The sequence below is a fragment of the Lactuca virosa genome, chromosome 8 (genome assembly GCF_052849685.1).
Source record: "Lactuca virosa cultivar CGN04683 chromosome 8, Lactuca_virosa_CGN04683_v6, whole genome shotgun sequence".
In the NCBI taxonomy this organism is placed as follows: domain Eukaryota; kingdom Viridiplantae; phylum Streptophyta; class Magnoliopsida; order Asterales; family Asteraceae; genus Lactuca; species Lactuca virosa.
The window spans coordinates 30,827,925-31,116,282 of NC_136433.1; the positions used below are offsets into that span (position 1 = coordinate 30,827,925).

Genomic DNA, 288,358 nt, shown 5'->3' on the forward strand with positions numbered 1-288,358 from the left:
CCCAATAGGAACGGTAAAACGGATGTATCTTACATTCTGGAAAAAATGATGAAATAGAAGAAATGAGGGAGCTTGTTGCTAAACATAAACAACAAAACGAAGAGCTTAAAGAAATGATGAACGTCCAACAAGAAGAAAACAACGCAAGGGTCGAGCATCTTGAAAAACAACTTCAAACGGCATTGGATCTTATTAATGTCTTCACAAAACAACAACAGTAGTAGCTTGATATATGTTTATTGTAGAATATTTATTTTAGATTAACAACTTTCCTTTTTCCATGTAATAAATAATTATTGTATTATTTTATGATATAATGGTTTTGAATTTTTTTTATTTTTGTTTTTCATATATTACTACAAAATAATTTGGATATAATTTATAAATCAATTATCCATCGGTCCATATGGAATCTGGTATATAATATATACCACGAAAATTGCTAGGGATTCATGACCGCGAAACTTGCTAGTAAGTCATCAAACGAAATTTGCTAGGGATTCAACACGACAGAATTTGCTACGGAATCACCACCACGGAATTTGCCACGGAATAACCACCACAAAATTTACTAGGAATTCACCGCCTCAGAATTTGCTAGGGAATGACCACCACGGAATTTGCTAGGGAATGACCACCACGAAATTTGTTAGGGAATCACCACCACAGAATTTACTAAGGAATGACCACCACAGAATTTACTAGAGATTCACCACCACAGAAGTTGTTAGGGAATCACCACCATGAAATTTTTGATGAAATAACTACCACTGATTGTGTGACGGAATCCTACTATGGAATACACGACGGAATATCATCTACCACAGATTTCATTTCGTTGTCACATTTGTGACAGAAGTATCGTTTCTGTTGCAAACCCTCGCTACGATGTTTTTAGGGACGAAAATGGACCGTTGAAAATTCCATAGCACATCATCTTTTGCAACGGAATTTCAGCTTTTCGCAACGGATTCCTTCCGTAGCAAAATCGTGTTTTTTTTGTAGTGTTCGCGAGCTAGTTAGGGGGAGATAGCAGGGACTTCCTATGCAGTTGATGGCGGAGAGTGGATTGGTGATTACCCTAGGGCAAGCCTAGGATGAGATTAGCATGTGAAGCAGTAGTAGTAGAAGGGACTTGATGGAGTCTAGGCAGTTATTGAGGAAAGTACGGATAAATGTGGAAGGTAGTATGGTCCCGTACTACTGAAAGCAGAGGATCTGTACTTGGTTTAAGGAAGGATGAGATGAATCCAAGGAACTTGTAGTATATGTGATCCCTCGAGATATGATTAGTATTCTGATGTTGTTATGATGTTGTTTTTCATAATGGTGACACTATGCACTAGACCAGTCGGCAATTCAGGCGCCGGTGAGGGATCAGGCTCACGCTCAGGAGCCGGGCAGCTAGATGACCAGACTAGGGAGTTTATCTCCTATGAGATCATTCGCAGTATCCTGGATCAGACTTCTGTGATCTTCGGCACGAACAAGGAGGGTATTCTAGAGCTTTTGGACAAGAGGTTGAGTGCTTCCCGCACCGAGGTGGCAGCCATGATGGGGTCGCACACACTGACGTTCAGGGAGTTTAGAGCTTGTGGAGCTCCCGACTACCATGGGGCTCGGGACCCCATTGCGAGCACTAGATGGTTGGCGGATGTCGCCAATGCATTCCATAGTAGCAGGTGTCCGGAGGGGGACAAGGTTTGACTTACGTCCCGTCTTCTGAAGGACATGGCACGTGACTGGTGGGAGGAGGTCGGGCGGGCCATTGGAGATGACACAGTTCTAGATGCGAGGACTTGGAGTGATTTTTCGGCCAGGTTCAGGGCCGATTTTGCACCTGTTATTGAGGTGCAACAACTTGCTACGGAGTTCCAGGATCTCCAGCTGACGACTGAGATGGTGATTGAGATTACCGCGATGTTCAGGGAGAGGGCCCTTCTCATTACGCAGTACGTGGCGGAAGAGGAGATGAAAAAGCCCCGATATCATGAGATGTTGCGGAGTGATATCCGCCAGTTTGTGAGCCGCTCCAGCTGCAAGACGCTGGAGGACATGATTGCTAGGGCGAGAGAGAGAGAGAGAGAGAGTTGGATTTAGAGATGGAAATGAATAGGAAACCTGAGGGGGTTTAGACAGGGAGTGCGGGTAAGAAGCCCAAGGTATCAGATCACCGACCTAGGAGCCAGCAGGGCCGCAACCGTTGTGGCAAATGCGGCAAGATGCACGATGGGACGTGCAAGGAAGGGAGTTCAGGCTGCTTCAACTGCAGCCGAGCTGGACATGTGAGCAGTGATTGTACAGCTACTACCACCACCACGACAGTATCAGATCTGATTTGCTTTCAGTGGAATCAGAGGGGACACAAGCGGTCCCCGTGCCTGAGTTTAGCAGCAGTGGGGCAAGTGGCAGCACCCGCCCCTACTACATTGAGGATTACAGATGGCCTTCAGGGCCAGGGTGAGACGCCTGTGGCGAAGAACATGGCCTTTTAGTTGACAGCAGAGGAGGCACGAGCAGCTCCCGACGTGGTGACGGGTATGTATCTTTCCCTGATCTCTTTATTGATATTGATTATTGCTTATGTTTATGTGTTTTGTTATAGGATCGTTCTTAGTGAACGGTATATCAGCTATGGTACTATTTGATTCGGGTGCCGCCCGATCTTTTATGTCGCTCGCGCTCAACAAGCGATTCACAGGGGATCCTGGGGAGTTGGATTGCCCGCTTGGTGTAGAGATAGCAGATGATAGGACCGCCAGGGTTGCAAGGGTTCACCGAGGATGTACACTGTAGTTGTTCCATGAGCAGTTTTCTGTGGATCTAGTCCCTATTCCCCTGCGAGGGAATAAGGTTATAGTTGGTATGGACTGGTTGAGCCCCAATGGGGCAGTGATCGACTGCGAGCAACAGTTAGTGAGGGTTCAGAGTCCTAGTGGGGAGGGTTAGTGATTCAGGGCGAGAGGCCGCAGGGTGGACTGACCCTATGTTCAGCAGCGAGGGCGAGACACTATCTTCAGCAGGGTTGCGCGTGTTATGTCGCATATGTTATGGATACCCGGGACAAGGGTAAGACGACAGTGGATGATGTACCGGTAGTGCGAGAGTACCCGGACGTATTTCCAGAGGATTTGCCTGGGATACCTCCGGAGAGACAAGTCGAGTTTAGGATTGACCTAGTCCCTGGTGCTGCTTCGATAGCCAAGGCACCATATCAGTTGGCTCCTCCTGAGATGCAGGAGTTGTCTACGCAGCTGCAAGAGCTGCTAGACAAGGGATTTATTAGGCCGAGTAGTTCTCCATAGGGAGCCCCGATCATGTTTGTGAAGAAGAAGGACGGGACACATCGCATGTGTATAGACTACCGAGAGTTGAATAAGGTAACGGTGAAGAACCGTTACCCCCTCCCGAGGATTGATGATTTGTTTGACCAACTTCAGGGAGCATTTTGGTTCTCCAAGATTGATCTACGATCGGGTTATCACCAGATGCGTGTCAGGGACGAGGATATGCAGAAGACAACTTTTCAGACTCGCTATGGTCATTATGAGTTTGTGGTGATGCCGTTTGGGCTCACCAATGCTCCAGCCGCGTTCATGGACCTCATGAGCCGCGTATGTAGACCGATGCAGGATCGGTCTGTAATAGTCTTCATTGATGACATCTTGGTTTACTCCAACACTCAGGAGCAACATGAGGAACAGCTGAGCGAGGTGCTGGAGACATTGAGGAGGGAGAGACTTTTCGCAATGTTCTCCAAGTGTGAGTTCTGGTTGCACGAGGTGCAGTTTCTGGGGCACCTTGTCAACCAGAAGGGTATTCTGGTCAATCCGGCCAAGATAGAGGTTGTGATGCAGTGGGAGGTTTCAAGGTCTCCAACTGAAATTTAGAGTTTTCTTGGTTTAGCGGGTTATTACTGGAGATTCATCCAGGATTTCTCCAAGATCGTCGTTCCCCTGACCCGACTGGCCAAGAAGTCGGTGACATTCCGCTGGGGGCCTGAGCAGCAGGCAGCCTTCGAGACCCTCAGACAACGGTTATGCAAGGCACCGGTTTTGACTTTGCCAGAGGGAGTTGATGACTTCGTAGTGTACTATGACGCTTCGATCACAAGCATGGGAGTAGTATTGATGCAGCGGGGTCACGTGATAGCTTACGCTTCGAGGTAGTTGAAGCCTCACGATGCTAACTATCCGACACATGATTTGGAGCTGGGGGTTGTGGTGTTCGCCCTCAAGATCTGGCGGCATTACCTCTATGGGTTTCGTTGTACCATATATACGGACCACAAGAGTTTGAGGTACCTCATGGATCAGCCGAATCTGAACATGAGGCAGCGTCGGTGGTTAGATGTGGTGAAGGAATACGACTGTCAGATCCTTTACCACCCGGGCAAGGCCAACGTGGTGGCCGACACCCTGAGCCACAAGGCGGTAGCGGCCCCAACTCGAGACATCTGTCTGAGGATGACAATGATTACTCCATTGTTGGAGTAGATCAGAGAGGCGCAGGTTGAGGGCCGGAAGGAAGAGCGCCAGAAGTGCGAGTGAATCGTGGGTCGAGTGGCCTCATTTGATTATGATAGTCGTGGGTTGCTGACTCTGCATGGGAGGATCTGGGTTCCGTACTGGTGCGGAGTACGACATATTCTGATGGATGAGGCCCATAAGTCGAGGTTCTCCATCCATCTTCGGGCGACGAAGATGTACAAAGATCTTCACCCTGATTATTGGTGGCCCTGCATGAAGCGGGATGTAGCCTGGTATGTTGAGAGATGCTTGACCTGCAGGAAGGTCAAGGCAGAGCACCAGAGGCCCCACGACAAGATGCAGCCGTTAGACATTCCCGTATGGAAATGAGAAGATATCACTATGGATTTCATCACTAAGCTTCCCAGGACTTCACGTGGGGTTGATTCGAAATGGGTCATCGTGGATTGGTTGACCAAGAGTGCTCATTTTATCCCGATCCAAGAGAGCATATCGGCTGAGAAGCTGGCCGAGATTTATGTGTGTGAAATAGTGGCACGACATGGAGTGCCTGTCTCGGTGGTGTCAGACCGAGATGTCCGTTTCACTTCCAGATTCTGGAAGCGGTTTCATGACGAGATGGGTACTCGTCTCCACTTCAGCACCGCTTTCCACCCTTAGACGGATGGACAGAGCGAGATGACGATACAGACTCCCGAGGACATGCTACGTGCATGTGTAGTGGATTTCGGTGGCAGTTGGGATACGTATCTTCCGTTAACGAAATTTTCGTATAACAACAGTTACTATGCCAACATAGACCGACCTACCTTAGAGATGCTCCACGGGAGGAAGTGTAGGACCCCAATCTGGTAGAGAGAGGTTGGTCAGAGGGTCATGGGGAGTACCGAAGTGGTACTCAAGATGACGGAGAGGATACAACAGGTCATGAGCAGGGTTCAGACTGCTCAGAGTCGGCAAAAGAGCTACGCTGACAGACGCCGACCGGACCTGGATTTCCAGGTCGGGGATATGCTCCTCCTGAAAAGGTGACATCCGGTTCCAAAAGCGGGGAAAGCTGGGCCCCAGGTATATCGGTCATTTCAAGGTTATAGCCTGGGAGGGCAAGGTGGCAAACCTATTGGATCTTCCAGCAGAGCTCAGCCAGATCCACAAAACTTTCCATGTTTCTCAGCTACGGAAGTGCTTAGTGGATGATTCAGTGGTTGTGCCTTTAGAGGATATTCAGGTTGATGATAGCCTGAACTACATCGAGATACCGGTAGCTATTCTCGACAGGAAGACGAAGGAGCTGAGGAACAAGAGGGTTGAGCTAGTGAAGGTGCAGTGGCAGCACCGCAAGGGCTTGGAATGGACCTGGGATCCTGAGGAGGAGATGAGGGAGCACTGCCCGGAGTTGTTCCCGGATGCAACGGACTTCGAGGGCGAAGTCTGATTCAAGTGAGGGAGAATTGTAAAATCCGTCACTTGAGGTATTATTTATTTTAAATATTTATTATTTGTTGTTGGGCTATGAATTGGATAAGTGGATTTTTGAGTTGGACTTTAGCAAGTAGACCATATAGTTGGGCCGCCCATAAGACGTACGCGGGGCGTAAGCTTGGGGTACGCAGGGCGTAGAGGAGCTTTGGATTCGGGAGGCGCATGCACGTACGCGCAGTGTACCAAGGAGTACGCGCAGCGTACGTGAGTAGATTCCAAACCCTAATTTTTAGGTTTTAAGCCATATAAATACAATATTATGACTCAAACCCTAGCCTCCTTACCAGCCTCTCAGTCTCATAAAACCATAGAAACCCTTTCATACTTCATCCTTGTGTAGTGTTGGCCTTGTGAAGCTTACTTTGGTGATTTGGAGCTTGGAAGAAGAGAAGAGAAGTTGGAGAAGAATAACTTGAGTATCTTGAGCTCAAGGATCTGAGATTACTTCACCATTTGGCACTCATTGGAGGTATAAAGTTTTCAACTTTCCTTATGTATGCTTAGATCTAGTGTAGAGATGTTTTGGGATCTTTTTAGCCCCAAGAATGGATCTTTATGACTCAAACTCGTTTCTAGGTCTAGGGTTGCCACCCTTAGTGACATATGAGTCCCATAAGCAGTAAAGTTTTAATCTTTAAGGTCCATTTGTGACCATGCATGAGATCTAGCCATTTCCAAGGAAGTTAGTTGTTATATTCCAAGTTTGGGTTCATTTGGTGGGTTGCAAGCCACCAAGTAGTCGACTTTATGTGTTAAGACATGCTAAGGGACTCAGATCTATAAAATGGGCTTAAAGACTTAATGGAATAAGCACTTTTGAGGTTGATGGCTTAATAGGGTAGTACGCTGGGCGTAAAAGCAAATACGTGCAGTGTACAAGCCATGCAGCAATACGCTTAGCATACAGAGGAGTACGCCCATCGTACTCTAAGGTTTTGGGTTTTGTGACATTTGGGCCTCGGTTTGGGCCAATCTTTGGGCTTAGCAGGTGTTGGACTGTAATGGTTCATCAGAAGTCAGATAATAGACTAAGGACAGGTTTGGGATTGAGGGAAAGCCCATTTGAGGAGATGCGCCCAATTTAGAAAATTGGGCCATTAGTGGGCCTTTAGTGGGCCATTAGTGAGTTTAGAAAGGTTAGAAGGATTTGGGTCTTGGTCATGGTCCCAATTAGATCAGGGGGCGGGGGGTAAAATTGTCATTTTACCCTTAGAAGGATGCTTAGTTTTTGACTAAGTGTTTATTGTGATAATGATAGCCGGGGAGTCGTTGGAGCAGCCATCAAAGATTCTCTCACACGAGTTTTTCAGCAGCCAATTTGAGAGGTGAGTCCTCTTCCAGTAGGAATGGGTCTACGGCACCAAGGCCGACCCGTTTTTGTATGTTAGCATTGTCGGGGTTAGCCCGATGTAGTTATATGTTTCCGGACTTCGGTCCGATGCCGGGGTAAGCCCGATGAATGTTTGTATGCTTGATGTCTTCATGATTCTTGCATGTGTTTGTTTATGTGTTCCGGACTTCAATGTCGGGGCAAGCTCGAGGAAGGTCTAGCTTATATGTTATGTGTTATGTGTTCTGGACTCCAGTCCGATGTCGGGGCAAGCCCGAGGAATGTTTATATGTTTATGCTATATGTTTATGTGTTATATGCCTGTTGTTATGTTATATGTATACCAGACTTCGGTCCGAAGCCGGGCGGGGCTAGATGTCGGACTTCGGTCAGATGCCGGGCGGGCCCCGATGCCGGACTTCGTTCTGATGCCGGGAGGGGCCCGATGTAGCGGGCAAGGCCAATTATATGTTATTATGTGATTATGTGTATGGTATGTGGTAGTTTGGAGAGACTCACTAAGCTTCGTGCTTACACTTTTCTGTTTTGGTTTCAGGTACTTCCACTAGAATGGAGAAGAGCTCAGGATGACTGCATGGCACACACCACAACTTTTAGCCTGAGATGTTTAGACTCTAATATTTGGCACATGATTTTGATACAATATTTTATTATGATGATTTTTGATATATTACTTATGTTTTTGTGATATGATAAATGGTATCTATGTTTTTTATAATAAATCAAAACGAAATTTTGGACCATATTTTTGGGATGTTTCAAAGTTTGACCTAAAGCCAATCCTTGTCAAAAGTCAAAAAAGTCAACACTCAGGTCAAAGGCTCCCCATCACCCCTTTCTGGGCACACCGCACCCACTAAAAGACAAATTAGTCGGGTTGCTCGATCAAGCGCACACAAAACAATATTTTTCAAAAAGTATGGTGTGTCTGTAACACCCGGTTACGAGTCGTTTCACTATTCGGGGCCTTGATCCGAAGATCAAGTATCATAAGGCTTAAGGCTTTGAGGAAGAGAGTTTTAGGCCCATTTAGATGGGGGTAATTTAGATATGTGATCCAATAATTCGGTTTGTGCTTTGGAGTCAAAGGGTAAAATGGGAAAGTAGTGTTTTCAGACTTCTTTTGTGATTTATGGATTTTATTTCGATCTTTTTTAAGTCAAAAGTAATTAGATAGGGTTGTAAATCTCCTCAATACCTTTCTGTAGATATAAAGATCAAGGAAATCGGAGTTTAAACGAAAAAGTTATGATCGTTTGAAGTTTGGACGGTTTTGGGTTAAGCTGAATACATTGGGCGTACAGGGGGAGTATGTTGGGCGTACTAGGGCATCCTAAGTACGATGGGCGTACCAAGAGTATGTTGGGCATATGCAATCAGTGCCCAAACCTTATTTTCGTGGTTTGAGCCCTATTTAAGCTCCTTAACTCCCCCAAAACCATTTCATTCTCTGTCTCCATCTCTCCAACACCCTCACATGAAACCCTAACCCTAGTTTGAGCCTTGTGAGCTAAAATAAGGTGTTTTTAGTGCTTTAGAGTCTGCATGGTGCGCCTTGGAGAAGAAGGAACTCTTTGGAGAAGTGTTGGTTGCATTGGAGCTTGTACGTCCGAACTTTGTTCACCTTGATCTCTCTTCTAGAGGTATAAAGTTTGAAACTTGATGATGCATTTGTTAGATCTAGCTAGTTTTGGATGTTATGAGCGTTTGTTCATTTTAGTGCATAAAGTTTAGATCTTAAAAGTTTGTGACCTTTTTATGGATAAAGTCGGAAACGTTATCCATCTAAACATCATTGTGATTCAGATCCGAAGGTTGGAGACTTGGACTTAATGGATTAAGTTGTAAAAGATGCACTTTTGGTCCCTTTGATACTTATAGGCTAGATATTGGTGGTTTGAACCATTCTAATGGATAAAGTTTGAAACTTTATCCATTATAGAGCTTTTAGGATCCATAAAAATGCGATCTTGATCGTTCTATTCATTCTGTGAAAGTGTCATGATGTCTTAATGGATTAATGGATTAATAAGTTAAGTTTTTGGTTTTTGGACCTTTTCTGGACATGGAAAGTCATAAAGGTGGAAACCTTATGACTTATAATGATGTTATGGACTAGATCTAAGTGTTGGATGGAAGGGCTTAAAAGATTAAGTACTTAATGGAAAAGTGCCTTTTGGCGGAGTACATTGGGCGTACCTTTGGGCACGCTGCGCGTACTCGTGAGGAGTCTCGTCCCTAGATGGTGAGTACGCCATGCGTACGAGCTATGTATGCTGGGCGTACTCAGTCTGAAGTTTGACTTGTTGACTTTGACTTTTGTTGGCCGTTGACTTTTTGACCAAGTTTGACCTTGGGTCAAACTTAAAGGTTTTGGGGTATTAATTAAGATTTTATATGGTTATGGTATTAGTGCATTTGTGGGTTCAGAGAAGGGATCGTTTCGTAGTGTTTCAGGGTTCTTCGATTCAGGTGAGTCTCCTCTTTGTGCTTGTGAGTCAAAGGAACCAATGCCGAATCACTAAATTGTGTACGTAGGATGCTAGCTGTCTTTGTGACTCTTGCATGTTTGTATGAGCATGTGTGGTAATATATAGATATGTCTAATGACCAACTGGATCTTGGTTGTTTTTACTGTGATATGTGATATTGTGTACTGAGACTGTTGATACTCTCTAAGGTTGCTGATAATCCATTGGGCATGTTGTTTGCCCACTGAGACTACTGAAAGTCTCTAGGGTTGTTGATAACCCACCGGGCGTGTTGTTTCCCCACCAAGACTGCTGGTAGTCCCTAGGGTTGCTGATAACCCATAGTTGTTTATTTATGATGTGTTGTGTGTGGTATTTGTAACACCGTAAATTTTCAAACAAATTTTTATTGTTTTATAAATCACTTAATTCTCATAAACACATTTCACCAAATCCCAAATGTCAAATTATTAAAACACAACTCCATATATGTTTGATTAAAAATCCAAGATCCTCAGAACATAAATCTTTCTCTCGTGTGTACAATCGAGCCGGCGCCTTCCCGATATCCTGAAAAGTACCTGAAACACATATCACATAACACGGTAAGCACGAAGCTTAGTGAGTTCCCCAAAATACCACACACATCACATTAGCCACTCGAGGCTAACTCAATACGACCCTCCGGTCAATGTGTCTCAGTGGGACCCTCCGGTCCCACAACTCGGGTGGACCCTCTGGTCCTAACTCAGTAAGCTCAGGATAATACACATCATAAATCACAAAGACATAATGCAAGATATCATAATACTCAATGTAAGCACATAAGACCCTCCCGTCACACAAAGGTTACCACTCTAGGTAAGTATAGTGAGAAGACTCACCTCAAAAGCAAGCAAGCAAATAATCTCGTACACAAATCTCCAAATTAGCCTCCGCCTAACACATAGGATAATTATCTCTAATTAATACTCTGTTTACAACTCTAATAAACCAAAGGTTATTCTCTCTCTCTTTCTCTATAAGTCTTGGAATGGTTAAAAGACCATTTTACCCCTCCATGGTCCCCATAATCCCTGCCTTGACCAAACCCTAAAGTCAACAAAAGTCAACAATCGAGTCAACAGTCCATGTTGACCCGACTCGCCGAGTGCATCTATGTGAATCGGCGAGTCCCTTTGGTCCCCCAGAATCCTCATGAAGTCCAACTCAACTCGCCGAGTTGACCCGTCAACTCGCCGAGTTATCGCGTGTTCAGTCTCATCGTGAAAACCCTAATCGACTCGTCGAGTCAGCTCATTGACTCGTCGAGTCCCTGAAGTCAAATTCTCATTCATACGCTTTAAGGCAGAACCCATGCCCCATACTCCAGATTTGACTTCCTAAGGATCGATTATGACGTAAAGCTTCGATCTTTACGTTCATGCATGACATATTTGCTCCATAATGCCAATTCAAGCTCCAACAAGGGTTAGATGCACAAGATCTTATCTCTAGCACAATAAAGTTCGGGTCTTTGGACTCACAAGACCTCCTACACTACAAATCTGAGGTTTCAACCTCAAATCATGATCAAAGGACTCAAATGACACAAAAGGGATGGGAGAAAACCCTAGAAACTCCCTAAACCAAGATCTCATAAGGAAATGATCAAGTTAGCATCTTTTTACCTCCAACTGAAGCAAAACTCTGATGAACCTCTAGATCCAAAGCCTCCTCTTGATCCAAGCTTTGATACTCTCCTCTTCTCCTTCAATGATTCACCAAAACACTCAAATATTAACTCTATCACTCTCTCTTAGCTCCAATGGCTGATTAGGTTTTCACACAGGGGAGTTGGGTAGCTGGTGAGGCGGAAATGAGGACATAAGTTCCTTTAAATAGGTCCTAACCCCAGAGATTTAGTGTTTCATCTCACAGCGCCAACTCGGCGAGTCGGCTCTCTGACTCGTCGAGTCAGTCTTTAAACCCACGTGCTTAATCCAACTCTACTCGACTCGTCGAACACCTAACTCGTCGAGACACTCATTAAATAATTAAATAAATAAATGAAGTACCTGGGAGTCGGGATGTCACAATTCTCCCCCACTAGAATCAAACTTCGCCCTCGAAGTCACGCTCCGGAAATAACTCGGGATACTGCTCTCGTATCTCGGACTCCGGCTCCCAAGTCCACTCGGACTCCTTCCGATGTTGCCACTGGACCTGAACCAGGGGCACCTCTTTGTTCCTCAGAACCTTCACTTTCCGATCCAAGATCGCAGTCGTCCTCTCAATATAATACATGCTATCATCAGTCTGAATATCCTCCAATGGCACCACTGCCGTCTCATGTCATACAAAAATCTCTTTCCAAAGACACCCAACCCACACAGGAACTCCCTATCCCGCCATATGACGATTCCCCCTCCCGTTGCGGTTCCAGTTCTGACTCTTCAGAACCTGGAACTCTAGCAGTCTGACTCCCTGCACGACCGCCCATGCAGGATATCATCATGTCATTCGCTCATCGAATGACCGATCTCAAAATCATACCTCCAGCTCTAATTATCTTGATGCGACTGATGAAATCAGATCATTGACCATAACAACTGTCGAACACTCATACCTAACATATCAGTCGATCCAGATCATACTCCAAAGGAGCGAAAGGGTCACATCTCACCAGAGACCCATCAACTGCACTGTAAGAACAAGATCGATGCGCAGGGACAAGGTTTGAGAACTCAAACCTTGAGTGAATGCTTAAGATCAATGTCTGCTTGCTAATGATAGATCAAGTCAAGCCTGGAAAGACCAGTCAAGTCTTAGATAGAATATTCAACAAATGATCAAGTCATTAAATGAAGAATGAGATAGTAAACGATCAAGGTAAAGTTAATAAATGAAGAACAAGAAGGATGTTTGAATGAAATTAGTAAAGATGCCAAAAGTGAGCGAAAGATCCGTTGTTGACTTGTATTGAATGCTCCTTTATATATGAGTAAAGGTTACAACGAATTAACTACATTGTTTACATAGGACCGGACAAAAGAAATATTTCTGACATTCTGATTGTCCAAATAAGATAAAAGACTTTGTCCTATGAAACATTACATTAAAACAAGTACAAGTACAATAAATACTTTAATACAAAATAAGGTTCTTCCGGATCAGCATTCATTCCGGAAGTGAGAGTCACTCCGGAATTGCAAAATTTGACATTCATGGGAGAGGTTCTGAACATCAAACATTCGGAAACCCCTGTTTCTCCCTTGTCACCTCTTCCGGAGACTACATACCATTTTGAGTCCCTAATTCCTGAGTTCAAACCAATTGTTGTCAAATGTCCTGATTCCACGCAAATTCCGCCTATGACAAACCTGGACCTGAATCGGACCACGGAATTTCATTATAGTCTCCCAAATTGCGTAGACTATGTTCCTAGAAGCAATCACACAAACAACTGTGTAGTTGAAGAAATTCCTACCCTGACAACTAAAACTGATACCTCTGAGTTTGTATGGGCATCCTTAGATGATAAAGTTGGAAAATCAAGCAGTGTCTCCTCTGATTCATGCGAATCGGATTCCTTAGTTGTCTCAAAAACTAAGTTGGTTCCCATTACTCCTAAGTTTGATAACCCATCCGCAGGACAAACCTATAAGTCCTTATTCCGAAGTTCTTGCATTCCGGAATAAGTATTCCGAAGTCAATAATGGAGAAGTGGTCCGGAACCTGTCCGGACCAGGAAAGAAGGTGAAGAGAAGAATGAAGACATTCCAGAGTGACTCTCACTTCTGGAATGAATGCTGATCCGGAAGAACCTTATTTTGTCTTAAAGTATTTATTGTACTTGTACTTGTTTTGATGTAACGTTTCATAGGACTTAGTCTTTTATCTTATTTGGACAATCAGAATGTCAGAAATATTTCTTTTGTCCGGTCCTATGTAAACATTGTAGTTAATTCGTTGTAACATTTACTCCAATATAAAGGAGCATTCAATACAAGTCAACAACGGATATTTCGCTCACTTTTGGCATCTAGACAAAATTCCAGGTTCATTGCTAACTCCAAACCAAGTGTATCCAGGAATTCTCATGCATCAACTCATAGTCAAAACTCCTTTGCTCCCACTAAGATCCTCAAAAGACCTTTCTGTATCTCATAGTCGTGTAGAACCAAAGAAAGTAGAGAATTCTACTCAGCCTAAAGCTCGTGTGAATGTCACAACAGCCCAAAACATCCCTTCTCGGACTAATTCATCTGTTTTTATTGCGAAACCTGATGGCACAACTTTTAAACCAAATCTTTCAAAACCCAATGTGTCATTAAGCAAATCCACAAATGAAAAGAAAACCTCTTCTTCAAAATCTTCAAAGAAAAATTTTGTGTGGAAAGTCAAAACTCCCTTTAATGGAAAATCAATTCCGGATGTAACAAATGTTACCCACACTGCAGAAGTCAAAAGTCTGAAGCAGACCATTCTGAAACTCCAAGTCATTGAATATGACTACTGGATAGATGAAAAGACATTAGCCTTCTGTCTGTTTCAAAAGAATTCAAAGAATTCCACTCAGAAACACAAAGTTGTTCCAAAATCACAATCAAAGTCCAAAGCCCGTGCCTATATCCCAAAGTCTAATTCGGAGCCTAAAAACTCCATTACTCACTAATTTTGCAGGTACTTTGTGCTTCGGAGCAAGAAACAATATGGTATATTGATAGTGCTTGCTCCATGCACATGACGGGGCAGAAAGATTTTCTGCGAGACTTAAAGCTTACTCCAAATGCTGGTTACGTGACATATGGAAACAACTCAAACTCTCAAATTCGTGGTTATAGAATCCTCACCAATGGAAACTTCTCTATCTCAAATGTGGCGTATGTAGCTGATCTGAAACACAATTTGATAAGTGTTGCTCAGCTCACTGATTCAAATCGTCGTGTGGAATTTTGAAAAAAGTACAGCTACGTAATGTCCGAAGATCGGAAAAAGTGCTTAATCAAGTCGCTTCGCAAAGAGATCATGTACCCGCTCGACATCAACATGATTATTGGCAAACCGCAACTCTGCCTTCTCTCCAAAGCTGTTCCTGACGTCAGTTGGTTATGACACCGAAGGCTCGCTCGTCTAAATTTTCGGTACATGAACGATCTTGTATCTGGCAAAATGGTAAGAGGTTTACCTCTACTCAAATTCGAAAATGATCATTTGTGTGCTGCTTGTGAGTGTGGTAAGCAATCGAAGAAGGGTCATCATGTGATCATCGAAAAATCCATTTCGGAACCATTGGAGCTTCTAATCATTGATCTTTGTGGACCATCCACTGTAGAAAGTCTTCATCATAAGAAATACATTCTTGTGATTGTTGATGATTTTACACGGTTCACTTGGGTCTTCTTCCTTCGGCTGAAATCCGAAACAGCCTCAGAGCTCATCAATTTTATCAAGTGAATAGAAGTTCTTATTAAACTCCCAGTTAGGAGAATCCAAAGTGACAATGGCTCGGAATTCACCAATTCCATCATTGAAAAGTTTCTCACAGAAAAAGGAACTGACCACAACTTCTCAGCTCCTTATACCCCACAACAAAACGGGGTTGTCGAAAGATGAAATAGAACTCTTGTTGAAGCTGCTCGATCCATGCTGAACTTCGCAAACCTACCATTCTACCTCTGGGCTGAAGCAGTATCTACTGCCTGCTTCACTCAAAATCGGAGTATCATCAATCGACGCCTCAACATGACACCGTACGAAGCAATGAATGGTCGGAAGCCAACAATCTCGTTTCTGCATGTCTTCGGATGCGGGTGCTTCATCAAGAAAAACCGAGATCATCTTACCAAGTTTCAACCTAAAGCTGATGAAGCCATCTTCCTTGGGTACTCCTCAAAATCGAAAGCTTACAGAGTTCTTAACCAAAGAACTCGTGTTCTGGAAGAAAGCTTTGATGTTACTTTCGATGACAACTTCGTCCGGAATTCTGGCCCAACTCACATCACCACTCACATTATGGAGTCCGATGCTCCTCCGCCATGATGTTCGAACTCTCAAACAATCCAAGAAGTTGATTTTGAAACACTTTTTGGTCCTTCCGAAACAGCTCTTGTTTCGGAATCTCGATCAAGACCAAACCTCATTCCAATCCCTACTTCGGAAGTTCCTGTCTCACAAAATGTCTCCGGTCCGATCCCAAGCCTCCCTCCATTTGATTCTGAACCATTTCAACTATCTCATGTTGAGGGGGAGAATGCTCATCCCTCTCTTGAATCAAATGTGGATGGCTTCCAAGATGCAGCTGCTGAGTTCGATGATTCTAATCCTCTCAACAATTATGAAAATGAAAACTTCTTTGAGTTTCCTTCTGATGATGATGTCAATCTCTCTGGTTCAGAAGTTCAGGGGGAGCATCATCCCAACATTCAAACCATTCAGGGGGAGAAAATCAATTCCACTGTTGATATAGGATCAACGGCTGCACAAGAACTACCATGATTACATGTTTGGACCAAGGATCATCCTCCGAACCAAGTAATCGGTAACCCCAATACTGGTGTACAGACTCGTTCTGCTACAAGTGTCCAAAATGAATGCCATTTTTTAGCATTTATATCCATGATTGAACCCAAATCCATCAAGGAAGCATTGGAGCATGCTGACTGGATTACAGCCATGCAAGAAGAACTGGCTGAATTTGACCGAAATGAAGTTTGGACTCTCGTGCCTCCTCCTCAGAATCATCCCATTGTCGGTACAAGATGGGTATTTCGCAACAAGCTAGATGACGCAGGAGTTATTATTCGAAATAAAGCAAGATCGCTGGCAAAAGGATTTACTCAGATCGAAGGGCTCGACTACGATGAGACCTTTGCTCCGGTTGCACGTCTTGAAGCTATCGAAATCTTTCTTGCTTATGCTGCTCATAAAGGCTTCAAAGTTTACCAAATGGATGTTAAGAGTGCATTTCTTAACGGTGAACTTGACACTGAAGTGTACCTTCAACAACCCCCCAGATTTATTAATCTCTCCGATGGGAACAGTTCTATCTCCGATGGTGGTGGTCTCCAATGTACCATCTTCAAGTCTGATACCGGTAAAGGCCCGATGAAGATGATGAAGTGGTAGTGGAGGTTCAGGGATTTTGGTGAGGGGAATGGAGATAGGGTGATTTGCAATGAACTCAATCATTACCCTGATTGATTCATCGTAGTCTAGAGGATTTAGGGAGAACAATTGGGTAGTGTCTCTGAGAAAGGGTTCTTGATCGGCAGATAAGGATGAATCCTTCGATCCCTTGGATGATTTCTTCCTTGCGATCGATTTCTTTGGAGTTGATGCAGTTTGAGTGGGATTCTGTGAAGACGTCATTGTTGAAGGAAGATGAATGCTTGAACAACACCAAGAACACAGAGAGAAATAAGGGTTTGCAGGTATTGAGCGCGTAAAGTAATGAAAGGGGGGTTTGAAAGGTATTTATAGGTGAGGGAGTGGGTCGGGTCGGAATGCGTAATGATGAGGATCCGAACATGAAATGGGTCGCATTTAATGAAGGAGAGGTTGATTGGACTTGGGGGGTGAAAAGTTGGGGTTTGTGTGGTTAGAAATGGAAAACGGAACCGGCGATTCGATGGCTACTTTTACGGGGGCGTGCAATCGTGTCACGAAAATCGAGGTGAATAGGATAGGATCATCAGAAAAAGTAATTGTTGAGACTGAAAACGTTTCACCTTATTATCCTTTGGTATTCCGGATGAGCTGTTCCAGACATAGTATGATCCGGAGGACAAGAGATTGTGTTCCGGAACATGCTGATTTTAAAGGAGGTCCGAAAAGCGAAAATAATCCGGAGCGAATTTTGATTTTGGAGCAAAGATTCAGTTTGTTTTTGGAAATTCTGGAACAGAAACTTGGTTTAATTTTGGAAATTCCGGAATGGGTTTTAAGAGAATTCCGAGCAAGATTTGTAAAACATTCCGGGTTAAAATTTGAGAAACCTTCCAGAGTGATTGTGAAATTCCGGAGCACATTTTGAAAATTCCGGAGCACATTTGAAAATTCCGGAGCACATTGAAAATTCTGGAGTGCTGAATGTAATACCTTTTCCGGAGTGTAATTCTGGGATGCCATTATGAAGTATATTCTGAGATGACAATCGAATATGGTGACAATGTGGACTTAGAATAGTAAACAATCTGGATGAACTGTACAGCTTAAAAACTCAAGTGACGGTCAGAAATAAAGACAAGTAAAATGATCCTATGTATTCGGAGAGAAAGTAGTTCCGAGATGAAAAGATTTTGAGATCGGAACTAGGTTTCTTTCAAGTACTTCTATCAAAGAGAACATGTCTCTTGAAAGAACTGAGGATCCGGAATCATCATACCCATCTTGTTCAGAAAACCATTGAATTTGGTTTCGTCTAATGCCTTGGTAAAGACATCAGCAATCTCATCGTCAGATGGAACAAAATGAGTTAAATGTTACCATTAAATACATGATACTTTATGAAATGGTATCGTATATCAATGTGCTTGGTCATTGAGTGCTGAATTGGATTGTGAGAAATCGCAATTGCACTTTGAGAATCACAATAGATAGGAATACGTTGAAACCGGTAACCATAATCTAAGAGTTGAGATTTCATCCATAGAACTTGAGATGTATAGCTGGCAGCAACAATGTATTCCGCTTCGGCTGTAGAGAGTGCAATGCAGTTCTGTTTCTTGGATGACCAGCTGACCAAACGACCACCTAAGAATTGACAGCCACCCGAAGTGCTTTTTTTATCAAGTTGAAGACCACCATAGTTCGAATATGAATAGGCTTGGAGTAGGAAGCTCTCATTTGCTGGATACCAGATTCCGAGACTCTTGGTACCTTTAAGGTATCGGAAAATTTGTTTCACATCCAAAAGATGAGACATCTTTGGGTTGACTTGAAATATGGAACATAGGCATGTTGAAAACATTATATTCGGACGACTTGCTGTGAGATAGAGTAGAGATCCAATCATTCCATGGTACTTCTTTTCATCAACAGGAGCACCGGAAGGGTCGACAAAGATCTTGTGTCTGAAGCCCATTGGTACCTTGGCAGAGGCACAGGTGTCCATTGAGTATTTCTTGAGGAGTTCTGAAATGTACTTCTCTTGGTGAATGAAAATTCCTCTGTTAGTTTGTTTGACTTGAAGTCCAAGAAAGAAGCTTAACTCCCAATTCATGCTCATTTGGAATCGATTGACCATGAGTTTAGCAAAGTCAGCAACCATAGATGGATCCGTAGATCCAAAAATAATATCGTCCACATAAATTTGTACCAACATAAGATGCATACTGTTTGATCTTCGAAATAGAGTGGGGTCTAGGATACCTCTTTGAAAATCGGAGCGTTTGAGAAAATCAGTGAGGGTCTCGTACCATGCCCGAGGAGCTTGCTTGAGTCCGTAGACAGCCTTCCGGAGTTTGTAACAGTGGTTCGGAAAGGAGAGATTAATAAATCTGGGGGGTTGTTGAAGGTACACTTCAGTGTCAAGTTCACCGTTAAGAAATGCACTCTTAACATCCATTTGGTAAACTTTGAAGCCTTTATGAGCAGCATAAGCAAGAAAGATTTCGATAGCTTCAAGACGTGCAACCGGAGCAAAGGTCTCATCATAGTCGAGCCCTTCGATCTGAGTAAATCCTTTTGCCAGCGATCTTGCTTTATTTCGAATAATAACTCCTGCGTCATCTAGCTTGTTGCGAAATACCCATCTTGTACCGACAATGGGATGATTCTGAGGAGGAGGCACGAGAGTCCAAACTTCATTTCGGTCAAATTCAGCCAGTTCTTCTTGCATGGCTGTAATCCAGTCAGCATGCTCCAATGCTTCCTTGATGGATTTGGGTTCAATCATAGATATAAATGCTGAAAAATGGCATTCATTTTGGACACTTGTAGCAGAACGAGTCTGTACACCAGTATTGGGGTTACCGATTACTTGGTTCGGAGGATGATCCTTGGTCCAAACATGTAATCATGGTAGTTCTTGTGCAGCCGTTGATCCTATATCAACAGTGGAATTGATTTTCTCCCCCTGAATGGTTTGAATGTTGGGATGATGCTCCCCCTGAACTTCTGAACCAGAGAGATTGACATCATCATCAGAAGGAAACTCAAAGAAGTTTTCATTTTCATAATTGTTGAGAGGATTAGAATCATCGAACTCAGCAGCTGCATCTTGGAAGCCATCCACATTTGATTCAAGAGAGGGATGAGCATTCTCCCCCTCAACTTGAGATAGTTGAAATGGTTCAGAATCAAATGGAGGGAGGCTTGGGATCGGACCGGAGACATTTTGTGAGACAGGAACTTCCGAAATAGGGATTGGAATGAGGTTTGGTCTTGATCGAGATTCCGAAACAAGAGCTGTTTCGGAAGGACCAAAAAGTGTTTCAAAATCAACTTCTTGGATTGTTTGAGAGTTCGAACATCCTGGCGGAGGAGCATCGGACTCCATAATGTGAGTGGTGATGTGAGTTGGGCCAGAATTCTGGACGAAGTTGTCATCGAAAGTAACATCAAAGCTTTCTTCCAGAACACGAGTTCTTTGGTTAAGAACTCTGTAGATGGCTTCATCAGCTTTAGGTTGAAACTTGGTAAGATGATCTCGGTTTTTCTTGATGAAGCACCCGCATCCGAAGACATGCAGAAACGAGATTGTTGGCTTCCGACCATTCATTGCTTCGTACGGTGTCATGTTGAGGCGTCGATTGATGATACTCTGATTTTGAGTGAACCAGGCAGTAGATACTGCTTCAGCCCAGAGGTAGAATGGTAGGTTTGCGAAGTTCAGCATGGATCGAGCAGCTTCAACAAGAGTTCTATTTCATCTTTCGACAACCCCGTTTTGTTGTGGGGTATAAGGAGCTGAGAAGTTGTGGTCAGTTCCTTTTTCTGTGAGAAACTTTTCAATGATGGAATTGGTGAATTCTGAGCCATTGTCACTTTGGATTCTCCTAACTGGGAGTTTAATAAGAACTTTCTATTCACTTGATAAAATTGATGAGCTCTGAGGCTGTTTCGGATTTCAGCCGAAGGAAGAAGACCCAAGTGAACCGTGTAAAATCATCAACAATCACAAGAATGTATTTCTTATGATGAAGACTTTCTACAGTGGATGGTCCACAAAGATCAATGAGTAGAAGCTCCAATGGTTCCGAAATGGATTTTTCGATGATAACATGATGACCCTTCTTCGATTGCTTACCACACTCACAAGCAGCACACAAATGATCATTTTCGAATTTGAGTAGAGGTAAACCTCTTACCATTTTGCCAGATACAAGATCGTTCATGTACCGAAAATTTAGATGAGCGAGCCTTCGGTGTCATAACCAACTGACGTCAGGAACAGCTTTGGAGAGAAGGCAGAGTTGCGGTTTGCCAATAATCATGTTGATGTCGAGCGGGTACATGATCTTTTTGCGAAGCGACTTGATTAAGCACTTTTTCCGGTCTTCGAACATTACATAGCTGTACTTTTTGCAAAATTCCACACGACGATTTGAATCAGTGAGCTGAGCAACACTTATCAAATTGTGTTTCAGATCAGCTACATACGCCACATTTGAGATAGAGAAGTTTCCATTGGTAAGGATTCTATAACCACGAATTTGAGAGTTTGAGTTGTTTCCATATGTCATGTAACCAGCATTTGGAGTAAGCTTTAAGTCTCGCAGAATATCTTTCTGCCCCGTCATGTGCATGGAGCAAGCACTATCAATATACCATATTTTTTCTTGCTCCGAAGCACAAAATACCTGCAAAATTAGTGAGTAATGGAGTTTTTAGGCTCCGAATTAGACTTTGGGATATAGGCACGGGCTTTGGACTTTGATTGTGATTTTGGAACAGCTTTGTGTTTCTGAGTGGAATTCTTTGAATTCTTTTGAAACAGACAGAAGGCTAATGTCTTTTCATCTATCCAGTAGTCATATTCAATGACTTGGAGTTTCAGAATGGTCTGCTTCAGACTTTTGACTTCCGCAGTGTGGGTAACATTTGTTACCTTCGGAATTGATTTTCCATTAAAGGGAGTTTTGACTTTCCACACAAAATTTTTCTTTGAAGATTTTGAAGAAGAGGTTTTCTTTTCATTTGTGGATTTGCTTGATGACACATTGGGTTTTGAAAGATTTGGTTTAAAAATTGTGCCATCAGGTTTCGCAATAAAAACAGATGAATTAGTCCGAGAAGGGATGTTTTGGGCTGTTGTGACATTCACACGAGCTTTAGGCTGAGTAGAATTCTCTACTTTCTTTGGTTTTACACGACTATGAGATACGGAAAGGTCTTTTGAGGATCTCAGTGGGAGCAAAGGAGTTTTGACTATGAGTTGATGCATGAGAATTCCTGGATACACTTGGTTTGGAGTTAGCAATGAACCTGAAATTTTGTCTAGATGCCAAAAGTGAGCGAAATATCCGTTGTTGACTTGTATTGAATGCTCCTTTATATAGGAGTAAATGTTACAACGAATTAACTACAATGTTTACATAGGACCGGACAAAAGAAATATTTCTGACATTCTGATTGTCCAAATAAGATAAAAGACTAAGTCCTATGAAACGTTACATCAAAACAAGTACAAGTACAATAAATACTTTAAGACAAAATAAGGTTCTTCCGGATCAGCATTCATTCCAGAAGTGAGAGTCACTCTGGAATGTCTTCATTCTTCTCTTCACCTTCTTTCCTGGTCCGGACAGGTTCCGGACCACTTCTCCATTATTGACTTCGGAATACTTATTCCGGAATGCAAGAACTTCGAAATAAGGACTTATAGGTGTGTCCTGCGGATGGGTTATCAAACTTAGGAGTAATGGGAACCAACTTAGTTTTTGAGACAACTAAGGAATCTGATTCGCATGAATCAGAGGAGACACTGCTTGATTTTCCAACTTTATCATCTAAGGATGCCCATACAAACTCAGAGGTATCAGTTTTAGTTGTCAGGGTAGGAATTTCTTCAACTACACAGTTGTTTGTGTGATTGCTTCTAGGAACATAGTCTACGTAATTTGGGAGACTATAATGAAATTCCGTGGTCCGATTCAGGTCCAGGTTTGTCAGAGGCGGAATTTGCGTGGAATCAGGACATTTGACAACAATTGGTTTGAACTTATGAATTAGGGACTCAAAATGGTATGTAGTCTCCGGAAGAGGTGACAAGGGAGAAACAGGGGTTTCCGAATGTTTGATGTTCAGAACCTCTCCCATGAATGTCAAATTTTGCAATTCCGGAGTGACTCTCACTTCCGGAATGAATGCTGATCCGGAAGAACCTTATTTTGTATTAAAGTATTTATTGTACTTGTACTTGTTTTAATGTAACGTTTCATAGGACAAAGTCTTTTATCTTATTTGGACAATCAGAATGTCAGAAATATTTCTTTTGTCCGGTCCTATGTAAACAATGTAGTTAATTCGTTGTAACCTTTACTCATATATAAAGGAGCATTCAATACAAGTCAACAACAGATCTTTCGCTCACTTTTGGCATCTTTACTAATTTCATTCAAACATCCTTCTTGTTCTTCATTTATTAACTTTACCTTGATCGTTTACTATCTCATTCTTCATTTAATGACTTGATCATTTGTTGAATATTCTATCTAAGACTTGACTGGTCTTTCCAGGCTTGACTTGATCTATCATTAGCAAGCAGACATTGATCTTAAGCATTCACTCAAGGTTTGAGTTCTCAAATCTTGTCCCTGCGCATCGATCTTGTTCTCACATACACTGCTATCAGAACCCATCTGAACAAAACGAACCCCACTACTCTGTTCTCAACACAAGAAAATGATCGTGCCCGCTCAGAAGTATCCTCAGACCTCTATGGGCATAATCCCCAACTCCCTCTCACATATCCTTTCCAACACTGAGCACCAGGTCGGCTCCCGACCTAGCAGTCGAAAACCCAAAGGTTACCCATTGCAATCCCAATAAAACGACCTTACAGGCTTCCTTCTCACAATAACTATATCGGCCCATCGTTACACACAAGTCACGAAGTTTGATTTACCTCAAGCGAATACTATAACCCCATCTGAAGTCGTCTTTGAAGGGTTTTGAGCATCCTAACAACCTTAAGGTGTACATACAACCCTAAATGATTTGGATCTATGTTTTCTCTAATTATACATGCAAAATGATTTTCCAAAGCATTGGCCTATCTAGCATACATACATGGGTACTTGTATAACAAAAACTAGTTAGAACACATAACTTTTCTTGTAGCTTGATTCCTTGGACCTTTAAGAGCCTAGCACCCCAAGTGTGATGCCTCAAATGTTTCACACAACACCACCAAAAATGAAGGACTTGAGAGAGGACTTCTTGCTTCACAAAAATTGGCTAGCACTCTTCTAAGCTCGCTTAGGTGCCAATTTTGGTAGCCTTAGGGTCTCTTATATAGTGTGGCAAAACTAGGGTTACACCATGTAAACCCTAATGTGCATGACCTTCCATATTCCTTTTGCTCCATGGGTTTAAACCTCAATGGATCATCCATGAGTTGTCACATGGGTTTAGCCCAACATAAGGAATCATGGATCATTGGCCCACACCATAAGAATGAATGATTTACCAAATCAACCCCTTATATTTAATTAGTCTATTTTGATCACAAAATTAATTCCAAATTAATTCTTGATCAATACTAATTAAATAATATGATTTCGTATTAATATATTAGAACTTATAATATATTAATAAATCATGAATATCCTCTTCTCAAAAGTCCATCCTTACAAATTGTTCCGGTGCCATGCAACCCAAATGGACCATGCTACTCTCGGGTCAAGTACATACCAATTATAGTTATGGGCTAAGACACTAAATCCAACAGTCTTACCTTCGACCTCTGTCGTCTACTACTCCCTAGTTCCATGCGTCTCGCGGTCCTTTCCATACCAACGAACTGACCCACTCAGGTCTAAGACATAAGATGGAAATCAATACCCCTCAAAATGAATCCCATCTATGAATCCGGAACCTCATCCTGCTTACTCAATACTCAAATTGCCCCAAACTCAAACTCGAGAGTCTGATTTAACAGCAGAACTGGAACCACTCATTTCCAATCTGATACTCAACCCATGACTCGAGATTTGCGAATTCATGCACACACCATCTCTCTAATTCATTCCTATTGCAATAACCCCTCCTCAAATCGGGATATAGCGATTCCCAACCGTCACGGAGACCCCAGTCTCGCCCCTGGTCTGACTACCAGGTTCCCGAAGACTCAAGTGGTAAGGCTACCCAAGCCTAAGAACTCCTCTGCGTCATGCTCTGACTAGTGAATACTGCAGCTCCCGTTAGTGACAATATTCTCTTATTGACTACTGAGTGCTACGGTTCCCCTGTAGTATTTAGACACTCCTTCATTGACTCATAAATGCTACGGCTCGCCGCAGACTTACGACACCCTCTCAGGGTCGGACGAAAGTAGTCTTGCAGACTACCGAGAAAATTCAGCAGATTAGACAGCGACTGCAGACCGCTCAGAGTCGGCAGAAGATTTATGCCGACAGACGCCGATCTGAACTAGAATTTCAGGTAGGTGATATGGTTCTTGTTAGGTGCATTTCATGCATCCATTTTGTAGTTTTAATCCATAAAGGTGCATTGCATTTAGGTTTAAACTCACGCATTTTGCATATTTTTCGGGATTTTTCATGATGCAATTCCATTCAGACACTTTTATGATATTTCAGGGACTTTTGGAGGTTGGATCTTGCTTTAGGAGGTTAAAAAGAGTTGAGGGCAAAATTTCGGGACTTGCGGATCATTGAGGAGAGAGATAAGAGTAAAATGAAGATTTTAGCTGTTCAGAGATTTACACGGCCGTGTAAATGTAAGCCTATAGTTTACACGGGCCGTGTAAACGCATACTCGTGAGCAATGTACTTCGAAGACCTGGCAGATTTGAGCATTTTACTTTTAGATTTTACACGGCCGTGTAAATGGTCAGTGTTAGTTTACACGTGCCGTGTAAACGTGTCGCCAGTTTTAAAACAGTTTTATCATTTGTAAAATGGGGACAGCCAGTTCCAGAAAGGGGGTCGTATTTTGGAGTTCTAGGAGGCGATTTTGGGAGCTTTAAGAAGACGATTGTTGCTTGAAAACACTTGGATTTCATTTTGATTTCAATTTGTAAGATTTAACTCTTAATTTCTAGGTTTGTGTTTGTTCTAGTCATGAGTGGCTAGAAACTTAATTCTCCAACTTTATGTCTTGACATTTGGATGTGATTTCAATCATATGACTTGATGTTTGCTTTCAATTTTCTATCTAGTCAATTTGATTTTGTCTCAATCGAATGTTTGATTCTAATTGTGATTCTTATTGGCCATTTGAATTAGGGTTAGATCATTCAAGTTATCTAATTGCAAAATCCATAATTGTTTTGTAAATTGGACTAGGTAACAATCACTAATCTGATTTCTATTGAATGAAATTAGTGTAAATCTTTTCACACATTCTTACGCTCCCGAGCTTGTGAGGAGTATTGAGTGTTGTTGGGAACATTCACATAAAGTTTAAAGCAACCTTTTAATCTAATTCTAAGAGCTTGTTTAGATTAGGTTAGTAAGGTTAGGATTAATCAAAGAGCTTATTTTGGTTAATTATTGTGGTGAATGGGAAGTGTTAGAGCTTGTTAACACTTTCAAGTACCAACTTAGATAGAATTAAACAAATATCTTGTCATCCATGGAATCACATTGTTAATTTGTCTTGCATAAAGTTGGAGTACTTACAAATCTTGAAGTTATTTCACTTAATCATTTACTTACTTATTAGTCTAATTCTTTATTTGAATCATTGCATTCAAGACCACCCCCTTAATCTTTTGTGACTACTGTACCCTGTGCAAAGAGGTATAGACTAATTATTTTGTGTCTCTGTGGATCGACCCCACTTGCCTTGTACTACCTTTTAGTGCAACATAGTGGTGTTCTTTTGGAGTATATCGTACCCCTTTATTTGTTGGGTTTGACACGCCTAACAGTTCTCCTGAAGGTTTCACCCTGGAAGGGTGTGATCCGCTTCAGGAAGAGGGGGGAATTGGGTTCCCGTTACATTGGGCCGTTCATGATCATTGCCAAGGTTGGCAGGGTGGCTTATAGGTTAGAGCTACCGGAGGAGCTTAGTCGGATCCACAACACTTTCCACGTTTAGCAGTTGCAAAAGTGCATTATGGATCATGAGGCAGTGGTGTCGCTGGATGATATTCAGGTCGACGAGCGCCTGAATTACGTGGAAAGACCTGTGGCCATACTGGAGAGGAGAATGAAAGTTCTGCGGAACAAGGAGATACCTTTGGTAAAGGTACAATGGGAGCATCAGAGGGGATCTGAGTGGACGTGGGAGCCGGAGGCAGAGATGCGGGAGCTCTACCCGGGGTTGTTCACCGCGGCAGACTTCGAGGACGAAGTCTAGTTCAAGTGGGGGAGAATTGTAACGCCCCGATTCTCAGCTTGGAGGAGGAGTTTTGAGGAGTTTTGGAGGAGGAAACACTTGGGGAAAAGCAAGCAAGCAGAAGCAAGAACTTGTGGGATTCAAGATCTACATCAGTGGACACTCTCTTGAAGGTGAAGGAGTTCGTGTTGGTGATCCGAGAGTTGAGCTTATCACTTCAGTGCGACATTCGAGAGGTGAGTTATCCACACTATACTAAGGGGTCTAAGGCACCAAGGCCGGACCATTGGATATGTTATCCTAGCAGTGTTAGATGTTGAGTATGAGTTAGTGTTGCATGCTAGTGGTTATGCCAGTTAGGTAGACCTGTAGGACTACCTGTGATGTTATATGATTATTGTATGCTCAGTGGTTAGGTTATATGTTATATGTTATGTGGGATGGGTTGAGGTTGTACTGCTCCGTGCGGTAGCCAACAAACCCTAGGATCATTCCAGTTACGGGCTAAGGGAGACTCGTACTGTGGGCTCGGTGGCAATCCAGATGTGAGCTGTGGGCCCGGTAGGCAATCCAGACTCACACTGTGGGCCCAGGGGTAATCCAGTCTGTAAAACTATGGACCCATTATATGCTGTTCAGTCTGTTATGTTCTGATGTTGCTGACATGGTTATGTGGATTGTATGTGTATCGGTATTTTGGGGGTAACTCACTAAGCTTTCGGGCTTACAGTTTCAGTTTATTGTTTCAGGTACATCAGGGGATCGTGGCAAGGCAAAGGCGTGATCGTACAGCTCCTCACTTTTTATGACTTTGTTTCTGGGATACTCTGATATGATACATTTTGAAAACAAGTTTTGTAACAATTAATGGATTGTAATGTTTTTTTTTAAAAAAAAAGTTTAAATTGGCTTGAATTTTTGGGTGTTACACTCGCACAACTCGTAACCTCGTAATACTCCAACCCATGATTTGAAACACGGAGGAGTCGTGAATGACTAAGAATACGCTGAAGACAATCCGAAACCCATCCTCTACTGCTCAAAACTCATGCGAGAATACTCATACCGATTCTAAAGTTGGTTGTCAAAACAACTGCTGCCCTTCTTGGAGTGCATAAAACAACCCATACATCGAACTAGAAATTTTCAACAGTCGAAAATGGACTCCAACAAGCCAAACGCCTCGAACTCAACCACTACAAACTTGAAGAACCCCTAACCGCAATAAGGTCGCTGACCAACAGCTACTCGTTCTTGATACACTCATCCTTTCCTGAACACGTACAACATGCATCATCTCGCTCTGCACCTCGCCTCATCCACCAATAACACAAGTCTCATGTGTCCGCACCGCATATCTCCATAACCAGTTCTCTAATCGAACTTGAACAGATCACTGATCCTCTCAATAGAATACCCAGTTCTCCCCCACTCAGGGTTCGAACCATCACTAATTGGTATACCAACAATCTACTCCATAGACTGTTTCACCAGGTACATCACACTTGACTCTTGGAATCGTACCACACAACACTCAATGATCTTCCCGATAAAGACCAAGCAACTCTAAATATCCCGAATCTCAGATGAAATCCTCGGAATCCTCCCCACACGACTGCCTCTAGTCATCCCGAAATCTCATACCGACACACCGCCAGATATCCCAACTGTCCCGAATTAGCCATGACTCTCAATTTGGAAGTAATTTACTATCACACACTGTGTCTCCGGTCCCTCAACGAACATTCCATCACGTGGATCATCATAGAAGCAAGAGACCTCACTCTCACAGTCGATACACAACGTAGGCAACGAGGGCCGCCGCCCCAGTATACTCCTCTTGATCGCCTAAATCTCCTGCTTAAAAGTACGCCTTACTCAACTAAGGCAACTCCTTGTCCTCATCCATCTCAGTCCCAATTACTCCGGTGAAAACATCTCAACTATATGAATCTCCTTGTCCTCATTCACGGTATAAGAAATACCTCGCAGCAACATATCCCAATTACTCCGGTGAAAACATCTCAACTATATGATACCCCACGGAATTTCCTCCGAACTCTGGAACCGGAAGCTCGTTATCTCGTTCGCTCCATACAAGAAGCGGAAATAGTGTAATCTTCGTCACATGATGTGACATCTCAACCATCGGTCGATCACTCAACCCAAACCGCAATCCTCCTCCGCGTATCATCTCCACTTTTCCTCAAGTCCTATGACTCCAACTGGCATCCCACCAGTCAACTCCTCGGGATCTAAACTCAATCCCCTCACAAGGTACACTCTATCGAAGCTCAACCGACATGGCCCTCTGGCCCCACAGTTTACCATATCCATTCCCGGTCTGAACACCCATCGTCGGATAACTGGTAAAATGGCAACACACTCTTCTACGAATCATGATACCCGAACCATGTTATCTCCCTACTACCTGGTATTTAGAACCTCTGGAATCCTCCCTGTTTCGAGTATGGGTCCTCTGCTTTCAGTAGTACGGGCTCATACTACCTGCCACATCTACCCATACTTTCCACACGGATCGTCCCAGATTTCCTAAATAGCTGCTCAACCTCCTCGATCACCAATCCCATTGCACATGGTCGCTCACCAGCGAATACTTTCCTCTATCAGCGTACTCATCTGACTAAGGTACCTCCCTAGGCTCTTCCTAGGTTCTCGCACTTCTCTGTCATCCGCTGCTGAAGAACTCCTCATGATGCCAACCATCTACCTCCTGAATATCGTCACATTCACTCGGTAGCTGACTCCCATCATCAAGAGTTCCACAAAGCACAAAGAAAGTAGCATTTGGGCATCGAATAACCTCCACCAGCACGTAAAACCACTCTGGCATATAACTCCTCTCGCTCTATCCACAACTCAAAAGGCATCGCTGACTTAGGCAACCCCACCCCTTGTGGCATCTAACTACCCTCTCAGTAGATTCCTCCAAAAGCACATCTAGGTATCTCTCCTAGATTACTCCACTACTCAAAGCTCTCTCTAAAAGATTCTTGCTAGATACTCCTACTCAGCACATACTCAAGGCACATAACACATAGCAACAACTCCTAGGCTAAGGCATCACAAATCAGGCAACTCTAGCCCTAAAATATGAAATACCTAGCATATCCTCTAGCATTCATCACTAATATCTCGTAAATATATCATATCACAATTAAGTAAGGGTATTTTGGGAAATCACCGTTCGGGCTCTGGCTGATTGTACACACTGCTCCAACTCGTTTTCTTTTAAAACTCTTTCTCATTTTAGAAAAATCATTTCTTTGGAAAAAAATTCTCAAATCCTCAGTTTGAGTTCAGACACACCCAAAGGTACATCCGAATTCATTAAGCCAAGGATCTGATACCAACTCGTAACACCGTAAATTTTCAAACATTTTTTTTTCGTATTATAAATCACTTAATTATCATAAACACATTTCACCAAATCCCAAATGTCAAATTATCAAAACACAACTCCATAATTGTTTGATTAAAAATCCAGGATCCTCAGAACATAACTCTTTCTCTCGTGTGTACAATCGAGTCGGTGCCTTCCCGATATCCTGAAAAGTACCTGAAACACATATCACATAACACGGTAAGCACGAAGCTTAATGAGTTCCCCAAAATACCACACACATCACATTAGCCACTCGAGGCTAACTCAATACGACCATCCGGTCAATGTGTCTCAGTGGGACCCTCCGGTCCTACAACTCGGGTGGACCCTTTGGTCCTAACTCAGTAAGCTCATGATAATACACAACATAAATCACAAAGACATAATGCAAGATATCACAATACTCAATATAAGCACATAAGACCCTCCCGTCACACAAAGGTTACTACTCTAGGTAAGTATAGTGATAAGACTCACCTCGAAAGCAAGCAAGCAAATAATCTCGTACACAAATCTCCGAATTAGCCTCCGCCTAACACATAGTATAATTATCTCTAATTAATACTTTGTTCACAACTCTAATAAACCAAAGGTTATTCTCTCTCTCTCTCTATATAACTCTTGGAATGGTTAAAAGACCATTTTACCCCTCTATGGTCCCCATAATCCATGCCTTGACCAAACCCTAAAGTCAAAAAAAGTCAACACTCGAGTCAACAGTCCATGTTGACCCGACTCGCCGAGTTCATCTATGTGAATCGGCGAGTCCCTTTGGTCCCCCAGAACCCTCATGAAGTCCAACTCAACTCGTCGAGTTGACCCGTCAACTCGCCGAGTTATCGTGTGTTCAGTCTCATCGTGAAAACCCTACCCGACTCATCGAGTCAGCTCATTGACTCGTCGAGTCCCTTAAGTCAAATTCTCATTCAGACGCTTTAAGGCAGAACCCATACCCCATACTCCATATCTGACTTCCTAAGGCTTGATTATGACGTAAAGCTTCGATCTTTACGTTCATGCATGGCATATTTGCTCCATAATGCCAATTCAAGCTCCAACAAGAGTTAGATGCACAATATCTTATCTCTAGCTCAATAAAGTTCGGGTCTTTGGACTCACAAGACCTCCTACACTCCAGATCTGAGGTTTCAACCTCAAATCATGATCAAAGGACTCAAATGACACAAAATGGATGGGGGAAAACCCTAGAAACTCCCTAAACCAAGATATCATAAGGAAATGATCAAGTTAGCATCTTGTTACCTCCAACCGAAGCAAAACTCTGATGAACCTCTAGATCCAAAGCCTCCTCTTGATCCAAGCTTTGATACCCTCCTCTTCTCCTTTAATGATTCACCAAAACACTCAAATATTAACTATATCACTCTTTCTTAGCTCCAATGGCCGATTAGGGTTTCACACAAGGGGAGTTAGGTAGCTGGTGAGGCAGAAATGAGGACATAAGTTCCTTGAAATAGGTCCCAACCCTAAAGATTTAGGGTTTCATCTCACAGCGCCAACTCGGCGAGTCGGTCTTTAAACCCACGTGCTCAATCCAACTCTACTCGACGAGTCGAACACCCAACTCGTCGAGTCATTCATTAAATAATTAAACAAATAAATGAAGTACCTGGGAGTCGGGATGTTATAGTATTTTGGGGAACTCACTAAACTTTGTGCTTACAATTTATGGTTTAAATGTTTCAAGTTTTCTTTTAATAAAAGGAGGGGTACGGCTCAATTGCATCACATTAACAGGACTTGTGTACATGATAACTTTAAATGATACTCTGGTAAATGTTTTAAGATATTGTAGTTGTGATTTGAATAAACACTTAAACTTTTAACTGAAAATTTTGTGTTGAAATTTGGGGCATTACAAGTTTTTATCGTAGCCTTGGTTTGAGGGATTCAGGCATACTCTCGGGTGTGCTTGAACTCAAATGGAGGATTTGGTAAAATTTCTAAAATAAATTGATTTTCTAAGACAGTTTTTAAAATAAAAAGGGGTGCGATGCGTGCAACCAGTCGAGCTCAAGTATGTATTTCCCAAAATACCCATGCATGTTATATGATTGATGTTTGATGTGAGTATATGAGAATTGCAAGCCAGATTAGGGCTAAGGATCTGCTCACTGTTGCATGGTAGGATGCCTGATTAGGAGAGATGCCTTTATACCTATTGTGTGAGCTGGTAGTGATGCATGATAGTGATTAGAGATCTTCAGGAACTTCTGAGGTAGGATTGCCTGTTTATGTGATGCTTTTAGTGCTAGATGCTCGAATGTTTCTTGCTTTATTCTTTGTAGGACTCATATTGATGTAAGTTAGCTATCGCATGAATATGCCAAGTTACATGCAGTGATGGTTAAATAATCTTAGAGTGGTTAACTTGGCCTTAATTCGTAACTCTCATTTGAGTCTAACCGTTTTAGGGTTGAGTCTTTTAGTCGAAGGATTATCTAAGCTTTGTTGCATGTAATTGTATTCGTGAAGTAGTTAACTGACATTATGTGACATCCCCAATTTCACGGCCAGAAAAGACCGATTTGTTTATGCTTTATTTGAAAATCAGAGTATTCTTTTGAAGAAATATGTTGCTGAATTTGTTCCAAAAAATATGATAAGTAAATTATCAAAGCATTTCTGAAGAAATATGTTTTCATTATATTAAAAATGTTGGGATGTCACTGTCAATACAGTACATAAGCATAAACATAAATAGTACAGACCTTACAACATCTATTATTCTAATGACCAATAATACATTGATCTCTCATCAGATCATCACTCATGTGCTACCACCGATGAGCACATAGGGTTTTCAACCCACAATAATTAAGTTCATTAATTTCATCAAATCATTCAACCCGAATACCCGTTCCTGTTATCCTCACTTTCTGTCCCTAAAGCATCTAATTTAAGGGACCTAGCCTAAGGATTATCATCGGGATGGACAACATTGCTTTGGAGATTCCTCAGCAATATACGTCAAAAAGGCAACCATGAGGGGGATGGAGTACACCTGATGAACACGAAGTTCAAAAACACCAACAGGTTGTGAGCCTGTTAGCATCCCACTGGGCTGTCTAGAATAGCCCGTGGTCGTCATCTATAATGTGCTAGATGACTGAATCAGCTTAAACATTGAGGCCTCTCATCATTTATTTCATCATCTATATCATCTACCCATCTTTACCCATCATAATAATAGGTATAAAATACATATACACTTTAATTCGAACAAAACATGTATATTTTGTTCATCCAACATAAATATCAAGAACACAAATAATATGCACACATAGCACGTAATTTATATTAAATACTTCATATCTATGTCTAAGACGAAAGTAACAATGCACTCACTTGTTAAAGTGATTATTTGAAATTCGGGCAGCGCTTCGCTTCTAACAATTTTCTTTTCCTTCGATGAAACCTAGTATTATCATTTCATGATTTTAGTCTAATATTTATTGCGACTAATTATTAGTCTAGATTTATCATTAACTCAAAGTCTACTTTCATGATCTATCAAGTAAGGAACAACCAGGTAGGATCATATAAGAGGTAGGTTCCGTTTGGTATACGTAATATACTGTTTGGAAAGCCCACTTTAAACACCTCACTAAATCACAACCTAAACATCATCCCCGTAAGTAGATCAATCAGTATAACGACTTTGAATCACTGATAAATCTTGTTTATAGGTTCATAATAACGATAATGAACTTAAACATAAGTTATACTTAAAGTACGGTAAGCATAATTCATTTACAAGGGAGTTTAGCGAGGAACCGGGTTCTGCTCGGGCAGAACTTCTGATCCGCAAGCTCTTCTTCTCAGAGCCTTCTCGCGCTTCGGTACTCGCTTCTAACACTTAGGAAGTGCTAGGGAATGGAAGAGAGGGTTAAGGGGTATTGGGAGAGATTGGTAAGAAAAGGTGTGAAGAAAATGGAAGATTTGCGCCTCTATTTATAGGATGAGGAATTACATTACGCGTGGCATAACTTCGGAGACCGCGCGACATACCAAGCCCTATGCTGGGTGTACGCAGGCCACGTGTCGAGATCCAGTGTGAAGCCGTGGAGATAAAGGTAGGGTTGGGATTGCGCCATGTGTCAACATCGCATCTTAACCCATAATTTAATTAACTTCTAAATTCCGTAACTTTCGCATACGAGCACCGTTTTTGACGTTCTTTCTATCCACACGTAGGTAACGATGTGATCTACAACTTTCGTTTAGACTCCGTTGGCAAATTTTGACTTTATTTTTAAAGTTATATTTTAACAGGCTTAGACAGTTAAAGTCCGTTAAAAATTCATAACTTTGTCATCCGACGTCCGTTTTCGTCTGTCTTTATATCGTTGAGATCTTATTAATGAGATCTTCGATTCTCATTTAGATTGTGTCATCTAAAAGTTGATTGATCTAAAATTTGATTTTCAGACTGCATACTGCTATGCCAAATCTTAGAAAAATAATAACTTCCTCTAACAAAGTCAGATTTAGACATTCTCTATATGCACGCTCTCGGTTTAACGTATTCTATGACTTTCGTTTAGATCGCTAAGGCTAAAAAATATTTTATCGCAAACTCAATTTTTACGAAACATAGTGTTGTGCCGGTTTTGTCGCAAAACTTCGACGGGTCATAACTTCTTCGTTATAAGTCGGATTTCAGCGTTCTTTATATCTCCGGAATCCTTGTCACGACCACTTCAACTTTCTTCATAGATTGGTTATATCTATTATTTTATTTTTTACGTATATTTTTACTATTATTTTATTACATCGTTATAAGCATGTATATTGCACATAAATCACATAAATCATATAATACTCAAATAATTCCTCTTCATTACTTCAAAATAAGTTACAATTGTCGACCCTAACTATTACATCATAATATTAATGCTTAGCCAGAAACGCGAGCGTTACACATTAGTAGAGGTCCTTCAGCAGCTGATGGAAGGGTGATGTGGTAATCCTAGGAGAGCCTAGGAAGCGCTTTAGTGAGAGTGATGCGTTGTTTAGCATATTTTCGAGGGTATCATTATGAGGAAGTGACTTAGAGGATTCAAGATGATTCTGAAGAAAGTACAGATGGGTGTGGAAGGTAGTATTGGGCCCGTACTACTGGAAGCACAAGATCTGTACTCGAATCAAGGAAAGTCCCAAAAATTCTAAGGAGTTGTTTGAGGGTAGGAACATGGTTTGGAACCATGAATCGGTTGCATCATTATGGGTATTATCAACTTTTCGGTTATGGTTGTCCGGGATGAGTAGTTGATTTCGAGGTCTTGGGGGCCCTACTTGAGGTAGTGTCAGTCTGAGTCGTGGAACTCAATAAGGGAGCGGTTGGGATAAGCAGCTTGAGGATTGCAGTCTTGAGATTGAGTGATTGGTCGGTGGCTTATGATGTCATTTTCTATGACGAGGATTATGTTCTTCAAAATTTTCATGTGTGGAAAGAGAGTCATTTTTGTGGAGAGTGTACAAGATAAGGACCAGGGGTATGCTTCCCTTGAGTTCAGTTAGAGCATGTTCTGGCAAGTTGTTTCATATGATCAAGAAAAGTGAATTGGGAACAACTTTAGTAGTGTCTCGACTGTGAGGATGATGCCTCATGTTTCATGATTGCGTCTCGCGATGGAGTGAAGGTCAGGGAATCAGAGGCGAAGTTTGTGGTAGTCCAATTGTTCTTAGATAGAGAATCGATGCTATGAATGTGCTATTAGAGTTATTGCTTGTGCATTTGCATGTGATTCTTGATGATAGAGGTGGTTAGGTCAGGAAGTTTCTGAGGTCTCCATCTAAGATTTGGAATGTCTTTACGTTGCTGGATCTTTATCTATGAGATTATCATGCGTTGTGTTATACATTCCAAGAGTCAGGGATGATATGTATTTGGCTGAGTTGGTTTGAGTGGGGTTTGTCTGCAACGTCAGTTAGTGATAGTTCGAACCCAAGTGGGGGAGAACTGGGCATGCTACTTGAAAGATCATCGATCTGTTTGAGTTTGCGGTTTCATAAGAATGGGTTATAGGGATTTGCGGTCCGGATATGTGAGGCTTTGGTTCAAGATATGGTAAAGACGGGGTGTATATCAAGTTAACCTTTGTTGTAAGAGCTCAGGAATACACGAGTCATTTTAGAACCAGGAAGTTGTTGGTCAGGGAGCTCATTATAGTCAGTGGTTCTTTCGGGTTCGTTGATGTTTAGTTCATGAGCCGTTTGGGTTGCTCGGGTTGAATATCGGTGTTTGAAGGATTCGTCAGCAAGGTATAGATTGCTACCTATAGTATGAGATAAGCAGTGGTCGATATGTCAATCAACTTCAGGGTTGGGTATATGTAGTTCTGCATGAGTTTAGTTCAGTGGAAAAATTCGGATTATCGGGTTGTTGTCAGTGCATTCTCGATCGTTGGTTACTTTCATTCATCTTCAATAGGTGGGGATGCTTCAAAGGTTTTGAGCTGTATAATTTGAGCTCAATGATCGTGATAACCAATTTTGTTATGGTATATCATGGCTTCTGGGTACGTTGCCCTAAATTGCTGGATTATGGAATTATGGTCTATAGCAGACTCGGGTTTGTTTTGGTAGTAGGAAGAACATTGAAGTGATTATCTATTTGTTCTAATTTTTGGTGTTTTGGGTTCCTTGTCATCAGTTGGGATAGTAGATGGATGCGGAATTGTATCAAGGGAAGGTACTTTGGATACGAGAATCTTTGTCAAGAGTAGTAAAGTGCTTCATCTGGTTTGGGGTATGAGCACCCGATATCGTTTGATCATGGGATCTTAGTCCCGTAAGCTCAATGTGGTGGTTATTGGGTAGGAAGATTGTCGGATGGTTAGGTAATCCAGTGATTATGAAGTTATCAGAATGTAGATGAATCCAAGTGAGGGATGGTCACTTGGGGCTGGCGGGGATAGTTCCAAGTGCGAGCCACTTTAGAACTTGTGCCCATGATTAGAGTTTTGGATCGGTATACCTGGGTGGAGCGTCAGGGTTCCTTGAGGCTGGGAAGAATCCAATATAGGTTGGGATTATGAGTGTGGAGCAAACTACCGTTTGACCGGCGGGGCCTTGAACGTCTAATCGGGTGGTACAGATAAGATATTGTTTGATTAAGGATTAACTGGGAAGGCCAGTCAACATGGTATCATCCTAAGTCAACTAGAGAGCCAGTTCTGGTTGCGAGAGGGTTCAGGGTTAAGCAAGGAATAATGTTCTTTGGTTAGTGACGAGCATCAGAGCAAATGATATGGATTCATGGCCAAGTTCAGGTCGACGGTTGTGTTAGGACCTCTCCGCCTGTTCTTGTCTGATAAAGGATTTGGGATCTGAAGCTCGATCCGAACACCTGACAGAGTCCGGTAGAATGGGGTTTTGACTCCCAGAGTTTTCGGTTAGTGTGCAGTTGGCGGGGGTGATGTAAGACTATGGAGCAGCCATAGCATTCCCTAAGTTAGTGTGCAGTTGCGGGGGGGGGGGGGGGGGGGGGGTTGGGGGTGATGTAATACTATGAAGCAGCCGTAGCATTCTCCAAGTTAGTGTGTAGTTGCGGGGGTGATGTAAGACTGCAGAGCAGCCGTAACATTTCTCAAGTTAGTGTGCGGTTGTGGGAGTGATGTAAGATTGCGGAGCAGCCGTAACATTTACTAGGTTAGCGTGCGGTAGTTGGAGTGATGTAAGACTGCAGAGCAGCCGTAACATTCTCTAGGATGATTTAGATCATCATGGGGTTGGGTAAAGGGCTGTGAGTGGGCCTCAATAGTTGTAATACTTGGGAAATCGTACGCTGGGTTGGGGCTAAATGTGATGTGAGTACTCGGTTCGGTTTGTAGCGATCACTGGGATTAAGCGGACTTGGTGATCTTTAGAGCATTGGTTAGTTGAGTTGTCCTTCATTAGGAGTGAATGATTGATGGAGTCATGTTGGCGGATAGACCAGGACCACCTGTACCTGTTAGGTTTTTGAATGTGGAGCTGATTTTGTTTTTGATGAGGATTTTTCGGTACCGATAAGTGGTTGGGGCGTATATGTATCGGATATCCGTAAATTGTCCAAGATGAATAATTTTGTGTGGTTCGGGTTGTGAAGTCAAGTCTTTGTGGAACGATTTGAAATGGTTATATCTTTCTGGGAGTCAGACATCGATCAACGTTTCCAGTTTCAGGAGTAACGGTTGGACACTCGTGGGCTTAGAGCAAAGTTGAGGTTCATTTTTCGTGGTTTGAGCCCTATTTAAGCTCCTTAACTCCCCCAAAACCATTACATGCTCAGCCTCCACCTCTCCAACACCCTCCTTTGAAACCCTAACCATAGTTTGAGCCTTGTGAGCTAACAGAAGGTGTTTTTGAGTGCTTTGGAGTGTGCATGGTGTAACTTAGAAAAGAAGGAACTCTTTGGAGAAGTGTTGGTTGCATTGGAGCTTGTAGATCCGGACTTTGTTCACCTTGATCTCTCTTCTAGAGGTATAAAGTTTGAATCTTGATGATGCATTTGTTAGATCTAGCTAGTTTTGGATGTTATGAGCTTTTGGTCATTTTAGTGCATAAAGTTTAGATCTTGAAATTTTGTGACATTTTTATGGATAAAGTCGGAAACTTTATCCATCTAAACATCATTGTGATTCAGATATGAAGGTTGGAGACTTAGACTTAAGTTGAAAAAGACGCAATTTTGGTCCATTTGATACTTAAAGGCTAGATCTTGGTGGTTTGAACCATTATATTGGATAAAGTTGGAAACTTTATCCATTATGGAGCTTTTAGGATCCATAAAAATGTGATCTTGATCCTTCCATTCCTTCCATGAAAGTGTGATGATGTCTTAATGGATTAATAAGTTAAGGTTTTGGCTTTTGGACCTTTTCTAGACATGGAAAGTCATAAAAGGGGGAAACTTTATGACTTAGAATGATGTTGTGGGACTAGATCTAAGTGTTGGATGAAAGGGCTTATGAGATTAAGCACTTAATGGAAAGGTGCCTTTTGACCGAGTACGTTGGGCATACCTTTGGGTACGCTGCGTGTACTCGTGACGAGTCCCGTCCCTGGATGGTGAGTATGTTATGCGTACGAGCTGAGTATGTTGGGCGTACTCAGCCTAAAGTTTGACTTGTTGACTTTTACTTTCGTTGACCGTTGAGTTTTTGACTAAGTTTGACATAGGGTCAAACTTAAGGGTTTTGGGTTATTAATTAAGATTTTATCTGGTTTTGGTATTAGTGGATTTGCGGGTGCAAGTAGTGCAGAGAAGGGATTATGTCGTAGTGTTTCAGGGTTCTTCGATTCGGGTGAGTCTCCTCCCTATGCTTGTGTAACATCCCGAAATTCAGGTAAAGCTATTTAACCCTTCCATTTTGTCAAGTTGTCAAGATTGGTCCCTTGAGATAGTTCTTGTAGCAAATGAGTACGCTGGGCGTACTGGGGAGTACGCTGCGCGTACTCATGCGCTTAATTTGGATGCGGACTCGCCTGGGTACGCTGGGCGTACCCAGGGTTACGCTGGGCGTAACGGGTCCAGATGCAAACCCTAAATGTTTGGCTTGTGCACTATTTAAAGGATGCTAAGGCTCATTTCTCAGCCTCCATATCAGAGACTGAAACCCTAAGAGAGAGCCTTCCATCGTCCTTAACTTGAGTGTGTGTGTTTTGGAGCTAAAAGTGTCTTGGTGTGTTAGTGAAGAAGAAGGAGAAGAGCTTGTGGAGGCTAGGGCTTGAAGTGCAAGTTTGGATCTGAGATCTTCAGAGAAAGGAGCTTCATCTAGAGGTATAAAGTTCAAAACTTTCCTCTTTATTTGGTTTGATGTTGCATGGACCATTTCTAGGGTTATAAGTCCCAAAGGTGGAGACTTTATGAGTGTAATGTACTCCATGGACCTAGATCTGTCCCATTTCAGTGATAATTGTGTTATAGATCCATAAAAATTCCATCTTGGTCGTTGTTATGAGGTCATGCTTGAATTATGAGCTTTCTAGAGTTGGGAAATGGAATGTTATGGGTGTTAGTGACTTGTCCAGCCATGCAAAGGCTTAAAGTCACCAACTTTATGGATTAAGAGGCTTAGAAATGGTCAGATCTAGAAGTTAGACGTGGGTCTTAACTGTTTAAGACCTCAAGAGCTTAGAGTCTGAAACTGGGAGTTACGCGGGGCGTAATCCCAGTACGCGCGGCGTAAGGGGTCGCGCACCCCGTTTCTGTAAGGATGTCGGGTACGCCCAGCGTACATGTTTGGTACGCGCAGCGTAACCCGGAGAGTTGACTTTTGTTGACTTTTAGGGTTTGGTCAACTTTAGGGTCCTTGAGCCATGAGAGGGGTAAAATGGTCTTTTACCCTTCTGAGAGTACTAAGAGAGGGAATAGTCTAGCCTTGAGAGATGTATTGATTTAGAGTGTTTATTTCATATGATTAGGCGGAGGCTAGACCAGATTTTACAGGGTTCGAGATTACCGAGTTACCCGAGGTGAGTCTTCTCACTATACTTTACCTAGAGTGGTAATTAGAGTTATATGACAGAGTATCTTGTATGCTATTTATGTGATTGTGATGCACTGCATTATTTCTATGTGATTTATGTTGTGTATGTTCCAGAGTTTACAGAGTTGGAACCGGAAGGTTCACAGAGTTAGGACCAGAGGGTCCACAGAGTTAGGACCGGAGGGTCCACAAAGTTATAGCCTCGAGTGGCTTATATGTGTTATATGTGGTATTTTGGGGAACTCACTAAGCTTCGTGCTTACCGTGTTATGTGTTATGTGTTTCAGGTTTTCTCAGTATCTCGGGACGACACCAGCTTGATTGTACACACCAGTGAAAGAATCATGTTTTGAGGATCCTGGATTATTAAGTAATTAAAAAGGGATTGTGTTTTGTAAACTAAACAAATGATGTTTTATGAAATGTGTATTGAGAATCATATGTTTTTCAAAAGAAAATTTGTTTTGAAAATTTACAGTGTTACAGCTTGTTAGTCAAAGACACCAATTTCGGCTCACTAAATTATGTATGTAGGATGGTAGTTGTCTTTGTGACTCTTACATGTTTGTATGAGCATGTGTGGTAATATATAGATATGTGTGATGATCAGCTGGGCCTTAGTTGTTTTTACTGTGATATGTGATATTGTGTACTAAGACTGCTGATAGTCTCCAAGGTTGCTAATAATCCACCGGGTGTGCTGTTTGCCCATTCAGACTACTGATAGTCTCCAGGGTTGCTGATAACCCACCGGGCATGTTGTTTGCCCACTAGGACTGCTGACAGTCCCCAAGATTGATGATAACCCATAATTGTTTATTTGTGTTTTGTTATATGTGATATTTTGGGGAACTCACTAAGCTCTATGCTTACGATTTATGGTTTAAATGTTTCAGGTTTTCTTATAATAAATGAGGGGCACGGCTCGATTGCATCGCATCAATAGGGACTTCTGTACATGATAACTTTTAAATGATACTCTGATAAGTGTTTTTAGATATTGTAGTTGTGATTTGAATAAACACTTAAAGATTTAATTGAAAATTTTATGTTGAAATTCGGGGCGTTATAGTGTCTCTAAAACGTGCCCCACGTCTTTTGCCCAAACAGTTCTAATATCAACTTAATCTATTAAATCAAAAGTTCCAACCTTCATATCCGATTCCCCTTGATGTCTTAACAGATAAAGTTTCAAACTTTATCCATTAGTAATGTCCAAAACAAACAAAATCTAAAACCCTGAGCCCCAAAAGTGCACAAAATGCACTTATTTCATGCAAAGGGGCAAGAAGAGCTCTTGCATGCACTCATTTCCCCATCAAGTGACCAGATATGGACCAAAATAATACTCCAAGGCTCTGGAGTTCTTTCATCTATTTGGAACAAATCTCAAGAAGCTCAAAACATACAAAATGGACCAAATACACCACTAACTTCTAAATCTATGGATGGAAGCACATAAACTCAGATCTTTGAAACTTACAAAGGTCTAAAGATGATATGAAGGCTGAAAACTCCAGAAGAAATACTTACAAGATCAATCTTTCTTCTTTTCTTCACTCAAAAGCATCAAAACAACACCAAAAATGGGTTTAGGAGAGAGGATGAGCTCCCATGCTTCAAGAGACTCTAGGGTTTCATTAGAGGTGCTCAAGGAGGTGATGGGGGATACAAATGACGAAATTCTAGGTTAAATGCCCTTAAATAGGCCCACATCCTGAGAAAATGACATCAACCTATGGGCATGGGCGCCTGACCTCCAATACGACAAATAGTTGTCTCTGATTAAAAAACAGAGGCGCCCAACAACTCCTCATGGGCGCCCTACTTCTTCATGCTTATTTCTTGAAAATTTGTGATTAATTCCCTTGTTCAATCTGCTTCGTTCCTCGCTTCAACCCTTCCTTGGACTTTACAACCATAAATCAAAAAAATGGAAAAACACATTAAGAACCTGGTTGTTACAGTGGTGGTGGTAGTTGTACCTTGGATATCACACATATACTCATAATAGATATCAAACCATTGGATTATCTGAAAAATAAACGGATTGAATTATACAGAAAGAGAGCACGTGGATTGAGAACATAAGCAACAAGGGAGACATGAAAAGTAAGAGGGGAAAACATCGTTGTCTTCTTTTTCCACAACATTTACTGCGACACCAATAGGGGCAATATAGGCATTAGGGGCGACATGACAATCAATATGACAACACAAGCATTAGGGGTGACATCACACACATCCAGTTAGATGTCGCCCCTAAATTCTGTATCGCCCCTATTTGTGCCGCCTTTATTTGTCCATATGTTTTGTTTTACTAATTAATAAAGCAATTATGACGGATTACATATGGCCTACTGAAGACATATAACATGTGGAAAAGTCATGGAAACAACTATGTGGATAATTCGTGGGTAATTCTATATGTAAATGTTATGTGGTAAATTTATGGGTATTATATATGTAGGTAATTCCAGGGAAAAGGTTACCCACGAGCATTTACCCACAAATTTGATGTCGTGGAAAAACCGTGGGTAAAGACCATTACTCATGTATAGGGAGGGGAGTGGGTGAATATTTCGTTTGTTGTAGTCTTATAATTCTTTTGTTGGAGTGTTATAAGTTAGGTGTGATGTACGAAATGTAGTTTTCCAAGTTAAAAATAATTCTCATTTTTTTTTTGAACGGCATTACATATTCATTTTTAAACATTAAAACTAATAGTGAGAGAAGGAATTAGGAACATAATATTCTATTAAACATGAGAGTAATCTAGGATATTTCATAACATTACACCATGAAATACCAACCTGATAAAAATCCCACGAAAAAACATAAGAAAATTATACCAATGACCAATTAGCTAAAAAGTAGTCCAATAAAATGCAGAGTAACTAATTATGGGTTAAATTTTCAGCCATTTGCTTGAGTGACTGCAAGTTACATCGTACAATGGTATCGACGAACACACACGTCTCTTCCTTGGTGTTTTCCGGCGGCACGTCCACAACGTACGACTCCACGACGATGGTGTTTCCGCCACACGTCGGTAAAGAATGGAGCGTGGTGACAGACCGGTAGTTTTTCAGGCGATGGTCTCCACCGACGACGCTGAAGCTCATGACATGGTGTTCATCATCAAGGATCTCAAGCCGCTCCATGCTGGATCCGGCCGGCAACCCCGACACCACTTGGACCTCCCTTACGGATCCCACGTCACCGTCTCCGACGATGACGTGACAGCTCTTAAGAAAGTGTTTATACGCCTGTGGGTTGTCGAAGCGACGGACGACCGACCAGACAGTTTCCATGGGGGCGGAGATCGACAAGGTTATTGTGGAAGAACACTGGTTTTGACCCACCGCGTGAGTGTGGTGGTGGTGGAGGTATTCGGGGAGGTAAATAGACGGTGTAACTCTCCATATGGTAGTGGTGGTAGAGGAATGATTGCGGTGGTTCACGGTGGTTTTGAGGTTGTTGTTTTCTTGAATTCTTTGGACTTGAACCGAGGAAAGCATTGCTTGAATCTTTAAATGAACCGACACTGTGGTACGTACCGTATATATATATATATATATATATATATATATATATATATATATATATATATATATATATATATATATATATATATATATATATATATATAATGTATGTATATGTGAGGATTGGGAATGCGATTGCAAGTTGCATGCAATTAGTTTGAATTTGGTTGGGGGGAGCATGCAAGTAGAAGGAGCAACTTGCATATAAACTTTTACTTTTAGATCCCTTCGGCCATTATCATTAATCATTACTTTATGATATACTTTCTCAGACTTCTAGAAAATTAGAAATTTAATCTAAATAATTTACAATATGAATAAGTAGTTATTTTGGAGAAATAAGTTAATCATTTGGATATATGGCATGCGATAATTTGTGCTGTTGTTGTTTTAACCTATCGATTGATGGTTTTAACTCTTAAGCAAGAATTTTTAAAAGGTGAATCAATTATATTTGAGAACTACAGAGAGTATTGATGAACACTTTGAAGATTAGAATCGACCTAATTGTTCTTATTTCAAAGCTCGGTTTCATTTTAATTGTAACTCAACGGGGTACAATCAATGCAAACCTTGATCGATATTAGTAAAGCCAGGTAATTAAATGACATGTTAGTGAATAGTGAACATGTAATATTTTTATTTTGGTACGAGACTCTTACATGCATTGATGTTAGCATTAATAAAATAATACCATTTACTTAACTCCTAAGATTAAATAATACCTTTTCTAGAAGGCATGGTAAAAAAAAAATAGCGTCATGGTCTCCCACAAGGAATATGTTAAGTCAAAGGCTAGTAATTCAACTACTAATACACGACTATATTGTAGTATAACCAGACAAACTATACAAATGCCGAAACTAATTAAGACCAAAACTGAAAAGTTAAGATTATTCGTTGTCAATTAGTCTAAAAATTATCCTTATAATCTCTTACTTTTAACCTAGTTGCATTTTTCAATTGTTCTGCATATATGCCTTTTTCTTTATGAGTGATTGCTTTGGAAACTTAACTTAAATTTCGTCAACAACTACTCTAATACATATAGTCGAATAATTAACAATAAAGTACCATATGCTATACCTAACAGCTACCATAGCTAATCAACTTGCGGTTTCTTTTATGTTTCAAACCTCAACTTCTTCACATGCTAGTTTTCTACAAGAACACACCAATCGGCAGTTGGCCACCATTCCAGTCATCTATATTCTAGTGGACTTCTCCCAAAAAAAAAACCATTAGTAGCATTCGTATTTCTAATGATACTTTTAAACTTGATTGTGAATTATCATTTTTAAGTTTTAATAAAGAGCGATATATATATAAAACCAATTAACACTACAAAAAAGGAGTTCAGACATCACCAATTCATGAAACAGATCATAAAATTATCTTGTGAGTATACGTTGGTTGCTAATTTTTGAGTAGGGGTGAGCATATTAACCGAAAAACCGAACCATAACCAAATTAACCAATATAACTGAACCATTACTAAAAGATATGGTGTGGTTTCTAATTTTGATTAACCGAATATATATGGTTCGATTATGGTTTTTATCAAAAACCGAACCACTATTAACCGAACCGAACCAATAATATTAATAAATATTTTTAATATAATATAATATTAAATACTCCCCTATCTCATATTTATTATCTATTTTTGACTTTTGACGTATTTATTCTTCAACATTGACCTTAAATATTTTTGTTTTTGATATATAATACTTGAGGCAGAATATATGAATTCATTGTGTTTTAAATGTCTTTTCATTGTTATAAGTTTTATCATGTAATTTATAACACAAATAAAAATATTTACCGTCAAAGTTAATTAATAAATACTTTAAAAGTCAAAAGTGGACAATAAATATTAAATATAGGACAGATAAAGTATAATGTATGTAATATGAGAATTGAAATTTTTTAGGGAAATTACTTGGAACTAGATATGATAAGTAATCTTCTACCAATATAGTTATATATACACAATCATTCATTTTTTTATAACAATGGATTTATGTTTTTTAATTTTTACAGAAAAATATTTTTATATTTATGTCATTTTGGACCATTATGGTTAACCAATATCAACCGTTAGCCATAACCATTAACCGACTAAAACCGTTATCCAAAACCAATATTAACCGTTACCCAATAGTTATTGAAATACATTAACCAGTTGTAATGGTTATGGTTTGGTTTTGACCAATAACCGAACCAAATCGCTGCCCAATATACACCCCTATTTTTTAGCGAGAAGATTAGTAATTATGGAACACCACAATTTAACGATGAATCATCGTTGATTTGACACTTTACACGCATTAAACAACCACAAACCGACAAATTAACGGCAAACATATTTAGCCACAAATTAGCGATTCGTTTTAGTTATAAAATCTTTCATGGTTTATCGATATTAACTGTTTTTAATTTATAAAATTAAATATCACCACAATAAACATACTTACATACACACAAACGTAAATATAGTAAAATCAAATACAATATTTTTTTTTATAGATATGAGGATGGGCCGACGTCGGGTGGAGGGGTAAATGGGTTGATTCATGGGGATGAATCCCAATCAAAAGATCAATAATAATTGGGAGGAAAAGACCCTAAATCTACTCCTCAGGTTCTTTTGTTGGAGTTCTTTCATTTCCTTCTATTCCGGTTTAATACATATTTTACGAATTTTTATGCGTTACTCATCTATTATAATAAATAAAAATATTTTATCATATGTCATATTCTCGTTGTTTTGTCATATGTTATTTTGTTGTTATTTTAAAATAATTTTTGTCCAAATGTCATTTTATGATTTTGTCCATTTCATTGAATTCCACGTAATATTTAGATATAATAATTGCAATAAATATAATAATATATGAATATCAATTTCATTAATGAACTTATATTTTAATTTCAAATTTTCTATATTAAAATCTTATTAATTTAACTTTTTTATTTATCTAAATTATTTATTTAAATTTAAAAGAAAAAAAAACACTTCAATTTTAATAGTTCAATATTTTTCTCATCTTTCTTATAATTTCAAACTTTTCAAATATTTAGACATTTATATTTAATTTTTTTAAAATAAACTCATGTAATACATAAGTCTTACAAATAAAAATCTATTTTGTCACATTTTAGTCCCTCATAAGTTTTGATATTTGTTATTTTCTGGTATTTTTGAAATAAATATTATCCACTTATTAATTTATGATTTGTTTCAATTTTTAAAATTAAAAAATCATATACTTATGTAAAGTATTAAATATGATATTAGATTGCAATTAATACGGTTCTTCCTTCTTTATTTTAAAGTTTTACTTTAAAAAACATTTATTGTTTACACTTTAATATTTAATTCTTTTTTTTAATCAACCCGTGTAATACACATGTCTCACACCTAGTAGTTAGAATTAAAGGTTTAAAGTATTTTTGGTCACTTAACTTTTGGTTTTGTGTTTATTTGGTCACTTAACTCTTTTTAAGTTTTAAAATGTCATTAAACTTTTGGTTTTGTGCTCATTTAGTCACTTAACTTTTGGATTTGTGCTCATTTAATCACCTAACTTTTAAAATTGTTCTTATTTACTCATTGAACTTTTAAAAAAATTTAAAAGTTTAGTGACTAAATGAGCACAAAACCAAAAGTTTGATGACATTTTAAAACTTAAAAAGTGTTAAGTAACAAAATGAACACAAAACCAAAAGTTAAGTGACCAAAATGACCTAAACCCTAAAATTAATAATGAAAATTATATACAAAGTAAAATAGTGTCGGGCGTTTGATTTGTAGGTTTTTGTAAGATTTGATATTAATTGGAATTTATTTCTAGTAATAAAAACTAGACTTTTTTTTTCTTTTTCAAAAGATAGACAAGCCTCATACCTATTTATTTTATTTTTTAAATTTTTTTTTTTTTTGAAATCGAACATAAGTCTTATCATTAAAATATGACAACAACAAACGTTTTAAACTATATTAGATCTTTTATTAATCTTCTTAGTTTATAAATAAGAAGATTGTGATATTTGTGAATTATGAACATTCAAATTTCTTTCTTTTGTTTTGTTTTTTTATTATAATTTGTGTGTGTTACATTTTGGTCATTATAAACATAAATATGAGAGTTGACTTTAAAATTCTTAATTAGTTATAGAAGACATGTAATAGTGAGTATCATTTTATTTTGCATTTATCACACAACCAATTTAGAACAAAAGTAATTAGAAAAGTTGCTAATGGTTCATTTAACACTAATGGTTTTTTTACCATAAAATTTCGATTTTCACACCGAGTTTCGATTTTGACAAATTTTAGTGTTAAATGAACAATGTTACGATCATTGCTAAAAACACTTGAAAAATCATAAAAGTTTCAAATGAATATAATGTAATTAAAATGACATCCCTGGGATTACTATCTCCTCAATTGTAAATCAATCTCCAATTCCATTCTCATGCCGCCCTTTCCTTATCCATCCAAAATTTTAATTTTAAAATCACAAATTAATGTTGATTTATAGAATTTGTATTTTACTAAAAAATACTATTTCGATATTAATGTTGGTTTTTTAGAAAATTAAAATTTATAAATCAATTTCCTATATAATAAAGATATATTAATATATGAGTTTTAAAGGGTAACTAATATAAAAAAGGGTAACCCACATTACGTATAAAGTAAAAAATGGATTAGTTTTTTAAATATTTTTTTTTCCACGAGACCCTCGAAAAATAGATAGGATCAATGTTTTAAAAACCGGTTTGAACCGATCGGTCAAACCGGTTGGATCAGAAATCGGGGGAGGGAGCGGTTCAATTATCACCGGTTTTACACTGATTTCTGAACCGGATTGAACCGGCCGGGTTTTAGAAAAACCCGGTTGAACCGGTTAAACCGAATAAAAACACATGAAGAAAAACCATTTAGATAATAAACTTTGATGATTTTTTTTTTCAAATCTATTTAGTTTTCTCTAAATAAAAACATATGATAAATGTTATAAAGTTTTTGATGTGTTTGTATTTATCTAAAACTATATTTTGTTTCGGTATTATACTTTTTTTTTACGTATATGGATTGATGTAAAACACTAAAACTTATGGTAATGTGTTATTTTAATGTATTTTGGATTCATTTACAACTTTTTTTTATGTGTATTTTTAATGTTTGAACTTGTAAACATCAAATTTATAATTTAAATATGTATGTATGTGTAGGAAAATAGAAAAAAACATGAAAAATATAGAAACCGGTTCACCCGACGATCGAACTGGTTAAACCGGGAACCAGTCACCATACCGTTTCAACTAAAAAAATGGTTTTTAAAACATTGGATAGGATTATTATTTTAGATCCAAAACACGGTTCACCAAGGAGGCCATTATGATCAACAAGAATTTAATTTTTATACTAATTGATTTGGATTTTCAAATTTAAAGAAATGATTTTTAAAATGGTATCAATGGTTGTTAAAATCGCGATCTTGATCGTAGGATTGTACGATCCTACGATCCTAGGTATGAAAAACGATCCGGATCGTCAAAAGATCGTATTTGGGGTAGGATCGCGGGTAGGATCGTAAGATCGTAAGTAGGATTGTAGGATCGAGATCCGATCCGATCCTACCTCCCTTGATTTTATTTTATTTTTTTATTTTTTTTTTTGCAAATGAGTTTTTTTACCACTTTATGTCTTTTACCCTTACCAATTTAGCATTTATCATTTTGTGTTGCGACTTATGACTAATATTTTGAAGTTTTTATAACTTTTAAACGAAAAATTGAATGTTTGAACTATTTTTCAAGATTAAAAATTATAAATTAAAATTATATTTTATTTTGTGGGATCTTAGGATCCCGATCCCGATCCCAATCTTACGATCTCGATCTTGCAAACTCAAAAACGATCCTACGTAGGATCCTGATCTTGACAACCTTGATGCTATCAACATACATTTTAATATTTTTATTAACCAAACGATATCAATATATTTATAAATATTAAATATCCGGCTGTTCTTTTGTCAGCAAGTAACAGATTAATCATTAATGAATACAGGTACCAAAAAGATGGATAGAGACAAAACTTGACATGAGCATTGAAATTTAACAAAGTTGAAGCATGGCGACAGCCTGTATATGGCCAACCTAAACTCAAACCCAAACCCAATACTTATGACTTATAACTTATCCATCCCAAACACCTACTTGTATTGTTTCAAGGAAAAGCTTTGCTCATTCAATTTTGGTTGTATGTGTAAAAGATGAAAACAAGTTGTTGCGGGCTCCGTACATACAATTGACTATCAATGTGTAATGTACGTGTTTGTCTACTCTTATAGGTAAACCTACAAGACGGTTTACATTAACTCTATATATCTTTGTGTGGGCCCTTATACGTATATGTACGACGAAAGCACGTTTTCATGACAATCGTAAACACGCAAATATTTTTCTTGTTTTTTTTCCCTTTTGCTGACACATGCCTTATGGGTAGGAATGTTCGTTTGAATGGGTAGGTTTAATCCATCTAGTAAATCTATATTGATTTCAGTTTTTAAATTATGAACCTGAATAGTTTGAATTTAAGTATATATCCCATACGCACCAACTCATTCATAATTCAGTTGAAACGGTTTTTAAGAACATTACAACAAAATATATAAATTACATACTAACAAGCCCGAATTGCTTAATTCAAATAGACAAAAACTAAAATGGGCCAATTTGTAAAAATAAAAAGTTAATAAATAATAACTAGTTATAAAAATATATATTAAAAATATAAATATAAATAAATAAATAAGAAATCGGTTTTGTTTAATTATCCTATTCTCACTTTAGTAACCAAAATAAATATAATATTCAAAATAATAATTTGGTTTTAGTCGAAACCAATATACAAATTCGAATATCCAAACTATATAGTTCAATTCAAAATGTCCAGTTGGCAGTTCGCACTCCGGTTATATTCAAATAGTAAACAACCGTTTTTATAGGTTTTTTGGAAGGTTTCATGAGTTTTTTAATATTCATCTTAAACAATAAAATTTTATAAGAGAACATGATTACAAAACAAATTTAGCATTTCTAACACTTTATTTTCTACATATTCACATGAACAAAATGTAAACCATCTAATAATTTCAAACCCAAAATAGGGATATACGCCACACATGAGTTGTTTGATATTCATCTTCAACAATAAAGTGTATACATTTCGTCTCAAACGGGACTTTTAACCCTCACCTTTTGGTTAATGGCACATACCCGTCAACTCTTGATACCGGTAAGCTAAAGACCCTTAGGTCAACATTTGTCACATTGACTTGATTTCTTCTTTTATTTGTTTTTTTTGTTTTTTTTTTTTTTTTTGTTTTTTTCACATCATTCTGACATGTTTGATTTAGAATTTGGAGGATTCTTGGTCAGTTCTAAAAGGCAATGTATCAAGTTCCCAACTCTTGCTACTAGAGATGCTTCTACAAGGTTGAACAAATTTGTACCTTTTATATTAAACATTTTAGGGTGGCGAATTAACTTAAATCGATTATCTACAAAAACTCAATTCAACGATAGAGGTTTGGATAATTCTCTCATGCATTTGCTCACTTTGTGATGAAACTGTTGAATCTATTGAACATCTTTTTGCTACTTGTTTGTTAGCATAAAGTATAGTAGTATAAAACATGTTTAGATATCTTTAGTGATTTGTCTATGTAAAAGACCAATTGAAGTAAACACTTGCCAAGTTGCAAGTAATTGACAATTTCCCACAAAAACTCAATGAATTATTCAATAAAAATTCCAAATTCAAAAGGTCAACAAAATGAAACTTAAAAATCTTTCAAGTTGAACTAATTAAACATGATTTATAGATTTTCTTTAGAAAAAGGCCAACCTAAGATGTGGTGTTTGACTCTGGTACACCTTTCACGTAAATTGGGTGAAGTGCATGGCCTTCTTTGGGTTCAACATGGATCCACTTGCGTCCACTAAGCTTATGGCGTTCAAATTTCACACATCCTTCTTTCAAAGCATAAAGTGTATGATCTTTTTCCATTCCTACATAATCTCCTGGGTGGAAACGAGTGCCTCTTTGTCTCACAATGATATTACCAGGTACCACTCTCTGTATTTCAAATTTTTAAATAAATACAAAAGAAAAAAAATGGGATTTAAATATTTAATATGAATTTAGAAATTAAGTTGAACCTCGCCACCGAACTTCTTGACACCAAGCATCTTGGGTTTTGAGTCGCGTCCGTTTTTGTTGAACCAGCTGTTTTTTTGGTGGCCCAACGTCTGAATATCATGCTTAATCCATCTCCAGTTACATCTATCATTCAGTTAAAAATAATAAAAAATGTTACCACAATTAAAAGAAGATAATGGAAAGACAAAAAAATAAATAAAAAAATAAAGTAAAGGGTTATAAGAGGTGTACCTCTTGCAGAACTGTAGACAGGAATTTTTGTAACCAGGTTGCTAACAGTTAATCTTCTACACAAAGAAGCTGCAAAATTCATCCTCCTCTTTTATGTAACTAAAACCTGTAAAAAAAGGAATTAAAAATAATGAGAACAAGTTACTGAAGGCACCTATATAACCTAATTGAGCAATTGTCAAAGCTTCTATTGAAAAGGAGCATATAGAAGAAGAGGGAGACTATGATTAGAGATTACAGGTCTCTAGTGAAGGAAATGAGAAAATTACAAACTTTTTAGAATTTTTGTTCATGTAAGACTTTTTATATTCATGACATACACTATGACAGTAAAAAGCTCCCTTTACAAATACAGGAAATACTAAATCTAATGAGCCACAATTCTATATTCATTCTCATTCAGGCATTTTAATAAATACCTAGAATGCTTTAAACCAATTTGTTAAAGCAGATCAAAAGATCACAAAACCTTATTGTTCAAACTTCAAAGCATTATTTGTGGAATAAACCACCTGAAGCATTATCTCAATAAGCTCATGTAAGTAAATTATTTACACTTACCCTGTTCAGAGATTAATGATGTCAGGACGAAAAACAATGATTCAAAACTTAGCCCTCTTGATTACGAATTTTGTGCTATTAAATCGGTTTTTAACAGTTAAGCAGCGCAATGTTCTATGTAACAATTCAACAGTATGTGGGTCCGGGTTCGGGTTCTCGAATGCACAATAATGAACGAATCTAAAACAAAATATGAAACATTAGTATATAACACTTTAACTATAGGCAGTAAAGTAGTTGCAAATGAGTTACTTGGTTGATGAAGTTCTAGTACCGATTAATGAACTAATGAAGTTAAGAAATTTCATTGATGAAGTTCCAACATTCAATAAGGCAGTAACCAACTATTGAAATCGAATCAAAATGTCAAAGTCAATGTAGCAATCACAATTCAAACTATCAAAGTCAAAATAAAAGTGCAAATAAAGAACTTGAGTCACAATTCAAATAAGTCAAAATCAAATAACCAAAGTCAGATAAAGAACCCAACTCCAGAAGTCAAATAGTTACCGTCAAAGTCGAAATAAAGAACTCTAAGCTAATCAAGTAATCACTACTCAGTACACTGTAGCAATCGTGGATAATTACATAAGTAGAGAACCAGAAGTCAAAAATCATTGAAGGAAAAAGATGTTACTTATCAGGTCGGAGGTCAAGAGCCAGAATCTGCCTTGGTCGCTTAATTTATTGGTGGAGATTTGCCGATCAGGCAAGAACAGGAGGGAAGTCGCAAGAAGAAAAAAAACGTTGGATCGGTGATTGATGAGACGGAGGTAAAAGAAAAAACATCCCTCATATTTTGGGCTAAAAAGTAGCCGATGGGCTGGCCCAGAAGAAATATACTTTTTAAATAGACCCACGATGAAGTTGTGAAAAAGCGGTGGGAAAACGCAAAAGTAGCGGTCCCATAAATTGTGTCAAAATCGTTGATCAATGAAACAATCTAGATACTATAATGTACCTTCTTCTGTTATTGCATCATGAAGTTCTCTACGATACCATAAAAAGCATCATTTAGCTTTATTCGCATAAACATGAATGTTGTAAATAAATATACATTTTACTAACGTCTCGTTTGATAGTTGCGGACTGAGAAAATGTTAAATGGGAAAGGTATGTCTGGGTAAGAAATCCTGACTGAGTAAGAAATTTTGTTGTTTGATTGTACATCTGACTCAATGTGCTGAGTGATGAAAAATGACCATTTTACCCTACTGTTATATATAGTGATGGATGAAGTTGCTGAATAATTATAAAAACATACATATTGTCATACAAAATGTAAATTACACACAAATAAAAAATGTCATACAAAATGTAAATTAAACATAAATAATTTAATATCCAAATAAAAACATAATGAAATTTAAAATAACATAATAATTTAATGTAAAGTAGCTGAAAGTAGTTGATTTGCAATCTGATTACGCAAAACACGCATATATTCAACAAGTCAGGAGTAACCATAGTGTCCTCCTCAAAATTTGTAAACAAGTCATCTTCTATATTGTATTTCCTTATAAAATTATGGACTGCGACACAAGCAATGACTATGTCTCTTTGCACTGTAAAAGGATAAGGAGCCATTTGTTTTAAGATTGGGAATCTCGCCTTCAATACACCATAAGCACGCTCAATAACATTTCTAAGTTGTGCATGAGCATAATTGAACCTTTCTTCTCTAGTTAAAGGTCTGCCTCTTCGAAAATCGGCTAACCAATACCTAGTATTGCGGTATGGAGCCATAAACCCGCGAGTGTTTGTATATGCGGCATCACAAAGGTAATATTTACCTACAAATGAGTATGACACATATTATATAAAGAAGATTGATAATAAAAATTATATAAAGATTACAAACCCGGTGGAGGAAATGGAAATCCAGAAGTCGAATTGAATGCAACTTCTTTCAAAACTCTTGAATCATGTGTTATACCCTACCATCCAGCCCAAACAAATCATCTGCTCTCGCAACTGCAACTCCATCTCTAACTCCTGCCGCCTGGCGGCCTCTTGCAACTCTAACAAGGTATCACATCTCTGCGTGGACACAAACTGTCGGATATCCCTCTTGAGCATACTCAGATATCGGGACATCTGAGCCTGCTCCGAAGCAAACTCCGGGCAAAACATCGCCTCTCAGTAAACATCCTGGTGATCTCCGTCACCGACTCCGAATCCTGCTTCAGCTCCAGGAACTCCTGAGCCAACCTCTCCCTCTCAACCTGCGGAACAATAACGAGTACTTAACATCTCCCGGAACTGATCCCAAGTAACCGCAGCCCGCTGCTCATCAGAATAAGATCCCGTAGTCAACCTCCACCAATCCTTCGCTCCGAGCCTCAAAAGGTTCGGAGCACACCTCACCCTCTGATCCGCAGGGCATGAACACGTGAAGAAAGAACCCTCCACGTCTGACAACCATCTCATAGCAATGATAGGATCCTGAACTCCATCAAAGGTAGGGGCTTCGTATTATCGAAGTCCCGATACTGAAAACCCCGACCGGTTCCTCCCCCTGCCGCTGCTACAGCCGTTGTAGCTGCCGCGGCAGCTGTCTCTGCAAGAGCTGCATAGCGCTCATCAAAGTACTCAACCATGGCGGTCTTGATCGACCCAAACATCTTTGGCAACTCAGCCCTAAACATGGCCGCAACCTCATCATGCAGGATTTCACGAATCCTGGCATCCAACTCATCCGTACTCATCTGACCAATGACCTCAGATGGCACTGCTCCATCCTGACCACCCTCTCCTGATCCCGATCCCGAACCGGATCCTGCCCCGAAACGTCTCGTAATCGCCATACTGAAACGAACCATAAGAACCTCAGATACCTCGCATAACCTCCGATAACTAACCTCTAACAAACAACTTAGGGGTTGTGACTTCCTTGACACGCGTATGGGTCCTGTGCTTTCAGTAGTACGGGCCCATACTACCTTCCACACCTACCCATATTTGTCTCAAGTATCACCACAACGCCCTAAGCACAAACATACATAACAAGCACTCCATCCTCACCCCTAGAGGAAAGCTGAATATCTCATATAAGGAAGACCCTAGGCTAGCAGGCATCATATAATCAGGCAATTCTATCATGCAATTCCATAAGATCCCTAGCCTAGTACTAGCATGTTGTTTTAACATATCACATAATCAAATAACTTGCATGGTATTTTGGGGTCTACTTACTGGCTCTGGCTGATCGTACCCTCTGCATCCTCCTTTACTTATTTCGAAAACCTTTTGAAAACCATTTTGAAAATCTCTCCTTGATTTGAGACTGGATTCACACGAATGTTCCTCCAATTCACTCAAACCAAGGCTCTGATACCAACTTGTAACACCCATAAAAATTGACCCAAATTAAAAAATTTTAATTCATTCAAAAACCATTAAGTTCATACATCTCGTTTTCAAAATAGTTTAAACATCAGAGTATCCCCCGGAACCATATCACATAAATCATAAAACATGAGGAGCGGTACGATCACGCCTTCGCCTTGTCACGATCTCCTGAAGTACCTGAAACAATACACTGAAACTGTAAGCTCGAAATCTTAGTGAGTTACCCCCAAAATACCAACCACGCATAAGCATACTCATAACATATCACAATATAGAACAGCTGTAACGCCCGTAAATCCGGGCTAGTCAATTTAGAGATAATAGGGGTCGAAAAAGACTTTTCGACAAAAGATTATTTAGAATAAATAATCTTAACCAAGTTGTATAATACGTCTCAAGGGTTCCGTACATATAAAGAACGCCGAAATCCGAGTTATAACGAAGAAGTTATGGTCCGTCGAAGTTTTACGGCAAAACCGACACGACACCGGGAGACGTAAATAGTGAATTTACGATGGAGGAATTTTTGGCCTTAGTAATCTAAACCAAAGTTGTAGTATACGTTAAACCGAGAGATTCCATAAAAAGAACGCCCAAATCTGACTTCGTATGAGGAAGTTATGAATTTTCTAGGATTTGGCTTAGTAGTGCACAGCCCGAAACTCGAATTTTAGATCGAGCGGTTTTTGGCCTACGCGACCTAAATGAGAATTGAAGATCTCATTAATAGGAACTCAACGGTAAAAAGACAGACAAAAACAGAGTCCGTATGTAGAAGTTATGAATTTTACGCGGACATTTAACAGTATAATCTCCTCGTACTGTTAAATTTAAGATCGGTCGAGAATTAGCCGACGGAGTCAAAATGAAAGTTGTAGATCTTATTTTTACCTACGCGTGGATATAAAGAACGTAAAAAATGGAGCGCGTATGTGAAAGTTACGGATTTTAGAAGTCGGAAGTGTGCTGTGCGAAAATGGGTGATGTGGCACAATCTTGGCCATTGCTTTCTCCCCAAGTCTTGCCACTAGATGGTGACATGTGGCACCAAGTTCAGCCATTTTTCACCCTATAAATAAAACCTCTCCCACCCTCATTTTCTTCACACATTTCTCATTCTTTCTTTCTCTCACTAGTTTCTCTCTCTAGCCCCGAAACCCCCCGAAAAGCCTAGGGAACCTCCCTAGCACGAGGCGGAAGCCCCGGAGTGCTCGACGGCTCCGATAAGAAGAGCTTTTGAGCTCGGGAACGCTGCTCCAAGCAAAGCCCGATTTTCTATAAAACCCGCTGTAAGTGAGCTACGCCTACGCTATTTTTAATATAGCTTTTATTTAATTATAGTAACGTTATTAGGAACTTATAATAAGTACTTGGGCTATTATTATGGGTTATATAAGTATTGTTTAACGCTTATATAATAGTAATAATAGCTAGACTATTAATTAGTCTCGGCGAATAATAGACTAAACTCTAGTGGTAATAATACTAGGTTTCGTCGAAGGAAATTATTTTTAAGAAGCGAAGCGTTGTCTGAGTTCGGATTCACCACCTTTTTCAAGTGAGTGCATGGTCTCTTTCATCTTACACATAGATATGAAGTATTTTATATAAATTACGTGCTATGTGTGCATATTATCTGAATACTTGCTGTCTATGATGGATGAATGATTTTATACATGTTTTAAATGATTTAAATATATATTTATTTTATATCTACAAATATGTTGGGATAAAACATGGGTAGATGAAATAGTTGGTGTGTGATGAAATAAAATGATGAGAGATAGGTGATGATAGGAAGGTGATGATAATTAGGTGATGGATAGGTGATGATGAATCGGTGATGTAGGATGAAAGATACTATAACCGTGTCCGGCAATTTGGAGATGTAGTCATCTACTAGAGTATAGATGGCGACCACGGACTATTCTAGACAACCCATGGAAACACCAGCAGACTTATAACCTGTAGGTGATGAATTACGAGTCCAGGTGATGGTGTGACTGTATATTCATGTGATGATACTCTAACCCTTACTATGAATTACGAGTTCAGGCGACGTTGTAACTACGTATTCATGCCTTAGGAACGAGCATATAAGGAAATGTGAGGTAAAAAGATGAGAGGTAAAAATGATATACGAGATGACCCTTAAGATAATTATTTAAGGAATATTAAAGAAGATAACGGGGATGGGTAATCGGGTTGATTGTTTGATGTTTAAATATAATAATTATATTATTGTGGGTTGAAAACCCTATGTACTCACCAGGTTTCCCAACCTGACCCACTCCAACTTATTTGTATCACAGGTGTCGATACGAAGCTACTTTGCACTGAGAGATTTAAAAGAGATGTAGATCACTAGTGTAAATGAATGTAAGTTCTGTTTATGCTTATGTTTCTGCATTGACGATGACATCCCAAATGTTTTAAATGAATAAAAATACATTTCTTCGGAAATGCTTTGATATTTATCATGTTTTTCTGAGAACAAATTCCGCAACATTTTTATTAAAAGAAGTACTCTGATTTTTATAAAGCATAAACAAAATCGGTCTTTTCTGGCCGTGAAAATGGGGATGTCACAACAGCCATGCGCATCGGGTCTACTGTGTGACAGGTCCGCCCGCACCGGGCCTTCAGTCCACTTGGTCCACCCTCCGAGTCTAGCCATGTACATCGAGTCTACAGTGTGATTGGTCCGCCCGCACCGGGCCTTCAATCCACCTGGTCCACTCTCTGAGTCTACAGTATGACTGGTCCGCCCACACCTGGCCTTCAGTCGGCCTGGTCCACTCTCCGAGCCTCGGCACGTCTAGTCCGCCCTCTTGGGGCCTTCAGTCTATCCGGACCGCTCGCTGGGCCTTCGGAATATCCGGTCCGCCCTGGGTATGTTGGCCTACAGCACAAAGCAGGACCCACCTCAACCCAACCCCCGTCAAACAACCATGTGCACATAAAACAATCAATCACATAACAAATCCTTAACCAGACAAACAGTCTAACAGATCACATAGCATATCAACATCCTAACCAGGATTCCGACCTAACCGGTCACTAGCATAACATTACCCTATATACCGGGTACCGACCTTAACCAGGTCACTAACATAACACCATCCTAAATACCAGGATGCAGATCTACCAAGCAATAACATAACAAACAATACCCGGATTTCCATCCGATAAAGGGCCGGCCTTGGTGCCGTAGACCTTGTCGATATAGTGAGGATAACTCACCTCGCAATTGCCGACTGAAAGGATAAGATCAGCTGCTCCGACCACCGACACGAACTCCACCACCGAACACTACCAAAGAACCAATTCCATAAATACCAAAATTACCAAAATACCCTTGGAGGTCAAACTGGTCAACTCTTGGTCAAAGTCAAAGTCCTCAGTCAAAGTCAACTTCCTGACTGACCCTACTCGCCGAGTCAACCCGTTGACTCGTCGAGTCCTTCTACTCTGAAAACTCTTAGAACACGACTCAACTCGCCGAGTCACCCCAAGACTCGTCGAGTCCAACGATCTCCGAGTCCCATCCTGTCCAACTCACTGAGTCACCCATCGACTCACTGATCTACGTCTTAACCAGAAGAGGTTAGGGGTTCTGCGACCTGACTCACCGAGTCCAAGGCAATCTTCAACAGACTCGCCGAGTTGTTTTTCAACTCGCCGAGTCCATGCACATGTTCATACAACTCGTCGAGTACACCCATGTGACTCGCCGAGTCCCTTCAGTTCTCAATCCATACATAGGCTTTTCGAGCCATGCAGAGGCTCCAATCCATAGATCCACTCTTCTACAGCCTAACCCTCACATAAAGTTGCAAACTTTACGTGAAACTAAGGAGATATAAGCCCAAAACGCACTAGGGCTAGGGCTAAGGACTAGGGGGGCTTCACCAACAACTCTTAAACAGAAGCTTTATGACATTTTGGACCATCACAAGCCTAGATCTGGAGTAGCAACCTCAGATCTAAGCCTCTAACTCGAAATAGCTCTTAATCATACCAAAAATGTCCCAAATCTCAAAGGATAATAGATCTAGATACAAAAGAGCCCAAGCAACATATTAATACCTCCAATATATGTTCCAAATGAAGTAGATCCCGGATCTATACCACTCCTTTGCAGCAAGTCTCTTGATCTTCAAGCCCCTTTCCAAGATTTCCTCTTCCAAAGCTCTATTCTCTCTATTAATGGAGGCACACTCGATTTTAGGGTTTCTGGATCTCAAAAGGGTAGCAAAGAGGCTGAGGGTGGGTTATAATGTGCTTTATATAGGGCACAACCCCCGGGATTAGGGTTTTCTCCCTTCAGCTCCAACTCGTCGAGTCCAAGCCGTCGACTCGACGAGTTGGCCACTTAAACCCCGATGGAATCCCACTCCGACTCGGCGAGTAAGCGAACCTACTCGTCGAGTCCCTTTCCTAATTTACACTTTTGGCCCGTCATTGAACAATTGAAATTTGGGGTGTCACACACAATCACAAATTCCTATTACATTTTGAAAACATTCTCCTTTTCCTCTTCCCCTATAACAATTTTTGTTAATCAACGGGTACAACCGCATGTACAAGAGTTCCATCTAATGCACCTATTGCTCCGGAAAAAATATTTTTTAACCGTCTATGTCGTTCCGAGTTATGTCTATTGGGCTATTCTCAATGTTTTTGGTTTAGCCCACGTTTTTTAGGTTGTGTTTTTTAAATAAGGCCCAAAGCCAAGAGTCGGTATGATTTAGGAATTCAAAATACCAGGTCGTTCCCTTTATCCTTTGTGTTGAACAAGAATTAGGGATATCTTTTAATTTGTTATGTTTTGAGTCTTTTTCGTTCTTTCTGTTTTGTAATGGCTATAAAAGCCCTTTTGCTCTTGAATAAAAGTATCAGAGATTGTGAGTCGAATCAATTGTTATCACTTGTTTTCTACAAGTGGTATCAGAGCGCAATTCCATTCACGAGAGTTCCTGAGAAGTGCTAAAAGCAAAAATCATCGTCAGTCATGGGGGAGGAAACAGGACAGTTTCATGGCCCTAGCGTACCCAAATTCGATGGAGACTACGATCATTGGAGTATGGTAATGGAGAATCTTCTCCGATCGAAAGAGTACTGGCGAGTGGTAGATGATGGGTACACTGTGATCAGACAAGGAGAACAGGAAATGACGACACAACAAAAGAACTATGATGAGAACAAGCTTAAGGATTTGAAAGCTTGTAATTATCTGTTCCAATCGATAGACAAATCGATTTTAAAGCAAATCCAACAAAAGGAAACGACAAAACAGATTTGGGATGCCATGAAGCTGAAATTTTGAGGAAATGCCAGAGTGAAGCGAGCCCAATTGCAGAGACTTCGAGACTCTAGAGATGAAAGCTGGGGAGACAGTGACTGATTATCTTGGACGCGTCATGGAGGTTTCAAACGATATGCGGAATGCAGGAGAAGACATGACTGATGTGAAGATTGTGGAAAAGGTACTAAGAACCATGACAGAAAGTTTTAACTTTGTGGTTTGTACCATAGAAGAATCAAAAGACATAGACTCCGTGACAGTAGATGAGCTTCAAAGCTCATTACTAATTCATGAACAGAAGATCAGAAGGAAGGTGAATGATGAACAAGTTCTAAAGGTCAAAAGTGATCAGAGTGTTGGACGAGGTAGAGGTCGAGGTAGAGGAAATTCACACAGGGGAAGAGGACGTGGCAGAGGAAGATCACAAAGCGAGAACAAGCCACAATTTGACAAGTCTCGGATTGAATGTTATAGATGTCATCAGCTTGGACACTTTCAGTATGAATGTCCAAATGAAGCCAAACAAGTAAATTACACATAATTTGAAGAGAATGAAAAATTTTTGTTGATGGCATATGTTGACATTGAAGGATATGAAAGAGAAACCAAAAGACTAATGATGGCTGTGAAAGAAGATAAGCATGATAAGAAGGCGTTTTGGTTTCTGGACTCAGCTTGCTCAAATCACATGACAGGCACCAAAGAATGGTTCATGTACTTAGATGAAACATACCAACATAAAGTCAGACAAGGGAATGATCACAAGCTTGAAGTTAAAGGAAAGGGTGATATTCGTATCAGTGAGAATGGCATGAAACAGGTAATTACAAATGTGTACTATGTGCCATCTCTAACATCAAACCTCTTGAGTGTTGGACAGCTTCAAGAAAAATCCTTGACTTTTGTCGTTCAAGGAAATTTTTGTAGGGTCTTTCATCCTCAAGAGGGTTTGATCATTTCATCCAACATGACAAAGAATAGGATGTTCTCGGTGTATGTTTTATCTCAAGCTCAACAACTAGAGTGTTTACAAGTAAGTGGTGGTTCCAACACTGAATTATGGAACAAGAGGTTTGGACACGTCAATCATAAGGCCATTAGAACCATGTTGTACAAAGGAATGGTGGTAGGACTACCTACTGTAGCCGAGAAACATGGTGTATGCGAGACCTGTGCCATTGGGAAACAACAAAGAGAAACAATACCCAAGAAAAGCAACTGGCATGCTACAGAGAAACTACAATTGATACATACAGACCTGTGTGGGCCTATCACTCCTGCTTCTAACAGTGGAAAAAGGTACATACTAGTCTTCATCGATGACTATACTAAAAAGTGTTGGGTTTATTTCCTGTCACAGAAAGGTGAAAGCTTTGAACTATTCAAGAGATTTAAAAGATTTGTGGAAGTAGAAACCGGAATGAACATCAAGTGTTTGAGAAGTGACAGGGGGGAGTTCAATTCGACCGCATTCAATGAATATTGTAAAGATCAGGGCATTAAGAGACAACTTACAGCTGCTTATACCCCACAGCAAAATGGGGTTGCAGAACGTAGGAACCAGACTCTATTGAATATGGTTAGATGTCTCCTAACTGAAAAATCTATGCCCAATTATTTTTGGTCAGAAGCAGCAAGGTGGGCATGTCATGTGTTAAATAGGTGTATGAGCAGAAGTCTTGATGAAAAGGTACCTGAAGAACTATGGACTGGGTCAAAACCAAGTGTTGAGCATTTCAGGGTGTTTGGTTGTATAGGGCATGTTCATATACCTTCTCAACTACGAACGAAACTAGATCCAAGAAGTCATAAGTGTGTGTTTCTTGGTGTTAGCCAAGAGTCTAAAGCTTATCGATTATATGACCCATCCAGCAAGAAAATTATGATCAGCAGGGACGTAATCTTTGATGAAGATGCAGTCTGGAATTGGTCTAAAGAGAAACAGGAAACTCAAGAACTGATTGTAGAGGATGATGAACGAGTTCAGGAAAATCCACAAGAAGGGGATGAACGAGAAGATGAAAATACAGAGGGTCCACAAATTTCGTCAAACTCAAACCCATCTGAAGAAGAAGCTGACTCTCCAGTTCAAGGTACATCTCAACCTGAAAATTCATGTGAAAATTCTGACAGCCCAGTTTCGCCTGCCTCAGAAAATTCACAGAATCAAAACACACCACCTAGTCGCATTCGACGAACACCTGCATGGATGAATGACTACCACATGACAAAGGACATGTTCAATGAAGATGAAGCTGGTTTTGCAATGTATAGTGCCATGGATGATCCTTTAACATACGAAGAAGCATGTAAAGAAGACAAGTGGATACAAGCAATGAATGCTGAAATGACCGCCATAGAAAGAAACAATACCTGGAAATTGGTTGATCCTCCACCTGGAATCAAGCCTATATGGGTAAAATGGGTATTCACGACAAAAATAAATGAACTTGGAAAGGTTGAAAAATACAAAGCAAGGTTAGTAGTAAAGGGATATGCTCAGTGGGAAGGAATAGATTACAATGAAGTGTTTGCCCCAGTAGCCTGTTGGGACACAATCAGAACCCTAATAGCAATGGCGGCTCAAAGAAAGTGGATAGTGTACCAACTAGATGTTAAAAGCGCTTTATTGAATGGCGAGCTCAAGGAGGTGGTACATGTCACTCAACCAAAGGGCTTCATAAAGAAAGGAGAAGAAACAAAGGTGTACAGGCTGAATCGTGCACTGTATGGATTAAAACAAGCGCCTCGAGCTTGGTTTAATCGAATTGAAGGTTATTTTTTGCGGGAAGGTTTCAAGAAAAGCAGCTATGATCATACTCTATTTGTGAAGAAGGAACAGGATAAAATCATCTTTGTTACCTTATATGTTGATGATTTAATATATGCTGGAAATGATCATGCCTTGTGCGAAGCATTCAAAAATTCTATGCAACAAGAATTTGAGATGATAGATTTAGGGCAGATGAAGTACTTTCTTGGAGTAGAAGTGAATCAGAATTCAGAAGGTATTACTTTGTGTCAATCGCAATATGCAAAGGAAGTCTTAAAAAGATTCAAGATGAGTGAAGCAAATGGTGTGAAGAATCCAATTATCCCAGGTACCAAACTTATGAAACTAGCAGCAGGGAAGGATGTTGACAGCACCAAATATATGAGTCTTATAGGCAGTCTCATGTATTTGACTGTGACACGTCCAAATTTGATGTATGTAGTCAGCTTGCTAGCAAGATTTATGGCAAAGCCCAAGGAGGAACACATGGCAGTGGCAAAACGAGTCTTGAGGTATATAAAGGGTACTATGAATTATGGGCTACACTATGGGAAGGATCAAAGTCATAAATTAAAAGTGTTTACTGACAGCAATTATGCACGTGATCTAGAGGACCGGAAAAGCACCTCTGGATATGTATGTTTATTTGGTGGAGCTGCAATATGTTGGATTTCTAGAAAACAAGAAGTTGTCACTTTATCATCAACAGAAGCAGAATGCGTTGCAGCTACAACATGCGCATGTCATTGTGTATGGTTGAAAGGTCTCCTTGAAGAACTTGAAGAAAAGGCAGGTACTGTGGAGGTTATGTGTGACAACTGTTCAACTATAAAGCTATCAAAGAATCCAGTAATGCATAGAAGAACAAAGGATATAGATGTTCATTTTCACTATATCCGGGAATTAGTGAACAAAGACATTATACGACTAAAGTTTTGTGGCACCAAGGAGCAGCTAGCAGACATGATGACCAAGCCATTGACTTTAGCTGCGTTTGAATTCATCAGAGAAGAAATTGGAGTGAAAGATGTTAAACAAGAAGCTCAACGCTTACCTGTTTAATGGAAGGAATTTATTGGGCTATTCTCAATGTTTTTGGTTTAGCCCACGTTTTTTAGTTTGTGTTTTTGAAATAAGGCCCAAAGCCAAGAGTCGGTATGATTTAGGAATTCAAAATACCAGGTCGTTCCCTTTATCCTTTGTGTTGAACAAGAATAGGGATATCTTTTAATTTGTTATGTTTTGAGTCTTTTTCGTTCTTTCTGTTTTGTAATGGCTATAAAAGCCCTTTTGCTCTTGAATAAAAGTATCAGAGATTGTGAGTCGAATCAATTGTTATCACTTGTTTTCTACAATGTCTTGTTGGATTAGGAGTTTTTTGGTACTATAATTTCTTTTGCAAAACACATCATTGCAGTTAGGACCTCGTGAAAACATTGATGAATCGTTTGTGTGGAGTGATGAAATCTTCCCTTAATCGTGTGAAAACGCTCATTATGTCCTATAACATGTAAGAACATAACCATCTTCTCTTCAATGCTTATTGTCCTACTAGCTTGCAACCAATTTTTTTTGGGTAAAATGGTTGCATAATAATGCAAATGCCTCTTGTGTAAGACGCATCATATCGAAACATTGTGTAGGGTCTCCGTACATCAAATCTTGTGTATACGCATACCCGCTTGAATTGTTATCTCCAATTCTATGAATTCTGATTAGTCTGTGCCGGTTTGACCTCAACCAATAAAACACAAATAAAAGAAAAGCTACAACTTCACCATCAGAAACCATACTTGACCTGTTACAAACAATTAGGTAACATGTTAAAGTAAAAAAAAAAATCATGCACCAAAAAAATTACTAAACATCATCTAAAGTAACAAAAGTAATATAACAAACGTCATATAACAAAAAAACTAGTAAATAACAAAAGTCATAAACACAAGATTTCAGATTTTAAAGCTTAAAGGTCACGAGAAGAAGTAGAAATTAGGGGGTAGGATTCAAATTTCATAACAATAGCACATCTAATCATAGCTTATATATATTTCATAACAATACAATAAAAAAGGATACAAATTTCATAACAATAGAGCAAAAACAATTCTGATTTTAGAGCTTATAAACAAAGAACTTCTAATTTTAAAGGTTATATAGTGATTGGGAGGATGAAGATCTTACCTGCCGGAGAAGATGAAGATTCAACTGAAGGAAGGAGGAGGAGATCCGAAGGGAGATGCAGCGATTGGGAGGGAGCTGTTCGATGGAGGCGATGGAGGAGGCGTCTGGACGCTGTCTCTTTTAGGTCACAAGAAGAATTATTGAGGGCAGGAGTGTCTTTTGGGCGATTCAACAACTTCTTCACATCTGACCGAGACATACATTTGGGCCAGACAATCTGATCGAGACAGCTCGTATCAAACACAAATTTCTGACCGAGTAAGCTGAAAGATCTGACCCAAATCGAGTCAGATGGGTATCAAACAGGCCCTAACTTGGTCTAAAGAAGCTTACGAAGATCTGCAATTATGTATGAATCAATTTCTGGTCGTGTTTGAGTTCGCCTACATATCATAAACACAAAGAGATTAAACTTGTAAAGAGATTAAACCGGAAATCAGAGAGGTGAGATTAAACCTGTGAAAAGATTAAACCTGTAAAAAAATAAAAAATAAATCGAGTGTTAAGCTGTTAAAGAAATCAGAAAATGAAGTGGGATCGAACCCGTAAAGAGATTAAACCGGAAAGAAACGGAGTTGGAAGCGGAGCTTAGCTATGTTTGGAAGTTGGAACGATAAGCTGACGTCGAGTTTGTTGCTGATGTCGAGTTCGGAGTTGGAACCGATAAGCTGTCGGAGCTGGACTCTGAAGAACAACCACAGTTGAGACGTGACTTTGCTTCGCGATTTAGAGTATTTGCGAGTAGGTTTAGGGCAAGTGGCAAGTGGAAACGAATCAAAGTATCAAACGATTGCTTGAGTTGGAGAAGTGGACTTTGTTGGGCTTCATAAATTTACACTAGAGTCTACATATGAGCTAATTAAATGTGTTTTTAAATTTTATTATTTGTATATAAAAATTAATATATAATAAGATAAAATACAATTATATATAAAAAAATTAAATAATATATATATATATATATATATATATATATATATATATATATATATATATATATATATATATATATATATATATAAATATTATGGCCCGGTTCGGTTTTTATATAGCTTGAAATCCTAAAATCGTAAACTGTTCACTATGGCTTCTGGACCCCATTCTATGTCATGTATGTTTTCTCTATCAATTCCCCCACCTTGAACGTCAGGAGTAACCATAGTGTCCTCCTCAAAATTTGAAAACAAGTGATCTTCTATATTGTATTTCCTTATAAAATTATGGACCGCGACACAAGTAATGACTATGTCTCTTTGCACTGTATTTCCTTATATATATATATATATATATATATATATATATATATATATATATATATATATATATATATATATATATATATATATATATATATATAGGGTTAGATTCATGTGAGACGGCCTAATTTTGTGAGACCGTGAGACGCAATCCTAGTCACTCATTTAGTAGATAAAACAAAAACATTTTTAAAATGCAAAATAATTGAAAATTTTCGAATTTTTTTTCCAATATTATTTTCGAAATATATATTATCCAAAAAAAAATAAAAAAATACCAAAAAAAATAAAAAAGAAATAAATAAAATACATTTTTTTACATATTCTAGTAGAATATTAGAATATTCTACATGTCTGACAAATCTAGTAGAATATTCTAACATTCTAAAAATCACATTAGAATATGTACAGTGTAATATTCTATTAGAATATGTCACGTATTTAAAAAAACGGCAATTTTATTTTATTTTATTTTATTTTATTTTATTTTAATTTTTTTTAGGTAAATAAAGTTCCGAAAATAATAATTAAAAAAAGAATTTTTGGATTTTTCCTTTTATTTTGCATTTTAAAATTATTTTTAGATTTGGTCACACGGTCTCACAAAATTAGCATGGTTTCAAATGAACCTGAACCTATATATATATATATATATATATATATATATATATACACACACACACACACACACACACACACACACACACACACACACACACACACACACACACACACACACACACACGTAAAGATATCTATTATCAAAATTTTATCAAGAAAATTGCAGGAACATTATTCATACTAATCAATTATGATGAGAAGACAAACGATTTTGGAAGATATTTGATCATTAAAAAACGACATATTATCAGAAGGAAGATTATTGTTGATTGCAAACGACAAAAAAACTCTTCAAAAGGTGATTCAAAGAGTGACAAGAGATGATTAATTCCACTATCAGCTATCTCTACAATGATATATTGTTGTTGATTGCAAACGGCAAAAAAACTTTTCAAAAGGTGATTCAAAGAGTGACAAGAGATGATTAATTCAACTATCGGCCATTTCTAGAATGATTCAATTCTATTATTCTCAAAGCCGGTAAAATTCCGGTTTTAGGTTTCAAGACTTCAAGACTACTATAAATAGATGTAATGTTTATAGTTATAGTTATTCGAAAAATATTCAATCGTTCAAATGTTTAGTTTATGTCTAAAAAAACACCAAAGGTCTCCTTATCAACCACTAGATGTTCAAAATCTTTAGATTTTCAAATAATTCTTTCTCATGATGTATGTCTTGATTGTTCTACGAGCTTAATCAAAGAAGATATTTGAAAGAACTTTATATTGTTATTAAATTTATTTTCTATGATAATTACATTTCGGATTATTTTAACCATCAATTCTACTAGACTTGAAATTTTTGTAAAAATAGTGTTCACTTTTAATAACCAAGCTAACCAAATTCATGGTTAAATTATTTAATTATGTCTAATAAAATCTTGATGAATTGTATTTCTAATAGATATATTTTATTAAGAATACAATAAATTTAGAATCTATTAAAAATTCTCAGCAAAATTTTAAAAATTCTTACAAACCTACTAATCTAGGTACAATTTTAAATAATAATCATCTTTGATGGCTCATAAGAGCAAATATTCATAATCGTTATAAACAAATACGATATCTAAAAACAAAACTTTTTGTATTCTAAAATAAGTGCTATTATGAAAAGAAGTGCAATATATATATATATATATATATATATATATATATATATATATATATATATATATATATATATTAGTTGATTTCTTAAAAACTAACATTTTATTATTTTATTGTTTTATAGCTTTATGGTTATAAAAAAAACATAAAACAAAAATATAAACAAAAAATATTACTAGCTAAAAAATCACTTCAACAACCAGTAAAACTCAAAATTTAGTAAGATTAAACCTAAAACCAGTGTGACAGTGAAGAACAAAATAATAGAATATCCAAAGAAACAATCATTTATTACCATTTAAATTGACAAAGAGCTAAATGCTTGATGGAACTTACACAGATAGGGATGTCTTTAAAGAACATAAGTTAGCTCATACACTCAACTATATAGGCGATGATGCCGAAGGAGCATCATAATCCGGCGAACTAGCGCACAAACGACAGAGCACAGGAATCGATGATTAAACAGATAACCATTGCGTTGGAGGAAAAACAAAATTGCAGGGAAATTTATGCAACATTTTTATCGTTTTTATCAGTGAATCTCGAGGTTTGAGCGCATTGTTGACTCTTTCTGGCTCACAGTTGCATGAAACACACAAGTTCAATGACCAATACTAGGTTAAACAAAGTATAATGATTAAAATAAAACACTCAGAAAAGTTCAGTGACTAAAAATGACTTAAACTCTTTAAAAAACAAAGGGACCATTTTGGTAACTGTGCAATTGGATAGCTCTTTCAAAAAAAAAGCTGTGCAATTGGATAGGGTCATTTGTCTATAGTTTTGTATAAAATAGAAGGAATTATTCTGTGATTTTCCTATCAATATAAGGACCATTTCTGTAAATTATCGGGAGCATTTTGTAAACATAATTTCAAAGCGAGGATTGCTTATGTAAATATCAGGACAAGGACCATTTCTGTAATTTTTCTATAAACACAGCGACCAATTCTGTAAATTACTTATAAAGATCATTTTTGTATATTATAGGGACCATTCCTGTAGACATAACTGCAAAGCAGGGATTGCTTATGTAATATCCCAACAGGGACCAATTCTATAAAAAATTATGAACATAGGGACCAAGTGTGTGAATTATTGGGACCATTTTTGTAAAAAAAAAAAAAGTTTAAAACAACTACTGCCTATGTAAATATCCCAGCACATATAATGTAAGGGATATATAATATTCAAAACAATTATTTGGTTTTGGTCAAATCAATATATAAACTACATAGTTCAATTCAAAATGTCCATCCAATAATATATAAACTACATAGTTCAATTCAAAATGTCCATCCAATCTACAGTTCCGTTCAGTTGTAGGATTTTATGGAAGGTTACATGAGTTGTTTAATATTAGTATATATTAACAATAAAATCTTACAAAAAATAACATGATTCCAAAACAAAATTTAGAGGGTGTTTGGCTTAGCTTTTGAAAGCAAAAAGTCTTTTTGTAAAAGATGGAAAAGTCAGGATTCCGTGACTTTTCAAAAAGATGTCATTTCCTCTATTCAAAAAGATGTCATTTCCTCTATTGGAAAAGTTGGAAAAGTCAGGATTACCAAACATCTTTTTGACTTTTAGAAAAAGATAAAAGTCACTTTAAAAGTTATCCCAAACATCCTCTTAGTATATCTAACACTTTATTTTCATCTTTTACATTAAACATTTTAGTGTTAAATTGAATACCTACAATAACTCAAATTAACAATAGAGGCTTGGATTTGCTCACTTTCGTGTGATGAAATTGTTGAACATCTTTTTGCTACTTGTTTGTTAGCATGGTGTCAAGAAGCTCGCATAAAGTATAGTTAAGTAGTATAAATATCTTTAGTAATTTGTATATGTAAAACACCAATTGAAGTAAGTAAAACCCTTGCCAAGTTGCAAGTAATTGACAACTTCCCACAAAAAAACTCAATAAATTATTGGATAAAAGTTCCAAAAACAATCAAAATGAAACTTAGAAAATCTTTCAAGTCTGAACTAATCAAACATGATTTATAGAAGAAAAGAAAAAAAGCAAAAGCTGACCTAAGAACTAAGATGTGGTGTTTGACTCTGGTGCATCTTTTAAGTAAATTGGGTGAAGTACATGGCCTTCTTTGGGCTCAACATGGATCCACTTGCGTCCACTAAGCTTATGGCGTTCAAATTTCACACATCCTTCTTTCAAAGCATAAAGTGTATGATCTTTTCCCATTCCAACATAATCTCCTGGGTGGAAACGAGTGCCTCTTTGTCTCACAATGATATTCCCAGGTACCACTCTCTGTATTTTACAATTTTAAATGAATACAAAAGAAAAAATAATGTGATTTAAATATTTAATATGAATTTAGAAATTTAGTTGAACCTCGCCACCAAACTTCTTGACACCAAGCATCTTGGGTTTTGAGTCGCGTCCGTTTTTTGTTGACCCTGCTGTTTTTTTGGTGGCCCAACGTCTGAATATCATGCTCAATCCATCTCCAGTTACATCTATCATTCAGTTACAAAAAAATGTTACCACAATTAAAAGAATATAATGGAAGGACAAAAACAAAAGATTTTAAGAGGTGTACCTCTTGCAGAACTGTAGACAGGAATTTTTGTAACCAGGTTGCTAACAGTTAATCTTCTGCACAAAGAAGCTGCAAAATTCATCCTCCTCTTTTATGTAACTCAAACCTGTAGGCAATTTAAATAAAAAAAAAAGGATTTATAAATAATGAGAACAAGTTACTGAAGGCGCCTATATAACCTAATTGAGCAATTGTCAGAGCTTCTATTGAAAGAGGAGCATATAGAAGAAGGGGGAAGAGACTATGAGTAGAGATTGCAGGTCTCTAGTGAAAGGAAATCAGAAATTACAAACTTTTTAGAATTTTTTGTTTATGTAAAACCTTTTTTTCTTGGTACTTTATCATTATAAGGTATTTCCCTATCAAGATTTAAGGCATTTAAGACATCTATTTTTTTATTTTTTCAGAGGGACAATGCCATTAAACAGTAACCAGGTTTTAGATTTGTTCCAATCTAACTCAAGTTTCATTTTTATGAAACTTAATACATTTTTGTTCTGCTGCTATGTGATTTGAAAACCAAGTTTACCTTCCATCTGTTCTTCAGGTAAGCCCTAGTATTAAACAAAATGTGAGCTAAAGTTAAGTAGGCAACATCACAAGATGTATATAGCTTCATCTTTTGATGTAATATCATGGAAAGTAATGGCAGTATAGCACTAGCAAGTGCAAGTCCTTGCATAATCACAAGTACCAAAGATTTAGGAGCTCAAATGTCAAAAGATATATGATGCAAGCATCGTGTTAGTTGAATGTATCATTATTGCATCGCTATGAAGGATCGACGATTGAGAAGGAGTTGAAATTAGATTAGTCTGAAATATCCAACCATAATCAACCGACAGATGCAACTTCAGTCACTGGGAAACATCATAAATCCTTTACACCCTAATTCCAATGGAGAACATAACCCATTGAAAGAACATAAATTGAACTCTATACATAGAATGGATACATAAAGCTAACAAACAAGCACAAGGGTAATTGGTTTACGGTGTCTAAGTTAAATGTAAGACCTCAAATTCCTAGTTAAAAACCCAATTAAAGAATCAAACGAGGCAACTTGAATAATAACAACGTATACGGAACATGTTTTGATGTTAAACGAGGCAACTTGAATGATAAATAGATAACATCGTTCGATGCATCAGTACACCAAAAACATATAGAACAAAAACGAGAGGATCTGAAATCGACCAAAAAACAAGAAGCATTAGCACAGACGACAATGTGAAAACGATTTGCAACAAAAGAATTCATGATAAACAGTCATCCAGAAAATAAACCCTAGGTTAATTTCAAAGAAACACAAAAAGAGGATATATGAAGAGAAACCTAGAGAATTGAACACCTTGATGAAGCTGAACCTTAAAAGATTCGTCGAAGATCAACGTCGACGGAGTGAGTAGCCGCCGGCAGCCCGATCGCTATATACGAAATGAGCCGATGTTGACGAAGCGGGGAGAATCGGTTTTTCACTTTCAAGAACCTCTGTATACGTATTTACATATTACTCCTGAACTTCTTTGTTTTTACGGGTTTGTCTTTCAATCAATTTAGTATTTACAAAAATAGCCATATTCATTAATAAATTCGCAAAAAATAGCTAAAAATTAATATATATTTTTTTCGAAAACAGTCTTGCAAATCGGAAGTGATTAGGCTCATATGTGACTTCATGATCTAATGTACATGGGCTGCTAAATGGGCTCATTTAGACCCATAGAACCCATGAACCAATAATATATAAATCTAAATTTTTTGAAATAATTTTTAATTCTTACAAGAAATTCTTTCAATTCCCTATAACAACTCAAAAGAATAATATTCACTTGAAACTTAACAAGTAATCTATTTAGTTCATGTTATAATCGCGGTCTTATTAGTTATTATACATTTAAGATAAGTTTATAAGTGTTTATTAGTCAAAATTCAAAAATCTCGGTTGTAGTAGAGGAAATCACAACTATATGGCATGAAATCTTAGGTGGAAAATTGTTTTTTTTTGGAACGGCAATAGGTGGAAAATTGTTAGATGAGAATGAACAAGTCACTAATGCATACATCGTGCATCAGTGACTTGTACAATCACGTATCATCTTTCACTAACTGAAAAATGTACAAGTCTTTGATACGTGCATTATACATTAGTGACTTATACATTCGTAGGTCACACCAGAAGAAATCGCAAATGGTTTTTAGCCATCTGCAATTATTTAAAAAAAATAATAAGACATTTTATGTCTACACAATATTAGGGTGGTCATGACCCGAAAATATGTCAAATCGCAGCCCATGAAGGTGATATCGTAGCTGGGAGTCATGAAATCACAGATGAGTCTAACCACTTACGATTCGTGTGATTATTTTCTGAAAACAAATCAAAATTATTTATTATTTATTTATATTTTTTATTTTCAATATATTTTTTTCATTTATTAGTTTACTAGACTATTTAAATACATTCAAAAAGTTTCACTCAATAAAAACCCTTAATATGTTTTTTTCTAAAAAAACTATCTATAAAATATTAAACTATAATATATTTTTTGTTTATAAAATTTAATTCTCAACTAAATAATTTGTTTTTGTTTTTTATAAAGTTGATAAATATTCAAATTAGTTATATATTTAAAATATTTTAAACACAAATTAAATTAGTGTCGACACGCGACACATATAAACACGTGACACACGACATGTATAAAAACAAATTAAATTTGTATTTTTATGTAACACAGTTAAAAACGTGTTTAATCGAGGCTTGTCACAGGTCACATGGATTAATTACGTGTCGTGTTTGATACACAAAACACGTTTAACAATTCATGTCGTGTTTGTTTTTGCCAAATTCTTGTCGTATAAATTTGTGTTCGACAGGTATCACAGATTGTCCGGTCTAATTAAAACTTTTGGCTATGGCCTATGGGATGGGTTGGCAGGGAAGCTCGAGGATATGATTATAGTATTATACTATACTCTTGACATTATTGAATTGTTGAACGAGTTTAAGATCATATATTTTTCCTGTTTAGCAAATGATAATACTAAGAACAATATATGATGATACTACAACCTAATTCAAGGTGTTCAAAAAATGTTTTAGCACTAACATCCATAATCTGAAGAATCATTGTTTCTTCTCCCTGGACCAATCCCCACTCTTCCCTCCAGTTTTATGTTCCAATCGTACATCTGTAATCTGAATATGTTTTGATGCAGCCTTACACATATCATAAACAGTTAACCCAGCAAGAGTAACTGCTGTCAATGCTTCCATCTCAACCCCGGTTTTACCTGTTGAAGCAGCTTCCCCTCGTATTTCAACACAATAATCACAAGGGTTTAATCGTAAATCAACACCAACATGAGTTAAGTTGATATTGTGGCATAGTGGGATAAGATTACTAGTCTGTTTTGCTCCTGTTATTCCAGCTATCTTTGCTACACTAAGAACATCTCCCTTTGCAACCTGGTTGGCAGAAACTAAGTCGTATACTTTCTTCCCCAAAATAACTTTGCAGCTTGCAATTGCAACTCTCTTGCTAATATCCTTGTGAGACACATCCACCATTTGAGCTTCACCTTTCACACTAATATGGCTCAGTTTTGATTCATTTTCCATTTCCATTTTTATTTTTTCAACAGGTGTAATCTCCGAGTCTTGGGATATAGGTTGACTTTCACTGGAACCAGTAAGACTTGTAGGTGGAGCTTCACCAAAAACAAATTCCATCTCCTGAAAATTTTCAAACATTTTATAATTAATTCCCGTTTCTATAATGTCAAACTTCATCAATCATTAGTGTCCCATATAATATAAGTAGATTGAACATGGTCTAAATTTTTTTATGAGGTCTATTAATGCATCAATACATGCAATTCTTCTATGACATCTTCCCATTCTGGTGCAGATATAAGGAAAAAAAACAGATTTAATTCTTGAAGTTACAGAAATAATTAAAAGTGCACCTTATTAAGCTCATCAATGGTGCTGGCAATATCATGGCTGGTGCTGCTACTAAACAGCCTTCTTGATTTATGTAACATCAATGATGCCCGACGAAGATACATGACAGTAAAAAGCTCCCTTTATAAATACAGGAAGTACTGAATTAGGAGCAAATCTAATGAACCACATTTCTATATTCAGTCTCATTCATGCATTTTAACGAATACCTACAATGCTTTAAACCAATTTGTTAACGCAGATCAAAAGATCACAAAACCTTATTGTTCAAACTTCAAAGCATTATCTCAATAAGCTCATGTAAGTAAATTATTTACACTTACCATTGTTCGGAGATTAATGATGTCAGGACGAAAAACAATGATTCAAAACTTAGTCCTCTTGATTACAAATTTTGTGCTGTTAAATCGGTTTTTTACAGTTGAGCAGTGCAATGTTCTATGTAACACTTCAATGGTATGTGGGTCCGGGTCCGAGTTCGAATGCAAAATAATGAATCAATCTACAACAAAATATGAAATATAACTATATAACACTTGAACTATAGGCAGTAAATAAGTTGCAAAAATGAGTTATTTAGTTGATGAAGTTCTAGTAATGATTAATGAACTAATGAAGTTAAGAAATTTCACTAATGAAGTTCCAACATCCAATAAGGCAGTAACCAGCTATTGAAATCGAATCAAAATGTCAAAGCCAATGTAGCAATCACAATTCAAACTATCAAAGTCAAAATAAAAGTGAAAATAAACAACTTGAGTCACAATTCAAATAAGTCAAAATCAAAGAACCAAGGTCAGATAAAGAACCCAACTCCAGAAGTCAAATAATTACCATCAAAGTCGAAATAAAGAACTCTAAATGAAGTAAGATCCCATAATCTGTCAACATTGAACTTATGGTCAAGTAGAATAAGCAAAGGAAAAATGCAGAAATTACACAGCAACATTGAACTTATCTCTTAACATTAAACTTATCAGATTCAGCAACATCTCTCATAAATTACACAGCAACATCACAGATTTTATTGATAAAATAGTGACAATACACTGAGAAATAGATTACACAGCAACATCACATATTTTATTGACAAAACAGTGAGAAATAGAGCTTAAATCATCATATATCGGTAAACAAACACTGAGCCAACAGTGACTGTCGAGGGTAAATCAAGCAATCGGTAAATCAAACTCGTATCAGAGAGTAAAATAGAGGGTAGATTACCACTTAGCAGGGGATGTGAAGTCACGGACTCACGGTCGAGATATACGAACTTGAAGACACAGTACACAGTCGACTGTCGAGTCTGTTGTCGACAAAGATCGTGATCCGTGAAGACCGGTGAAAGGCGTCGGCGGCCGGTGACTGTCGTCGACAAAGCTGGTGACAGGAAAGGTCAAAGGCGTTGGGTCGCCGGTCACGTCTTGGGTGGGAGTGGGAGAAGTCGGCCGTATCTCGTAGTGGGATGTGATTGTGAAGTGAAGACCGAAGAAGCCTAACTCTATTTTCCATATGTATTTAAAATGATTTATTTAAAAAAAAAAAATGATTAATAATTATAAAATTTTATTATAAAAGTTTAATTAATTTTATTATAAACTAAAATATATATATATATATATATATATATATATATATATATATATATATATATATATATATATATACTAGATGTATATATATATATATATATATATATATATATATATATATATATATATATATATATATATATATATATATATATATATATATATATATATATATATATATATATATATATATATATATATATATATATATATATATATACTAGATGTAACCTCGCACGTTGCGCAAAAATGCATTTAAATGGTTAAAATAATTATGGAAAAAAATAGAAATATGTTGAAATTTACGTTTTTAGTCATGATTTGGGCATTAACCGAATTATCAATTAACATATATATATATATATATATATATATATATATATATATATATATATATATATATATATATATATATATATATATATATATATATATATATATATATATATACTAGATGTAACCTCGCGCGTTACGCAAAAATGCATTTAAATGGTTAAAATAATTATGAAAAAAATAGAAATATGTTGAAATTTACGTTTTTAGTCATGATTTGGGCATTAACCGAATTATCAAATAACATAAAAATTCATCAACTTATATTTTAATACTATCTAATATGGTCCATACCTTATAAACTTTACTTTTACTTTTAGTGAAGTCCTTGCATACCAAAGATTTAGGAGCTCAAAATGTCAAAAGATATATGATGCAAGCATCGTGTTAGTTGAATGTATCATTATTGCATCACTATGAAGGATCGGCGATTGAGAAGGAGTTGAAATTAGATTAGTCTGAAATATCCAACCATAATCAACCAACAAATGCAACTTCAGTCACTGGAAAACATCATAAATCCTTTACACCCTAATTCCAATGGAGAACATAATCCATTGAAAGAACATAAATTGAACTCTATACATAGAATGGATACATAAAGCTAACAAACAAGCGCAAGGGTAATTGGTTTACGGTGTCCAAGTTCAAATGTAAGACCTCAAATTCCTAGTTAAAAACCCAACTAAAGAATCAAACGAGGCAACTTGAACAATAACAACGTATACGGAACATGTTTTGATGTTAAACGAGGCAACTTGAATGATAAATTGATAACATCGTTCGATGCATCAGTACACCAAAAACATATAGAACAAAAAAACTTGAGGATCTGAAATCGACCAAAAAACGAGAAGCATTAGCACAGCCGACAATGTAAAAACGATTTGCAACAAAAGAATTCATGATAAACAGTCATCCAGAAAATAAACCTTAGGTTGATTTCAATGAAACACAAAAAAGGATATATGAAGAGAAACCTAGAGAATTGAACACCTTGATGAAGCTGCACCTTAAAAGATTCGTCGAAGATCAACGTCGACGGAGTAAGTAGCCGCTGGCAGCCCGATCGCTATATACGAAATGAGCCGATGTTGACGAAGCGGGGAGAATCGGTTTTTCACTTTCAAAAACCTCTGTATACGTATTTACATATTACTCGTGACCTTCTTTGTTTTTACGGGTTTGTCTTTCAATCAATTTTGTATTTACAAAAATAGCCATATTCATTAATAAATTCGCAAAAAACAGCTAAAAATTAATATATATTTTTTTCGAAAACAGTCTTGCAAATTGGAAGTGATTAGGCTCATATGTGATTTCATGATCTAATGTACATGGGCTGCTTTATGTTGTAATATATAAATCTAAAATTTTTGAAATAATTTTTATTTTTACATGAAATTCTTTCAATTCCCTATAACAACTCAAGAATAATATTCACTTGAAACTTAACAAGTAATCTATTTGGTTCATGTTGTAATCGCGTCTTATTAGTTATTATACATTTAAGATAAGTTTATAGGTGTTTATTAGTCAAAATTCAAAAATCTTGGTTGTAGTAGAGGAAATCACAACTATATGACATGAAATCTTAGGTGGAAAATTGTTAGATAAGAATGAACAAGTCACTAATCCATATATCGTGCATCAGTGACTTGTACAATCACGTGTCATCTTTCACTAACTGAAAATGTATAAGTCTTTGATACGTGCATTATACATTAGTGACTTATACATTCGTAGGTCACACCAGAGGAAATCGCAAATGGTTTTTAGCCATTTGCAATTATTTAAAAAATAATCATAATAAGTCATCTTATGCCTACATAATATTATGATGGTCATGGGCCGAAAATATGTCAACTTGCGGCCCATGAAGATGATATTGTAGCTGAGAGTCATGAAATCACAGATGAGTCTAACCACCTGCGATTCGTGTAGTTATTTTCTGAAAACAAATAATAATTATTTATTATTTAGCTATATTTTTAATTTTCAATATATTTCTTTCATTTATTAGTTTACTAAACTGTTTTTTAAATAAATTCAAAAAGTTTCACTCAATAAAAAACCATAATATGTTTTTTTTTCTAAAAAAAATTATCTATAATATTTTAAACTATAATATATTTTTTGTTTATAAATTTTAATTCTCAACTAAATAATTTGTTTTTGTTTTTTATAAAGTTGACTAATATTCAAATTATTTATATATTTAAAATATTCTAAACACAAATTAAATTCGTGTTGACATGCGACCAAGGTTGTAAAAATCGTTCGGCGGTAGCTCGGCGGTCGACTGACGATAAGCGATTAATCGGACTAGGCGGGGATTAATCGGAGATTAATCGGGGACCCTTAATTATTAATAAAATTATTTAAAAATTTTATATTCCCTAAAAAACTAAGTATTTAAAAATTTAAAATTTTAAAAATTTGAAAATTTGAAAATTTTAGTTTAATATTTTAAAATTTGAAAGCTTAAAATTTTGAAATTTTAAAATTTTGGTGTAATATTTGAAAATTAAAATTTTTTGAATTTTTTAAAAAATTCCCGCCTATGACCGCCGAGACCGCCAAGGGCCGCCAAGGACCGCCAATGCCGACTTTGACCGATTTTGACCAATTTCCGCCAAGCACCCTAATCGTAATCGGTTTATGGCCGTCAAGCGATTAATCGCCGATTAATCGGCCGCACGTATAAACACGTGACACACGACATGTATAAACACAAATTAAATTCATATTTTTATGTGACACAGTTAAAAACATGTTTAATCGTGGCTTGTCACAAGTCACATGGATTAATTACGTGTCGTGTGTGTGTTTGATACACAAAACACATTTAACATTTTGTGTCGTGTTTGTGTTTGTCATATTCTTGTCATATAAATTTGTGTCTGACAGGTATCACAGATTGCCTCGGTCTAATTAAAACTTTCGGCTATGGCCTATGGATGGGTTAGCAGGGACGCTCGAGGATATGATTATAGTATTATACTATACTCTTGACATTATCGAATTTTTGTATTGTTGAATGAGTTTAAGATCATATATTTTTCTTGTTTAGCAATAAGATGAAATTTTCTAAGGGTTTGGTATTTCTTTTAGATTTAGCAAATGATAATACTAAGGGGTCGTTTGATAGTTACCAATTGAGTTAGAACTGACTGGGTTAGAAGCTGATTGGGTTGAAAGTTCTGACTGAGTCAACTTCCTACTGAAATTTGTTGTTTGATTTTTCATATTACTGACTGACCAAAATGACTATATTACCCTCAAACAACATTTTTTAAAATAAAAACATTCAACTTACAGTAAAAAAAATAAAGAAATTAAAGATTTATAACCTTTGTTTGGAAAAAAAAAAAACCACTCAAACAACATTTTTTATGAAAACATTGCACTCTATTTGTTTCTCCAAAGGTTAAACATATCTTTTAAAACATAACAAAGCATACAAACATATATACATACAAACCATTCATCTGTTTTCATGTGGAAATATCAAATATTTTTTTTTTGTTTTTACACAAATATACACACGTTTTTCGCATAAACACAAATATATAGCCTAATTCAATGAAATTCTTCTTCATTATCACCAATCCAAGCTGGAATTTCACCTATTATCCAACAATCAGCAAAGAACAAAAATAAAAAAAACAACCACACAAATAATGGTTAAATAAAAATCAAAATTTTCAGCAAGAATCTATTGTGAGTCAGAATCGTTTTGCAGAGATAGATGAGATCAGAACCTAACAACAACCTAACAACAGGGAAGGGGGCGACGCATGAAAAAAAGGACAACAGCAATAACAGTAAAAAATCGGGGAAAAAAAAGCAAATAACATCACATTAAGCACAAATCGAGCAAAGCAAATGCACATCAACAACAAAAGGAACAAAAGAAGGACAGCGAAGTAGGAAATCACAGAAAAAAATTCAGCAAGAATCAAGCAACAAAAAATGAGAAAAAGGCAAGGAAAACTAACTTGGTCAGCAGACGTCTCCAGTTGAGTGGTCGGAGGAAGAAAGCAGTCGGTGAGCAGCGGGGTTGGGAGGAACCAACTTGCTGCTTTTTCTGTGGAGATTGTCACAAAGTGTAGGGCGAAATCGGAAAGGCAAGGCAACGAACGTTTTTGTCCCAGTCCATCAATTGAAAGTGAAGGACCGAATCAATCCTTTTTCTTGGACCGAGTCCACAACATGGACCGGGTCCTTGATTTTAAAACGAAATCAAACATCCTGATTGATCTTTTTTGGACCGGGTCCTCTCTTGGACCCGGTTAGAAGCAATATCAAACGAGCCCTAAGAACAATATCTGATGATACTACAACCTAATCCAATGTGTTGAAAAAATGTTTTAGCACTAACATGGATCCACTTGCGTCCACTAAGCTTATGGCGTTCAAATTTCACACGTCCTTCTTTTAAAGCATAAAAAGTGTATGATCTTTTCCCATTCCTACATAATCTCCTGGGTGGAAACGAGTGCCTCTTTGTCTTACAATGATATTCCTAGGTACCACTCTCTATATTTCCCAAATATAAATATAAATAAATAAACAAAACATATGATTTAAATATTTAATAGTATGAATTTAGACATTAAGTTGAACCTCGCAACCAAACTTGAAACATCACAAATATACGGTCCAAAAATTTCGTTTTAATTTATAAATTAAACCATAGTAATCCAAATTATCTCAAAAAAACATAAGTGTGACATCCTCATTTTCACGGCCAGAAAAGACCGATTTAATTTATGCTTTTAAAATAAAATCAGAGTAATCATTTGATTAAAAGAGTTGCAGAATTTGTTCCCAAAACAAAATATGATAAAATAAAATTTATCAAAGCATTTATTAAAGAAATGTATTTTCATATATAACAAAATTCGGGATGTCATGTTCCGATACAGACCAAAAGCATAAACGACACATTATAAGCCTTACAACAGTTATATACAACTACATGCCTATAAACAAAATAGCTTGATGATTCATCCAACTTATGCTCTCACGCCACTACCTGTAATACAAATAAAACTGAGTGGGTCAGACTTGGGAGCCTGGTGAGCATATAGGGTTTTCAACCCACAATAAATAATTATATTAATTTCAATCATCAAACAATCAACCCAATTACCCACCCCCATTATCTCCTTTTATTTCTTAGAGATTTACCCTAAGAATCAGCTATTCCTCGTTCATTTATTCCTAAGGATTATCCTAAGGAATCGGCACGAAATCCATCGTTGCCAGGGTTTTCTCAACAGACATTAAATCCATAGTTACCAAGGTTTTCTCAACAGGCACTAAATCCATAATTACCAAGGTTCATCTACACAGTACTAAATCCATAGCTACCATCGTATTTATATAAGGCACTAAATCTATAGCTGCCAGGGTTTTTAGAGTACACCGGTGAACATCAAGTCCACAAAACCTACAAGTTGCGAGCCTGCTAGTGTTCCACTGGACTGTCTAGAATCGTCCGTGGTTGTCATCCCTACTCTGCTGAATGACGGGGCGATCGTTTGGGTAAAGGTTTCACTCATTTTTCACCTGTCACCCTCATCTCATGATCTATATCATCTTTCATCTCATCCTCAAACTCATATTTCCTCACACACCAACTATTTCATCTACCCATGTTCTACCCAACATATTTGTAGATATAAATTACATATATAGTTTAAATCATTTAAAAACCTGTATAAAACATTCATTCAACATCCATCTCAAGTAAACAAACAATATATATATATACACACACACACACACACATAACACGTATTTTATAACAAATACTTCATATCTATGTGTAAGGTGAAAGTAACTACACACTCACTTGATAAGACGATTATCGGACAGCACTACGGCTCTTCAAGTAGTATTCTTTGATGAAACTGGGATATCTTCACAAACCGCGCTTCTCGCGGGCAGAGTTTCGGTTTAAAACTCTTTTCTTCTCGGGATCTTCGGGGTTTCGGGACTCGCTTCGGGTGTCGGGATGATACCGGGGCTTCGGGGGTACTTCAAGAAGCTAGAGAGGGTATCGGGAGTGAGAGAGTGAAGGAATTAGCAACCATGGCCGGCTGCCCTTCGGTTTCTATTTATAGGGCCATTTTTCTGGATTCACGTCGTGAATCCCAAAATTCACGTCGTGAGTTCAGTCAGGCATAGGTCATTGTGTTCGTCATAAGTCCACTTGCTCTGGAAGGCGTCACTTCTGAGTTCACATCGTGAACACTGTGTTCATGTCGTGAATTCTGACACAGTGTCGGGGTTTGTGCCCCGAACTTCAGAAATTTATATCTTTCGCATACGAGCTCCGTTTTCGACGTTCTTTATATGCACGCGTAGGTGAGATTATGTTGTACAACTCTCGTTTAGACTCCATCGGCTAATTGTGACTTTAACTTTTATTATATTATTTTTAGTAGGCCGGGACAGGAAAACTCCGTTAGGAATTCACAACTCCTTCATCTGACGTCTGTTTTCGTCTGTCTTTTTACCGTTGGACTACTATCGACGAGATCTTCGATTCTCGTTTAGATTGTTTCGTCTAGAAACCACTCTATCTCATATTTGAACTTTGGGCTGCATACCGCTAAGTCGAAACTCCAAAAAATCATAACTTCCTCATACGAAGTCAGATTTAGACGTTCTTTTTATGCACGCTCTCGGTTTAACGTATTCTACGACTTTCGTTTAGATCACTAAGGCTAAATATCGCTCTATCGTAAATTCACTATTTACGTCACGCAGTTTTATACCGGTTCTGTCACGAAACTTCGACAGGTCATAACTTCTTCGTTATAACTCGGATTTCGACATTCTTTATATATCCAGAATCCTTGTCACGACCACTACAACTTAGTTAAGATTATTCATTCTAAATAATCTTTTATCAAAAAGTCACTTTTGATGTTTATCGTCTCTAAATTGACTAGCCCGGATCTACGGGCGTTACACATAAGTGATAATATCTCAAAAGATCATATCAAAACATTGTATCAAAATCACATGTCCAAATATCAGAGTAAATCATCTCAGGCTAAACGCTGTGGTGTGTGCGATGCAGTCATCCCCAACTCTTCCCCTTGCTAGCGGAAATACCTGAAACCAAAACTGAAAACTGTAAACACGAAGCTTAGTGAGTCTCCCCAAACTACCACATACCATACACATAATCACATAATAACATACATTTGGCCTTGCCTGCTACATCGGGCCCCGCCCGGCATCGGACGAATCCGGCATCAGGCCCCGCCCGGCATCGGACTGAAGTCCGGCATCGGTCCCCGCCCGGCATCGGACCGAGGTCCGGTATACATATAACATATCAACAAACATATAACATAAACACATAACATAAACATATAATGTTCCTCGGGCTTGCCCCGGCATCGGACCGAAATCCGGTAACATATAATATAACATATAAGTTAAACATTCCTCGGGATTGCCCCGACATCGGACCGAAGCCCGAAACATATAAACATACACATGCAAGAATCACAAAGACATCAAGCATACAAACATTCCTCGGGCTTTCCCCGACATCAGACCGAATTTCGGAATCATATAACCTATATCGGGCAAACCCCGGCATCGGACCTAAGTCCGGCATACGTGAACATACATAAATGGGCCGGCATTGGTGCCTTCGACTCGTTCCTACTGGAGGAAAACTCACCTCAAATTTTGAGTGAAGTAGTTGAACGTCTCTGCTCCTACAACCGGCTCTACTCACGCCCTAGAGATGCATCATCTCCAATGGCATGTCCGACCTCCTCCCACCAGTCACATGTTCTGTCCTTCAGAAGACAGGAAGCAAGTCGGACCTTGTCCCCCTCGGGACAACGGCTCATACGAAAAGCGTTGGAGACATCGGCCAACCATCTGCTGCTAGCAATGGTGTCCCGAGCCCCATGATAGTCTGGAGCTCTGCTGTAACGCCCCATTTCCGGTATGTAATTTAAATAAAGTAAGTTTCATTTCTTGAGGGGTACTCGACGAGTCTGTAGCCCGACTCGTCGAGTAGAGACGAGATTTGCACGCGATTTAAGTCGGCTACTCGGCGAGTCCATAAGTTGGGACTCGGCGAGTCCGCCTGTCTGGATGAAGCCCTAATTTCAAGGGTTTGTACCCTATATAAACGTCATTATAGCCCCAAAACCAGCCTCCTTCACTCCCTAGAGACTTATTCCCGAAACCCTAGCCCCCTTGTGTGTGTGTGAGTGATCTTTACCTCATAAAGTAACTTTTGGTGCATTTTGGAGCAAGGAAAAGAAGGAAAAGGTAGAAGAAACTCAAGGAAGAAGAAGTAGATCCAGAATACACTCCTCTTTGATCATCCTTTCTGGTAATAAAGCTCTCATCTTGGTTACTATTCTAATAGATCTAGTTTGTCCCTAAATTGATGGTTTTAAGCACAAAAACCCCAAATCCTATGTGATAAGCCTTGTGATCGGGTCATACTTTAGATCTAGTCTCTCTTGAGCTCCAGAAGCTCAAGGAGACCACCTTTTGGCAGCCATGGCTTCGTCTTAGTCAAGTAACCCTCCTAAAGAGCAAAGTTTGAGTGTTATTGCTTCATTTCATCTTGGTTACACGTAAAGTTAGCAACTTTACGTGTTCAGATTGTCCCAGGAGCTTGGATCTACGAATTGGATGCACTAAAGTTGACTAGAATCGACTGTATAGATTCTGCATGCAAGGGACTCGGCGAGTTGTTCATCAGACTCGACGAGTCGGGTCGCGAGTCCCCGATTTTCCCCTTTGAGTTATTACGAGTGGAATCAGTGAGTAGGAGGTGGACTCAGTGAGTTGGGTTACGGACTCAGTAATGGGGGACTCGGCGAGTCAACGCCCTGACTCGGCGAGTCCAAGGAAATCTTCTTGCCTCAAGAACAAACTCGACGAGTTGTTCATACGACTCGGCGAGTCGTTGACTGGACATGTTCATAGAATGAAGGAGGACTCGACGAGTTGTTCATACAACTCGGCGAGTCAGATGAAGACGGACTTAGTGTTAGTGTCGAGAAAGAACTCGTCGAGTCGGTGCTAAAGCTCGGCGAGTAGAGATGTATAGAGATTTGAGGAAAGGATAGGGACTCGGCGAGTTGGCGAGCCAACTCGACGAGTCGAGTCAACTGGAAGTTGACTTTGACCAGGAAGTTGACTTTGACCAGGGGTAAAATAGTCATTTCACCCTTAGTTTAGTTATCAGTATTTGATCGAAAGTATTTATGGGAATTGTAGCCGGGGAGATACCGGAGCAGCAGCAGACAGTTCCCGAGTAGCTTTTTCAGCATCTAGCTTACGAGGTGAGTTTCCTTTCAGTAGGAACGGGTCTACGGCCACAATGCCGACCCGTCTAGTTAGCAGTAGTTCCGGGCTTCGGTCCGATGCCGAGAGGGTCCCGAGAAGTAGATATGTATGCTTGTTGTCTTCGTGATTCTTGCATGATATGTTCAGTTATGTTATGTGCTATAGTTCCGAGCTTCGGTTCGATGTCGGGCGGGGACCGATGTAGTGGGCGGGGCCCAAACTATTTCCGGACTTCGGTCTGATGCCGGGCGGGGCCCGATGTAGTGGGCGGGGCCCAAACCAATTCCGGACTTCGGTCTGATGTCGGGCGGGGCCCGATGTAGTGGGCAGGGCCCAACCCAGTTCCGGACTTCGGTCTGATGCCGGGCGGGGCCCGATGTAGTGGGCGGGGCCCAAGTTTGTTCCGGACTTCGGTCCGATGCCAGGCGGGGCCCGATGCAGTGGGCGGGGCCCAGTAATTGCTTACATGTCGTTGTATGGTATGTGGTAGTTTGGGGAACTCACTAAGCTTTGTGCTTACAGTTTCAGTTTTGGTTTCAGGTACTTCCGCTAGCAAGGGGAAGAGCTTGGGATGATGGCATGGCACACACCACAGCTTCAGTTTAGTCTGGGAGTTCACTCTGATAGTTTGATATGATTTGTCACTTTTTTTTCTAATTTGATACATGGTTTATAACTTTTGAGATACATGCTCCATGGTTTTTATGATATGACATAGATATTGTGATTTTTAGTAACGTTGAAACAAAAATTTTTGGGTCGTGTTTTTGGGTCGTTACAAGTTGGTATCAGAGCCTTGGTTTGAGGGATTCAGGCACACTTTCGGGTATGACTGGACTCAAACTAAGGAAACGGTAAAAGATTTTTCAAAAGAAAAATGTTTTCGAAAGAAATTTTTGAAAAAGAAACTTAAAAAGAAAAAGGGTGTGGTGCATGCGATCAGCCGAGCTCAAGTAAGTACTCCCAAATTACCCATACAAGTTTATGTTATGTATATCAGTTCCAGTTTCAGTAGAACAGCATGCTAGAATAGGACTAAGGATCTAGGAGGATGCCTTATGTGCCTGCTATATGTGTTTCAGCTTTATGAGAATTGCATGCTGGTATTGAGTAGACAGCAGTAGGATAGCCTATTTAGGTTATGCCTGATAGTATGAGCTTAGCATTGTATGCTAGCATAGTTCCTTGTTATGAGGATAGAATTTCTTGAGTAGTCTCCTGTGTCTGAATGCTGCTTGCTTCGTGCTTTGTGGGACTCGGAGTGATGGGAATTAGCTATTAGGTGAATACGTCACGTCACATGTGAACAGGGTTGAATAATCTCAGAGTGCTAGATTTGGCCCTATTGCGCAGCTCTTGTTTGAGTCTAACCGTTGTAGGGACGAGTCTTTTACTCGAAGGATTATCTGAGCCTCGCCACATGTGATGGTATTCAGGTGATGGCTAATTGGCATTACAAGGAGGCCTTCAGCAGCTGAGGACTGGATTGAGTAGAGTCAGAGATTTCCCTAGGGCAAGCCTAGGATGAGAGTAGCGGAGATCAGTAGCAGTAGAAGTGACTTGGTGGAGTCGAGGCAGTACTTGAGGAAAGTACGGATAGATGTGGAAGGTAGTATGGGCCCGTACTACTGAAAGCAGAGGATCCGTACTTGAACCAAGGAAAGCTGAGATAAGACCATGAAACTGGTAGTAGTAACGATCCCTCGAGATATATCAGTGTTTCTGACGTTTGTCATGATGTGTTTTCAGAATGGTGGTTTTACGCCCTAGACCAGCAGTCGGCAGTTTAGGTGCCGGAGAAGGATCAGGATCAGGCCCGGAGGCCGGGCAGTTGGACGAGCAGACTAGGGAGTTTCTCTCTTCAGAGATTACTCGCACCATACTTGAGCAGACTCCTGTGATCTTCGGTTCGATCAAGGAGGGTATCTTAGAGTTGATGGACGAGAGGTTGAGCACCTTCCGTGCTGAGGTGGCGGCTATGATGGGGTCGCGCACACTCACCTTCAGGGAGTTCCGGGCTTGTGGAGCTCCAGAATACCATGGGGCACGGGATCCCATTGCGAGTACCAGGTGGTTGGCGGATGTCGCCAATGCGTTCCGCACCAGCAGATGTCCTGAGGGGGGACAAGGTCAGACTAGCATCCTGTCTTCTGAAGGACAGGGCACGAGATTGGTGGGAAGAGGTCGGACATGTCATCGGGGATGACGCAGCGCTTGATGCCATGACTTGGGCTGATTTTTCTACCAGGTTCAGAGCTGAGTTTGCACCGGTTATTGAGGTGCAGCAGTTAGCCAGGGAGTTTCAGGATCTCACTCAGACTTCAGAGACAGTGGCGGAGATTACCGCCAAGTTCAGGGAGAGTGCTCTTCTTGTTCCTCAGTACGCGGCTGATGAGGAAATGAAGAAGGCCCGTTATCATGAAATGTTGCGGAGTGATATCCGCCAGTTTGTGAGCCGTTCCAGCTGTAAGACGCTGGATGATATGATTGTGAGGGCTCGGGAGAGGGAGATAGATCTGGAGATGGAGAGGAAGAGGAAGCCAGAGGTGGCTTCTGGTACAGGGAGTTCGGGCAAAAACCCCAAGGTATCAGATCACAGACCTAGAGGACAGCAGAGCCACAGTCGGTGTGGCAAGTGTGGGAGAGTGCACGATGGGGTGTGCAAGGCAGGGAGTCCCGGTTGCTTTAAGTGCGTCCGGACTGGGCATATGAGCAGAGACTGTACAGCTACTACCACCACCACAGCATCAGATCTGATTTGCTTTCATTGCAATCAGAGGGGACATAAAAAGTCCCAGTGCCCGAGTTTAGCAGCAGCAGGGAAGGTGGTAGTACCTGCCCCTGCTACTTTGAGGATTACAGACGGCCGTCAGGGCCGGGGTGAGGCGCCAGTGGCGAAGAGTAGAGCTTTTCAGATGACAGCAGAGGAGGCGCGAGCGACTCCTGATGTGGTGACGGGTATGTATTTTCCTCTTAACTCGTTATTGATATTGATTGTTTCTCATTATTATATGTCTTCGTATAGGGTCGTTCTTAGTGAACGACATTTCGGCTACAATATTGTTTGACTCGGGGGATACCCGATCATTTGTGTCTCTTGCGCTTAACAAGAGGTTTAGCAGAGCTCTGGGGGAGCTGGATTGCCCACTAGAGGTTGAGATAGCCGATGACAGGACCGTCAGGGTCGCAAGAGTTCATAGGGCGTGTTCGCTGCAGTTATTCGATGAGCAGTTTTCAGTGGACTTGGTTCCCATTCCCCTGCGAGGGAATAAGGTTATAATGGGTATGGATTGGCTAAGCCCCAATGGGGCAGTGATTGATTGTGAGCTGCAGTTAGTGAGGGTTCGCACTCCCAGTGGGGGAGAGTTAGTGATTCAGGGCGAAAGGCCACAACACGGACCGATATTGTGTTCAGCAGCGAGAGCGAGGCGCTACGTTCAGCAGGGTTGCAGGGTACGTCGCCTATGTCGTAGATGCCCGGGAGAAGGGTAAGGCGACAATTGACGATGTGCCAGTAGTACGAGAGTACCCAGACGTATTCCCAGAGGATTTGCCTGGAATACCTCCGGAGAGACATGTTGAGTTTCGGATTGACCTGGTTCCGGGTGCGGCTCCGATAGCCAAAGCACTATATCGGTTGGCTCCTCCAGAGATGCAGGAGTTGTCTTCGCAGCTGCAGGAGCTGCTAGACAAGGGTTTCATCAGGCCGAGTAGTTCACCATGGGGAGCCCCGATCCTTTTCGTGAGGAAGAAGGATGGGTCGCACCGTATCTGCATAGATTACCGGGAGTTGAACAAGGTAACGGTGAAGAACCGTTACCCACTTCCGAGGATAGACGACTTGTTTGACCAGCTTTAGGGAGCATCTTGGTTCTCCAAGATTGATTTACGGTCAGGATATCACCAGATGCGGGTCAGGGATGAGGATGTGCAGAAGACCGCTTTTAGGACCCGCTATGGTCATTATGAGTTTGTGGTGATGCCGTTCGGGCTCACCAACGCTCCAGCCGCGTTCATGGATCTCATGAACCGTGTATGCAGACCGATGTTGGATCGGTCTGTGATAGTGTTCATTGATGATATCTTGGTTTATTCCAAGACTCAGGAGCAGCATGAGGAGCACCTGAGGGAGGTGCTAGAGACTTTGAGGAGGGATAGACTTTTTGCGAAGTTCTCCAAGTGCGAGTTCTGGTTGCGCGAGGTGCAGTTCCTTGGTCACCTCGTCAACCAGAAGGGTATTCTAGTAGATCTGGCCAAGATAGAGGCCGTTATGCAGTGGGAGGTCCCAAGGTCTCCAACAGAGATTCAGAGCTTCCTAGGACTGGCAGGGTACTACAGGAGATTCATCCAGGATTTCTCCAAGATAGCAGTACCGCTCACCCGACTGACCAAGAAGTCGGTGGTGTTCCGCTGGGGGCCTGAGCAGCAGGCGGCATTTGAGACCCTCAGACAGTGATTGTGCGAGGCACCGATTCTTACCCTGCCAGAGGGAGTGGATGACTTTGTGGTCTATTGTGATGCTTCGATCACATGGATGGGAGCAGTGTTGATGCAGCGAGGGCATGTGATAGCTTACGCTTCTAGACAGTTGAAGCCTCACGAGGGTAACTATCCGACACATGACTTAGAGTTGGGGACAGTAGTGTTTTCCCTCAAGATTTGGAGACATTACCTCTATGGGGTCCGCTGTATCATTTACACGGATCATAAGAGTTTGAGGTACCTCATGGATCAGCCGAATCTGAACATGAGGCAGCGCCGATGGTTAGATGTGGTGAAGGACTACGATTGTGAGATCCTTTATCATCAAGGAAAGGCCAACATAGTGGCCGAAGCCCTGAGCCGCAAGGCGGTAGCCGCCCCGATCAAGGATATTTGTCTGAGGATGACGGTGATTACTCCATTATTGGAGCAGATCAGAGAGGCACAGGTTGAGGGCCTGAAGGAGGAGAGACAGAAGTGTGAGAGGATTGTGGGCCGAGTAGCTTCCTTTGACTATGACAGTCGGGGATTGTTGACCCTTCATGGGAGAGTTTGGGTACCGTACTGGGGAGGAGTACGGCAGGTGTTGATGGATGAGGCCCACAAGTCTCGGTTTTCCATCCACCCAGGGGCGACGAAGATGTACAGAGATCTTCGACCCGACTATTGGTGGCCCTGCATGAAGCGGGACGTAGCTTGGTACGTGGAGAGATGCCTGACCTGCAGGAAGGTCAAGGCGGAGCATCAGAGACCCCACGGCAAGATGCAGCCGTTAGACATTCCCGTGTGGAAATGGGAGGATATCACCATGGATTTCATTACTAAGCTTCGCAGGACCGCACGTGGAGTTGATTCGATATGGGTCATAGTGGATCGGCTGACCAAGAGCGCGCATTTCATACCGATTCAGGAGAGTATATCGGCCGAGAAGCTAGATGATATTTATGTGCGCGAGGTAGTGGCACAACATGGAGTGCCTATCTCGGTAGTGTCAGACCGAGATGTCCGGTTTACTTCCAGATTTTGGAAGCGGTTTCATGACGAGATGGGTACTCGTCTCCATTTCAGCACCGCTTTCCACCCTCAGACGGACGGGCAGAGCGAGAGGACGATTCAGACCCTTGAGGACATGCTGCGGGCATGTGTTCTAGATTTTGGTGGCAGTTGGGATACGTATCTTCCATTAGCGGAATTTTCGTATAACAACAGTTATCACGCCAGTATTGATCGCCCTCCCTTCGAGATGCTTTACGGGAGGAAATGTAGGACCCCGATTTGTTGGGGTGAGGTCGGTCAGAGGGTCATCGGAAGCACTGAGGTGGTGCTCAAGACCACATAGTTGATCCAGCAGGTCCGTAGTGATGGGTTTTGAGCATTCTAACACTTCCTAAGTGTACATGCAACCCTAATAACCTTGGATCTATGTTTGTCTAATAATCATTCAAAGTTGAATTCCAAGGTTATATTCCTATCTAGCATACACGGGGAACATTTTTAACTTGAATGAAAGATAGAATAACTTACCTTGTTGTTGATTATGATCCTTGAAACCTTTTGAGCCTAGCACCCCAAGTGTGATGCCTCAAATGCTTCACACAACACCAAATGCAAAGGAGTAAACTTTGAGAGAATCTTACACTTGCAAAATCGGCTCTAGCCCTCTTGTTTCTTATGTGTCGCCGATTTTGGTGGAGAACATGTTGCTTATATAGTGTGTCACATCTAGGGTTACACCATGTAAACCCTAATGTGGCATGACTCTTCATTTCCATGACCCATGGGTTTGTAACTCCCATGGAGCCTCCATGGAGCATCCTATGGGTGGAACCCAACTTGATAATCCATGGAGCCTCTTAGCCCACTATATAAGATATGGAAGATTTACATAATCTACCCATATATTTAATTAGTTATCTTTTGATCACTTAATTAATTCTAAATTAATTCTTGATCAAACTAATTAAATAATATTATTAATATATTAGAACTTATAATATATTAATAAACCATAAGTGTTATTTCTCTCATTTTAGTTTATCCAATTGCATGGTGCCATGCAACCCAAATGGACCATGCCGGGTCGGGTCAAGTACATACCAGAAATAGTTATGGACTTATACACCTTATCCATCAGTCTCCCACTTGGATAAGTCTAATAACTATAACTGCAATACTTTAGGAACCGATCGGCAATCGTAGCTCTTTCAAGGTCTCTCGGAACTGAGAAGATGATGATACGCCATTTAAGATAAGTGATCATATAATCCTCTGTTCTAGATATCATCCGGACAAATACATGAAACAATGTCTTACTTATTGTCTAGCAGTTTGTTTCCCGATTTCCGATTTGTTTGACAAAGAACTTAATTAAACACATCAACTTAGTTCTGACCGGGCCCGGTACATAGGTCAAAACAAAATCATCGAGGGGCCCAGATATCAACTTCTAATCCAAGAAGGAACAGATAAACTTCGACTCATATGTTTGTTCTACCACTAATTGAATTATACACAAAAGCACGTTTTATAACATCGAGTTACCAATGCGTTAACGTACAATCAATGCATAACCAACTCATAAGTAACAAATCATATCTCTAGGTTTGAAGACTTATATGATATTACCGTCTCACGATCACTCGAGATAAATTCCATGAAGTGATTCCAGTGAGCGTGGGTTGAGTCCAATGCTCAGAACTTATGAGCACTCATGAGTGTTGTAGCCATGTCCAACAACTTAGACCTCTGCAACCAATCATGACAGTCTTGATTCATACCTACTTCCGACATATGACCGACTATGGAGGTTCGAATAATATGATATACCAAACATAATTATTCTGGAAGTCAAAACATGCAAAAGAAATATAGTAAACGATCGACAAGAGATAGCAACACTTTACTCATAAATAAAACACCTTTTATTCATCATCTAATGTCAATTACACTTTACAAATTTCAAGGTTATCTAACTACTAAATCTAATATCATCCTTCAGCCCTATGCTCCGAGCATGCTGGAGATGCTTAACCCGAGTCAGTCCCTTCGTGAGGGGATCTGCTGGATTCTCATTCGATGATACCCTCTTTGCCACGAGGAGTCCTTCTTCTATTCGATGTCTGATGAAATGGTATTTTCTGTCGATGTGTCTGGATCTCCCGTGATCCCTTGGTTCCTTGGCTAAGGCAACTGCACTTTCACTATCACAGAAAATTTCCATTGGCTCTTTAATAGCTGGTACAACTCCAAGGTCTCCAATGAAGTTCTTCATCCATATCGCCTCCTTTGCTGCCTCGCTAGCTGCTATATACTCTGATTCGCAAGTTGAATCAGCCACTGTCTCTTGCTTGGAACTCTTCCAAGAAATTGCTCCTCCATTTAAGGTAAAGACCCAGCCTGACTGAGAGCGGAAATTATCCCTATCAGTCTGAAAGCTAGCATCACTATACCCTACAACTCTCAAGTCTTCACTCCCACCGAGGGTAAGGACCCAGTCCTTAGTCCTCCGTAGGTACTTGAGGATATTCTTTACCGCAGTCCAGTGTGCCTTGCCAGGGTTCCCCTGATACCTGCTAACCATGCTCAAAGAAAAGGCTACATCAGGTCGAGTACACGTTATAGCATACATGATCGATCCTACAGCCGAAGCATAAGGTATTCGACTCATTTCTGCTATCTCAGCCTCAGTACTAGGGCTTTGTGTCTTACTCAATCGGGCGTTACTCTGGATGGGTAACTCTCCTTTCTTGGAGTCCTGCATGCCGAATCTCTTCAGCACCTTATCCAAGTAAGTACTCTGACTAAGTCCAATTAGTCTTTTACTCCGGTCTCTCAAGATCCTTATCCCTAGAATATAGGCAGCTTCTCCTAGGTCCTTCATAGAGAAACACTTCCCAAGCCAGGACTTAACTTCCTGCAGAGTTGGGATGTCATTTCCTATGAGTAGTATGTCATCCACATACAATACCAAAAAGCTAACTATACTCCCACTAGCCTTGACATATACACAAGATTCATCTTCACTCCTAGAAAAGCCAAATTCCTTGACTTTCTCATCAAAGCAAAGATTCCATCTGCGAGGTGCTTGCTTTAACCCATAAATGGATTTCTCAAGCTTACACACTCTATTAGGGTACTCTCTGTTGACAAAACCCTCTGGCTGACTCATGTAAACATCCTCAGCCAACTTTCCATTAAGGAAAGCGGTTTTGACATCCATTTGCCATATTTCATAGTCATGAAATGCGGCTATGGCTAACAGAACCCTAATAGACTTAATCTTGGCCACTGGAGAAAAGGTCTCATCATAATCAACTCCCGGAGTTTGTGAGAAACCCTTTGCAACCAGTCGTGCCTTATAAGTGTGTACATTACCATCCATGTAGGTCTTCTTCTTGAAGATCCATTTGCACCCTACAGTCTTACGACCTGGTACATTCTCAACCAAGTTCCAAACTTGATTGTCATACATGGATTGTATCTCGCTGTCCATTGCCTCTTTCCACTTGGTTGACTCAGGGCCTGCCATGGCTTCCGCGTAACTGTTAGGTTCATCCAGACCTATCAGTGTCTCATCACTGATAAGTGTATCACCTTCCGCAGTAATATGGAATCCATAGTAATGCTCAGGTGCATTCCTAACCCTTGTGGAACGCCTCAGAGGTACAGACTTGTCAATTGGCTCAACAGAAGTTTCTTCCTCAAGTTGAGTGCTAGGGTTTGAAGTTCCTTCACCACTTGACTCTTGAATTTCTTCAAGGTCAACTTGCCTCCCACTGTCTCCTTGGCTTATGAACTCCCTCTCTCGAAAGAACGCCCTCCTAGATACAAAGACCACATTCTCACTAGGTCTGTAGAAGAGGTAACCAAAGGATTTCTGTGGGTAGCCGATGAAAATACACCTCTCACTTCGAGGTTCGAGCTTATCATGAGTCTCGCGTCTCACGAAAGCCTCGCAACCCCAAATCTTAATGTGGTCTAGTTTGGGTACTTTACCAGTCCACATCTCATGAGGAGTTTTGGCAACTTTCTTTGTGGGAACTAGATTAAGGATATGGGCGGCAGTCTCTAAGGCATACCCCCAAAATGAGATTGGTAGCGAAACTCGACTCATCATGGAACAAACCATATCCAACAAGGTTCGATTACGCCTCTCAGCTACACCATTCAATTGCGGTGTCCTGGGAGGTGTCAATTGTGAGACAATCCCACATTCCCTAAGATAGTCGAGGAACTCTGAACTAAGATACTCACCACCTCGATCGGATCGAAGCATCTTAATGTTCCTGCCCAATTGATTCTCGACTTCCTGTTTAAACTCTTTAAACCTCTCAAAAGTCTCTGACTTATGCTTGATTAAGTAGACATATCCATATCTACTGTAATCATCAGTAAAAGTCAAATAATAACGATTAGCATCCCTTGTGGCATGTTTGAAGGGCCCACACACATCCGTGTGTATAAGATCCAACAAACCTTCACCCCTCTCACAAGAACCTGTGAAGGGTGACTTTGTCATTTTTCCAAGTAAGCATGATTCGCAACTATCATCTGACTTTAGGTCAAATGACTCCAATACTCCATCCTTTTGGAGTTGGCCTATGCGTTTCTTGCTTATATGTCCAAGACGACAATGCCATAATGATGCTTTATCCAAGTTATTATCATTAACAGAATCAATACACAATACATTATTTCCTAAGTTATCAACCACAGATACAGTTTCATACACACCATCACAAGGTAACGCTTTAAAATAAAGAACATTATTAAAGAAAGCATTAATCGAACCAACTTCATTATCAAATGAAAAGGTGAAACCTTGTTTATACAATGCATGAAAGGAAATAATATTTCTTGCCATTTCTGGCGAATAACAACATTTATTCAAATCTAAACTAAACCCACTACTTAGCGATAAAGTATAAACTTCAATCTTGGTGACAGGTAAAGCTTTCCTATTCCCCATGATTAAGTTTATTCTTCCATGCTCCACATTCTCACTTCTTCTTAGTCCCTGCAAATCAGAACAGATATGAATACCACAACCGGTATCAAGGACCCAAGAGTTAGAATGGGGTGAGTTATTAGATAAGATAGTGTAAATACCTGCATGGTTGGGTTTAACTTTCCCATCCCTCACATCTTGCTGGTACTTTGGGTAGTTCCGCTTCCAATGTGACTTTTCATGGCAATAGAAGCATTCAGCCTCTTTAGGGTCAGAAGAAGGAGTGACAAAACCTTTCTTGGTTCCACTTGAAGAAGAGCCATCAAGGGTCCTAGCCTTGGTACCCTTCGAAGAGCTCTTCCTCTTCTTCCCTCTACCTTTCCCGATTGCCAAAACCGGGGCGGAGTTTGGAGTAGGAGTGTTAACAACCGACTTACCCTTAAGACCTGTTTCTGCGGTCTTGAGGAGTCCCTGAAGTTTGCTGAGTGTGACCTCTTCCTTATTCATGTGATATGTCATGCGGAATTGATCATAGCACGATGGTAAGGAGTGAAAAATGATATCTATTGCAAGCTCCTCAGGGAAGTTCACATTAAGCTTCAGCAACCGATCCACATACCTTTGCATTTTCTGCATGTGGCTCGTGACGGATTCCCCGTCCTTCATCATGGTTGTTATGATAGAGCATATGATTTCATACCTCTCTTGTCGTGCACTTTGATGGTATCTTTCCATCAGATCTTGGTGCATTTTAAAAGGGTAGAAGTCCTCATAGGACTTTTGGAGTTCCGCTGTCATGGTGGCCAACATGATGCATGCCACTTTTGTAGCATCCCTTTCATGTGCCCGGAAGTCAGCGATCTCCTGGGGAGTTGCAGTGGTCTCATCAATCTCCTTAAGCTCCTTGTCAAGGACATATTCTTTGTCCTCGTAGCGGGTAATCATCCTGATGTTTCTGATCCATTCATTGAAGTTGGATCCATCAAAAGTGACTTTCCCACACAAGTTCATAAGGGTAAAGGAGCCATTAGGATTAGAGCCAGAAGCAGCATTGTTTGAAGACATCTGAAAGAAGAGGACAAGATTAGTTTAGATATTAAGAGAGTCCTGAATAAAACACCCAAATGTAATATTAAGGCTAGGATCCAATCACAATATATTATAACTTAGAAGAGGTATGCCGTAATCCAAGCTATAACATATTTGAAAGGTAGGTGAATGACGATTTACCAATTTCCACCATGAAAAACGAAATATAAATATTAGGTTTTTAATTGGTTCTTAGAAATTCCTAGATTCTTTTGAGATTCAATGAACTTTTCAAAGGCATGTTTCAATCTCGAGTGTGCCCTCCAAGTTTTGTGACTGGGATACCGAGGATCACAAAACGAGGTGTGAAGTAACCATGCAAATCACTTGGTACCCTCAAGGTTTATCACTCAATCGATGTGCCGGTAAACCACACACGCTCCACCGATGCTATGGTAAACCTTAAGTCACCCTTTACCTACCTTGTTAAGTCGAAGTTAGTGTGCCGGTTAACCACACACGTTCCACCAACGACTTAAACAAAGTGTAAAGTGTAATTTCATGGATTAGCACCTTATTCACATTTTCCTAAAGTAACTAAGATTGGGAATTTAATAAAAGCATTTAGTTACTTTATAATATTCATCATACTTTTAATGAGAATTTATAAGTCCTTGTCTTACCCGTTCGGCTAACGACCCTCCACCGATCAAGGAAGCGGTGGGTGAGAGTGGACACCCATTAAGTTGTCATTTTATAGGCAACAACCTTATACCTCCCTTATAGACCGACTTCGTGAATGAGGCATACTAGCGGTAAGACGACTTGACGTTATACATATATATATTAGTAACTTATAATATTATAAAGTATAAGGGTTGAATTTTAACTTTTAAAATTCTAAGGGTTGGAACTAAAGTTTTAATCAAGACTTTACATGTTCCAAAACTTGAGGGCAAGTTTTGTAAACTTCCAAAACTTTTCATTTCTTATAACTTATGAATTAATTGAGTAATAAAAATGAAGACTCTTCATTTTTATAACTCTTGTGTTCTTTTAATGGCTTTAATAAAAGTGAGACTTTTGGTTTTCCATAACTTGAGGACAAGTTATGGACTCCATTAAAACACATTATGATCATGAATTAAACTACCATGAAGGTTACAAACAATTCCTATGATCATCTAATCTTCATAAGTTCAAGAACATGAATATGAACACTTTCAAGAATCAAAAATTACACTTAAAAAAAAAACTTGTAATTTTAATAATTGCCATTGTAAATGGATTAGCATAAACATTACACCATCTAAAACAAGCTTTAAAACATCAAAACAGCTTAGGGTAATGTTTCTAGTCCATTTCCAGCAACAAATGTGCAAACTTTCATACGAGCAGAAAACAGAAAAACGATTTTTTTTTCAAGCTGTTTGCACACAAAAAAAAAAAACAACAAACGAACCTGGCTCTGATACCACTGATGGGTTTTGAGCATTCTAACACTTCCTAAGTGTACATGCAACCCTAATAACCTTGGATCTATGTTTGTCTAATAATCATGCAAAGTTGAATTCCAAGGTTATATTCCTATCTAGCATACATGGGGAACATTTTTAACTTGAATGAAAGATAGAATAACTTACCTTGTTGTTGATTATGATCCTTGAAACCTTGTGAGCCTAGCACCCCAAGTGTGATGCCTCAAATGCTTCACACAACACCAAATGCAAAGGAGTAAACTTTGAGAGAATCTTACACTTGCAAAATCGGCTCTAGCCCTCTTGTTTCTTATGTGTCGCCGATTTTGGTGGAGAACATGTTGCTTATATAGTGTGTCACATCTAGGGTTACACCATGTAAACCCTAATGTGGCATGACTCTTCATTTCCATGACCCATGGGTTTGTAACTCCCATGGAGCCTCCATGGAGCATCCTATGGGTGGAACCCAACTTGATAATCCATGGAGCCTCTTAGCCCACTATATAAGATATGGAAGATTTACATAATCTACCCATATATTTAATTAGTTATCTTTTGATCACTTAATTAATTCTAAATTAATTCTTGATCAAACTAATTAAATAATATTATTAATATATTAGAACTTATAATATATTAATAAACCATAAGTGTTATTTCTCTCATTTTAGTTTATCCAATTGCATGGTGCCATGCAACCCAAATGGACCATGCCGGGTCGGGTCAAGTACATACCAGAAATAGTTATGGACTTATACACCTTATCCAACACGTAGTAGACTGCAGACTGCGCAGAGTCGGCAGAAGAGTTACACCGACAGGAGGCGTTCAGATTTGGAGTTTCAGGTGGGCGATATGGTCCTCCTGAAGGTATCGCCCTGGAAGGGTGTTATCAGGTTCCGGAAGAGGGGCAAGCTGGGCCCCATGTTCATCGGTCTTTTTAGGGTTTTGGCCCGGGTGGGTCGGGTCGCCTATCGGTTAGATCTTCCAGCAGAGCTTAGCCAGATCCACAACACTTTCCATGTTTCTCAGTTGAGGAAGTGTTTGGTCGACGAGTCAGCGGTGGTAACCTTGGAGGATATTCAGGTTGATAGCAACCCGAATTATATCGAGAGACCAGTTGCGATCTTGGATCGGAAGACGAAAACCTTGAGGAACAAGGTGGTTCAGTTAGTGAAGGTGCAGTGGCAGCACCGAAAGGGTTCAGAGTGGACGTGGGAGACCGAGGAGGAAATGAGGGAGCATTATCCAGAGTTGTTTACAGGATCAGCAGCAGCAGACTTCGAGGACGAAGTCTAAGATAAGTGGGGGAGAATTGTAACGCCCCATTTCTGGTATGTAATTTAAATAAAGTAAGTTTCATTTCTTGACGGGTACTCGATGAGTCTGTAGCCCGACTCGTCGAGTAGAGACGGGATTTGCACGCGATTTAAGTCGGCTACTCGGCGAGTCCATAAGTTGGGACTCGGCGAGTCCGCCTGTCTGGATGAAGCCCTAATTTCAAGGGTTTGTACCCTATATAAACGTCATTATAGCCCCAAAACCAGCCTCCTTCACTCCCTAGAGACTTATTCCCGAAACCCTAGCCCCCTTGTGTGTGTGTGAGTGATCTTTACCTCATAAAGTAACTTTTGGTGCATTTTGGAGCAAGGAAAAGAAGGAAAAGGTAGAAGAAACTCAAGGAAGAAGAAGTAGATCCATAATACACTCCTCTTTGATCATCCTTTCTGGTAATAAAGCTCTCATCTTGGTTACTATTCTAATAGATCTAGTTTGTCCCTAAATTGATGGTTTTAAGCTCAAAAACCCCCAAATCCTTTGTGATAAGCCTTGTGATCGGGTCATACTTTAGATCTAGTCTCTCTTGAGCTCCAGAAACTCAAGGAGACCACCTTTTGGCAGCCATGTCTTCGTCTTAGTCAAGTAACCCTCCTAAAGAGCAAAGTTTGAGTGTTATTGCTTCATTTCATCTTGGTTACACGTAAAGTTAGCAACTTTACGTGTTCAGATTGTCCCAGGAGCTTGGATCTATGAATTGGATGCACTAAAGTTGACTAGAATCGACTGTATAGATTCTCCATGCAAGGGACTCGGCGAGTTGTTCATCAGACTCGACGAGTCGGGTCGCGAGTCCCCGATTTTCCCCTTTGAGTTATTACGAGTGGAATCAGTGAGTAGGAGGTGGACTCAGTGAGTTGGGTTACAGACTCAGTAATGGGGGGACTCGGCGAGTCAACGCCCTGACTCGGCGAGTCCAAGGCAATCTTCTTGCCTCAAGAACAGACTCGACGAGTTGTTCATACGACTCGGCGAGTCGTAGACTGGACATGTTCATAGAATGAAGGAGGACTCGACGAGTTGTTTATACAACTCGGCGAGTCAGATGAAGACGGACTTAGTGTTAGTGTCGAGAAAGAACTCGTCGAGTCGGTGCTAAAGCTCGGCGAGTAGAGACGTATAGAGATTTGAGGAAAGGATAGGGACTCGGCGAGTTGGCGAGCCAACTCGACGAGTCGAGTCAACTGGAAGTTGAATTTGACCAGGAAGTTGACTTTGACCAGGAAGTTGACTTTGACCAGGGGTGAAATAGTCATTTCACCCTCAGTTTAGTTATCAATATTTGATCGAAAGTATTTATGGGAATTGTAGCCGGGGAGATACCGGAGCAGCAGCAGACAGTTCCCGAGTAGCTTTTTCAGCATCCAGCTTACGAGGTGAGTTTCCTTTCAGTAGGAACGGGTCTACGGCCACAATGCCGACCCGTCTAGTTAGAAGTAGTTCCGGGCTTCGGTCCGATGCCGGGAGGGTCCCGAGAAGTAGATATGTATGCTTGTTGTCTTCATGATTCTTGCATGATATGTGCTATAGTTCCGGGCTTCGGTCCGATGCCGGGCGGGGCCCGATGTAGTGGGCGGGGCCCAAACTAGTTCCGGACTTCGGTCTGATGCCGGGCGGGGCCCAAACCAGTTCCGGACTTCGGTCTGATGCCGGGCGGGGCCCGATGTAGTGGGCGGGGCCCAACCCAGTTCCGAACTTCGGTCTGATGTCGGGCGGGGCCCGATGTAGTGGGCGGGGCCCAAATTTGTTCTGGACTTCGGTCCGATGCCGGGCGGGGTCCGATGCAGTGGGCGGGGCCCAGTAATTGCTTACATGTCGTTGTATGGTATGTGGTAGTTTGGGGGAACTCACTAAGCTTTGTGCTTACAGTTTCAGTTTTGGTTTCAGGTACTTCCGCTAGCAAGGGGAAGAGCTTGGGATGATGGCATGGCACACACCACAGCTTCAGTTTAGCCTGGGAGTTCACTCTGATAGTTTGATATGATTTGTCACTTTTTTTTCTGATTTGATACATGGTTTATAACTTTTGAGATACATGCTCCATGGTTTTTATGATATGACATTGATGTTGTGATTTTTAGTAACGTTGAAACAAAAATTTTTGGGTCGTGTTTTTGGGTCGTTACATCTGCAAGCTCGGAACTCCCTGAACGTCAGCGGGCACGACCCCATCATCGATGCCACCTCAATGCGGAATGCACTCAGCCTCTCATCCAAAAGCTCCAAGATGCCCTCCTTGATCGTACTGAAGATCACAAGGGTCTGGTCTAAAATGTTGTGCATGATCTCAGATGAGATGAACTTCCTCATCTGGTCATCTAGCTGCCCGACTCCAGAGCCCGAGCCTGATCCCTCACCGGCGCCTGAACTGCCGACTGGTCTAGTGCGTAACGTCACCATACTGAAAATACACCATAACAAATATCAGAATACTTATCATATCTTGATGGATCACATATACTACAAGTTCCTTGGATTCATCTCAGCCTTCCTTGATTCGAGTACGGATCCTCTACTTTCAGTAGTACGGGCCCATACTACCTTCCACATCTATCCTTACTTTCCTTAAGAACTGCCTTGACTCCACCAATTCCCTTCTACTGTTAGTCTGTTACTGTTGTTCTCACACTAATCTCATCCTAGGCTTGCCCTAGGGTAATCACCAATACACTCTCCGCCATCAGCTGTAGAAGAAGTCCCTGCTATCTCCCCCTAACTAGCTCGTGAATACCATTACATATCACTAAGACCAGATAATTCTTCGAATGAGAGGTCCTACCCTACAACGGTTAGACTCAAACGAGAGCTGGGAAATAGAGCTAAACCTAACCTTCTGAAATTATTTAGTCCTTGAAATATGTAACTTAACATATTAGTTTACTAGTTAGTTAGAGATAACTAGAAGTCCTAAAAGCACAAAGCAAACAACATTCGAGCATTGAGTACACATAATCAAGCATATCCTAATCAGACCATCATATCACTGACTAATCTGTACTAACATGCAGTTCATAAAGCTGATACACATATAACAGGCACATAAGACATCCTTCCTAGATCCTTAACCCTAATCTAGCATGCAGTTATCATAAACATATCATAACATAAACTTGTATGGGTAATTTGGGAGTACTTACTTGAGCTCGGTTGATTGCATGCACCACACCCTTTTCTCTTTTCAAAATTCTTTTCTCTTTTCGAAATTCTTTTCTATTTTCAAAGTTCTTTCTATAAAAATGATTTTCTTTTGAAAATTTTCATACCAAGTCCTCAGTTTGAGTTCATACACACCCGAGAGTGTGCCTGAATCCCTCAAACCAAGGCTCTGATACCAACTTGAAACATCCCAAAAATATGGTCCAAAAATTTCGTTTTAATTTATAAATAAAACCATAGTAATCCAAATTATCTCAAAAAAGCATAAGTGATAATATCTCAAAATATCATATCAAAACACTATATCAAAATCACATGTCCAAATATGTGAGTAAATCATCTCAGGCTAAACGTTGTGGTGTGTGCGATGCAGTCATCTCGAGCTCTTCCCCTTACTAGCGGAAGTACCTGAAACCAAAACTGAAAAATGTAAGCACGAAGCTTAGTGAGTCTCCCCCAAACTACCACATACTATACACATAATCACATAATCACATAATAACATACATTGGGCCTTGCCCGCTACATCGGGCCCCGCCCGGCATCGGACCGAGGTCCGGTATACATATAACATATCAACAAGCATATAACATAAACACATAACATAAACATATAACGTTCCTCGGGCTTTCCCCGGCATCAGACCGAAATCCGGTAACATATTACATAACATATAAGCTAAATATTCCTCGGGATTGCCCCGACATCGGACCGAAGCCCAGAACATATAAACATACACATGCAAGAATCACGAAGACATCAAGCATACAGACATTCCTCGGGCTTTCCCCGACATCGGACTGAATTCCGGAATCATATAACCTACATCGCGCTAACATTGGCATCGGACCTAAGTCTGGCATATGCTAACATACATAAACGGGCCGACATTGGTGCCTTCGACCCATTCCTACTGGAGGAAAACTCACCTCAAATTTCGAGTGAAGTAGGTGAACGTCTCTGCTCTTGCAACCGGCTCTACTCATGCCCTATACAAAACAACCCCTTAGATACCATTCCTTACATCAAGACCCCTTCACGGGTCAACCTTGGTCAAAGTCAAGGTCCAAGTCAAAGTCAACGCTCAGTCAAAGTCAAAGTCAACACTCCGAGTTGACTCAACTCGTCGAGTCATCCCTCTGACTCGCCGAGTTCCCTTGCTACTCATAGTCGTGATAGAACGAGTCAACGCGTCGAGTCCCTTCACAAACTCGTCGAGTTCTACCTTTTACATAATCGAACAAATCGACACAACTCGTCGAGTCCCTCTCTGGACTCGTTGAGTTCCTTAGTTTGTTACTACATCTTAAAGGATTAAGCCCCTACTCTTCAGATCTAAGCTTCATACTTCTCATATACACTGAAAATGTCCTTTTAAGGGTAATGTTTCAAACTTTACCCGTTAATACCTTTACTTAATGGGTTTAGCTCAAACCCTAACTCCTTAGGACCTAGATCTTGGTCCACAAGCCATCCATACTCCAAACTAAAGTTTACAAACAGAGATCTAGACCCTAAACACTACATGAACACATAAAGCTTCCACCTTTCTCTACATGCATGGCCTTTTGGAGCTCAAAAGGCCAAAATGACACCTTAAGGCTTGCATGGGGCTTCAATGGCCATAATGTTTGCACCTTTATGCCATGAAAGTCCTCCATGATTCCAAATCTGAAGGTTTACTCACTTGGGACGTCCATATCCTAAAGATCAAGCTTCTTGGACCAAAAACCCAATAAAGTGATAATAAAGAGATCTAAGAAGCTACTAAGCAAGTTTGAGACTTGATTACCAGAAAATGATGAGAATGAAATGGAGTCTCTGGATCTACTAGCTTCTTCTTGAATCCCCAATCTTCTCCTTCCTTCACAAGCTTCCAAACACACTGAGATTCACTCAAAAATGGCTCACAAGCTCACCACTACTAGAAAATAGCCTTTTACGATGCGCAATCCATGACACTCAGTGATTTATGTTACGCAAAAGGGAGTGACCTTAAAATGGTGTCCTCTCTTCAAAAAATTTAAGCATTTAGGCCACACATTATTGTGTGCCCTTAGATTAGTGTCTTAAAGAAAAAAAATCAAAAACACGGAGGGCACTTTACATTAAACGTGCGTCCTCTATAACCGTCGCCTTTTAATTTTAATGAGACGCACTCTTGTTTCAAAAATCGACGTATCTGCTAAAATATCTAGGGATTTTCAACAAAGATCAAAACACTCACTGATCATCACTCAATACACTCTCTACAATCGATCGTCGACTCGCCTTGCAGACAACGTCCCCTCCGACGACGTTAGGTTCCTTTTCTTCCGGCTGACTTCGCATCGCCGACGAGCTTGGGCTCTCCTGCCATCATTGGAGACTATTCAATTTTACATGCCCTGTGTCCGATTAAGGTATTGGGGAAGTCACTTGAGCTTGGTGTTCCTGCTGAAACTTCCCCGGTTGGCCAGAGAACTAACTTTCATCTCTATTTGCTAGAACCAAGTGACAGAAGAGCAAGAGCAGAATGAGGGGAAGAAGCACCTAGTATCCATGAAATCGATGATAAATTGAACACATTCAAGGGTTTCTCACCTTCTGAAGCTTCTCAAGTTGAACACAAGGTAACATTTCAAGAAAACCGATGCTCTTAGTTGGGTTTTCTCCTCATGTATATGCTTGCACTTAGTTGGGTTTTCTTCTCCGATTGTCGATTATAGCTGCTCTTTTCATGGTTTCGTGTTGTGTAAACTTCCATTTTGCAAGAAAAATGAAAAATAAAACTAACTTTAGTGTTTCTCCACCAAAAATAGCTGCTAAAAACAAGCCATCAGGTTTCAATGCCAACCTACTATGTCATACATATAGAGCAAGTAGCCAATTATCAGTACATTAGTTCCTGTAGGCTGCTATTGAAAAGGGCATAATCGTCTTTTCTCATAAGTATCATTACCTGTATCATTGCACCAGGAAGATCATTTGTCCAGTGCAGTCCCAAGCAACTTATCACTAAATCAACATAACTTTAACACCACAAATAACAATCCAAGTAAAAGTTGTAAAACTAAAACTTATGATATATATATATATATATATATATATATATATATATATATATATATATATATCTAACATTTTTATAAAAAGTGAGGGAAACTCTCCACCCATACTAATCAAATAGAAAGTAAACCTTTATTTGTTAAGAATCACTAGCAGTCCAATTGCTCCAATATTTGGCCTCTCTTGTATAATTAATTTGTTTAGGAACTTGTATTGCATTTTATTAATGGCTAATAAACAATGAGTATGAAAAGTATCATATCTTCATTAGATACTTCAAACTTGGTAAGTATGAAAAGTATGCTTCTAATCACCCTTCCACTTCTCCCACGACCCTCCCTTTGTTTTGGAGCACCAAAACCATGGGAATTTTTCACAGATGACAAACCACTGCTTATCTGAAAATGGTAGTTATTACTTAATTACTTATTACTATTATTTTTTTTAATTAATAAAAGAGTTAGCCATTCAAAACTTACAAGGGGTATTTCCTTTTCTTTTCCCTTCAACACCAGAATCTTCTTTTTCCCAATATCAGGAGTTCCAGAAGAACCTTCACAAATTTATAAATATGTTAACAAATTAATTTTGGAGAAAAAAAGAGTGATGAGTAATAATATATAATATACCCCGTCCTTCCTCCAGTACAACACTTCCAAAAACAGGCTGTTGATCATCACGTTTATGGACCTGAACATATGTTGACTTTTCTTTACCACTTCTACCCTTCCCACTAGTATCCCTTGGGACATACTGTTTTAATAACATTAATACCCATTAAAACATGTTAAAATTTTAATATTTATTATGTAAAAAGATTCAGATACCATGATGATGATGATGCACCACTAGCCCTTTTCATTTACTTCCCATTAGGCAATGACCTCTGGAATTTATTAAAATATAAATTAAGAATATATATTTTATTCTGAAGGAGTATAAATATAATATATCCTACCCGAGATCCACCCTTGGCTGCTTTTTTCTGGCGAATAAAATCCATTAAAGGAGTAACGATAGGCGCCTCCTTAGCATTACCTTGAAAACCAAAGTTTAACTCAAATTAAATGTTAATTTAGATCTTATTATTGTTATTATAATTATTATTTCAAGATTTAAAACTAACCAGCTCGTTCGGCTTCCTTTCTTTCCAATTGTATCTCTGCACTAGGAAGATTCTACGAATACCAGTAGTTTCAGCTTTAGAGCTCTCGGAGCCAGCTAGATCTATGAGGTTTTGCAAAACGAATCAAAATGACGATAATACCCTTGGAAATATGTCTAAAATGAGGTTTAGGGGCATACCAGTTGCGACTAGTTGACAGCCTCACCTGGAAATATGTCTAAAATGAGGTTCAGGGGCATAACAATCAAAATGATGATAATACCCTCTTTTTGGAAGATATGCAAGCTGCTCATTTATCAGATCATTCAAGGTCCTAGTGCAACTCCAGAAAACAAAAAACATATTTATAAATAAACATCAGGAACAATACACCAATCATGTCTACAACCATGGTTGTATTGTCCTTTTGTCCACTCCCACCCAAAAAGATTGAACACAGTGGGATTTCAAATGTGCAAAAGATGTAAACGCCCTCATTAAGCACGTTTTGAATTCTGTTAGTTTAGGACGCCTTGACTATAAATAGGTCAATAGAATTAAAGATTAGAGAGGCAATAACTAAGTTTAGGCACTATCTTATATTTTTCATTTTTTCTTTTCGTTTAGTGATTTTAAAATAAGAGTCTAGTTTCCGTCTCATATTGTCTTTGAGATGAGTTGAATATCTTCATGTATTTTTATAAATATTTTTTATCAACAATTTTATAAAAATATGAGATTTTCGTTGTCATTTGGTGATTTATTTTGTTTAAAATAAATGGTGAAAAAAAAATCATTTCCAAACACACCCAACAAGGGGTGTTTGACACTCATGCTAACTATCACTTTAATAATAATAATAATAATAATAATAATAATAATAATAATAATAAGAGTAATAACAATAAATTTTTTAGCATGGATAAAAAGGGGGGAGAGAGAGATACTTGCAACTGGCTCTGAATAACATCTAGCTTCAATTCCTGAAACAGATTACAACAATAAACATAATCATGTACAAAATTGTAATAATCACAATGAGTTTTTTAATTTTAACATTCTACTTTACAAATTTTAGGTTGTAGGTTTTAGGTTTTCAGTTTTGAATTTTGATATGAGGTGCGCTACTGTTGTAATAACCTTTGATTTTTTTTAACTTAATAGTCTCTTCTGTAAATACAAGTCTTATTTACCAAATGTAAGTAAGTTGTTCAACATATGATAGGTTATAAATCAACATTAAGTTTTTAGGAGCATGTAATTAATATGCAATCATACTTGATCCTGGAGTGCTTGTTTAAGCTGGGAAATCAATGAGGTTCTGGTCCTTTCAGCAGTTTCAAGTTGGGCCACACATTCTTCAAGTACATTTTCTTGCTCCTGTATCTCTTCTACCAATGAAGCTCCTAGTGCAACTCCTGAAAACAAAAAACATATTTATAAATAAACATCAGGAACAATACACCAATCATGTCTACAACCATGGTTGTACTGTCCTTTTTGTCCACTCCCACCCAAAAAGATTGAACACAATGGGATTTCAAATGTGCAAAAGATGTAAACGCCCTCATCAAGCACTGTTTTAAATTCTATAGCAAATTATCTAGGTATTACCTTGAGTTTCAATATCTCTCTCCAAATTTCCAAAACGGCAGCTTCACAGTTGTTTAAGGCCGTATCTTCCATGCCACTCTCATCATGTACCACATGCATAACAGTCATTATCTTTTCTGGGATATCCCCCACTGCCAATATATATATATATATATATATATATATATATATATATATATATATATATATATATATATAAGAAAGGAAGCGAAATCTGGTACTCACAAGTCTCAATGATTTGGCATCCCTTTTCACTATCTTGATGGGGTTAGGAGGACTTTTACCAAGCATTTCATCTTTCAGATTCTGACCACGGGATCCAAAAACCTTCCTTTCATCCCATATGCCAACCTTTTAAAGTAAATTGTAATGGTATGGAACCAACATCATTCAAATGTTGAACCAACATACAAGGTCAAGAAATAGAACTAATGTTAGGCTTTTTACAAGGAAGCTAAAGCCAAGTAAAATGGTTAAAAGTATCTCTCACTCTAAATATTATGGACATGAAACCTCAAACATACATATATGCCTTCACAAGATCATGAGTCGATAGTATAAAAGATGACAAACAAGTAGCATAATTATGTTCTTGAAAGATTTATAGTACTTATACAACAAGAGCAGATAGGATTTCATCAGTTTCATTGAATGAGTCAATCCTTGAGACTACCTATCATACAGAAAAACTCCTTTGTCAATCCCTACTACTTCAAAGAAATGAACAACCCCTAAGCTTCTTGAAACTCACAGATTACCCCTAACCTTAATGAATTTGATAATTTATCCAAACAAAGTTCATGAAAAATGCATATTCCAGCAGGATTTCAGGTGTTTGGTTTGCCGGATTCTATGGGATTTGACCGGAATTAGAATTCAACTCCATTCCAATCCTGCATTTGGTTGCAAATGAGTGCGGAATTGAATTCCAACCTCCTTCACCCATCAGTTTCAACATTTCATCTTAAAAACCATGGCATGTATATTTCTACTCGTGTTGATGTGGAAGAACCATAACTTAAAGATTGCCAATTTGGTAGAAAAATGTCTCCTGGTGAAATAATGACTTATTTTTCTACAATTATATTGATTATTTCTAACTTTCAAATTTTACTTCAAGTACTGTTTGGCTTTAATGTACAGTGCTCTATTTTTTAATTTTCCTTTACTAACATCTGTTAATATATATTTCTGTAAAAGTTCATAAAATTTTAAAACAAACACATAAAAATATTCAAACAAGCTCAGATTCAAAATTTTAATAGTATAAACAAAAGACTAAACTACCCCTAATAACATGCTGAAAAAGTAATATGAACAACATGCAATCCTGAACTACAATAAAAAGAAAACAATGATTTATACTAATAACATGCTGAAAAAGTAATTTACTAAATAAATAAATAAATAAAAATACCTGGATGCTGAAAAAGTAATTGATGGGCAATACAACCATAAAAAACATTCTAAAAACACTACTAAATATTGATGTTATTTAATTATTATAACATAGTTACAAAAGGACAAAAAATTTCATTTACTCGTTTTTGTCTCTGTTTTCAAAACCCTGTCTCTGAATTTCATAGTTTTTGCATCAGCCTGCACATGTACAACAAATACAAATATAAATTTTTGTAGAGGATTGGCCCCTAAACATGTATTTGACATCTGATTGGCCCCTGAATAGTTTTTTTTTGTCAAGATTGGCCCCCGTACAGTTTTTTTTGTCCCTGTACAGTTTTGACCCCTGTACAGTTTTTTTGTCCCTGTGCATTTTTGGCCACTGTACAGTTTTGTTTTTGCACAGTTTTGTCCCTAAACATGTGTAATCATTGTTGCTTTAAATGGTAAATAATTACGTAGGTTGGAAACAAATGTTTAGTGGATAAATCATGGATTTCCTCTAGTAGATTATCAAATGCATATGATGAAGGTGTGAATGCTTTTCTAGAGTTTGCACAAAGTAATAATCCAAAGTTAGATGTTATTCCATGCCCTTGTGTAAATTGCATCAATTTGTGTCACCACTCAATTGACAATGTCCATTATCATTTGTTTGCCCACGGCTTCGATGAGAATTATAAGATTTGGTCTTTCCATGGAGAAAAACAACCCAAGAGTGATTCTAGATGCCTTAACAATTCCATTACTCCTGATGCTATTTATACAAAGGATATGCTACATGATGCCTTCAAATATGTAGACGAAGAACCTGATTCGTTGAAATCACTTCTTGAAGAATGTGATGAGCCACTTTATGTAGGGTTAAAGTATAATGCACTTAGTGGATTATTGAAATTCCAACATTTGAAGGGTCAGTTTGGATGGTCTGATGCTAGTTTTGATGCTTTGTTGTCTGTCCTAAAAGATATCTTACAATCAAACAATACCATCCCTTGCTCGATATATGATTCCAAGAAGTTGCTAAAAGGAGTAGTTCTACAATATGAGAAGATTCATGCATGTGAAAATGATTGTGTTCTATTCTGGAAAGAACATAAAGATGCTTCTTAATGTCCAACTTGTGGCACTTCTCGTTGGAAGAAGAATACCAAAAACGTACCTTCAAAAGTTTTGTGGTATTTTCCTATCATCCCTAGATTAAGAAGAATGTTTTCAATACCACAAATTGCACATGACTTAACTTGGCATGCACAAGGTCGGGTCAATAATGGGAAGCTTACTCATCCTCGCGATACCCCTTCTTGGAAGCTTGTTGATAACACGTGGAAAGAATTCGGACAAGAAAAACGAAATCTTAGATTAGCCTTGTCTGCTGATGGTATCAATCCTCACAAGTCATTAAGTTCCAAGCATAGTTGTTGGCCGGTTATCCTAATAACATTGTGTATGTCAAGAAAATTCATGATGTTGACTCTGTTGATATTCGGTCCAAACCAACCCGGTAACAATATTGATGTCTACTTGGCACCATTGATAGAAGATCTAAAGCTCTTGTGGGAAACTGGCGTTGAGACTTTTTATTCTTATAAGAAAGAATACTTCAATCTAAGAGCAATATTACTTTGAACTATAAGTGACTTTCCCGCATATGGTAATCTTTCGGGGTGTGTTACCAAAGGTTATTATGCTTGTCCAATATGTTCAAAGAATACTTGTTCACAATGGTTGCCAAAAGTCCAAAAAAGCATGCTTCCTTGGCCATAGAAGATTCCTACCACTTGAACATCCTTTTCGTAAAAGAAAAAACATTTCAACAATCAACAGGAGCACGATTTTATGCCACAACCATCATCAGGTGAAGATATTTATGACTATCTGGAGGGATTTGAGACTACATGGGGTAAGAAGATAAGTCAAAGAAGGTAGGATCAAAGAAGATAAAGTTAAAGAAGATAAAGTCAAATAAGGGAGCGTCAAAGAAGGAAACACCAAAGAAAGAAAAGTCAAAAAAGAAAAAAGAAAGTATCGACAAGAGATCTACATTTTGGCATAAAAAGTCGAATTTTTTTGAACTTGAATATTGGAAGAAGTTGTATGTTCGCCATCAGTTAGATCTCATGCACATAGAAAAAAATGTGACCGAGAGTCTATATGGGACAGTGTTGAATTTGCCTCACAAGACAAAGGATGGATTAAAAGCACGACACGATCTTGAAGCGTTGGGCATTAAGACTAAATTACGACCTCAACCAAAAGGGGATCGACATTGGCTTCCGCTTGCCAAGTACACATTGAATTCCGTAGAGAAACATCTATTTTATGATACCCTGTCTAACATAAAAGTTCCTCATGGGTATTGCTCTAATTTCAAGAATCTCGTGTCGGATGATGTTTCAAAGATGAATGGTTTGAAGTCTAATGATTGTCATGTACTAATGTAACAACTTCTCCCTTTTTCAATCAAAGGGGTGTTAGATGTGAAGGTACGGAGAACAATCCTAAGCATGTGTCATTTTTTCAATGAGTTGTGTAGTAAAGTTGTTGATGTTAGTAAGCTAGGCAAGTTACAAAGTGACATCGTATTAACATTATGTTTGTTAGAGAAGTACTTTCCTCCTTCATTTTTCGATGTCATGACTCACTTGATGGTGCATTTAGTTAGAGAGGTGAGGTTGTGTGGCCCGGTTCATTTAGGTGGATGTATGCATTTGAGAGATACATGAAAACACTTAAAGGGTATGTAAGAAATCATCATCGACCCGAGGGTTGCATTGCAGAGTGTTATGTGGCGGAGGAGGCCTTAGAATTTTTTTCAGACTACTTAAAAAACATGAAATCAATTGGCAATCCTCATGAACGTGTTGATGAAAGAATCCGCAGCAGCTAGCCTTTATCAAAGGCTACAATAGATGTTGTAGATGCTCAGTTACTTGATCAAGCTCATCTTTATGTATTATGAAACACTGCTGTTGTGGAGCCGTATATAGAGTAAGAATTACATGAAACTGTATACTCTTATACCATTATCTATCATATAAAACGTTCTTCTAACTTGTAATACACTTCAGGCAACATATGTTGGAATTAAAGGATCTCAACCCCCGTCACGCTCGCAAGAGTACATGGTTGCAGAGCCAACATTGTCGGACATTTATTAGTTGGTTTAAGAAAGAGGTTTATTTTTAAAATAAGATTGTTAGAATTACAATATTTTTAATTATTTTGTTTGAATTACATTAATTAGATATTTTTCTAATAGGTTGGAAAACGCTTGGCTAACGGGGAAGATATTTGTGATGATGTTCGTTGGTTGGCCAAAGGGCCTAATTTTGCTGTTAGTAAATATAGCGGTTTTGCCATAAATGAGTATCATTTTCATACAACATCTCGAGATGAGTCTAGAACAACTCAATGCAGTGGAGTATCTTTGATTGCACATACTATGCAGATTGCTAGTGCAAAAGACTCCAATCATGTGTATGGTGTTGTTACTTACTTCGGTCATATAAAGGAGATATGGGATCTTGATTATCGCATGTTTACTATTCCTCTATTCATGTGTGATTGGGTTGATAGTCGTGGAGTAAAAAAGGATGATTTAGGATTCACGGTAGTTAACTTTGATACGCTTGGTCAGAAGTCTGAACCCTTCGTATTAGCTAGTCAAGTCAAACAGGTTTTTTATGTTCAAGATCAACAATATGAGAATTTGCATGTTGTTAGATTCACACCACATAGGATGTACAAGTATGGATCAAATGGTGAAATTGATGATATGTTGGAATTTGATGCTACTTTTGATTTAACACAAGACTTTGCTTTATTATACCTTGATGATGATTTTTTATGTACGCGCCCGAATGGCGAGGGCATATTAGTTTAAATATTTTTTTACAGAATAATAAAGTTTTTGGTACGTTTTTATTTCAGATTTTGAATGTGATTAATTTTTTTCCAACTGCGACAAATAACAATGTACTTAATTTTATTTGAATCTTGTTGAAACAGGTTGTGTTTTTGTGACATGGAATCGGATTCAGCTTCTGATCACGATGAGGACTCCAAACAAAGAGGTTCAACAACAAAGGCAAAAGCTAATAAAGTGAAACTTGTAGTAACTTACAATAAAAAGGTGTCTCGGTTGGAAAGGAAGCCACAAAACTGTCTACTTTTGAGGGTTTGGTTGCAAGAACAATGGTTCCCATAACCTATGAGTCTTGGTTAGAAGTTAGCGATGAAGTAAGGGAAGGGTTATGGCAATATGTTTTGGTAAGTCTCTGTTTCTTCCTGTTATTACCTTTCTTCAGATCTGTTTTTGTCCCTGTTTTTGTCTGTTTTTGTCCCTGTTCAGATCTGTTTTTGTCCCTGTTCAGATCTGTTTTTGTCCCTGGTTATGGACTAACCCTTTTTTTATGTTTCAGGAAAAGTTTGTAGTTGACCCAAAGAGCCGGAAGCAAACACTCCAATCGATCGGGAAGAAGTGGAGAAACTTCAAACATTATCTGTATGCCAAGTTCATTAAGAACTGAAGTAAAGATCCCAAGGAAAATCTATTCAAACCTCCGAAAGATTATCCGTTTATAAAGAAAGAAGACTGGAAACTTTTTGTATCCCATAGAGTTACAAAAAAGTGGGAAGTTTGTTAAACTTTTCTTATATGCATTTGTATCCCATAGAATTACAAAAAAGTGGAAAGTTAAAAGTTTGTAGTTACAATTTTAATGTTTCTAATGCAGGAGAAAAGTACGAAAGCTAAAAATACACGTGCACATCATAAATACAATTATCGTTTGAGCAGAAAAGGATATGCCGGACTCATTAATGACATTGTATGATTCCCACTAAATATTGATTATTTTATTTGTATATATCTATGTTAATTGACTTTGTTATTCTTGATAATTTAGATGCAAGAAACCGGCAAGATGGAAGAGGAGATTGATAGGACACTGTTTTGGAAAAAAGCAAGAGAGTTGAAGACAGGAGGATACAAATCATATGTGAAGATGATTGTTGATAAAATTGCAAATTTCATTGATTGCCAAATATATATAAAAAAAATAACATTTGTCCCATTTTTTTTTCTAACATTTGTCCAAATTTTTTTACAGGATGAGCTGCAGAAATCGGGAAGCTTTGAAGAGGTTATATGTGGAACACATGATGTGCTTACAGAGGCCTTGGGTACTCAGGAACAACGTGGGCGTGTACGAGGGATGGGTAAATTTATAACGCCACAACAATACTTTTATTTACCCAAGAATGTTAAGTATTACTTGGAGATTGAGAACGAGAGGGTGGATAAACGAATCAACAAACTTGAAGATGACTTGGAGAAACTAAAAAAGGTGTACTTAATGTTTCTGAAGCCGCAAGTTGCCAAGTAGGGGGCGTCATTGAAGATGTTGAAAAAGAACCACGTGATGAATCACTTGTAAGTCCTTGAAGACAATTATGAAAAATATATTTAAAGTATTTTCTTTTTCTACAAACTAACATACTATATTTTGGTAGGGTAATTCATGTCTTCTTGCGGTTGAATTTGTTGTAAATGTAGTCGCTAAAGGAACCATAACGAAGTATAGTGCATCGGATATTTTGAAAAATATTTGCATTATTACTATTTATATATTTTCATTTTTTAGAATATTGGATCTTAATTATTTTTTACGTTTATGTAACAGATGAAAACATTGAAGTTATGATGGAAACAATTTTACAAGGAGAAGCTTTAATACCCATTCCACTTGAAGAGGAGTTCATTGTGAAGGTCAAAGATGCACTGGGACACATACTAAGTTGGCCAAGACACTTAGTTATCCGATGCTCTGACCTGGTAATACTATTTGCACACAAAGTTTTCACATATTTGCCCTTGGTTTTCTTAATTTTTCTGGTATTTGAGTGAGTTCTTTTTCAGCTTCAGTAAATGATTCATGTTTCATTCTGTATTTTTGATAATTTTTGTAGGGAAAAGTGGTGGCGAAACCTGTGAAAAAACATGCAACACCAGTGAAGAAAGATGCAACACCAGTGAAGGAAGATGCAACACCTTTAAAAGAAGAAATATGAAGTAATAAGAAAGAAAAGGGGACAGGAAAAATGGGTGATGGAAAAAAAGAATCATGTGATGTGGAAGAAGGGAATAATATGGAAGAAGGGAATGGAATAGAAAAGAAGATTAAAAGGAGAAACAAAATGTGACCTTGCAAAAAAGGTGGACCAGAGCACAGATGAAGACAAGGATAAGGATTGAGAAGAGTAGTATTTTGAAAATGACTGCAATGATGGCTAATGGACAAGTTACAAAGGTTGATTCTATAAAAGTGCAGAGTAAGAACGATCGTTTTGGGTACGATAGTTACACGTACTTAACTTGGGATGGTTTTGAAGCAGTTCTTACAATGGATGAGCTGACTGGTGCTGTCATTGTGTCTTATATGATGTAAGTGCAAGAAATTTAATTTAAATAACATTGTGTCTTAAAACAAAATTTGTTTAATGAATTTAGTGTTTGTATGATAACAGGGTGTTGTTTAACAAAATGAAGTATGCCCCCCCCCCCCAAAGAAAGAGATCATGGAATTTGCTTTGTAAACCCGACATTAATCTCGCCAAGTACGCGTAAAGGGAAATCTAAAAATATTGACGATGCAAGAAGAGGTTTAGCACATCGGTTGTCTAATAGAAAGCGCAATGACATCATCTTTATGCCCTACAATCCCGGGTTTGATTTTGACATTTTATTTTGAAAATGACTGCAATTATGTTATTTGACTTAATTTTGTTTGTGGTTTTTGTAGAAGACATTGGGTATTAGGTGTACTAGACATGAAATCAGATACTTGCTATTATCTTGATTCCTTGAGTTCTGGCAATTTCAATATGCAGTTGAAGCAAATTGTTGATTCGTAAGTAATATAAATTATCAAAACATTTGATGTGAATACAATAAACACCTATTTGTTAATGTTTTTTATAGGGCAATGGTTCTGTACGCTACACAAAGTGGATCCAACAAAAGGGTTAAACTAAATTGGGTTAATGTTACGGTCAGCACTTAATTCCTTATTGAAATTGCAGTTTTAACTTTATTTTTTGGATCAATTGCAATGATCATTTTATATGTAATTGTGTAGTGTCCAGTTCTTCTCGGATCTACCGAATGTGGTTACTACATGCTAAGGTTCATGAAGGAGATAGTGGAAGAAGGAATTGAAGTGTTGGTCAAAGACAATGTAAGGATATAGTATTCTACTTTCATTACTATAATTTAATAGGAAAGGAATTCAAAAAGGATCATTTTATGACATCCTACTCTCACAATTATAATTGAAATATTAGGTTACATGCAAAAATAACAATGTTCTTTCATTCATTTGAAAGTACAATGCTCTATTAAGAAAGAATAATTTACATTTTATGCTTATTTGTTAAATATAGCAACTTACTGTTATAGAATATGTTAATATGCTCTTTTTTATTAATAAAAACAATATGCAAATTTTTTCACAGATCGGGGATGGCAAAGTTGAGTACACAACTGATGATATCGATGAGATACTTGAAGAATGGTCAGAGTTTGTTACTGGCTTCATTTATCGATGATATGTATGGTCTTTTGACAATGTATTCGCAAAACAATGTTATGGTTAACAGTGAAATGCTAGGTATGGTCTTTTGACATGTGGTGTAATGTTAGGTAGTCTTTTGACACCAATGTGTACATGTTTTTGTTAACTTTTAGTAATGTTACTTAGGTAACTTGACATGTAGTGTAACTTAGGTGCTTCGACATATATGTAATGTTTTTAGGTAACTTGTTTGACGTTTAGATGAAAATGAATGTTTTGGTATATATATTTGTTTTTTTATTATGTGTATTCACGTTGTAAATGTGTGTCGTAAATTCACGTCGTAAAGGTGTACAGTCACTAGCAGCTGGAATTTATGACATGCAAATGCGTGTCATCTTCGTTTATGGCAGTAGATTTAATGATACGCATTGCGAGTCGTAAAGGCGCGTTGTAATGTTACGACATGCAATTACATGTCGTCATCCTTTATGACATGGGCTTCCTTGATTCGCTTTGCGTGTCATAAACACGGGCGCCGTAAGGTTACGACACGCAAATGTGTGTCGTCTTCATTTATGACAAGGCTTTCCTTGATACGCATTGCGTGTCATAACTGCTCGTCGTAAATGCGTGTCGTAAATGCGCGTCGTCTATAGACGACGCGCAAAAGCGTGTCGTCTCTTGTTATGACAAGGCCTTCCTTGACGCGCATTTGCGCTAGCGTGTCGTCTCTTGTTATGACAAGGCCTTCCTTGACGCGCATTTGCGCTTCGTCTGAGCGTTTTACGACACGCGTTGCGCGTCGTAAAAGGCTATTTTTCTAGTAGTGCACAAATGCATTAGGGTTTCTGAATCTAGGGTTTGGGACTTGGAGGCTGGAAATGAGGCCAACAAGTGGGGATTAGGATGCTTAAATAGGGTGCAAAACCCCGAAATTAGGGTTTCATCCTGGCAGCCCTACTCGTCGAGTTGAGGCTCTCAACTCGTCGAGTAGGTGACTTAAAATCCCGCATAAATTCTGGTTTCTACTCAACGAGTTTGGGGCTCCCAGCTCGTCGATTTGCTCTACAAAAGTGAATAAATTATAATTAAATGTGTACCAGGAACCAGACGTTACAAAACTTCTTGACACCAAGCATTTTGGGTTTTGATTCACGTTCGTTTTTTTTGAGCCTACTGCTTTTTTGGTGGCCCAACGTCTGAATATCATGCTCAATCCACCTCCATTTACATCTATCATTCAGTTAAAAATAATTATAAAAAAATGTTACCACAATTAAAAGAATATAATGGAAGGACAAAAACAAAAGATTTTAAAGGGTTATAAGAGGCGTACCTCTTGCAGAACTGTAGACAGGAATTTTAGTAACCAAGTTGCTAACAGTTAATCTTCTACACAAAGATGCTGCAAAATTCATCCTTCTCTTTTATGTAGCTAAAATCTGTAAAAAAAAGGATTTAAAAATAATGAGAACAAGTTACTGAAGGTGCCTATATAACGTAATTGAGCAATTGTCAAAGCTTCTATTGAAAGAGGAGCATATAGAAGAAGAAGGAGACTATGATGATTAGAGATTACAGGTCTCTAGTGAAAGAAATGAGAAAATTACAAACTTTTTAGAATTTTTTATTCATGTAAGACTTTATTTTCTTGGTACTTTATCATTATAAGGTATTTCCCTATCAAGATTTAAGGCATCTATGTTTTTTTTTTCTTTCTCAGAGTGACAATGTCATTAAATAGTAACCAAGTTTTAGATATGTTCCAACCTAATTAATAGGTTTTACGACTCAAGATTCATTTTTTTTCCAATTTTATAAACTTTATACATTTTTGTTATGCTGTTATGCCATTTGAAAACCAAGTTTGCCTTCTACATGTTATTCAGGTAAACCATAATATTAGACACATGTATGCTTCAAGTAATGATAAATTTAAGTAGCCAGCATGACAAGATGTATATAGCTTCATCTTGTGATGTAATATTATGGAAAGTAATAGCAATATTGCAATAGCAATTCCTTGCCACTTACAAACTAGCATGCCCAAAAGTACCAAAGATTTAGGAGCTCAAATATCAAAAGAACAATGGTGTTATATATATATATATATATATATATATATATATATATATATATATATATGTGTGTGTGTGTGTGTGTGTGTGTGTGTGATGCAAACATCGTGTTAGTTGAACTTATTATTGTTGCATCATTATGAAGGATCAACTAGCTCAACATACACAACAGGTACCCATGCTAGGTTTGTAACGGCTGGTTCCTAGTATGTATTTAATTTATTAATTATTCAATTTATAAGAGCAACTCGATGAGTTGGAAGCCCCAATCTCGTCGAGTAGAGACCATAAGGGTCGCATAATTTAAGTAACCTACTCGACGAGTTGGGAGGCCTCAACTCGACGAGTAGGCCGGCAGGGATGAAACCCTAATTTCTGGGGATTGCACCCTATTTAAACACCTTAAACCTTTCATGTTGGCCTCATTTCCAGCCTCCAAGTCCCAAACCCTAAATCTCGAAACCCTAATGCTATTGTGAGTGTTTGTGAGCCATTCTAAGTGTTTTAGTGTGTACATTGAAGCCATTGGAAAAAGGAAAAGCTTGAGGACACAAGAAGGAGTTTGTAGATCCAGAACTCTTGCCTCATCCACGACATTTTGCTGGTATAAATCTTGAACCTTGCTTTATAGTTGTTGATGGGTTTTGAGCATTACAACATTCTTATGGTGTACATGCAACCCTAATGATTTGGATTTAGGTTTTTCTCAAGTTATACATGCAAATAATCATCCAAATCATAAACCCTAATAACTAGCATACCAATTTCGAAATTCATATGTAAAATAGGGTTTGGAACATTACCTCACTTGTTATGTAGCAATAACAAGAACTCATTGACCTTTGAAAGCTTAGTGCCCCAAATGTTGCACCTCTAATGGAATCACAAACACCAAGTAGCAATGGAGAATTGTGAGAGAGAGGTTAGGGACTCCTAAAATTGGCTAGGGTTCTCTATGAGTTCATCGGTCCCGATTTTGGGAGCTAATGGGTTCCTTTTATAGTTTAGGATCTTAGGGTTTACAACTTGGAAACCCTAATTCCCTTGCTTAGGCCCTAAGCAACATATGGACTCCTCTTTGGCAAGCCTTGGACGAAATCTTTATGGACTCATCCAGATTTCGTCTACCCTATGCCAATGGGGTCCATGAGCCCAAACTACAACTATTACTGATTTACATAATCAATCCCCATTTATTTAATCAGTCTATTTTGATCACTAAATTAATTCCAAATTAATTCTTGATCAATACTAATTAAGTAATATGATTTATCAATTAATATATTATTCTTATAATATATTAATAAATCACAATTAACCTCTTTCTCCATAATTCATCCTATTAAATTGCTATGGTGAAGGCAACCCAAAAGGACCATGCTCATATCGGGTCAAGTACATACCAATTATAGTTATGGGCTTAGACACCTAATCCAAGAGTCTCCCACTTGGATAAGTCCAATAACTATAACTGCAAGTACGACTTCAAAATCCGATTAGCAATCGTAGCTCTCAAAAGCTGCTGTCAAAATCGGATCTTATCAGTAACGCGACCTTTAGATAAGGGATTATATATTCCTCCATTCTAGATATCGTATGAACTGAGACATGTATTATAATCATTCTCTCCGTTCATGTGTTGTTTCCCGATTTCCGATTTATGACGACTGACAACAGACTACAATTGAACACATCAACTTAGTCCAGACTTAGCCAAACGCTTAGGTGTCATCACTAAATCATTGAGGGGCCCACAGATATCGCTTTTATTCCTCTTAGGGTAAAAGGAACGGATAAACTTCGACTCATATGCTTGTACTATTAACTCATCAAATCACACACAATAATACGTTTTATAACATCAAGTTACTGATGCGTTTACGTATTATCAATGCGCAACCGACTTGTAAACAACAACTATATGTCTCTGTTTCAAGAATATAAGATATTATCATCTCACAATTACTCGTGATAAATTCCATGAAGTGATTCACGTGAGCATGGGTTTAATCCAATACTCAAATCTTATTTCATGAGCACTCATGAACACTGCAGCAGACTTTTGCTATGTCTAAACGCTTTAGACAATCTACAGTCGAATTCATGACAGTCTTACCTCATTACCTACTTCCAAAGTATGATTGACTGTGGATGTTTGAATAACCTAGCTATTCTGGAAGTCAACATGCGAAGTGAAACACAAGAATAATCGAATCTAATATGGCCTCAAAACTTTTGAGTATAAATAAAATACTTATTATTTAATCACCATATTGATTACACGCTATTCATTGTATAATGTTTCATATAATCAACTTAATACTTGAATTATAACATTAGTTATCCCATGCTCCAAGCATGGACACTATGTTTACCTATGGTCCTTACTTTGTTAAAAAGATCAATTGAACACATTTCCAATGACACTCATTTCACATTTCCCAATCCTTATTAAAAGTGTAAGAATACCAAATTCTTCCCACGATTAGAATATGTTAGATTCTAACATTTTATGCAATTACACTTTTTGTAATTTCATAGCACCAAGGTCACAAAGACTTTGCCAATTATATTACAAAGTGATCTATTGGAGATTGTTACAAGACAACTCCATATACATGAAGTCTCACACTCAAAGTACATTCCTTTGAACATCCTTCTTGAATAAAAGTTTCTAATCTACATAGATTCTTAATATCCAATCCCCATTATGGAAACATTTCCATATTTACCATATGACAACTCATTCCTAATATAATCCTATCTATTGATAATAATGTCAATATGATCCATCCATTACTATACTTCCAACTGCCCATAAGCGACCAATCCTTAGCGAACCTTAGATTGCCCTTGACAATTGTTTAACTACTTTAGTCATATTCGGTTCTAGTCATTTTTCCCTCTTAATGCCCTAGGCATTTGAAAAATTAGAACACATGAATATTATAGCATATGCAATCGATCCTATACCCGAAGCATATGGGATACGATTCATAATGTCTTACATAAATACATGATACTTTACCAGTCTTTTGCTATAACATTTCCATATATAGAATTCACATGTTGAAACATTCCAATATGGTAATCATATATATCCATGACTAAGTCTAATTAATATTTCAATCTAAGCTTTTAGATTCGAAATAAAGTATAAGTGTCATCTCCCTTACTATAGCGAAACAACTTTTCAAACTCTACAACTTCGCAAATCAAAACTTTGTTTCCTAAAATATAAAATTACTACCTTGCAACACTTAATGTAATAATTGAGCTCCCACTAGCATAATAATTACATTCCAACTAGTATAACACTTATACTCCCATTAGCTTCGACACGTACTCAGAAATCAGTTGGACTTCTAGAAAGCTCATATGTGTTTCTAAACTATTTATGAACTTACAGCAGTAAGTACCGAATGTTCAGACTAATTTCCATTTCTCATAATTCGAACTATGAAGAGGGATGCCGTAATCATAATCAAATTTGAGAATGCAATTTACACAACTACTATCTCATTAAAATCTACTTAGTGAAAGCGTTTCCTCACAATCATTTTCATGAAGTGGAGAAAAACCTTACCACTTAGATTTTATAGTGTACGTGTTCTTATCCATGTGAATCTGTCATTTCCAACCATTATCACAAGACAAGGTCTATGAAAAATTCAAATTCATATGGACTGAACCTATTCAATCTTAATTTCTTGCCACTTGGCAGCACAAGGGCCTACCATGTCTTCCAAGTTGTTGAGCAACTCACCCATACTAATCAATGAACTTTCACTAATCAAGGTGCTTTGCCTTATGCAATCAAATGAGAACTTATAGAACTCACATGCATAGTCAACTGGAATGAGCAACAAAATAAGAATGTGTCAACATGATAGGTTACAAACCTCAAGTCGTGTGCTAGTAATAAACAATAGGTTTATTCTTGAAACTTTTCAAGATATTTAAGTGAAAGACCCCTTTTCATACTTAACATTATTACTCCAAACATGCTACATGCATATTCATAAACATATTTTACATATATGGTTTTGTTACAAAAGACTGGATACAAACCGACTAACGAGGTTTTTACAAAGTTTTATATATTACATAATTTCCCAGGAATTTATACACTAAATACAAAAGCTAAAATATTATATATTCTACATCTTCTAATAGTACATAACTATTCTGGATGCTTATCACTTGCAACAATTAAACACTGAGAGGGATAAGCGGGTGACGCTTAGTGAGTTCAATAACAGTTACAATATAACGTTATGCCATATATATATATATATATATATATATATATATATATATATATATATATATATATATATATATATATATATATATATATATATATATATGACAGAAGCAAAGAGGGACAAAGATCAACAAAGGCAAATGAGTATCATATGACATGCTTTCCATATCAACGAATAATCTGATTCAAAGATTTACAATCAATGAGATACAACAATTTCAACATGATATACATCAATAAGACTTTAGCCCTAGTGGCATAAAAAATATAATTTCGAATTATCATTTGGCTAGCAATTTATGGGCATTCAGCCCTACCTAGCCTTCTGCCAATGCCAAAGTGATGCTTAATCATTCACTTCATGGTCAAAGGCTACATACCAATACCCAAGTGATGCTTAGTCATTCACTTCGTGGTCAAAGGTATAGCTCATTATCATAATAACAAGGGAAAGCACATTGCACATATAACACATAACATACAATTGTCCATATATTGAACTCATCGTGAAATAACCGATTGATAAAATGATAATTTGGGCAGCACTTCGCCTCTAAAAACGACTTTCTTTGACGAAACCGGAGATTTTATTTGAAAACCGGGCCTTGCGCGGGCAGAGTTTTAACTTGAAAAGATTATTTCTCGGGTCTTCGGTCTATCAGGACTTGCTTCGGGTGTCGGGGATGTTTCCTAGGCTTCGGGGGGTGTTAGGGTAATTTGACAGAGAGTAGGGGGTGAAAGAGAGTCAAAATTATAAAAAAAAATTGGTGAACCTCGCTTTCTATTTATAGTACCCGATGGTTTGCATTACGTTGGGCGTAAATCTCCGGTACACGGGGCATATTGCCTCGCAGACTTCTTCGCTGGGCGTAACTTCGTACGTTGGACGTACGAAGTGGATCAGCTCGGACGCGTCAAGCCTACGACACATGGCCCTCATGCGAAAGAATAGGGAGGGTGACGGACTCCGGAGCACTTACACGAGTACGCTTGGCGTACACCTTCGGACCAGCCTCGAAGTTTGTGCCCAAAACTTCAAAAATTCGTATCTTTCGCATACGAAATCCGTTTTTGACGTTCTTTATATGCACGCGTAGGTGAAATTATGTTCTACAACTTTCGTTTAGACTTTGTCAGCTAATTTTGAATTCATTTTTAAAGTTATATTTTTAACAGGCCGTGATAGGAAAAGTCTGTTAAAAATTCATAACTTCTTCATCCGACGTCCGTTTTCGTCTGTCTTTTTACCGTTGTACTACTATTGACGAGATCTTCGATTCTCGTTTAGGTTGTGTCAGCTAAAAATCACTCGATCTTTATTTTGAGTTTCGGGTTGTGTACTGTTATGCCGATTCTTAGAAAAATCATAACTTCCTCATACGAAGTCAGACTTGGACGTTCTTTTTATGAAAATTCTCGGTTTAACGAATACTACGATTTTCATTTAGATCACTAAGGCTAAAAAGTAGTTTATCGCAAACTCACTTTTTACGGTAAATGGCGTCGTGCCGGTTCTGTCGCAAAACTTTAATAAGTTATAACTTCTTCGTTATAATTCGGATTTCGATGAGGTTTTCGCCTAAATGTTTCTAACGAGATAATATAAAACTTTCAATAGCATCATTTTTAATTATTTCGAACTTTATATTTTCGTTAATTTTAGTATTTGACTTTTGATTGGAATTTTATAAGACTTCCAATACTTCCCGAATGATTCTAAACATAGTTTTACTTCAAATATCATAAAACTATCTTGTTAGAACTCAATGCTCAAAACCATATATTATTTAATAATATTCATTTTTAAACAAAACACGATAACTGAACGTGTATGTTACAAATACCTCCTCATTTTGAGAATTTCGTCCCCGAAATTACAACGAGTTAAACAAATGGGGATATTTCGCTCTTATCTCATTCTTATTTTCCCAAGTATAATTTGGGCCTCGATGGTGTTTCCACTTGACAAGCACTAACTCCACTTCTTTATTACGCAATTCAGTCGTTCTTTCGTTTACGGTCTCTTCTCGTTCTTCTACATATCTTAATTTGTTATCCAGTTTCACCTCGGATAACGGAACTGTTTCATTAAATATGCTCAAACATTTACGCAGATAACTCACATGAAACACATCATGAATACTTGCCAAATCTCAGGCAATTCCAATCGGTATGCTTGCTTACCAATTCTCTGGATGATTTTGAAAGGACCAACAAATCTAGGACTCAATTTTCATTTATTCCCAAATCGCATAATGCCTTTCCATGGGGACACCTTTAGCATTACGAAATCACACACCTGGAATTCTATGGGTCGTCTCCTCTTTTCTGCATAGGACTTCTGTCGATCCTGGGCCGCTTTCATTCTTTCTCGTACAATTTGAATCTTTTCAGTGGTGTCTTGAATCATTTCAGGGCCTACAAGGATTTTCTGTCCTACATCACACCAACATAATGGAGTACGACATTTACGTCCATATAGTGCTTCATATGGTGGCATTTTGATTGAAGTGTGGTAACTGTTATTATATGAAAATTCGACAAGAGGTAAGTACTTATCCTAGTTACCACCGAACTCCAAGACGCATGCACGAAGCATATCTTCTACTGTTTGGATTGTTCTCTCCGTCTGACCTTCTGTCTGGGGATGATAAGTTGTTCTGAGAGCGATCCGAGATCCTAATTCACGTTGCTTACTAGCCCAAAAATGAGAAGTGAATCGAGTATCACGATCATAAATAATCTTTAGTGGCACACCATGTCTTGCAATAATTTCATCCAAGTATACTTGTGCATATTTCTCCATTGGAGCTGTTTCACGCATGGCAAGAAAATGTGCACTCTTAGTTAGTCGGTCGACAATTACCCAAATGCTATCATTCTGTCTCGCAGTCTTCGGCAATTTGGTAATAAAATCCATGGACAACTCCTCCCATTTCCACATAGGGACATTAATACCTTTTGGGCTACCATATGGATTTTGGTGTTCCGTTTTGGCTTGTAAGCATACTAAGCATTTGCACGTATCTTCCAATTTCTCTCTTCAATCCAGGCCACGATTAATCGGCTCGTACATCATAGTACATTTTACTTGTACCAAGATGTATTGACAGCTTAGACTTATGAGCTTCATCTAAAATCTTCTGTCTTAATCCACCAATCTTTGGAATCCATAGCCGATTCTTAAATACTTTCAGTCCACGTGGATCATCAAGTAAAATGTCAGCATAATGCACCATCCCTTCCTTCTTTACATTTTCTGGCTTTAAGGCCTCTACTTGCCGTTTTTCTAGTTCATCAAGAATAGTGAACTTTACGGTAGTATAGGTAATAACATAACACACACTATTATGATAAACCTTTCTGCTAAGTGCATTGGCAACTACATTGGCCTTTCCAGGATGATACAGAATTTCACAATCATAGTCTTTGATCAGCTCCATGGCTTGCTGTTGTCTCATATTCAAAGTTTGCTGATTGAATATATACTTGAGACTTTTGTGATCAGTAAACAATTGGCATTTTGTACCAAAAAGATAATGCCTCCAAAGTTTTAGGGCAAATACTACTGCAGCGAGTTCGAGGTCATGGGCGGGATAATTCTTTTCATACTCTTTCAGTTGTCTTGAGGCATAGGCTATTACTTTACCACGCTGCATCAATACACAACCGAGTCCCAACCTTGAAGCATCGCTATACACGGAAAAATCATTATCACCTTATGGGAGTGATAAGATCGGAGCATGAGTCAAAAGATCTTTTAGAGTTGAGAAAGCTTTTTCTTGGGCTTCACCCCATTCGAACTTTACTTCCTTTCATGTAAGACTTGTGAGAGGTACAACTATACGTGAAAAATCTTTAATGAATCTCCAGTAATATCCCGCGAGACCCAAGAAACTACGAATTTTAGAAGCATTACGAGGCGCTTCCCAATTTTGAATGGCTTCAATTTTTATAGGATCTACTCATATACCGTCACCAGAAATCACATGGCCGAGAAATTGAATTTGGCGAAGCCAAAAGTCACATTTTGAGAATTTAGCATATAATTTCTCCTTTCGAAGAAGTTCTAATACTTCACGAATATGAATGGCATGATCAGCTTCAGAATTGGAATAGATTAGAATATCATCAATGAATACGATGAAAGATTTATCGAGCATCGGACGACATACGCGATTCATCATATCCATGAATACAGCAGGAGCATTTGTCAGACCGAACGGCATGACAAGGAATTCATAATGCTCATATCGAGTACGAAAAGCAGTCTTCGGTACATCCTGCTCGTGTACTTTCAACTGATGATAGCCAAATCTCAAATCAATCTTTGAGAAATAGCTAACACCCTGAAGTTGATCAAACAAATCGTCAATGCGGGGTAGTGGGTACTTGTGTAACGCCCGCAGATTCGGGCTAGTCAATTTAGAGACAATAAGCATCAAAAATGAGTTTTTGATGGAATATTATTTAGAAGGAGTAATCTTAACCAAGTTGTAGATTATGTCACAAAGGTTCCGTACATATAAAGAACGCCGAAATCCGAGTTATAACGAAGAAGTTATGACCCGTCGAAGTTTTGCAACAAAACCGACACAACGTTGGGTGAGGTAAATAGTGAATTTATGATAGAGGACTTTTTGGCCTTAGTAATCTATACAAAAGTTGTAGTATACGTTAAACCAAGAGCGTGCATAAAAAGAACGCCCAAATCTGACTTCGTATGAGGAAGTTATGATTTTTCTAAGTTTCGTGTCAGCAGTACACAGCCCGAAGTTCGAATATTAGATCGGTCGATTTTTGGCCGACACAACCTAAACGAGAATTGAAGATCTCATTAATAGTAGTGCAATGGTAAAAAGACAGACGAAAACAGACGTCGGATGAAGAAGTTATGAATTTTTAACGGACTAATCCTGTCCCAGACAGTTAAAAATATAACTTTAAAAATAAAGTCAAAATTAGCCGACAGAGTCTAAACCAAAGTTGTAGAGTACGGTCCCGCCTACGCGTGGATATAAAGAACGTCAAAAACGGATTTTGTATGCGAAAGTTACGAATTTTAGAAGTCGAGTATGCGATTTGCGAAGCTGTTGCGAGATTGATGATGTGGCACGATCTCAGCCGTCGCTTGCTGACCAAGGTCCCGCACAGGATGATGACACGTCACACTTCGGACGCCCAGCATAAGCTTCGGACGCCCCGCGTAACGTGTACGCCCCGCGTTGGAAGAGGTTACGCCTAGTGAACTCGTTTCCTAGGTCCGCATTAAGCCACGTCGCCCCAGCAGCCGGTTGACGCGTGTTGTACAATGCGAGCACTACACCCAGCGTAGGTCCGAGGTACGCCCAACGTACCGAGGCCTCGCAGGCTATAAAAGGAGGCCGAGGGCAACCTCATTTCTCACTCATTTCTCACTTACTTCACTCACTACTTTCTCTCTCTAGCCCCCTAAACCCCCCTAAAAGCCTAGGAAAACCCCCTAGCACCCGAAGGAAGCCCCGAAGTTCCTGAAGGCTCTGAGAAAAAGAGATTTTCAGCTCGGAAACGGTGCTCCAGTGAAGCCCGGTTTATAATAAAAACCCGCTGTAAGTGAGATACTGTGACATCCCCATTTTCACGGCCAGAAAAGATCGATTTTGTTTATGCTTGTTTGAAAATCAGAGTAACATTTTAAATAAAAGTGTTGCGGAATTTGTCCCAAAAAAATATATGATAAAGATTTATCAAAAGCATTTCCAAAGAAATGTATTTCATTAAAAGACTCGGGATGTCATGTTCGATACAGATCAAAAGCATAAACTAGTACAACATAAGCCTTACTACATTATTTCGTATTTAGAGGGCTATAATCCCTTATCTCTCATCCAAACATCTATGCTCATGCGCCACTACCTGTAATACAAGAAACTGAGTGTGTCTGGCTTGGGAGCCTGGTGAGCACATAGGGTTTTCAAACCACAATAAATAAGTTTATTAGCTTTATCAAACCAAACAACCCGATTACCCGTTCCCGTTATCCTCACTTTACGTCCCTAAAACATCTAACACAAGGGACCTAGTCTAAGGACTTTAATCGGGGTGACAACACATGCTTCGGGGATTCCTCGGCAATTCATGTCAAATAAGGCAACCATGTGGGGGATGGAGTACTGCTGGTAAACACACAGTTCAAATAAACACCTACAGGTTGCGAGCCTGCTAGCGTTCCACTAGACTGTCTAGAATAGTCCGTGGTCGTCATCTATACTTCGCTAGATGACTGGATCATCAATAACATCTATAACGAGGCCTCTCATTATTTTATTTTGTCACACAACAACTATTACATCTACCCATGTTTTACCCAACACATTTTGTTGATATAAAATACATATACAGTTTAAATCATTTAAAACATGTATAAAATCATTCATCCAGCATATAGCAAGTATACAGATAATATGCACACACAACACGTAATTTATATAAAATACTTCATATCTATGTGTAAGCTGAAAGTAACTATGCACTCACCTAGCTAGTTAGTGGAAACTAACTACTATCGTGACTTGTTTGCCAACTTATTATCTTGCCGAAACCTTATCTCGTTCTGCAAGCGTAATTTTGTAATCGGCGTCATTATGCGCTTCTTTTATGTACGAGTCACCGCTCGAACGTTTGGAATTTCCGTCGGAGAAATATAACGCTATAGACTATTTATATTTGGTTGTAATATGCGTCAACATACCGACCAATATGATTTCTAAATCTTAAAAGAAAAAAGAACTCCTATAATCTCAACTTTCTTTATTTTCACTCTAATTTCTTGATACTAAATTTATAAGAAGATTTTCATTCTTTTCTTTTTTTATGAAAAACGTTTAACCCAACATCCCTATTTATACTAAATTTTAGATAACTATTCATACCTTATGTTCTATCCATAAACACGTGTCATCTCTTTATGTGGACACGTATCATTCCTAGTTAACACGTCCACTCTTTTAATGTTTGATTAACACATTTTCAAATTCCCATAGCTTCAAGCCTCCATATTATAACATGTATTTGATTAGTTTCTTTTGTTGACAATATTAGTCAAATTTTCATTGCTACGTGCCTTTCAAAACTTAGCAACTTCTTACGTCTTTATTTATATTTTATATGTATTAAGCATGGTTGTCAAATTGAATCAAAACACCCAAAATTCTATTTTAATTTGTCTCATCATTATTGGTATGGTCATATATATACGTTTTCCTTTTAACATAAAAACCATATCTAGCTTTAATATCATATATATTTATAAATTAATGAATTTTTAATCGGTATTAGCTATGAATACGAAATATTATCAAGATATATAATAGATATAATTTTATTTCACCGATCTAAATTTAATAATTGATAACTAATGTCGTAAAATATAACTAATAATTATCGTCGAAAAACGAGTATAACATAAAAATTACCATTTCGCTATTTGAGTTCACCCTTTAATGTATTTATGCCAAATACATCTTATATAGTTTGAGATTTATGGTCGTCATAATTTTCGTTAAAATTATTTATCATAAATAATATTACTTTATCGTTTTCCGATAATTTTATAAAAAGATTTATATAAATATTATATACCCATAATATTTGTCTACATAACACATATATAATAAATAGGTATTTATATAACGCAAAACGCATACGAAGAACAATTATCCGATTCGAGGATTTTAATTGCTCGATATTTAGTATTATTATCCCTTTAACATCTAGCCCTAACTCACTGGCGTTACAGATACGCCTACCGTACTTTAAATATAACTTATATTTAAATATAATATCGTTATTATGAACCTATAAATAAGATTTATCAGTGATTCAAAGTCGTTATACTGATCGATCTACTTACGGGAATGATGTCTAGGCTGTGATTTAGTGAGGTGTTTAAAGTGGGATTTCCAAACAGTATATTTCGTATACCAAACGGACCCTACCTCCGATATGATCCTACCTGGTTGTTCCTTACTTGATAGATCATGAAGTAGACTTTGAGTTAATGATGAATCTAGGCTAATAATTAGTCGCAATGAATATTAGACTAAAATCTAGTGGTAATAATACTAGGTTTCGTCGAAGGAAATCATATTGTTAAGAAGCGAAGCGCTGCTCGAATTTCGAGCCGTCACTTTAACAAGTGAGTGCATAGTTACTTTCATCTTACCCATAGATATGAAGTATTTTATATAAATTACGTGCTACGTGTGCATATTATCTGTATACTTGCTATCTATGTTGGATAAACGATTTTATACATGTTTTAAATGATTTAAACTGTATATGTATTTTATATCTACAAAATATGTTGGGTAAAACATGGGTAGATCAGAGATGAGATAAATGATGAGCGATGAAAGATGAGATGAATGATGAGCGATGATATATGAGTGGTAAATTATGGTGAGAAGCGATGACCTAAGCGATGACCTAAGCGATGACCCAAGCGATGGCCCCATCATCTAGCAGAGTATGGATGACCCAAGCGATGACCCAACCTGTAGGTGTTGTGAACGATGTGTTCACTCGGTGTACTCTAAAAACCCATTGACATGTATTGCGAGTGGACTCTCGAAAACGATACTGTCAATAAACGAGATAAACCATGGCGACCATGCAGACTTAGTGCCTAAACCCTGGTGACGATGGACTTTGTGCCTATTCCTTAGGATAATCCTTAGGAATGAATGGACGAGGAATAGCTGATTCTTAGGGTAGATCCTTAAGAATAGAGAAGATAATGAGGATGGGTAATTGGGTTGATTGTTTGATGTTTAAACATAATATTTGTATTATTGTGGGTTGAAAACCCTATGTACTCACCAAGTTTCCCAACCTGACTCACTCAGTTTATTTGTATCACAGGTGTCGATATGAAGTTACATTACACTGAGAGATTAAGGAGATGTAAATCACTAGTGATAATGAATGTAAGTTCTGTTTCGATATTGACAATGACATCCAAAAGTTTTAAAATGAATAAAATACATTTCTTCAGAAATGCTTTGATAACGTATTTATCATGTTTTTCTCGGAACAAATTTCGTAACATTTTTCTTTAAAAGGATACTCTGATTTTCAAAACAAAGCATAAACAAATCGGTCTTTTCTGGCCGTGAAAATGGGGATGTCACAACTTGTTCTTGATAGTTACCTCATTTAGCTCATGATAATCAATACACATTCGCATCGAACCGTCCTTCTTCTTGACAAACAATACTGGAGCACCCCAAGGAGAGCTACTCGGTCGAATAAAGCCCTTGTCAAGTAATTTCTGCAGTTGGATCATCATTTCCTTCACCTCAGCTGGCGCAAGACGATAAGGAGTCTTTGCAATTGGAGCAGCACCAGGTACAAGATCAATTCGGAATTCTACTTGCCTATCCGGAGGAAGTCCATGCAAATCATCAGGGAAAACATCAAGATATTCATTAATAACGGGAACATCATTTAAATTTTTCTTCCCCTCTTTTGAGATATCAACTGTATAGGCCAGATAAGTAGAACACCCCTTCGATATAAACTTACGAGCTTTTAATAAAGAGATTATTTTTAAGATTTTAAGTCTTTGTTCACCGTAGACATAAATAAGATTATCTCCTTCAATAGGAATGTGTACTATCTTTTCATAGCACAAGAGTTCTGCACGGTTCTTCGACAACCAATCCATGCCGAGAATAATATCAAAGTTGGGCAAGGAGATAGGAATCAGGTTAGCAAGAAAATTATAACCTTCAATTTCTATGACACAATCTCTATAGACTTTATCAACAAGTAATGATATACTTCTCGCAGTATCTACATGAAATGGTTGCGCGAGTGCATAGCAAGCAATTTGAAAGGAATGCGCGAATTCATTAGACACAAAAGAATCTGAGGCACCAAAATCAAATAAGATATGAGCAGGTCTAGAGTTGTCTAGAAATGTACCAGTCACAACATTCGGGTCTTCACGTGCCTCCTCCATGGTAATTTGGAATGCACATACTTCAGCTTTTGGCACCTCCTCCTTTTTAGTTGGAGTACTCTTTGGTTGTTGGACGGAAGCTTGACTCCCCGCCATTTGACTAGTAAGAGTAGGGCAGAAACGCTTCCTATGGCCAGCAACACCACAAGAAAAGCATGTAACATTCTTCATCGGGAAAACGGACTTCATGTGGCCTAATTCTCCACATCCATAACAGGACACTGATCCTTTTTCTAATCTGCATTCGCCCGGATGATTCTTTCCACAATTTCGACACGATGGCGATTGAAGAGAAAAAGATTGTGACGTACCGCTGCCGCGAGGGGTATTATGAGATTGCACTTGTTTACCAGGATCAGTTCGAATAGATTGAGCTGGTGGAATAGAGGAAACAAGAACAGTTCGATCAATACGTGGATGCTTCGGAACAGAAAGAGTGGCACCACGTATTTCTAAGTCATGCTCACGCTTTCGAGCATACTCAACAGCTTTATCAAATGACAGAACATCCCGATTAGCCATGGAATCACGGATTTCATACCGTAGTCCATCCATAAATAACTGAATTTTATCGTCTTCAGTTGGAATATACTTTGCAGCAAACCGTGCTTTTTGATTGAATTGAGTTTCATAATCATTCAAAGTCATTCCTCCCTGTTTAAGCTCAAGGAATTCTTTATCCAATCTTCTCCTCATGTCTAGAGGACAATACTTTCCTAGAAAACGACTTTTGAACATTTCCCAGGATAAATTATCTTGGTCATACTCGTTGAGAGCTTCAAATGTTGCTTCCCACCAGACTAAGGCTTCTCCGATGAGCATTGCAGAAGCATAATTAGCCTTGTCTTCATTAACCGCATGAGAAATACGGAATACTTTTTCTGTGTTCTGGATCCAGGTAAGAACAACAATGGGATTAAGAACACCTAAAAACTCTGTAGCACCATTACTTTTGAAAGTTTTGAATGAGGGACGTTTCGCCTCCCCTTTTGAAGATTCTCCGATGGCTTTCTCTTTTCCTTTATCACTATTCTTTTTATGTTCTTCGAGAGTCTGCCGAATAACACCAGTAAGTTTATCCACAAGTCGCTCCTCACGAGGGGATACTGGAGTATTTACTTCATCAGGTTAAGGATCTCCACCCACATATGGTGTATGGCTACTCACCTGTTCAGCCATTGTTCTGAAAATTTGGAGTAATATAGTATTTTAGAATATTAGGATTTATCATTACCTAATATTTTACTTAAGTCTTTCCTATGGTTTGTATCCATATACTTACAATGAATCCGTTCATATATTGAACTTCTGACGGTTTAAGTCTAAATACCAATCCGTGGTATTTAGTTCACTTAAACTACTGCTCTGATACCATGACTGAAAGACCCATTTTCATACTTAACATTATTACTCCAAACATGCTACATGCATATTCATAAACATATTTTACATATATGGTTTTGTTACAAAATACTGGATACAAACCGACTAACGAGGTTTTTACAAAGTTTTATATATTACATAATTTCCCAGGAATTCATACACTAAATACAAAAGCTAAAATATTTTCTATTCTACATCTTCTAACAATACATAACTATTCTGGATGCTTATCACCTGCAATAATTAAACACTGAGAGGGATAAGCAGGTGACGCTTAGTGAGTTCAATAACAGTTACAATATAACGTTATGCCATATATATATATATATATATATATATATATATATATATATATATATATATCAATATGACAGAAGCAAAGAGGGACAAAGATCAACAAAGGCAAATGAGTATCATATGACAGGCTTTCCATATCAACGAATAATCTGATTCAAAGATTTACAATCAATGAGATACAACAATTTCAACATGATATACATCAATAAGACTTTATCCCAAGTGGCATAGAAAATACAATTTTGAATTATCATTTGGCTAGCAATTTATAGGCTTTCAGCCCTGCCTAGCCTTCTGCCAATGCCAAAGTGATGCTTAATCATTCATTTCATGGTCAAAGGCTACATACCAATACCCAAGTGATGCTTAGGCATTCACTTCGTGGTCAAAGGTATAGCTCATTATCATAATAACACGGGAAAGCACATTGCACATGTAACACATAACATACAATTGTCCCTATATTGAACTCACCATGAAATAATCGATTGATAAAATGATAATTTGGGCAGCACTTCGCCTCTAAAAGCGACTTTCTTTGACGAAACCGGGGATTTTAGTTGAAAACCGGGCCTTGCGAGGGCAGAGTTTCAACTTGAAAAGATTATTTTCTCGGGTCTTCGGTGCGTCGGGACTTGCTTCGGGTGTCGGGGATGTTTCATAGGCTTCGGGGGGTGTTAGGGTAATTTGAGAGAGAGTAGTGGGTGAAAGAGAGTCAAAATTCTAAAAAAAAATTCGGTGAACCTCGCTTTCTATTTATAGTACCCGAGGGTTCGCATTACGCTGGGCGTAAATCTCCGATACGTGGGACGTACTGCCTCGCAAACTTCTTCGTTGGGCGTACGAAGTGGATCAGCTCGGACGCGTCAAGCCTACGACACTTGGCACTCATGCGAAGGAATAGGGAGGGTGAAGGCCTCCGGAGCACTTACACGAGTACGCTGGGCGTACACTTTCAGACCAACCTCGAAGTTTGTGCCCAAAACTTCAAAAATTCGTATCTTTCGCATACAAACTCCGTTTTTGACGTTCTTTATATGCACGCGTAGGTGAAATTATGTTCTACAACTTTTGTTTAGACTCCGTCAGCTAATTTTGACTTTATTTTTAAAGTTATATTCTTAACAGGCTGGGACATGAAAAGTCTGTTAAAAATTCATAACTTCTTCATCCGACGTCCGTTTTTATCTGTCTTTTTACCGTTGTACGACTATGGACGAGATCTTCGATTCTCGTTTAGGCTGTGTCAGCTAAAAATCATTCGATCTTTATTTCGAGTTTTGGGTTGTGTACTGCTATGCCGATTCTTAGAAAAATCATAACTTCCTCATACGAAGTCACATTTGGACGTTCTTTTTATTAAAATTCTCGGTTTAACGAATAGTACGACTTTCATTTAGATCACTAAGGCTAAAAAGTAGTTTATCGCAAACTTACTTTTTACGTCAAATGGCGTCGTGCTGGTTCTGTCGTGAAACTTTAATAAGTCATAACTTCTTCGTTATAACTCGGATTTCGATGAGGTTTTCGCCTAAATGTTTCTAACGAGATAATCTACAACTTTCAATAACATCATTTTTTATTTAATTCCAACTTTATATTTTCGTTAATTTCAATATTTGACTTTTGATTGGAATCTCATAAGACTTCCAATACTTCCCGAATGATTCTAAACATAGTTTTACTTCAAATCTCATAAAACTATCTTGTTTGAACTCAATGCTCAAAACCATATATTATTTAATAATATTCATTTTTAAACAAAACACGATAACTGAACGTGTATGTTACATTAAGACTCCCACTGACCTCTTGACATATGAGATTCTCTTGTCAAGAAACATTTATTGACAAACAAATATTCAAGAGTTAGTACGGGTTCTTATCAAGACAAACACTTCACACAATTTGTCTTAGTTGGTCTTTGTCTTATCCAAGACATCACAACTTACTAATTTCAAATGTGCAAGAGTAAGAAACATTTCTACTCCACATTTGATGAGTGTTATAAACCTACTAAAGATGTGTCACTCAAGGCACAATCTTGGAGTATGACTCTAAGACTTGATTTTGGAACGAAGTATGATTCACCTTTTGATTTAACCATTTCAACAATTTCCCGATACCTCTTCTTGGTCATATAAATGCACCAAGGTGTCCTTAGAGGATCAATTGTGACTCGGTTTCATAATCACTAAGACGATCATAAAACAAGATACTTAAGTACTCTCATTTCTTTTCAGATTGGAGAAAATTTTATCTTTCTGCCTAAATGATTCTTCTTATTCGTTCTGCCATACATTGAAACTTCTCAAATCATTCAGAATTATACTTAATCTTGTAAGTATAACCATGTTTACTAAACTTTTAGTAAATCATGACAAATAGTCTTATCGTTCTTTGTGGTGGACCCGACCAGTGCACAACAATGTGTACTAGATCTTCCAGTCCTTCACTTGACTTACATCTATATGTGAACAAGGAATTAGTCCTAATTTCCCAAAGATGAAGGTTCTCATTCATCACACAATACAAGTCGTATGATTCCAATTTTTTGTCCAATTGAAACTTGGGTGATGAGAATCATTCCTTATTTGGTAAATTTTTGATACTACCACAAATAACATAACTAAGAATCACATCCTTTTCAATATTGCTAATAATAGGAACATACAAACATCGACTTTCACAAATGCCATTGCAAGGAAATACAAAATAAGATAAATCAAAATGTTTTCTTTATTCATAAAAGTGCGGAAAAACTTGTCCTTACAATGCATTCACAAATGAAAACTATGTCACTAAATATTCCTATGCAATCTATCATAATTCCTAAGTAGCAGCTCAAAAATCCGATCATCGAACCATGCGATTGAAATCCATTTCCTCGCGATCAGACTTAGCCTACTTCTTCCTTTAAGTTTCCTTTCTTTTCTTCGATCCTCCAAAAAATCAAAATGCAATCTTATCACATCATGTATTAAGAATCTACAAATAGGAACTTAATAGAGTTAGATAATGGACTTACCTGAAGCATAGTCATACATCTTGACTTTCCCATCCTTGCGATCTTTCAGGTAAGTATGGCAGCTTCGCAACCAATGCCCCTTCTCTTGTCAGTAGAAGTAAACAGACTCTTTTGGAATAGCACATGGGACAATCTCAGATTCAACATTTCTCTTTACCATCCGGCCAAACGATTTGACCTTGGCCAAACCCTTTGCATTGGGAAGAGAAAACTTTTCTGAACTTCCAATGTTGCCATTATCAATGTCCATGGAAGTTTGGGAGGTTGATCTACCAGTTAAAGTTGCTTTACCAGTGTGCCAAATCATTGCTGATTCAACAACAATAAGCAAATAGGCAATATCAATGAGGGTCACGTCGTGGTCCATCATATAGTAATCTTTAATGAACTCACTATATGATTCAGGAAGTGATTGAAGAACCAAGTCAACAACCAACTTCCTTGAGACATCGACACCCAACATTCCCAACCTGTCAATATGTAACTTCATCTCCAAGACGTGAGCACATATAGACTTTCCATCTTCATGTTTGCTTGCCAATAGGGCTTGAGTGACCTTGAACTTTTCAAGTCGACGAACACGTGGGTCAGGGAGAATTATTGGAGGAGGTGGAGGAAGTGAAGAACGATTTATGTTTCCATGATCCAATCGTGGAACATCATCTTCATGTGGAAAGCTTTTTCCAAAGGATTCGAGAATACCATAGTTGTTAGAATTTGACATCTACAAAAGGGAGAATTTCAAGTTAGTTGATCAAATCCTTAATATATCACCCAAATGAAATATCAAGACTAGGACCCAACACAATAATTTACAATTCGGAAGAGGGATGCCGTAATCCAATTGCAAACTATTTGTTAGTAGGTAAATGACGATTTACCAATTCCACCACGAAAAACGAAATTTTAAACGAATTAGGTTTTAAATGAAACTCCTAGATGTTTTGAGATTCATTGAAGTTTTCAATGGCATGTTTAATCTCGATTATGCCCTTCAAATTTGTGACTGGGATACTGAGGATCACAAACAAGGTGTGAATAACCATGCAAATTAGCTTGGTACTCCCGAAGACGTTTATCACCTAATCAATGTGCCGGTTAACCACCCACGCTCCATTGATCTATGATAATCTACGAGCTACCCATTGCCATCCTTCATTAGTCTCATATTAGTGTGTCAGTTAACCACACACACTCTACAAACGACCAATAAGGTGCAATGTGCAATTCCATGGGTTAGCATCAAATTCACATTTTTCCTAAAGTAACTAAGATTTGGGAATTTATAAAAGCATTTAGTTACTTCATATTTCATTATACTTATAATGGAAGTTTGTATCCTATCCTACCCGTTCGGCTAACGACCCTCCACTAGTCAAGGGTACGGTGGGTAAGAGTGGATACCCAATGGCGGTCATTTTACAGGCCGCTTCCTTAAACACCCCTTATAGACCAGCTTCGCCCACCACCTCGTGGTGACTTTTACCACCTCATGGTGATCAGGCATAAAGCCAAAACGAAAATTTTCCAGCTTTGAGTAATTCACATTAGCATCACATATAATAGAAAAACGACCTAGGCTCTGATACCACTAATGGGTTTTGAGCATTACAACATTCCTATGGTGTACATGCAACCCTAATGCTTTGGATTTAGGTTTTTCTCAACTTATACATGCAAATAATCATCCAAAGCATAAACCCTAATAACTAGCATACCAATTTCGAAATTCATATGTAAAATAGGGTTCGGAACATTACCTTACTTGTTATGTAGCAATAACAATAACTCCTTGACCTTTGAAAGCTTAGTGCCCCAAATGTTGCACCTCTAATGGAGTCACAAACACCAAGTAGAAATGGAGAACTGTGAGAGAGAGGTTAGGGACTCCTTGATGGGTTTTGAGCATTCTAACACTCCTATGGTGTACATGCAACCCTATAAACCTTGGATCTATGTTTTCTCTATTATACATGCAAATATTTGATATTCCAAGGTTTCATCCTAACTAGCATAATAAGAAGTAACTATACTACAAGAATCTAGTAGAATGACATACCTTTTGATGTAGTAGCTTGATTCCATGGAGCTTAAGAGCCTAGTGCCTCAAGTGTGACACCTCAAATGGTTCACACAACACCAAGAACCCTTGGAATAACTAGAGAATAAGAATACATGCACCAAATCGGTTTTGCCCTCTTGTGTATACACAGTAGTGCACATTTCATGAATTAGGAACCTCTTTATATAGTGTGGAGGATTAGGGTTACATTCATGTAAACCCTAATACCCATGACCTTTAATTTCCATAGGATCCATGGGTTAAACTGTTGGATTAGTGTCTAAGTCCATAACTATTTTGGTATGTACTTGACCCGATTGTGAGCATGGTCCTTCTGGGTTGCCTTCACCAAAGCAACTTGATAGGATGATTTGTGGAGAAAAATATTAATTATGATTTATTAATATATTATATGAATAATATATTAAAAGAGAAATCATATTGTTTAATTAATATTAGTCAATAATTAATAAGAATTAATTTTGTGGCTAAAAGACATTAATTAAATAAATGGGGCTAGAACTGTCAATTGTGTGATAGTTGGATATTGGGATAATGGACTCCATAGAGGTTGGAGTGGACGAAATCTATGGGGAAACCCATGAGAATTCGTCCAAGGCCTCTAAGGAGGGAGTCCATGGGCTGCTTAGGGACTAAGCAGTCAGATTAGGGGTTCCTAGTTCAAAACCCTAATAGCCTCACTATATAAAGACCCTTAGGGCACCCAAAAACGTGGCTAGGCATTCCTTGGAGTTTCTTGGATGTTTTTGGTGCCTCCTTCTCCTCTCCTAAGTCATCTTCTTGCTCTTGGTGTTTGTGAGCCATTAGAGGTGTGACACTTGTGACACTAAGCTTTCAGAAGCCAATTACAAGAAGGAATAGATTGTTATTGCTACATAACAATCAAAGGTAAGATCTAAACCCTACATTATGATAATATCGATTGTTGTATGCTAGATCTAGGGTTTATGGCTTTGGATGATTATTGTATGTTCATTAGACAAACTAGATCCAAATCTTTAGGGTTTGCATGTACACCATAGGAATGATGTAGTGCTCAAAATCCATCAGTGGTATCAGAGCCTAGGTTGTTTGTATAATGTATTTGATGTATTTCATAATCATTCAAGCTTAAAATCGCAAAATTCTGCTTTCTGGGGGCTGGACTTGCCGAGTCCATGACTGAACTCGCCGAGTCCACTGGGAACTCGACGAGTCCAGTGCTGACTCGACGAGTCAGAGTCGCAGATGGCTGATTTTGCGGGATTTTGACCTATTTTGCTGTAGGATAATTACCAAAAATGTTTTTCATTAATAAAATCCGAATTTTATCAATATTTGGTGATTATCCTTACCAAAATAGAAGCTAATTGTCAAAATTAAGATAATTACTTGTTTTATAAGATAAATATTAATTATTTGTAATTTTGTTTTGAATTATCTAGTAAGAAATTGAATTATGTCAAATTTAGATAATTACTAATTATTTGATTAATTTTAATTATTTGTAATTTGATCTAGATAGTTTTGAAAAGTTTCAAAACTTGCCCTCAAGTTTTGGAATTTAAATTTTTGATTAAAAGTTTAATTTTGAAATATTTAAATTCTAAACCCTAATGTTTTGAAATGTTTCAAAACTTGCCCTCAAGTTTTGGAATTTAAATTTTTTGATTAAAAGTTTAATTTTTGAAATTTTAAATTCTAAAACCCTAGTTTTGAAAAGTTCAAATTACAGCCTTATGGTTTTATTAAGTTAATTAAAAGTATAACTAAAAGAGAGTTAATAAAACCATAATGATATGATTTATATTTAATTAAATTAAAAGTGTAATTTATAAAATTAAACCACCTAGTATTTTAAAAGTTTAAAATACACCCTTATACTATATATAACATTAAAAGTCTAATATATATGTATAACTTAAACTGCTAGTCTTACTGGTTAGTAGGCCTCATTCACGAAGCCGATCTATAAGGGGGGGGGGATAAGGTTATGGCCTATAAAATGACCATTTAATGGGTGTCCACTCTCACCCACCGCTTCCTTGATTGGTGGAGGGTCGTTAGCCGAACGGGTAGGATAGGGCAAACCCTCTCCTCATTAAAAGTATAATGAATGTTAAAGTAACTAAATGTTTTACAAAAAAAATTCCCAATCTTAGTTACTTTAGGCAAAAGTGAATTGATGCAATTCCATGAAATTACACTTTGTACCCTTGCTAAGACGTTAGTGGAATGTGTGTGGTTAACCGGCACACTAATTGGGTTCTAAGCAAAGGTGGCGAAGGGTGACTCGATGTTTGTCATAGTTCGGTGGAGCGTGTGTGGTTAAAAATTTCCTACTGAATGGCCACCACGACATGGTAAAGGCTACCACCTCGTGTTGTCGCAGAAAGGCAAACAGAAAAGAAAGATGAAAAAAAACGAGAAAATACTGAGCTCACGTCGTGAGTCTAGTACTGTAAAAAAAACTAAGCTGTAAAAAGTAACTTTTTGCAGGTTTTACCCCACAAAAAGGATCGATTTATCTAGAGAAAATAAATAACTATCAAATAAGTCGTTCCCTGGAAACGGCGCCAAAAACTTGATGTGCACAAAAGTACCCACTAATTTTATAATTTATAACCTAACTAACTTAACTAACTAAAATGCACCTAGGCAGTGTACCTAGTCGAATTATAGAATAGTTTGGGTAAGTCGGGTGTCGATCACAGGGAACGGTGTTGACTAATTAATTTACTTACTACCAAATTAACCTAATTATTAACAGCTTAAAAGGGTTTTATCTGATTTTACAAGATCAGACGAACTTTACTCAAATTCAATCAATTACTAAAAAACACTCCTGTTTAGTTCGAATCCACTTCTTCCTTATGGTTAGTTAACAATTATGGATTATCAATTTGGTCACCAAATATTATATTATTAGCAATTTAAGTCCAAATTTACTAATATTTGACTAATTCATGTAAAACTATGCATGGTCACACATAATCAAACACAGAACCAGTTATAGATTATGGGTATGCTATGTAAGATTTATTATGTAAACACAACTATGGTCATAATTTATGTTCTCTAGCACAGCTAAATTTATTTACTTTAATTACTATCTAAGATTTTGGTTGATCCTAGCTCTAGCAATTTAGTGTTCACTAAATCACTAGGTTAACAAGTTCATGCAGTTTAATGTTCACTAACTACACAGAACATGAATTTAAGCAACTAAAGAAACAATTATTAACATGCTAGGTAGTAACAAATCGAACACAAGCAATTTACCAACTAAGCAAATCCATTATCAATAAGCTAAACCATAAGTTAGCAGCTTCATCTAGCTAAACAAGAGTAGCTAGATTCAGCTGCTCATAGCAACAAATAAACAAACACAAATCAAAGTATAAGACATGTTCAAGTATTAACAATTAAACTAATTATGAACCTCTACTCTTTTGGTGTTGAAAACCTTTTTCCAAGACTTTTCTTCTGCTAAAATTCGTCTTCTGAAACCCTTTTCTCCAGCCAAAAGTTCTTCAAGTCGTAATGAGCAAGAGAATTTATAATATCTGATTTTACCGAGTTGACGTCGTGAACCATAAGGCTTCACGTCGTGAATGCGAGTTTTACGTATTCGACAAGGACTCTTTCACCCGGATGCATATCTTCTGCAACACTCCACTCACGTCGTGAACATCAAATTACTCACGTCGTGAGCACGTTTTTTGCTGTGTTTTTCATCCTTCTTCCCTTCAAGCCTCCAAAGTTCCAAGTATTGTCAGTTCTGGTCCCTCTCTTCGAAAATGCTTTACTTTGGCTGCAAATAACAATTTATCCTTATAAGTACCATTATTCTATGCAAATAACCAAAATATCAATAAAAATGTAAATAAATATTGCCTAAAAATATGTATAAATATGACAATATCAAAATACCCCACACTTATTCTTTGCTTGCCCTCAAGCAAATCTGATTATTTTTAAATTAAACCTTTATCACCAACATCACATAGAACGATCCAACTCAAACTCAGCTATTATGCCAAGACCTCAACGCGTGCATTTGTGTCTAAAATGTTTCCTAAGTAACCCCCCTCGATTCTAAATACTCACAATCCTCATAAACACGCGCCCACTTCTTTTGAACAATGCTTATTTTATGCATCCCTCCGAATCCATCCGCAGAAAACTTTCTAACCTCATGGTATTTTTGTAAAGCTACCCAAGCATACATAAACTATAGAATTACAACTTTTAAGATACCACACTATGGAGCTCTTGAATTCTTCACTTCTTCGATATTTGATCTTCAATTTCTTTGAATTCACCATCTTTTTGTGTAATTTTGATATCTTCAACTTTTGAAACTTCAGAATTTTCGATCTTTGATCTTCATACTTTGATACTTTTATGCGCCAAAAATTCTTCAATTCTTCACTTTTTGGTAATTTCTCTCTCTTTTTTTACATGTACTCACTTTTTATATCACTCAAAAACCTACATGCTTAAGAACGGGCGTTTTACTTCAACCCTTATTAGTTAAGATATTAGTCTATGTGCAATGGCTACATAAGCTTTCCTGGATACATTTCAGGTTTAGGCTGCTAAACATATTGCATCCCTCAAACTAAGCGAGGTTGTGTTTTTGTCCTATGATTTCACTAGAAAAAAGGAGGCCACAAATGCACTATAACGTGTTTTGGCTTAACTAAACATTTGAGCTCTAATCAGATCATCCCAATGCAACACTAGCAACTTAAGTTCAAATTATTATTACTAGAACTAATATTAGATTATTATTTCAAACATATGAAAATTTTTAAATTTCCTAAGATTTCTAGCAATTTACTTTTTTACTTTTTCGGCCCCCTACCCCACACTTATTACATACAATGCCCTCATTGTATGCATAAACTAAATTAAAAGCAATAAAAGGGAGAAAAAGGAACAGACTCCCCTGGGATAGTGGCGTGATCGAACTCCATAAGTGTGGACAAAATGCGTATCTCGAATGTGGAACTTCTTCGAAATATGAACTTGAATCTTGATCATTGCGAGAGATAATAAGCGTCAATAAGAAATCGAGACTTCAAACTTCAACAAAGGTGGTGTAAATCTCCAAGCAAGAAGAATAATGTGGGAAAGCATACGCCACATTAAATGGTAAAGAAACCGAGTCGAAGTAATCTTCATAACAATCCCAAGAAGAAAAGTGGTGACCCATGTAGTAAAATGCATCAATGGGCTTCATCTTTGTGGAACAACATGGTTCATGTCGTGAATTATAAGAAGGACCACGACGTGAAATCGAGAAAACATGGAAAGTAGAAACCCGTGAAAACTTAACTCACGACGTGAATTTTAGGAAGTCACGACGTGAGTACTGGACATACAAAAAACTGTTTTGTCTTCACCTATTAACTTCAAACAAATGTCTTAATTGATTAAGACGTTGATTTTATGACTCTTCTCTACACTTATCCTCTCTCTTGACTCACCCCACACTTATTTAAAATTGTGGGTCTTGACTTGCGACTCTAAACTCTAACGATGCTCGATACGCTCTCATCTAAATTGACCTCTCCTGAAACTCCATAAGCAAATCTGGAAAATTCCCACCACAGAAAATAAAGAAGTAACATAATAACTTAAATTGTCTTAAAAAACAAATCAAGTTTAAAACTAAACAAATCCAAACCAAACGAAATTAAAAATAAAAACTAAATAAGAAATCAATCATGCAAATTGGGTAATGATACCCAAGGTGGGGAGGTTTCTCCACTTGTACTGGCTCCACCTCCCCCTTGATTTCTATACTCAGTCCACCTCGGGCAAATTGGGTAATGATACCCAAGGTGAGGAGGTTTCTCCACATGCAAATGTTGTACCAAGTTATCCACAGTCCCACCAATCTAATTGACACTAAGTGAAAGCTTATCAAAATACCCGGCCATATCATCCCCAAAATATGGTCCTCCCATGGGTGCGGATTGATGCACCGGCTGCCCTCTCTTTCCTCTACCTCTCACATTCCTCCTCTGAGACCTTGGCTGTGGTTGCTGCTCAGTCTGTCCACCAGGGTGCTCACCACCATCACCCTCCTCATCAGTATGCACAATTCCCCAATGAGATCCAAAATTCTGGACAACCCGCATTGTCTCCAAGTATCCCATGGTAAACTCGTTCTCCTCCTTGCAAGTCAAAGAACGGATAATGCCGGGAACAATTAAGCCATAAGAACGGGCCAGTCGAGTGATGAAATGGCCCCCACAGATAGGGCTCCCTGGGCGGGAACTTGTAGCCGAATCCGCTAAATAGCATGCCAGAAAATAAGGAATGTTGCAACACACTCCCGGCTGCAAAATACACCACAAAAAGAATAAATTTTGCTTCGTGACCTTATCCCCATGGCGCTTATGATTGATGGAAAAAGTGATAAGGCGGTGGAGTAGGCGGTGTATTGGTGACTTAATGCTGCTCTCTGGTGATGCCCCGGAGTTAAACACTCCGGAAGCAATGTTGCTCCAAAAACCAACCCCCGAAACTCCATTTTCATACCCTCGGGCAGCCTCCCTCAGAAACATCTCCAACTCAGGAATCATGGCCTCATGTGCCTGATACAACCCCATGCGCCAAGAGAACTCCACCAAACTACATTCTCAGTATTCACCCCCGAGACGGAAAACCAATGCTTGCTGAAAGGTAGGATCTTGGACATTTTCATGAAATGTCACCGTTGCAAAGAACTCCACACAAATTTCCTTATACACCCTTTCTTGAATTCTAAACAAGTTGTGCCACCCTTTACACGTAAATGAAAATCCATTTCCAAAAAATATTTTCGTGAGATACTGGGACATTTGATCAACAAGCCCAACCTCCCTTAACCTTGCCCAATTAATTGTAGGCGCAACAGCAATCTCCCGGTTGTAAAGCCACCCCAACCGGTTGTTACACCGTGTCAAAATATCCCGAGGCAAAGTTGTTGGGAAGACGTAAAATGGGTGCAAACTCGACACCCTTGTCGGAATTTCTCTCCTGGGAGCCATTGCTGCAAAAATAAACAGAAAACAAGACCAACAAAAACATCCCAACAGATTAATATTAAACAGAAAATGAAACTGTAATTGACCAGGATTCACGTCGTGAATCCCTAAGAATTCACGTCGTGAATTCGTAAGTAGAGTGTAGAATCGGTCAAGGCAGAAATCAAATCGGGCCAACAATGTCAATGGGGTTTACTCCTAGGGTGATTTCAAACTCATTACAAACACATGCAGCAAGAAGTTCACATATTTAGGGTATCGATTTTTATAATCAAGTGGAATGCAAACCCTAACCCCTAAATCTAGTAAATAAATTAACAATAAACAATGTAAAGATGATCAAATTACCTAGAATGGTGAATCATGTAAGCACAAGAAGAAAATGGGAGGAATGCCGGCCGCAATTGCGAAGATGGGGACCAGAGGGAACATGTTCACTTCGTGGGAGATAAAGAAATGAACTAGGTCAAATGGGTTCTGTCTTTAAGCTGTGGTCCCGTGTTGTTCAAAATTCACGTCGTGAATTGCTACCTGTTCACGTCGTGAGGCCGATCTAGGCTATACAAATGGGCCATTCAATTTAAAGATTAAGTGGGTTGGACTACTATCAGGCTAATGAATTAGGTAATATATCGGCCTAAAAAGGAATCTGTAAGTCATACTGGACTCACGTCGTGAACCATAATGATTCACGCCGTGAGTTTGTCTGTTTCTTAAAAATTAAAATTGTAATTAATTATTACCACTTAATTAAACTGACCCCACTCTAAATGTTTCATTATGCACAAAGTGAATTGGATGATATGATCGATTTCCCTAAAACTAAAAATGCAAAAACTAAAAAGAAAAAGAAAGAAAACGCAAATCAAACTCGGGTTGCCTCCCGAGAAGCGCTTCTTTTTGATGGAGTCGTGATTCGGACTTCGTGCCTCCTACGTTGAATCTTCAGATGAGTTCATCACCAGCTGGACCTTTTTCTCCTTGAAACGTCTCTTGTAAGCTTGAACTCGACGAATATACGCCTTTTTAGAATTCTCCTTTTTAGCCTTGACTTCGTCTCCATCGAGCTTGCGTTTTATCCCTTTAGTCTCTAATTTGTCTTCACACTTAAGCTCCATAGTATCCTTCTCTTCCTTCACCGCTGGACTAGTCACCTTTGATGTAACTGCTTCTTCATCACTCGACATTTCATCATTTTCCTTGCTCACCCAAGATGTTGGTGTTTTGTAAGCAAACACCTCGAACACAAGTGGAACAAAAGCTCTTGGCTTAGTGCGCTTGCCTTGCTGAATTGTTATGATTTCTTCTTCCATCAATTTCTCTAATTCTGCAAGCTCATCATCATCTTCTATATTGAACACTTCACCTTGAACGTTATTTCCTTGGAAACCATCTTGTATTCCAAAAGTCTCTTCTTCATCACCAACCCTTAATGTGAGCTTGGATTCACGAATATCAACAAGAGCTCTAGCAGTATTCAGTAGAGGGCGACAAAGAATAATGGGGACATTAGCATCCTCTTTCATATCCATAATGACAAAGTCAACTGGGAAAACAAATTTCCCAATTTTAACCAGGATGTCCTCTACAATCCCTCTTGGGTGAGTCACTGAGCGATTTGCCATGTGAATTGTCATCTTCGTAGCCTTCATCTTCTGGATATTTAACATTTGGTAGAACGAAAAAGGCATCAAATTTATGCTAGCCCCAGAATCGGCTAAAGCATAAGTCTTCAAATTATTTCCAAACTCACATGGAAGAGTGAGGCGTCCAGGATCTCCCATCTTCTTAGGTATCTCTCCCAATACATCCCTTGAACTTTGCTCACTAAGAATCACTTTAGAATTCTTCTTCAATTCATATCGAGTGTCTATTAGATCTTGTAGGAACTTCGCGTATTCTGGAATTTTTGAAAGTGAATCAATAAAAGGAGTATTAATAGGAATACCCTTTATTTGTTGAATAAACTGCAGATGTTCCCTTTCCAGTGGACTAAGATGTGCTCGAGACGGGAATGGCAAAGGCGGTTTATAAGCTGGAACAGATACGAAAATTTTCTATTCAAACCGGGCCGACGACGTGAGAATAGCGGACTCACGTCGTGAACTTGGCATTTCAGCAACATTTTCGTTTTCAAGCTTTGTTTTCTTTGGCTTTGGTCCGGATGGCTTTGGCTCCACTTCTAGGGCTTCTAAAACCACAGAGATTGCCTCTTCTTCAGTATCAATTGCCATAACATGGGATTGAGTCTTCTTTTCAGGAATTTGAGGAATTAGTTTCTCATTCACCAAAGTTGTAAGTTGGCCAAGTTGAGCTTTAAGGTTATTGATGGAGGCTTGCTGATTTCTCAGTGAGTTTTGCTGGTCAACCATCATGGCTTGATGATTTTTCATCAAGGTCTGCTGTTCCATCATCATTTTTCTTTGATCCTTTAATGCTGCATCAGTATCATCATGTCTCTTCTCTGAAGCTTCCATGAAACGAACCAACATAGACTCCAAATCAGCTTTCTTCTCAGCTGGTGGTTGCTCTTTTTGGTAAAAACCCCGGCCCATCTGTCTGAATTTCTCCTCCTTCTGTTTCTTGTACTCATCATAAGCCAGCCACTCCTTTTTTGGCTTTCTCCAATCATCATCGTATTTATCTCCACTTGAATAGCAAACTTGAGCCCTTTTGTTCCCATACTTATCCAAGTTGCAATCTTTAGTCAAGTGTGGACCATTACATCGTTCACAACCAACTCTAATTGCATGAATTGATTGGTCCATTTGGGTCAGCCTTCGGTCCATATTATTTAGCATTGCCATCATAGCAGCCATCTCATCAGAATGTGCACCCCCACTGCCTTTTGCTCCATCTTTCTTGGGTTATGGTACTCACGAGAGTGTCTTGCGAATTCTTCAACTAACTCCTTGACCTCCCTTGGATTTTTCTTTGTCAATGGGCATTGAGAATCAAGGAGTTGTCTTGTCATTACATTGACCCCATCATAGAAAATAGACATCTCTTGTTGAACATTGAGATCATGTTGAGGACAATTCCTCAACAACCCCTTGTAGCGCTCCCAAGCTTCGTATAGTGACTCCCCCGGCTGTTGCTCAAAGTTGGCTATTGCCTTCTTGAGTTTAGCTATCTTGGAAGGTGGGCAAAACTGATCTAGAAATTGCTCACGCATTTGAGCCCAAGTAGTGATTGTACCAGGAGGAAGTGCTTTCAACCAATCTTTTGCAGCTCCCTTGAAAGTCACTGGTAGCATCCTTAGTAAGATGGTGTCTCTGTTAACATCCGGGACATTGAAATAGTCAGCAATGTCATTAACTTCATCTAGATGCTTAAATGCATCCTCATGATCCTTTCCATAAAATGGGATATCCTTTAGTGCAGTGAGGATATGTCCCTTCAGCTCGAATGTGGCAGTGACAGGTATTGCTGGTTGTACTAAACCCGGACCAACATCTTCACGAATTCGCTTCTTGTAAGCTCCCATTGACATTTCTTCAATGTTTTCCATCTTTTTTCTTGGCTCGTTCTCGGGTTCACTCGTATAAAGTCCAAACTCAGTCTCGGAGTCGTACTCGGATTCGGTTGGGAAAGGTATTTGATCTAAGTTTTCAACCTTGCCCTTGTTCTTTGAAGATGAACTCGACTCTCCCGTTTTCTTCCCCGACTTCTTTGAGAACACTGACTTGAGTTCTTGTAAGGGTGTCTTCTTTGGTGTTTGATCTTCTTTCACGTTCTTATCTTTCTTTTTGTGAAGGGCAGACTCTGGATCTTCAAGAGGTGGTACCAATGGTGTGTTAGAGCCTCTGGTCATGAACTCCTACAAAATAAACAAAATAAAAACGTAAAACTGAACAAAAACTAATTAAAAATTTCCTACTGACTGGCCACCACGACGTGGTAAAGGCTACCACCTCGTGTTGTCGTAGAAAGGCAAACAGAAAAGAAAGACGAAAAAACGAGAAAATACTGAGCTCACGTCGTGAGTCTAGTACTGTAAAAAAAACTAAGCTGTAAAAAGTAACTTTTTGCAGGTTTTACCCCACAAAAAGGATCGATATATTTAGAGCAAATAAATAACTATCAAATAAGCCGTTCCCCGGCAACGGCGCCAAAAAGTTGATGTGCACAAAAGTACCCACTAATTTTATAATTTATAACCTAACTAGCTTAACTAACTAAAATGCACCTAGGCAGTGTACCTAGTCGAATTATAAAATAGTTTGGGTAAGTCGAGTGTCGATCACAGGGAACGGTGTTGACTAATTAATTTACTTACTACCAAATTAACCTAATTATTAACAGCTTAAAAGGGTTTTATCTGATTTTACAAGATCAGACGAACTTTACTCAAATTCAATCAATTACTAAAAAACACTCCTGTTTAGTTCGAATCCACTTCTTCCTTATGGTTAGTTAACAATTATGGATTATCAATTTGGTCACCAAATATTATATTATTAGCAATTTAAGTCAAAATTTACTAATATTTGACTAATTCATGTAAAACTATGCATGGTCACACATAATCAAACACAGAACCAGTTATAGATTATGGGTATGCTATGTAAGATTTATTATGTAAACACAACTATGGTCATAATTTATGTTCTCTAGCACAGCTAAATTTATTTACTTTAATTACTATATAAGATTTTGGTCGATCCTAGCTCTAGCAATTTAGTGTTCACTAAATCACTAGGTTAACAAGTTCATGCAGTTTAATGTTCACTAACTACACAGAACATGAATTTAAGCAACTAAAGAAACAATTATTAACATGCTAGGTAGTAACAAATCGAACACAAGCAATTTACCAACTAAGCAAATCCATTATCAATAAGCTAAACCATAAGTTAGCAGCTTCATCTAGCTAAACAAGAGTAGCTAGATTCAGCTGCTCATACCAACAAATAAACAAACACAAATCAAAGTATAAGACATGTTCAAGTATCAACAATTAAACTAATTATGAACCTCTATTCTTTTGGTGTTGAAAACCTTTTTCCAAGACTTTTCTTCTGCTAAAATTCGTCTTCTGAAACCCTTTTCTCCAGCCAAAAGTTCTTCAAGTCGTAATGAGCAAGAAAATTTATAATATCTGATTTTACCGAGTTGACGTCGTGAACCATAAGGCTTCACGTCGTGAATGCGAGTTTTACGTATTCGACAAGGACTCTTTCACCCGGATGCATATCTTCTGCAACACTCCACTCACGTCGTGAACATCAAATTACTCACGTCGTGAGCACGTTTTTTGCTGTGTTTTTCATCCTTCTTCCCTTCAAGCCTCCAAAGTTCCAAGTATTGTCAGTTCTGGTCCTTCTCTTCGAAAATGCTTTATTTTGGCTGCAAATAACAATTTATCCTTATAAGTACCAATATTATATGCAAATAACCAAAATATCAATAAAAATGTAAATAAATATTTCCTAAAATATGTATAAATATGCCAATATCAGTTATTTATGGTAATGTCGTAATTTTCGAAGTAAGGAAAGATTCTCATCGCCAAAGTTTCAATTAGACAGAAGCTTGGAATCTTATGATTTGAATCATGTGATGTATGGAAATCTTGGTACTTAGAAATTTTAAGGCTAATTCCTTGACAAAGAGTCAAGTGAACGAATAGGAGATCGAGTTCACAATGTTGTGCACTGGTCAAGTCCACCATAAATAACAATAACATTATTCATCATGATTTACTAAAAGTCTAGTAAATGTGGTTATACTTACAAGATTAAGTGTAATTCTGAATCGTTGAAAAGTTTCAATGAATGGCAGAACGAATAAGTAGAATCAATAAAGGCAGAAAGATAAAAAGTTTCTCCAATCTAAGAAGAAGGGAGAGTACTTTTGTATCGTGTTGATAATCGTAGGAACCGTATTACAATTCATCCTCTAAGGACACCTTAGTGCACTAGTTTGGCTAAGAAGATGAATCGAGAATTGTAGTAGTGGTTAAGTCAATAAGATGTATTGTACTTCGTTCCAAAATCAAGTCTTAGAGTCATACTCCAAGATTGTGACTTGAGTGACATAATATTAAATAGGAATGTTCTTACACTTGCACACTTTGGTAAGTTGTGATGTCTTGAATAAGACAAAGACCCACTAGTACCAAATTACGTGTAGGTTTTGTCTTGATATAGACACACACTAACTCTTGAATATATTTTTTTGTCAAGAAATGTTTCTTGATAAGAGAATCTAATATGTCAAGAGGTCAGTGGGAGTCTAAAGATCTTGAAAAGTTTCAAGAACTAATCGAGAGTAAACCTTATGTTAATTACTAGCACACGAATTGAGGTTTCTAACCTATCGTGTTGACATATTCTTGTTTCTGTGCCATTCCAGTTTGGTCAACTATGCATGTGAGTTCTATGAGTTCTCAATAGGTTGAATAGGGGCAAGACACCTTAATCAATGGAAAGTACATTGAAAGGTAGGGGTGAGCTGCTCAATAACTTGGAAGCAATGGTAGGACCCTTGATGGCAAGAAATTAAGAATGGACAAGTTCGATCCATAATAGTTTGGATTTGTCACAATTATTGTCTTATGATTATGGTTATGACAAATTCACATGGATAGGAACACATACACCACAAAATCTAAGTGTCATAAGGTTTCTCTCCTTCATGAAAATGATTGTGAGGAAACACTTTCACTAAGAGATATTTTGAAGATAGCATTATGTAATTTGCATTTCTCAAATTTGATTATGATTACGGCATACCTCTTGATAGTTCGAATTGTGGGAAATGGCAAATGGGTCTGAACATTTTAGACTTATTGTTATAAGTTCTATAAATGTTTAAACACACATATAGGTTATCTAAGGAAAGGTGTATGAGTTCGAGAAGCTTAGATAAAGGCTTATCGAAGCGTCTCGGTTTCAAAAATCTGAACTTTTGTAAATAAAGTCAATAAGTATTGGTTTCTAGAAGTCCAACTAATTTCTGAATACGTGTCAAAGCTAGTGGGAGCATAAGTGTTATGCTTGGAAAAGATATAATCATCATGTGAGTGGGAGCATGATAATTATGGTAAGTATTGCGAGATAGCAATATTAATTATAGAAAACAAAAGGTTCAATTCGTAAAGTTGCAAGGGTTGAAAAGTTGTTTTGCTATAATTAAGGGAGAGAATTTTATACTTCATTTCAGTTCTAAAAGCTTGGATTGATTTTTTTTATCTAATTTAGTCATATAAAATTAAGATTGTGTTCTCAAATTCGATTATAATTACGGCATCCCTCTTCATAGTTCGAATTGTGAGAACATGGCAAATAGAGATATTGTAGCAAAAGACTCGTCAAGTATCACATCTTTATGTAAGACATTATGAATCGTATCCCATATGCTTCGGGCATAGGATCGATTGCATATGCTATAATATTCGCATGTTCTAAAATTTTCCAAATGCCTAGGGCATTAAGAGGGAAAAAGGATTGGAACCAGATATGACTAAAGGTGATTAATCAACTGTCAAGAGGATAATATAAGGTTCGCTAAGGATTGGTCGCTTATGAGCAGTTGGAAGTATAGTAATGGAAGGACCATACTGACATTATTATTATTAGATATGATTCTATTAATAATGAGTTGTCATATGGTAAATATGGAATTGTTTCCATATTGGGAGTTGGACTTTAAGAATCTCTATGTAGATTAGAAATTTTTATGCAAGAAGGATGTTCAAAGGAATGTACTTTGAATGTGAGACTTCATGTCTATGGAATTGTCTTGCAACAATCTCCAATAGATGACTTCATAATTTCATTGGCAAAGTCTTTGTGACTTTGGCGCTATGACATTATGAAAGAATCGATGCATAAAATGCTAAAATCTAACATATTCTATAAGTGGCAAGAATTTGGTATTCTCACACTTGTGGTAAGGATTGGGAATTGTGAAAATGAGTGTGATTGAAAATGTTATTCAATTATACTATTTCACAAAGTAAGGACCATAGGTAAACATAGTGTGCATGCTAAGAGCATGGGACAATTGTTGTTATAATTCAAGTAATAAGTTGATTACCCGAAACATTATACAATGAATAATGTGTAATCAATATGGTGATTAAATAAAAGGAGTTTTATTTATACTCAAAAGTTTGGGGCCATATTGGGTTCGATTATTCTTGTGTTTCACTTTGCATGTTTTGATTTCCTGAATAATAAGATTATTTGAACGTTCCACAATCGCTCATACTTTGGGAGTAGGTATGAAAGAAGATTGTCATGAATTGGTTTGTAGATTGCCTAAAGTGTATTAGACATAGCAAATGTTTGTTGCAACGTTCATGAGTGCTTATGAATATGATTTGAGCATTGGATTAAACCCACGCTCACTTGGATCGCTTCATGGATTTTATCACGAGTGATTGGTGAGACGATAATATCTTATATTCTTGAAACCGAGATGTGTGAGTTGTATCTTGCGAGTCGGTTACACATTGATAATATGTAAACGCACCAGTAACTTGGTGTTATAAAACGTATTGTTGTGTGTGATTCGGTGAGTGAGTACAAGCGAGCATTGAGTTGAAGTTTATCCGTTCCTTTTACCCAAAATGGGAAAAGAACAATATATGTGGGCCCCTCGATGATTTAGTGATGACACCTAAGTGCTTGGCCAAGCCGGGACTAATTTGATGTGTTCAATTGTAGTCTGTTGTCAGTCGTCATAAATCGGAAATCGGGAAACAACATATGAACAGAGAGTATGATTTAAATCCATGTCTCAGTTCATACGATATCTAGAATGGAGGAATATATGATCCCTTATCTAAAGGACACGCTTCTGATAAGATCAGAGTTGACAGCGGCTTTTGAAAGCTACGATTGCTGATCAGGGTTGAAGTCATACACATAATAGTTGTTAGACTTATCCAAGTGGGAGACTGTTGGATTAGTGTCTAAGTCCATAACTATTTTGGTATGTACTTGACCCGATTGTGAGCATGGTCCTTCTGGGTTGCCTTCACCAAAGCAACTTGATAGGATGATTTGTGGAGAAAGAGATTAATTATGATTTATTAATATATTATATGAACAATATATTAAAAGAGAAATCATATTGTTTAATTAATATTAGTCAAGAATTAATAAGAATTAATTTTGTGGCTAAAAGACATTAATTAAATAAAGGGGGCTAGAACTGTCAATTGTGTGATAGTTGGATATTGGGCTAATGGACTCCGTAGAGGTTGGAATGGACGAAATCTATGGGGAAACCCATGAGAATTCGTCCAAGGCCTCTAAGGAGGGAGTCCATGGGCTGCTTAGGGCCTAAGCAGTCAGATTAGGGTTTCCTAGTTCAAAACCCTAATAGCCTCACTATATAAAGACCCTTAGGGCACCCAAAAACGTGGCTAGGCATTCCTTGGAGTTTCTTGGACATTTTTGGTGCCTCCTTCTCCTCTCCTAAGTCATCTTCTTGCTCTTGGTGTTTGTGAGCCATTAGAGGTGTGACACTTGTGACACTAAGCTTTCAGAAGCCAATTACAAGAAGGAATAGATTGTTATTGCTACATAACAATCAAAGGTAAGATCTAAACCCTACATTATGATAATATCGATTGTTGTATGATAGATCTAGGGTTTATGGCTTTGGATGATTATTGCATGTTCATTAGACAAACTAGATCCAAATCTTTAGGGTTTGCATGTACACCATAGGAATGATGTAGTGCTCAAAATCCATCATAAACACTCCATGGACTATCCATGAAAGCTTAGCCCAACCTAAATGAACTTGGCCCACCGCATATATAAGAGTCGATATTTAATTAGTTCCTTTTGATCACTAGATTAATTCTAAATTAATTCTTGATCAATACTAATTAAATAATATGATTTCATATTAATATATTAGAACTTATAATATATTAATATAAATCACTAGTATCATTTTTTCTCATTTTGTCTATCCAATTGTTCCGATGCCATGCAACCCAAATGGACCATGCCAAATCGGGTCAAGTACATACCAATTATAGTTATGGGCTTAGACACTAATCCAACAGTCTCCCACTTGGATAAGTCTAAAACTATTATTGCGTATGACTCCAAAACTGTTGGGATTTGAGCATTCTAACACTCCTATGGTGTACATGCAACCCTAAATACCTTGGATCTATGTTTTCTCTATTATACATGCAAATATCAATTTCCAAGGTATTTATCCTAACTAGCATATTATGAAGTACAAGTAATATAGAAACTAGTAGAAATACATACCTCTTTGTTGGTGCTTGATTCCATGGAGCTCAAGAGCCTAGTGCCCCAAATGTGACACCTCAAATGGTTCACACAACATCAAATGCACTTGGAATAACTTAGAGAGAAATGAACACTTCATGAAATCGCCTAGCCCTCTTCATGCATACATGGTGGCCGATTTTGCAAGAATAAGATGCTTATATAGTTTGTCACAATTAGGGTAAACCCTAATTGTCATGGCTTTCCATTTCCTTGGATCCATGGGTTCAAATACACCATGGAGTATCCTATGGGTTTTGGCCCAACTTGATAATCCATGGAGCATTAGCCCACTATATAAGTATGGATGATTTACACAATCAACCCATATATTTAATTAGTCTTCTTTTGATCACTTAATTAATTCTAAATTAATTCTTGATCAATACTAATTAAATAATCTTATTAATATATTAGAACTTATAATATATTAATAAACCTTAAGTGTTATTTCTCTCATTTTAGTCTATCCAAATGCACGATGCCATGCAACCCAAATGGACCATGCCGGGTCGGGTCAAGTATATACCAATTATAGTTATGGACTTAGACACTAATCCAACAGTCTCCCACTTGGATAAGTCTAATAACTATTATTGCAAGTATGCCTTCACAACCCGACCAGCAATCGTAGCTCTTAAAAGCTGCTGCCGAACTCTGAACAAATCAATAACGCATCCATTAGATAAGTGATCATATATTCCTCCATTCTAGATATCATATGGACTGAGACATGGATTATAATCATTCTCTCTGTCCATTTGTTGTTTCCCGATTTTCGATTTATGACGACTGACTAATTGAACAAATCAAATCAGTCCAGGCCCGGCCGAGCACTTACGTTTTGTCATCACTAAATTATCGAGGGGCCCACAGATATCGCTTTTATCCCGAAGGTAAAAGGAATGGATAAACTTCGACTCATATGCTTGTACTGACAACTTGTTGAATCATACACAAAGGCACGTTTTATAACATCTAGTTACCAATGCGTTTACGTGCAATCAATGTATAACCAACTAATAGTCAACAACTCATATCTCTAGGTTTGAAGAATATAAGATATTATCGTCTCATGATTCACTCGTGATAAAATCCATGAAGTGATTCAAATGAGCGTGGGTTGAATCCAATACTCAGAACTTATGAGCACTCATGAATGTTGTAGCAACCATTGCTATGTCTAATGCACATTAGACAAATCATACAAGCCAAATTAATGACAGTCTTGATTCATATCTACTTCCAACATATGACCGACTGTGGATGGTTTGAATAACTTAGTCATTCGGAAGAATGACCTAGTTATTCTGGAAGTCAAAACATGCAAAGTGAAACACAAAAATAATACTAATCCTGTATGGCCCCAACACTTTGAGTGTAAATAAAAACCCTTTTATCTAACCACCATATTGATTACTCATTATTCATGTTTCGATTAATCAACTTAATACTTGAATTGAAACAACAGTGATGCCATACTCTAAGCATGCACACTATGTTCGTCCAAACAATAGCTATGCCATACTCCAAGTATGCACACTATGCTTACATGTGGTCCTCTCTTTGTGAAACAGATCAATTGACAATATTTCAATGATGCTCATTTCACAATCCCAAATCCTTTATAATAAATGTAAGAACACCAAATTCTTGTCATTTACCGTAATCTTGTTAGATTCTAAACTTATATGCAATGATCCTCTTGTAATGAATATGCACACAAGTCACAAAGACTTGGCAACAGACATTACAAAGCATTCCAATGGAGATCAATTCCATGGAAACGAAGTCTCAAATTCAAAGTACATTCCTTTGAACATCCTTCTTGCATTAAGTTCTCTAATCTTACACAGATTCAAAGAATAACTTCCACCTATGGAAACAATTCCACATTCCCATTTTGACCATCACTTTTGAACAAGAGTTGCCTCTTTTCAAAATATGTCAATATGGTCCTTACTCTATACTTCCAATTGTCCATGAGTAACCAATCTTTGGCAAACCTCAAATTGTTCTCGACAATTGCTTAATCATTTTAGTCATATCCAGTTCTAATCCCTTTTCCCTTCTTAATGCCCTAAGCATTAGGAAAATTTAGAAAGGTTAACTATTATAGCTCATGTAATCGATCCTATACCCGAAGCATATTGGACATGATTCATGCTATAATTTTTTTTATTTGCCATATTCTCACAATTCGAACTATGAAGAGGTATGCCGTAATCATAATCAAAATTTTGAGAACGCAACATATACATAATTTCCTTATGTTGAACCATTCCAACATAACATTCATATATATCCTTGACTAAAGTTGATTAAAATCTCAATCTAAGCTGGTAGAATTGGAACGAAGTATAAAATCCTCTCCCTTAATTATAGGGAAACAACTTTTCAAAGCGAATTAAAACTTTTGTTTTCTATAATTAACATTGCTAACTTGCAACATAATCATCATGCTCCCACTAGCATAATGATTATTATCTTACTAGCATAACACTTATGCTCCCACTAGCTTTGACATGTACTCAGAAATCAGCTGGACTTCTAGAAAAACAATACTTTATTGACTTTCTTACCAAAGTTCAGATTTCTGATACGAGATGTTTTGATAAGACTTTATCAAAATCATACACCTTTCCTTAGATAGCTCACTTGTGTGTCTAAACAATTATGAAGAGGGATGCCGTAATCATAATGTTTAGACCTTTTGTCATTCTCACAATTGCTATCTACTTAAAATCTACTTAGTGAAAGAGTTTCCTGACCATCATTTTCATGAATCGGAGAGAAACCTTATGACACTTAGATTTTTATGGTGTAAGTGTTCCTATCCATGTGAATTTGTCATAACCATAATCACAAGACAAGGTTAGTGGCAAATCCAAACAAATATGGACTGAACTTGTTCAATCTTAATTTCTTGCCACCCAGCAGCACAAGGGCCTACCATTGCTTCCAAGTTGTTATGCAAACAATTGAGAACTCATATAACTCACAAGCATAGTCAACTTTTAATTGGAATAGACACATAAATAAGAATATGTCAACACGATAGGTTACAAACCTCAAGTCGTGGGCTAGTGATTAACAAAACTCTTGATTAGTTCTTGAAACTATTTCAGGATCTTTTAAACTCCCATTATCCTCTTGACATATAAGACTCTCTTGTACAATATTCAAGAGATAGTACAGATTCTTTTACAAACACTTCACATAATTGGCCTTAGTTGGTCTTTGTTTTATCCAAAACATCACAACTTACCAATTTCAAATGTAGAAGAGTAAGAAAACATTATACTCTATATTTGACAAGTGTTTTAAACCTTTCTTAATATTATGTCACTCAAGGCTCAATCTTGGAGTATGACTCTAAGATTTTATTTTGGAACGAAATATGATTTATCCTTTGATTTAACCATTTCCACAATTCACGATTCCTCTCCTTAGCCACCAAATGCACTAAGGTGTCCTTAGAGGATCAATTGTGATATGGTTCCATAATCACTAAGATAATCATAAAACAAGATACACAAGTACTCTCCCATCTCTTCAGATTGGAGAAACTTTTATCTTTCTGCCTTATTTGATTTCTTCTTATTCAACCTTTGTGGTGGACCTGACTAGTACACAACCTAATGTACCCGATCCTTTAGTCCTTCGCTTGACTCACATGCGAATGTGAACAAGGAATTAGTCTTAATTTACCAAAGATGAAAAATCTCATTCATCACACAATACAACTTGCATGATTCCAAGTTTCTATCCAACTGAAACTTGGGTGATGAGAATCTTTCCTTATTTGATAAATTATGACACTACCACAAACGAAAGAATCAAATTCATTTTCCAATATTGCTTATCAATGGAAACATATAAACAACAATTTTTCATAAATGCCTTTGTAAGGATACTTAAAATAAATAAAATCAAAAATTTTCTTTTATTTTAAAAACTTGCGGAAAAAATTATCCTTACAATGCAAATTCATATGAAAACTTTGTTGTTATCTATTCCTAAACAATATCTCATAACTCTTATGCAGTGGCTCAAAATTCTGGTCATCGAACCATGCGATCAGAATCAGCACACCTTTTCTTTAAGCTTCCTTTGATTCTTCAAAAACATCAAAATGTAATTACATTACATCATGCATTAAGAATCTCCAAAAGAGACTTAATAGAGTTAGATAACGGACTTTACCTGAAGTAGAGTCAAACTTTTGACTTTACCATCCTTAAGAGGTTTCAGGTAAATTCGGCAGCTTTGCAACCAATGCCCCTTTCCTTTGGCAATAGGCACATATAGACTCTTTGGGAATGGTACATGGGACTATCTCAGACTTAGCCTTTCTCTTTACCATTTGGTCAACCGAGTTGACTATGGCCGATCCCTTTCCATTGGGGAGAGAAAGTTTTTCTGGATTTCCAGTGTTACCATTGTCAATGTCCATGAAGTTTTGGGAAGTCGATCTTCTAATTAAATTTGCTTTACCAGTGTTCCAAATCATTGCTGATTTAGCAGCACCAAGCAAATAGATAAGATCATTAAAGGGTCATGTCGCGATCTGTCATCAGGGAGTGACTGAAGAACCAAGTCAACAGCCAGCTACCTCGAGACTTCGACACCCGACTCTCTCGGCTTGTCAATATGTGACTTAATCTCCAAGACCTAAGCACATATAGACTTTGTTTTCCAATAGGGATTGAGTGACTTAGAACTTATCAAGTCTTGAAACTTGTGGGATAGGGAGATTTATTGGAGGAGGTGGAGGAAGTGAAGTATGATTTTCAGTCCCACTAATGCTCAATAAAGGGATTGATCTTTCACCTTGATTGCCATTTGGGATATCATCTTCATTAGGATAGCTTGTTCCTAAAGATTTGGGAAGACAATAGTTGTCCGAAGGAGATATCTATAAGGGAGAAATTCAAGTTAGTTGATTTAAAGTCCTTAATATAACACCCAATATGAAATATTAAGGCTAGGATCCAACAACCTATTTATAATTGGAAGAGGGATGCCGTAATCCAAATTATAAAATAGTTGAAGGTAGGTAAATGACGATTTACCAATTTCCACCATAAAAAACGAAATATAATTAAGTTTTAATTGGATTTGAAACTCCTAGATCTTTTGAGATACATTGAACTTTCAATGGCATGTTTGAATCTCGATTGTGCCCTCTCAAGTTTGTGACTGGGATGCCGAGGATCACAAACAAGGTGTGAATAACCATGCAAATTGACTTGGTACCCTTAATTTTATCACCTAATCGATGTGCCGGTTAACCACACACGCTCCACCGATCTATAATAAAGTCAAGTTACCCTTTGCCACTCTTACTAGTCCTTATTAGTGTGTCGGTTAACCACACACGCTCCACTAACGACTTGGTAAGGTACAAAGTGTAATTTCATGGGTTAGCACCTATTTCACATTTTCCTAAGTAACTAAGATTGGGAATTTATAAGTGTTTAGTTAATTAGTATTTATCATTATACTTTTAATGAAGGGAGAATTATAGTCCTTTCCTACCCGTTCGGCTAACGACCGTCCACCAGTCAAGGAAGCGGTGGGTGAGAGTGGACACCCATTAAACTGCCATTTTATAGGCAGTAACCTTATACCCCCCTTATAGACCGACTTCGTGAATGAGACCTACTAATGGTAAGATTGACTTTATCTTATACATATCTATATAATTAAAATTATAATAATAGTATAAGGGTGTATTTTAAACATTTAAAATACTTGGTGGTTTAATCTATTAATTAAACTATACGCTTAATTTAATTAAACTTAAACCATGTCTTTATGGAATTATTAACTCTTTTACTTAAACACTTTAATTAATTTAATGAAGTCCATAAAGTTTGAATTTTAGCTTTTAAAATTCTAAGGGTTCAATTTGGAATTAAAGTATACATGAAGAGTAACTTTACAAATTCCAAAACTTGAGGGCAAGTTTTGAAACTATTCAAGACGTTTCATTTCATAACTTATGAGTTTAATGGCTCATTAAAATGAAGACTCTTCATTTTTATGTAACCTCTTATTCTTTAATAACACTTTTAAAGAAGTGACTCTTAAACATCCATAACTTGAGGACAAGTTATGGAGTCATAAAACAATTTAATGAAAAAGACTCTTCATTTTTTGTGTAACCTATGGCACTTTTATGAGTTTTAAGATTCATAAATATGACTTTTCATGTGACTTGAAGACAAGTTACAAAAACATATTTTATGAACTCCTTTTAGATTAATTTGGATCAAAAACAACTAAAACACAATTTTTTTTTCATTAATCTAAACTAACTCATAAATCAAGGAAACATAAAAAACTTTTGGTAATCCATAATTTGAGGACATGTTATGGACTCCTTACAATTTCATTGAGATCAAGAATTATAATAACAAACAATTTGCACATAATTCCTATGATCTACCAAAACTCATAAGCATGAACATTCACAATCAACAATTTTCAAGAATTACATAAACATATATAAACTTGAAACTTTGATTATAGCATTGAAATGCTGTTTGGGGGTCCAACTCGTCGAGTGCTGTTTGGGGGTCCAACTCGTCGAGTGCACGAACCAACTCGGCGAGTTGGATGCATTTTGTCTTGGACTCGTCGAGTCCATCAGTGAACTCGGCGAGTCTACTGTCCCAGCAGCAAAAAAAACTTCGATTTTAAGTAGTTTGCATCAAGTATAAGTGAAAACAAGCCTAGGCTCTGATACCACTGTTGGGATTTGAGCATTCTAACACTCCTATGGTGTACATGCAACCGTAAATACCTTGGATCTATGTTTTCTCTATTATACATGCAAATATCAATTTCCAAGGTATTTATCCTAACTATCATATTATGAAGTACAAGTAATATAGAAACTAGTAGAAATACATACCTCTTTGTTGGTGCTTGATTCCATGGAGCTCAAGAGCCTAGTGCCCCAAATGTGACACCTCAAATGGTTCACACAACATCAAATGCACTTGGAATAACTTAGAGAGAAATGAACACTTCATGAAATCGCCTAGCCCTCTTCATGCATACATGGTGGCCGATTTTGCAAGAATAAGATGCTTATATAGTTTGTCACAATTAGGGTAAACCCTAATTGTCATGGCTTTCCATTTCCTTGGATCCATGGGTTCAAATACACCATGGAGCATCCTATGGGTTTTGGCCCAACTTGATAATCCATGGAGCATTAGCCCACTATATAAGTATGTATGATTTACACAATCAACCCATATATTTAATTAGTCTTCTTTTGATCACTTAATTAATTCTAAATTAATTCTTGATCAATACTAATTAAATATTCTTATTAATATATTAGAACTTATAATATATTAATAAACCTTAAGTGTTATTTCTCTCATTTTAGTCTATCCAAATGCACGATGCCATGCAACCCAAATGGACCATGCCGGGTCGGGTCAAGTATATACCAATTATAGTTATGGACTTAGACACTAATCCAACAAAAACCCGACTAGCAATCGTAGCTCTTGAAAGCTGTTGTCGAACTCTGAACAAATCAATGACGCGTCCATTAGTTAAGGGATCATATATTCCTCCATTCTAGATATCATATGGACTAAGACATGGATTATAATCATTCTCTCTGTCCATATGTTGTTTCTCGATTTCCGATTTATGACGACCGACTAATTGAACAAATCAAATCAGTCCAGGATTGGCCAAGCACTTCGGGGTGTCATCACTAAATCATCGAGGGGCCCACATATATCGCTTTTATCCCTTTAAGGGTAAAAGGAATGGATAAACTTCGACTCATATGCTTGTTCTACTACTTGTTGAATCATACACAAAGGCACGTTTTATAACATCGAGTTACCAATGCGTTTTCGTACAATCAATGTATAACCAACTCATAGGCAACAACTCATATGAGCACTCATGAATGTTGTAGCAACTCTTGCTATGTCCAACACCTTAGACATCTACAAACCCAATTCATGACAGTCTTGCCTTAATACCTACTTCCAACGTATTATCGACTGTGGATGGTTTGAATAACTTAGTCATTCAGGAAGAACGACCTAGTTATTCTGGAAGTCAAAACATGCAAAGTGAAACACAAGAATAATCGAATCCAATATGGTCTCAGAACTTATGAATATAAATAGAACACATTTTATTGATCACCATATTGATTACACATTATTCATTGCATACTGTTTCAAATTATCAACTTAATAATTGAATTAAAACAATAGTTGTCCCATGCTCCAAGCATGTACACTATGTTTTCTAAACACTAGTCATGCCATACACCAAGTACGCACACTATGTTTTTTATGATCTTTACTTTGTGGAATAGATCGATTGAACATAATTCCAATGATTCTCATTTCATAATCCCAAATCCTTACCGCAAATGCAAGAATTCCAAATTCCTGCCATTTACCGAAATCTTGTTAGATTTTAAACTTATATGCACTGATCCTCTTGTAATGATTATGCACAAAGTCACAAAGACTTGTCAACAGTCATTACAGAGTATTCCAATGGAGATCATTCCATGGATAAGAAGTCTCAAATTCAAAGTACATTGCTTTGAACATCCTTCTTGAATTAAGTTTCCTAATCTTACACATATTTAATGAATAACTTCCACCTGTGGGAACATTTCCATATTCCCATTTTGACTATCACTTCTGAACAAGAGTGGCCTCTTTTCAGAATATGTCAATATGGTCCTTCCATAATTAACACTATACATCCAACTGTTCCTGAGCAACATATCTTTGGTAAGCCTTAGATTGTCCTCGACAATTGCTTAATCACTTTAGTCATATCCAGTTCTAGTACTTTTTCCCTATTAATGCCATAGGCATTTGGAAGAATTTAGAACAGATGCATATTATAGCACATGCAATCGATCCTATATCCGAAGCATATGGGACACGATTCATGATGTCTCACATAAAGACATGATACTAGACCCGTCTTTTGCTATAATATTTCTATTTCTATTTGCCATGTTCTCAAAATTCAGATTATGAAAAGGGATGCCGTAATCACAATCAAATTTTAGAACGTAAATAATGTTCCCATATATAGAATTTCCTTATGTTGAACCATTCCAACATAACATTCATATATATACTTGACTAAATTTAATTTAAATCTCACGATCTAAGCTTTTAGATTTGAAATGAAGTACAATTTCCTCCCCCTTAATTATAGCAAAACAACTTTTCCCAATTGAAACTTTTGTTTTCTGTAATTAACAATGCTAACTTTCAACACTTATCATAATTATCATGCTCCCACTAACATGATGATTATTATCATAACACTTATGCTCCCACTAGCTTTGACATGTACTCAGAAATCAGCTGGTCTTCTAGAAATCAATACTTTATTGACTTTCTTACCAAAGTTCAGACTTCTGATACGAAATGCTTTGATAAAACTTTATCAAAATCATACACCTTTCCTTAGATAGCACACATGTGTGTCTAAACAATTTCAGAACTATGAAAAGGGATGTCGTAATCACAGTCTCAATTGTTTAGACCTTTGCCATTTCTCAAAAGTCCATGTTAGTGTGTCGGTTAACCACACATGCTCCACTAACGACTTTGAGAATGCAAATATCACAATTGTTATCTACTTAAAATCTACTTAGTGAAAGCGTTTCCTCACCATCATTTTCATGAATCGGAGAGAAACCTTATGACACTTAGATTTTATGATGTATGTGTTCCTATCCATGTGAATTTGTCAAAACCATAATCATAAGACAAGGTTAGTGACAAATCCAAACTCACATGGATTGAACTTGTGCAATCTTAACTTCTTGCCACCTGGCAGCACAAGGGCCTGCCATTGCTTCCAAGTTGTTATGCAACCAACTGAGAACACTCAGAACTCAGATGCAAAGCCAACTTTAACTGGAATGGGCACAGAAGTGGAATATGTCAGCACGATAGGTTATAAACCTCAAGTCGTGTGCTAGTGATAAACTACATGTTTTTATTCTTGATTAGATCTTGAAGCTTTTTCAAGATCTTTAAGACTCCCACTGTCCTCTTGACATATAATACTCTCTTGACAAATATTCAAGAGATACTGCGGATTCTTTATCAAGACAAACACTTCACACAATTGGCCTTAGTTGGTCTTTGTTTTATCCAAAACATCACAACTTACCAATTTCAAATGTACAAGAGTAGAACACATTTTACTCTTACATTTGACAAGTGTTAATAAAGCTTCTTTAAGATGTGTCACTCAAGTTACAATCTTGGAGTATGACTCTAAGACTTGTTTTTGGAACAAAGTATGACTCATCTTCTTGATTTAACCACTTCAACAATTCATGACTCCTTTTCTTAGCCATAAGAATGCACTAAGATGTCCCTAGAGGATGAATTGTGATATGGTCTCATAATCATTAAGATGATCATAAAACATGATACTAAAGTACTCTCCAATCTTTTTAGATTTGAGAAACTTTTATCTTTCTGCCTAATTTGATTCTTCTCTTTCGTTCTGCCATACATCGAAACTCTTCCAATGTTTCAGAATTATACTTAAACTTGTAAGTATAACCATATTTACTAAACTTTAGTAAATCATGACGAATAGTCTTATCGATCTTTTGTGGTGGACTTGACCAGTGCACAAGAATGTGTACTCGATCCCTTAGTCCTTCACTTGACTCACATATACATGTGAACAAGGAATTAGTCTTAATTTTCCAAAGATGAAAATTCTCATTCATCATACGACTTGCACGATTCCAAGTTTCTATCCAACTGAAACTTGGGTGATGAGAATATTTCCTTATTTGGTAAATTTAGACACTACCACAAATGAAATAATCAAATTAATATATCCATCATTGCTAGAAACATACAAACATCAACTTTCCATTAAATGCCATTACAAGGAGATATAAAATAAAACAAAATTTTATTTATTTATTAGAAATGCGGAAAAAACTTTTTCCTTACAATGCAACTTTAAATGAAAACTATGCTATTACATATTTTCTAGCAATCTATCATAACTCTCTAAGTAGTAGCTCAAGAATCCAATCTTCGAACCATGCGATTGAAATCCATCTTCGCGATCAGATTCAACATACTCTTTCTTTAAGTTTCCTTCCCTTTGCTTAATCCTGCCAAACATCAAAATGTAACCGAGTCACATTTTGTATTAAGAATCATAAATAAGGAACTTAACAGAGTTAGATAGTGGACTTACCCGAAGCAGAGTCAAACTTTTTGACTTGATCTTCTCTCAGATCTTTCAGGTAGTTAGGGCAGCTTCACAACCAATTCCCCTTCCTTTGGCAATAGAAACATATGAACTCTTTGGTAATGGTACATGGGACTATCTCAGACTTAGCCTTTCTCTTTACCATTTGGTCAAACGAGTTGACTATGGCCGATCCCTTTCCATTGGGAAGAGAAAGCTTTTCTGGATATCCAATGTTACCATTATCAATGTCTATGGAAGTTTGGGAAGTTGATCTTCTAATCAAATTTGCTTTAGCAGTCCTCCAAATCATTGCTGATTCAGCAGCACCAAGCAAATAGATAAGATCATTAAGGGTCATGTCATAGTCTATTTCATAGAAGTCCCAAAGGAAACTCACTATGTGACTTAGAAAGTGATTGAACAACCAACTTTCTCAAGACTTTGACACCCAACTCTCCCGGCTTGTCAATATGTGACTTCATCTCCAAGATGTGAGCACACATAGACCTTGCTTGCCAATAGGGCTTGAGTGACCTTGAACTTGTGGGTTAGGGAGAATAATTGGAGGAGGTGGAGGTAGAGAAGTATGATTTCCATGAGATTTGGGAATATCATAGTTGTCTAAACCAGACATCTAAAATAGGAGATATTCAAGTTACTTGATTTAAGTCCTTAATATAACACCCAATATGAAATATTAAGGCTAGGACCCAACACAATATTTTATAACTTGGAAGAGGGATGCCGTAATCCAAGCTATAGAATATTTGAAGGTAGGCAAATGACGATTCAACAATTTCCACCATGAAAAACGAAATAATATATTAGGTTTTAATTGGATTTGAAACTCCTAGATCTTTTGAGATTCATTGAACTTTTCGATGGCATGTTTCAATCTCGATTGTGCCCTCTCAAGTTTTGTGACTGGGATGCCGAGGATCACAAAAGAAGGTGTGAATAAACATGCAAATATACTTGGTACCCTTAATATTTATCACTTAATCGATGTGCCGGTTAACCACACGCGCTCCACCGATCCTATGATAAACATTAAGTTACCCTTTTCCTACCTTGTTAAATCCAGGTTAATGTGCCGGTTAACCACACACGCTCCACTAACGACTTAAGCAAAGTGCAAAGTGTAATTTCATGGGTTAGCACCAAATTCACATTTTCCTAAGTAACTAAGATTGGGAATTCATAAGTGTTTAGTTACTTAGTATTTATCATTAATACTTTTAATGAAGGGAGAATTATAGTCCTGTCAAACCCGTTCGGCTAACGACCCTCCACCAGTCAAGGAAGCGGTGGGTGAGAGTGGACACCCATTAAACTGCCATTTTATAGGCAGTAACCTTATACCCCCCTTATAGACCGACTTCGTGAATGAGGCCTACTAACGGTAAGACTGACTTTGTTCTTATATATATATATATATATATATATATATATATATATATATATATATATATATATATATATATATATATATATATATATATATATATATATATATATATATTAACTTATAATACTATAAAGTATAAGGGTTGAATTTTAACTTTTAAAATTCTAAGGGTTTAACTTGGAATTAAAGTATTCATGAGGGGAAACTTTACAAATTCCAAAATTTGAGGGCAAGTTTTGAACTATTCAAAAACTTTTGGATTTTCATAACTTATGAGTTTAATTAAGGTTTTAAAAACCTTAACGAAGAGACTCTTGAACATCCATAACTTGAGGACAAGTTATGGAGTTCATAAAACAAAAAGACTCTTCAATTTTTGTAACCTATACATTTTAATGGATCTTTAAAAGAAATGACTTTTGGTAATCCATAACTTGAGGACAAATTATGGACTCCATTAAAACACATTTAGATCAAGAATTAACTAACAAACAATTTTGCAAATAATTCCTATGAACTACCAAAACTCATAAGTGTATGAACAATCATATCAACAATTTCAAGAATTACATAAACACACATAAAACTTGAAATTTTGATAACAACCTTGAAATTGGTTTACCATAATCATTACCACATCAAAAAAACAGGTTTTATAAGTCCAAAACAGTTTAAGGTAATGATTTTAGACCAATTTCAGCCTTAAAACTCGAAGATATGCTGTCAGGGGGTCCAACTCGTCAAGTGCATGAACCAACTCGACGAGTTGGATGAATTTAGGCATGGAATCGTCAAGTCCCTTACTGGAATCGTCGAGTCAGCTGACCAGACAGCATATAAACTTTGATTTTCAGCAATTTGCATCAAGTATAAAAGAAAACAAGCCTAGGCTCTGATACCACTGATGGGTTTTGAGCATTCTAACACTCCTATGGTGTACATGAAACCCTATAAACCTTGGATCTATGTTTTCTCTATTATACATGCAAATATTTGATATTCCAAGGTTTCATCCTAACTAGCATAATAAGAAGTAACTATACTACAAGAATCTAGTAGAATGACATACCTTTTGATGTAGTAGCTTGATTCCATGGAGCTTAAGAGCCTAGTGCCTTAAGTGTGACACCTCAAATGGTTCACACAACACCAAGAACCCTTGGAATAACTAGAGAATAAGGATACATGCACCAAATCGGTTTTGCCCTCTTGTTTATACACACTAGTGCATATTTCATGAACTAGGAACCTCTTTATATAGTGTGGAGGATTAGGGTTACATTCATGTAAACCCTAATACCCATGACCTTTCATTTCCATAGGATCCATGGGTTAAACACTCCATGGACAATCCATGAAAGCTTAGCCCAACCTAAATGAACTTGGCCCACCACATATATAAGAGTCCATATTTAATTAGTTCCTTTTGATCACTAGATTAATTCTAAATTAATTCTTGATCAATACTAATTAAATAATATGATTTCATATTAATATATTAGAACTTATAATATATTAAAATAAATCACTAGCATCCTTTTTTCTCATTTTGTCTATCCAATTGTTCCGATGCCATGCAACCCAAATGGACCATGCCAAATCGGGTCAAGTACATACCAATTATAGTTATGGGCTTACACACTAATCCAACACTCCTAAAATCGGCTAGGGTTCTCTATGAGTTCATCGGTCCCGATTTTGGGAGCTAATGGGTTCCTTTTATAGTTGAGGCTCTTAGGGTTTATAACTTGGAAACCCTAATTCCCTTGCTTAGGCCCTAAGCAACATATAAACTCCTCTTTGGAAAGCCTTGGACGAAATCTTTATGGACTCTCATAGAGATTTCGTCCACCCTATACCAATGGGGTTCATGAACCCAAACTACAACTATTACTGATTTACATAATCAGTCCCCATTTATTTAATCAGTCTCTTTTGATCACTAAATTAATTCCAAATTAATTCTTGATCAATACTAATTAAATGATATGATTTCTTAATTAATATATTATTCTTATAATATATTGATAAATCACAATTCACCTCTTTCTCCATAATTCATCCTATCAAATTGCTATGGTGAAGGCAACCCAAAAGGACCATGCTCATATCGGGTCAAGTACATACCAATTATAGTTATGGGTTTAGACACCTAATCCAACGGTTTTTTAGATCTCCTTTTTGGGATTATCTTGCTTGTTTTGGTCCAAATGATATGATTCTTGGGACTTGGACGTCCCAAGTGGAGAACACTTCAGATCTAGGGTCTTGAGGGGTTTTCATGGCGTAAAGGTGCCAACTTTATGGCCATGGAAGCCCCATGAAACCTTTAGACCATCATTTTGGCCTTTTGAAGCTTTTATGGCAATGCATGTAGATAAAGTTTAAGACTTTACATGATCATTTAGTCCGTAGAGTCCAGATCTATGACCTCATGGTCTATCTTGCAGCTTTGGTTGTTTTTGGATCAAGACCTTAGCCTTTTGGGGTTAGGGTTAGAGCTTATTTCTTTTAGAGTGGGTCTTAATGGGTAAAGTTGGAAACTTTACCCTCTTAGATGCATTTTCGGCCCTGGAATATGAGACTTGGATTTGAAGAATAATGGATTAATGCATTAAGAAGGGTTGGTAGACTGATAAACTCGACAAGTCCATAAGGGAACTCGGCGAGTTGGTTTGGAATGTTCCCGATTCTGTTGAAAAAGAAGGAACTCAATGAGTCCACAGGGGAACTCGACGAGTTATGCTGGGAAGTCCCGTTTCTGTTGAGAAGGAGGAACTCGGCGAGTTGGAGGAAAACTTGATGAGTTGGGTCGCGATGTCACGATTCTGTGATTCTTGGAAACTCGGTGAGTTGAAGGGCAAACTCGACGAGTTGAGTCAACTCGAAGCATTGACTTTGACTTGACCTTGACTTTTGTAACATCCCAAGACCAGGTATACCTTATCAACCCTTGTTCTTTTGGTAATTGTCAAGTTTGGCCCTTTTTTTGCGAAAAGGTGGTAAGTGAGTACGCGGGGCGTACGCGTGTGTACGCTCAGCGTACTCATGTGCGTGTTTTTGACGCGAAAGCCACCTAGTACGCTGGGCGTACTAGGCCCATAGTGAAAACCCTAATTAAGGGTGTGTCCCTATTTAAAGGACATGATGGCGTCATTTCTGGCCACCATTCCCAGACCTCACCCCTCTCAAAACCCTAATCTTCGTCCTTTGAGCTTGAGTGTCCCTTTGTGAGCTTCTTAGTGTTCTTGTGGCATCCTTGGAGTGAAGAAGGAGCATTGAAGAGAATAGAGTTGGAGTCAAGGCTTTGGATCTGAGCTTTTCTGTGGCTGGAGCATCAGTTAAAGGTATAAAGCTCAAAGATTTCCCATCCTTTTGATTTGTGCATTATATGGTCCATTTTAGGGTTTTTGGTCCCAAAGCTTGAAGCTTTATGAGTTGTTGAAACTCCAGAGCGTAATATCTGTCCATTTGGGTGTTTTAATGGAGTGGTTTCATAAAAATGGAGTCTTGGTCGTCAAAACCACTCCCATGCATGAGATACGATCATTCTTGAGAATAGAGAGTGAGAGTTTTGATGTTTGTGACTTTTTCAGCCATGCAAAGGCTTAAAGTCACAGACTTTATGGAGTATGAGCCTTTAGGGAGTCTAGATCTGAGATTTGAGCTAAGGTCTTAACGGATTAAGACCAAATGAGTAGGAAGAGCAAAACTGGGGCGTACGCTGAGCGTAATCCCAGTACACGCAGCGTAGGGTCGTGAATCCCCGATGCATGCATGGCGAAGGAGTACACCCAGCATAGAGTGCTTGTACGCGCAACGTACGTGCTGCCGTTGACTTTTAGGGTTTGGTCAATTTGTAGACTATTAAGGCCATGAAAGGGTAAAATGGTCTTTTATCCTTTTGTGAGTTTGTAGAAGGGTTTAGTCTAGCTTCTTTGAGAGCCGTTATTAATTAGAAATAATTATCGTATGTGTTAGGCGGAGGCTAGACCGGTGATTTGAGTTCGAGGTTATCCAATTTCTTACGAGGTGAGTCTTCTCATTATACTTACCTAGAGTGGTAACCTTTGTGTGACCGAAGGGTCTTATATGCTTATATTGAGTATTGTGATATCCTGCATGATGTATATGTGATTTATGTTGTGTATTATTCTGAGCTTGCTGAGTTAGGACTGGAGGGTCCACCCGAGTTGTGCGACCGGAGGGTCCCACTGAGACACATTGACCGGAGGGTCTTATTTGAGTATAGCCATGAGAGGCTAATGAGATATGTGTGGTATTTTGGGGAACTCACTAAGCTTCATGCTTACCGTGTTATGTGTTATGTGTTATGTGTTTCAGGTACTTCTCAGGATCACGGGAAGCCACCGCAGCCGTAGCTGCTGCTAGGCCACAGGGAGGTGACTCGTTGTTGTTCCGAGAATTCAGCAACACGAAGCCACCAGAGTTTGATGGGACGCAGGATCCGATTGCTGCCATGAGATGGATTTCTGATATTGAGGGATACTTTTATACGTGTTCATGCCCAGAGCACTTGAGAGTTCGGTTTGCGCTGAACTAGCTTCGCTTGGGAGCAAAGGACTGGTGGATGTTTGTGACAGCCAGTTTTACTCCTGCAGATCATGCTGCAGTGACATGGGAGAGGTTCACACAGTTGTTCCGAGACGAGTATATTCCCCGGGTGGAGAGGGAACGGTTGGGCCAGGAGTTTCTGTCTCTCAAGCAGAAGACAGAAACTGTGACTGAGATTTCGAGGATGTTCCATGAGAGGGCGTTGTTTTGCCCTAAACACGTGTCTACTGAGCAGGCACGAGTGAGTCGTTATCTGAGTATTTTGAGGAGGGATATACGGGAGTTCGTGGCGAACTCGTCTTACCGGACATTGGCCGAGTTGCAGACCAATGTCCGATGGAGGGAGATTGAGCTAGAGTTACAGGCCAGGGAGGAGGGAGAGTCCCAGGGGAGGGACCGGAGACCAGTGCAGTTGCAGCCGGCGACAAAGCGGGCTAAGCCCGCTGATACAAGAGTTGGGGGCCAGAAGGGCCGCACTTGTGGCAAGTGCGGCAAGAGTCACGAAGGATCTTGTCGGGCGGGGATTTGCTACAAATGTGGCAAAGAGGGGTACATGGCGAAGGATTGCCCCAAGGGGTTTGCAGTTTGCTTTCACTGCAACCAGACCAGCCATCGGAAGGCCGAGTGCCCTCAGCTTGTTCAGGGATTAGCCCATGGTTCCACTCCTGCTACTTTGCATGCTACTGATAGTCATCCGGTGAAGGCCGAGGTTCCGAGGGCTCGTGGGAGAGCTTTTCAGCTGACAACGGAGGAGGTCCGCGCAGTACAACACCTGATGTCGTGGCTGGTACATATTCCCTTATTTATACTATTTTGAGATTTGTTGTGCTTATTCTGTGATTATATATATATATATATATATATATATATATATATATATATATATATATATATATATATATATATATATATATATATATAGAGTCAAGATCAAATAAGAAGGAAATTTTTGGTAGGAAGGTAAGAAGTTTTTTTACTACTACATATTTTTTTCGCAAACAAACAAAATGAATCATTAGATGATTCATTTGTAAGATGATTCACAAGAAAAAATTCTCAAAAAAACATATCGATGATTCATTTATACAATGATTTTGTTGTTATTCACTAAAATTGTCATAAAAGTGAATTTTTTCTTAATTTACTTAAAAATGAATCATAAAGATGTTTTTTTGGGAATTTTTTCTTGTGAATCATCTTACAAATGAATCATCTAGTGATTCATTTATTTTTTTCGTCAAAAAAATATGTAGAAAAAAAACTTCTTACCTTCCTACCAAAAAAATTATATATATATATATATATATATAGGTACTTTTCTTGTGAGTTCTATACCTGCTTTGGTGTTATTTGACTCGGGTGCGAGTCGATCCTTCGTGTCCTTAGCTTTTAGTTCGTCAAATCAGTATCCGACGTGAGGCGTTGAGTCGACCTCTGAGGGTTTCTATAGCCGACGAGCATGCGGTTTTCGCTACTGATGTATTCCGAGGAAGTGTGCTAGATATTTTTGGTGTTGAGTTCCCGATATACCTGGTACCTATCGCGATGGGTGATGTCTGTGTCATAGTGGGCATGGACTGGTTGAGTCGGTTTGCAGCTATGATCGACTGTGAGCATCAAATGGTGACCATACGAGACCCTAGTGGAGGAGTGCTTACGGTGTATGGCGAGGGTACGGATCTGGATCAGCTTTCTATTTCAGCTACCAGAGCGAGACAGAGATCTACAGCAGGGATGTATGGGCTTCTTGGCGTACGTGATGGATACACGGGTTGCTACAAAGAGGCCGAGTTCTATCTCGGTTCCGATAGTGTGCGAGTTCCCAGATGTTTTTCCCGAGGAGTTGCCAGGTGTGCCTCCCGAGAGGCAGGTGGAGTTTCGGATTGATTTGGTTTCGGGTGCAGCGCCTATTGCCAGAGCACTTTATCGCCTTGCGCCACCAGAGATGCAGGAGTTATCCTCACATCTCCAGGAGCTGCTGGGGAAGGGTTTCATCAGACCAAGTAGCTCGTCGTGGGGAGCACCTATCCTTTTTGTTAAGAAGAAGGATGGTTCACACCGGATGTGCATCGATTACCGGGAGCTGAACAAGCTGACGGTCAAGAACCGTTATCCGCTACCGAGGATCGACAATTTATTGGATCAATTGCAGGGAGCATCTTGGTTTTCGAAGATTGATTTGAGGTCTGGATATCATCAGATGAGAGTTTGCGAGGAGGATATCCAGAAGACGGCCTTCAGAACTCGTTATGGGCATTACGAGTTTGTGGTGATGCCTTTCGGGCTCACCAATGCACTGGCGGTGTTCATAGATCTCATAAACTGGGTATGCAGACCCATTTTGAATCGATCAGTGACCGTGTTCATCGACGACATTCTGGTGTACTCCAGGTCCAGAGAGCAGCACGAGGAGCACCTGCGAGAGATTCTTAGAGTATTGAGGGCGGAGAGGCTTTATGCCAAATTCTTCAAGTGTGATTTCTGGTTACGAGAGGTCCAGTTCCTGGGGCATCTCGTTAATCCGAATGGGATATTGGTCGACCTGGCCAAGATTAAGGCGGTTATGAGATAGGGGGTGCCGACATCCCCGTCCGAGATCAGGAGTTTTCTGGGTCTGGCCGGCTACTATCGGAGATTTATTAGAGATTTCTCCAAGATTGTTGTTCCTCTTACCAGATTGACCCGATTTTAGTCCTTCTTGAGGGAGTGGAGGACTTTGTAGTCTACTGTGATGCATCTATATCAGGATTGGGTGCGATGTTGATGCAGAGGGGGCATGTGATAGCTTATGCATCAAGGCAGTTGAAGCCTCATGAGACGAGGTATCCCACCTACGATTTGGAGCTGGGGGAGGTGGTGTTCGCCCTCAAGATCTGGCGACATTACCTGTATGGAGTCTGGTGCACCATATACACGGACCACAAGAGTCTGAAATACCTCATGGATCATCCCAACCTAAATATGAGACAGAGGAGGTGGTTGGATGTAGTGAAAGACTACGACTGCGAGATCTTATATCACCCTGGAAAGGATAATATGGTAGCCGATGCCTTGAGCCGCAGAGCAGAGTGCTCCGATTCGAGACATGTGTATGAGGATGACGATGATGACTCCAGTCCTAGATACCATCCAAGAGGCTCAGGTGGAGGCTATGAGGCCCAAGAACCTCAAGAGGGAGCGATTGATCGGACAGGTTTCCGAGTTTGAGACGGATAGTCGAGGGCTTATGACTTTCCGTAGGAGGATTTGGGTGCCCTATACAGGTGGAGCTCGGCGTATACTGATGGAGGAGGCACATAGATCGAGATACTCGATCCATCCAGGAGCCACTAAGATGTATTTGGATATGAAGAGAGATTACTGGTGGCCCTGTATGAAGAGGGATGTGGCATGGGTAGTTGAGAGGTGCTTGACCTGTCGTCGGGTTAAGGCGGAGCACCAGCATCCACATGGCCCGTTACAGCATATGGAGATTCCCCAGTGGAAGTGGGAATAGATTTCCATGGATTTTATCACCAAATTACCGAGAACCGCGTGAGGTGTTGACGCGATATGGGTGATTGTGGACCGACTGACGAAGAGCACTCAGTTCCTTGCTATCAGTGAGAGCTCTTCTGCAGAGAGATTGGCCGAGATCTATGTGAGAGAGGTGGTGGCACAACATGGGGTGCCGATTTCGATAGTGTCAGATCGGGATGTGCGTTTTACTTCCAGGTTCAGGAAGAGGTTTCATGAGGAGTTGGGTACCCGATTGCACTTCAGTACCGCATACCACCCACAGACTGACAGGTAGAGTGAGCGGACGATTCAGACACTAGATGACATGCTGCGTGCATGTGTTATGGACTTCGGAGGAAGTTGGGATACTTATTTCCCTTGTCTGAGTTTTCGTATAATAACAACCATCATTCTAGTATTGGCATGCCCCCCTTTGAGCTCTTATATGGGAGGAGGTTTCAGACTCCCATCTGTTGGGGAGAGGTAGGGAAAAAAGTGATGGGTGGCACAGAGATAGTGCTCAAAATGACTGAGCAGATTCAACAGGTTAGACAGAGGTTACTGACAGCTCAGAGTCGCCAGAAGAGTTACGCAGACCGGCGACGATCTGAGCTTGAGTTTCAGGTGGGAGATTTTGTCCTCCTGAGGGTATCCCCGTGGAAAGGGGTGATCCGATTCAGGAAGCGGGGAAAGTTGGGTCCCAAATATATCGGACCTTTCAGGGTGGTTGCCAGAGTTGGAAAGGTAGCTTATTCGTTGGAGCTACCTGTAGAGTTGAGCCAGATACATAACACCTTCCACGTGTCTCAATTGAGGAAGTGTGTAGCTGACGAGACGACAGTGGTACCGTTAGAGGACATTCAGATATGTGAGTCTGAATTACATCGAGATGTCGATAGCGATCTTAGATAGGAAGGTGAAGGTCTGGAGGAATAAAGAGGTGCCCTTGGTTCAGGTCCAGTGGCAACATCAGAAGGGGTCCGAGTGGACTTGGGAGCCGGAGTCCGAGATGCGCGAGCAGTACCCAGAGTTATTTCCAGAAGATGACTTCAAGGGCGAAGTCTGATTCTAGTGGGGGAGAATTGTAACATCCCAAGACCAAGTATACCTTATCAACCCTTGTTCTTTTGGTAATTGTCAATTTTGGCACTTTATTTTAGAAAAGGTGGTAAGTGAGTACGCGGGGCGTACGCGTGTATACGCTCAGCGTACTCATGTGCGTGTTTTTGACGCGAAAGCCACCTAGTACGCTGGGCGTACTAGGCCCATAGTGAAAACCCTAATTAAGGGTGTGTCCCTATTTAAAGGATATGATGGCCTTATTTCTGGCCACCATTCCCAGACCTCAACCCTCTCAAAACCCTAATCTTCGTCCTTTGAGCTTGAGTGTCCTTTTGTGAGCTTCTTAGTATTCTTGTGGCATCCTTGGAGTGAACAAGGAGCATTGAAGAGAATAGAGTTGGAGTCAAGGATTTAGATCTGAGCTTTTCTGTGGCTGGAGCATCAGTTGAAGGTATAAAGCTCAAAGCTTTCCCATCCTTTTGATTTGTGCATTATATGGTCCATTTTAAGGTTTTTGGTCCCAAAGCTTGAAGCTTTATGAGTTGTTGAAACTCCAGAGCCTAATATCTGTCCATTTGGGTGTTTTAATGGATTGGTTTCATAAAAATGGAGTCTTGGTCGTCAAAACCACTCCCATGCATGAGATACGAGCATTCTTGAGAATAGAGAGTGAGAGTTTTGGTGTTTGTGACTTTTTCAGCCATGCAAAGTCTTAAAGTCACAAACATTATGGAGTATGAGCCTTTAGGGAGTCCAGATCTGAGATTTGAGCTAAGGTCTTAACGGATTAAGACCAAATGAGTAGGAAGAGCAAAACTGGGGCGTACGCTGAGCGTAATCCCAGTACGCGCAGCGTAGGGTCATGAATCCCCGATGCATGCATGGCGAAGGAGTACGCCCTATGCGCATCGTACGCGCTGCCGTTGACTTTTAGTTGACTTTTAGGGTTTGGTCAATTTGTGGACTATTAAGGCCATGGAAGGGTAAAATGGTCTTTTATCCTTCTGTGAGTTTGTAGAAGGGTTTAGTCTAGCTTCTTTGAGAGCCGTTATTAATTAGAAATAATTATTGTATGTGTTAGGCGGAGGCTAGACCGGTGATTTGAGTTCAAGGTTATCCGATTTCTTACGAGGTGAGTCTTCTCATTATACTTACCTAGAGTGGTAACCTTTGTGTGACCGAAGGGTTTTATGTGCTTATAGAGTATTGTGATATCCTGCATTATGTCTATGTGATTTATGATGTGTATTATTTTGAGCTTGCTGAGTTAGGACCGGAGGGTCCACCCGAGTTGTGGGACCGGAGGGTCCCACTGAGACACATTGACCGGAGGGTCTTATCTGAGTATAGCCATGAGAGGCTAATGAATATGTGTGATATTTTGGGGAACTCACTAAGCTTCGTGCTTACCATGTTATGTGTTATGTGTTATGTGTTTCAGGTACTTCTCAAGATCACGGGAATGCACCGGCTTAATTGTACACACACGAGTTGGGGATATGTTTTGGAGGATCCTAGATTGTGTTTTAAACAATTAATGAACATGTGTTTTTGATAACTCGATATTTGGGGATTTTTATGGTTGTGTTAATGAAATTAATGTGATTTTAAATGAAAATTTTGTTTGGAAATTTACAGTGTTACAACTTTGACTTTGACCATAGTTGACCTTAAAGGGTTATGAACATGAATTGGTATCTAAGGGGTTGTTTTGGTTCAGGGAGTGAGTAGAGCTGATTCCAGGCAGAGATGTTTCAACTATCATTCACATTGGAGGTGAGTTTTCCTCCTGTATGAACGGGTCGAAAAGGCACCAATGTCGGCCCGTATATGTATGTTAGTATGTTCCGGACTAAGGTACGATGTCGGGCGGTGCCCGATGTAGGTTTATATGTTTCCGGATTTCGATCTGATGTTGGGCGGTGCCCGAGGAATGTTTGTATGGTTGATGTCTTCGTGATTCTTGCAGGTGCCTGTATTGTATGTTTCCAGATTACGGTCCGATGTCGGGTAATGCCCGAGGAATGTTTGTATGCTTCCGGATTTCAGTCTGATGTCGGGCGGGGCCCGAGGAATGTTTATATGTTTATTTTATGTGTATATGTTGATATGTTTATATGTATACCGAGCTTTTCTCGATGTCGGGCGGGGCCCGATGCCGGACTCTGTCTGATGCCGGATTCTGTCTGATGCCGAGCAAGGCCCGCTGAAGTGGGTGGGGCCCATGATATGTTATTATGTGATTATGTGTATGGTATATGGTAGTTTGGGGAGACTCACTAAGCTTCGTGCTTACATTTTTCAGTTTTGGTTTTAGGTACTTCCGGTAGCAAAGGGAAGAGCTCGGGATGACTGCATTGCACACACCATGATGTTTAGCCTGGGATGTTTACTCTGATATATGTATGTTAGTATGGTATGTGGTAGTTTGGGGAGACTCACTAGGGCCACCTATGATTTCCTCTGGTCGATTTTTATTATGTAGTTGCGATTTCGTCCAATATACTTGTAAAGTTTTAGGGTGAATATTGATTTGAGCAATTAAGAGGGTTGAGAGAATCTTCAAGTTGAAAGTGTGAAAATAAGGGTTATTCATGATTTTAAGGTTTATATACTTTCGGCCCATGAGCCGAACTGGGCCCAATTCGTAGCCACAATATAGCGAGATAATAGTTGGTAAGGCTGAAATCGCAAGTGAGCTTAACCACATTCGCTTTCGTAGGCTATTTTCTGAAAAAATGCTAATTTTTTGCTATTTATTGAAAAGTAATTAAGGATTTTGACTAAATTTATAAATTTCTCTAAATTTTTAACCTACATTATTTTGTTAAACCAAATTGTTTAAGTGGACTATTTGATTTGGATATTCGATTTTTTATATCAATAAAACCGAATTAGTATTTTGGATATCATATCATATTAGTTTTGGCTTATAAAATAGAAATTAAATAGTCTAAAAAACAAATAATTTTTTTTGTTATTTATCTATATATATATTTTTTATTTTCAACATATTTCTATCATTTCTTAGTTTACTAAACTAATTTTTCAAATAGATTCAAAAAGTTTCACTAAAAACGCTTAATATGTTTTTTTTCTAAAAAAACTATCTATAAAATATTAAACTATAATAGATTTTTGTTTATAAAATTTAATTCTCAGCTAAATAATTTGTTTTTGTTTTTTTATAAAGTCGACTAATATTCAAATTTTTTATATATTTAAAATATTCTAAACACAAATTAAATTCATGTCGACACGCGACATGTATAAACACGTGACACACGACATGTATAAAAACAAATTAAATTCGTATTTTTATGTAACGCAATTAAAAACGTGTTTAATTGTGGCTTGTCACAGGTCACATGGATTAATTATGTGTCGTGTTTGATAAACAAAACACATTTAACAATTCGTGTCGTGTTTGTTTTTGACAAATTCTTGTCGAATAAATTTGTGTTCGACAGGTATCACAGATTGTCCGGTCTAATTAAAACTTTTGGCGCTTGCCTATGGGATGGGTTGGCAGGGAAGCTCGAGGATATGATTATAGTATAATATTATTCTCTTGACATTATTGAATTTTTGTATTGTTGAATGAGTTTAAGATCATATATTTTTCCTGTTTAGCAAATGATAATACTAAGAACAATATATGATGATACTACAACCTAATCCAAGGTGTTCAAAAAATGTTTTAGCACTAACATCCACAATCTGAAGAATCATTGTTTCTACTCCCTGGACCAATCCCCACTCTTCCCTCCAGTTTTATGTTCCAATCGTACATCTGTAATCTGAATATGATTTGATGCAGCCTTACACATATCATACACTGTTAACCCAACAAGAGTAACTGATGTCAATGCTTCCATCTCAACCTCGGTTTTACCTGTTGAAGCAGCCTCCCCTCGTATTTCAACACAATAATCACAAGGGTTTAATCGTAAATCAACACCAACATGAGTTAAGTTGATATTGTGGCATAGTGGGATAAGACTAATAGTCTGTTTTGCTCCTGTTATTCCAGCTATCTTTGCTACACTAAGAACATCTCCCTTTGCAACCTGGTTGGAAGAAATTAAGTCATATACTTTCTTCCCTAAAATAACTTTGCAACTTGCAATTGAAACTCTCTTGCTAATATCCTTGTGAGACACATCCACCATTTGAGCTTCACCTTTCACACTAATATGACTCAGTTTTGATTCATTTTCCATTTCCATTTTTATTTTTTTAACACGTGTAAACTCCGAGTGTTGGGCAACAGGTTGACTTTCACTGGAACCAGTAAGACTTGTAGATGGAGCTTCACCAAAAACAAATTCCATCTCCTGAAAATTTTCAAGCATTTTATAATTAATTCCCGTTTCTATAATGTCAAACTTCATCAATCATTAGTGTCCCAAATAATATAAGTAGAGTGAACATGGTCTAAATTTTTTTATTAGGTATCTTGATACATAAATACATGGAATTCTTCAATGACATCTTCCCATTCTGGTGCAGATATCAAAGAAATAAAAAACAGAAATAATTAAAAATGCACCTTATTAAGCTCATCAATGGTGCTGGCAATATCATGGCTGTTGCTGCTGCTAAACGACCTTCTTGATTTATGTAACATCAATGATGCCCGACGAAGATACATGACAGTAAAAAGCTCCCCTTATAAATACAGGAAATACTTAAATTTGGAGCAAATCTAATGAACCACATTTCTATATTCAGTCTCATTCATGCATTTTAACGAATACCTACAATGCTTTAAACCAATTGGTTAAAGTGGATCAAAAGATCACAAAACCTCATCATTCAAAGCATTATTTGTGGAGTATACTTGTAACGACAAGAGATTTCAAACCAAAATTTTCATTTTTAATATTCATACAACACATGTCTCATCATTAAAATCTTCGAAAACCAATCAACAAGTTTTCAAAACAATTGTTCAATCCTAAGATCCACAAATACAACTCCAAATCAAAAGTGTGTGTACAATCACGTCGGTGCCTTCCCGCGATCCTCTGAGGTACCTGAAACACATAACACATAAGACGGTAAGCACGAATGCTTAGTGAGTTCCCCAAAATACCACATACAACAAATTGTCACTCGAGGCTATACTCAGTACGACCCTCTGGTCAATGTGTCTCAACGGGACCCTCCAGTCCCGTAGCTCGTTGGACCCTCTGGTCTGGTCTAGCTCGTTGGACCCTCCGGTCCGGTCTGGTTGAGGACCCTCTGGCCTCGTAAATCGTTGGACCCTCCGGTCCGGTCAGAATAGCACATAGCATACATAATCACAAAAACACATAATCTCAAGCAAACACGCATGACCTTCCGGTCCAAACATAGATACCACCCTAGGTAATGTATAGTGAGAAGACTCACCTTGGGTAAACTCGGACGATCTCGAACTCGAAACACTGATCTAGCCTCCGCCTAAACACATACAGAATTCACTTCTAATTATAAACGGCTCTCAAAGGCTAGACTAGTCCCTTCCTATGTTCACTCAGAAGGGTAAAAGACCATTCTACCCCTCTAATGGTCCAAAGGTCCACTTGTTGACTAAACCCTAAAAGTCAATGAAATTCAACCCTAAGGAGTACGCGGTGCGTACAAGCTCTGTACGCTGGGCGTACTCGGATGCTACACAGAATCGGGGACACTCGACCCCTACGCTGCGCGTACTGGGATTACGCCCATCGTACGCCCCAGTTTCACCAACTTCATGATTTTGCTCTTAATCGGTTAAGACATGAGCTCAAATCCTAGATCTGGTCACTCTAAAGCATCTCAATCCATAAAGTCGGTGACTTTAAGCCTTTGCATGGCTGTAAAGGTCACCAACACCCAAATCACACCACTTCCTTCCTTAAAAAAACTCACAACTCATGCATGGTTCACTCTTAACGTCCAAGATTAGATTTTTATGGATCTAAAGCACAATATACACAGAAAAAGGGCAGATCTAGGTCCATGGAGCTCCTTCACTCATAAAGTCTCCACCTTTGGGACAAAACCCTAAAAATGGCCCATAATGCACAAATCCAAAAAGGATAAGAAAGCTTTGAACTTTTTACCTCCAAATGATGCTCCAACCTCTGAAAAGCTCAGATCCAAAACTTGCACCCCAACTCTAGCTTCTTTAATGGCACCTTCTTCTCTTCAAAGGCACACAAGAACACTATCAAGCTCAAACACACACACACAAGCTCTAGAACGAGGGTTTGGCACTCTTAGGGTTTCACTATCTGGAAATGGTGGCTAAAAGTGAGGCCAATATGTTCCTTTTATAGGGATCACCCCCACAATTAGGGTTTTAGTCTGAACCTAGTACGTGCAATGTACACTATGGTACGCCCAGCGTACTGGGTAGCCTCCTCGTCAAGAACACGCTCATGAGTACGCGCAGCGTACCTTCCAGTACGGCCAGCGTACTCAATTGCCATAAAATTATTTCGAGGACTAAATTTGACAACTTAGGGAAAAAGAAGGGCCAAGGGGATATACCTGATTTCGGGATGTTACAATTCTCCCCCACTAGAATCAGACTTCGCCCTCGAAGTCTTGCTCAGCAAATAACTCAGGGTACTGCTCCCGCATCTCTGACTCCGGTTCCCAAGTCAACTCGGATCCCCTCCGATGCTGCCACTGGACCTGAACCAGGGGCACTTCCTTGTTCCTTAGAACTTTCACTTTCCGATCTAGGATCGCGATCGGCCTCTCGATGTAATTCAGAGTCGCATCCACCTGAATGTCCTCTAATGACACTACAGTCGTCTCATCAGCCACACACTTCCGCAACTAGGACACGTGGAAGGTGCTATGGATCTGGCTCAACTCCTCAGGTAGCTCCAACTGATATGCTACCTTGCCTACCCTGGAAATCACCCTGAAAGGTCCAATATATCGAGGCCCCCAACTTGCCCCGCTTCCTAAACCGAATTACTCCTTTCCAAGGAGAAACTCTCAGAAGCACAAAATCTCCGACCTGGAACTCAAGCTCGGATCGCCGTCTGTCTGCGTAACTCTTCTGACGGCTCTGGGCCGTTTGCAACCTCTGTCGGACCTGCTGAATCTGCTCGGTCGTCTTCAACACTATCTCAGTGCCGCCCATAACTCTCTGCCCCACCTTTCCCCAGCAAATGGGAGTACGACACCTCCTCCCATAAAGAAGATCAAAGGGAGGCATACCGATGCTCGAGTGATGGATGTTGTTATAGGAAAACTCAGCCAAAGGTAGGTATGAGTCCCAACTCCCACCGAAATCCATGACGCATGCCCGAAGCATGTCCTCAAGCGTCTGAATCGTCCGCTCACTCTTTCCGCCTGTCTGTGGGTGGTAGGCGGTACTAAAATGCAATCGCGTTCCCAACTCCTCATGGAACTTCTTCCAGAATCTGGAAGTAAAACGCACATCCCGATCCGAAACTATGGACGTCGGCACTCCATGCCGAGCTACCACCTCTCGCACATAAATCTCTGCCAGCCTCTCAGCAGAAGAGCTCTCACTAATAGCAAGGAAGTGGGCATACTTCATCAACCGATCCACTATCACCCAGATCGCATCAACTCCACGCGCTGTCCTCGACAATTTGGTGATAAAGTCCATCGAGATCTGCTCCCACTTCCACTGGGGAATCTCCAAAGACTGCAATGGACCATGAGGACCCTGGTGCTCAGCCTTGACCCGGCGGCAGGTCAGGCACCTCTCTACTACCCATGCTACATCCCTCTTCATACAGGGCCACCAATAGTCTCTTTTCAGATCCAAGTACATCTTAGTGGCCCCGGGATGGATCGAAAATCTCGACCTATGCGCCTCCTCCATCAGAGTGCTACGAGTTCCGCCCGTATAAGGCACCCAGATCCGACCTTGAAAGGTCATGAGTCCCCGACTATCCATCACAAACTTGGATACCTGGCCGATCACCCGCTCCTTCTTGCGGTTCTCCGGTCTCATGGCCTCCGCTTGGGCCTCTCGAATGGTATCCAATACCGGAGTCATCACTGTCATCCTCATGTATATTTCCTGAATCGGGGCACTCTCCGCCTTGCGGCTCAGGGCATCGGCCACCACGTTAGCCTTGCCCAGGTGATACAGAATCTCACAATCGTAATCTTTTACCATGTCCAACCATCTCCTCTGGCGCATATTCAGGTTAGGCTGATCCATCAAATACTTCAAGCTCTTGTGGTCCGTGTAAATGGTACACCGAACCCCATACAAGTAGTGACGCCAAATCTTGAGGGCGAATACTACTGCCCCCAACTCTAAATCATGGGTGGGATACCTCGTATCGTGATGCTTCAGCTACCTCGATGCATATGTTATCACGTGCCCCCTCTGCATAAGCACTGCACCTAACCCCGATATAGATGCATCACAGAAAACCACGAAGTCCTCCATTCCCTCAGGAAGAGCTAACACTGGAGCTTCGCACAACCTCTGGCGAAGAGTCTCAAACGAGGTTTGCTGGTCGGGACCCCAAACAAAAGCAACACCCTTCCGGGTCAACTTGGTGAGAGGAACAAGAATCTTGGAGAAATCTCTGATAAACCTCCGGTAGTAGCCGGCTAACCCCAGAAAACTCCTGATCTCGGTGGGGGATCTCGGCACCTCCCAACTCATAACCGCCTCAATTTTGGCCGGGTCGACCAAAATCCCATTCTGATTAACGAGGTGTCCCAAGAACTGGACCTCTCGTAACCAGAAATCACACTTGGAGAATTTGGCATAAAGCCTCTCCGATCTCAATACTCCGAGAACCTCTCTCAAATGCACCTCATGCTGATCTCTAGACCTCGCATACACCAAAATATCGTCAATGAACATTATCACCGAACGATCAAACATAGGTCTGCATACCCGGTTCATGAGATCCATGAACGCTGCTGGTGCATTGGTGAGCCCGAAGGGCATCACCACGAACTCGTAATGCCCATAACGAGTTCTAAATGCTGTCTTCGGAATATCTTCCTCACAAAATCTCATCTGATGATAACCAGACCTCAAATCGATCTTGGAGAACCAAGACGCACCCTGCAATTGATCGAACAGATCGTCGATCCTCGGCAATGGATAACGGTTCTTGACCGTCAACTTGTTCAACTCCCGGTAATCAATGCACATCCGGTGTGAACCATCCTTCTTCTTAACGAAAAGGATCGGCGCTCCCCATGGCGAGCTACTCGGCCGGATAAATCCCTTTCCCAACAGCTCCTGAAGCCGCGAGAACAACTCCTGCATCTCTGGCGGCGCAAGGCGATAAGGTGCCTTGGCGATAGGTGCCGCCCCAGGAAGCAAATCAATGCGAAACTCCACCTGCCTCTCGGGAGGCACACCCGGTAACTCCTCGGGGAAAACATCCGGAAACTCGCTAACTACCGGAACCTCAGCGATAGAATTCGGTCTCTCCGAAATATCCCGCGTATCCGACACATACGCCAGAAAGCCCATACAACCCTGCTGCAAGCTCTGCCTCGCTCTGGCAGCCGAACAAAATGCTAACCCAGATCGGGTACCCTCACCGAACACTGTAAGTACTCCCCCTCTAGGGTTTCGGATGGTCACCAGCTGTCGCTCACAGTCGATCATGGCTCCGAATTGGCTCAACCAGTCCATGCCCACGATGACACAGACATCCCCCATCGCTATAGGTACCAAATCTATTGGAAACTCGACTCCAAAAGTCTCAAGCACACACCCCTGGATCACATCAGTCGCAAAAACAGCATGCTCATCAGCTATGGAGACTCTCAAAGGTCGACTCAATGCCTCACGTTGGCTACTGATATGACGACTGAATGCTAGCGACACGAAAGATCGACTCGCACCCGAGTCAAACAACACCAAAGCAGGTACAGAATTCACAAGAAAAGTACCTAAACATATCACATATAAGCACCATATGTAAACAAAAGAATAAGCAAAAGATCACATACCAGCCACAACATCGGGTGCTGCGCGGACCTCCTCCGCTGTCAACTGGAAGGCTCTGCCGCGAGCCTTCGGTGCCTCGGCCTTCACGGGCCGACTCTCTGTAGCTCGAGTGGTAGAAGGCGCAGATCCCTGCGCTGATCCCTGAATCAACTGCTGGCACTCGGCCTTCCTATGGCCAGTCTGGTTGCAATGGAAGCAAACCGAAAATCCCTTGGGGCAATTCCTCGCGATATGCCCCTCCTTCCCGCACTTGTAACACACACCTGACCTGCACATCCCATCATGGCTCTTGCCGCACTTCCCACAAGTGCGGCCTTTCTGACCTCCTGATCTCGAATCAGCGGGCTTTGCCCGCTTGGCCACTGGCTGAGACTGTGACGGCCGCCTATCCCTCCTCTGAGACTCTGCCTCCTCCCTGGCCTGAGTCTCTAGCTCAATCTCCCTCTTCCGAGCATTCGCCTGGAGCTCGGCAAATGTCCGGTATGACGAGTTCGCCACGAACTCACGAATGTCTCTCCTCAGTATGCTCAGATATCGGCTCATATGCGCCTGCTCAGTAGACACGTGCTCAGGGCAAAATAACGCTCTCTCATGAAACATCCATATGATCACAGTCACAAACTCAGTCCCCTGCTTGAGGGACAAAAACTCATAGGCCAACCGTTCCCTCTTCACCGGGGGAACGTACTCGTCTCGAAACATAGCGGTGAACCTATCCCAAGTCACCGCGGTAAGCTCTGCAGTAGTAAAGTTAGCTGTCACAAACTTCCACCAGTCCTTCGCTCCCAAGCGAAGCTGGTTCAGCGCGAACCGTACCATCAGATGCTCCGGACAAGAACAAGTGTAGAAGCATCCCTCAATGTCATAGATCCATCTCATCGCTGCTATCGAATCCTAAGTCTCATCAAACTCTGGCGGCTTCTTGTTGTTGAACTCCCGGTACAGCAACGATTCACCCCCCTGTGGCCTAGCAGCGGCGACGGCTGCGGTGGCCGCAGCAACAGCAGCATCGGTAAGAGCAGCGTACCGCTCGTCAAATGTCTCAATCAACGTGGTCTTGATAGACCCAAACATCTCTGGTATCTCATCTCGAATGGTTGCAACCACCTCATCATGGATCATCCTGCGAATCTCATCATCGCTAACACTGATGCTCTTTGGAGTGTGACGCGTACCCACCATGATGTCTCTGAAACACAACACAAAAGAAGTCAGAGACCCGCTCGAGTATCCTCGCACTCGATCACTCAACCCTACTTGTTCCTTAGTACCCTAAGGATTCTTACTTGGATTGCTCACTGGTCTTGTGTTTCCAGTAGTATGGGCCCTATACTTGTTGGGTTATGAGCATTCTAACACTCCTAAGTGTACATGCAACCCTAAATACCTTGGATCTATGTTTTCTCTATTATACATACAATTATGAACATCCAAGGTATTATCCTAATCTAGCATACAAAATAATAAATATAACAAGATAGAATACATACCTCTTTGATGTAGAATGTCTTCATGAAGCTTGAGTGCCTAGTACCCCAAGTGTGACACCTCAAATGGTTCACACAACACCAAATACACTTGGAATAACTTGAGAGAAACTTGAACACTCCTTGAAATCGTCTAGCCCTCACACTCACACATTAGTGCACGATTTCTTGAGCCATGGGATTCTTTTATATGGTGGCTATTAGGGTTACACCATGTAACTCATAACTTTACCCATTCCTTATGCTCCATGGATTTTAACCTCCATGGAGTATCCATGGGTCATCCCATGGACTTAGTCCAACATAAGGAATCTTGGATCACAAGCCCATATATATAAGAATGAATGATTTACACAATCAACCCATATATTTAATTAGTCTCCTTTTGATCACTTAATTAATTCCAAATTAATTCTTGATCAATACTAATTAAATAACCTTATTAATATATTAGAACTTATAATATATTAACCAACCTTAAGTGTTATTTCTCTCATTATAGTCTATCCAAATGCATGATGCCATGCAACCCAAATGGACCATGTCGGGTCGGGTCAAGTCTTACCAATTATAGTTATGGACTTAGACATTAATCCAACAGTCTCCCACTTCGATAAGTCTAAAACTATTATTGCGTATGACTTCAGGAACCGATCAGCAATCGTAGCTCTCAAAAGCTTCTGTCGAACTCTGACCTTGTCGATGAACTCTGACCTTTGTCAATGACTTGTCCATTAGATAAGGGATCATATATTCCTCCATTCTAGATATCATATGGACTGAGACATGGATTATCAATCATTCTCTCTGTCCATTTGTTGTTTCCCGATTTCCGATTCATGATGATTGACTGATTGAACAAATCAAATCAGTCCTGGCTTGGCCAAGCACTCACATGTATCATCTTTAAATCATCGAGGGGCCCACATATATCGTTTTATCCCGAAGGTAAAAGGAATGGATAAACTTCGACTCATATGGTTTGTTCTATTACTTGTTGAATCATACACAAAGGCACGTTTTATAACATCGAGTTACCAATGCGTTTTCGTGCAATCAATGTATAACCAACTCATAGTAACAACTCATATCTCTAGGTTTGAAGAATATAAGATATTATCGTCTCATGATCATTCGTGATAAAATCCATGAAGTGATTCAAATGAGCGCGGGTTGAATCCAACACTCAGAACTTATGAGCACTCATGAGTGTTGTAGCACCACTTTGTCCACCAACTTGGACCTCTACAAACCAACCCATGACAGTCTTGATTCATATCTACTTCCAACATATGACTGAATGTGGATGGTTTGAATAACTTAATCATTCAGGAAGAGCGACTTAGTTATTCTGGAAGTCAAAATATGCAAAGTGAAACACAAGAATAAATGAATCAAATATGGTATCAAACCCTATGAATATAAATAAACACTTTTATTTATCACCATACTGATTACTCATTATTCATTGTTTCGGTTTTATCAACTTTATACTTGAATTTAAAACAATAGTTGTCCCATGCTCCAAGCATGTACACTATGTTTTCTAAACACTAGTCATGCCATACACCAAGTATGCATACTATGTTTGTCTATGATCTTTACTTTGTAAAATAGATCAATTGAACATCACTCCAATGATCCTCTTTTCACAGTCCCAAATCCTTACTGCAAATGCAAGAATTCCAAATTCATGCCATTTACTGAAATCTGTTAGATTCTAAACTTATATGCATTGATCCTCTTAATGATTATGCACAAAGTCAGAAAGACTTGACAACAATCATTACAGAGCATTCCAAAGGAGATCAGCTCGTTGGAAACATCCTTCTTTCATTAAGTTTCCTAATCTTACACAGATTGAATAATTTCTAACTTTGAAACATTTCCATATTCCATTTTGACTATCACTTCTGAACAAGAGTTGCCTCCTTACAGATTATGTCAATATGGTCCTTCCAGAATTAACATTATACTTCCAACTGTCCTTGAGCAACCAATCTTTGGTAAACCTTAGATTGTCTTCGACAATTGCTTAATCATTTTAGTCATATCCAATTCTAGACCTTTTCCCTTCATAATGCCCCAGGCATTTGGAAAATTTTAGAAAGGATGAATATAGCACATGTAATCGATCCTATATCCGAAGCATATGGGACACAATTCATGATGTCTCACATAAAGACTAAACCAGTCTTTTGCTATAATATTTCCATTTCAATTTTTGCCAAGTTCTCAAAATTCAGATTATGAAAAGGGATGTCGTAATCATAATCGAATTTTAGAACGCAAATAATGGACCCATATATAGAATTTCCTTATGTTGAGCCATTCCAACATGAAATTCATATATATATCCTTGATTAAATACGATTAAAATCTCAATCTAAGCTTTTTAGAATTGAAATGAAGTATAATTTCCTCTCCCTTAATTATAGCAAAACAACTTTTTCAACCCCTGCAACCTCACGAATTGAAACTTTTGTTTTCTATAATTAACATTGCTAACTTGCAACCTTTGTCATAATTATCATGCTCCCACTAACATGATGATTATTAGCATAACACTTATGCTCCCACTAGCTTTGACATGTACTCAGAAATCAGCTGACTTTCTTACCAAAGTTCAGATTTCTGATACTAGATTGTTTTGATAAAACTTTATCAAAATCATACACCTCTCTTAGATAGCTCACATGTGTGTCTAAACAATTTTAGAACTATGAAAAGGGATGCCGTAATCATAGTCTCAATTGTTTAGACCTTTGCCACTTCTCACAAGTCCATGTTAGTGTGCCGGTAAACCACACACGCTCCACTAACGACTTTGAGAATGCAAATATCACAATTGTTATCTAGCTAAAATCTACTTAGTGAAAGTGTTTCCTCACCATCATTTTCATGAATCGGAGAGAAACCTTATGACACTTAGATTTAATAGTGTATGTGTTCTTATCCATGTGAATTTGTCAAAACCATAATCACAAGACAAGGTTAGTGACAAATCCAAACTCATATTGATTAAACTTGTGCAATCTTAAATTCTTGCCATTTTGCAGCTCAGGTGCCTGTCATTGCTTCCAAGTAGTTGTGCAACCAATTGAGAACTCTCAGAACTCCTATGCAAAGCCAACTTGAATAGGCACAAAAATTTCAACACGATAGGTTATAAACCTCAAGTCGTGTGCTAGTGAAGGACTTTAGGTTTTATTCTTGATTAAGTCTTGAAACTTTCAAGAGCTTTAAAACTCCCACTGTCCTCTTGACATATAAGACTCCCTTGTCAAATATTCAAGAGATAGTGCGGATTCTTTATCAAGACTAACACTTTACACAATTGGCCTAAGTTGGTCTCTGTTTTATCCAAAACATCACAACTTACCAATTTCAAATGTACAAGAGTAGATAACCTTTTACTCTTACATTTGACTAGTGTTAACAAACCCTCTTTAAGATATGTCACTCAAGTTACAATCTTGGAGTATGACTCTAAGAATTGTTTTGGAACGAAGTATGACTCATCTTTTTGATTTAACCATTTCAACAATTCATGACTCCTCTTTTCGACTTTAGAGGACCAATTGTGATATGGTATCTTAATCATTAAGATGATCATAAACATGATACTAAAGTACTCTCCCCTCTTTTCAGATTTGAGAAACTTTTATCTTTCTGCCACACTTTGATTCTTCTTATTCGTTCTGTCTCACATTGAAACTTCTCCAATGCTACAGACTTATACTTAAACTTATAAGTATAACCATATTTACTGAACTTAAGTAAATCATGACGAATAGTCTTCTTGATCTTTTGTGGTGGACTTGACCAGTGCACAAGAATGTGTACTCGATCCCTTAGTCCTTTCCTTATTCACATAAGGAATTAGTCTTAATTTTCCAAGCTGAAAGTTCTCATTCATCATACTATACAACTTGCATGATTCCAAGTTTCGGTCCAATTGAACCTTGGGTGATGAAAATCTTTCCTTATTTGGTAATATTAGACACTACCACAACCGAAAGAATCAAATCCATTTTTCCAATATTGCTATCAATGGAATCTTATAAGCAACAACTTTTCACAAATGCCATTGTAAGGATACTTAAAATAAATAAAATCAAAACCTTTTTTCTTTTATTTTAAAACTTTGCGGAAAAACTTCTCCTTACAATCCATATGAAAACCTTGTTGTTATCTATTCCTAAGCAATATAAATATCATAACTCTTACGTAATAGCCCAAAATTCTGATCACCGAACCATGCGATTGAAATCCATCTTCGCGATCAGAATCAGCATGTACTTAATAGAGTTAGACAATGGACTTTACCTGAAGTAGAGCCAAACTTATTGACTTTAACATCCTTAGGTAAATTTGGCAGCTTCGTAACCAATGCCCCTTCCTTTGGCAATAGTTACCTATGGATCCTTGATAATGGGACTATCTTAGACTTCGCCTCTCTCTTTACCATTGGGTCAACAGAGTTGACTATGGCCGATCCCTTTCCATTGGGAAGAGAGAGCTTTACTGGATATCCAATGGCATCATTGTCAATGTCCATAGCGTTTTAGGAAGTTGATCTTAGCAAATAGATAAGATCATTAAGGGTCTTGTCTTAGTCTGTTTCATAGGATTCCCAAAAGAACTCACTATGTGACTTAGAAAGTAGTTGAGCCACCAACTTTCTCAAGACTTTGACACCCAACTCTCCCGGCTTGTCAATATGTGACTACATCTCCAAGATGTGATCACACCTAGACCTTGCCTTGCCAATAGGGCTTGAGTGACCTTAAACTTTTTAGGAACTTGTGGGTTAGGGAGAATAATTGGAGGAGGTGAAAGAAGTATGATATCCATGGGACATCATCTTCATTTAGGAAAGCTTGTTTCAAGAGATTTGGGAAGATCATAAATGTCTAGACCATACATCTTTTTGGGAGATATTCAAGATAGTTGATTTAAAGTCCTTAATATGACACCCAATATGAAATATTAAGGCTAGGACCCAACAAACTATTTTATAACTTAGAAGAGGGATGCCGTAATCCAAGCTATAAAATATTTGAAGGTAGGTGGATGACGATTCACCAATTTCCACCATGAAAAACGAAATAATTTATTAGGTTTTAATTAGATTTGAAAGTCCTAGATCTTTGAGATTCAGTGAACTGTTCAAAGGCATGTTTCAATCTTGAGTGTGCCCTTCAGGTTTTGTGACTGGGATGCCGAGGATCACAAAACAAGGTGTGAATAACCATGCAAATATACTTGGTACCCTTAATATTTACCCCTTAATCAGTGTGCCGGTTAACCACACACGCTCCACCGATACTATGATAAATATTAAGTTACCCTTTGCCTACCTTGTTAAGTCCAGGTTAGTGTGTCGGTTAACCACACACGCTTCACTAACGACTTAAGCAAAGTGCAAAGTATAATTTCATGGGTTAGCACCAAATTCACATTTTCCTAAGTAACTAAGATTGGGTATTAATAAGAGTTTAGTTACTTAGTATTTATCATTAATACTTTTAATGAAAGGAGAATTATAGTCCTTGTCCTACCCGTTCGGCTAACGACCATCCACCAGTCAAGGAAGCGGTGGGTGAGAGTGGACACCCATTAAACTGCCATTTTATAGGCAGTAACCTTATACCCCCCCTTATAGACCGGCTTCGTGAATGAGGCCTACTAACGGTAAGACTGACTTTACTCTTATACATATATATAAATATTATTAACTTATAATATTATAAAGTATAAGGGTTGAATTTTAACTTTTAAAATTCTAAGGGCTAACTTGGAATTAAAGTATTCATAAGTGAAAACTTTTCAAATTCCAAAACTTGAGGGCAAGTTTTGAAACTATTCAAAACTAATTAATTCCATAACTTATGAGTTTAAAGTAGTTTTAATTAAAAAAAAAAACTCTTCAAGTTCCATAACTTGAGGACAAGTTATGGAAGACTTTAAACTAATTAATAAAAAAAATAACCTTTTTTTTATTGTAACTTATGGAACTAATTAAGGTTACACTTTTTTTTTAATTTAATTTAATGAAGAGACTCTTCATTTTGTAACCTTTGCCAACTTTTATGAGTTTTATGATTCTTAAATGTGACTTTTCATATAACTTGAGGACAAGTTACAAAAACACACTTTGGAATCAACTCTTAGATTAAAATGGATTGAAAACAACTATTTCACACAACTTTTCTATTAATCTAAGAACCTCATAAGAACAAGATAATTCAAATCATCAATCTTCAAGAAATTAGCATGAACATACAAACTAATACAAATCTTGAAATTATGACAATTATCTTAGAAATTGGATTAGCATGAACATTACCACATCAAAAACAAGTTTATAAGTCCAAAAACATCTTAGGGTAATGTTCCTAGTCCAATTCCAGCCAAAACAATCGAATATATGCATCCAACTCGATTTTTCAGCTACTTTTGCAAGTATAACAAGAAAACAAGCCTAGTCTATGATACCACTGTTGGGTTATGAGCATTCTAACACTCCTAAGTGTACATGCAACCCTAAATACCTTGGATCTATGTTTTCTCTATTATACATACAATTATGAACATCCAAGGTATTATCCTAATCTAGCATACAAAATAATAAATATAACAAGATAGAATACATACCTCTTTGATGTAGAATGTCTTCATGAAGCTTGAGTGCCTAGTGCCCCAAGTGTGACACCTCAAATGGTTCACACAACACCAAATACACTTGGAATAACTTGAGAGAAACTTGAACACTCCTTGAAATCGTCTATCCCTCACACTCACACATTAGTGCACGATTTCTTGAGCCATGTGATTCTTTTATATGGTGGCTATTAGGGTTACACCATGTAACTCATAACTTTACCCATTCCTTATGCTCCATGGATTTTAACCTCCATGGAGTATCCATGGGTCACCCCATGGACTTAGTCCAACATAAGGAATCTTGGATCACAAGCCCACATATATAAGAATGAATGATTTACACAATCAACCCATATATTTAATTAGTCTCCTTTTGATCACTTAATTAATTCCAAATTAATTCTTGATCAATACTAATTAAATAACCTTATTAATATATTAGAACTTATAATATATTAACCAACCTTAAGTGTTATTTCTCTCATTATAGTCTATCCAAATGCATGATGCCATGCAACCCAAATGGACCATGCCGGGTCGGGTCAAGTCTTACCAATTATAGTTATGGACTTAGACATTAATCCAAAAATACTACCTTCTACACCACATCAGTATTCACCCCAAGTCCTCCTCCTAGGATTCTAGATCACAAGTACTCCATATCTCACTGGGCGCAGGCTACCACCTAGTCGACCTCTCATAAGCTCCTCTCTGCTACCTACTCACACTCGAAGTAATTCACAGTAGCAATAACTCCTAGGCTAAGGCATCACAAATCAGGCCACTCTAGTCCTAAATATGAATACCTAGCCTATTCTAGCAGGCATAACACATCTCATAATATCTCATAACACATAACGTAAGGGTATTTTGGGAAATCACCGTTCGGGCGCTGGCTGATTGTACACACTACTCTTTTCCGCTCTTTTGGAATCTTTTATTCTTTTTAGAAAAATTGTTTCTTTTTGAAAACTTTTTCTCAAATCCTCAGTTTGAGTTCATATATGCCCGAAGGTGTATCCGAATCCCTCAAACCAAGGCTCTGATACCAACTTGTAACGACAAGAAATTTCAAACCAAAATTTTCATTATTAATATTCATACAACACATGTCTCATCATTAGAATCTCTGAAAACCAATTAACAAGTTTTCAAAACAATTGTTCAATCCCAAGATCAACAAATACAGCTCCAAATCAAAAGTGTGTGTACAATCATGCCGGTGCCTTCCCGCGATCCTCTGAGGTACCTGAAACACATAACACATAACACGGTAAGCACAAATGCTTAGTGAGTTCCACAAAATGCCACATACAACAAATTACCACTCAAGGCTATACTCAGTACGACCCTCTGGTCAATGTGTCTCAACGGGACCCTCCAGTCCCGTAGCTCGTTGGACCCTCTGGTCCGGTCTAGCTCGTTGGACCCTCCGGTCCGGTCTGGTTGAGGACCCTCTGGCCTCATAAATCATTGGACCCTCCGGTCCGGTCAGAATAACACATAGCATACATAATCACAAAAACACATAATCTCAAGCAAACACGCATGACCTTCCGGTCCAAACATAGATACCACCCTAGGTAATGTATAGTGAGAAGACTCACCTCGGGTAAACTCGGACGATCTCGAACTCGAAACACTGATCTAGCCACCGCCTAAACACATACATAATTCACTTCTAATTATAAACAGCTCTCAAAGGCTAGACTAATCCCTTCCTATGTTCACTCAGAAGGGTAAAAGACCATTCTACCCCTCCAATGGTCCAAAGGTCCACTTGTTGACTAAACCCTAAAAGTCAACGAAAGTCAACCCTAAGGAGTACGCGGCGCGTACAAGCTCTGTACGCTGGGCGTACTCGGATGCTACACAGAATCGGGGACACTCGACCCCTACGATGCGTGTACTGGGATTACGCCCAGCGTACGCCCCAGTTTCACCAACTTCATGATTTTGCTCTTAATCGGTTAAGACATGAGCTCAAATCCCAGATCTGGTCACTTTAAAGCATCTCAATCCATAAAGTCGGTGACTTTAAGCCTTTGCATGGTTGTAAAGGTCACCAAAACCCAAATCACACCACTTCCTTCCTTAAGAAACTCACAACTCATGCATGGTTCACTCTTAACGTCCAAGATTGGATTTTTATGGATCTAAAGCACAATATACACAGAAAAAGGGCAGATCTAGGTCTATGGAGCTCCTTCACTCATAAAGTCTCCACCTTTGGGACAAAACCCTAAAAATGGCCCATAATGCACAAATCCAAAAAGGTTAAGAAAGCTTTGAGCTTTTTACCTCCAAGTGATGCTCCAACCTCTGAAAAGCTCAGATCCAAAGCTTGCACCCCCAACTCTAGCTTCTTTAATGGCACCTTCTTCTCTTCAAAGGCACACAAGAACACTATCAAGCTCAAACATACACACACACACAAGCTCTAGAACGAGGGTTTGGCACTCTTAGGGTTTCACTATCTGGAAATGGTGGCTAAAAGTGATGCCAATATGTTCCTTTTATAGGGCTCACCCCCACAATTAGGGTTTTAGTCTGAACCTAGTACGCACAGCGTACACTATGGTACGCCCAGCGTACTGGGTAGCCTCCGCGTCAAGAGCACGCTCATGAGTACGCGCAGCGTACCGTCCAGTACGCCCAGCGTACTTAATTGCCATAAAATTATTTCGAGGACTAAATTTGACAACTTAGGGAAAAAGAAGGGCCAAGGGGATATACCTGGTTTCGGGATGTTACAATACTGCCTGACGTATCTATTGATTATTTACACTTACCCTGTTCAGAGATTAACGGTGCCCGGAAGAAAAACACTGATTCAAAACTTAGCCCTCTTGATTACGAATTTTCTCTATGTAAGGATGTCTTTGTTGTGTACTAAAGTGCCGATCAACATAATTGCATAATACAACTAAATTAATAGTGTTCGTGGCTATCAGGACAAAACCTATACCACCAGTCAATGCAATTTTCTTCTTTAGGAAAATACTGATGTCTGTGATGTTTATTAAACCGGAAAATATCGCCAATAGACAAAAAATGGGGGTCAATTTCAAAATTTAGTCATAAAAAATGACTTTTCCGGCTATAGACATGCATTCCGTGGAGGACCCTCTGCGGACCTCCGCAGAGTGATGTCATGTCCGCGAATTCTGAAAAGTTGCCTTTTTATTTTTTTAAAAATTGTTCCGCGGGGGTCCTCTGCGGAGACATTAACCCCTCCGCGGAGTGAGTCGTTTGGCAATGCTTAAATCCCTCCGCAGAGCAGGCGACGAGGAGCTCCGCGGAGAGTTTAATGTCTCCACGGAGTGAGTGGTTGCAATGTATTTGCGACGGTTTTTTGATATAAAGTTGTGTTTTCATTTTTTTTATCTCCATTTGCGTTCAAATTTGTTTAGTGTTACTGATTTTTTTTCAAAAGAATTATGAGTTTTGTTATTTTATGTACTGGGGGTTTTTGGCAGATAAGTAATGGGATTAACACCTACGTTAGACCTAAGTTTAACAACTTAGGTATAATGCTTCCGCGAAAATTTGATCGTCGAATATTGTTTGATTTGGTCAAAAGTAAGGCTAATGTGTTCAATAGTAATATATCATTGTCATTTCAACACCCGGTTCATGGGTATGTTATGAATATTGTAGACGAAGCAGATGTTCATCAACTCAGAAATGTAATTTCTGAAACGAAGGAGATTGTGCATTTGTATTTGGAGGTGTTTGAGAGATGGGCCGAACAGACAGAAGCGGTTGACAAGATTGTACCATACAATGTTGAAAACATTGTATCTGATAATGTTGAAGAGTGTCCAGAAGAAGAAACTGTGGAAGTGAATACAGTGGAAGAAGAAACTTTATATGAGTTTGGAAGACTGGCCTTTGTCAGACGGTGAATAGTCAAATGAAGGCTGGTTAGAAGATGAGTTCACACACGGGAAAAAAGCCTCAGACATATTTTACGGTATGCCTCCCATACCTGATTGTCCTGATCCTATTGTTGAACCCGGACCATTTCACAGTTTAGGTCCAAATGATGATATGTTTGTTCGTCAAACGTATGATAACAAACAACAACTAATATTTGCTTTGAGTCTTAAAGCAACCAGAGAAAAGTTTCAGTTTAAGACCAAACATTCTAACAAAAATCGTTATGAGGTATATTCTGAAATTGAGAACTGTAGTTGGCGTTTATATGCAAAACGCATTCATCCCACTGATGAATTTGAAATCAGGACTTTCAACAACGTGCACACATGTTCGTCATTACAGATACACCCTAATCATAAGCATGCTAATAAAAAAGTCATGGGTACTATATTGCATGAGATTATGGGAAAAACTCATTCCAAGGTTTGGAGGCCTAATGAAATATCAAGGGATTTGAATGCTTTGCTGGAAATCAATGTAAATTACAAACAAGCTTGGCGTGCAAAACAATATGCTATGGAATTGTTGTTGGGATCCTCTGAAGAATATTTTTCCAAACTTCCTTTTTATTTTCACAATTTGAAGAGGCATAATCCCGGTACAGTGGCCTATATACAAACAGATTCTGAAGATTGTTTTGAGTCTTGTTTTTATGCCATTGGGAGCACGGTAAATACAAAAAACTTGTTGTTATTTAATATATAATTATTTGTAAAAAATTGTAGAGTGTTTATGTGTTCCATTTTAATATATTGCAGATACGAGCGTTCAAACGTTTTTTTCGTAAAGTTATAATTATGGATGGTGCCCATTTGAAGGGTGATTTTAAGGGAACCATATTGCATGCAGTAGCTATGGATGAGAACAACCAGATAGTGCCCCATGCGCATAGAATATGCAAAAAAGAGAGTGGTCTTACTTGGACATGGTTTCTTGAAAAGTTGTATGAATGTGTTGGTGATTGTCAAGAATTGACTTTTGTAACTGATAGGGCCGATGCAATTCGGGTTAGTATTGAAAATGTTTTCCCTCATGCTCATCATGGCGTATGTGCTTTTCAACTACTAGGAAACATCGTACACAGGTTTGGGGAAAATGATAAAACAAAAGTGTTGTTTTGGAGGCTTGTGAAAGATTACAAAATAAATGTTTTTGAAGAACTGTGGTCTAGATTTAGTTCTAATAGGCCGCAAGTAGCGGCGTATCTAAATGAAATTCCACATGCTAAATGGACTAGAGCATATTCCCCGTCGAAACGGTACTATTACATGACCTCGAACAGTGCAGAGTCCATGAACGCTTTATCTGTAGATGCAAGGAAGATGCCTATAATACCCCTTCTTGAGTTCTTTCGTCGTCTTTCACAGGAATTGTGTAACAAGCGTCGCATCGATGGAGGTATGAATTTAATTTGGACTTTAATTATCTCGAATAATAAGTTAATTATATATATATTCTTTACAGGGAAACGTTCAACAGTGCTAACCGAGTGGGCTGAAAAAGTAATTAGTAAAAATGAAGAGCGTACGACAGGATGGTCCGTTTTTGGTGTTTCAGATGCAATATATCAAGTGCATGATTTCAAACATGGTGGCATAGTTGATATGAGGCAAGAGACTTGTACTTGCAAATATTGGGAAGGAACTGGGTTGCCTTGTGGTCATGTCATAATGGTCTTAAAACACTTGAAAAAAACTAACTTCGGACATCTGGCTCTAGATGCTTACAAAATGGAAACGTACCGAAGTACGTACGAGGAGCCTGTTTACCCACTTCTAGAACCGTGTGATTGGGAGATTCCTGTTGAGATGATGGTTGTTAAACCCCCGATAATAGATACACGTCAAGCTGGTAGACCGAGAAACAGAAATCGTATCCCGTCACAAGGTGAGGAAACTATAGTAAGAAGGTGTAGTAGATGTGATAGTACAACACATAATGCAGCAACTTGTCCGGCATTGGTCCCAATGAATCAAAAAAAGGCTAGAAAAAATAGTGCGGCATCAGGTAGTAACACAAAAGGGAAAGGGAAAGGGACACAAGGGACTCAGGAGACGCTAGAGACGGACGGGACACAAGAGACGCGTTGGACGAGTGGGACGCAGAGAGAAGACTATTGTTCAACGTTTGATTTGAATGATTGATGTTGTATTTATAATTAATTATGTTTTGTTTTAGAGGACATTAATTTGTGTATTTTAAAGATGATGGGTAATATTATGATTATATTAGTGCATCATTACTAGTAGAATAATAACTAAAACTCGAAGATAATACATTCAACAAACCAGAAACATATAGTAAACGTACAACAACAATAATTAACTTAAGGGAATTGCAAATGATACTTTTCTTTCTCCATTGTTATGTAGTCGTCCCTAATTGTTATTTTTTCTTCCATACGGTCCTTTTGCCTCCCAAGTTCTATCATTTCTGCATCCTTGTCAGCAAGCCATTTTTCAGACAGTTTGATATTCTTCTTAGTTTTTTTATCCATTCCTCATGATCTTTGATTTTTTTTAGTAATCGTCATCCTTTCCTCAACCTCTTTGCACTCCGCCGCAATGAGGTCACGACGTTCAGTGAGAGCTCGAGATGACTCTTTATCTTTTTTTTGTTGTTCTTCAGCCCATTGTAGTTGTTGCAAAGTATCCTCAGACATATACGGCTCTCTTAAATTTGGTGATGGGGCAAGAAAAGGGTCAATCGGATCACAATAGAAACAATCAACTTCGTTGCACGAGCAAATATACAAACTTGAAGATGAACTCATTTTAAATTTAAAAAATATTTATAACTCTATATCAAAAATCCAACGACCATCCATGACTATATATAGTCCCTTCAACTCCGAAGAGAGCTGTTGTCAGTCCGCAGAGCTTTTTGTCAGTCCGCAGAACTGTTTTTCAGTCCGCAGAGCTGTTTGTCTAGTCGTTGTCATCCATACATTACAATTATGGGAATACAATTATTTATTTAAAGGTAAACATTTTTTATTAAAAACTAAACAACGCCAACAGACCATTACAACTACGGTTAACATAGAACTGAATACAAACTAATATTCGTTGTGATCCATACAATACAGTTCAATTGAATTGTCGTGGAGGTAAGACCACAACACTTTCAACTGGTATTTCCCAATGCCTAAGGGTTGGAATAGGATTGACCGTCTCAGTTTGATAACCATTTCGATACACCGCGATACTTAACTTTAAATTTACCATTTGCTGGATTTCTGCAATTTCAAGCCTTTATAGTGAAGCTATAGCATGCTCACAAGGTATACCACATTTTTTGCCATTTACCGCAACTACAAATACCACGGTCTAATTGCACAGATTCGGTTGTTGAATACTTACTCACTTCATATTTGTCGCCAACAATATGTGTAATCCTACAACCATCCGAGTGGATAAATCTTTTATGAATCACCTTAAGTGCATAAGGGGTTAGAAGACCAAGAAAATCCCCTGTGAAATGAACTGAATGAAAAAACAAAAATTATGATGTCATAACGTATAATAACATATCAATTGACCATTTGAGTGATTTCATAACTTATAATTACCTCCAAACGCAGCACGTTGAAGATACACTCCTTGCATCGAGTCATGGACTATTTCAATGATTGTTGTTATTGGAAACTCATGCATGTTTGTTCTTAACCAATTGACAACATCGGGAATGTCAATGAATTTAACATTGAAACGTACTCTTGGAAAACAAACCCGTACCCATTTTGCAATGGGAATATTGTCAAGCCAATGAAGATCATTCCCATTAACCTCATTTTGTAAGTTGTTCAAATATGCATAAAAATCAGACATATTATACGCTTTACAAGTCTTCCAGAACAACTGCTCTACGACTGTATTGCTTCCGGTGGAAGTGTGTATTTTCTTAGCTATATTTTTACAACAATAGCCATGATATGAATCAGGGTAGACTCTTTGAACTGCAAAGTCTATGGAATCAGACATATGGCTTATGAAACCAACTTCCGTATTGTCACCTAAACATTCTTTAAGCCTCCTCATGAGCCATAACCATGAATTGTCACAGTTTATGGTTCCCAAAGCAAACGCTATGAGAAGGGGTACATGATTTCCATCTAAAGCAACCGCAATGTACATGGATGTTACATACGCCCCAATTAGAGGAACTTGACCAACGAATATGATTAGTATCATAGACGTGAGAAACGTACGAATCTGTAAGTAAAGATAAGAATATTAGCCATATAACAACTTCAAATAAGTAAATATTTATTTACTATAAGGGATTACATACCACGCATCCCAATGCCACAAAACAAATTTGGAAACGATTGTACTGATCTTTCGTAATGTACGTGAAGGTGTTAGGATTGGTTCTTTGCAGATTATGGAAAAAAGTCGGTATGTTGGAGAAACTTTTTCTTAATACCTGATTGACTGAACTCATTTTCACAACTTTCGACACCTTGTAAAAATGAAAATGTTTGTCCAATTTAAAAGGAATCAGTATACATTATTCCGCAGAACTTACTTGTCAGTCCGCGTAAATGACTTGTCAGTACGCGTAACTTACTTGTCAGTCTGCGTAACCTGTTTGTCAGAGTTGTTTGGCACTAGAGATGCACGGGACACAAGAGACGCGTTGGACAAGTGGGACACAGAGCTGTTTGTCAGTCCGCAAAGCTGTTTGTTAGTCCGCAGAATGTAGTATCTATATGTAATTCACATCTTTAATTGACATTAATGTTTTATGTTATTTGAATGTATGGTTTCGTAACATTTGTTGGTGAATTATGTTTCAAAAAATAAAGGATAAATACCATATTACATATAAATAAAGCAATACAAGCACAATAGAAAAACGCAGTACTAGTTAAAAAAACAGGACATTTTTCAAAAGATTCCAAGGGGCTTCATACTTGAAACTCTCTCCGTTGCTAATCAATTTGTATTATTCTTTAGCCGCCTCCAAGATGTCTTCCTCGGTATCATTCACACGATCGTCTTCAATCTTCTTATAAAGATCGTTGAATAACACAACTTTTGTTTTCAATTCATACCATTTTGCTGCTATATCAAGCGTGCTGCGATGGTTTTCTATGGTGGTTTCAGCGTCAGTGTTGAAGGTATTGGTTAATAGAACCCAAAAGATTCGATCCTCCAAACTGATGTTCTCGTGACATTAATATATGCACGAGTTAGAAGCAAATACTCGTTAGCGGTCAATGGTTTTGAACCCATTGTAAAACATACAAAGTAGATGAACTGAAATAGATTAGATGAAGTGATACACAGTTTTTTGACGTTTTATATAGACATGACAGTCCGCAAATATCCAACGATCATCCATGACAATATGTAGACCCTTCAACTCTGCAGAGAGCTATTTGTCAGTCCGCATTACTGACTTGTCAGTCCGCATAGCTGTTTGGCAGTCCGCAGAGCGAATGGTCAGTCCGCAGAGCTGTTTGCCAGTCCACGTTACTGACTTGTCAGTCCGCATAGCTGTTTGTCAGTCCGTGTTACCTATCTTTTTATATATAGTAAAACATGTATCTATACGTCCGAATTAGATGTAAGGGATCATTTCACAAAGTGGCATCCAATGTACCAACTTCTTCAAATGCAGGTAATCCGTCTAATGCGGCTGCTTCAACAAATGCTACATCTCCATGGACGACAACAGAGGTGTTGGTCCTAACACGATGTTGGATTATCATTTACGAGGGTCTACCGGTAATGGCTCCCCTTAATTGCCTTGTTGGTGATGAATGGTCCCGCTTAGTAGCTTTGTTCAACTATGAGGTGGGACAAGGACAAGAACGACTAAAACCCTATATTATTAGTAAATGGATGGATTTAAAGACAAAAGTCACATGGTTCAATCGATGCTACAATTATGAGAAAATGCGATGCTCTGATGCCGACGATGACGAACTTCTTGAATACGTGAACGGATATTACCTGTGTCAGTTTGATGAAACTGATTTCGAGTATACAGACGTTTCAAATCTGGTTAAAAATAAACCCTTTTTCATGTAGACGACTCTTTTATCCTTAATGTTTTATGTAATGTTTGTTAGTTGTTCATCTTTTATTTGTAATGTTTTGTGTAATGTTATTTTGTTATTTCTAATGTTTATTTTGTTTGAATGTATCGTAATATATGTTGGTGAATTATGTTTCAAAAAATATAGGATAAAACACATATTTATATTAAACAAAACTACTTATATAGTAGGGCCTATATAGTATCCCAAATATTTAATATTAATATATATATATATATATGTAACACCGTAATTTTTCAAACAGATTTTTCATTTTAAAATCGCATACTTTTCATAACATATTGTATAGAAATCTCGTTATTCAAATTACAAAGCACAACTCCATTAATAATCCAGGATCCTCAAAATATAACTCTTTCTCTGGTGTGTACAATCAAGCCGGTGCCGTCCCGCGATCCTGAGAAAACCTGAAACACATAACACATAACACGGTAAGCACAAAGCTTAGTGAGTTCCCCAAAATACCACATATAACACATATTACCCACTCGAGGCTATAACTCTGTGGGCCCTCTGGCCCTAACTCTGTGGACCCTGTGGTCCTAACTCTGTGAACTCTGGAATACACACAACATAAATCACATAGAAATAATGCAGTGCAACACATCACATACATAGCATACAAGATACTCTGTCACATAACTCTAATTACCACTCAAGGTAAAGTATAGTGAGAAGAATCACCTGACCAGCAGCAAGTAAAGACCCTGCTCCCGAATCTCGAACTAGCCTCCACCTAACACAAGGGATGAATATCTCTAAGTGATACTCTAATCACAACTCTAATGACCGAAGGCTATTCTTCCTCTCTTTAACTCTTTGAAGTGGATAAAAGACCATTTTACCCCTCTATGGTCTCTATTACTCATGTTGATCAAAGCCCCAAAGTCAACAGAAGTCAAACTCGAGTCAACAGTCCATGTTTGACCCGAGTCGCCGAGTGCACCCTTGCGACTCGTCGAGTCCACTTACTTTCCTCAGAAATCTCGTGACAGTCCAGGTCAGCTCGTCGAGTTGACCCCCAACTCGTCGAGCTATCGCCTGATTCAGTTCTTCGGGACAAACCCTAACCAACTCGTCGAGTCAGCTCATCGACTCGGCGAGTTCATTCAGACTAAATGTTCATTCAAACGATTTAAGGCAGATCCATCACCCCAAACACTAGATCTACCCTCCTGAGGGTCGATTGTCACGTAAAGCTGCAAGCTTTACTTTTAAACATGGCATATAAAGCTCATAGTGCCAATATAACTCTAACAACGATGATTAACCACAATAATGTTGGATTAGTGTCTAAGTCCATAACTATAATTGGTATATACTTGACTCGACCCGACATGGTCTATTTGGGTTGCATGGCATCATGCATTTGGATAGACTAAAATGAGAGAAATAACACTTAAGGTTTATTAATATATTATAAGTTCTAATATATTAATAAGATTATTTAATTAGTATTGATCAAGAATTAATCTAGAATTAATTAAGTGATCAAAAGAAGACTAATTAAATATATGGGTTGATTGTGTAAATCATCCATACTTGTATAGTGGGCTAGGACTCCATGGATTACCAAGTTGGGCTAAAACCCATAGGATGCTCCATGGTGTATTTGAACCCATGGATCCAAGGAAATGGAAAGCCATGACAATTAGGGTTTACCCTAATTGTGTCACACTATATAAACATATCATTCTTGTCAAAATCAGCCACTAAGTCTATGTGTGGAGGGCAAACCGATTTTAGAAGTGTTCTATTTTCTCTCAAGTTATTCCAAGTGTTCATGATGTTGTGTGAACCATTTGAGGTGTCACACTTGGGGCACTAGGCTCTTGAGCTCCATGGAATCAAGCACCAAACAAGAGGTATGTAATTCTACTAGAATTTATGTTACGTGTAATTTATATTATGCTAGTTAGAACAATACCTTGGAAAATTGATATTTGCATGTATAATAGAGAAAACATAGATCCAAGGTATTTAGGGTTGCATGTACACCATAGGAGTGTTAAAATGCTCAAATCCCAATAGTGGTATCAGAGCCTAGGCTTGTTTTCTTGTTATACTGCTTGAAAATCGAAGTTTTGTGCTGTCAGGACAGGGGACTCGACGAGTCCATGAAGGGACTCGACGAGTCCAATGCAAAATGCATCCAACTCGCCGAGTTGGTTCATGCACTCGACGAGTTGGACCCCCAAACAGCATATCTTTGAGTTTTGGTGTTGGAATTGGTCTAGAATCATTACCTTTGACTGTTTTAGACTTATAAAACCTTTTTTTAGTGGTAATGATTAGGCTAAACCAATTTCAATGCTATAATCAAAGTTTCAAGTTTTATATGTGTTTATGTAATTCTTGAAAAATGTTGATTATGAATGTTCATGCTTATGAGTTTTGGTAGATCATAGGAATTATGTGCAAATTGTTTGTTAGTATAATTCTTGATCTCAATGAAATTGTAAGGAGTCCATAACTTGTCCTCAAATTATGGATTACCAAGAGTTTTATGTTTCCTTGATTTATGAGTTAGTTTAGATTAATGAAATTTTTTTTGTGTTTTAGTTGTTTTCAATCCATATTAATCTAAAAGAAGTTCATAAAAGGTGTTTTTGTAACTTGTCTTCAAGTCACATAAAAGGTCACATTTATGAATCTTAAAAATCATAAAAGTGTCATAGGTTACATAAAAATGAAGAGTCTTTTTCATTTAATTATTTTATGACTCCATAGCTTGTCTTCAAGTTATGGATGTTTAAGAGTCACTTCTTTAAAAGTTTTATTAAAGAATAAGAGGTTACATAAAAATGAAGAGTCTTCATTTTAATGAACCATTAAACTCATAAGTTATGAAATGAAAGGTTTTGAATAGTTTCAAAACTTGCCCTCAAGTTTTGGAATTTGTAAAGTCTCACACACATTAATGCTTTAATTCCAAACTCTACAATTTTAAAAGTTAAAATTCAAACTTTATGGACTTCATTAAATTAATTAAAGTGTTTAATTAAAAGAGTTAATAATTCCATAAAGACATGGTTTAAGTTTAATTAAATTAAGAGTATAGTTTAATTAATAGATTAAACCACCAAGTATTTTAAATGTTTAAAATACACCCTTATACTATTATTATAATTTTAATTATATAGATATGTATAAGATAAAGTCAATCTTACCATTAGTAGGCCTCATTCACAAAGCCGGTCTATAAGGGGGTATAAGGTTACTGCCTATAAAATGGCAGTTTAATGGGTCTCCACTCTCACCCACCGCTTTCTTGACTGGTGGAGGGTCGTTAGCCGAACGGGTAGGAAAGGACTATAATTCTCCCTTCATTAAAAGTATAATGAAAAATACTAAGTAACTAAACACTTATAAATTCCCAATCTTAGTTACTTAGGAAAATGTGAAATAGGTGCTAACCCATGAAATTACACTTTGTACCTTACCAAGTCGATTAGTGGAGCGTGTGTGGTTAACCGGAACGCTAATAAGGACTAGTAAGAGTGGCAAAGGGTAACTTGACCTTATTATAGATCGGTGGAGCTGTGTGGCTAACCGGCACATCGATTAGGTGATAAAGTTAAGGGTACCAAGTCAATTTGCATGGTTATTCACACCTTGTTTGTGATCCTCGGCATCCCAGTCACAAACTTGAGAGGGCACAATCGAGATTCAAACATGCCATTGAAAGTTCAATGTATCTCAAAAGATCTAGGAGTTTCAAATCCAATTAAAACTTAATTATATTTCGTTTTTCATGGTGGAAATTGGTAAATCGTCATTTACCTACCTTCAACTATTTTATAACTCGGATTACGGCATCCCTCTTCCAGTTATAAATAGGTTGTTGGATCCTAGCCTTAATATTTCATATTGGGTGTTATATTAAGGACTTTAAATCAACTAACTTGAATTTCTCCCTTATAGATGTCTCCTTCAGACAACTATGGTCTTCCCAAATCTTTAGGAACAGGCTATCCTAATGAAGATGATATCCCAAATGGCAATCAAGGTGAAAGATCAATCCCTTTGTTGTGCATTAGTGGGACTAGAAATCATACTTCACTTCCTCCACCTCCTCCAATAAATCTCCCTATCCCACAAGTTTCAAGACTTGATAAGTTCTAAGTCACTCAATCCCCATTGGAAAACAAAGTCTATATGTCCTTAGGTCTTGGAGATTAAGTCAGATATTGACAAGTCGGGAGAGTCGGGTGTCGAAATCTCGAGGTAGCTGGCTGTTGACTTGGTTCTTCAGTCACTCTCTGATGACAGATCACGACATGACCCTTTAATGATCTTATCTATTTGCTTGGTGCTGCTGAATCAGCAATGATTTGGAACACTGGTACAACAAATTTGATTAGAAGATCGACTCCCCAAAACTTCATGGACATTGACAATGGTGACACTGGAAATCCAGAAAAACTTTCTCTGCCCAATGGAAAGGGATCGGCCATAGTCAACTCGGTTGACCAAATGGTAAAGAGAAAGGCTAAGTCTGAGATAGTCCCATGTACCATCCCCAAAGAGTCCATATGTGCCTATTGCCAAAGAAAAGGGGCATTGGTTGCGAAGCTGCCGAATTTACCTGAAACCTCATAAGGATGGTAAAGTCAAAAGTTTGACTCTACTCCAGGTAAAGTCCGTTATCTAACTCTATTAAGTCTCTTTTGGAGATTCTTAATACATAATGTAATGTAATTACATTTTGATGTTTTTGAAGAATCAAAGGAAGCTTAAAGAAAAAGTGTGCTGATTCTGATCGCATGGTTCGATGACCAGAATTTTGAGCCACTGCATAAGAGTTATGAGATATTGCTTACGAATAGATAACAACAAAGTTTTCATATGAATTTGCATTGTAAGGATAAGTTTTTCCGCAAGTTTTAAAATAAAAGAAAAAGTTTTGATTTTATTTATTTTTAGTATCCTTACAAAGGCATTTGTGAAAAATTGTTATTTATATGTTTCCATTGATAAGCAATATTGGAAAATGAATTTGATTCTTTTGTGGTAGTGTCATAATTTATCAAATAAGGAAAAATCTCATCACCCAAGTTTCAGTTGAATAGAAACTTGGAATCATGCAAGTTGTATTGTGTGATGAATGAGATTTTTCATCTTTGGTAAATTAAGACTAATTCCTTGTTCACATTCGCATGTGAGTCAAGCGAAGGACTAAAGGATCGGGTACATTAGGTTGTGCACTAGTCAGGTCCACCACAAAGGTTGATAAGATTATTCGTTATGATTTACTAAAGTTTAGTAAATATGATTATGCTTACAAGTTTAAGTGTAATGCTGAAACATTGGAAAAGTTTCAATATATGGCAGAATGAATAAGAAGAATCAAATAAGGCTGAAAGATAAAAGTTTCTCCAATCTGAAGAGATGGGAGAGTACTTGTGTATCTTGTTTTATGATTATCTTAGTGATTATGGAACCATATCACAATTGATCCTCTAAGGACACCTTAGTGCATTTTTTGGCTAAGGAGAGGAATCGTGAATTGTGGAAATGGTTAAATCAAAAGATAAATCATACTTCGTTCCAAAATCAAATCTTAGAGTCATACTCCAAGATTGAGCCTTGAGTGACATAATCTTAAGAAAGGTTTAAAACACTTGTCAAATGTAGAGTAAAATGTTTTCTTACTCTTGTACATTTGAAATTGGTAAGTTGTGATGTGTTGGATAAAACAAAGACCAACTAAGGCCAATTGTGTGAAGTGTTTGTAAAAGAATCTGCACTATCTCTTGAATATTGGGCAAGAGAGTCTTATATGTCAAGAGGACAGTGGGAGTTTAAAAGATCCTGAAATAGTTTCAAGAACTAATCAAGAAGTTTTGTTAATCACTAGCCCACGACTTGAGGTTTGTAACCTATCGTGTTGACATATTCTTATTTATGTGTCTATTCCAGTTAAAAGTTGACTATGCTTATGAGTTCCATGAGTTCTCAATTGTTTGCATAACAACCTGGAAGCAATGGTAGGCCCTTGTGCTGCCGGGTGGCAAGAAATTAAGATTGAACAAGTTCAGTCCATATATGTCTGGATTTGCCACTAACCTTGTCTTGTGATTATGGTTATGACAAATTCACATGGATAGGAACACATACACCATTAAATCTAAGTTTCATAAGGTTTCTCTCCGATTCATGAAAATGATGGTGAGGAAACTCTTTCACTAAGTAGATTTTAAGTAGATAGCAATTGTGAGAATGACAAAAGATCTAAACATTATGATTACGGCATCCCTCTTCATAATTGTTTAGACACACAAGTGAGCTATCTAAGGAAAGGTGTATGATTTTGATAAAGTCTTATCAAAGCATCTCGTATCAGAAATCTGAACTTTGGTAAGAAAGTCAATAGAGTATTGTTTTTCCTAGAAGTCCAGTTGATTTCTGAGTACATGTCAAAGCTAGTGGGAGCATAAGTGTTATGCTAGTATGATAATAATCATTATGCTAGTGGGAGCATGATGATTATGTTGCAAGTTAGCAATGTTAATTATAGAAAACAAAATTTTCAATTCGCTTTGAAAAGTTGTTTCCCTATAATTAAGGGAGAGGATTTTATACTTCATTCCAATTCTACAAGCTTAGATTGAGATTTTAATCAACTTTAGTCAAGGATATATATGAATGTTATGTTGGAATGGTTCAACATAAGGAAATTATGTATATGTTGCGTTCTCAAAATTTTGATTATGATTACGGCATACCTCTTCATAGTTCGAATTGTGAGAATATGGCAAATAAAAAATTTATAGCATGAATCATGTCCCATATGCTTCGGGTATAGGATCGATTACATGAGCTATAATATTTATCCTTTCTAAATTTTCCAAATGCCTAGGGCATTAAAAATGGAAAAGGAATAGAACTGGAAATGACTAAAATGGTTAAGCAAATTGTCGAGGACAATCTGAGGTTTACCAAAGATTGGTTGCTCATGGACAATTAGAAGTATAGAGTAAGGACTATATTGACATATTTTGAAAAAAGGCAACTCTTGTTCAGAAGTGATGGTCAAAATGGTAATATGGAATTGTTTCCATAGGTGGAAGTTATTCTTTGAATCTGTGTAAGATTAGAGAACTTAATGCAAGAAGGATGTTCAAAGGAATGTACTTTGAATTTGAGACTTCGTTTCCATGGAATTGATCTCCATTAGAATTCTTTGTAACGTTTGTTGCCAAGTCTTTGTGACTTTTGGGTATAGTCATTACAAGAGGATCATTGCATTAAGTTTAAAGTCTAACAGATTACAGTAAATGGCAAGAGTTTGGTATTCTTACATTTACAAAAGGGATTGCTATTGTGAAATGAGCATCATTGAAATGCTGTCAATCGATCTGTTTCACAAAGAGAGGACCACATGTAAACATAGTTTGCATACTTGGAGTATGGCATATCTATTGTTTGGACGAACATAGTGTGCATGCTTGGAGCATGGCATGACTATTGTTTCAATTCAAGTATTAAGTTGATTAATCGAAACATGAATAATGAGTAATCAATATGGTGCTTAGATAAAAGGTGTTTTTATTTACACTCAAAGTGTTGGGGCCATACAGGATTAGGATTATTTTTGTGTTTCACTTTGCATGTTTTGACTTCCAGAATAACTAGGTCATTCTTCCCGAATGTCTAAGTTATTCAAACTCTCCACAGTCAGTCATACTTTGGAAGTAGGTATTGATTTAAGACTGTCATGAATTTGGCTTGTATGATTTGTCTAATGTGCATTAGACATAGCAATGGTTGCTACAACACTCATGAGTGCTCATAAGTTCTGAGTATTGGATTAAACCCACGCTCATTTGAATCACTTCATGGATTTTATCACGAGTGAATCATGAGACGATAATATCTTATATTCTTCAAACCTAGAGATATGAGTTGTTGACTATGAGTTGGTTATACATTGATTGCACGTAAACGCATTGGTAACTCGATGTTATAAAACGTGCATTTGTGTATGATTCAACAAGTAGTCAGTACAAGCATATGAGTCGAAGTTTATCCACTCCTTTTACCCTCAAAGGGATAAAAGCGATATCTGTGGGCCCCTCGATGATTTAGTGATGACAAAATGTAAGTGCTCGGCCGGGCCTGGACTGATTTGATTTGTTCAATTAGTCAGTCGTCATAAATCAGAAATCGGGAAACAACAAATGGACAGAGAGAATGATTATAATCCATGTCTCAGTCCATATGATATCTAGAATGGAGGAATATATGATCACTTATCTAATGGACGCGTCATTGATTTGTTCAGAGTTCGGCAGCAGCTTTTAAGAGCTACGATTGCTGGTCGGGTTGTGAAGGCGTACTTGCAATAATAGTTATTAGACTTATCCAAGTGGGAGACTGTTGGATTAGTGTCTAAGTCCATAACTATAATTGGTATATACTTGACCCGACCCGACATGGTCCATTTGGGTTGCATGGCATCATGCATTTGGATAGACTAAAATGAGAGAAATAACACTTAAGGTTTATTAATATATTATAAGTTCTAATATATTAATAAGATTATTTAATTAGTATTGATCAAGAATTAATCTAGAATTAATTAAGTGATCAAAAGAAGACTAATTAAATATATGGGTTGATTGTGTAAATCATCCATACTTGTATAGTGGGCTAAGACTCCATGGATTACCAAGTTGGGCTAAAACCCATAGGATGCTCCATGGATGCTCCATGGTGTATTTGAACCCATGGATCCAAGGAAATGGAAAGCCATGACAATTAGGGTTTACCCTAATTGTGTCACACTATATAAACATATCATTCTTGTCAAAATCGGCCACTAAGTCTATGTGTGGAGGGCAAACCGATTTTAGAAGTGTTCTACTTTCTCTCAAGTTATTCCAAGTGTTCATGATGTTGTGTGAACCATTTGAGGTGTCACACTTGGGGCACTAGGCTCTTGAGCTCCATGGAATCAAGCACCAAACAAGAGGTATGTAATTCTACTAGAATTTATGTTATGTGTAATTTATATTATGCTAGTTAGAACACTACCTTGGAAAATTGATATTTGCATGTATAATAGAGAAAACATAGATCCAAGGTATTTAGGGTTGCATGTACACCATAGGAGTGTTAAAATGCTCAAATCCCAACAAATAACTCTTTTATGGTTAACTAAAGCTACAATCTTTGGACTCTCTGGACCTCTCAAGGTCCAGATCTGAAGTCTAGGCCTCATGAGAGACCTTATGCATACAAAGTCCCAACAATGGAGGAAGAAACCCTAATCTTCCATATCTACAAGATCTAAGCAAAATAACAAGAAAGGTGCAAGCTTTTACCTCTTACTCAATCCCTTGCACGAAGTTACACCAGATCCACTGATTCTCTAGCTCCCTTGATGGGTGATCTCCTCTTCTCCTCAAGAGATGCACTAGTTTACTCCAATTTTAAGCTTCTAAGACTCTCATGGCTCTCCATACACGTTTAGGGTTTGCTCTCAAGGAAGGGTAGCCGCAAATGAGGCTATAAGTTCCTTTAAATAGGTCTCAAACCCAGAAATTAGGGTTTCTCTAATCAGCGCCTACTCGGCGAGTCCCTCCTCGGACTCGTCGAGTCCACTCATTAAGTCCACGGGAAAAACCCGGCTCGACTCGGCGAGTTGGTCCCTCAACTCGTCGAGTCCCTCCTTAAATCTCAAGATTAACATACACAATAATGTCCCTGGAAATCCGGATGTTACAATTCTCCCCCACTTGAATTAGATTTCGCCCTCGAAATCACTCCTTAACCACTCATAGATTGAAATTATCAACCCGAAAGGCATTACCAAAAAGATCTTCATACTACACCGATATCTTTCTCTATGGACACCTGAAACCACACAGAAACTTCCAAAACCAGAGTTTAAATCAACTCTTTCGCCGCTTAAATACTCCTTCTCAGAACCCGGAAACTCTAGTGGCCTGACCCGCCGCCAGACCGACTACTCGAGCGATCACCATGATATTCGCTCCTCGAATCTCAACCCTGATTACTCACTGGCTCACTGATTCTCATAAGACCAAACCCACAACCGGCTATCGCTCAGCCAAATCGGTCAAGCTAATTCATTCGAATCACGCCCCAGGAACGAAAGGGTTCACACCCCACCGGGACACATCCACTAAACTGCTATCGGAACCCACCCGAACACAGAATTCTCAACACTCTGCCCTCAGACACAAAAGAAATAACCACCCGCTCGGGAGTGTCCTCAGACATCACCATAATAAGCTCTAGCTTCGTTTCTCATATTCCTCTTCAATACTGAGCACCAGGTCAACTTTTGACTCCACAGTTGAACCTCCAAAGGTCACCCATAACATGATCCAAAATGTCTCACTGACTTCCTCCTCGTGTCAACTACCTTGGCCCAGTGACACACAAGTCACGCAATTCTCTTTACCTCGAACGAAAACTACAATTCAACCGAAGATCGACTCAACCCCGACCTCTGACGTCTACTGTGCATATCTCCACGTATCTCACGGTATCTCCCGTACCCGAGTACCGACCTACACAGGTTTAAGACATCCGATGACAACAATACCCCTCATCCAAGAATTCTCCTCAGAATTCTAGAATCTCATCTCGTTTACCCACGCACCATCAATGCCAAACTCAACTTGAGAGTTTGGTCCGACCCATAGTCGGAACCTCGTGTCCCAATGAAACACTCATCTCATGACTCAACCTGCGCCCCGCGCGAATACCACTTTTCCAATTCCCTCATGTTGTGACAGTCACAACTCAAATCAAAATATAAGGATTCCCGACAAATACGGAGACCCCAGTCTCGCCCCTGGTTCAACCACCAGGCTCCAAAAACTCAATACCAGGGCTACTCAAGCCTAAAACTCTCCTGCATCATACTCTGATCGGAGAGTACTTCATCATCACACTCTCTTGCCGTCTAGTGAGTATTATGGCTCCCCTCAGCATCATGATGACCTCTCGATGACTAGTGAGTACTACGACTCCCCGTAGCATCACAACAACCTCTCACTGACTAGTGAGTACTACGGCTCCCCGTAGCATCACAAAACTCTCTGACTAGTGAGTACTACGGATCCCCGTAGTATCACAACTCCCTCTCTCTGACTAGTGACTACTACGACTCCCCGTAGCATCACCACACCCTCTCTCATCACCCCACAATCTCATTCTCACTACAACACCACACTACGTCCACTAACTCATGCTCCGCGGACTAACATAGATAGCTACACACACTTGTCCCAAATATGCATCGCAGATTCTGACGGCAACCGCCATAACAAAATACCTTTCCCTGCTGAAATCCACATTCTTAAATAATCCCTCTTGACGACAATACCCGAAGGGATCCCATTGGAACCGTAGATACTTGATACACCACTTGCCATCTCAACTCAAGATTCTAAAATAATTCCGAAATCAGGACATTATACCCGGATACCTCGGAACACCCTCTCAGAACATCACGATGTCCTGTCTCAACCACTGATCTCTCACTCATGGCATCATATACAGATACCTCCATGCATTCCCTCAGAAACTCATAACTATCCTTCATTTCACACAACGCGCAACTTCGGAGTATCCCGACACCCATTTGGAACACGGAGAAATCGCTCGCGCTTCAAAACACGTTGATGACCATTCGAAACTCTTTCCTCTACTGCTCAAAACCCTTACAAGAATGCACATACCGGACCGGGAGTTGGCTGCTCGATCATCTCCTATCTACCCCAAAGGGAATATAACAATCCATACTTCGACCCATAAGTTCTCAACTGTCAAAACCATCCTTACGAGCCTACCACCTTGAACATCCCTGACCACCACCAGGTTCCCGACCATTAGCCACCTGCCGTGGAGACACTCATCCTTTCTCAAATTCGTACCACATGCATTATCTTACTCTGCACCTCTCCTCGACCACCAATAACCCTGGTCTCATGAATCCATACCGTAGGTCTCTAAATCCCACTTTCTAACCGTTCTTTGAACCAATCTCGGATCTCCTCAAAAGTACCCGGTTCTCCCCCACTCAGGGTTCGAACCATCACCAATTGGTTCGCCAACAATCTAACCCACATACTGTTTTTGCCACTAACATCGCACCTACTCTTAGAAGGTGATACGCAATGCTCGATGATCTCCCCGATGGGGATCGAGCAAATTCCAAATACCCCGAATCTCCGATGGAATCCTCAGAAACCTCTCATCATGACTACCTCTAGTCATTCCGAATCTCATACTATCCCATCATCGGACATCTCAACTGTCCAGTCGTAACCCTGACTCTCAGTTTGAAAATAACGAACTAACATATCCCTCATCCTCGACTCTTCAACCAACGTTCCATCACGTGGGTTGTAATAAGAGTGGAGTACTCATTACCACACTCGATACTCATCATAGACAATAAGAACCACCGCCTCAATATCCTCTTCTTGATCGTCTGCCGTTGCAGCTAATACATGCCCTACTATGCTCGAGTAGGGTGTATCCTTGTCCTTAACCAGCACAGTCCCCGCTGACAACCTGCTCATGCTCTAACCTTACCTCCCGGCAGACATACTGTCCTAACACTCTGATTGAAGGTCGTCATCAATGTCCACCCGCAGGGTTTATTCCTAAACCCAAAACTGAAATCTCACGCCTCTCATGTTTCCCACAAGAAGCATAAATAGCACCACTCAGGTCACAGAAGGTGACATCACCTCTATCGGCTGATTGCTCAACTCAGACCGTAATCCCCCACAAACGTCATCTCTACTTGTCCTTGAGTCTTGCGACTACATCTGACATTTCACCAAAAATACTTTGAAATTCTCTCGACCTCCCTCTCAAGGGATGCCTCTTCGGACTCAGACATGGCCCTCAGGCCTAAAACCCCATCGCGTCCAATCTCCACCGAATCAATCATGACCGGACAACCGGAGAACCACAAGCATCATTTGCTACGAACCATGGTACTCAGCCCATGACATCACCTCTCAATCTGCTACGATGCATGGTACTCGAACCATGACATCACTCCTCAATCTGCTACGATGTATGGTACTCGAACCATAACATCACTCCTCAATCCGCTACGATGTATGGTACTCGAACCATAACATCACTCCTTAATCTGCTACGATGTATGGTACTCGAACCATGACATCACTCTTCAATCTTCTACGATGTATGGTACTCGAACCATAACATCACTCCTTAATCTGCTACGATGTATGGTACTCGAACCATGACATCGCTCCTCAATCTGCTACGATGTATGGTACTCGAACCATAACATCACTCCTCAATCTGCTACGATGTATGGTACTCGAACCATAACATCACTCCTCAATCCACTACGATGTATGGTACTCGAACCATAACATCACTCCTTAATCTGCTACGATGTATGGTACTCGAACCATGACATCACTCCTCAATCTGCTACGATGTATGGTACTCGAACCATAACATCACTCCTCAATCTGCTACGATGTATGGTACTCGAACCATGACATCACTCCTCAATCTGCTACGATGTATGGTACTCGAACCATAACATCACTCCTCAATCTGCTACGATGTATGGTACTCGAACCATAACATCACTCCTTAATCTGCTACTTAGAACCTTCAGAATACTCCCTGTATCGAGTATGGGTCCTCTGCTTTCGGTAGTACGGGCCCATACTACCTGCCACATCTACCCATACTTTCCACACGGACCATCCCAGAGCTCCTAAGTAGCTGCTCAACCTTCTCGTTCACCAATTCCATCACGCGTGCTCGCTCCTCAGCGAAATGCTCTACCCTGCCAGCGTACTCATCTGACTAAGGTTACTCCCTAGGCTCTTCCTAGGTTCTCACACTTCTCCACCATCAGCTGCTGAAGAACTCCTAATGATGCCAGCCATCTACCTCCTGAATATCGTCATATTCACTTAGTAGCTGACTCCCATCATCGAGAGTTCCACAGAGCACGAAGCAAGCAGCATTCGGGCATCGAAGCATCTCCTTCAGCACGTAAAACCTCCTTAGGTTATTATCCTCTCGCTTTCCTCATACTCGAAGGATATCACCGAACTCAACAACTTCACCCCACGTGGGCATCTGGCTACCCTCTCGGCAGGCTCCTCATATGCTCATATAGATACCTTTTCTAGATTACTTCTCTACTCGAATCCCTTAAAGGGATTCCTGCTGGATACTCTTACTCAGTACATACTCGAAAGCACATCACATATAATAGCAACTCCTAGGCTAAGGCATCACAAATCAGGCCACTCTAGTCCTAAGATATGAAATACCTAGCCTGTCTCTAGCATGCATAATATCTCATAAAATGTCTCATAAATATCTCATAAAACAAAAGTAATGGTATTTTGGGAAATCACCGTTCGGGCTCTGGCTGATTGTACACAGTGCTCTTTCTCGTTTTCTCTTTGAACTCTTATTCGCTTTAGAAAAATCATTTCTTTGAAAATTTTTCTCAATTCCTCAGTTTGAGTCCAGATTTACCCGAAGGTGCATCCGAATCCCTCAAACCAAGGCTCTGATACCAACTTGTAACACCGTAATTTTTCAAACAGATTTTTCATTTTAAAATCGCATACTCTCATAACATATAGTATAGAAATATCGTTATTCAAATTACAAAGCACAACTCCATTAATAATCCAGGATCCTCAAAATATAACTCTTTCTCTGGTGTGTACAATCAAGCCGGTGCCGTCCCGCGATCCTGAGAAAACCTGAAACACATAACACATAACACGGTAAGCACAAAGCTTAGTGAGTTCCCCAAAATACCACATATAACACATATTAGCCACTCGAGGCTATAACTCTGTGGGCCCTCTGGCCCTAACTCTGTGGACTCTCTGGTCCTAACTCTATGGACCTTTCGGTCCTAACTCTGTAACTCTAGAATACACACAGCATAAATCACATAGAAATAATGCAGTGCAACACATCACATACATAGCATACAAGATACTCTGTCACATAACTCTAATTACCACTCAAGGTAAAGTATAGTGAGAAGACTCACCTGACCAGCAGCAAGTAAAGACCCTGCTCCCGAATCTCGAACTAGCCTCCACCTAACACAAGGGATGAATATCTCTAAGTGATACTCTAATCACAACTCTAATGACCGAAGGCTATTCTTCCTCTCTTTAACTCTTTGAAGTGGATAAAAGACCATTTTACCCCTCCATGGTCTCTATTACCCATGTTGATCAAAGCCCCAAAGTCAACAGAAGTCAAACTCGAGTCAACAGTCCATGTTTGACCCGACTCGCCGAGTGCACCCTTGCGACTCGTCGAGTCCACTTACTTTCCTCAGAAATCTCGTGACAGTCCAACTCAGCTCATCGAGTTGACCCCCAACTCGTCGAGCTATCGCCTGATTCAGTTCTTCGGGACAAACCCTAACCAACTCGTCGAGTCGGCTCATCGACTCGGCGAGTTCATTCAGACTAAATGTTCATTCAGACGATTTAAGGCAGATCCATCACCCCAAACACTAGATCTACCCTCCTGAGGGTCGATTGTCACGTAAAGCTGCAAGCTTTACGTTTAAACATGGCATATAAAGCTCATAGTGCCAATATAACTCTAACAAGGATGATTAACCACAATAACTCTTCTATGGTTAACTAAAGCTACAATCTTTGGACTCTCTGGACCTCACAAGGTCCAGATCTGAAGTCTAGGCCTCATGAGAGACCTTATGCATACAAAGTCCCAACAATGGAGGAAGAAACCCTAATCTTCCATATCTACAAGATCTAAGCAAAATAACAAGAAAGGTGCAAGCTTTTACCTCTTACTCAAGCCCTTGCACGAAGTTACACCAGATCCACTGATTCTCTAGCTCCCTTGATGGGTGATCTCCTCTTCTCCTCAAGAGATGCACTAGTTTACTCCAAGTTTAAGCTTCTAAGACTCTCATGGCTCTCCATACACGTTTAGGGTTTGCTCTCAAGGAAGGGTAGCCGCAAATGAGGCTATAAGTTCCTTTAAATAGGTCTCAAACCCGGAAATTAGGGTTTCTCTAATCAGCGCCTACTCGGCGAGTCCCTCCTCGGACTCGTCGAGTCCACTCATTAAGTCCACGGGAAAAACCCGGCTCGACTCGGCGAGTTGGTCCCTCAACTCGTCGAGTCCCTCCTTAAATCTCAAGATTAACATACACAATAATGTCCCTGGAAATCCGGATGTTACAATATACAAAGTTCCTAATATCAACTTATATAGTAGGGCCTATATAGTATCCCAAATAATATTTGTCATCTTATGTCTATAGAGAAATCCCGCATCTCTACGTGCCGTAGAAATCTTCACTGGTACCCCCGAAACAATCATTTCCATAAACATGCATACAAATACTCCACAATCCCCTCTATCAAGACTATATTCTTGTTGTGGCGCGTCTACAACATCAATAAACTCCACCTTTGCTTTGTCTTTGTGTCCAACGGGGAAATCGTTCCAGTACTCAATGGCATCTAACTCTGAGATAATACTATCTCCAAAACTTGTGAATTCTCCACCAGTTAAATACTTTGAGAAGTAATCCATAGGTCGTGCTGAATCATAAATATCTACTTTCCAGGTATCTAAATGTAGCACCGCCATAAACCAATGGGCACCAATAACATTTATTACGAATAGAACCTGCAAAAAAAAATTAAATTAAATAGTCGTAATTTCAGTAATATTATATATATAAATTAATAATTATTAAACTTAACTAACCATATCCACATCCTTCCATTTAGGACGATCTCCAACACCATTTGCTACATTCCTAAAACAAAATGATTTTTCGGGTTCCAAATTGATTTCTTGAGGAAATATCGTCCACCTTGCGTTCGTCGGCCGCCTTTCCATCAGCAAGACTAAAAATTGCAATTCGAGAAGGACTAAGGCAAGTTGAGACGAGAAGTCAGAACTCAGAAGCTTACTTGTAATTTCTAGGTTAGGATTCAAGCCTCCAAGGTGAAGTCGAGAACGAGAAGGACTAAAAAAACTACAGCTCGTCCGCCTCCAACCCACCACGTCTAAGGTGAAGCCGTGTTGAAGGACTACAGGTTTAGCTAAAAGGGGTTTCTGATTTCTTGACTTTTATTTTGGTTTTTCTTAATAAAATAGATTTATAATAAAATAATAAATATTAATAACACTAGCTGTGAGATACATAGAATGGATAGATAAAGCTAACAAACAATCATAAGGGTAACTGGCCTAGGGTGTCTAAGTTCAATGTAAGACCTCACATTCCTGGTTAACAGCGTGCGATGCATTAGTACACCAAAACATAAAGAACAAAAACGAGATGACCTGAAATCGACCAAAAAACGAGGAATAGTAGCACCGAAGACAAGGTAAAATCGATTTGCAACAAAAGAATTCATGATAAACAGGCATCCAGAAAATAAACCCTAGGTTAATTTCAAAGAAACACATAAAGAGGATATAGGAAGAGAAGCCTACAGAATTGACAACTTTGATGAAGCTGAACCTTAAAAGATTCGTCGAAGATCAACGTCGACGAAGTACGTAGCCGCCGGCAGCCCGATCGCTATATACGAAATGAGCCCATCTTGACCAAGCGGGGAGAATTGGTTTTTACTTTCAAGCACCTTTGTACACGTATTTTACACATTGGTCCTGTACTTCTTCTTCTTTTTTTAAGGATTGCTCCCTTAATCAATTTACTTCTCTCCAATTAAATTTTTTATAAATTTACTAGCCAAACACGTTAATGATTTTTTAAAAATAGCCAAAAATCGAGTTTTTTCCGAAAATAGCCACTCAAATCGCAGGTGGTTATGCACCTACGATTTCGTCTCATATAAATTGTTTTTTTTCTTGAAATCGTAGATGGTCTAGGGCCACCTACGATTTCCTCTGGTCGCTTTTTATTATGTACTTGCAATTTCGTCCAATATACTTGTAAAGTTTTCGGGTGAATATTGATTTTGAGGTTGAAAGAATCTTGAAGTTGAAAGTGTGAAAATAAGGGTTATTCCGGATTTTAAGGTTTATATACTTTCGGCCCATGGGCCGAACTAGGCCCAATTCGTAGCCACAATATAGCCTCTCCTGCTCATGATTAGCTTGTATATATTCTTGATCGTTTTTCATAATTAAGTTGAGAAGCTTATGCCACATTTCACTTTCTTCTTCGTTTCTTATTTACAATAATGAATTGGTAAAAAGAACACCATGGACAACTGACTCGCCTGCTGCTTCCTTGAGCTTTCACACTTGCACTTTATATCTCATAAGGGAAAAAACACCACATAGCTTGTAGTTGAACATTTTTATAAGTCAATACAAGAAACATCAGTTGACTATTCTGATGACATCCACAATTGTGTGCACTTGCTCTATAAAGACATGGTCATGTATGAGAGTAGTTGGCTAAGCATATAGCAATTATAATTCACATAAACACAACATAAGACTAGTAAAAAAAATTCATTATTATTACTGCCTCTAGATCTAGCTCAGAGTTCCACCATCCAACATCAGTTGTTTCTAACAAAATATTGATCAATTAGTAGTTGTGTTTGATTCATCCAACCACTAATATTGTACTTGGTTCCAAAAAAAAGTCCCATGTTTAATGTCAATCGATAGCAATTCTTATTGAAAAACAAACAGATAGCACAATTAGTATTGAGAAACTAATTCCTGCAAGAAACAAAACCAATTGCTAGACTATCACTTCAATAATTTCAAAACTTTCCAGTAAAAAACAAAAGTCAAATCAAATCAAACCTGAAAAGTGGTGATCACGATGATTCCTGTGAGAAATTATTAGATAAAAGAATTATTAGTATTAATAAACAAATACCTACACGACACAAACACTATTCCTAGCTAAAAAATCACTTCAACAACCAATAAAACTAAGATTAAACCTGAAACCAGCGCTTAAATAATATATGGAGGTGCTCCAAACAAGCATCGGAAGCTGGAAAACCAGTGACAAAGAAGAACAGAAGAATAGGATATCCAAAGAACGATCTTTAAAGAACATAAGTTAGCTCATACACTCTGACCATATTAAACACACATGCCAAACCATAATTTATTGTCTAAAAATGCAATGGACGTTTGTTTGATTATTAGAAAACAGAAAGGAGATATTAAATTAGTAATTACTCTCTACCTCTAACCACCATATTGGAGGCTTTTTCGTTCTTCATAATGGCATGAAACAGTGAAGCTCGATCTTCTTCGACTATTTCTCTAAGCAATTCGTCTTCAATTTTTGGTGCTGACCAATGAGAAGGATCTTCCACTAGTTCTTCACTGAAAATCATACTTGACACCCATTCTTTCCATGTGGTCCTGCTGTGTTTCTCTTCTTCTAGAGTTCCTGTTGCGAGTAACTGGTAGACATAAACCACTTTGTCTTGACCAGGGCGGAAAGCACGAGCGATGGCTTGTTTGCTTTTAGAAGGATTCCATTCTGAATCCAATAAGATCACCCGTGAAGCTGCTGTTAGACTAATTCCTTCAGCACATGCATTGATGGAAGCCAACATGACCTTTGAAGGACCTCCAGGCTCTTCGAATTTATCCATCACTCTTCCTCTTTCAAATAGCTCCAGCTCTCCTTTAAGGACTAGAACCTCTACGCCTTGTTTCCACCCGTAAAACCGTTCAAATGTTTCTATAAACAGATTCATTGGAGCAATGTTGTGGCAAAATATCAGGACTTTTTCTTTTCTGAGTAGACAACGAGGGACTAAATTCATCACAAATCTGACTTTGGAGCCTAGTCTAATGTCAGATTTGAGTCCTTCAAGGGCCTTCAATTCTTCGGGTTCAAAATATTGGCTTGCACATGAAGTCGTTTGTATCAACCAGGGATGTATGGACCCCAGTGTGATTAAAAGTTCAAGTTCTAAAGGGAAACCTTTGTACACTGGTCTCCTGTCTTGAAGCTTTTGCAAGATTTCTTGTTGAATGGTGGTGGACTTCATCATTAAAGTGTAACATTGCAGACCTGGAAGATTTTCAGCACTTCCACCTTCGTAATTGTCGATGAACTTGCTTGTCAAGCTTCTTAGAATGTTCAACCCTTGTTGTCTGTCCTTTTGAACGTTTGAGTTGATTTGCTCTGCTATCTTGATGGCAAACAGCTTTCTTGCTCTGTTTTCAAGTGAAAACTTGGACACAACACCTTTCTTTCTCTTCTTGAAAGTGGGATCTAGTTTCTTGAGTACCTCGTTCACAAAACGTGGTCTGGCTAATGTCAAAGTGTTGAAGTATTCACCGAAATTGTTCTGAAAAAGGGTACCCGATAGAAGCACTCTCAAAGGGGTATGTACTTTCATCAAACCTTTCCTTAGTCTTGACTTTGTGCTTCTTGGGTTATGACCTTCATCGAGAATTAAAATCCCGGGACATTGGCGAAGGACTTTGGCCATGTATTGGCGATGAGCATAGCTTGAATCTTCACGTGTGAGTGTTAGAAAGGAAGTGTAGCCCATTAAGAGGACGCTTGGAGTTGTGAGCCATTTCTGTATTTTCTCTAAACAGTCTAACACATGCATCACGTCTTGGTTTCGGGGAAGGCCGGGAGCTAGTTTCAGTTTGTTTTTTAAAACTTGTTCTCTGTATGTCTGACCACCATGGATTTGGTAAACTGGAATCGGAATCTCCCATTTAATGATTTCTTTGTACCACGTGTACAGAGTTGTTTTTGGAGCCAGAACCAACGGACGGGACCCGGGAAACAGCTTCAAGTAGCTAACAAGAAACGATATTATAAGCAGTGTCTTCCCGGCTCCTGGAGTGTGGGAGATCACACAGCCGCCTCTTCTCTTACTGGCTGCTTCCATTTCTGAAGGTATGATATCGCCAGCTAGATTTCTCCACAGAAACTCGAACGCTCTTTTTTGGTGAAACCGTAGTTTGTATCTAAGGTTTGGAATGAGGGCCCACACGTTTTCGTTCTGGTCTGATACAGACATGATGGATGAAGCAGGACGACATGCAATTGCAAGGCGTGTGTCTGCATCTTGTGTGTTTTGCTCTGAGTCATCTTCTTCTGTTCGGGTTTCTTTGCTTGGCGTCCAGACTACACCTGGTAACTGTAAATTCATACAACAAACACAATTAATATTGGAAATGTTTTTATGTTTATGAACTTACAAGCAGGGATTCACAAGTTTAACTTACGAAGGAAGGTGAGATGTCTTTTATTTCAGATCTCACATGACCACATAATCTACAGATAATCCCAAACTGCTCATTGAGTCTGTAATCATGTCGACATTTAGGCTCCTGGTTCTTAGATTTTTGCATTTCATTTAAACCCTGAAATTTAACTGGAATATTAGTATATCACATAGAAAAAAGGTATATACACATATCACACCTCTGTTTCCTCCATAAGATATGTTGTGGCGAGTGCTAATTCCATCTCCTTCCACAACATTTCAAGTTCTTTTTCTTCTGTCATCTCCTCTTCTTCTTCTTCCTCTTCTTCTTTTTTAGGTATCTCTTTATTCTCCCTTTGGTCCAAGGATTTGCCCAACTGAAACTGTTTCCACTGGTCAATCACAGCTGGTTGTTCCATGTTGATGGATGCATCTATATTCCTCATGCATCTGCTCATCAATTCTCTATAAATACTTGCACAATCAGATTTCTTAACAGAAGTAATTGTATCAAAGATACTCTCCTTTCCAGAAGAACCTCGCTTTTTACGACCTCCCTTGTTTGCTATAGGTTTTCCCTTCCATAATCCACCTCCCAAACTATCATAGTCCATTTTGGGAGCTTTATATTTGGGTTTATGAAGTTTGGAAGAACCTTGCATGCTGAAGTACTTAGCCCATATGTCGCTGCTATTATGATCCCCTACTTCATCATCAGAAACTACAGGCTTATAAGTATCAGCATATATGTAAGGCCTTGATGAAGAAGAAGAAGCAGCCATAGAAGGATCTTGTCTGTAAGGAACTTCTGTTCTCACCTCCTTTGACTTGCTAGTATCATTCAGCCTTCCAAGATAACCCTCTTGATTGTATACTTTCCTAAGGTATTCCGATTTATTTTCATCTTTCAATGAATGATCATCCTGAATTGAGAATGCAACTGGGACTTCCTCATATTTTGAGCTGTTTGGCCTGTATAATCCAAACCGAGACAAATCAATTTCTGACTCAGATACATTATCATCACCCAGATAGCGTTCAGGTTGGACATTCCTACGTTTTGAACGCCTTAAGCCCATGAGGTCAAAGTAGGATGACGAAGCAAATTCATCAACACCACAAACAGCTTTCTTTTCCTCTTGGGATTGGGATTCTACTGGACTGAAGGGGACAATGAAAGGAGTGGAAATTCCATTTTCTACTTTGAAATTAATTGCACTTGAAGTTGAATGATTTTCAGAATTTGGCAAACTCTTTTCACCATCATCATCACCATCCCAAATTTTATACACAATCTGGTTGTCCACTGGCTTCACATCAAAAACAAGTTGCTTGTAGACAGAAGCAACAATTAACCATGAGATATCTGAGGAGAATTTTCCTGTAAACAGTTTAAATATATGACGTGAATTGCAGTCTTCAGAATGATGCCAACGATAGTGGTTGCTTTCACAAGGCTTCAATTCAAGCTTTTGAAGAATGGACATCTGATCAATATGTAGCATTTTGGTCTCTTTATGAACCGCTTTCTTGATCAACCCAACAGGACCTTGCTTCATGTAGATGCTCACATGGAATTCACAGACGCATTTATCTTCCTCATGAGGCTTCCTCTCCACTGAACTTATTTTCGCATCAATCCAGACCTGTAAAAGTAGAAGCAAAATGCTTAATTGCTTATATAAGAATCAAGAGAATAACAACTAACCTATGAAACGATAGCATGTTTTTAAAGAATAGAGTATGGTTTTCAGTTTGACTTGAAAGCAACTTACAGGTTTTGGATTTTCGTTGGTTGACTCCTCTTCTATTGTTGGAATAGTAGAAAGCACACAAACATCTATTCCAGGTCTCAAAAAGCAAGTGCAATCAGCCAAATTTGCTTTTCTTGACCTTATTCGAAGGTCTGACATGGGAATAGTTTCTTCAGTTGTCTCTCCTTCATTTATGATAAACACGCTAACAATTCCATTTCTGATTCTTAAGCTCTCCACAAGCTTCCATGAACCACACCAGTATGCTTCAAAAGCTGGTTGTATATAACAAGAGACGTTATAATACTTTGAATAAACAATCATATATTTTGCTGCTTTTTGCCTTTTAATATATAGCTTCTAGTTTAAATTTTAGATGTAAATAAAGGAAAGAAAAGGCTTCAATGGTATTGGGTTTCATGATCAAACGAGGCTTTAAATGAATCTTACGTAGTGAATCAAATTGATGTGTGTTTTGGTGTAAGTTAGTGTACTTCCTCTTCATGATTTCTTTCACAAGCCTAAGCAAAACTTGCAAACTTGTCTACCTGGAATTTATAAGTAAATTAGCATCACAAGTGTATTAGAGATCTACTTTTGTAGGCACTTTCCCTATAAAGACATCATAATGTATGAGAGCAATATAGACTAATAGACTATACATATAGCAATTATAATTCACAGAAAGAGAACATAAGCATACTAAATTTTCCTATTATTATAATTGTCTCTAGTTCTAGCTCAAAGTTCCACCATTCAACATCAGTTGTTTCCAGCAAATAATGGTAAATTAGCAGTTTGGTTTTGTTCATCCGACTGAGAAATACTGTACTCTATTCCATAATAAGAATCCCTCATTCAATGCTAGTCATTGCACAAAAGGAGACACCATGCCATGATCAGTCTATAACTCTAGCAGAAAACCGTAAGCTAATAAAAATGAAAGCTTATACCACTACATGAAGATCTTATTTCACCATGAATACCATGCCTCCATGACAAGTTATCATGTCTATGTTGGTCATAAATTTTCAATAAGAAACATAACTTTGTACACCTGAAAACTATGCCTACCTTTGTGAACAAGGGGAGTAGACTTTACATGTTATAATCTGTATGTGGTGCATAGATGACAAGACCAAACAAAAGAGTCAGTCACAGCTAAGTCCCACTGTTAGTTGGTTATATTTTCCTATGTAACTAAAAATACTAAAATATCAACTCCACACGCCTCATTCCCCTGTTCTTTGATGATACTAATTATACAAGGTGGAAAAAGAAACATTGCTTCTTTCCTACTGCTTTAAAGTTTTAAAAAGTTCATTATCATTGTTTTCCTTGGTCCATTTGGAAAAAAAGGAAAAAATTTCTACAATTGCATGTTCAAATGTTCTAAGATGAAAGATGGGTAGAGTAGATATCACTCTATTTGCTTTAAGAAGAAAAAACATAAGCTATGGATCTGGAACATTCTTCTTTTACTTGAAAGTTAAGACCTAACAACTGCACACACAAAACTATTATCCATGTTTTCAATTGGAAAATATCCGTACAAAGAAATGCACTAATTAACAAAAAATGAAACCCCAAAAAAAACAAAATTTATATAAAGAACAGAGAAACAAATCAGCAAACCAAATCATGTCAAGCTAGAGTTTTATTTACCCAGTGATAAACAGAATCAAAAAATTAGTAAACGGACGACAGGGATAACTATCTATCGAAAACCTAACAGATGGCACATCTAGTATTGAGAAACTAACTCCTGTAACTGCAAGAAACAAAAGCAATCGCTGTACTATCACTTCAACAGCTAAAAATTCTTCCAGTAAAACACAAAGTCAAGTCAAATCAACCCTGAAAATCGGCGTTTAAGATAAGCAGGTTCGACGATGACGCCGAACGAACATAGCACACAAGAATCAGTGCTGATTTGTATTGAGAAACTGTTAGCAAACACATTTAGTATTGAAAACACAAATTCATACACGCACAAACGCGATTGCTACAAAATCACTTCAACAACCAGTAAAAGTCAAGGTTTAGTAAAATTAAACCTGAAAATCCGCGCTTAATATACGGAGGTGCGGCGATGATGCCGAACGAGCATCATAATCCGGCGAACTAGCGTACGAACGACGGAGCACAGGAATCGATGCTTAAACAGATAACCATTGCGTTGGAGGAAAAACAAAATTGCAGAGAAATTTATGCAACATTTTTATCGTTTTTTATCAGTGAATCTCGAGGTTTGAGTGCATTGTCGACTCTTTCTGGCTCAAAGTTGCATGAAACACACACACGAGAGAGAGAGAGAGAGAGAGAGAGAGAGAGGTCTTTGGGCAATGGCATGGAGTGGTGTGGTAAATGCAGAAAGAGGTCTGTAAAAAGTAAAAAGAAAATGAACAAGTAGGTGGGGCCTACTTGTGATGGGTTGCTGTGAGTTAATCCGAAAGTTGGATTTGTTGTTTGTTGTTGAGAGGTCACGAGTGAGGGAACCTTGACTTCTATACAGAACTTACAATTGGATCTCTTACTTTGGAAATTCGACCTTTAGGTCCTTCAACTTTGTATATCTTTAGATAAGAAATACGAAAGTTTCGGGCTACTTAAATATTGTGCTTATGAATGGAAATGAGTGATAAGACAGGTTGATGTTTGATTATGAGACGATTTGCAATGAAAAGAGAAAAAGTTAATTGTAGGTATTGTTGTTTTAACTACTGTTAATATGTAAGAACGATAGTTTTGAATATTTATTTCCTATTAAATAATAATTTGATCATAGTTTTGAAATTTTTAGATGTGTGGTTTTAACTTTTAAGAGTAGAAACTCTGTTATATATTATTCAAAAAAATAATTCATTTAGAATCATCTTATTCAACACATGATTTTCAAACATTGGTTATTTATATCTTTATACCTTTTGTTACCACTATGCAACACATACAAACGCGTCATGTTAATATTTTCTATTTCAGTTAATCTACATATTTAAGAGGCACATCATATAGAACGAAGAAAAAGGTTAGTCATTATGATTTATGATTATGGTATCAAGTGAGACCTTCTAATAATGTGCATTAAAAACCAAATTGTTGGTAATCAACTAAGAATAATCTACAAGAAACATTGAATGCTAAATTGAAAATTTACAATCATTCTTGATGTGAAAAAGAGAATGTCCATTAAAATTCAAGACTAATTCAAAAAATATATTTATTTAACTAAAAGAGAAAAAAAGAAACAAGTATTAGATCTACAAACCAATATAAAATGACTAATCTTGTATGGATTATGACATGATTTTTTAAATTTAAACGACTTACAAATGTCATGTTAATAACGACTACACTAACACAATATCTAACAACCCTGCCTAGTGCCTAATGACGCATGCCTAAAGATTGTTCTTTGACCGAAATGAACATTTTCCAATTTAAGGTTATGATAAACGAAGAGGGACTTGTTATTCAAGTTTTAATTATGAAAGGCAGGGGATTAGTTAGTCACATGATGAAAGGTGGAGACCAGTTTTGCAATTTGGGACTATAATTGATGGAGTAGGGAGGTAGTGACTAGTGAGTGGTGAATAACAGTGGGGCAGTGTACACTAAATTCGGGCGGGACCAAAAGCAGGCAATGATACGTCTGATTTACTTGTAATAATGTAGTCCAAGTGTCCCATCTCTGAGTTCCTTAACGTACACGTGGGGCCGATCTGGTCATGTCGCTTTTTTTATAAATATTCACAAGAATCATAGATCATATGGGTTAATTAAAAAAATATAAAAATCTAAATATTTAATAACTTTGGATTTATTAGAAAATAAGAAAAATAATGAATTATTTAAATTGATTTTTCTTTTAAATTTAAATAAATAAACAAAATAAAGTAATGAACTTTAAGTTAGGAATTTTGAAACAAAAAGGTAAGTCCATTAATGAAATTGATAGGGATAATGACTTAAAAGAGTAACTTATTTTTCGATTCGTACATATTTAGTCACTGAGTTTATTTTTTGTACATATTTCCCCATTGAACTTGTTGAACCGTTTAAAAAACATCTTTATGACCTTCAATCGTAGGTTTAGCCGGTTTCTGGCGTGTTTGACAACTCCGACGATGCTCTGGTTATCTTCTCCGGCAAGACTCCGACTTTCATGATTTTTCCGGTGAACTCAAGAACTCGTGTCTATAATCTCCCGTCTCTTTCTTAGATCTGAACAAATTTTGAACATAAACCCATATGGGTGTTAGATTTTCAGACTCAAGAACTCAAACTCAAAAATCAACTCTTCATCTTCTTCTATTCAAACTCAAGAACTCACATAAGATCTTCTGATGTGTTTGTTCATCGTGTTCTTGAGATCTTTATCTGATTCATCAGTTGTTCATCATGTGTGTGTTACATCAGAACACCAAGAATACGAAGAACACGAAGAACATGAAGAACACGAAGAACACAAGGGCTTCAGATTTGAGTGTGTTTGTTAAATCAGAACACGAAAAACACGGACCAGATCAAAAAAACGAACCTAGATCAGAACACAAACCCATATCTTCAAACTCGATTTCTGGGTTTGAAAACCCTAACTCGAGCTCATCTTCAAGCTCGATTTTGGAAAACCATCTTCAAGGAACCCAAAACACACAAAATCAATTTCTTATTTGTTCTTGGAGATAATTTGATTTCAGATCCGATGTTAGATCTGGGTTGAAGACGATGAAGAGGTTGAAGATGATGAACATCAGATTTTGATTTTTTCTGAGTGTGTGTTAATGTTTATCTTTTTTTGAGTGTGCGTTCGTGTTCGTCTTTTTCTGGGTAGGTATTCTTGAAAATCGAATGAAGATATATGAAGATCTGAAAATCGGATGAAGATATCTGAAGATCTGAAAGTCGATGTGTGTGTTCTTGAACAAAAATCGTGTGTGTGTTCTTGAACAAAAATCGTGTGTGTGTTCTTGAACGATGTGTGTTCTTAAACAAAAATTGTGTTCATCTTCTTCACAGAAATCAAAAATCAATGTGTGTGTTCATCTTTTTCACATAAATCAAACAATCTCCAGAAGTGTTTGTGTGTTCATCTTCTTCATGCTTGAACATCAGATCTGGGTTTATTGGAACAATTTTCAGATGTGTTGATGCTTGATTTTTAGAACAACACACATACACTCATCTGATGTGTATGTATGTGTGTTCATCACATATCTTGAGTTCATGAGAAAATATAAGAAAAAAGAGGGGAGAATAGAAGCTGAAACAAATCTGAAGTATGTATGTTCGTCTTTGCCGGAAAAATCATGAACGCCGGAGACTCGCCGGAAAAGATGACCGGAGCATCGTCGGAGTTGTCAAATACGTCGGAAACCGGCTAAACCTCGAATAGCAGGTCATAAGGATGTTATTTGAACAGTTCAACAAGTTCAATGGGAAAATGTGGACAAAAAAAAGTCACTGACTAAATGTGTACAAATTAAAAAACATGTTACCCTTTTAAGTCATTATCCCATTCATTTATTACTATATTTATTGTAATTATTATATTAAAGTATTATGTGAAATTTATTAAAATAGAAAAACCCATAAAATGACATGTGGAAAAGAAATTAATTCAAAATAATCACAAAATGACATTTGGCAAATTGAATGAGAGCGTGACATGTGGCAAAAAAAACCTTCATTTATTAGAGTAGATAACATAACTAAATAGCATTTTATTTAAAAAAAGTAAATTACAGCTTTGGTGTATATGATTTGTATTCGTTGCAGTTTTGGTCTAAGTTTTAAAATTTTAATAAGATGGTTTTTATTGTTTCAAAATGTATTATGGTCGGTTCATTTGTTTGTTACCGTCAATTGCTTCTATTAACCGGTTTGTGTTAGGGACATTTTAGAAAAAACTTCACCAATTTTTTTAAAGGGAAAATGACTTATATGGGTAATTATGTTTTAAAATAGTTTAAAAAATATCATTCAAGTTTGGTGTGTCCAAAAAACACCATCCAAGTAAAGCATTTATACAAAAAACACCAACGATGTACATTCTTTGTTCAAATTTGACCTTGTGGTAACCGGCAATTACCGGTAAAAAGTAAGTAAAGAAAAAAAACAAGAGGAAATGACTCAAAGGGGTAACTATGTTTCAAAATCGTTCAAAAAATATCATCCAAGTTTGGTATGTTCAAAAAATATCATCCAAGTAAACTTTTTTGCACAAAAAACACCAACAAACTATATGTTTTGTTCAAATATTACCCACCGGTAACTGGCTCTTACAGGTTAAATAATGACTTGGCTTAACTATTATGACATGGCATAATAATTATTGACAAAACAATAAATGATATATTTATCCTTTAAAGAATGACGAAATCGGACTTAGAATGAAGAAGTTATGGCCTTCAGAAGATTGGCGGTTCTTGACCCTAGCCGAGTACGATGGGCGTACGCTAGGAGTACGTCGGGCGTACTGGCTCGACATCCGGATCGCAGAGGCTTCAGCATATGTTGGGCGTATGCATGGACTTGTTTAAGTTAGGCCTCGGGCCCACTTGATTGTAGCAGGTCATGTTTTGGGCTTAAGGCCATGTTGGGGGTTTTTGGGCCATATTGGGCCTTAGAGGCCTTGTAGTTGGGCTTGGATGCATTTTTGGGCTTTTTATGGATTTGGACCTTATGGGGAGGGAGGCCCATTGAGGCAGGGGTAAAGGAGCCCTTTTTGCCTTAAGTCAAGAATTAGGGTTTTGGACTTGAGTTAGAGATCATCACTTTAGAATAAGAAGAGCAATCATAGGAGAAGAAGAAGTCATTCGTTCATGAAGAAACCCTAAATCGATTTTTAAAGGAGGAATATATCATTTATTATTTTGTTAATAATTATTATGTCATGTCATAATAGTTAAGCCAAGTCATCATTTAACCTGTAAGATCCAGTTACCGGTGGGTAATATTTGAACAAAACATATAGTTTGTTGGTGTTTTTTATACAAAAAGTTTACTTGGACGGTGTTTTTTGAACATACCAAACTTAGATGGTGTTTTTTGAACGATTTTGAAACATAGTTACCCCTTTGAGTCATTTCTTCTTGTTTTTTTTTCCTCTACTTATTTTTTACTGGTAATTGTCGGTTGCTACAAGGTCAAATTTGAACAAAGAATGTACTTCGTTAGTGTTTTTTGTACAAATGTTTTACTTGGATGGTGTTTTTTGGACACACCAAACTTGAATGATATTTTTTAAACGATTTTGAAACATAGTTACCCATATAAGTCATTTTCCCTTTTTTAAATAAACCTCCACTCAACATTTTATTTTCATCAAACCTTTTAACTATATATATTTTATAATAGAATCGAAATAGATTATTTATAAAGTTATTTTTATTTTTTAAATCAATTATATAAATTATATAAAAGCATATTACTATTTATTATTGTTTTATTTATTTATATGTATTTTCAGTTAAAAATCTTTTAATTTTAAGTTTGCTCGTATATGTTTTTTAATATTTTTTTATGTTTTGTTCGTTTACATTATATAATATTTTTTTAATATTTTGTTTGAATACACATAGTAAGATAAAAATACAGATAACTATGATCGTGTTTGTTCATTTATTCATTAAAAGGTTTTATGGTTATTTGTTAATGTAACATCTTCAAAATGGGTGTAGAAGTTTTGCCCTTTTTAGTAAAAAAAAAGCTTAGAAATAAATTAAAATAAATATATTTAAGCAAAAAAAATACATAAACTATAAAGTGAAAGTTGATTAATTATAATATAATCATTATGAGAATACGTGATTTAGACCTTAAATATGGAGAAATGTATATAAAGGACTAAAATTTTCATTTTTCCAAAACCCAAGGGCTAGAAATGAAACATTTTATCCGAATGCTAGAAAGATATAAATTTTGGACTTAAGTGTGAATTTGATAAGTTACATTAAGTAACTAGTAAGAATGGTATCATTCTTGAGAAAATAGGGAGCATGAAGAACCAAAGTGTCGAGTGATGAAAGTGGTGACTAGTTAGATGGGGAGTTCTTCCCCAATTGAGGGGAGGGGGGAACGATTTGGAGAAGGAGAAGAATGTCAATGGCGATTTTGTAGAGCTTCCTTAGAGTTTGGACTTTCTTAAAGTGAAGATTCAAGTGAGGAATCACCAAGAGGATCATCTAGTGGAGTTATAAGGTAGCATCTCCTTTATTTCTTTGATCTAAATTCGGCATAGGGTTTGGCTTGTGTAACATCCATAAAATTTTAAAATTTTTAAAACTTTTAAATAAATCAAAAAACCATCATTTATTACGTATTGTTTCAAAATAAGTTTCACATCAGAGTTTTCCCACAAGCCATAACACAAAATATGAGGAGGTGCGCGATCAAGCCTTCGCCTTTCCGCGATCATCTGAGGTACCTGAAACATAATCAAAAACTGTAAGCTCGAAGCTTACTGAGTTTCCCCCAAAATACCAATTACAATACTAAAACCAGAATAATATCACAAACAGCATGCATTCAGAGCCTTCAGTCTGACCGGAACGCCCTACCGGCTCTATCTGGTACGCTCACAGAACCTACAGCATGACTGGTACGCCACCTCGGGCCTTCAGCCTATCTGGAACATTCTCCGGGACTTCGGCCTGACTGGTATGCCCCAATGGCTTTCAGTCTATCTGGGACGCCCTGGTTCTGTTGGCCTTCAGCACAAAGCATGTCCGCCTCAACCCAATCACACATAACATGTCGACATATGCATAACAGTTAAACATATAACCAGTCAATCAGACAAACAGACAGATCATGTAGATCACTAAGTATAGCATCATCCTATTATCAGGATACAGATCTAACAGATCACTATAAAACTCAATCATGCAATAATTAGGATAACGATCCGAAAGGGTCTGCCTTGGTGCCTTCGACCCAACAAGTACAGTAAGGAACACTCACCTCACAAGTAGTGTTGAACTGGTAAAATCCAACTCCAAAAACTCAGCTCCTGACTCAAAAGCCTACAACCACCATGTGACCATTTCTGTCAAAACCCCGAAATATCCAAAATGCCCTCAAAGTCAACTTGGTCAACCATGGTCAAAGTCAAAGTCAATAGTCAAGGTCAATAGTCCATGTTGACCCAACTCGTCGAGTGCACATAACAACTCGTCGAGTTCCTACAGTATCCAGGGAAGTGGGAAAACCCGATCCAACTCGCCGATTTGCCATGGCAACTCGTCAAGTTTTCCCAACTTAACTCGTTCAGTCCTTTTTCATCCATTATAACGCTTAAGAATGTAGATCTGATACCCAAGAGCTAGAAAACCACGTAAAGTTGCTAACTTTACGTCCATGCATGTCACCAAGAGGCTTCAAAGCTCAAACAAGGCTTAATAAGGGGCCTAAAACATGAAGGGGGTCTAGAACTTGATAAAGCTTGAAACTTTAAGCCCAAAGAGGCCACAAACGTCCAAATCTGAAGTAATAACTTCATGAAATGCCCAAACCCAAAGAATGATCCCAAAATGAGCCAAAAATGACAATTAACTTCCAAGGAAGAGATCTAAGCAATAGATGAGCAAGTTTTCGACTTTTTACCTCAAAAGAGTAGCTAAACTCAAGGAGATTCTAGATCTAAAGCTCCCCCCCCCCCTTCAAGCTAGGCACCACCAACTTCAAAATCTTCAAAAGAAAACCAAGGAAACACTCTTCAAGCTCATACACACTCAAATATGGGAGAGAAAGCACAAGACTAGGGTTTCTGGACAGAGGAGGCGATTAGGGTGGCCAACAATGGGACTTAAGGCCTTTAAATAGGGTGCAACACCCTAAAAATTAGGGTTTCTTAATCAGCCACCAACTTGTCGAGTTTTCCTCTCCAACTCGTCGAGTTGATCCAAAAATATGTGTGGCCTAAAGACTTTCAACACGTCAAGTTGAGGCCATCAAGGAAAATTTGTCTTTTTAATGAAAATTCTCATACCTGGGAATTGGGATGTTACAACTCTCCCCCACTTGAACTAGGCTTCATCCTCGAATCCTGCTGCGATGAACAAATCCGAATAATGCTCTCGCATCTCAGCCTTCGGCTCCCAGGTCCACTCGGATCCCTTCCGATGCTGCCACTGTACCTTTACCAAATGTACTTCCTTGTTACGCAGAACCTTTACCTTCTTTTCCAGAACATCCACTGGCCTCTCAACATAGTTCAGGTGCTCATCAACCTGAATGTCATCCAATGATACCACTGCATCCTCATCCAGAACGTACTTTCGCAAATACGAAACGTGGAAAGTGCTATGAATCTGACTGAGCTCCTCCGAAAGATCCAATCTATACGCAACCTTGCCAACCCTAGCAACAATCTGGAATGGTATGATATATCGAGGGCCTAACTTCCCCCTCTTCCTGAAGCGAATCACACCCTTCCAAGGTGAGACCTTCAGCAACACCATGTCGCCGACCTGAAACTCCAACTCAGATCGACGTCGGTCGGCATAGCTTTTCTACCGACTCTAAGCAGTCTGCAATCTCTACCTAATCTGCTAGATGTGTGGTGTGGGTGATGGATGATGATGATGAATCATGGTTGAATCATCAGGTCTTTTCCCAATTTAATGAATGTATAACTCCACATGGATTCACATCACATAAACATTTTCTTTATCAAGTTGATGGTGGTTGTCATTTTGCTTTATATGATCCGATTGCAACCAAGACTAAAATCTTCAAGATTAAGTCAAGAGAAGGACTTCTTGATAAATATAAAATTATTGAATACGTCGATAATCTTGTTTAGATTGATTGCAAATTTGAAAAATGCATGAGGTAAAACCTTTTTATTACATTTTTAGTTAATTTTACATCAAGTTTTCATTTATAATGCATTAATTACAACTACATTTTCTACTGTTAGCATGGTGTGTTTGACATATATTGTGGTTTAATTTGCTTTTCGGTTTTGCTTGTATGAAAAAAGAGTTACCTTCCTTAACATTTTGACATATTGGTTCTTTTGAATATTTTCTAAATTAAGTTGGTGGTATTTATGGTTTTAATTTCTAATGTTCTTTCCTTAGGAATCAATGTTTGTTATGCTCTTCGAAGAATTTGTTTTATTTTCTTCCACCTGATCATTTTAGGTTAATGTCTAATAATTTTTTTTACTATGCTAATGTTTGACTATCAATCTTGGTTAAATGCCCATTTAGATGATAAGAATCTTAGGCTTCGTTTGATAGTGAGCTGACCGGGTCTGGTCAGCAAATTTCGGCTGACTTGGTCCGATCAGGCTGTTTGATAGAGCTCGAAATTAACTGCCTCGGTCAGCAAGAGCTGACCCAGCTCCTTATTCGGTCCTGAAAAAAATATTAGTTGACTGAGTCTTTTTCCTTGATTTCCCTCCTTTACACGGACGCTGCTACAGCCAGCACCACCACTGAGGGCGCCCTTCTCATTATCCTAACATGTGATGCAGTTTCTTCTTCTCCTTCCCCAGGCACAATTTCTTCCAGCAGCTCCTCCCAACTCCGACCTACGCCCACCTCCGACCTGAGCTCCGGCCTCCTTTCAGTGGTAGGAAAAGCCCTCTCTTTTCCTCTTTTGTTGTTCAGTTTTCCTACCACGTTTGGTTCGATTTTTCTGCCTTGTATGTATCTTTTTGTTAGATAGAAACACCATGGCTTTATCAAATTTTAACGTTGTATTTCTCCTTTCTTCAATTTTATTAGTCTTTATCAAATACCAATATCACATTAGTTTATCAACATATTATTAGTCCTTTAAATATGTTTGTAACTCTAGTTGCACATGAAGTGTTTGATGGAATGCTTAAATGAAACTTTTTGATTGAAATGAGTCTATATTTGCCCATGCTCACACCCTCATTATAATATCCCCAAGTACTTTCACAATTGACAATTATTCTGTCTTTATGGTGATTTTGCAGCCATGGTCCTTGTTGTTGTTCTTCATATATCTGGATTCTTTTTTGATTATATTCTTGTAAATGGCAAGTCATCATATTTGTGTGCTTTTGATGGGTGTGATGATATCAACAAGGATGAAGGGCCTAAAATTGGTAAGGATGAAGGGCCTAACATTGATATCAGATGTTCAGGATAACATCATGTTTTTATTATTAATCATCTTATGTGAATTTGCTTCCCATTACTATAAACATGATGATGTGCTCTACTATTTTTCTACAAAATGTGATCTTGTTTATTACAATTTAGGTTATGTATTTTGTGATATTGAATGGTTGTGAGAGAAGAGTAATAATATTTTATTTGATATGACATTTAATTTTAAAAATGAAGATTGGTTTATGTTTTCTTATTGATTTAACATTTAATAGCATGTGTTTTTGTATTTCCTTTAGTTTTCATCTTCTAAAAAATATGAACAATAATATCATACTTTTTATAAAAAAAAATTGAATCTGTATGTTTCATGTTGCCCATGGCATGCCATTAGAAAATAGAAATGATCTATGGTGCATAAATGTTAGCCATGGATCCTACAAGCGATTAGTTATGTATGTTGAGTTGCAGTAGAACAAAAGGGTAGAATGGTCATTTTTATCATTCAGCACAACCAGTCAGAGAAATAATCAAACAACATAAACTCAGTCAGATGTGGACTCAGTCAGAATTTCTAACCCAGTTAGCTTCTAACTCAGTCAGCTATAACCCAGTCAGCAACTATCAAACGACCCCTTATCTTGTCAAAACGCTAAAGGATGTACATGTTTGTATTTGAATTTTCTGGCTTTCGCTTTTTTTTTGGCATTCGGGTTCATGTATTGGATTTCAATTAAACTAAAAAGTATTTAGATTGGATAATTTGTATGGAGTAAATTACACGAATGGTCCCTGTGGTTTGAGAGAATTTGCATGTTTGGTCCCTAACTTTTTTTTTCTAACTCGGACGGTCCTTAACATCAAATTTTATTGCGCGTTTGGTCCCTGCCAAACTTAAAAATACTATCTTACCCCTGTCTATTTTTTTTAATTAACTTAATGTTTATTCACTTTATTGGTTATTTATCTATTAAAAAATTGTTTAATAAATCAGGTATTTCCACTCCCATACACAACCCTATCATTTTATCCCTTCCCCAGTTGATTGCCGCCTCGGTCTCTTCCATGCTTTTGATTGTTGGAAATTGCTGACAGAAAATGTCATCGTCGCCAAAAATCTCCCATATTCTTCCTCTCTTTGCCATTGGCAACAGATCTCTATTTCACTCAACATTAATCTCCATATAACTTCATATCAAATTCAATAAAAAAAGGAATGAAACTGGTTACATAGAATCTGGTTCAAGAAGTCGACAGTCGACGAGTGCTCTTGATACAGAGAAAATAGTTACAGAAAGAGACTTAGATATTATTTTAGCAAAGTCGCCGGCAGCAGAGCGTTCCAACGACTCTATGACCTTGTGATTTAGGGTCCAGGTTGTAGATAAGAGAGAGCTACAAATCCTGTCACCACAAAAAACAAATCCTGAAACAAGAAATTGCAATTATCATCGTTCTTATGTTCATTGCAATTCCTCAAACCTATTTTCGTCTATTCAAACGCGGATGAAAATGAACCAGAAAGATCATAGTAAATAATCGATCCACGACGATTGACATTGATCGATCTCTAAATACATCTCAAACACTGGATGTGTGTAACGACCGTCATTTGAGGTATTAATTATTAAATATTTCTTAAATTATTTTTGGGCTAAATATGGATAAAAAGAACTATTGGAGTGGACTTAAGCAAATGGGCCAAAGTGTAACACCCAAAAATTTTCAACCAATTTAAACTTTTAAAACATTTCAAACCATTAAAAATCATTACAACTTTGTTTTCAAAATGTATAATATCAGAGTTTTCCCAGAAACATAGACAAAACATGAGGAGTTGTACGATCACGCCTTCGCCTTGCCGCGATTCCCTGATGTACCTGAAACAATAAACTGAAACTGTAAGCCCGAGAGCTTAGGGAGTTCCCCCAAAATACTCATACCCACAACAATACACATAGAATCATAACAGCATACTATGGGTCCAATCAACCATCGGGTTGGAATACCCCAGACCCACAACCAACATGTTGGATTGCCAACACACTATGGGTCCAATCAACCATCAGGTTGGAATACCCCAGGCCCACAACCAACTGGTTGGAATGCCCACATACTCCGAGTCCAATCATCCTCGGGATGGAATACTCACGGCCCACAACCTACAGGTTGGAATGCCCAGGTCTATTGGCCTTCGCACCAAGCAGATAAGCCTCAACCGCCAAACAAACATGTGCACATATAATAGATATTCACATAACAGTCTATAGACAATACTTGATCTAACGGATATTACCACATAGCACATAACACCATCCTATGTACCAGGATGCCAATCTAACAGATCATACCACATATCATATAATATTATCCTACCCTCTAGGATACCGATCTAACAGATTATACTAGCAAAACATAACCATATAATAATCCAAAGGGCCGGCCTTGGTGCCTTAGACCCTTGAGTATAGTGAGGAAAACTCACCTCGCAACTGTCGTCTGAAACTAGAAGCTCAACTCCCGGATCACCAACAAGAACTCCACCACCTATCGTTACCATAAAACCCTTTTTCGTAAATCTCCAACTTACCAGAATACTCTAAGAAGTCAACTGGTCAACTCTTGGTCAAAGTCAAAGTCCCCAGTCATAGTCAATAGTCCATGTTGACTCGACTCGTGGAGTGCAGACCATCGACTCGTCGAGTCCTTCCTGAACTCGAGAAGTCGTGAAATCCTTGATTAGCTCGTCGAGTTCCCCTTTAGCTCGCCGAGTTCATACGTGTCCAAGAATTGGGAGAAACCCTAGCCGAATCGCCAAGTCTTCGAACGACTCACCGAGTTCAAGGCAATCTTCAACGGACTCGTCGAGTTTGTTCATCAACTCGACGAGTTCACGACCATCTTCATATGACTCGCCGAGTTGACTATGCAACTCGTCGAGTCCTTGCAGACCTTCATCCATGCAGACACTTTTTAAGCCATGCCAAGGTTCCAGATTACAGATCCAAGCTTCTAAGACGTGTTTATCACGTAAATTTGCAAACTTTACACACATGCAAGGCTCTAAATGACCAATCTAAGCTTCTAATGGAGCTTTACACCTTGGGAGAGTCTCATCCTTGCAAGAGCTGGAAACTTTATGGACTTAGGACTCAAAAGAGGTTCATATCTGAAGTTTCAACTTCAGATCTAGCTCCCATACCAAAATCCCTTCATGAATAACTAAAGAAAGCCCTAGATTTCACATATGAATGATTCTTAGAAGAAAAAGAGGTTAAGGTAACAGCTGGTTACCTCCAAAACGTGCCCAAATTGAAGTAGACTCTGGATCCACACGGAAATCTTGATGCTAGCCTCTTGATCTACAAATTTTCTTCACAAAAGTCACTCCCCAAAGCTCCAAAACACTCTCCAAGCTCTCACTCATGGCAATTAGGGTTTCTGGGTCTCAAGAGGGTGATAGAGGACAGTGGGAGGCACTAATGGTCCAATATATAGGTGCAAAACCCTGAAAATTAGGGTTTCCACTGCCAGCTCCTACTCGTCGAGTCCCCCATGCCGAATCGACGAGTCACTCATCAATTGACGTGTCCTGGCCCACTGCTACTCGACGAGTCATAGCGCTAACTCGTCGAGTAGACCTTAAACATGAAGTCTAAAAGGAAAAAATAATAATACCTGACGGTTGGGATGTTACAATTCTCCCCCACTTGACTTAGACTTCGTCCTCGAAGTCAGCTGTAACGAATAACTCCGGGTAATGCTCCCGCATCTCAGCCTCCGACTCCCATGTCCACTCGGATCCCCTCCGATGCTCCCATTGTATCTTTACCAACGGAACCTCCTTGTTGCGCAGGACTTTCACTTTCCTTTCCAAAACGGAAGTCGGCCTCTCAATATAATCCAGTCGCTCATCAACCTGAATGTCATCCAGTGGCACTACTGCCTCCGGGTCCACAATGCACTTTCGCAACTGCGAAACGTGGAAAGTACTGTGGATCCGACTAAGATCCTCCGACAGCTCTAGTCTGTAAGCAACCTTGCTAACCCTGGCAATGATCCTAAACGGCCCAATATATCGGGGTCCCAATTTTCCCCTCTTCCTGAAGCGGATCACACCCTTCCAGGGCGAGACCTTCAGGAGTACCATGTCACCGACCTGAAACTCTAACTCGGATCGGCGTCGGTCAGCGTAACTCTTCTGCCGACTCTGAGCGGTCTGCAACCGCTGTCTAACCTGCTGAATCTTCTCGGTAGTCTGTAAGACCACCTCCGTCCGACCCATCACCCTGTGACCAACCTCACCCCAACAAACCGGGGTGCGACATCTCCGTCCATACAACAGCTCGAATGGCGGGGCGCCAATGCTGGAAGGATAGCTGTTGTTGTAGGCGAACTCTGCAAGCGGTAGGTAGGAATCCCAGCTCCCACCGAAATCGAGGACACGCCCTCAACATATCCTCGAGGGTCTGAATGGTCCGCTCGCTCTAACCATCAGTATGCGGATGGAATGTTGTACAGAAGTGAAACCGTGTGCCCAGCTCCTCGTGAAACTTCTGCCAGAAACGGGAGGTAAACCTAACATCCCTATCAGAGACAATGGAAACGGGAACCCCATGGCGAGACACGATCTCGCGAACGTACGCGTCGGCCAATTTCTCGGCCGATGAGCTCTCCCGTATGGCCAAGAAATGGGCACTCTTGGTCAATCGATCCACGATGACCCATATAGCATCAAACCCCTTCGTCGTCCTCGGCAAATTGTAATAAAATCCATCGTGATTTGTTCCCATTTCCACATGGGGATCTCCAGGGGCTGCAGCTTGCCATGCGGCCTCTGATGCTCGGCATTGACCATCCTATAGGTCAAGCACCTCTCGACGTACCAAGCGATTTCTCGCTTCATGCACGGCCACCAATAGATCAAACTCAAATCCCGGAACATCTTGGTGGCCCCCGGGTGAATAGAGAAATGAGACTTATGAGCCTCCTCCATAACCGTCTGCCTAACCTCGCCAGACATTGGAACCCAAACCCGACTGCATCGGGTCAATAATCCCCGACTATCCTGCTCAAACCGGGTATTCTCGCCCTTGATCCTCTCCAGCTTCCAATTCTCCGGTCGCATGCCCTCAACCTGGGCATCTCTAATCAGACTCACAAGCGGAGAGTCCACTGCTATCCTCATACATACCGCTGGGGTGGAAGACCCAGCTGACTTGCGGCTCAAAGCATCCGCAACCACGTTCGCTTTACCAGGGTGGTAAAGGATCTTGCAATCGTAGTCCTTGACTACATCAAGCCACCTGCGCTGCCTCATGTTCAGGTTCGACTGATCCATGATATGTCTCAAGCTCTTGTGATCCGTGTAAATGGTACAACGGACCCCATAAAGGTAATGTCTCCATATCTTGAGGGCGAATACCACCGCCCCCAACTCCAAGTCATGCGTAGGGTATCTTGTCTCATGCGGCTTCAATTGTCGCGACGCATAAGCTATCACTCGTCCTTTCTGCATAAGGACCGCCCCTAACCCTATGATGGATGCATCACAGAACACCACAAAATCCTCAACTCCCTCCGGGAGTGTCAAGACTGGGGCCTCGCACAACTGTTGTCGGAGGGTCTCAAACGCCCTCTGCTGCTCAGGGCCCCACCGGAAATCCACCCCCTTCCTCGTCAGACGAGTGAGGGGTACCGCAATCTTGGAGAAGTTTTGTATGAATCTACGGTAGTACCCTGCCAATCCCAAAAAGCTCCTGATGTCTGAGGGAGATTTCGGAACCTCCCACTGCATAACCGCCTCGATTTTGGCCGGATCGACAAAAATCCCTTATTGGTTAACGAGATGTCCGAGGAACTGGACCTCTCATAGCCAAAACTCACACTTTGAGAACTTGGCATACAACCGTTCTCGTCTCAGAACTCCCAACAACTCCCGCAGATGCTCCTCATGCTGCTCTCGGGTCTTGGAATACACCAATATATCATCTATAAACACTATGACCGAGCGATCGAGCATCGATCTACAGACCCGATTCATTAGGTCCATGAACACCGCTGGTGCGTTGGTGAGCCCAAACGGCATCACCACGAACTCGTAATGTCCACAACGAGTTCGGAACGCGGTCTTCTCCATGTCCTCCTCTCTGACACTGACCTGATGATACCCAGACCTCAAATCTATCTTGAAAAACCAAGATGCACCCTGCAACTGATCGAAGAGATTGTCTATCCTCGGGAGTGGGTAACGGTCCTTCACCGTTAATTTATTCAACTCCTGGTAGTCAATGCACATCCGGTGCGAACCGTCCTTCTTCCGGAAAAAAAAAAGAATCGGTGCTCCCCATGGAGAACTGCTCGAACGAATGAACTGCTTGCCTAGTAGTTTCTGTAGCTGTGACGACAGCTCCTGCATCTCTGGCGGTGCCAATCGGTACGATGCCTTAGCGATAGGGGCCGCACCTGGCACCAGGTCGATCCTGAACTCGACCTGTCTCTCCGGAGGTATCCCCGGCAACTCCTCCGGAAACACATCTGCAAACTCCCTGACCACCGGTACATCGAAAATCGAAATCTGATCCCTGACCCACGTATCTACCATATACGCTAGATAACCCGCACTCCCGTGCTGAATGTACTGCCGAGCCCTGGCAGCTAAACAACACCCTGATCCCACTCTGGTGCCCTCACCATATACAGTCAGTTCTCCCCCACTTGGGGTTCGAACTACCACTCGTTGGCCCTCGCAATCAATCATAGCACCGAACCGACTGAGCCACTCCATGCCTACAATCACGCACACCTCCCCCATGGGAATCGGAATCAAATCTATCGGAAAGGACACCCCGAAAATCTCCAAATCACACCCTCGATAAACAGAAGATGCAGAAACCCCGTGTTCGTTGGCGATAGACACTCGCAACGGACACTCTAACTCGCCCACTGGCACACTGAACTCCCTACTAAATGACTGAGATACGAAAGACCGACTCGCCCCCGAGTCAAATAAAACCAAAGCAGGCAAAGAGTTCACTAAAAACGTACCTAATCCCAGGTACAACAGATAAGCACAACACAATTATAATAAATGAGATAGAGGGGAGAAACATACCGACAACCACATCTGGCGCTGCCCTGGCCTCCTCCGCGGTCAACTGGAAAGCACGACCCTGAGCCTGTTGGATATAGTGTCTAAGTCCATAACTATATTTGGTATGTACTTGACCCGGCCCGGCATGGTCCATTTGGGTTGCACTTCACCCGAACAATTTATGGATAATCGTTTGAGAATAGTATAAGTTATGATTTATTAATATATTATAAGTCCTAATATATTAATATAAAATCATATTATTTAATTAGTATTGATCTATAATTAATCTAGAATTAATTTAGAGATCAAAAGTATGACTAATTAAATATGGGCTCTTGTATTTATATAGTGTGAGCTAATGCTTATTTGGAATGGGCTCGGCTTGCATGGAAAGTCCATGGATACTCCATGGAGCTTTAACCCATGGATCTCATGGAAATGAAAAGACATGGGTATTAGGGTTTACATGGATGTAACCCTAATCCACCACACTATATAAAGGAGGCTTTGGTTCTTGAAATCACACGAGTTGTGGTGAGTAAAGTAAGAGGGCCGATTTCAAGAAGGTGATTACTATTCTCTCAAAGTTCCAAGTTTGTGGTGATTTGTGATTTCCATTTGAGGCATCCACATTATTGGTGCTAGGCTCTAAAACTCCAAGCAATCAACTACAACTACAAGGTAAGTAATTCTACTAGCTTTATTTGATTCAAGTTCCCCATGCCATGCTAGATAGGATAAGAACCTTGGAAAAATAATTATTTGCATGTATCATAGTCAAACATAGATCCAAGGTTTCTAGGGTTGCATGTACACCATAGGAGTGTTAGAATGCTCTGAAAACCCATCAGAGCCTTCGAAGGCTCTGCCCTGACTGGTCTCCCAACCGTGATCCTCAAGGTAGTCGGCGCTGGAGCCTGCGCCGGCTTGGCGGCTAGTAGAGGGCACTGGGCCTTCATATGGCACACCTGCTCACAATGATAGCAAAGCCTGACTCCGGAAGTCGGAGTCGGCTGCCTGCAATCCCTGGCCAAATGGCCCTGCCTGCCACATCGATGGCACCCACTCCCTGTCCGACACATCCCTGAATGAGCCTTCCCGCACTTCCCACAAGTGCGGCCTGGCTGTCCCCCAGTCCTCGTATCAGCGGTCTTGGACCGCTTTGGCGCCGACTGTGACTGTGTCGGGGCCTGCCGCTGCTCCCTCAACTGCAGCTCAATCTCCAGCTCACGCCGTCTAGCGGCCTCCTGCAACTCCAGAAGTGTATCACATCGCTGGGTAGACACAAACTAACGGATGTCAGTCGTGAGCATGCTCAGATAACGGGTCATCTGAGCCTGCTCGAAAGCAAACTCCGGGCAAAACATCGCCCTCACAATAAACATACGGGTGATCTCCGTCACCGACTCCCCATCCTGTCTCAAACTCAGAAACTCCTATGCTAAACTCTCCCGCTCGACCCACGGAATGTAACGGGCGCGGAACATGTCTCTGAACTGCTCCCAAGTAACAGCAGCTCTCTGGTCATCAGTGTACGACCCAGTCGCAAGTCTCAACCAGTCCTTGGCCCCGGACCTTAGCAGGTTCAGAGCACACCTGACCTTCTGGTCAGTAGGACACGAGCAGGTGAAGAAATACCCCTCCACATCCGAGATCCACCTCATAGCCTTGACGGGATCCTGCGTCCCATCAAAAGTAGGGGGCTTCGTGTTATCGAAGTCCCTGTATTTAAAAACTCGCCCCGCTCCCCCTCCTGTCGCTGTTACAGCCGCGGTGGCTGCAGCGGCAGCTGTCTCAGCGAGGGCTGCATATCTGTCGTCGAAATACTCCATCATAGCGGACTTAATAGTCCCGAACAACTCCGGAATCTGACCCCGGACAATCTCGACCACCTCCTCGCGGATGATCTCCCTGACCCGATCCTCTGTCAACATTGGCCCCTCCTGGCCGATAACCTCAGGTGCCACTGGGGCCTCCTGATCACCCTGTTTTGATCCTGATCCAGACCCTGACGTGAAACGCCTCGTAACTGCCATTCTGAAACATAACAGGAAGATATCAGACAATCCGCATAAGTAACTGGGAACCAACTCCCGACTAATCCCTAGTGGTTGTGACTTCCTTGCTACGCGTATGGGTCCTGTGCTTTCAGTAGTACGAGCCCATACTACCTTCCACACCTACCCATATTTGTCTCAAGTATCACCACAACACCCTAACAACATACATATCATAGAGAACACTCAATCATCACTCCTAGAGGAAGGCTAACCGTCTCACAACTGACCTACCGGTCCCCTACAACTCACCCATCCATGAAACTTCCACCAACCCCTGCAGCCCTAGTGTATGCTAGTCATACATAACGCTAGACCCTATAGAATTTCGAATATCCAATCCTACCCTAAGCTCCCAATCAAAAAAGAACAGAACATAAGGCTAAATCAAACATTCTTAGGTTATAAGATCTTAATTATGTACGGCAGTGATACATACACTAAGCAACTACAGTAATGATGTCAATTTCATATAAGGGAAACCCTAGGCTATCAGGCAAAATACAATCAAGCAATTCTATCATGCAATTCCTGAAGACCCCTAGCCTAGCACTAGCATGCTGTTCTAACATATCAAATAACTGTATGGTATTTTGGGGCTACTTACTGGCTCCGGCTGATCGTACATCTTGTATCCTCATTTACTTATTTTGAAAACCATTTTAGAAATCATTTTGAAAACCTTTCCTTGATTTGAGACTGGATTCACACGCATGTTCCTCCAATTCACTCAAACCAAGGCTCTGATACCAACTTGTAACACCCAAAAATTTTCAACCAATTTAAACTTTTAAAACATTTCAAACCATTAAAAATCATTACAACTTTTTTTTCAAAATGTATAATATTAGAGTTTTCCTAGAAACATAGACAAAACATGAGGAGCTGTAAGATCACGCATTCGCCTTGCCGCGATCCCCTGATGTACCTGAAACAATAAACTGAAACTGTAAGCCCGAGAGCTTAGTGAGTTCCCCCAAAATACCCATACCCGCAACAATACACATAGAATCATAACAGCATACTATGGGTCCAATCAACCATCGGGTTGGAATACCCCAGGCCCACAACCAACAGGTTGGATTGCCAACACACTATGGGTCCAATCAACTATCAGGTTGGAATACCCCAGGCCCACAAGCAACAGGTTGGAATGCCCACATACTCTGAGTCCAATCATCCTCAGGATGGAATACTCACGGCCCACAACCTACAGGTTGGAATGCCCAGGTCTATTGGCCTTCGCACCAAGCAGATAAGCCTCAACCGCCAAACAAACATGTGCACATATAATAGATAATCACATAACAGTCTATAGACAATACTTGATCTAACGGATCTTACCACATAGCACATAACACCATCCTATCTACCAGGATGCCAATCTAACAGATCATACCACATATCATATAATATTATCCTACCCTCTAGGATAGGGGTATCTAACAGATTATACTAACATAACATAACCATGTAATAATCCAAAGGGTCGGCCTTGGTGCCTTAGACCCTTGAGTATAGTGAGGAAAACTCACCTTGCAACTGTCGTCTGAAACTAGAAGCTCAACTCCCGGATCACCAACACGAACTCCACCACCTATCGTTACCATAAAACCCTTTTTCGTAAATCTCCAAATTACCAGAATACTCCCAGAAGTCAACTGGTCAACTCTTGGTCAAAGTCAAAGTCCCCAGTCATAGTCAACAGTCCATGTTGACTCGACTCGTGGAGTGCAGACCATCGACTCGTCGAGTCCTTCCTGAACTCGAGAAGTCGTGAAATCCTTGATTAGCTCGTCGAGTTCCCATTTAGCTCGCCGAGTTCATACGTGTCCAAGAATAAGGAGAAACCCTAGCCGACTCGCCGATTCTTCGAACGACTCGCCGAGTTCAAGGCAATCTTCAACGGACTCGCCGAGTTTGTTCATCAACTCGACGAGTTCACGACCATCTTCATATGACTCGCCGAGTTGACTATGCAACTCGCCGAGTCCTTACAGACCTTCATCCATGCAGACACTTTTTAAGCCATGCCAAGGTTCCAGATTATAGATCCAAGCTTCTAAGGCGTGTTTATCACGTAAAGTGCAAACTTTACACACATGCAAGGCCCTAAAGGCTCTAAATGACCAATCTAAGCTTCTAATGGAGCTTTACACCTTGGGAGAGTCTCATCCTTGCAAGAGCTGGAAACTTTATGGACTTAGGACTCAAAAGAGGTTCAGATCTGAAGTTTCAACTTCAGATATAGCTCCGATACCAAAATCCCTTCATGAATAACTAAAGAAATCCCTAGATTTCACATATGAATGATTCTTAGAAGAAAAAGAGGTTAAGGTAACAGCTGGTTACCTCCAAAACGTGCCCAAACTGAAGTAGACTCTGGATCCACATGGAAATCTTGATGCTAGCCTCTTGATCTACAAATTTCCTTCACAAAAGTCACTTCCCAAAGCTCCAAAACACTCTCCAAGCTCTCACTCACGGCAATTAGGGTTTCTGGGTCTCAAGAGGGTGATAAAGGACAGTGGGAGGCGCTAATGGTCCAATATATAGGGTGCAAAACCCTGAAAATTACGGTTTCCACTGCCAGCTCCTACTTTATTTATTATACATTTATAAATAAGTAATAAGCACATAAATGCACATAATTCACATAATACTTAAATAATTCATCTTTATTACTTCAAAAAGATTTACAATAGTTGACCTAGACTATTACATCATCTACTTAATGCTTAGCCCCGAAACATGGGCGTTACATTAGGGAAGGCGCATTTTAGAAGTTGGGCCCAATTTAGAAAATTGGGCCTAGTGGGCCTTTGGTGGGTCATTAGTGGACTTAGAAAGATTAGTTGAAATTGGGCCTTGGATATGGTCCAAAAATAGAGCAGGGGTTGAATGGTCATTTTACCCTTAGAAGGATTCTCAGTTTTCTGACTAAGTATTATTGTATAGAGTTAGCCGCGGAGTCGTGGAAGCAGCCAACAGAGATTCCTCACGCACGAGTTCAGCATCCAGTTTGAGAGGTGAGTTTCCTTCAGTAGGAACGGGTCTACGACACCAAGGTCGGCCCGTAGTATGATTATGTTAGTAGCTGAGTGTGGGCGAGGCCCGTATCTCCCAGTTAGCCGAGTGTGGGCGGGGCCCGTATCTCACAGCTTAGTTTGATTATGGATATATGCATGATTGATAGAATTAGTTATACTTGTTGTATGTGTGATACTTGTATATATGTGTAGTAGCTGAGTGTGGGCGAGGCCCGTATCTCATAGTAGCCGAGTGTGGGGGGGGGGGGTATCTCGTAGTAGCTGAGTGTGGGCGGGGCCCGTATCTCAGAGTCAGCGGAGTGTGGGCGGGGCCCGTATCCCCCAATTAGCGGAGTGTGGGCGGGGCCCGTATCTCCATGAGTGTGGGCATGACCTGTATCTCTTAGTAACATGTTATATGTGTATGGTATGTGGTAGTTTGGGGAGAGTCACTAAGCTTCGTGCTTATAGTTTTCAGTTTTGGTTTCAGGTACTTCCGGTAGCAAGGGGAAGGGCTCGGGATGATTGCAGCACACACACCATATGTTTCAGCCCGGGATGTTTATACTCTGATATTTTGATATACATTGATATGATGTTTGAGATATTATGACATGTGTTTGGATAAATATGGTTTATTTAATATTTTAAAACGAAATTTTTGGTCTGTATTTTTGGGATGTTTCAATGTGGAATAGATAGGCGGTGGTGGCTGGTTGTCGGTGGAGTTTTTCGACAAGAGAAGACGGGGGCGGAATGGACGAGATTGTCTCCGACGATTTGTGAGGCAAAATTGTAGCAAAGTCGTTGGCAGACTGGCAGTGAAGCAACCTTGTAGCTTTGTGGTCTTGTGATTTAGGGTTCATGCGATGAGAGAAAATAATAAAAGAATGTAGATGGGGTATAATATGGTCTCTATAGTCGCTTCACCTATGTTTGTTTTTTTAAATGATTTGCATCCATCTGTGATTTTTGCACTAATGTTTTTGGTTTTTGGCTTTTGATTTGTGTTTGAATTGTAGTTTTGACTTGGATTTGAGTTTTATGTTGGTGTTTGGTTATGGATTTGAGTTGCGGGTTGGATTTTGTTAATAGATTTGAATTTCAAGTTTAATCTTCGTTTTGGATATGAGTTTCAGATTGGATTTGGGTTTTGGATTAGAGTTAGAGGTTCAATTTTAGATGTGTCTTAGATTTATTGTTGAAGTTTAGGTAACATTGTGCTGAGTTTGAGATGATTTCTGTGGTCCTCAATTTATGGCCGGAGATGGTGACCGGAAATGTAGCCGAAAATGGTGAATGGAGGAGGTGTTGGGAAGTGGAAGAGGATTAAGTGGGGTAGGTCATTAGGTCATTTATATTTATAAATTATTTATTTAACAATAATTAAAATAACAAAAAGGAGTTAATAATATGAAAATATATTATTAAGAGCAAAGTAGTGATTTTATGAGTAGTCTAAATTAAAAAAAATTAATGACAAAACACATAAATTACCCCCAACAAAAGGACCATCCTTATAACTTACTCAATTTGTATGTGGTCTCCTCATTCGCAGTGTGAACTGAATGTGTGTTTGGACTGCAAAGGCAATAGTAAAATATTTGGGCTTATTTAAAACTCATTGATTTGCCTCAACTAGCTCATTCCAATTAATATATGATTATACGCATCAACTAATGTAATTTTTTTTTTGGTTTAAAGCAGCGTAATAACTTGTTTAATTACATCGATGAAACAAATATTATCTCTCTAATCAGATGAAACTTGAGAATGTTAGAAAAAAAATGTTTTTTTCTTAACTTAAAAAAAAATGGTCCCTAAGAAAATTAAAAAGTCCCTAAACTTTGAATTTTGCATAGATCGTTATTACGGATATGTTTTATTGTGGTTTTGATATCTCAAATTGATACATGAGTTTAAGATACATGAGTTTAAGTTCATTAATCAATGCTAAAACTCTCTTAAATATTTTCTATTAAAAAAATTAAAGAACCCACTAATTTTAGGCCACCCCACCCATTCTTATTCAAAAACTAGGTTAAAACTCGTTTACTATACGGTTGATAATTTAAAATAATATTGATAATCATAATAACATAATTATTAATCATAAATATAAAAATATTTATTTGTATATAGCATTAGATGTTTTGTTGATAAATCTATTATTTTTATTTTAAATTTTAATTGTTTTTTACTTTTTAACTCTTAGTAAAGGAACATACAAATAACCATGAGTGAAAAGTAAATGTTTCAAAAATAAGTAACTTTACCGATTTCTCATAAGCTATTTTTCAATAAGATCTAAAATGAGAGGGTATTTTAACTTTCCTAAATTGAAGATATTTGGGGATGAATCATAAAATTAGATAGTTGGATAAAAGACATTAATGACAAATTGAGAGTATTGTTAATCACTTATATAACCGAATATATATATATATATATATATATATATATATATATATATATATATATATAACCGAAATGATACACACAATAATGAACATATGGTTTAATAATGAAATTGACCAAAATATCACATTTTAAACAAATACGACGCTGGGATAAAAATGATCAAGATGACAAGATGGTGATAGTTGCAAACAAAATCTAGCTTTAATAAACCTTTATTTTAAAAAATGTTTAAATTTATTATAAATTTATAATTAAGCATTAGAGATAATTAATTAGTCATAACATCGTGATAGGGACCGTAAATTTCACATGTTTTTTAGTTTTCCTTGTTCCAACGAAGTAGCGTGTTCGGCACGGAGCGTTTGAGAGCTTCTAGCTTCTAGCGTTTGACAAAACGTTCCGTTTTAAACTGAAAGCTTTGTTTGGCACTACAAGCTTCTAGCGTTTAGTTTAAACAAAACGCTCCAAATCCAAAAACTACTTCATGTAGCGTTTAACAAAATGCTACAAGCTACCCGCTACCAGCTACAAGCTACCCGCTACCAGCTAGTTTTGCCGAACACGCCCTTTGAAAGATTACATAAGGATACAATTTTTATTCAATTTATTTAACTACAAATAAAAAAAAAACTTAGTTCTTGTATTATTTGTATATAATATTTGTTTAAATTACTACTCTTTTTTCATTGATAAGGTCATATTCGTAATACAAATTACATACATATCTATACAAGTTACAAAAAAAAAAAAAAAAAAAAAAAAAAAAAAAAAAAAAAAAAAAACATAAGGACGGATGTATCGAGTATTTTTTTTAGGGAATTTATAGCAAGGTACTTTCATTTATGTGTTTGTTAAGATTATTTTTCATTTTTTTCAGATTGATTGCAAACAATAGCAACATACTCTTTACTTGAAAAGTACAATGTTGGAATTGAAATGAATGGAAGTACAACCGTATAATAAACAAATAATAACAATATATTTACAATTCATTTTTATAAATAACTTTGGCTATGTGCGTATTTGGTTGTGTGTGCAACAATCAGCAACGTACTTTCATTTAATGTTTTAATCATAACATCTTGTTTTCATGGCATGTGAAACTTTTGGAGGTGCTGCTGGGGAAGGACAAAATTCACTGACATATTTAATTTAATCTTGCTCTTCCTTGTCATTTCTTACCATTGATTGGATTATAGCATCATTCACATGGTGTAGAATGTTTACCAATAACCACCGGTTGTTGTAAAATGAAAAGCAAGAACCATTAAGTGAACCTTCAGTTTTAGCCATCTAGAAAACTCTATAAATCACTATCAAGCATCATTTATAGAATATTTTTATGTATAATGTTATTATAGATAAAAGTATATAAATGTTTTATACAATTATCCAAAAAAATATGAAATTGCTTCCTTTGACCAAATCTTTTTTTGGTTAGTACATGCAACTAACATTAATTTATTTAGTCATCAAGACCTTGAGTGATAAAGGAACTCCAGTATTCATGTTCCAATAAGTTGTACTTGAAATTTGAATGCTATATAATCAAAAGTAGAAAGAAAAACCTCTTACAATACATAGTGAAAATAATTAGTCAATAAATACACAATGTATGATAAAGGTCAACTCAATGAATTCATGATAATATAAAGGTTTTAGGAATGTTAATTTTTGCAAATTTAAAAGAGTTAAGTCGATACCAACAGTGAATTTAGCAAGAGCTTTAAACATGCCAACAAAAGCTCTAACCTCATCTAAAATGGCTACAAGGCAATACATAAAGATTTAAAATAAGAAAAATTACCATTAATATAAGAACTAAAAAATCTGGATAAAGCCATGAGCTTACCAAGAAAATGATGACACAATCAGAAGTTATTTACCCTTGTGTAAAAGCTGAAACACTTCAAACACAAGAAAGACCCTTGTATTCCCTGCTACCTGTCTACAAGCACAATGCATTGTGATACTTTATGAGAAGAGAACAATTTCAAAAGTCTACAAGCACAATGCATTGTGATACTTTATGAGAAGAGAACAATTTCAAAAATCAATGCAAAGCTCAATCTATGCTATAAAATAATACTTTAAGTATAAAAGAAAATTGTACTATCTTGGAAACAACATATTAGAATAAAGAATGAAGAGTCCTTCCTTTTTGAAATTGTTTCTACCGACAATTGATACTACATGTTTCTCCGGTGGATGGATCCATAACTTCATTTTCGAAAGTTCATTTTATTTCAAGAACAAAATGTGGGTGTTTAGTAGATGTTCTCAAATTTAAATTGATGTTTATCAACCGATTTTATCACACCCATAACTAACAAAAAATCAAGAAAACTTACCTTTGAAAATCATGTTTATGCATATATTTCACACAATTGAATGAGAAATTTATCTTACCTATTTCACACCATTGCAACCGATAATAGATCTGGATTTCATTCTCATTATCAACGAAAGAAAAAATCAAACCTGAGATATAAAAAGAAAACAAAAAGTCAAACCTGAGAAAAAAAAACCCTTATCCAAGAAAAACACATTAATTTATGTTTAAAAATGCTCTAGCCAATACATCAAACAAAATACATAGAACCTAGTTCAAGCAACAAAAATCAATTTACAGGCTAAAAACCGAAAATAAAAATAAAAATTTGAATATTAGTCTTCATGTGTCTCTGAATGCAATTGAAGGTTGGCACACACATTAACGGTCTCCGTGATTCCGTACACAACACATGTGATTATACGAATGCTAATTTTGCAAGAAGAAAGATTAAATATACAAAATCACCAATGGACGAATAGGTCTCATCCTCCTTTAGGTATGTAATAACTCCATCAGAAGCTCCAAGCAATCGAGCTTATATGCTGATTTTACCTGCTAAATGGGGAAATAAAAATGTTGAAAGAGAATAGTATACCAACGGCCAGCAAGTGAAGATTACAGATGGTGGAGGAGGACAAAAAATTTCACAATGAAAGCTACTATATCTTCTAATCGCCCCATGGAAATACCCACAAAACAAAAAGAATAGCTCCATGGAACGTTGGTGGCATAAAAATGTTGGTGATTTTGTATCATTAATGTGTATTTAAGTGTAATGGATTGACTTGTTGACCAAAATTCAATCTTGATGAATATTAAACAAGTAAGGAAGATGCGGAGTGCATACTTGTTTAAGTTTATTCAAGTTCAAAGTAGACTGTCATTTAGGGGCGAGACCCCTAAACGAACGAGGGTCCGAAGGCAGCTCCCCTGGGAGCGGGGTCCATAGGGCGGCAACCCCTGGCGGAGTCCATAGGGCGGCAACCCCTGGCGGAGTCCAAGGGGCAGAGCCCCTGGCTGGGGTCGATTCCGAGTCTTATCAGATTAAAGATTGGGAGTACCACCCAAATACTTTAATCTGAAAGTGAAACCATAATTCTCAGAATTTCCAAGCATTTCTATACCCCAAATTCTTACATAAAAAACATGGAGGTGGACTTTCAGGTGGGATGTCGATGGTCAGAGGCAGACGTGTAAAGTGTCCAATGTCGCTACTAGATTTCGTTTAAGAAGGGTAAATTTTTTTATTATATATATATATATATATATATATATATATATATATATATATATATATATATAGTATTGTTGTACAACTAAAAATATGCTAACAACAAAGAAATATGTTGCATAAAATTTTAATCCGAACTTATAAAAAAATAGTCCAATGCAATCTAACAAATAATAGTCCAAAATAACCTTAACCAATACAAAAACCTACATATTTTACTCTATATTATAACCCAATTTTCTACTTTTTTTTTTTAGAAAATAACTCCAATTTTTATCTAACAAATAATAGTTCAAACCTTAAACAATACACAAAGCCCAAATCATTTATTTGTTTCAAACTTTATCAAACCTAAAATTTTTGGTTTAAACTTGTTTAATGTTGCTCAAACTATTTTTTATTAGTAAAAGTTCTTTTGAGTTTGAGTTCGTCTGAGTTTGATAGGTTTCATAAGTTTAACATGTTTCATGTGTTTCACGAGTTGTGTCGAGTTTACATATGAGTAACTGTGTTGTGTCTGTGGTGTTTTTCAACCTGCTTTTTAAATGTATCGTGTTCGGTCCATTACTCTCAACCCATTTAATGTCTCGACCCGACACAACCTATTTTTCATGTCTATGATATTATATTTGATCATAAAAAATAATTGGCGTCACCATTGTTAGACATTCCTGTGTCTGCCCCTACTAATGGTGCTCGAGACTAAGGTTCAAATTTGAGAGAGAGAGAGAGAAAGATCTAAATTTTTTAATAATAAATTTTTTTAAAAATAATTAAAATAATAAATAATAGATAACAATAAGTAACTAACAAAAAATTAATAAAAAATATAAAATATGAACCAACGGACTTAAATTGATGAGTGTCCATTCGAATATCAAAACCATAATTTTTTGACAAACATAAGACCGAATTTATAGTTTTTAAAAAAAAATAAAAAACGTATGTTATTTTTTTGGAGTTTAAATGGATATCTGTGACAATCTTATTGAATATAAAGGCTTTTCTATTAAAAAAAACCATTAAAATATTTTTGTTTTCAAAAGTCTCTCATTTTTTAAAGTTCACTTAAGTTTTTTTCAGTCGTACTGATAAATCCTCATAAATTCTGAAGCAAATGCTAAACAATAAAATAATATCAATACAAATAGATGGGTCCTATAAATAAATTGGTAAAAAGAACTTGATCACTTAATTGAACATGCTCTTAGTTGGGTTGCGTTCTCCCAATCAGTAACTGAGACTTGAAGCAAAATGAAATGTTGATAATTAACAATGAAACTTTAATGTTCATATTGCAAACAGAACACACATTTCACTTATTTAACTTGACAATGGAAATAGATCATAAGCAATCCACATATCACGTTAAAGAAAACCTAAAATTCCAAATCATATTATCGTCTCAGAAAGACATGAGAAAGTTATACAATTTATGTGATCAGACACCTGTTATCTCTCAACTTGTGCCCACAAACCAATTACCTCCTACCATTTATTATATACCTCGACAAGAACTCATTTCAGTTTAAAGATCATATATAATAAATTACTAAAAAACCAAACACAAGACTGTAACTATAAATCTATTATTATCAAAAGCTTAAAAGACAACCATACCATTTACACTCTATTTATTAACCAACTATATACAAAGTCAAAAACCTAATTCCGTTGTATCAAAAAACCAACTGAGAACAGGTTTAAAAAGACACCCACTAAAAAAAAGACTGTTACAGTTAGTTCATGTCCATCTCTTTCAACCTAATTCAGTAATTCATGATCAAAACTCAAACCCAACTCTTCCATTGCAAAACTATCATCTTCAGGCCTTCCTGTGTTCAAGAAATCCAAACAAGAACCTTGCCACGTGTCTAGATTGTTTGGTTCATAAGTAGTATCATCATTTGGGTTCAAATTGGGAACAAAACCATCTCTTTGATCCAAATCCTCAAGAAGCTGATCCATATCAAACATCTCATCTTCAGGTAGCATTTGAAAGTAACCTTCACCAATACAAAATCCCACATCTTTTTTCTCCTCAATAGGTTCTTCTTTGACCAAAGTCAACGGTTCATCATGTACAATTTGCAGAAGATCACATGTGGTGGTAGTAGAGTCACAACTAGAAGCAGGTTTAGACATTGACCGACAACAATTATTCGTTGACTGACAATTTGGTAGATTGAGTCGGGCAGAAGGTCCATACATTGCTCGGGCAGCTTCATCATAAGCTAGGGCAGCTTCAATGGCTGACCCAAAAGTTCCAAGCCATAACCGTTTACCCCTATTGGGTTCACGGATCTCTGCTACCCATTTACCCCATGTTCTTTGCCTCACTCCTCTATACTGACACCTCGAGTTTTCAGGTCCTCCTTTACCTTTCATACAACCTTTCTTGGACCCTTTTGCAGGGGCTTTTCGGGTAATGTTGTTATTTTCTTTCCATTTGGCAATTGTTGCAGCCACTTTCTTTGGTGCATCACGCCTGCTTCTTGTTTTCTTCTTTCTTGAATGATCCATTGGTAAAGAAGATGTATTGGAAGTTTGACTAAGAATATCCATCTCAGTGTTTCTGTAAATGAAGAAGAATCAAGCAATGAGCAAAAGATGAAAAGAGCCAACCAGATATAATCATTGCCTATTGGGGTTTAGATGAAAGAATAAGTGTTTCGTAGAATTAAGAACTGAATACTGGATCTTCAAGGGTGTAACTCATCTACATCATTGAGATTGTAAATAACTAGGGTTCCAAGGAAAGAGATTAAAGATCCAGATTAACTTGATAAATTATGTCAGTTGAAACAACACCAGAAACTCAATTCAATTCAGTCCTTAACTACACATTACACAATCACAGTTTATTAATCTGCGAACAGATATCGCATACAAACAACATTCTAATCAATAGCAGTTCTATAAAAACAAATGTCATATAGAAACTCATATGATAACAATTCATTTCAAGTCGAATATGCCCAAGTATCTAAAGTTCATCAGGCATCAAATATCAAATCGATAGAATCAATTCCGCCGATATCTGCTATTTACAAACCAGAGAATCAAGCATGGTACGATTAATGCTTCCAAAAACGCCATCAAAAAATTAAGAGGTTGCGTACTTATGATTCAGAACAAAGAGCACAAATCGCACAAATCCAGGATAAAACCCTAGTCCCAAGTCTCCAGAAACAATAAGTATACTAAACTTCATGTTAAATCCAGATCCAACGATTTTCACACAAAATAACAAAAAGATCAGACGCAAACATACCTCTCAGTGTATCGAGTCATACTCCACAAAATAATTAGAGATTTATTCTGTCTTGACGCCTTTGAAATCTGTTCTTGTAGAAAATAAGAGCAAGAGAAACAGAAGTTGAAAATATCTGTACTTAAACGTAATTCGCGAACAAGTTTCCTTTTCTTGCAGAAGTTTCAGAAAAATGATCTGAATAACTTTTGGGATATTTATAGCCTTCTCTAGATATTTTCGCGATTTATACCTTTGAATATTTTATTATTTATAATATTTTTCTGAAAAGATCTGGAATTCTGGATACGTGTAGGCGTTCGTGGCTACTGGAAACTTCTGCGCGTGTCGATAGGACCTAGCGTTTATTCCTTGCTGACGAAGGCACCCTCGTTTTAGCTTTATTAAAAATTGTCCTCGTACTTTCTTTTAATTACACTTATGCCACACGCTTACAACACCAAGAAGAAATCTCTTTGTACTTTTAAGTGGAGCCGTAAACGAACTGAACGAATACAAATGGGGCTTGTTTATGTTCGTTCGTTTAAGTTAGCCGAACAAATAAACGAACACGAACGGATAAACGAACAAATTTTCTTGTTCGTGTTCGTTCGTTTAACAAATTACATTGTTCATGTTCGTTCGTTTATGTTCGTGAACATGTTAAACGAACATAAACAAACGAACATAAATGAACAAAGATAAAAAAAAAAAAAAACATATTGAAGATATATGAACATAAATAAATATATAATACACTAATGTAATCAAACACAATTAAGCATATGTGAACAACATAAACGAACGTTCACGAATATAATTGAACGAACGTGACCATTGTTCATGTTCGTTCGTTTAACTAAACGAACGATAATTTGTGTTCATGTTCGTTCGTTTATTAAATAAACGAATATAAACGAACTTCCCGTCGAACGGTTCACGAACAGTTCGCTGAACGTTCAGTTCGTTTACAGCCCTACTTCTAAGACCATGTTTATTTTTTATCGTGTGCTCATAATCGGTAACCAATTTTTAATTAAAATATTATTTTCTCTTATATCAACCAGTGATATGTAAACTTATTTTTTATTTATCAATAACCTAACACAAGGAACAATTTATTTTATATAACACTTTCATATAAGGGTAAATTACACGGATGGTCCCTATGGTTTAGGGTAATCTGCATGTTTGGTCCCTAAAAACTTTTTTTTAACTCGGACCATCCCTAATTTATATTTTTGTTGCACGCTTGGTCCCCGTTTGACCTAAAAAGACTATTATGCCCTTATTAATTTCTTTTTTAATTAGTTTATTATTTATTTAATATTTATATTATTAAATAAAAAACCTTACCCCCTCTAAACCTCAGCCGACCCCATAATCTTCTTCTTTCCCCTTTTCTTCTCTTTCCCATTTTTCAATCTCACAATCTCTTCCCCTTTCTTCCAAATCGAGATCAACGATGCTCCCAAATTGAGATCGGCGATGCCTCCTTCCATATCGAGATAGAAGATGCCGGAAACCGAAAGCTAGGTATACTCTTCTACTGGCTTATTACTCTGCCATTGGGAGCTTAACCAGAAACCAACCCTAGAATCTTGTTTCTTACTTCTCTCACCCAAACCCTTGCCATCAGTTTGCTTACCATTCCGACGAACATAAAACCTAACACCTTTCTTAACCTTGCATTCTCGAACCCCAACCCAGATTTTGATTTTTTCCTGACGAATATAAACCAACATGATTCTCCAGTTAATTAGTTTGTTTCCTCATGATATTCTTTGATTACAATCAACATTCAAGATCATTGTTTGATTTGTGGTTTGTTAACTGGAGTTGCATCCATTTTCCGTCACTTAGTCACCCCCTTTCTCAAGGTGAACCTAGGATCTTTTGTTAATCGTTTTTCATGCATTCTATCTTCATTGTTACTGTTTTTTTTTCTTTTATATACATAAGGTACATAATCATGTTTGATTATGAGATTTTTCTTGATAATCAGCAAGGAAATCGTAAGGTGGCATAAGGTTTTATTTTAAGATTTTTCTGGATGTGATATCATCAAGTTCCTATGAGATGGTTCTAGTAATTTTCTGGAATTGATTTCATTTAGTTGATTTCAGCAATTTTAGCAATTTCAGGAATTTTTTGGTTGTTTTTTAGATTTTTCTATATTCATTTCACCATGTCTTTTTATTGTCGGAGGTGTGGTTGTTGCCGGAGGTGGTGGTGGTTGTCGGAGGTGGTGGTAGTTGTCGTGTTTTGGTGGTAGTTTCGACGAATGAACATAAGGACGGAGGGGAGATCGGAAGGGGAGGAGAGTCCGGTGGTATAGGCTCTTGAATCAGACCAATGTTTATTTGGTTAATATGTTTTCCACATTTAATTAATAATTTATTTAATAAACTGATAATTTAAAAAAGGTAAAAGAAATCAATAAGGGTAAATCCGTCTTTTTAGACAGGACAGGGATCAAGCGTGCAACAAAAATGTAAAATAGGGATGGTCCGAGTTAAAAAAAGTTCTTAGGGACCAAACACGCAGATTAGCCTAAACCATAGGGATCGTCCGTGTAATTTACCCTATATATAAAAACTAGGTTAGATACTGATGGAATCCATGAGTTTATAAGATAGACAATGAAAGTAAATTGATAAAATAAGAAAATTTTAAAAATTCAATACGAAATTATATTAAAGTATGATTTTCAATGTAGGATGATATTGTAATTTAATAAATGAGACTTAAATGGTTATTTTTTAAACAAACCATGGTTTAGATAATCGTAAGATAACATGATTTAAATAAAAAAAAATTATTATCTTTTGATGAAAAGAATATATATATATATATATATATATATATATATATATATATATATATATATATATATATATATATATATATATATATATCCTAAAGATTTAAAAAATAATTAGTTACTTCAATTATTCTTTTCTTATATGATTTGTGTATAATTATGACTTTTAAATATAGCAAGAGATCAATAGTTCACAGATTTAAGTTGTAACTTTAGAGTTAGTGCTTCAAAATATGTGATCGTTCTTTTTTTCTCAAGGTGAACTACATTTGAGATACAAAAAAATGACAATATTATATTTATTTATGAGAGATAGAGTATGTAAAAGGTAATGATTAAGGATTTTAAAATTTAAATCTTGATTTTATATTTTAAAATTCAAAATATGGATATTGATATTTATATTTTTTATTTGGATGCATTGTATGTATAGTGGAATATGTGGTATATTGGATAATTCACTAAACTTTATATTTATAGTTGTGGATAAAATATTTTACAGGTTGTTTGTGAGAATAGCTCGACGAGACTGTACACACGCATCAAAGATTTTCGTTTCCACGATTTTTAGTTTAACTTTGATAATGTATGGTTTTAATCAAACAAATGTACTTATTAATTTTAAATAAAAGGTTTTAATTGGTTGCTATACTTTAATTTGAAAAATCTCTTTGTAATTGTTAGGACGTTAAAATTATTTTTCAGATTCTGAAAACAAAAATCATTTATTGGGGGATGCATGAACTCTTACCATTGAACGAATTATCAGATAAAAAACATAATGTTTATGTAGCCTACAATCATTCTTCGTATGTGAAGTTGTTTCAACTGTTTAAAAGCAAAGAATAACTTAAGCTTAATTTGAGATTCAAATGTGTTACCGAGAGTTTTCAAATGAAAGTGAGCAAATCTACAAATGACACGTTTGAAGATATTTGCTTTGCGAAAAAAATGTAAATGGCGTTTAAGGGATACAAAAGATAAATATACTAATTCATTTCAGGTCAATAAATTATCGGAAAGTCACACTTGCTCGAACACACAACTACGTCCCCATAATCGTCATGCCAACAAGAAAAAGTTGGGTCACTTCTTGAAGGACATATATAGCTGACAATACAAGTAATATGTTGCGGAGGAAAACAAATCCAAAGAACTACAAATGACAGTCTTAATGTACATACTTCGTATTGACAAACATAAAGTGCAATATGTGTGCTCTAAATATGTTGAGAGAGGCCCTTGAAAAAGGCTTTTTAAATATTTCCTTTAAATTGTTACAATTTAGAGATGAAGAATCCATGGTCCGTTACACATAAATTTAATGTGTATTTGAAGAAAATAACTAAAAGAAAATATATTTTTGGCGAAAATAACCACTTAGTTCGGAATGAACATTCAAGACTTTCAGACTAACATTTTGGATTTCGGACTAAAATTTCGGAGTTTGAAAAAAAAATCTAAAATTTCAAGAACAAGCCCGAATCTAATGAACAATTATGGAATTTCGAAAAATAAAATTATTTTTTACTTAAATCTAACAAATTAAAAAAAAAACATAGTAAATATGAACTATATATGATATTATAGTATAAAATTAGACATTTGTGTAACACCCAATTTGTCTGGTAAACTCTTAAGCAAAACTATTTCATTTATTGGCTTGTCTTGGACCCGAGTACGCTGGGCGTACTCCAATTGCATGCTCGAGGCGGGGTGTTCCCCTGGTACGCTGGGCGTACCCTTGCGTACATAGGGTGTACGTGGGTCAGGGGCAAACCCTAATTTTTAGGGTTTGCACCCTATTGAAGCTCATTAAGTCTCCCAAGTCCTTCACCTTATCAGCCTCCAATGCCTTTTTGAGCTAACCTCGAAACCCTAATCCATTTTCCAAAGAGACTGACCTTATGTGTGTGTTTTGTGTGTGTGGTGCGTCTTGAAGAAGGAGAAGACTAGTGGAGAAGCATTGGACAAGAGGGAGCTTGTAGATCCAAAGGTTATTCACCCTTTCTAGCTTATTGAAGGTATAAAGTCCCTACCTTGATGATTTATCTATTAGTTCTAGATAGTTATGGTTTTTGGTTTATTTTTGGTCCCTTAAGATGATACATCTTAGTGTTTCTGATGTCCCGTGTGCATAAAAATGGTGTCTTGATGGTTTAAGCCCAACCATGCAAGGGTTGAGGGTTGTTTCATAAAGTCGGTGTGTTAAAATCCAAGACCTGACCTTTTTAAGCCATGCAAAAGCATGAAGTTTGCAAATTTATGGTTTAATACATTTTAATAAGCTTAGATCTAAAGTTGGACATTAGGTCTTAAGTCTTAACTGATTAAGACCTTAAAAGGAGAAATTGGCCAGCTAAGCGTACGCGCCTGGGGTCCCGATCTGGTGAAGCATTCGAGTACGCCGGGTGTAGTGGGGGTACGCTTAGCGTACTCACGAAATGGGGTTTTTGGGCTTTTAGTTTCGGGTCATCTTGGGCTTTAGGGTTTTGGGCCCTTGTCGGACCACAAGTTTTTCTGAGTTGGGCCTTTATTGATTTGGGCCCATATTGGGCTTGGAATGCCTTTTTGGACTTTTGGGCTAGTTTGGATTTGGGCCTTGGTATGTTAGGCTCAATAAGGGAAGGGTAAAGCAACCTTTTACCCTTAAAGCCGGGATTTAGGGTTTGGACTCCCGGGTTAGGTTATTGACCTAATTTCTAATTAGGGTTTTATTATTTATGATTTAGTGAGAGGGTTTCGTGATTTAGCAGCTCGAGTGTGATTTGATATCTTCAGTCTAAGGTAAGTTTCCTTCACTATACATGCGGGTCGAAGGCACCAATGTCGGCCCCATAGATTATATTAGTAGGATGATAGTTGTTTTTATGATAATTCCCTGTATTGCTTGTATATGTTTGTTGTCTCTGTGACTCCTACTGTTATGATTATATGCTAGCTGTAAGGGTGAAATAGATCCGATACCGGTTGAAAGACACTGAAGTGGTTGAAATATACCCAGTACCAGTTGAAAGAGATCGTAAGGGTTGAAATATACCTAGTACCGGTTGATAGAGACCGATGGGGGTGAAATAGATCCAAATATGTTTTGACTGTATGTGTGTATGGTATGGGGTATTTTGGGGGAGCTCACTAAACTTTGTGCTTACGGTTTTCAATTTGTGTTTCAGGTACATCCAGCTCGAAAAGGGAAGGGCTCGACTTGATCACACCGCATCCGCCTGCGTTTTTCCGTATTATGTGATTTTGGGATTTGTACTCTGATATTATATTTCATTATGATACACTATTGGTTGTTTGACATGACTATTGGATGTTTGAAATGAATTTTTTTATCTGAAAATTTTGGGTTGTTACAATTTGATTAAAAATGGCGACATTAAACACTTCAAAATATATATTCAAACAAAAGTAAAGAGATTTTTTTTTGGAAAGAAATAAAAAAAAACAATTTTTTTTTGTTTTGAAAATTGTAGATCAAATCTAGAATAAAACATTCAATAATAAATAGTTATTTTTCAAAAACTAAAAAATTAATATTAAAAAAAACATTTATAATAGTTACTTGAACAGATTACTGAAATCGTCCCTGTGGTTTGTCAAAATGTCATGTTTGGTCACTAACTTCTGTTTTGCAACAGGACCGTCCTTAACGTTTATTTTTATTATGTTTTTGGTCCCTCGTAGATATAAAAAGGACAAAATTACAAAAATGGTCCCTGTGGTTTGCCAAAAGTCACAAAGTCAGTCCCTGCTAATTTTTTTTGATGTAAATGGTCCTTGTGGTTTGCAAAACTTGCAAAGATGACCCTTTTTACTAACGCCGTTAGTATTAAGCCGTTAAGGACTGAATCTGTAAGGGTATTTTCGTTTTTTCAAGTATAAAGGGACTGAATTCGTGACATTTGATAAACCATAGGGACCGTTTTTGTAATTTGTCTTAAAATAATATAAATGATAGAAAATGAAGGGCACTAGATTCGAACTTTGGACCTCCTACCTTTCTCCCTTAATCAACCAAAGCCTTAACCAACTAGGCTAGAGCCACACTTGATTTATATTTTCGAAAACTAACTAATATTATCTATAATTCGTAAATAAATTAATAATAAAATATTTAAAAAAACATATTTTTACAAAAAAAAATTAATAAAACAAAATATATTTTTAGCGTATTGTAAAAAAATACGAACAATTATTTGTTTTTTTACGAATTTGTTTTACGTATTTAAAAAAATAAGTTTTCGTATACTTTTAAATACATAAAAAAAACGTAATAACATATTATACAAAAACGTAATCCTAAAAAACATAAAAAAGTTTTTTGTATATATTTATTTTATGTGAAGTATGTTTTTTATATTTTTTTATGTATTTATTTTATGTAAATATGTTTTTTATGTAATTAAAAAAATACGTTTTTATATAATATGTTATTACGTTGTACTGGAATACAAAATCGGTCAAATAAGTTTTTTGTATTGGCCCAATCGGTTTTCTAAAAACCGTTTTTCGGTTTAAAAAATACATAAAAAACTTTTTTTTAATATGTATTTTTTAAATCGAAAAACGGTTTTTAGAAAACCGATTGGGCCAATACAAAAACTTATTTGACCGATTTTGTATTCCAGTACAACGTAATAACATATTATATAAAAACGTATTTTTTTAATTACATATTTACATAAAATAAATACATAAAAAAAATATAAAAAACATACTTCACATAAAATAAATATATACAAAAAACTTTTTTTATGTTTTTTATGATTACGTTTTTGTATAATATGTTATTACGTTTTTTTATGTATTTAAAAGTATACGGAAACTTATTTTTTTAAATACGTAAAACAAATACGTAAAAAAACAAATAATTGTTTGTATTTTTTTTTACAATACGCTAAAAATATATTTTGTTTTATTAAGTTTTTTTTGTAAAAATATGTTTTTTTAATATTTTATTATTAATTTATTTACGAATTATAGATAATATTAGTTAGTTTTCGAAAATATAAATCAAGTGTGGCTCTAGCCTAATTGGTTAAGGCTTTGGTTGATTAAGGGAGAAAGGTAGGAGGTCCAAAGTTCGAATCTAGTACCCTTCATTTTCTATCATTTATATTATTTTAAGATAAATTACAAAAACGGTCCCTATGGTTTATCAAATGTCACGAATTCAGTCCCTTTATACTTGAAAAGACGAAAATACCCTTACAGATTCAGTCCCTAACGGCTGAATTAGTAAAAAGGGCCATCTTTGCAAGTTTTGCAAACCACAATGACCATTTACATCAAAAAAAATTAGCAGGGACTGACTTTATGACTTTTGGCAAACCACAGGGACCATTTTTGTAATTTTGTCTATAAAAAGACTATCTTACCGACTATATTTTCCTTTTTTTATGGGTTTTTTCCAAAATAGACCTTATATTTACAGTTTTTTTCTATTTAAACCAAAAACTTTATTTATTTCCTAAAAAGACCACACTTTTTGATGTTCCTTGTTATTTATTATGCATAACCGGTTGACTAGTCAATAGCCGGTATCACGAACGTATCCTTCCTGCGTACCCTTTCTTTTCTTGCGTACCCTTTCTTTTCTTCTACACTCGCTAGGTTTCATTCGTTCGCTTCAAGATACACAAGTCGATATGAAAATCTAGGGCTTTTTCTGAAATCGCACAACAAGAAAGCCATGGCATCCAACAACGATGCCAAGAAGAAAACTAAGAAACACAAGAAAAAATACGCTGATTATGAAGATCCCGAAGATGAAATTCTCGTATCAGACATGCCCATGGACTATGAGAGGGAAAAGGTAATAGCTATTTCATTCCAATCTGTTAACGATCCTTTTCTTACCAAACTTTTTGAAGATGAATCTGAGTTTTTTGGTGAAAAAGATGAATACGTAGATGATTTAGTTCATCTAGAAGATGACGAGAATGACATTGGTGGTTCCAATTCTGTCCATGATCCCACCATAGAGTGGAATCTCATGGAACCAAAGGTTGGAGAGAAATATCAAAAATTTTCTCAATTTTCTCAATTGTCTTATTAACTACGTTGTGGCCCATAGGTACCCCCTAAGGTTTGAGAAACTTGAAAAATACTAGGTTAGTAGCTAGATGTGGTAGAGATACAGACAAAAAAAAATGTGATTTTCGTTTGTATGCATCATGGATGAACACATAAAGAACAGTCCAAGTAAAGTCAATGAAAAAGAAGCACTCATGCTCAAGAAAGTTTACTTTTGGACACCTTGTATCCCCTCAGTGGATTGCTTCTCATCTTGTGAAGGAGATTGTTTTCAACCCATCTATTAAACTTAAAGAATTGAGGGAACTCATTAAGACAAAATTCAAGATCACCCTATCTATCAGTAAATGTAACAGGGCTAAACATAAGGCAATGGTGATGATTGAAGGGAAGGCTAGTGATCATTATGCTAGAATTTGGGACTATGCTGCAGAAATACAAAGATCCAACCCTGGTAGTGATCATTATGCTAGAACCTGAATTCATATCTGTGATGGAGAGATTGAAGGCTATAGATGTGGGTGCATATGAATACTTAATGTCCCATAACTCGAGCTCATGGAGTCGTGCTTACTTTTGTCAAGGTAAGTATTACATTTTCCTTTTTACTTAAATTTGTCTTTATACTTTAATATAGCACTTAACATTTGTAGAGGGGGTGGGGGTATTTTTGTATAGTACTATTAATATGGCCATTTTGGTCTTTTTGTTGCAACTTATTATTTGGCCTTTTTGTAAGTGTTAATGATGGCCAAGTTCACACCCACATGTTATTTAGAAACTGATCCACTTTGGATTAACATTCCCCTTTGTAAACTGTTTATGAAATGTTGTGTACTTTGTTTATTTTCTACATTCCTTTTTGTCTTTTTCTTATTAGGACATTCTACTTTCAAATATCTATCAAATTATATCATATTAGTTTATGAATGAATGTAAACCTTAAAAGGGTAAAATTGAAAACTGAAAATAACATATATAGAAAAGTACTTATATTCTCATACAAAACATAACCAACTATTTTGTCATACAAAACATAACCCTAACATACCTTAATTCATCAAAAGTAACACAATCTTAAGATGACCAATGTCAGGACAACTACCAAGAATACCACAATCCTAACATACTTTACTCTTCGTTCTTCACATTCCAAACACGCTTTTTTCTTCAACTTTAACTTTAATTCTTTGATCTCATCTTCCATACCCTTCATATCATGGTGCATATTGAAGAGTAGATCCTTGTACCTTTGGATTGTAAGTTCATCATCAATCCATATGAAATACTTGCAATTCATACTTTCATCCTGCAAAAGAAGCAACATTTACATATCATTACATGGTATAACTTCAGGTTTATATTTGGACATCCAAAAAAAAGTTTACAAACATTTTACCTTGTAATTTGGACATCCATAAAATCTTCTACCAGGATTCTTTGCAGTTCATGATGTAAACATAGGAGCTTATTCATTACACTTGCACAATTCAACTCCACCATTCCTTACTATCCTTCTACTTCTGATGCTCTTGATACTTGAAGAAGATGAGATCTTCGAGGACTAACAAGTTGGTGAATCAAGCAAAGAATGATCAATTCAGGTTTATATTTCATATATCAATTCAGTTTTATAAACCTGCTTTACAAATCAAATCCAAATCGTTGTTGATGGGGAATTCCTTCGCAGGTGGAGGAGAAGAAACCCGCTTTACAAATCAGTTTTTTTTTTAGTATGCACAAATCTAGATTTTTAATTAAATTGATTTATAATCATGGGAATCTAAGCAATTAGAAGCTAAGAAGTCAAACAAAATCGGGTTGAACAAAGCGTGAGACCGAGAAAAGAACTTACATTAGTGATTCCTGGATGCCATAGCCTTCTTGTGCGATTTCTGGAACTAAGAATTGGATGCTATGGCTTTCTTGTTGTGCGATTTCAGAAAAAGCCCTAGATTTTCATATCGACTTGTGTATCTTGAAGCGAACGAATGAAACCTAGCGAGTGTAGAAGAAAAGAAAGGGTACGCAGGAAGGATACGTTCGTGATACCGGCTATTGACTAGTCAACCGGTTATGCATAATAAATAACAAGGAACATCAAAAAGTATGGTCTTTTTAGGAAATAAATAAAGTTTTTGGTTTAAATAGAAAAAAACGTTCTATTTTGGAAAAAACCCTTTTTTTATTATCCATCTCTTATTAACATTTAAAGAAAACATAGAAATGAAAAAATGTTACCTACCCCACTGTGCGTCCCCTCCCACACACCCACCTCTTCAGTTCCTCTAAACCCTTTATTTCTCTCTCATCTCACATGAACATTTGAAGAGAACCACAACAACCGGAGCTCTGCCGATAACCACCGGAACGCCGCTAAAAATGTTCGATCTCCGTCGGAACTGTAGGGTCGTCGTCGGGTCTGCACTATGATGCTTATGTACAACAAGAAAGAGGATGAATGGCATCACCGCTACCACCACAATGCATTCTGAAATCACCTGCCACCTCTCCTCCACTAACAACCCTGATCCCTTCCCATCAGTCTTTCTACGGTGGAGGCTCCTCCGACAGTCCAACCCTCTAGATTTGGGTCATTCAGATCTGTTCTGATTCCTGGGTTTATGTATTTGATTTGATTCGGGTCATTCCAATCTGTTCTCTTTCTCTATCTTTCTCTCTTCTGTACCACTAGTGGTTTGATTTGTGCATTTATATAGTTTTTGATTCCTTGGTTTGCAGATTTGATTTGGGGCTGTATTTCTGTTTTTTCTTGGTATGGTTGTGCAATGCCTGATGCGATGAACATGAAGTTGTTTTGTCATTGATTATGATTTTGATGTGGTTTTCTTCTGTGTTCTGTTTAATGAAGCAGGAGGAGTGGGAGTTTGAGTGGTGGTTGCGGTAATTGATGGTTCCAGTAATCGAAAGTTTTCTGGGTGATTTTCTGTGCTCGTAGCAGTTAGGCGCTTGTTGGCGGTCGAGTAGATGAACGCGAGGGAGAAAATGTGTCGGAGTTCTTGTGGTCGTCGTTCATTTATAGGGTTGAACATATGAGAAGGGGTGAGGGGTGGGACCCAGATTGTTAGTATAAATTACATTAACATGTTTTCTTTGATTAATAAAGACAAAATTGCAAGAATGGTCCCGGTACGTCAAAACTAGCAACTTTGGTCCAAAATGGGGTTGGCTCGCAAGGATGGTCCAATAGTTTCGTTTTGTTACGAGTTTAGTCCAAACTTTTCATTTTTGTTGCGGATTTGGTCCAAGTCAATTTAAACTTTTTTATAATGACGTTTTTGCCCTTACTTTTTGTTTTTTTTTTCAGTTTTTTTTTTTAATTTATATAAATACATTTTACAATTTACATAATTAAACCAAAATAATACTACCACTATCCCACCCCTCCACCCTCTCTAGCATACAACTATTGATTAGGTTATCACCACCACCGTCTGTCACGAGCACTACCGCTACCACCAATGTTGGTCACCAACAATAGCCATTGCCACCGTGACCGTCGGTCACCACCAACACCATACGATGAATTCAAACATATTTTTTCCACCACCATCATATAAATCTGCATCTACAATTTCAAAATGAAACTCAAGAACTACCACCACCGTATGATGAATTCAAACATATTTTTTTCCTGATCTGCAACTTCAAAATCAAGAACAACCAGATTTTTAAACCCACAAGAACAATCAGATTTGTAACAAGAACAATTAGTTGGAGTGGGGAATAGATGAGATGATTACAAGCGGAGCTGCACCTGATCTTGTTTTAGTAGAATTGCACCTCCAAAAAAACTCTTCTCGTTTCCGTTTTGGCTTCAACGTCGCCTGAAACATCATTGGAGCCAAAGACACCACATACACGGAATCGTCGCCTGTATGGAGGTGACGGTGGCAGTTACACCTCAGGCTTTGCAAAAATGTGGGTATAAGAACCCTATTACAACCGCTACCCTAAAACATAATCTAGCCGCCCTTGTATCAGTCGGAGGAAAAGAAGCACGAACCAACGAAACCCTAATCTTGCCGCCATGATAAAACAACGATGAACCATATCTGAAAACCCTCACAACCATCGGCGTTTGGGAAGAAGGATAGCAGCGATGACGATAATCCGCCAGAAGCCTCGTTTGACGGAACCCTCTTCACCGGAAGCACCTTCGCCGGAAGCATCTTCACCGGAAACATCTTCGCGAGAAGCCTCATTCGCCCTCTTTACCAAAACCCTCTTCTCAGAACGAATAAGATGTGTTTTGTGTGTGTGTGTGTGTGTGTATATATATATATATATATATATATATATATATATATATATATATATACAGAGAGAGAGAGAGATTTTCTTTTTTTCTTTTTTTATTTCTGTAATAAAAAAATTAAAAAAGGGAAAATACCAAGGGCAAATCCGTCATTATAAAAAGTTTTAAAATTTTTAGACTAAACTCGCAACAAAACGAAACTATTGGACCATCCTTGCGAGCCAAACCCATTTTGGACCAAAGTTGCTAGTTTTGACATACCACAGGGACCATTCTTGCAATTTTGTCATTAATAAATGATGGGTAAATTACACGAATGGTCATTGTAGTTTGGGGTAATTTCCATGTTTGGTCCCTAAAGACTCTTTTAACTCGGACCATACCTACTTTATGTTTTTGTTGCGCGCTTTGTCTCTGTCCGTTCTAAAAAGACTAATTTACCTTACTGATTTCTTTTACCATTTTAAAATTACCAGTTAATTAAAAAATATAAATTAAATGTGGAAAATATTAATTAAATATATTTTCTGGTTCAAAAACCCACACCACTGAACCCTCATCCCCACCCCTCCCTCCTTGTGTTCAATCGCTGGAAAATCTTAAACCACTCGTCGGAAAATCACATATATCGACGTCGCCGCCACAAAATGTAACCAGACCACCACATCTTGATTTTTGCACCATCAGCCATTCCATTTCTGCTCCACCCCACATTCATCCTCGCCCCACCCAGCCGGAAAATCACCACCTGTGCCACCGGAGTAAAACATCACCACCTTCGCTACCGGAAATAAAATTGAAAAATCTAAACCATACAATAGGCATATAAGGCATCCTCCTAGATCCTTAGCCCTAATCTAGCATGCAATTCTCATAATCATATCATAACATAACATATCATAACATGTATGGGTATCTTGGGGAAAACTTACTTGAGCTCGGCTGATTGCACGCATCACACACCTTGTTCTTTTCAAAGTTCCTTTTTATCTTTTCAAATAATTTTCAAAGTTCTTTTTATTAAATGATTTTACTTTTGAAAATTTTCATACCAAGTCCTCAGTTTGAGTCCAGACACACCCGAGAGTGTGCCCGAATCCCTCAAACCAAGGCTCTGATACCAACTTGTAACATCCCAAAATTCAAGGCCAAAAATTTCATTTTTAAATAAGTTATTACATAAAACCATCAGTATAAAAACATTCATAATAATATCTCGTGTCAAACCAAAGTGTCAGTAATCAAAACATATTATCATAAAACCATATCAGAGTGTAATCCCAAAGATCTCATGTGCGGAAAACATAGTGTGATGCGCTGCGATCAAGCCGGCTCCTTTCCTTTGAAAACGAGTACCTGAAACCAAAACTGTAAACCGTAAGCACGAAGCTTAGTGAGTTCCCCCATCATACCACATACCATACAATCATATAACATACATACTGTCAGGCATATCTGGGTGCCCGACCTACCCGTTCGGTCCTCTCGAACGGTGATCTTGCCTAGCATATCTGGGTGCTGGCCTACCCTTTCGGTCCTCTCGACCGGTGACCTTGCCTAGCTTATCTGGGAGTTGGCCTACCCCTTCGATCCTCTTGACCGGTAACTGGGGACTATTTCACCCCCACTACCACCACATAATATCATATCACCTATATCATAATCTGTCTAGCATAGCTGGGTACTAATCTACCCATTCGGTTCTATCGACCGGTAACCGGGGACTATTTCACCCCCTTCTACTACCACTATCACATAACATCATATCATGCTGGCACATAAACATATCAGGTAGCAGCAAACCTAGATGAATATCACAAAGACAATCATCTAACATACAACTCCTACTGGTGGACCGACATTGTGGCCGTAGACCCACCGCTACTGGAAGGTAACTCACCTCACACTGCTGAAGTCCCGTAGACACAATCCCACACTGCTGAAGTCCCGCAGACTCAACCCCAGCTGTTGGATGACAGATTCTCGAACTGTCAATAACAAACATCACCCAATTAATATTTGGGTTCCACTACATAATCATAAGTACGTTCTTGGGTCATTACTACATTACCCCATGCTTGGCTTTATTCAAGCCCAAGGCCCAATCCAAAGGCCCAAAAGTCCAACTATGGCTCAAAGCCCAACATATGGGAAAATTTTCCAAATTGGGCCCAAACCTTTACAAGGTCTTACCATAATGCCCAACCTCATATAATCATTAAGGCCCAAACTATGGCCCATCTATGGCCCAATTTTCCAAATTAGGCCCAACTCCTCGTATGGGCCTTACCTCAAAGCCCATTAATTATTCTAGTCCAATTACTTGACTTTGGATGGCCCATTAATAACCCAATCATCAAGGCCCAATAGAAAGGCCCAACAATAAAACCTAAGGGAAATTAGGGTTTTCACATAAAATGACGATTAGGGTTAAGTGTTTCTCACTTAACCCATTAAAGACTTAATCCATTAAGGACTTAATCCATTAACTTCATTATTCTTCTAAATAAGTCATATGGTGTGATTAGGCTTAATCACACAATTCCATTCCAATGGCCCAAAAGTGGGTCCCAATAAGTCCAAGCCCATAAATCCAATATTAGGGTTTTCTAAACCCTAATTAGGGTTTCCAACCCCATCTTAGCCCAATAGGCCCAATTGATATGTCTTTTGATCAATTAAGGTTCATTAGACTCATTAAGGTTTCACTAGGCCCATTAGTCATCTGTTTGGGCTTTTAGGTCCATTAAGCTTCATTGGGCCCATTAGGGTTTATTAAGCCCATTAAGCCTCATTGGGCCCATTAGGGTTTCTTAGTCCCTTGTCCAAACATCCAAACGGGTCAAAACACCATCAAAGCACACTGCCACCCGACACGGCGGCCGGTGGCGGCAGCCACCACCTCACGGTGGTGGTTAGGGTTTCTTTCTCATTATTCCATTTTGTAATTTTACACATTACACTGCTAAAACTCAGAATAATCACACACACACTACACAAAATGAACACACACAGGCAGCACATGGCGGCAGCCACCACCGGGCGGTCCTCGGCTTTCCGGCTTGACAAACTCACACACATAAACCTTAGAATGCATACAACACTCCAGCACAACCTTCGCGTGGCGGCGTACGACAGTCGGAGCAAGCGGTTGATTCATGTTGGCGGCAGCAAACCAGTGACGACGACCAACCAAGGGTCTCCTCCGGTCACATACTGCCTTGGCGCTCCATGGCGGCCCTTCGTCTTTAACAGTGATGGTTGTGGCGGAGGGTACGGTGGTAACAACAGGGAGGTGGCGGTCGGATGGCAATGGAATAGCAGCAGCGTACCGCCGGAACAGATCAGGGAAGAAGGATCGATTGGGTCATTTCTCTATCCGTGAATGGTAACAGCGATAGCCGAGGTTGTTGTCGTCGGCGGCCATGGGATCTTGGCAAAGACGTCCTTCCCGGCAGCGCCATTTGCGACCTTGACAGCGGAGAGGGGAGGCGGCGACGTAACTGCTCGAGGAACGGCGACGGTAATCCACATCAACGGTCTTGCTTTCTTTCCGACGTAGCAGGGTTGGCTCCGGCGGCTGGAGAGGAGAAGAGGTGAGGGTGGCTGCTGGAGGTCTTCCGATGATGGCGGTTGCCTTCATGCTAGGGTTAGGGTTAACGGGTGATGGGTTTTATAGTCTCTTAGCCCATCAAACTTTTCTCCATAACAACACCTTTGGTCCCTCCCTTTTCTTATTCTTTCAAAATGAGGCCATATTTTACCCTTTCTACTCTAACCTCGAAAATCCTTTTCAAATTCGACCCATAAATTACCAAACAGCCCCCAATATCTTAGTTACAACATATTCAGCCCCCGACTTCATAAATATTTACAAAATAAATTCGAAACTTACATCTTAACCCCCTAATCTCTAAAATTATAACGATTAGCTCCTCGAGACCAACACATTGCTATATAACTATTGATTTTAGGGCTATTATATAATCATTAGTTAATTTATTTATTAAATAAATAAACGGGTGTTACACTAGCACCTCAAGTGTGATGCCTCAAATGTTTCACACATCACCACAACACTTGGAATAACTTTGAGAGAAGTCCTACACTCACTCAAAATCGGCTAGCCCTCTTGTTCTACACATAGTGCCGATTTTGGTAGCCCATGGGGTCCTTTTATAGTTGTGTCACAAGTAGGGTTACCACATGTAAACCCTAAATGACATGGCTTTTCATATTTCATGATCCATGAGTTTATAACCTCCATGGACTATCCATGGAGCACCTTATGGGTTTTAGCCCAACTTAATAAACCATGGATCATTAGCCCGCTATAAAAGAATGGATGATTTACACAATCAACCCCATATATTTAATTAGTCTCCTTTTGATCACCAAATTAATTCTAAATTAATTCTTGATCAATACTAATTAAATAATATTATTAATATATTAGAACTTATAATATATTAATAAACCATAAGTGTCCTTTCTCTCATTTAGTCTATCCAATGTGTTGCAATGCCATGCAACCCAAATGGACCATACCAACTGGGCCAAGTACATTCCAGAAATAGTTATGAACTTAGACACCTAATCCAACAGTCTTCTCCAACAAACTGCCAGCAAACCAGCACCATCACTTTCCCTTAAGCAAATTTTCGAAAAATAAACTAGGACTAGATCTTAAGGAAAATCAAACCGGAAATTAGAAAATCAAACCCGATCTATATAAAACTGGAAAATCAAATTAAAATCAGATATGAAGCAAATCATCAGATAAACCAGGAAAATAGACTAGCAAACCTGGAACAAACCCAAAAATCAAACATGAAGAAAATCATCAGAGAAAGTAGACCGAAAGAAACCAGAGAACTCGATGGGAGTATTCTTCAAAATCAACTCTTCCAGAGAAGACATGGTTCAGGGATGTTGTTAAATTAATTTAATGCGGCGGTTAAGTGATTTAGGGCGGTGGTTTAAGTTAGAGAGAAGGATGATGACGGTGGTGGTCTTGGCTCTGACGGATCTAATTGCCTAAGTTTCACATGCCGGTTTATGGTTGGGATGATGTTAGTGGCGTAGATGGCTAAAAGATGAAGGTGGAAGACCGAGTTCGGCTAGTTCATGGGATCAGGCAGAAGCTCCGACGGTGGCAGAGAGGAAGGAGGTTGTGGAAGATCGGCTGGAAGGAATAAAGGGATTAGGGTTAGATGCATTTGACTTGAGGAAATAAAGAGATCAAGTGGGGCCAAACTTTTTATTGTAATAAAATTTTGTTTAAAATGATTTAAAATATAAAAACAAAATCTAGTAAGGGTAAATCAGTCTTTTTAGAATGGACAGGGACCAAGCGTGCAACAAAATCATATAGTAGAGACGATCCGAGTTAAAAAAAAAGTTTTTAGGAACCAAACACGCAAATTACACCAAACCACAGGGACCATTCATGTAATTTACCCATAAATGATTAATATTTAATGAATAAACTAAAAAAGAAAATATAAAGGGACAGGGACGAAAATGTAACGAAAACAAACAGTAAGGACGGTCCAAGTGCAAAACAAAATTTAGGGAACAAATATTAAATTTTGACAAACCACAACAACTACGATTTGAGTAATTTGTTTAGTTACTTTACTTGATTAATAAGCAAATAATTATATTTGGCGCTTTAGCAATTCTAATTTTTATAGTTAAGTTTCAACTTCCAATTTCAATTGCTTCAACACTCAACACTCAACAGTTCAACTATCTCCGGCCCCTTCTCTCTTTCTTGCACCTGTCTTCACGGTGCCTTTTACAGGCAACAACCATGCTCAGCTATACAGAATACCTTCACAAACAAAAATTCGACTACGTAACGTCTCGAATCATCATTCATTCATACGTTGTAATGGTATGCATGTAATCTCTCATCTTCTTGGTTTCATACGCATTGTTTTAGACTTTTAGTAAACAAATGAACGACATTGTGGTTAACATAAGGAGAATTTAAATCTCCAAACCAGAGAAGTGCTTACAGAGATATTCGTCTCAGTGATTGAAGCTTCCATTACGTCAAATCTCCCATTGAGTAAAACTTTAGTAAAAGGTCAACGTAGTTCGTAATCGACCACACCTAAGCTAATATTTTTAAAACGCCGAATACAAAGTTAATTTAAACAGTTCGTATTCAGTATTACGATTCAACATTAATACTATCCATAATGTATGCAACGATTACAAACCCTAGATGTCGGGGACTCATATTGCCAAGTTGAACCCAAAGTTTTTAGTCGAGCCCCTTACTATTCCTAATGCCTTATGTTGCATAATTGGAGACCATGAGCTATTGACCTAGTCCAACTTATCTGTTTGATCTATCTAATTGCTAGTTTGGTGGATTTAAGTGGTCACAAACCTTCTATACCAGTTATTTTTTTGTTTGGTTTGTGCTTTTGGCTGATAAGTACTACATAGGTAGATGATTAGTTGTTGGTGTACTTCAGTTGTACTACATATGTGTATATAGCTCTTATTGTGTGATTCAAGAGATCATCACAATTGAATGAGAATTCATTATTTTCTGGATCATAAAATCTCAGTTAGGCTTCTTACGTGCATCAAAGCTACCTCAGAGTTTCTCTCTTAAGTTGAATGTGGTACAATTGAGCTACATGGCACATGGTTCTCTCTCATTGTTCGATATCAGCAGCATGTATGCATTGTAGATTTGGTACAAGTCTCTAAGACCATCACTGGTTGTATATCATAGCCCTTAAAGCATGGGACTTGAGTGATCTTTAAGGTACTAATTAACTACTCTCTTTTGAATATATATCCAACTCTCTGTTTCTCTGTTGAAGTACAAAAACTTCATTTAGAAGTGGCATGTTTTATTTTCAAGAACTATGCCAGTTGTTTCGTGCTTTCACTGTCTTAAGATTGATTTATTAGGCCATCAATGTTGATAAACATCTTTTCACATGTATGTTACTTTTGTGCTTTTGATGGGTGAGGTTTTAACTTTTAACCTTTGTAGCTATTTAATCATTTGAAAAACAGATATTGCTTTAGCAAAACATTTCTTTTAGTTCCAGTATAACAAAACCATGGAGAACAAATAATAATGTATGTATAAATTATAAAACCTTTGACAGAGATAAAGCCGGTGAAATCAAAACAGAATAGAATGCTAATACAATCATGATCTTGTCATTACTTTGGAAACAAATCTTTGTGTTCGACTTCTGATTATAAAATACAATATATTCATCTGCCAAATATGCCACCATCTTTAGTTGGTGCAGTCTGCTATAGTGCTATCCATGAAAAAAGCCAGAAAAAAAAGGGTAACAAAAACAAGAATAGAAAAATAGGAATATCCCCAATGTGGGGGGAAAGACATTTAACACTCATAGTTTTAGACAACAAGAATGCTAGCTATTGTTGTTTACTAATTTGATGCCAATATTATCAACACACAGGTAAATCCGGTGGTGGTTTCTCCAATGTCTGCATTGGTCCAACTCCATTGTCCACAAGAAACACCATCGCCAAACCCCACCCAATGTGAACATCTAAATGACAATGCATAATCCAAGCACCTGAAAAGATAACAAAGAAATTGTCAAATTAAGCAACATACTCTCTTAAAAATTCAACCTTTTTTTTTTTAATCTATTCTTTACCTGGATTATCAGCAACAAATCTAATAACTGCCCACCCTTTAACAGGTAAACTAACTGTATTTCTGAGAGGCGGATCCACAAGGTTGAATTTAGCAGTATCTGTTTTCGGATTAAAGTTTCCAAAACCTTCTGCAAGTATATAAAAATCATATCCATGAAGATGAATAGGATGGTTTTCAGCTGTGAAGATATTTGTTCCTTGCAACACTATCTGCACTCGGGCCCCATATTTCAACCTGTAGACTTTTGTCCCACGAGTAGGCTGCCACAAAGACTGGCTCACATTCCCTGTGTAATCAAACTTCACCGGAGGTTTCGCCGGAAAATCAGTAGTAAAAACTCCAGGAACCCCTTGTTGATGTGCTTGAAGCA

General features: G+C 38.3%; 7 protein-coding genes, 1 long non-coding RNA gene, 1 other non-coding gene and 2 pseudogenes across 15 annotated transcripts in view; 2 read left to right on the forward strand and 9 right to left on the reverse strand.

Moving 5' to 3' along the window:
• Positions 1-43,892: 43,892 nt before the first annotated feature.
• On the reverse strand, positions 43,893-44,702 carry LOC145132419 (abscisic acid receptor PYL4 pseudogene; annotated as a pseudogene).
• Positions 44,703-52,496: 7,794 nt separating this feature from the next.
• On the reverse strand, positions 52,497-228,230 carry LOC145128867 (uncharacterized; annotated as a pseudogene). Its single transcript, XR_013717148.1, has 4 exons — positions 228,212-228,230; positions 53,175-53,280; positions 52,943-53,066; positions 52,497-52,859 (listed from the first exon to the last, which is right to left on the reverse strand). The product of XR_013717148.1 is annotated as an uncharacterized LOC145128867 (transcript).
• Positions 72,249-74,423, reverse strand: LOC145129993 (uncharacterized). Of its 3 annotated transcripts, none has more exons than XM_079064834.1 (4): positions 74,246-74,423; positions 72,911-73,016; positions 72,703-72,827; positions 72,249-72,618 (listed from the first exon to the last, which is right to left on the reverse strand). In XM_079064834.1, the coding sequence occupies exons 2-4, from the start codon at positions 72,990-72,992 to the stop codon at positions 72,388-72,390; spliced, it is 438 nt and encodes a 145-aa protein (XP_078920960.1). In that variant the 5' UTR covers positions 72,993-73,016; positions 74,246-74,423; the 3' UTR covers positions 72,249-72,387. The 3 variants fall into 3 exon arrangements, with proteins under 3 accessions (XP_078920960.1, XP_078920959.1, XP_078920961.1); XM_079064833.1 differs by having other exon boundaries at positions 74,262-74,422; XM_079064835.1 differs by having other exon boundaries at positions 74,278-74,419.
• LOC145129992 (cyclic pyranopterin monophosphate synthase-like) lies at positions 75,906-78,366 on the reverse strand. 3 transcript variants are annotated; one of them, XM_079064831.1, is made up of 4 exons: positions 78,105-78,366; positions 77,204-77,382; positions 76,883-77,000; positions 75,906-76,649 (listed from the first exon to the last, which is right to left on the reverse strand). In XM_079064831.1, the coding sequence occupies exons 3-4, from the start codon at positions 76,982-76,984 to the stop codon at positions 76,041-76,043; spliced, it is 711 nt and encodes a 236-aa protein (XP_078920957.1). In that variant the 5' UTR covers positions 76,985-77,000; positions 77,204-77,382; positions 78,105-78,366; the 3' UTR covers positions 75,906-76,040. The 3 variants fall into 3 exon arrangements, with proteins under 3 accessions (XP_078920957.1, XP_078920958.1, XP_078920955.1); XM_079064832.1 differs by having other exon boundaries at positions 76,883-77,097; XM_079064829.1 differs by lacking the exon at positions 77,204-77,382.
• LOC145135284 (small nucleolar RNA R71) lies at positions 153,519-153,625 on the forward strand. The gene has a single exon (XR_013719747.1). It is a non-coding gene; the product is annotated as a small nucleolar RNA R71 (small nucleolar RNA).
• On the reverse strand, positions 186,271-187,236 carry LOC145134702 (cyclic pyranopterin monophosphate synthase-like). The gene is made up of 2 exons (XM_079069546.1): positions 187,124-187,236; positions 186,271-186,908 (listed from the first exon to the last, which is right to left on the reverse strand). Exons 1-2 carry the CDS (start codon positions 187,223-187,225, stop codon positions 186,309-186,311), a joined length of 702 nt encoding a protein of 233 aa, XP_078925672.1. The 5' UTR covers positions 187,226-187,236; the 3' UTR covers positions 186,271-186,308.
• LOC145130210 (uncharacterized) lies at positions 204,661-206,768 on the forward strand. Its single transcript, XM_079065048.1, has 3 exons — positions 204,661-205,293; positions 205,383-206,022; positions 206,089-206,768. Exons 1-3 carry the CDS (start codon positions 204,661-204,663, stop codon positions 206,766-206,768), a joined length of 1,953 nt encoding a protein of 650 aa, XP_078921174.1.
• A 1,510-nt stretch (positions 228,231-229,740) lies between the features above and the next one.
• Positions 229,741-236,019, reverse strand: LOC145128416 (SNF2 domain-containing protein CLASSY 1-like). Of its 2 annotated transcripts, XM_079063210.1 has the most exons (6): positions 235,712-236,019; positions 234,105-234,202; positions 233,676-233,929; positions 232,119-233,546; positions 231,920-232,057; positions 229,741-231,831 (listed from the first exon to the last, which is right to left on the reverse strand). In XM_079063210.1, the coding sequence occupies exons 2-6, from the start codon at positions 234,157-234,159 to the stop codon at positions 229,888-229,890; spliced, it is 3,819 nt and encodes a 1,272-aa protein (XP_078919336.1). In that variant the 5' UTR covers positions 234,160-234,202; positions 235,712-236,019; the 3' UTR covers positions 229,741-229,887. The 2 variants fall into 2 exon arrangements, with proteins under 2 accessions (XP_078919336.1, XP_078919337.1); XM_079063211.1 differs by lacking the exon at positions 234,105-234,202.
• A 29,499-nt stretch (positions 236,020-265,518) lies between these two features.
• LOC145128772 (uncharacterized) lies at positions 265,519-267,373 on the reverse strand. Its single transcript, XM_079063577.1, has 2 exons — positions 267,190-267,373; positions 265,519-266,490 (listed from the first exon to the last, which is right to left on the reverse strand). The coding sequence occupies exons 1-2, from the start codon at positions 267,207-267,209 to the stop codon at positions 265,680-265,682; spliced, it is 831 nt and encodes a 276-aa protein (XP_078919703.1). The 5' UTR covers positions 267,210-267,373; the 3' UTR covers positions 265,519-265,679.
• A 9,617-nt stretch (positions 267,374-276,990) lies between these two features.
• Positions 276,991-279,043, reverse strand: LOC145128662 (uncharacterized). The gene is made up of 3 exons (XR_013717040.1): positions 277,890-279,043; positions 277,434-277,598; positions 276,991-277,343 (listed from the first exon to the last, which is right to left on the reverse strand). It is a non-coding gene; the product is annotated as an uncharacterized LOC145128662 (long non-coding RNA).
• Positions 279,044-287,488: 8,445 nt separating this feature from the next.
• The window catches only part of LOC145130016 (laccase-12-like), a 2,445-nt gene continuing 1,575 nt past the window's right edge, over positions 287,489-288,358 (reverse strand). The window contains exons 5-6 of the mRNA XM_079064870.1: positions 287,987-288,358; positions 287,489-287,902 (exon numbers count right to left, since the gene is read on the reverse strand). The exon at positions 287,987-288,358 is cut by the window's right edge and continues 588 nt beyond it. Of these exons, the coding sequence (XP_078920996.1) occupies positions 287,772-287,902; positions 287,987-288,358 (503 nt within the window). The 3' untranslated portion in view covers positions 287,489-287,771. The remainder of the gene's footprint in view (positions 287,903-287,986) is intronic.

Excerpts from the sequence above, each read along its gene's own strand:
- LOC145134702 (XM_079069546.1), bottom strand. The coding sequence starts at position 187,225 with ATGTATCTTCGTCGGGCATCATTGATGTTACATAAATCAAGAAGGTCG. Across the intron at positions 186,909-187,123 it reads CCATTGATGAGCTTAATAAG|GAGATGGAATTTGTTTTTGG; the intron begins GTGCATTTTTAA and ends GAAAATTTTCAG.
- LOC145130210 (XM_079065048.1), top strand. The coding sequence starts at position 204,661 with ATGCCTCCCATACCTGATTGTCCTGATCCTATTGTTGAACCCGGACCA. Across the intron at positions 205,294-205,382 it reads TTTATGCCATTGGGAGCACG|ATACGAGCGTTCAAACGTTT; the intron begins GTAAATACAAAA and ends AATATATTGCAG. Across the intron at positions 206,023-206,088 it reads CAAGCGTCGCATCGATGGAG|GGAAACGTTCAACAGTGCTA; the intron begins GTATGAATTTAA and ends TATTCTTTACAG.
- LOC145129992 (XM_079064829.1), bottom strand. The coding sequence starts at position 76,984 with ATGTATCTTCGTCGGGCATCATTGATGTTACATAAATCAAGAAGGCTG. Across the intron at positions 76,650-76,882 it reads CCATTGATGAGCTTAATAAG|GAGATGGAATTTGTTTTTGG; the intron begins GTGCACTTTTAA and ends GAAAATTTTCAG.
- LOC145128772 (XM_079063577.1), bottom strand. The coding sequence starts at position 267,209 with ATGACTCGATACACTGAGAG. Across the intron at positions 266,491-267,189 it reads ATGACTCGATACACTGAGAG|AAACACTGAGATGGATATTC; the intron begins GTATGTTTGCGT and ends CTTCATTTACAG.
- LOC145128416 (XM_079063210.1), bottom strand. The coding sequence starts at position 234,159 with ATGAAGAGGAAGTACACTAACTTACACCAAAACACACATCAATTTGAT. Across the intron at positions 232,058-232,118 it reads ATCTTATGGAGGAAACAGAG|GGTTTAAATGAAATGCAAAA; the intron begins GTGTGATATGTG and ends GTTAAATTTCAG. Across the intron at positions 231,832-231,919 it reads AAGACATCTCACCTTCCTTC|TTACCAGGTGTAGTCTGGAC; the intron begins GTAAGTTAAACT and ends ATGAATTTACAG.
- LOC145129993 (XM_079064834.1), bottom strand. The coding sequence starts at position 72,992 with ATGAATTTTGCAGCTTCTTTGTGCAGAAGATTAACTGTTAGCAACCTG. Across the intron at positions 72,828-72,910 it reads TGTCTACAGTTCTGCAAGAG|ATGTAACTGGAGATGGATTG; the intron begins GTACACCTCTTA and ends ACTGAATGATAG. Across the intron at positions 72,619-72,702 it reads TCAAGAAGTTTGGTGGCGAG|AGAGTGGTACCTGGGAATAT; the intron begins GTTCAACTAAAT and ends TGTAAAATACAG.